Source organism: Bubalus bubalis, chromosome 16 (genome assembly GCF_019923935.1).
Source record: "Bubalus bubalis isolate 160015118507 breed Murrah chromosome 16, NDDB_SH_1, whole genome shotgun sequence".
Taxonomy (NCBI): Eukaryota; Metazoa; Chordata; class Mammalia; order Artiodactyla; family Bovidae; genus Bubalus; species Bubalus bubalis.
The window spans coordinates 29968466-30253897 of record NC_059172.1 but is presented as its reverse complement, the minus strand read 5'-3'; the positions used below and the strand labels follow the sequence as shown (position 1 = coordinate 30253897).

General features: G+C 49.2%; 5 protein-coding genes, 1 long non-coding RNA gene and 1 other non-coding gene across 21 annotated transcripts in view; 3 read left to right on the top strand and 4 right to left on the bottom strand.

Annotated features, from left to right (window-relative positions):
• Nucleotides 1–1532, top strand: part of RPS3 (ribosomal protein S3) — a 5016-nt gene extending 3484 nt beyond the window's left edge. Inside the window, exons 5-7 of the mRNA XM_006074077.4 lie at nt 320–507; nt 940–1136; nt 1461–1532. Coding sequence (XP_006074139.2) covers nt 320–507; nt 940–1133 — 382 coding nt within the window. The 3' untranslated portion in view covers nt 1134–1136; nt 1461–1532. The remainder of the gene's footprint in view (nt 1–319; nt 508–939; nt 1137–1460) is intronic.
• LOC112579789 lies at nt 684–827 on the top strand. The gene has a single exon (XR_003104118.1). It is a non-coding gene; the product is annotated as a small nucleolar RNA SNORD15 (small nucleolar RNA).
• Nucleotides 1533–6087: 4555 nt separating the features above from the next.
• Nucleotides 6088–18375, bottom strand: KLHL35 (kelch like family member 35). 4 transcript variants are annotated; one of them, XM_025266400.3, is made up of 8 exons: nt 15475–18375; nt 12052–12924; nt 10897–11081; nt 10087–10205; nt 8994–9182; nt 7556–7744; nt 6452–6636; nt 6088–6336 (listed from the first exon to the last, which is right to left on the bottom strand). In XM_025266400.3, exons 1-8 carry the CDS (start codon nt 15480–15482, stop codon nt 6195–6197), a joined length of 1890 nt encoding a protein of 629 aa, XP_025122185.3. In that variant the 5' UTR covers nt 15483–18375; the 3' UTR covers nt 6088–6194. The 4 variants fall into 4 exon arrangements, with proteins under 4 accessions (XP_025122185.3, XP_044785288.2, XP_025122186.3 ...); XM_044929353.2 differs by having other exon boundaries at nt 9078–9182; XM_025266401.3 differs by lacking the exon at nt 15475–18375 and having other exon boundaries at nt 12052–13268.
• A 148-nt stretch (nt 18376–18523) lies between these two features.
• Nucleotides 18524–109184, bottom strand: GDPD5 (glycerophosphodiester phosphodiesterase domain containing 5). Of its 11 annotated transcripts, XM_044929355.2 has the most exons (21): nt 108251–109123; nt 97622–97767; nt 87005–87105; nt 86771–86852; nt 74416–74504; nt 60795–60971; nt 46927–47030; nt 43731–43824; nt 42804–42863; nt 36930–37028; nt 36533–36626; nt 36011–36156; nt 31551–31633; nt 30067–30217; nt 29305–29523; nt 28390–28547; nt 28009–28156; nt 26699–26781; nt 26157–26171; nt 23849–23961; nt 18524–19441 (listed from the first exon to the last, which is right to left on the bottom strand). In XM_044929355.2, exons 6-21 carry the CDS (start codon nt 60909–60911, stop codon nt 19293–19295), a joined length of 1833 nt encoding a protein of 610 aa, XP_044785290.1. In that variant the 5' UTR covers nt 60912–60971; nt 74416–74504; nt 86771–86852; nt 87005–87105; nt 97622–97767; nt 108251–109123; the 3' UTR covers nt 18524–19292. The 11 variants fall into 11 exon arrangements, with proteins under 11 accessions (XP_044785290.1, XP_025122188.1, XP_044785289.1 ...); XM_025266403.3 differs by lacking the exon at nt 87005–87105 and having other exon boundaries at nt 97622–97717; XM_044929354.2 differs by lacking the exons at nt 87005–87105; nt 97622–97767 and having other exon boundaries at nt 74313–74504; nt 108251–109124.
• Nucleotides 109185–137110: 27926 nt separating this feature from the next.
• On the top strand, nt 137111–147492 carry SERPINH1 (serpin family H member 1). 2 transcript variants are annotated; one of them, XM_006074084.4, is made up of 6 exons: nt 137146–137275; nt 138790–138833; nt 141189–141844; nt 143369–143467; nt 143590–143822; nt 146491–147492. In XM_006074084.4, exons 3-6 carry the CDS (start codon nt 141223–141225, stop codon nt 146791–146793), a joined length of 1257 nt encoding a protein of 418 aa, XP_006074146.1. In that variant the 5' UTR covers nt 137146–137275; nt 138790–138833; nt 141189–141222; the 3' UTR covers nt 146794–147492. The 2 variants fall into 2 exon arrangements, with proteins under 2 accessions (XP_006074145.1, XP_006074146.1); XM_006074083.4 differs by lacking the exon at nt 138790–138833 and having other exon boundaries at nt 137111–137275.
• A 5509-nt stretch (nt 147493–153001) lies between these two features.
• On the bottom strand, nt 153002–156159 carry LOC112579638. Its single transcript, XR_006545297.2, has 3 exons — nt 155957–156159; nt 155518–155611; nt 153002–153341 (listed from the first exon to the last, which is right to left on the bottom strand). It is a non-coding gene; the product is annotated as an uncharacterized LOC112579638 (long non-coding RNA).
• A 6436-nt stretch (nt 156160–162595) lies between these two features.
• MAP6 (microtubule associated protein 6) lies at nt 162596–247242 on the bottom strand. Its single transcript, XM_006074085.4, has 4 exons — nt 244578–247242; nt 184582–184795; nt 181755–181954; nt 162596–164421 (listed from the first exon to the last, which is right to left on the bottom strand). Exons 1-4 carry the CDS (start codon nt 245960–245962, stop codon nt 162738–162740), a joined length of 3483 nt encoding a protein of 1160 aa, XP_006074147.3. The 5' UTR covers nt 245963–247242; the 3' UTR covers nt 162596–162737.
• Nucleotides 247243–285432: the final 38190 nt, after the last annotated feature.

The following is a 285432-nucleotide window of genomic DNA, read 5'->3' as shown; positions in this document are numbered from 1 at the left end:
CAGGTGAATTTTGCACGCACTGAAGTTTGAGTGGTTCATTTGGACCTTGAGGCGATTCTGTAATGTGCAGTCAAGTTTGGAAAGCACTTGATTAGAAGGAACTTGATGTGTTTCCCTAAGGAGTTCCCTAAGATGGTGTGTGGTGGGAGTGGAAGAAGGTTTCTATCTCTTGGGTCAGGCTCTGGTCAAACTTACTCTGCATTAAAGGGACACTGAAAGCAGTCAAGTGCAGGCTGAGTTCCGTTCTGAAGTGGGGTGGGGTTGAGTGGTCGTGCCTGGTGATGACACAAATGGCTGGCTGTCTCTTGTGCGCCCAAAGGGCCTGCTACGGTGTGCTGCGGTTCATCATGGAGAGTGGGGCCAAAGGCTGCGAGGTCGTGGTGTCTGGGAAACTTCGAGGACAGAGGGCTAAATCCATGAAGTTTGTGGATGGCCTCATGATCCACAGTGGGGACCCTGTTAACTACTATGTGGACACCGCCGTGCGCCATGTGCTGCTCAGACAGGGTGAGTAGCCAGGAGTGCTTGGGGCAGTGGGCTTGAATGGGTAGACGTGGTTTTACACATGCTTTTCAGTGTTTGGGGAATTGGGGATATAGTGGAACATTTTTGCACTCTTTGGGTTCATTGTTTAGCTTCATTGAAGAGAGTTGGTTTGTCCTTGTCTCAGCCACTGGTGTACCCTTCAGTGATGACACGATGACGAGTCAGAAAAGGCACATTCTGCTCTCAGTCCTTGTCGGTGCCACGTTCTGTGGTGCTGTGCATGGGTTCCTTTTGCAAAGTGTCCTGTTCATTGATTGATTAGAGGCATTTGTCTGAGAAGGGGCCAGACACAGGATGCTTGAGTAACCTGTTCTTTTTTTCCTTCTGCTCTGTTCTGTTGTGTAGTGGGGGGCGGTGGAACTATAGGTAGGTCTTAACTATGGCATCTTCTAGGTGTGCTGGGCATCAAGGTAAAGATCATGCTGCCCTGGGACCCAACTGGTAAGATTGGCCCTAAGAAGCCTCTGCCTGATCACGTGAGCATTGTGGAACCCAAAGATGAAATACTGCCCACCACCCCCATCTCTGAACAGAAGGGTGGGAAGCCAGAGCCGCCTGCCATGCCCCAGCCGGTACCCACAGCATAATAGGTAAGTCTGTAAGGGCCTCTTGGGGCATAATGGAACAGTATTCCACCTAGTGAATAAAAAGTAGATTACACTTGCTTTACATGAAAGGACACAGATTGGAGCCAGGGACTCATTTAGCCCTGGTCTTCTTTAGTTCATAATTTTCAGGTCCTCTTATTAGTAATTAGCTGTTCTTCCCACAATCCGTTAAAGCGGTGACAGGCCTCTCCTACGCCTGGTGCCTGTTGTGGTATTTGTTTCTGGATGTTCTGTGTGTGTTGATTTTCATGCAAACCCGACACTGAGGTGAATTTTCTGTTCTTACTGTATTTTGTCCGCTTTCAGGTCTCCTTGGCTGCTGGATCTGGAATCTGAATGTTGCTCTGCAAAGACCTTTAATAAAATCTTTTTAAAAGACATGTGGCCTACTAGACTCTACATCTAGGATTCAGGCTGAGGGCCATGTCACCCCATGGGACAATTGCTTGATCAATTCTTAGGAATCGGTCACAGCCTGGTTCACAGTGTTTCTGTGCTTTCCTTAAAAATCCTGTTGGTTTCGGTGTGAGGAGAGGGACAGAATGAGAGACCCAAGCAGAAGTAACCAAAGTAACCCTCTCCTTGTGGGGGAGTAAATCTGGTGATGGTGAAGGCTGATAATTTACAGGACAGCACCTTGATCGCCTCAGCCTGAAATTTGGGGTTAAGGGAAAGTGAATGCTGAAGAGCATGATGTTCAGAAGTAGGTTCACCTAAGCATTATAGAGTTGTGATCAAAATCTACATCTTTGTGTCCTTGTTCTCTTAACCATTATCCTCTAGTAAAGTATAAAGGGTACTTAAATTAACTACCATTCAGTCTGATGATTTAAAGAGTTTTATACTGATATGTGGAGAAGGCAGTGGCACCCCACTCCAGTACTCTTGCCTGGAAAATCCCATGATGGAGGAGCCTGGTAGGCTGTAGTCAGTGGGGTTGCTAAGAGTCAGACACGACTGAAGCGACTTAGCAGCAGCAGCAACATACTGATATGTATTTATAAGAAATTGGATTGTCTTCATTTATTCAGGTGAGACTAGTGAGGGACAGGCTGGCATGAAAATCCTACAAGACTAAAGGCAGTAAATTATGTTGAGAGCATACTGACATCTGTGTTGTCCCCTTTTTAGTAGAGCTTTGGATGTTTCTACTGGCTAGACAGTAATACCTTAGTTGTTTTTGTCAGTGTTAGTGGAATTGAGACCATGTCTTGGTGGTAAAAGTACTCCCCTCTAGAATACCCTAACCACTGGAATAGCTGTGGTGTTAATCACCGCTTACCGTTCCATGGAATGGGCTCGTGTATGTATATTTCACCTTGTGGCTAGGAACTAGAGCCTGAATACCAAAACATTCTCCTTACTCTGGGGTGGCACATTTCCAGGAGTGAGTCCTTTCTCAAGCTGAGAAAGTTTTCTGAAAAGGCCCAGGAGAGGTGGTTGCTGAAAATTGTAGTGTTTGAACTGAGCTAAGCTGAGGTGTCGGAAAAGACTTAAGAGTCCCTTGGACTGCAAGGAGACCAAAAAACAAATCAGTCCTGAATATTTATTGGAAGGACTGATGGTAAAGTCCCAATACTTTGGCCACCTGATGCTGGGAAAGATTGAAGGCAGGATAAGGTGAGGACAGAGGATGAGATGGTTGAATGGCATCACTGACTTGATGGATGAGTTTGAGTAAGCTCTGGAAGTTGGTGACAGGGAAGCCTGGCGTGCTGCAGTCCATGGGGTCACAAAAGAGTCAGACGTGACTGAACTGATAGTCAACATTTTCTATCTCAGAAGGTAATTTTTTTGTTTTCTCCCTCAGAAACGAGATTTTTATATTTTACGAAATTTTTATTTCATCAACAGCTTAACTAAGTACAGTAGTGCCTCCACACGACATCCCTTAGTGCAGTGGATACACTTCAGGCCCTCCAGGGCTGCCTGATACAGCAGATGGGAAACGATACTACGTTTTTTCCTATACTAATGGGTGGGTAAATACACAGCATAGATACATTTTAGACTTTAAAAAGAATCCAAGACTTCCTTGGTGGTATAGTGGGTAAGAATCCACCTGCCCGTTAGGGGACATGGGTTTGATCCCTTGTCTAGGAAATTTCACCTGCTGCAGAGCAGCTAAACCTGAGCACCACCGCCACTGCAGCCTGCGCTCCGCAACAGGAGGAACCACTGCAGTGCGCTGCAACTGCAGAAAGCTGAGCGCAGCAACAAAGACCAGTGCAACCAGCAGTGAAGAAGAATCCAGTGAGTCCATATAGTGATTGTGTAATATCAAGTTTTATTCTGTTGTGTATGAAGTTTTCCTGGTTCCTTTGAAGCCCACTAAGAATTCCAGTTATGTAGCTTACTGAATGGTAACAGTTCACATTCGGCAGGCAATCTGGGGCCCAGAGAGCAGTGGACCAGGAGCCAGGGGTCCCTGTATATATGGTCTAAGCAGTCGTCCTAGGACATTAGGACACGGCTGTGGCTGTCACCTTTTGCTTGTGTTCCTGTGAGCCTCTCCAGGGATAAGCACTGTCTCCCCTCATCAGGTTCCAAGCCAGAAGATCAGGGGCAATATGCTATCAGGCTGGAGTCTCCCATGGTGGGAACGATGGAGCTCCTAAAGGGTGCTGCATATCACACCGTTTTCTCAGATTAGCAGGGGCTGCTTGGAGAAAGCAGACTGGAGATGGCAGACCTGAACTGGACTCATCCCATGACCTAAGAAAGCAAATCCCAACTCTTGAGTTCCTCATTTGTAAGCCTGGGAGGGAGAAGAGAGGATCATGATGGCACCTCACAGGTATTATGAGATAGAAATCCAGGAAACCTTGGTTTTAAGGTATTCAGTGGAAGGCTTTTGTTCCAGGCACTGGAGGACACAGCCGTGTGAAACACCTCTGTCCTCCAGAGGCATCCTATGAGTGTGTCACACCTCTCTCCTCCAGAGGCATCCTATGAGTGTGTCACAAGAGACCAGAGGTGTCACACAGAGGCCTGGCCAATTGTCAGGTGATAGGAGGGCTGAGGTTAAGGGTACAGGGAGGGAGTGGTCAGCTCTGGGGTGGAGGGCGTTAGGTCTGCCCAGGCCTGACACCCTCCTAGACAGCAGGAAAGGGCATTGGCACTTGGCATGAGCAAGCACTGGGACAAATGGCCATCATGGGGGAAACTGGGCAGTGTGCCTGGCTACACAGAAGTGTTTAGCCTGGGGAAGATGCCCACGTCTCAGGGGAAAGCTTGCCCTGGATTTGCTCCTACCTTTTCTACTCTGGCTTTTACCTGGGTAGGCAATAGAGCACCTTCTTTGCCTTGTCCTGGTGTTTCCCATTGGGTGGGAGGAGGCAGGGTCTGAAGCTAGGCCTCTATCCCACTGCCCTCCCCTTTTGCCATTATCAGCATGTCCAGATGGTCACAGGGTCCCTAATCTGGGATAATCGGAGGGTAGGAGCTCAGCTGGGACCCAGGCCTTTGTGCTGGGTGTGATGGGCCAGCCCCAGCTGGAGAGATCATGCAGACAGGGCCCTGGGGCTTTGGAAGACGGAGAACAGCATGGGGCTGCCCTGTACTGAAGGGGATGGAGGGGCAGATGATAGCTCTTCAAAAGGCAATCTGAGTGCAAATAAGAGGAGCCCCAGATGGGGCCTGCCAGCTCTGCTGGGCCTTGCCTCAGTCTGTGGCATCCATCCTTTGTTCCCTTTCTCCTCCACTGGGTGCACCCCTCCCAACCTGACAGTTTTATGTTGCTGCCCCCGAGCCCTAGCCAACCCAGCTGTTTATAATGGCATCAAGAGCTTGTGCCCCCTGTTTATGCTGGGGCTGTGGCATGTCCAGATGCAGAGCTGGACTCATTGGTGTCTCAGAGGCCTGTGGCGTTGGTGCCCACTACCCTGGGCTTCCAGTTTGCTGTGAGCCTTGACCCCGAGTCTGCTCAGGGTTCTGCAACTGTCTTTGTTTTGTTTCCGCTTCTTTCATGAGTGGAGGAACCCTGCCTTGGCCCAGGCTTATAGCAGCGAGCCTGGGTTTGGAATGTTTTTAACACCTTTATCCCAGAGTCTGAATCCAAAAGCTTGAGCTTCTGCCTTACGTTTTACAGTTCTGTTTCTGGTCCTCAGACATGTTTGCTTACTTATGAGCCTATGCCTCTTTTTAGTTGTCTGATTTTTGATTTTATCTATCACTGAAAGTGTTAGTTGCTCAGTCATGTCTGACCCTTTGTGACCCCATGGATTGTAGCCTGCCAGGCTCCTTTGTCCATGGAATTCTCCAGGTAAGAATACTGGAATGGGCTGCCATTTCCCTCTCCAGGGAATTATCCCAACCCAGGGATCGAACCCCGGGTCTCCTGCACTGCAGGCAGATTATTTACCATCTGAGCCAGCAGGGCTAGGTGGTTAAATGGGAGAGGATGGTTTAGAAAGGGAGAAGCTTTCTGACCAGAAGTACCTCTTAGATTCTGAAGCTTCATGAAATTTGTGGGCTATATATTCTGCCTTCTACTAAGTATGTGGCCTTGGGAGAGTCTTCTTTTCTTACAGATATTAGTAACTAGCTGACTAAAAGTTTTTTGTTTTTTTTTTTAACTGTTGATAATCTGAAATATGGGCTTCCCAGCTGGCTCTAGTAGTAAAGAACCCGCATCTCTTATGCAAGAGACATAAAAGATGCAGGTTTGATCCTTAGGTCTGGAAGATCCCCTGGAGGAGGGCATGGCAACCTACTCCAGTATTCTTGTCTGGAGAATCCCATGGACAGAAGAGCCTGGTGGGCTACAGTCCATAGGGTCACAAAGGGTCAGACACAACAGAAGTGACTTAGCACAGCACAATCTGAAATACAAGAATAGTGACTATTCCTGGGAGGAACGTGGGAAGGGATGGATTGGGAAATAGACAGGGGGACCTACAAAGGCATTTGTAATGATCTATTTCTTAAGTTAGGTTGTGGGAACACAGATATTTATTTTATTATAATTTTTAAACTGTACAAATATATTTCTTTTTGTGCATGAAATATTTCATGATTCTTTAAATGTCCACACTGTTATTATGAAGGTAAATGAAGTAACGTGAAGTGCTGAAGTGCTTTGTAAAGAGACATAGCAGGGAGCAGATATTGGGCATTACTTCTCCAGGCAAAGGAGGCTTGAGCTGGAACACAGACTCGACCTTTGAAGAAGGTTTTATTTCTACAAGAAAAGGGGCAGTAAGTTAAGATGCTGTTTACATGGAGGTGCCAGAAGGGGAGCAGTGGTGAGCCTGAGTTCTCCCTCCCCCCCACCTCCTGCCTCAAGTATGAGTCACCTGCCCCGGCTCTGGACGATGGTGACGCAGCCATGGGAGCTCGTGCAGCGCTGCAGGGATGGCTGGGCCTCCACCTGCCCACTGCTGGGGTCAAAGGTGAAGACCCTGTCGGTGCTTTCCCCGTGATCATCCCGCCCGCCGAGGATGTGGACTTTCCCATCACACACAGTCACGCCACAGCTCTCCTGGGTGGACAGACAGACAGACGATTAGCTATGTGGTCCGGCCAGGGGTTCCCTCTGTCCCTAGCTGGCTAGGCCAGACAACAAAACCTTGACCCACAGAGTATGAGCAGACAGTCTGGATGGTAGAGAAGTAGGAATTGGATGGACCTGACTTCAAGCTCTGGCCTGACCTTTACTAAATGAATGATCTTAGACAAGTCATTTCACCTCTCTGGGCCTCAGTTTCCTCACTTGCAAAGTAAGAAGAATAACAGTACCTTCTTCATAACGTTCCTTTAATTTAATGAGATAAAGCACGTAAAGCATTTTACATGTGCCTGGAATATAGTAAGCACTCCAATAACAGTAATTACCACCACCACCATCTTTGGATCTCAGAGAAGCCAGAAATCTTAGGCTCCTAGAATTACTGGAGATCAGAACTGGCAAGGACCACCAATCCACATCCCTAGATACTCTCAGGAGCTTTGGAGAGGGAACCGAACAGGGAAGGGGGGCAAGGAATGCAGAGGTGGAGCATCCAGGGCCTAGCACCTCCCTTCTCCAATACCAATGAGGCAAGGGAACTTAGCAAGTCCCCTCTCCGCCTCCTTCCTCCTCCCACAAGAAGCTACCAGGTAGTGGCCTACAGAGAGGAGAGACTGCAGGGCCACTGAGACCAAGCTCCCCATCCAAAGCTACAGCACTTCGGGGCTGGGATTCCAAGTTCTGCTTCATGTGGCCTTGCTGCTGGCCTCAAGCTCTCTAAGGCCAGTCTCCTTACCTTTGAAGCCCAAGGCTGATTATCATTGTAAGGACTAAACTAGAGAACATGTAAAACCACCTAACATGGAGTCAGACACAAGACTCACTACCTCTGAGATCCAGATCCTCCTCAATGGAACCAGTGCCAGGGCTGTACCCAGGAGCATCCACTTACCACAGGGCTGGGGAGGACAGCTGCCTCCCCCCAGACATCTGTGCCAGGGTCATAGGTGAAGATTTTGCTCATAAGGCCGCCAACCACATAGATGGTGTTCTCCAGGGAGACAGCGTCAAGGCACCGCTGTGAGAAGGGAGCTGGTGACCGCAGGCTCCACTGGTCCTCCTTGGAATCAAAGCACTGCACCTGAGGGGCGGAGTGGCGTGGTGAGGCCTCAGCCCCTAACTGCCCCGCTGCCCACACCTCTCACTCCTCTCTGTTGGGGGTGCTCATTCAGCACATTTGCCTGTGTCCACCAGTTCTGAGCTTGGGTCCCTCCCCTCAAGCGTGCTCTGCCTGGTTCCACATTCTAGCCCCTCTCCCTGGACTCCTGTTGTTAAAAGTGTTCTCATCTTTCAAGGTCCAGGAAGAGGTCTGTATCCCAGGAGGTAGAAGTACTGTCTGCATTAGTGCTGTAGAGGGTTCTCAGAGCAGGTCCCCTGTGGAGAAGCATTCCTGGCTGCATAAACTGTCAACCCTCTCTCCTTTCAGGTGCAGTGAGGTAGTGACAAGGTTCTAGCTGGGGTGTCTTGTCGCCCCCGTTCCTGTAGCTGTCCATAGGCGGCCTAGGCCCACAGGTGTTTATGCCCTCCACACTTTCTGAATGTTCGAACTGCTGCACAAGAAGGTGCTAAAGAGCACTCCCTGAGCCAGCCCAGAGGCACACCAGGAAGGTGTGCTGGGAGTGGGACTGAAATACGGTGAGAGCCCTAGTTTTGGAAAGTTAGATTTTAGGGCCACATTCCTATGAGGCCATCAGGGCAGGGAGGAAGCTGCCACAATGTTTTGTTCACAAAAAGCCTAAATGTACAAAATGTGTACATTTTTTGATAGATGGAAAATTTGATAGACTATGATTCAGCCACCCAGTAGACTATCACACAGACATCGAAATGATGGCTGCGAAGAGTTTCTGTGCATGTAGGAAGTACTTATAATACTTTGAAGAAGAAAAAGCAGGATAGAAAATTTTACTAGTGGAACATAAAATTGAGACAGAAAAGCAAAAGTTAATTCAGAGGAAGCCCCGAAGGCAATGTACCAAATATTAATAGCAGTAGTTATCCTTACCTGATGAGATTATGGTTTCTATTTCTGTTTTCTAAATTTGCAATAATAAGTGTATTCTATTTTCGAATGGAGGAAGAGCATTTTAATTACCATTGCCCTCGCTTAATTTTTTAAATCTTTGAAACCCATATAGCACCAGGCCAAACATTTAGGTCCAGACCTACTGTGTGACCTTGGGGTCCTTTTTCTGAATTCATTTCCTTGCCTGAGATATGGGGAGGATGACTCAGTGTTGTCGATGAAATCAAGAAAACGGACAAGGCCATGAAAGAGGTAGCTCGGCTCCTGGCACACAGCAGGCCTCCCCCGCCCTCTGCTGGCCCACCTTGTTGGTGCTGACGCCATCCTGCCCAGCGCCCCCGATCACGTAGAGCCGGCCGGCGCAGGGGGCCACAGCGGCTGAGCTTACTGCCTCGAGGAGCGGGGCCGCGGACGCCCAGGTGTTAGAGAAGGGATCGTAGCGTTCCACGCTGCGCAGTCGCCGCAGGCCATCGAAGCCGCCCACGACGAACAGCTGTGGATGAGGAGGTCACCTTGAGTCAAGGCTGTCTGCATCTCCGCCTCACAGCCGCAGGCTGGGTGTGGAGAAACTGTCCCACCCAGGGAGCATCCCAGCTCCTGGCTCCACCTATGCCCCGGCCATTACCGATCCTCCCTTAGATTTTCCTCTATTAATGGAGACTGGTTTCTAGGATGGGTACTGAATGTGTATAAGATCTGCAAAATAACTGGCACCAAGTTAATGCTTATGGACAGCTATAAAAGTTACTATAAAAATAGTAATTTCTTAAAGGTTTACCACCTAACTTAACTGATCCATTTTATTTGCATTTCTGAATTTGGGGTGTAACTTACAAAGATAATTGGCAGGTTTTTTTTTTTTTTTTTTGGTTGGTCTTAAGTGGCAGAGTCAAGATTCAAACCTAGGTTCTTTGACCCCAGAGCTCACACCCTCGACTACCTGACTACCAGACTGTACTGTCATTACTATTTTTATTAGCATTACCATTATTAAGCAACTTGGAGCAAGTTCTTTTTCTTTTACGTGCCCAAGGCAATGGCACCCCACTCCAGTACTCTTGCCTGGAAAATCCCATGGGCGGAGGAGCCTGGTAGGCTGCAGTCCATGGGGTCGCAAAGAGTCGGACACGACTGAGCGACTTCACTTTCACTTTTCACTTTAATGCATTGGAGAAGGAAATGGCAACCCACTCCTGTGTTCTTGCCTGGAGAATCCCAGGGACGGGGGAGCCTGGTGGGCTGCCATCTATGGGGTCGCACAGAGTCGGACACGACTGAAGCAACTTAGCAGCAGCAGCAGATCCCTTCTTAAAAAGAGAGGATCCTAGAGGGCCCTCCCCCAGAAGGCCACAGCTCTCTGCCTTGGGCCCAGGGCAGCAGCAGCGAGGTGTCCCTACCTGCCCCTGCACCACCGCCATCTTGTGTCTCCACCTGCCCCTGTGCAGCGAGGCCACCTTGATCCAGGTGTGCAGATGTGAGCTGAACATCCAGACATCACGGCTGTTGATGTGGCCTCCTAGGGGGAGAGAAGCAGCTGTTGTCCCCAGGCCCTCTTGCTATCCCCTATCCCCAGGGCACTCCAGGAGAGCAGGGGCTGTGTTTTATTCTCTGAACCTCTAGGGCCCAAATCTCAGGGAGGACACAGTCCATTGGTATCAAATCGATCTTTGCCATTGTGCCATGACAACAGGGAAATTGTTGACTCCCTGTAAAATTGTGTTGTCATGGGAATTAACTAATATAAGCTGCATAGCATAATGCACAACACATGGTAGGCTAGATAAAGAGAAGTGGTTAATACTAATCTGAATTGAAGTAAACACAGCTGAATAAAGGGTGGAGTCACACCAGTGATTGGCTCTGCAGTACCTCTACAGTATGGCGGTGGTGGTTTAGTCACTAAGTCGTGTCCGACTCTTGCGGCCCCATGGACCGGAGCCCACCAGGCTCCTCTGTCCATGGCATTTCCAGGCAAGAATACTGGAGTGGGTTGCCATTTCCTTCTCCAGAGGATCTTCCCGACCCAGGGATTGAACCCAGGTCTCCTGCATTGCAGGCAGATTCTTTACCGACTGAGCTATGAGGGAAGCCCACCTCTACAGTATCAACAACTGTAGGTTATCAAAAGGATCTGGTTGGAGGAAAAACGGAGGGCGCAAAATGATGAGCCAGTCCTGTGGGACTCCATTTATGGCCTCCGCCCTCACCAGAAACATAGATGTCATTGCGGAGAGTACACGTTGCGAACTCTGAGCGAGCATAGCCGGGCAAGCTGGGCAGCCGGGTCCAGCGCTGGCTGTCTGGATGGTAGGCATCGGTGAAGGGCAGCTTCAGGAGCCCCTTTCGGTCACAACCACCGATGACCACGATCATTTCAGCTAGGTCCATGAATCTGGCATGGGGACACACCCAAATCTGGTTAAGCTACACCCAAGTTTCAGCCTTTTCACCCTCTCATCGACTGCACTGTGCGGTCCTGCTGCCCTTCTGCTCCCCACCCTCCCCATGTTGACTCTACCACTTTCAACCTCCCCTATGGCTACTGAGGTTGATCATTACTCCTGACCCCATTTTGCTGATCTCTAAGTTACAGGAAAAGAATGCTTACAAAGCCCTCACCCTTACTTAGAAAAGTTATCTTCTTTACTTGACTTTGGCTTTCCAAAGGTTATATAGCTGAAAGTAACAGAGCTAGAATTCAAGCCCATTCTCTTGACCTCCATCGGGGAGTAATTTTGCTGTGTCCCTCCTCCTATAACCATCTCCTAAACCCATCCCCTAATCACGAAATCCACTGAACCAAGGTACACACCCTTTTAGCAAAGCATTCTCCCCTCCCACTGACCCCTCAGACTTCTGACTCCACCAGAATTTCCAAACCCTTTAGCCAATTCCTACCTAATTCCTTTGACAAATACTGAACATCTTGTACTCTTGTTCCAGGCCCTGAGCTTACTGTTAGAGATACACTGATGAGTAAGACAGACTGTCCCTTATTCCCGTGAGAGCAACAGACCATCCTGACTACTCCACCCAAAGTCTTTGGTCTGATGTTCCAGGGGTGGGAGTATGCCTCTTTCATTTTTTCCCCAGGCACAGCCTATTTTAACCCCTTACTAGACCGCACTCCCTGAGGTTAACGGGTGTCGCCAAATCACTCCTGAGACTACACAAGACAGTTTGTACATGATAATTTTTCAAGGGCCCAGAATCAAGTCTATGAAATGTCTGTTGAATGTATGACTGAATCTCATTCAAGAGGCATGATCAAGCGATAGGATTAAAGGATGGTGGAGGATTGTGCGAGTGGCTGAAGAAAGCCTGAGTAAGCCAGGGCAGGGGGCAAGGGGCGGGAGGCATACCTCCGCGGCCGGGCTCGAAGTGCGCCAGACTCACGGCCCAGGATGAAACAGGTGCGGGCCTCTAGCAGCAGCGGGCGGCACTCGCTGCACGCCTGCAGCAACTCATCGGCCTCCACCTTCTCCAGAAAGTAGGCGGGCGCCAAAAGGGGCAGTCGCACGTGCTCCAGCAGGCGGCGCAGCTGGCCGCGGCGGGCCGGCGCGTCGTGGCGCACCCAGCGCATGGCCGCCTCGAACACGGCCTCCTCGTGCGCCACGCCCAACGCCGGGTCTGCCAGCAGCGCTGCCACCTCGTCAGGCGTCAGCTCCAAGAAGTCAGCGTGGCGCGCCACTTCGGCGAACGCCTGGCGCAGCACGCGGCCGCAGCGCTCAGCCAGAGAGGCGAGGGAGAAGGCCGCGGCCACGCGGCGCAGCGCTAGGCTGTTAGCGGCGCGCAGGCGACCCTCGAGGAAGCGCGCGCAGGCCTCACGCAGGCCCGCCACGCCCAGCCGCTCAGCCAGCGCCAGCACCGCGGCCGCCTCGTCCTCCGCGCGCAACCGCACGCCCGCGCAGTACACGTAGTCGAGCACTACGGCCAGGGCCGTGGCCACCGCTGTCCCGGCGGGGCCTGGCGCCTCGGGCACCACGGGCACCACGGCCAGGCCACGCTCTGGCCTCCCGGCCGCGAACAAGCTGCGGAAGTAGGCACTGCCCGCGCTAAGCGCCGCGCGGTGGCATGGGAAGTCGCGGCCACCGGCTCGCAGCACTACGTCGGTGAGGATGCCGCTCCGCCGATATGCGTTCAGGGTCTGCAGGACACGCTGCGCGTGGCAGGACCCCGCGCATGGCGCCTCGGAGCCCCACTCCGACTCCTCCAACACTGGGCCCTTCAGCATCCTGCCGGGCAAAAAACACAGACAGCGTCGGCAAATCCACCTGGCTGGGGCCCTGCCAGAGGACAAGAGGCCCCTCTTCCATCATTCCTTCTTTAGTTCACTAGTTTACTCAGGCAGGCGCACACTATCTTAACATGTGTTCCCCCCCATTCATGCAGCCACACTCCCTTCCATCTACCCATAGAGATTCCAAATGGTCTCAAAGAGCTAGTCCCTGCCTACCCAACGGGCTAGACCCGTAGTTGTACCATCTCCTGCCCCACTTACCCACTTCAGCCATATTGCTCTTTCTGTGCTTCAGGCTCACTAAGCTTTTCCCTGTCAGTCTCAGCAGGAGACAGATGGCATGCTTTTAACTGGGGTAATTTAAGAAGACTCTAATAAAGGAAGGATTTATGAAAGCATAGACAGTGCTTTGGGACTCCTACAAAGGATAAAGCAGTGCCACGTGGCTACCAACAGCCGGGAGACTTGACCTCTCCAAGGTCTAAAGGCAGAGAGCTGGGAGGTTATTGGAAACTATACAAAATACCTGTATGAGAGCCCTCTGACAGGAGCTGCAGCCTTTGGTCAACGAGTTTGGAGAAAGTAGGCACTGACCCCCTCTCTTCATCCCATCTGCTCACCTAGGGATCTCTGTAGGTGCTCCCAGTTAACCACACCCTGATTATTCTAGTTAGTATCTGCCCCTCCTCCGAGAGTACAGGATCTGGCCCATAGTAGGTCCTCAGTTAGTGTCTGCTCAAGGTCGAGTGAATGTATTGAGCTGGTGTTTATTGAGAGCTCTTGTCTGTGAAAGGCAGTGAACAAGATTGTCCTTGCCCTCCTGGAGCTTCCATTGAGGTGGGATCCCATGCGGAAATACAGAGCATTAGGGGAGCTAAGAAGGAGCACTGCACCCAGTTGGAGGGGAGTCAGAGAAGGCATCCTTGAGAGGTGACAGAAGAATAGATAGAATTAGCCAGGTGAAGGAAAAGGAGTGGGAGGGAGGAAGTCTCCAGCTGAGAGAACAGCCTGTGCAAAGACCCAGAGGGAAAGAAGGCATGAGGTAAGAGCCCAGCCTGAGAGGGAAGTTGACCCTCTTTCTAGTAAGTTCTCTGTTCTCTAGGAAGCCCTGTGGGTGGTGGTGGAAACACTGGCTCTAAGGACTAATCCAGGTGCTGATCCTGCCTCTGCCGCTGACTCGCTCGCTGTGCGACCTGTGCAACACCTCCCCTTTAGTTTCCTCATCTGAAACAGGGTCATAAATGTCTCCTTTGTGCAGTGTTTGTTACCTGGTGACTGTTAAATGGAATGTATGAGAAGTGCTAGGTTTATAGTACCAACTCAACAAATGTTTCCTTACATACTTTTACCCAGGAGGAAGGGAGCACATCACATATGTTAGTTGCTTTTATGTACATAATTTCATTTGATCCTCAAAAACCTGAAGTTTCTTTAGAGTCTTCCTTTTCTTAAGTTTGTCACGAGGAAACAGTCACATAGATGGAACCTGCCCTTCAGAGGTTGCTGTGAGGATCAAAGGAGGGGTGTCTGTGAAAGCATTCTATAGCCTGAAGGGCTGTAATGAATTGGTTATGATTTGGCCACTATGAACATGCAGCCTCTGCTTGCATACCTCCGGGGACAGGGGGCTCACTCCTTTATGTGGCCACTTACTCTAGGGGAGCAGACGTCTGCTCTCTGCTCCTTACCCCTCCCTCCATTCTTCTGATCCCAGCCGCCGCGCCTCCTCTGAGCCTGCTTTGCGCTGGGAGTCAGATCTTGCTTAGTAGTCAGTCTGGCTTTCACTGTTTATGCCTGGTCCATCCTTGCTAGCGGATCCCCTGTCTTAGCATCAAAGGAAATGAGCTTCATGGTGGGCAGGGTCCCAGCAAGTTAACTACTTTGCCCAAGTAGAGGGGCTGAGCCCTGAACCCGCCTGGCTCTAGACTCTGCATGCCCTGTGGCTCAGCCACACTTGCCAAAGTGGGGGCATGTCTCAGGAGCAGCCCAGGACACTGGTAGGAGCTGGGAAGGGTCGTGGGAGCACGCTGCCCTCATTCTGCTCTCCACTGGTGGAGAAGGCAGCCACTCTGAGCTGAGATCCAAGAAGGCAGATCTCATCAGCGTCAGGAGGGATTTCTCTCTGCAGAGACATCCTGGCACAAGGGGAGAAGAAGGGAGTCCCCTTGGGGGAAGTGCAGCAGTGTTTTCTTCATTCATTCTCCTACTGTTTACGGCACTGGGCACTTAGAACACACTGACACATCAGACCGAGTTTCCGCCCTAGGGATTTCCCATCTGGGGGCTGAAGAACACCCCATTGGAGCATGAAAGGTAGGGTTCCCTGGGCAGGGCTTGATTCAGTTTTCTCTCATCCCAGCTAAGAGTCTAGGCATCTCAGACTGAGGGTCCTGACACAGACTGAGGTACCCAGCCCCTAGAAGTTGACATGTCACCCTCTCTTTCACACTCACACCCACACCTACACACACACACTCAGACTTGTAGACACCACACAGCCAGGGCAGCGCTGCCACCTAAGTCCCCAGTTGTACCTGGCACTTACCTGGCCATGACCTCTCCTGGGCACTCTGCACTGCTGCTCCTGCACGGACCACTCCTGTTTGTCCTGCCGCCTGCACGCCTGGCAGCCTGGGCGCAATGTCCCTGCCACTCTGCCTGGACTCCCGCTCAGGCTCAGCTGCAGGAGGACAAAGGGGATGGACGCCGGTCGAGGGGGGTGGGTGGGGAGGGGAGAGTTAAGGGGGAAGGGGAGGAGGGGACACTGGGCTTTTGTTCTGCTCTTGGACCAGCACTGGGAGGGGGAGAAGGGAGGAGCCAGGAGTAGGTGTAGGATTGACTGTGCAACTCTGGGATCCATGTGCCCAGACTGGGGGTGATCTGGCGCTGGTTGTGCCCTCGAGTGATACGTGGATGTGAGGGTGTGTGTGTGCAGGCAGGTGTTCCAGGGTACTTGTATGTGCGTGTGGGAGTGCATGGGGATGTGGTGACTGTGTGGCATTGGGGCAGATGTGACTAAGAATGTGACTGCACAGCTTAGAGGTCTAGGTTTTCCTCCTGCCTCTGTGACTCTGCAGTGTCTGTGTTCCTGCTTTACAGCAGACATGTCATTGTGGGACTTTGTGTATCTGGTTACAGGCATTGCATGTCCCTGTCTTTGTCTGCATCTCTGTGTGATTGTTTATCTCTGTGACAGGGGTCTGTCTGCATACAACAGGGGGCTGTGTCTCGTGGACTGCGTGTATGGACAGCGTATGGTCCCTGGGTCTGTGGTATGGTATGAGCTGAGATGGCTTTCATTCAACCAGGTACCCGCCCTTGGAGTACAGTCAGGCAGGCGTGGCGGTATGGGGGAGAGAACAAGGCAGCTCTGGGCCGGCCTGGAGTCCTGGAGCCAGAGAGAGGTGGCGCCCTGGGTTGGTGTCTGATCATTTGCTGCCTCTATGAAAGGCCATTGGGCCTGGTGTCTTTGGGGCAGGCAAGGGGGGTTTGCCTTTATGGAAGAGGGCAGCAGACTCGGGGGAGGTTGCCTTGACAAGAACCTGGATGGGGCAGGACACCTGGGACCTGGCCCTGGCTCTGCCGGGATTCTGCGTGCAGCTCCAGGCAGATTACTGCCCAACCCTTAGCCTCAGCTCTTCATTTCAGCAGGATTGGTAGTCTAGTTGTGGTTCTGGCTTTGTCTTACCGGGGTGCTGTGAAATCAAGAGGGGTTTGTGAAAGCCATGTGCCATGTGGAGTGGAGTGGGTGAACCTGGGATCCTGTTGGAACCCGCCCCAGCAAGGCTCAGGCAGGCTGAGTTAGTGGAAGGAATTGTAATGGGAGGCATCAGTGGCTAAGCATATGTCCTGAGGCCTGGGGGAGTCTGTTCCAGGGACTCTGCTCCAGGGAATGGTGTATCCTGCTTCCCCCTAAGAAAGGATTGTACGTGTTGCTCTATGTTAAAGGATGTGAGAGATTCCGGCACCATTATACTGGGGACAGAGGGTCCAGGGAGGGCTCTGGAGAGGGGGAGGGTAGGCTCAGCCTGGACAGGCCTCACCCAGTAAGGTCCAAGGTAGCAAGAGAGGAGTGGGTCTGTGGAGATGGCTGGAGGGAGGGGCCCTGTCTCCTGTTTCCCTGTGAAGGGCAGTCAGGCTGTCCTCCACAGACAGGAGGAGGTTACGAGGAGGGCACTGGGAAGATGGGCTTCTCAGTAACCCCCCAGGTCAAGGGACAGGAGCCAGGGTTGAGCACAGGTTCAGCTGAGGGAGGAGAAGGGCCCAGCCATCTGCCTAGCAGGGGGATGGCCTCCATCTTCCCATTGTTTGGGGTGAGGGGAGGCAGCCAGACTGCCTCTGTGTTGGGGGGTGCAGGGGTCCAGTGTAGGGCCCTGGTGAGAGTGGGATGCTGACTGGCTGCTCCACTCAGCACTCCCAGGCCCTCTCCCTGCTCCTGAAGGCTCTAGGTTAACTCAAGTTGCCCAAGTGTGGCCAGGAGCCTGGAACATGCTGCCCAGTGGACCTAGGGGCACTGACTGGACAGGAGGGGGCTGGCATGAAAGATTGATTCTGCTTTCCTGGGCAGGCCTGCCAGACACTGGAGAGGAGGTTATTGGGGCGTTTGGGTACGGCAGCGTGCCCCACTGCTGACCCAGACAGTCCAGGTCTCACTCATTTCCTCATGCCCAAGGAAAGCTGGAGCTGACCTCTGCCCCAGGAAGATGTTTGAAAAGGGGAAAGGAGGGAGAGTCCCCCGACAGTTTCCAGAGGGACGGTCCTAGAGGTTAGTGTAGGGGCCCAGTCTGGCTTCCAGCGTTGGGAGGGATTTCTTTTTCTGAATGAAGCCTCCAGACCCCAAGAATTCTATTCAGCAGGCCCCCATTTGGAGAAGAGACACGCCCCTTGGTTCCCACGAAGCACCATGTTTATTTAATGCTGGAACTGGGGTTCAGCCTCCCCGTTCCCCCTTAGGACACACCCCAGACCATGCAGACTCTTAGGACAAATATGGGAGTTACAGACATCTTCCCAGGGAGGGCAGAGGGCAGGGGTCCGAGGACTGAAAGACAAGGACGTCTATGGTCCCAGGAGTTGTATTTTGGCTTTCAGCCCAGGTGCCTCCCCGTGCCAGGAATGGGAGTGGGCCTCTTCAGTCAAAGCCAAACCTCTGCCGTTGGGGAGAGGCGTCTCCTAAGGGCCTGTTCCTCCATAGACCAGGAGCTCAGAAACCCTTCATGTGACTGCTAGTCCCACTGCCCAGGCCTACAGTGGGCCCAGGAGCCCACCCCATCTGCCTTACTGTTCCCAGCTGGTTACGGAAGGTCCACAGCCAGGGTGGGGTTCTAGCTCTGCTGTACTAAGCTGTGTGGCCAGGGACGGTCACTTTACCTCTCCAAGACTGTCTCCCCCACCACAGGATGGGGCACTGGCCCCCCCCGAACCCAGGCCTCTTAAGGAAGCCCTAGTGCCATGTGAGGCGGGGAAGGGGCCCACCACTCTGCCACTCTCCCATTCACTTCCGAGAATGGTTCTTCCTCAGTCATGGGACCTGAATCCCAAACCCTGCAGGCTCTGTCCCCACCCTCCCACCGATAATTCAGAGATGAGACGTGTCAAGATGGCAGCTTTAATCATCCTGGCCAAGGCCCCTCAGGCTCCCTCCACTGCAGGCCTCCTTGGTCATACACCCACCATCAACCATGCCTGAACACTTTTCCCAGGTGGCCCCTGCTCTTGGCCACTGACGTGGGAACCTGAGGTCATGTCAGTCTGTGGATCTCTCCTGGGTGTGGATCCAGCAGCCCTGAGCCTGCTCTTGCTATCTCCAGCGGCTCCTGGGGGACATGGCCAGCATCAGCGGGAGGCTGGTTGGGGAAGACAAGTGTTCCCGCCACTGGAGCAGGCATTCCTCCTGGGCCGAGCTTCTTTGTGCTTTGAGACTGATGGAAGAGCGGAGGTGCTGGGGCAGAGGCCCAGCCCAGCCCCTTGAGGCAGGAGAATCACTGGGAAGGCGGTTTCCTCACAGCACAGACAGGAGAACAGACACACGTGGGCACACGCAGGCTCCACATCCTCTGCTGCTGCAGGGGGCATGGCACAGCCCAGTGACCCCCCAAAGCTTCCAGGTAAGGATGCAAAGGAGGGCCTCAAGGAGTGGACCAGGCCCTGGGCCCTGGGCCCCAAACTTCCCAGAAAAAGGAGCCCCAGGCCTGCAGGGGCATCTGAGAGGCTAGAGGGGAGCCCCTCCAAGAGAGGCTATGGCTGACAAGGGACCGGAGCCAATGAGGAGCCTGTGGACTTAGCACCCCGAGCATGCTTCTGCCAGTTCTGTGGGCTTCTCTGGTCTCCACACGAGGTACAGCTGGACAGACGGGTCTTCAGCTAACGCCCACTCCGGTCTGTGAGGGTCTTGGCACGGCTGCCGCTCCCTCGTGGGGCCACCGGGGTGGTGGCGCTGTTGGCATACGTGTCATAACTGTTGTCCGAGCACACAGAGAGCTCATCGGAGACCTCCATGCCATCGCTGATCTCTGTTGGGCCACAGGGAGGGAAGATGTGAGTGCAGGGAGGAGAGGGGGCAAATAAAGAGAGCTGGCAGATGCAGTGGGGAGGCGTGGCCTGCAGCAACTCCCGAGCAGGCACTTGGAGGCTGATGCAACCTCAGGTTTCAGGTGTGGTATTGGTGTGTGAGTCTGGCATTCAAGGCCCTTCTCAGTCTCTGCAAACACTCTGATGCACCTCAGTCTCCTCTCCCCTGGAACTCCACCCTCAAGCCACAGAACTACCTGCACCCTCCTGAGCGTGGCACCCGTGTATTTACTCTCCTTGGGGCTTTGCACATATTGGCCTGTCTCCTGGCCACGACCTCCCAACATCACCTCCTTTTCTTAAAATCTGGCTGAATTCTTCTCATTTCTGTTGCTGCCCCCAGGCTGGGAGGGGGCCTCCTCCCCCTGCCCCCTGCTGCTCCCCCTGCTCCATCACCTGCACTGTCCACCTGTGGCCCCCTTCAGCTGGAGCACTTCAAGTACACGGATGAGGTCTGGGCATCGGTGTTCCCAGTGCCTGGTGCAGTGCTGGACGCACAGCAGAGCCTCAGAAAAGGGCTGCTGAGGGGAGCAAAGCCTGCCCAAGGGGACTCCAGGTGCCTGGGTGGGGCTGACGGTCTCTAGAGAGAACTTCTCAACCAGGAATGGGCAGAGGGTAAGACCTGTGGTTGACTCCTCAGGGCCAGCACCTAGAAGGTGCTAAGTGAACGGCCTTTGGCACTGCAGGAGAGGTGAGGGGTGGGGTGCAGAATCTGACAGGCCTAAGTGCTGGCCTCCTGCCTTCCGTTCATTCTACCTACCCCTTCTGGCTTCTCTGAGTCAAGTACAGCCTGAGGAGCCTGAGGATCCCAGATGCCCTGTTCCGGCTCCTCCTTCCAGGAGCTCCTCAGTGTTGCCGAGAGCTGCGGGACACTAGGGTAGGCCCTCCAACCCAGCTCTGGTGCTCAGGAAAGGCTCCCAGGAGGAGGATTTTTGAGTGAGGGTAGGAGGAATAACAGAAATGGTAGAGACCTAACAAAAGCAGAAGATATTAAGAAGAGGTGGCAAGAATACACAGAAGAACTGTACAAAAAAGATCTTCACGACCCAGATAATCATGATGGTGTGATCACTCACCTAGAGCCAGACATCCTGGAATGTGAAGTCAAGTGGGCCTTAGAAAGCATCACTATGAACAAAGCTAGTGGAGGTGATGGAATTCCAGTTGAGCTATTTCAAACCCTGAAAGGTGGTGCTGTGAAAGTGCTGCACTCAATATGCCAGCAAATTTGGAAAACTCAGCAGTGGCCACAGGACTGGAAAAGGTCAGTTTTCATTCCAATCCCAAAGAAAGGCAATGCCAAAGAATGCTCAAACTACCGCACAATTGCATTCATCTCACATGCTAGTAAAGTAATGCTCAAAACTCTGCAAGCCAGGCTTCAGCAGTACGTGAACCATGAACTTCCAGATGTTCAAGCTGGTTTTAGAAAAGGCAGAGGAACCAGAGATCAAATTGCCAACATCCGCTGGATCATGGAAAAAGGAAGAGAGTTCCAGAAAAACATCTATTTCTGCTTTATTGACTATGCCAAAGCCTTTGACTGTGTGGATCACAATAAACTGTGGAAAATTCTGAAAGAGATGGGAATACCAGACCACCTGACCTGCCTCTTGAGAAACCTATATGCAGGTCAGGAAGCAACAGTTAGAACTGGACATGGAATAACAGACTGGTTCCAAATAGGAAAAGGAGTACATCAAGGCTGTATATTGTCACCCTGCTTATTTAACTTCTATGCAGAGTATATCATGAGAAATGCTGGGCTGGAAGAAGTACAAGCTGGAATCAAGATTGCCGGGAGAAATATCAATAACCTCAGATATGCAGATGATACCCCCCTTATGGCAGAAAGTGAAGAGGAACTAAAAAGCCTCTTGATGAAGGTGAAAGAGGAGCGTGAAAAAGTTGGCTTAAAGCTCAACATTCAAAAAACTAAGATCATGGCATCTGGTCCCATCACTTCATGGGAAATAGATGGGGAAACAGTGGAAACAGTGTCAGACTATTTTTTTGGGCTCCAAAATCACTGCAGATGGTGACTGCAGCCATGAAATTAAAAGACACTTACTCCTTGGAAGGAAAGTTATGACCAACCTAGATAGCATATTGAAAAGCAGAGACATTACTTTGCCAACAAAGGTCCATCTAGTCAAGGCTATGGTTTTTCCAGGGGTCATGTATGGATGTGAAAGTTGGACTGTGAAGAAGGCTGAGCACTGAAGAATTGATGCTTTTGAACTGTGGTGTTGGAGAAGACTCTTGAGAGTCCCATGGACTGCAAGGAGATCCAACCAGTCCATCCTAAAGGAGATCAGTCTTGGGTGTTCTTTGGAAGGACTGATGCTAAAGCTGAAACTCCAATACTTTGGCCACCTCATGCGAAGAGCTGACTCATTGGAAAAGACTCTAATGCTGGGAGGGATTGGGGGCAGGAGGAGAAGGGGACGACAGAGGATGAGATGGCTGGATGGCATCACCGACTCAATGGACATGAGTTTGGGTGAACTCTGGGAGCTGGTGATGGACAGGGAGGCCTGGCATGCTGCGATTCATGGGGTTGCAAAGAGTCGGACATGACTGAGCGACTGAACTGAACTGAGGAGGAATCAAGTACCCCAAAGGCAAGAATCTGTATATCCTAAGCACCTTGAGCAGTGCCTGCCATGCCTTGAAAGAAGGATAAATAAAGGAGTGACTGAATGAATGGATGTTCACACAGTTGTTGGAGCCACCCCCACCCCCGCCCATCTAAAACCACAACCACCCTCTCTGGGTCCAGGTTCATTCAAGCAGCATTTACCAAGCACCCCTCTGAGCGAGGCATGGCACTAACCCTCACAAATACTCTGTGAGGGGAACCTAGCCCATTTTACAGATGAGATGTCTGATGCTGAGGTAGGTTAGGTAACATATTCTTGTTCACACAGCTAGGGGCATAAGCTGGGGTTTGAATCCAGGGCCATCTGGCTTGTAATTACCTCTCCCTCTCCCATTTCCATGCCCACGATTCCCATCTGAATTATTGCTTTCCTTGCCTTCAGCTTCCCGTTCTAACTCACCACCCTCCGCACTTGTTAGGGATTTAATTGTGGGGACTTCCCTGGCAGTCCAGTGGTTAGGTCTCCACGCTTCCACTGCAGGGAGGCATGGGTTCAATCCCTGGTCAGGGAACTAAGATCCCATAAGCTGTATGGTGTGCCTCCCCCTCCTCAAAAAAAAGAGGTTGAATTGCGTTCCCCTCAAATTCCTATATTCCTACACTCTGCATGTGACCCTCTTTGGAAATAAGGTCACAGCAGATGTAATTAGTTAAGGTGAGGTCATTAGAGCAGACTGGTGTCCTTGCAAAGAAGAGAGTTCAAACACAGAGATGCATCCGCGAGGCAAGGGGAGAGGCCAGGACCAGATCTTTCCCTCCCAGCCCTGTTGACACCTTGATCATGGACTCAGCATTCTGAACTGTGAGATGATACATCTCGGTTTTTAAGCCGCCCAGTGCGTGGTACTTGGCTACAGCCCTACTGTAACAAAGGCAAACCTATCTGTGACCCTCCTCTGCTTCCAGAACAAAGCCCAAGCTCCTGACCACACACTCAGGCCCAAGTGCCTCACCAGCGCCGCCTTGGGGTGAATCAGCCAGAGGCCCTCCCTTCAAGCCGTGCGGAATGACCTGGAGTTCTTGGTGCCCAGCAAGTAGGCCTTCCTCGCTGCCTCTGAACACATGCTGTTCCTGCCTGGAGTACCCTTCCTTCCTTCTGCTTGCCCAGCCCTCACCTCAAACCCATCACCCAGGCCCCTCCTATCATTCCTTTCCATTTCAACAACATCACTCCGCACAAAGTGGGCCTGAAACCTTCCTCACTGTCCCAGGGAGTGCTGAACCCCTCTCCTCCTTGCATCCCCATCTGTTATATCTAATTCTCCATGGATTTGTTTGTACAGCTGCTTCCTCCTTCAGTCTGGGAATGTCAACAGGCAGCAAGCAGGGGGGGAAATCAACATTTGTGGGGTTCCTGTATGAACCAGGCATATGGCAGGATGGACCTTCAAAGCAGACTCCTCCCCCAACCCCAGCATGTCACCCTAGCCCACCACCCCTGGGGCTGACACTGAGCCACAGAACCTGGAGCTGATGGCTGCAGGTGGAGGGGTGTGTGTGTGTGTGTAGGTGTATCTGTGCTTCCATGTCACAGTGACATGAAACCAGGTGGGTATACATATATCTGTGCCATGTGCCTATCTGTACATGCTGCATGTGACATATATGTATACACACCCGTGTGGACCTGCGGGGTGCAGAGAACAGAGCCCAGAGCCTGTCTCAACCTGTCTGCGGAGTTGCACACCTGAGAAGATGAGCTTCTCCTTCATGATGCTGACGTCCCGGCTGGTCCGGCGCACTGCGGCACTCAGCATGATCTGCTCGGGGTTGTAGCTCCGGATGCCACCCAGGCGCCACCTGCAGAGACGGCCCCATGGGCATCAGGTCCTTCCCCACCCTTCCTTGGAGCAGGGATCATGCCCACTTCCACAGACTCTCTGGAACTGGCCCGAGAGACCAGCAGGAATCTTGTCTGACTGTGTAGATGGGGAATCTGAAGCCCAGAGAAGGGCAGAGCTGGGGCCTGATCAGAGTCTACTGACTCTCAGCCACGGATCTCCAGCCCTCTTACTTCCAGAATGCTACATCCGCTCCCCTTGCCCAGGAGGATGCTTAGGGGTTGGTTAGTTATGTCTCAGGTGCCCCCAATTATACACCTGGCTCTCTTTGGATAGGACAAATTTAGGGGCGCAGGCTTAACAGGCATGCCTGATGACCTGCCCTGGGGTACAAACCAGCCCTGGGGAGTCCCAGCTAATGTCACCTATAGCCCCACCATCAGGACCAGGCTGAGTGAAGCCAGTGAGGAACCCCAGAGAGGAAGTGAAGGAAAGGAAGGAGGAGACGGGAGACAGCGGGGATCTTGTCTTCACGGGGGGATCAGGCAAGGGTGCTGGAGTGACTTGGGGTGGGGCCTACTGCTGCTCCATTCTTACAGCCCTGGAAGAGTTGGGTGCATATCCCCTAACAGGAAGGGGCAGGCTGGAGTGTTATCCCTCTAATGGCTGGGACAAGGTGGGGGCAAAATTAATTGTATGGGTTGAGGTGGGGCTGCATGGGGTGTGCAGGGACCAGGTGGAGCCAGGAGAACTCAGTTTCTTTGGTCTGGCCCAGAGCACAGTTTTGGTTGTTACAGTTCCTCTGAATTAGCCCCAAATCCCTGGCCTCTGAACAGAGATTTTTCCTGAAATCTAAGAGAGGACTCACTGGACCCCCACCCCCACTCAGGGAAGCGGGGATCAGCTTGGAAACAAAACCCAACTCCCCCGGGGCCCTAAGCCCTGCTGGAGTGGGTGGACGGAGCCCAGACTCCACGAGAAATCAATTGTTTCCAGATGGGATCAGCGCAGCCGAAATGGACAGACAGATGGACAGGTAGACAGGTGGATGAAGAGAGCAGACATACACGGGGAAAGCAGGAGGCAGAGGGGAAGGCAGCCTGTGCTCTGGCTGGGCTGGCAGCCCTACACGTGCTCGAGAACAGCAGCAGGGTCTCATTTATCACTGCGTGCCTGGCACCAACCCCCATGCCTGCTGTGTGGTGGGTGCTATAAGAACTATTGAGTGAATGAAGGGAAAAATGAGGCCCCTGGGGAAATGATCTCCCCCAGGGTCTTCTCCTCCATCAGGCCTAGCCTGACCCCCAGGAAGACAATCATGTCGCCCTGACGGTATCGCGAGTGGCCCAGCATGCCCACGGAGCACCCTGGGGCTCCAGGCGGAAGACCCGACTCCTTGCCACAGGCCCAGCACAGCACCAGCCAGCACAGGTGGACATCTGCCAACGGAGAGGATGGTGGAAATCCCAGGTAAACGGCCCTTCTCTGGGCTCAGTCCCACAGTCAGGGAGCCCAGGGCTCCTCCTCCTAGAAGCTGGTCAGTGAAGGTGCCTGACCTAGGAGGCACCTGACCAAGGGGGACTTCTCATCTTGCAAATCAACATTAAACCCAGGAGGGAAGTGTCAGGCCCGGGTCTCTGCAGCGAGGTACATCTAGGACAGGAAGCTCAACCACTGGGGTGTCCTCCCAGGGGAGAGCAGGGAAGACGGTGCATATAGGGGAGAGGGGTAGGGTCAGAGTCAGAGACAGAAAGTCAAAGAGATAAGAGAGAAAGATAAACAGTGAGTGATGGAAAAGGCAAACTGGGAGACAGGAGGGCAACAGGTGGGCAGGGAGAGACAGAACTTGGTAGGCTGTGGTCTGGACGTTGGGAAGGCCTCGCCCAAAGTGTCAGGCTGTGGCAGGAGGCGTGGGGCTCCACAGAGGGAGACACTTTGGTGCTGAGAGAGGCCAGGTCAGCAACCTGCAAGGAAATGTCTGCGGGAGGAAGAGAGAGCAGGGGGACACACATGAAGATAGGGAGAGAGCGGGAGGGCTGCAGGGGAGAGGAGGGGAGGGAGGGAAGGGAGGAGGCTTCAGGCAGGGCCGGGCCTGGGAGGGGGACCTGGGCCTAGGGCTCTGCGAGAGCCAGGCTTTCAGACAGAAGTGGAGAAGGGGGTGGTGAGGAAGAGGGAGAAAGAGGAACAGGAGGAGGAGGACCACACCGGAATTACCTGATCAAGTGATAGCTGTGAGATGCCAAGAGTGCAGCAGAGAGAGGGGAGAGGGGAGAGAGGAGGGCATGCGCCGGATCAGAGCAGTATGGGGCAGAGAGAGAATGTCAGTCAAGAGTAAAACCCCCCAGGGACCAGCCCACTCCCACTGCGACCACCACCCCAGCTGTCATCCTGAAGGGTGGAGGGGAGCTGGCACGGGAGCTGTGGGAACCCAGGCCCTGGGTGATACGGGGGGAGTGGGGAGACCAGCCCAGAGAGGAACTGAAACTCACCAAAGAGTTTACACAGCAAATCTCCCCACCCAGCCTGGCTCTGGGCTCCCTGCTGGGTGCTCATTCCAGAAGCCACTGGGCTCTGGCTGAGGGGGACGGGCTGGAGGCCACTGGGAGGACTCCTTCTCCCCTGAACAGGGTGGTCTGGTCAGGATGTCTGTCTCTCGGCCAAGGGCTCAGGAGGATGGGACCCCACCCTCTGGCTGGGGTGGGGACTGGCCTGTCTTGGGCAGGGAAGACCATGGAAGGCAGTCGGGGCCTACTCACTTCTGGAGTACGAAGATGCCAATGATGAGGGTGAAGGAGATCAGGTCGGCGGTGACCCACATGAGACAGTACTCGTCCGGGGGCTGTGGACAGACGGCCCGTGGCCAGCTTCCAGTCATGCTTGGTCCAGACCAGGGCTCCAGACCAAGGGCCCATGGACAGGAGGACCACGTGTCACTCTCAGAGAGGGGCAGAGGAGGACCTGGAGGGGCTTGGGATCTTGAGATTATGTTTTGTAGCCCTGGGATTTGGGGTGTGTGTGTGTGGGTGTGTAGGATAAAAGAGAGCCATGCAGTAGTCAGAGTAGAGGTGGTGGTGTGTGCTAAACCTAGAGGATTCATGTGCTTAAGGGAGCTTAACGCGAGAGTCAAAATACAAAAGACAAATAGGTGAGTGAGAGGGTGTGATGTGATGAGCAGGTGCACAGGTGAGTGTGGATGGATGTGGCATCATGTGGATGGGAGGGTACGTGTCATTGTAGGCTGTGGAGTGTGGGAGCTTCCCCTCCAGGGGGCCAGAGAGGTGCCTAGGAAGGCAAGCCTGCAGGGCAGCCAGGCCCCACACCCCCGTGATCTCAGGTGAACTGTGGAGGGGCCAGGACGGGCCAGATGCACTTCCTGCTGTTGGTCAGCTCCTGCGGCCTGAAAATTAGTGTACTCATAGCTGCTGCTGCCACCATCAGTTACTCCATCTCATTCCGAGCTGAGCCTTTGGAGATTTTCAAGGACAATGGGCGGGTGGATAAAGACAACCACCCAAAACCTAGATGATTCACTGACACTGGCAATGTCTTAGCCATAATGAGACCCTCCATCTGCCTTTCATGACTTCAGGGAAGTGGCAGTGGGAGCAGTGGATGGAGACCAAGGGCTCCCCAAGACCCCTGGTGACAGAGCTGAGACTAGCACTTGGGCCAGTCTTCAGATGCTCGACCAATTGAAATCTGGTTTCATTGGCTATACTCTCTGAGCAGATTTCAATGTTTCCTATTCTTGCCCTCATGTTGCCCTCTTTTCTCAATTACTTTCTTTCCTTTAAAACAAAATGTAATAATCCTCAAAACCAAAAGAAAACTCAAGTAGTTGTTTATTTCTCTAGGGCTCTTGGTGTTTTTCCCATTTGGCTCAGGCCCAGGTTCCTCCCGCCTCCCAGTATCTCATGACCTTAGGTCAGAAGAATCTTCCTCATGTCCCCCAAAGTGTTCCCTCCACCCCTGACACCTCACCAGAGACAGCCCCAGGTGTAGAGCCTGCTCCTCCCTCCTAGGAGTCACAGGCAGCTCTCGGACCCCCAGTAATCCTCCAACTCACCATGATCCAGAGTGGGGAAGGCACCTGGGACAAGGTGTGGGAGTTGTCGGAGGTGACGGACGGGACCCCTGCACACCACAGCAGGGAGAAGAGCCATGGAGCATTGACCGTGTAGAGGTTCACACTCAGGTTCCAGGATGCATAGTCCCTGTGGGGCAGCGACAGAGGCCGGTCAGCCCTCGGGCCCATGCGGGAAGCCTGTAAAGCTTGGTCCTTCACACCCTCATACCATGCTCACAACTGGTGGAAGGAACCTCTGGTCCCAGAGGGCCAAGCTCACACACAAGCCCAGGTCTGCCTGATGCTCTCCACCTCTCCTCTCTGAGCCCGGAGCCCGCGTGTCCAGTCCTCTGGGTGAGCCTGGCTGGGTAGGGTAGGCACCTGAGCTCCTGGCGGGACACCTGAGTGTAGCGCAGGTTCAGCCGCTGGATGTGGCCTCTCCTCAGGCTGGCGGCCGCCTCCTTGGAGCCTGACATCTGCTGGAAGCCGGGAGCCACCTTTCTCACTAAGGGCCTCTGCCTGTTGGGCAGCCACAGAACCTACAGGCAGGAGAGAGGCAGCCTCTGATTTCTCTTCTATAAATGGGGAACGGTGTCTATCCCTCCGGGAGCACCTGGAGGGGTTAAAAGAGGCGGGACCTGGCACACAGTGAAAGCCTACAGGTAATAAGGTGGTCCTCTGGACCATCTCCAGAGGATGTGGTCCCAGCCAAGGCTAGGAACTGCTCTGGCGACACCTCAGGGAGTTTTCCCTCCAGACCCTAGTCAGGACAAGATCGATAACCCCGCAAACGTCCACTACTCTGCACATGGACCCCAGCGTCTACTGTGCTGCCATAGTTGGTATCAGATTCTTTTGATCCCCAAGTATTACACCCGGAGGATGTGGGCAGCAGTTCACGGGAGTACTGTGTTCCCAAGAACCTGGCCCTGCTCCTGCCCTTTGTATATTTTAAAGGACCTCTTTGTTTCTTTCTCGTCCCCACGGTGACCCTGTCAGGGAGGTGTGGGGCATGCTACCTTCATTTTACTAATGTAGAAACTTGAGGTCTGGAGAGGAGTTTATAGCTGGAACTAAACTCCAGGCAGGCCTGGTCTCCCTGAGGCCAGAACAGGGCTCCGTGGAGCTCCCAGGGGACGGAGGGGCTCCCTAGGGGAGGGGCTCCCTAGGGGAGGGGCTCCCTAGGGGAGGGGCTCCCTAGGGGAGGGGCTCCCTAGGGGAGGGGCTCCCTAGGGGAGGGGCTCCCTAGGGGAGGGGCTCCCTAGGGGAGGGGCTGGGTGCGCTTCAGGGCCTCACCTGGTGCTGGGGGAAGCCTGAGCTCAGAAGGGCCTCCAGCGTGATGTTGAGGAAGTTACTGCGGTAGGGGTGCTCCCGCGGCGGGTCACGCAGGTTGAGCAGCAGCGTGGCATTGCCCTTGGCCAGCTCCAAGAGCTCCACTAGTCTGCAGATGGACTGGTTTTGGGCCTCCCTGTGGTCGGAGGGTGACAGGGAGCTGGCTGTCCAGAACGGGTCCGTCTATCAGAGATAGGGACACACATGGTGGCCTCACCAGTCCTATGGGGCCTCCACATGCCTTCGTGGCAATGGAACTTGGAGACCCCTGAGCTGCCAGTGTCTGCTGGTGTGTGCAAGTCAGGCAAACCGAAGGCTGTGGCCCCGTGGGGACTCTCGATTAACCCAACCTTAACCTCTCTATCCCAGTCTGCTTACCAAAAGAATGATTTTTTTAGAATATTTCCCAGACCGCAGTACGTTTCTCCTTTAGTAGCATTTCAGATGAGAGAACCGACTTTGTTTAGGGTTTTACAGTGTTAACAGCTTTAACTATTACCATCACCATCAGCTTCTTCTGGTAGGGGAGGCAGAACCAGAACGAGCAGTGATAGCCACAATATCTGGGCTGCAGTGGCATGCGCCAAGGAAGCCGCCAACCAGCCTGGCTGTGAGTCAAGGAAGCTGGGCGTGTGAGGGTCGGCTGGGCGGCGGGCGGCCCCCGGTCCTCTCGTGGACTCCCGCCCATGCTTTCCATGCCTAGGACTGGGACAGGTGCTGCCAGACCTTCAGGAACCACTGGCCGGCGTTGAGCCTCTGCAGGATGGTCCAGTTGAGCATGGAGGCGGGCCTGCGGGCGAGCTCCGGAAACTCCTCCTCCACGTTGGTGGTGCGCCGCAGGGTGGCGTCGTGCATGAGGAAGGGCACCCCATCCAGGCTGCGGGAGGGTGGGGCCACGGAGTCACTGCCCACCCGGGTCCCTCACCTGCTCGTCCCACTCTCTCCTACCCACCCACTTACACCAGCCTACCAAGGGGCTCAGGAAGGCTCTGCCCTTCTTTGGCCTCAGGTTTCCCGACTGCACAGGGAAGTCAGTGGACTGAGAGGCGAATCCTTCTGGTTCTGAGGGTCAGACAGGGGTGGGGACGGCTGAGGATGGAGGGCTGGGCCTATTAGCAACCTTGGAAGGCAGATGCTATCTCATTTGATAATGGGGAGACTGAGACTGGAGGCAGAAGTATCTTAACTCGAGGCCTACCAGCCAGTAAGTGGTGGAACCTGGCTTAGAACCCAGTCCACGTGATGCCATGTGAGAAGAGGGAAAATGCAGGCTCCTTTGACAAATTCCATCCCACTATCATCCTGGTCTCCCCCACTGCTGGCCATAAGCCCCATAAGGTGCCTGAGTGTGAAACAGTAAAAGGCACCTGTGCTCCCCTTCCTCAAGACATTTTTCTACCATCTGCTAGGAAGAGTTGATAAACACACAATTCTATAGTGTCTACAATGGGAGTGGTGTCTTCATACTGTGGTACCCTAATTCAATACCCTGCCCCCTCCCCTTCTCAGAGATGTCATCAGATTGGTATGGATTCTTCTTGCCCTTTATATAAATATTAATACATACTTATTTATCTACATGTAGAAAATGTATCAATCAGTTTTATCTGGTCTTTAAAAATATAACTGACATCACAGTGAATGGATCACTCAGGAACCTGCTGACTTCACTCATGAGAGTGTTTGTGCTCCATCTTGCTGAGCCATACAGATCTCATATTTCCATTAAGTGGATCAGTGGCAGGACTCCAGGTCCCTACCTCCACTCTGCTTGAACCAAGAGAGTCTGTTTTGTTCTCTACATCTTTTATATCCTGGAGTATGGCACAAGGGGATTCCCAGGTGGTGCTAGTGGTAAAGCAGCTGCCTGTCAACGCAGAAGACATAAGAAACATGGGCTGGGAAGAGCCCCTGGAGGAGGGCATGGCAACCCACTCCAGTATGCTTGCCTGGAGAATCCCCACAGACAGAGGAGCCTGGCAGGCTACAGTCCATAGGGTTACAGACAGTCAGACACAACTGAAGCAACTTAGTGCACACATGCACAGCACATGTTTCCTTGCACAAACATGGTGCCTGCCCTGCAGCGGGTAACCCAAGCCTCTGCTCTCCCATCCCCAAGACTCTGGGACCAGAGGTTTCTCCAGAGACCTGGATGTGGATGCACTGAGGAGGGGAAGAGGCGCTGTCCTCCCAATCCGCACACCTACCTGATGGTGACATCAGCCTGGAGTCCGTACAGCTTCTGCTCTAGGGCCTTCCTGAAGGACATCAGCGTGTGCTCTGGGGCCAGCTGAGGGGGAAGGTGGTGGTGAGGGGAAAGCCAGGCTTGAACTGGTGTGCCCCTCCCCAGCCAGCAAAAGTCTTCCATGCTGGGAGGCTGGGTAGGCCTGGTTCTAATCCCCCTCCTTCAAGCAGTAGCTGTGGGGCCCTGGGCATCCACACAGCTTCTCTGAAGCTCAGTTTCCTTATCTGTTAAATCATGCCTGTCTCACAGATTTTTTGGGGGGTGGGGAGGAAAGAGAGAAACAGGGGTGGTTAGTGTTGATGAATATAAATGTGGAGGTCAGAGGATATTTTTACAGTCTTCTGCCTCTTTATAGTCTTGGGCTGAGCTGAATGCCGAGTTTCCTCCTCTTTAAACTTGGAGTCCGGGTGGAGATCCCCAAGGGAGAGGAGAGGGTAGATACCATAGCACAGTTTCAGTAGGGTGACCGGTTTCCTCATCTATACAGACGTGAAAACACCATCTCTTAGACTGTTATTAAAAGCCCCAAGCATGTTGCCTGCTATACAGTAAATGCTTAATAAATGACAGCTGTTACCCTATAGAATATACATCAGAAAATCCTAGTCTTAGTCCTGACTCTGTCCCTAACTAGCTTTGTGGCCTTAGGTGCATCTCTTTATCCTCCTATAGGTCTTGTTTTCCCGCGGGTATAAGTACAGTGTTCTCTGAGGGTCCTTCCAGTTGGGGGAATTGGGGTCCTGAGTCTCCCTCCCTAGTTATTTAGTTTGATGATCTTGTCATACCCTTTTCTGCCACTAGGGGTCAGCACCGTACCAAGGGTTGTGCTAGGACCAAGTGCAGCGTAGGATGGAAGACTGGGACGACTTCCGGCAGTGAAGAAGGATGGAAAGTGCTCCCATGGCTCATCCCTTTCTCACCAAGACATGCTCATTCCCATCTTTTCTCCCTGTGGCCATGCTTTTCCCATTTCTCAGCACATAACACACTCCCCTCTTCTGGAAAGCAGCCTGGCGTGGCAAAGGCTTTGGAGCTGAGGTGGAACAATTCTTCCCAGTCACCGACCTGGCCCATCACTTCCCCTTCTGGACCTCAGTTTCTTTAGCTGTAAAATGGGCTAATGTTATCAAGCTCATAGATGAGGTAACAGATGTCAGCAGTCTCTGAAAGGTGTGCTTCTTTCTTCCCCTTTCTACAGGGCAGAGGAGCCTTGGGGGAGGCGCTACCTTGTTTCCCAGTTAAGTGGGCTGCGTAGGAGCCCACAGAGGCACCTGAGGAGAGGTGTAGACTTGGTGGAGTTCCTACTCAATCACTTCCAAATGCCCTGATGCCAGGCCTCCCACAGATGACCACCGGAGGGGTACTGGCAGGAGGCAGACTATGGGTAGACACAAAGAGCACACCAGTGGCTATGGAGACCCAGGGGACAGAGGAAGTGTTTGGGTGGGGCCAAGTCTCTTTTCTGGAGGCTTTTTAAACTCAGGTCTCTCTAGGTTAGGTGCTGACTTCCTGGAGAAAGAGGGTTCCCACTGCCTCAGGCCGAAATGCAGATGGGGTGTATTGTCAGAAATGTGCGAGTGTGGGGTGGTCGTCACAGACTCGTGGTGGACCACTGTGCTTCAGAGGCTCATCTCTGGAGTCAGTCTGACCAAATATTACAGTATGCACACACGCACACAGGGCCCCCCCACAGGAATGACACCCAGATACCATCTCCAAGACAGGGATGAGCACTTGGGCTTACCACACATAGATGTGTGAACCTCCCCCAGGCCGATGTATACAGGTGTAGACACTGATACTCATGCATTCACAGTGACGCAAGAAAGAGTTGTGTCAAGACACCTACACCAGCCCGTTAAGGAGCACCACTAGGATGCAATCAGCCAGATGCACAATGGGGAAATTCTACAGGACAAATGACGCAGTTTCTTCAACAAATAAACATATGGGGAAAAAGGAAAGAAGATTATTATAGACTAAAAGATACTTATGGAGAAGGACACGGCAACCCACTCCAGTATTCTTGCCTGGAGAATCCCACGGACAGAGGAGCCTGATGGATTATAGTCTATAGAGTCACACGACTGAAGCAACTTAGCACAAAAGATACTTAGCTCAGCTGGTAAAGAATCCACCTGCAATGCAGAAAATCCTGGTTTGATTCCTGGGTTAGGAAGATCCCCTGGAGAAGGGAAAGGCTACACACTCCAGTATTCTGACTTGGAGAATTCCATGGACTGTACAGTCCATGGGGTCACAAAGAGTTGGACACGACTGAGCAACCTTCACTTGACTTTCAACTACAAAAACTCAGGTCTCTGAGTTTAGAGACAATAAAGGACATTTTAGAGACAATAAAGGAAAGCTGAGCACTGATTCAGTATTAGATAGTATTAAGGAATGATCATGAATTTGGTTAGGTGTAATAGTGGCATTGTGGTCGTGGTTCCATTTTTAAAGTCTTTATACATTAGAGATACACCCTGAAGTAAGTATCGGTAAAATGATACAGTGTCTGGGATTTGCTTTCAAATATTAAAGTGGAGGGAAGGGAGAGGGGAAAGAAAAATCATGGAAATGGATGAAACAAGAATGGCAAAATATTTATAAGTGGTGAAGGTGGTATTGGATTCATTATACTATTTGTTCCACTTCTGCTAAAAAAAAAAAAAAACCCTGCATAGGGCCATCTTGCTCCTTCCCTTTGCCCCCTCCTTCCTGCCTCAGCACACCCTCTTGTCCTGTGGCCTCCAGAGCAGGTGGGATGATTAATAGGGGCCATGGAAAGAAGAGCAGCTATAAGCTGGGGCCCTGCTTCCTGGAAGGTTGTGCTTCTAATTTATCTTCACAAAAGCCAGCAGCAGGGAGACTTGGAGGGGATCAGCAACGCCCTAAGACACATGGGTGGCATGTGGCAAAACTGGACCCCAAATCCAGATCCCTCTGATGGGAAACGATGGCCTTCCCAGCTGGTTGCCTCCAGGTGCTGGGAGCAAGCAGCACAGGGTGTGATGGGAGGACACCAGGCTCCAACTCAGGGGCACAGGTCGCAGCCTTATCTAGGAAATGGGCACAATAATACCCCCAAATGCAGGGGGTGTGGAGAAGGCAATGGCACCCCACTCCAGTACTTTTGCCTGGAAAATCCCATGGACTGAGGAACCTAGTAGGCTGCAGTCCATGGGGTCGCTAGAGTCGGACACAACTGAGCGACTTCACTTTCACTTTTCACTTTCATGCATTGGAGAAGGAAATGGCAACCCACTCCAGTGTTCTTTGCCTGGAGAATCCCAGGGACGGGGGAGCCTAGTGGGCTGCCGTCTATGGGGTCGCACAGAGTCGGACAGGACTGAAGCGACTTACCAGCAGCAGCAGCATGCAGGGGGTGTAGGACCTTCAGGGTGATTTGCAGCCCTGTCAGACTCGACATCTCCTTTAAATGCTTCCTTTGTGAGGCTCCCTTAACTACCCTGAAATTCAGTAACACGGTGGACCTCCCAAAGACCCTCACAACCAAGAAAAAGCTCTCAAGAGCCCTCAAACGCCCTCTGGTGGTGAGGAGAGGTACTGCCTCTGTTGAGAACCGCATTTCAAGGCTTCCATAGGTCGGGAAACCCAACCTAAGGAAGCAGAAGGGCTTGCCCAAGGAAACAGAAGAGTATAACTCTTACTTTCTGTAAGCCAGACTCATATCTAGGCACATCGCACATGCTAACAGACTCCTGCTCTTCGTGGCCCTATGGTGCAGGCACTCCCATCATCCCGGGGTACTAAATAAGGAAACAGGTACAGTGAAGATGGAATTGGTCCTGACTCCCACAGCTGCCAAGGTGCCTGGAAGCCTGGCTCTGGAGCATACTCACTCCTTTGAAGGGGAGGGCCTACTATGGGATCACAGGGGTGGCAGAGAAGGAGCAGGTGCTGACTTTCATGCCTTCCTCCCCTGTTTCACCCTGGTGCAAATGTTTTCCTTTAACAGTGAGCTTGGGGCCGCACCCAGCTCTCCTGCCCACAGGAGGGTTTTCTTGTTGTTTCATCCCAGCCCTGGGAGCCTGCTCCCCTCCCCACAACCAGCATCTCTCTCTCTCCCTCTCTCTTGGGGCCTTCCACAGCCTCACAGTGTCTTTCCAGGGCTCTCAGGATAAAAGTGAAATCTTTTAAGCAAGCTGCCTTCAGGCTCTTCAGGACTTGATCCCACCCAAACTCTCTGGTCTTTACACCAATCCTTTCCATATACCAGCCCCCGCCCCTACCACACACACATCATCACCAAGAAGGGCTAAAAATCATTGCTATTATTATTATACCCGTTTCCCTGCCAGCTCCTTCCTACAAGGAGATAGGTTTTTGCCTCTCCCTCTGGAATGGCAGCTCTGCCCACCCCTCACCCAGTCTTTAGGGCCCACAAGAGGCACTCACCATGGGGGCCCCACGGTGGCCAATGAGGGCAGGTTTGGGGCCCAGGTCCTTTTTCTCCATGATGCAGGGAGAGGAGATGGTGAGAGGGGCCAGGTAGAGGGCAAACACCACAGTGAAGAAGATTCCGAGAATAGCTATCTGGGAGGCTGCAGACACGGGCACAACCATGAGCCCCAGGCAGCAGGGCAGGGCATGCCAGAGCCCTCCTCCCTCCACTGGTCTGGACCCTGACACTCTGAGAGGGACCCTGCACCAAGAGGACTCCTCATTCTTGCTGCAAAAGTGAACCCAGCCTCTAACTCACACACAGATGTAGAGACACAGAGGAGGAAACATGCAAGGCTGAGGCTGTCACCTCTGTGCAACCTGCAGGCCACTCTGAACCAGGACTCGCCATGCTACGAGCAAGGGCCCCACCGCATCCCCAGGCTGCCCAGGTACAGTCCAGGTTGGGGCAGGGCAAGCTGGCCTTGGTGCCTGGATCACATGGGTGGGGAACAGGTCCTGCCCAGTCATACTTACAGGATCGCTCTGCGCGGGCAAACTGTCCTGCCACAATCCAGGAGAGTGCTGTGATAGCCACCAGGGCCCCCACGTGCAGGAACGGTGCTGTGCCCTTGGGTACAGGAAGGGGCAAGAGAGACTGTTGGCTCCCAGCCGTGCCCAGACCTTCTGGTCACCAGCATCCTCCCGGCCTATCCCTATCCGTGGGGCAGGCAGCTGTCTTTATTTTTCAGAGGACACTGGGAGTCCAGGGACCCTGGGTGCTAGAATCCTCCCTGTCTCTTGAGTTGCTCTGTGATGTGGACCCTTACCCCGCCTTCTGGACTTCAGTCTGGAGGAATGGGAGTGACCTAAAGGTGTTGTCTTGTTCTGAGGGTCCTGGGGAACCAGCAAGTGGGCCCCCACCCCCACTCACCTGCAGGGAGATGAGGAGCACCTCCCACTCGTCCTCCCACAGCTGGGCCACGGCCGACATGGCCACCACGGTGGCCACCAGGATGGCCACCAGCCCGATCTATAGGGGAAGAGCCACCAGACGGTCAGGGGGCGCCAGAGCCTGGACAGCCCAAGGGTCCCCCGTGTGTGGGGGAGGGAGAGCAGAGGTGGAGAGACAAAGGGAGGGGCCGAGACATGGATGGGGAGAGTGGGGCGTGCGAGAGAGGCCGACCTGGCAGGGCAGAGGCAGGTAGATGACAGTGAGAGATGGAGGCAGGAGGAGGCAGGTGGGCGGGCCTGGCAAAGAAGGGAACACAGGAGAAACAGGAGGGTGGAGAGAAGACAGGTGGGCTGGGCTGGGGACATGGCCCCAGGGCTCAGGGTGTGGCGAGGGAAGACACTCAGCAAACGGGGGCCTCCCGGTGCCCAGCAGGTTCCATTCCAGGCCTTGCCCGCCCTCCCAGCCACCTTTCATCCTGTGTGACAGGTGAAGATATCAAGGCTCCCCTGGAGCTCGGGCGAAGGGTGACTTGCCCAGGTCACAAGGCAGGAGGCTGAAGAGCCGGGTTCTGTGTGGGAGCCTGACAGCCAGTCCACCTTCCCCCCGGCCTTCAGGCGGGAGCAAGCAGAGGGGAGGCAGGGGCGGCCCCATGCGCCCTGTCACCAAGGCATGCTCTCAGTCCCAGCCTCTAACGAGTTATGGGAGCTGCCCTCCCAGAGACAGTAAGGAGCGGAGCTCTGACGGAACCCTTGTGGGACAGAAAGCTGCGGGCACAAAGGGATCTGACATGTGTCCTGTAACACAAGATGCTTCCCCACACTAAGCGATGCCTAGCTTCTGGTTATTTAGCCCCCAGGGTCCCTGCCTTGGGTCCTGGATCTACATCTCTGCACCACCAGGCTGGTCTTGTAAAACTCAGGTCATGTCTTCACCCTGAAGCCTTCCACAGCCCCCAGCTCCACAAGGTGCCAGCCAGGACCGCCACCTCTGGTCCTCCTGACTCCCTACTGCCTGCTCCCAGTGGTTCTCTGTGCCAGCAGGGCTCTCGTCCTCTTTCTCTCCCTACAGTGCCTTTTCTGGCAGTGGCAGCAGCATTCCCAGAGCCCTCCAACAACCAAACAGGCTCTAAATTGAGTTTCTGGCTCGTGAGAGCAGAAACGGCAGCTGATCCATCTTCGTTCCCTGCCAGGCAGGGAAGATTCATTCTTGTCTGGGATTAAGGTTTCCTTTGGAGGTTTGTCGTTCTGGCCCATCAGCCTGGAAACAAATGTTCTAATAAGAAGCAGTAATAAGGCTGAAATGGGTAGGAACCCTTATGGACTGTGACAGGCTGGCCCAGAAGACATGGGAATAAGAGATATGAAGGTGCGTGGAGGGCCCAAGTGTGCCCTGGGTCTGTGGGAGGCCCCTTCGCTTTTTCCTCGTGTTTATCCTTGTGAAAGCCCAGTCAGGATGTTATCGTCTTCATTTTACACATAGGAAAATGGGGCTCAGAGAGCATAAGGGTTTGCTTGGTCATGTAGCTTTAAGGGGGCAGAGTCAGAAGCAACCCCCACTTTGCCTGTCTTAGAGGTCAGGCTCTTTCTGGGGACCTGCCCTCACAGTGCAGTGGAGGGAGCCCCGGGGAGCATGCTCTCGACGCGCCCCCACCCCGCCCCCCACAACACGCAGGCTCCCTGCCCCAGCTCCAGGGCACAGCAAGCCTCTCTGGAGGGTCACTCCCTGAGCGTGTGTTGTATTATAGTAGTGAACTGCTAGTGGAAATACTTGTGATAAAACTGATTTCCCAGGATCCTAATGCAATGAAAATTTTTATCCTCTCTGAACTCGGCAGTTGTCATAGTGGCAACCGTTATGCTCCGCAGCATTACTGCAACGGTCAGCGCCTGTGGGATTTCGCCACACACACTGTGTCCTGAAGCCACGGAAACAGCGCTGATTCCTAACAACTAGACTGCTGTTCCTCAAGCCTGACTGCAAAGGATACATCCCACCCAGAAAGTGGGGAAAGCCCAGGGGAAGCCTCAGAGAAAGTGGTCTTTGGTTTTCCATGCCAGAGGCACTGCAGTTCGTGATGACAGTTGGAGGGATGGAGGATACAGGAGTATGTCTGTTCATTCACTGAGCCCTGCCTGGGTGCTGGGACCCGGGAGGAGTTGGAAACCAGCCTTGCCAACATGTTGGCCTCTTGGGAAGGTGATGAGAATCTGGGCTCTGTGTGGTTCAAGCCGCAGATGGTTGGCCCAGGGTTCAGGGACCCACTCATGTCATGTTCCTTGGTGACTGTGCCTAATGGGGGTGGTTACCCTCTCAGAGTGTGTTTCCTGAGCTGCAGACGTGGGGAGAGTGAGCACCTGCCTGAAAGGGGTTTGGAAAGATAAATGAGAACATGCAAGTGAAATGCTTAGCACATGGCACCCGACTCCAGTACTCTTGCCTGGAAAATCCCATGGACGGAGGAGCCTGTAGGCTGCAGTGCATGGGGTCGCTAAGAGTCGGACACGACTGAGCGACTTCACTTTCACTTTTCACCTTCATGCACTGGAGAAGGAAACGGCAACCCACTCCAGTGTTCTTGGCTGGAGAATCCCAGGGACCGGGGAGCCTGGTGGGCTGCCGTCTCTGGGGTCGCACAGAGTTGGACACGACTGAAGTGACTTAGCAGCATGGCTGGCAGCAAAATAGTCAGTGCTTACTAAATGTTGTGTTAGTTGCTCAGACGTGTCCTACTCTTTGCAGACAAATGTTAGTAACATAATTTTTTTAAAGTGGGCATGGGTTTCCCTGGTGGCTCAGTGGTAAGGAATCTGCCCATTGATGTAGGAGATGCAGGAGTCGTGAGTTTGATCCCTGGGTTGGGAAGCTCCCCTGGAGAAGGAAATGGCAACCTACTCCATTATTCTTGGCTGGGAAATCTCATGGACAGAGGAGCCTAGAGGGCTATAGTCCATGGAGTTGCAAAGAGTCTGACACAGCCTAGCACCTAAACAACAATGGCAGCATCAAAAAGAATGAAATAATGCCATTTGAAGCAATACAGATGGACCTAGAGATTGTCAAACTGAGTGGAGTAAGTCAAAGACAAATTTCATATGATACCACTTACATGTGGGATCTAAAAAAAAAATGGTACAAATGAACTTATTTTCAAAATAGAAATAGAGTCACAGATACAGAAAACAAACTTCTGGTTACCAAGGGGGAAAGGGTGTGAGGAATAAATTGGGAGATTGGGGTTGAGATATATATATATATATACACACTACTACATATAAAATAGGTAACTGATAAGAACCTACTGTGTAGCACAGGGAACTATACTCAGTATTCTGTAGTGACCTATGTGGGAAACTATCTAAAAGTAGACATATGTCTAACTGAATCACTTGGCTGCACACCTGAAACTAACGGCATTGCAAATCAACTAAAGAAACTACACCGAGGCACCATTTTCACCCACTGGGAATGGCAAAGTCCAGAAATCCCCGAACACTTTATGGGCAAGGGTGGCTTTATAGGCACAATCATGTATTCCTGCTTGTGCGGGCTCAGTCGTGTCTGACTCTCTGTGACCCCATGGATTGTAGCCCGCCAGGCTCCTCTGTCCATGAGATTTCTCAGGCAAGAATACTGGAGGGGGTTGCCATTTCCACCTCCAGGGGATCTTCCTGACTCAGGGATCGAACCCACATCTCCTGCATAGCAGGTGGGTTCTTTTACTGCTGAATCACTAGGGAAGCCCATGCATAAACTATACTGCAAAAAAAAAAAAGTACCCAAAAAAATGTTAAGATGCAAAATGAGGGTTTAATAGGCTACCACATGTGTTTAAAGAAAAAGGAATGTGTGTGTATGTGTGTGTACATACACACATCTGCATGTGCTTAAAATATCTCTGGAAAGATAATGGGGAGATTTACATTTTGTACTTCTTTTACTAATGGCCAAAAGTTAGTTAAAACAACACCCCCCGACCCCGCCGCCCCGCAAATAAGAATTCCTTAAAATCTTAGAACAAAACCATAGACTCTTGCAAACAGAGAGGTAGAATTTCCAGCCCCTACTTGACTACTGAGCCCCAGGGAGCTCCTTCCCTCCTGGTGCAGTGGATCCAACTAAGCATCAGCTGGAAGGACGTTCCTCATGCTGAGATCTCTTGGGAGGGATCAGAGGGGAGAGGAAGGCAGGGCTGGGCACCCTGGGAGCTGGCACCGGTGCAGATGAAGGGATCTGAGCCCCCTGCCCCCAGGAGAAGACTCCCTGTGCTGTGCGGCTGCCCTGGCTGGCTTGAGCCTCCAGATGCCTCTCTGCTGGGATCAAGCAGGTGTGCCCTGGCCTGCCGAGAGCCAGGCATGCCCCAGAGGAGGGGGCCACAGTGTGCACCAGCCCCACCTGGGGTGCCCGCAGTTGGCGTCCTTTCAAGTGTCAGCTTTGCAGCTGGGAAAAGAAAGTCCCTCACAGAGAAGGCTTCAGAAGTGCAGAGGAGATCTTAGGAAAGAGTGATGAGCAAGAGGAAGGTTGGAGGGGACCAGAGGTGGCTCACTGCTTTTTATCCCTCCAGGACTTTAGTCACCTGGGTCTGACTCCCCAGCTCCAGACCCTGGAGGCATGCCTAGATGCCCACAGGCACCTCCCACTCCATGCAGCCCAAGTGGAGCTCACCACATCCTTCTTCCAGTTCTCATTCTGTATCCTTTTAGCTGGAAGTGAGCCCCTCCCCTCAGAGTCACTCTGGACCCATCTCACGGGCTCATGATTATTCCTGGACATTTCTGCCTCTTCCTGAATGGCCAGCCCATGGAGTCAGGCTCTGGGGAAAGAGAGGTGGCACGGCCCTCTCTCAGGGGCCCTGGTGCTCCTGGGAGGGAGGGCCTCTCTCTGGGTCAGTTCTGTGCCACTCCTGAGCCCACTGGGGTCTCAGAAAGAGCAGGAGGCATCAGCCACGTGCATTCTACACCATGTGTGCCATGAACGGTGAGCCAGAGCGTCAAGGCTCTGGAATGTATGATGCCTCTTTGCTTTGGGTCCAGCCCTGCGTGGGGCGCTGGGGACACAGAGATGGAAAGTCAGTTCTGGTCTCTGCACGGAGCTCCTAGACTAGGGAGGGTCGGGGTCAGGGAGCCAGATGGAAATGGACAATGAGATGTCAGGACTGTGGCCAGGGAGCCTTAGGGGACTGGGGGAGCCAGAGAAGCTTTGGGTAGGTGGGAGGAAAGCCAAGGAAGGGTTCAAAAGAGAGAGAAAGGGAGGTGGGAGTGAAAACATAAAGCAGAGAAGAGGCAGGCGTGCTGGGAGGGCCTGCGATGTCTCGTGTGGCAGAAGCCGAGGGTGACGGTCCCAGGACAGCAGCTGGGCGACGTCAGCAAGGGGATAACCTGCTCAGGGCCTTAATGTCTGGAAGGAGAGCTTGGATCCTCCTGGGAGCAATGGAATCTGTGGGAAGGGCTTTAAACTGGGAGTCATATCACTGAATCAGAGTTTTAAGATGAGCTCACTGAAGAGAAAGAGAGGATGAGACTGAAGTCAGAGCCAGCCAGAGAGCTGGAGCTGTGACCTACGCTGGTTAACCACACGGCTGTAGATCTAGGAGCCTGGACCCTCTACTTATTAAGTTGGAAACCTTGGGCAAGTTAACCTCTTTGTACCTCAGTTTTCCCAACTGCAAAATGGGATGATAACAGCACCTATGCTGCAGGGCTGCTGAGGGGGTAAATGAGTAAATACAGTCCAGTGTTAGCTCCTAGAACAATTATAACCATGATCCAGGGGAGCGAAGGTGTGTCCGGGCCCTCCCTCTGCGGCTGTGGCCTCCAGCCTCTCCCCACCTCCGAGTCCCTGTGGAGGCACCCTCACCTTGTGCAGCCAGTGCAGGTTCATCTGTTGCCCCACGGCGATGTGGCACAGTGCCAGGACCTGAGGGAGGGCCCAGAGGGCAAGAGTCAGGCATCACGTGTGGCCCAGGTTCCTGCCAGTTCCCCAGACACCCTGCTCCCCGGGCTCTCCAGGCCCGGCTCAAGCAGTCAGCTAACCCGCAAACCATTTTCATGCCCAGCTCTGCTCAGCTCTGCCCAAGCCTGGCCGCCTCCCAGATTATTTCAGGTTCCTCCAAGTTCCTTCTCCTCTAGGGTTTTTCCCTCAAGAGCTCATTGGGCCTTGCTGCACTTGGGCTGCCTAATTCATGTTTTGGGAGTTCAGGACCCAGGATTCTGAAGAAGACTTGAGCCTGTCCCCTAGGAGCCTGGAGAGTTGCTTTGCTGCTCACTCACTAGGGTAAAGAATCTGCTTGCAATGCAGGAGACCTGGGTTTGATCCCTGGGTCGGGAAGATGCCCTGGAGAAAGGAATGGCAATCCACTCCAGTGTTCTTGCCTAGAAAATTCCATGAACAGAGGAGACTGGCGGGCTACAGTCCATGGGGTCACAATGAGTTGGACACGACTGAGCAGGTAACACACACCCAGGAGCTCCCAGTCCAGCCTGGGGACTGAGTTGAATCTGAAGGAGTGCTGTGTTGGAAGCAAGGACCAAAGCAGACGTTCTTGGAAGAGGAAGTCTACGGTGGGGCCTAACAGTGGGATGTCCTCACGGGGTCAGGGGAAAACATGCCAGAAGGGGGCAAAGCAAGAGGACCTTCCACCTTGAAGGAACCAAGCCCCAGAGGTCTGGAGAAAAGCCAGCCGTCCTCCTCAAACCAGGGTGGGGCCCTCCATCAGCCCGGCACTGGCCAGGCCTCCCTTCCCCTGGGAACAGGGCCACCTCCCTCTGAGGCAGCCCCACGTACCTGGAGGCCAGCGATGTAAGTGAAGGCAGCTGCTGTGGCCATGAGGATGGGCACGGACCAGTCACTCCAGTAGCCCATGCGGTTGTAGAGGTACCTGCCAGGAGGACAAGGGGCAGGGGTCAGACCTCCACCAGGGAGCCTGGATGCTCCCTGGGGCCTGCCAGCTCTCAGCTCTCGGGCGGCCTGCTCAGGTACTAGACTCTGGCCCTTCTGTGAGGAGGTCACTGCTTCCCTGGCCATCGGTCAGCCAGTGGAGGGCTCTCGGGGGACACCTGGGCATGGCAAGAAGCATAAACAAGAAAACAATTTCCCTTAATTCCACTGCCCAGAAGTAATCATCACCAAAACTCTGTTGCCTTTTTCTGGTGGGTGCCCCCCTCTGCTTATATATTTTTGTAAACAGCAAAGCTGAGACCCCACTGTGTATAGCACAGGGGTCAGAGTTCAGGCTTTGGAGGGAGGCACTCGCAGATTCAAATCCCCTGGCTTGCAGGACGCTGGGGAGGTGACAGACTTCCCTGATGCTAAGATGCTATTGATTGTGACGTTCATCTCAATTTCAACGTCAACATTTGAAAAGATGAGGTCTTAGGATCGATGACATGTAACACCTGACTTCCCTGCACCTTAGTTTCTTCATCTACAGGATAGAATAACAAAGTGCCCTTCCTAGGGTTTCCTGAGGATGAAGTTTATGTGAGGAACAAGGTAAGTACTCAACTCTCTGCTTTTTATTAACATAAGCATTTACTGATGTCAGTAAAAGCCTGAGGAAATGTGATTTTTCTCTGAGTCATGAGGTTTTCTGTTGCACTAATGTACCGCATGAAGCCAACTTCCTACTAATGACAATTAATAGTTTCCAATTATTCACTATTATAAATTAACACAAAAACTCTTTGGCACATACCTTTCTGCATTACTAATTATTTCCTTAGGAGAGACTTCTACAGATGGAATCACAGGACCAAAGGGAATGAGCTGTTTTTAGGGTTCCTGTTGGAGCCTGATAAGTTGCTCTCCAGAAAGACTGAACCACCCACATCCTCCCTGTACAAGTGGGGAAACTGAGGCTTAGAGAAAGCAGCAAGCAACGTGCACAGGGTCATCAGAGAAAATGAGCCGGCACCAGGCAGCTTCAGGCCTGCTACCCTCTTGGGGCTGGGAGGACTGCAGGAAGACACCGTGGGGTGGGTACCTGCTCTCCCCTGGCCCTCACCCTCGGAATTCGAGGGCAAGATTTACTCAAGGCGAAACTGAGGCCCAAGAAAAGGCAGCCCCCGGCCCTGGTAACTAGTCCTGCAAAGCCTCTGGCTCCACGTGCCTCTCCCATTCCTGGGAGAATTGGAGGGAGCCCCCCCTGCCAATTCCCAGTTGACAGTAACAGCCCAGCCAGTCCCTCCCTGGCTTTCCCCATTCAGCCCTGACCATCCAGGTCTTGCTTGCCTCTTCTTGCCGCATGAGCTATCCCTGGAGGCTCTCTGTACTCTGAGGACAAGGCCAGGGGCTCCTGAATCCCAGCACAACTCCAGGAAACCAAGGAGACTGGCTAAGGGAGCTGCAGGTCCCCAGACCCTCCCCGAGCACAGGCATGCCTTTCCTCTGTGGCCTCCCCAACATCCATCCTCTGCTTGAGCTGCCCAGCGATGGGGAGCTCAGTCTCTGGGCAGAGTGGGGTGGCCCCGTGGACCACATGATACAATCAGGTAGTTTAAGTCCCTGTCCCAGGTCTGACTGCATCCTGCTGTGTGACTACAGAAAGGCTACTTAACCTCGCTGAGCCCCAGTCTCCCGGACTGTCCTAATACGTGTGCTTGGCACTAGCTGCTTGTATGGCCATAGGGGAGGCCTGTCCCTCTCCGGGCTTAGCTGCTCCTTCTATACGTGACTGGGTGGACCAGCACTGGGGCGGCAGCCCTGCAGCTCAGCAGAGCCATCCAAGGACCTCAGGGAAGGCCCATCAGGGAATGCTCCCACTTGCCCACAGCAGTGCCTGTGCTTTGGATACCTGCGAGGATGAATAATTTATTTATGGCATCTAATAAAGGCCAGAGGCCACCTCTGGGACTCGGCTGGGGCCCCGGCTGACTCGCCGAGCTGTTGCAGGGCAGCAGCCTGTCCTTTATTGAGATCATTAATCACAGAAGCACAGCCTGGTGCCATGCAGAGGGGAGCGAATGCCAGACTCCATGAACTGAGTCTTAAGATCACTACAAAATCCTCGAACCACAGCCCATCAGAAGCCCAGAGTCCAGAAATCGTAAATTCTAACATCACGACCACCTTCCAGCTGGAGATTCAGCCTCCCAGGAAGTGACCTCAGGTTTCGGAGAGCTTGGAGCCCTCTCACATCCATCATCTCATTTTGTTCTCAAAAAGACCTGCTATCTGCTGGCACTCTGCTATCCCATTTTACAGAAGAGGACACCAAGCCTGAGAGAAGACTCACACTCCTGTGTCCATGGCCACACTGAGCTGGACTTCTAACCAAGAGGAAAAGGCAGCACAGAAGGGGCAGGGAGCACCAGCTGCCAAGCCCCAACTTCGCCCCCAACCGCTCATCTGAACTTGGGCCTCAGTTTCCACACCTGTCGGTGGGCAAGTTCCTACTGGAGCCAGTGGCCTTCCCCTTCTCTGTGCCATCCACTGTTTGACAAAGGCAGGCCATGGGAGAGCGAGGGCAGGGGGTGAAGCAGGATAGGTGCCCTTGTGCACCCAGCCCCAGACATGTCCTTGGACCTGAGGCTGCTGCCCACAAGGGACCCTGAGCTTTCCCAGAACCACATCATCTGCCAGCCCGGCCCATGGCCCTGCTCAGGGAGGCAGGAGGCCTGGGGTCGGGGACCACCTCCTCTGCTGAGGCCTTGGTTTCTCTGGGCCTTGGAGTCCTTGTCCACAAGGGGTCCAGAGGTCCCAGCTCCCAGCCGAGCCCCTGCCCTGTCTTACATCCCTATTTCCATGATAGCAGCAGCAGGAAGGAGTTCCCTGTTCTCCCCAGCTGGTCTCAGCTCCCCTAAGCGTTTATTCTCTCTAGAGGATTACACCCTCAAAGGTTACACAGACAGCTGGTGGCCAGTGGTGGCCGGGCCCTGAGGACCAGCCTGGGAGAGAGGTTCAAACCCGTCCCTCACCCCCGACCCCAGTCTCAGCCACCAGATGCCCAGGCCCCAGGCCCCGCCCCCTGGTCCCCACTCACCAGTTGAATTCATCGTAGTCATTGTGGACTTCCCACCAGAAGTACAGCCAGGTAAGCGTGAGGCCGAAGGTGAAGGTCAGGAGCAGGAACCAGAGGCGCTCCCACTGGAGGGGCGGAGCGAGGGCAGGGGTCAGCGGGGGCAAGGCTGGCCCTCGGGCCACCATCGCCCAGAACGTTCCCACCCCTCCCCCGTGGCAGCCCCACAGCCAGGAGGGTGCACAAGGGCACCTATCCTGCTTCACCCCCTGCCCTCGCTCCCCCATGGCCTGCCTTTGTCAAACAGTGGAAAGTTCTCTCGGTTCCAGTAGGAACTCGCCCACTGACAGGTGTGGAAACTGAGGCCCAAGTTCAGATGAGCGGTTGGGGGCAGAGTTGGGGCATGTTAGCCAGTACTCCCTGCCCCTCTTCACACGGGTGGGGACTTGAGGCTCAGAGAGGGGAGTGACCTAACCAACATCCCCACACCCAGAGTCACAAATGATGGGGAACCAGGGCAGGGTCGGGGGTCCACCCCAGAGCTGGGCCCTTAGTGCTGCAGCCTGAGGCCCTTCCTGTGTGTGCCCGTCTCCAGGACCAAAGGCTACATCTGCCTGAGCTTTCACACTGGGAGGGTGATCCGGGGTCTGAGGGGTCACATTCCTCACCTCTGCCCCTGCTACACCAAGGCCCAGAGAGGTGAAGCAACTTGCTCGAGTCACACAGCAAGTTAGAGAAGGATTAAAGAGCAGTGCCCCAGCCTCTAGACTTGAAGGAATGTTCTACCACCCCCACCTGGGGTCAGCCCCTCTCTCTCATGGGGCCCGGGGGTGGGGTGGGGGCAGTGTGCGTGTGGGGTGGATGGAGGGGGTCCTGCTGACGCCGCCTCTGCTGCTTCCCCCAGAGGTCTGCAGGCACTTCCGGCTGGGCCCTCGGGTGTACCCCTGCTTCCATCCGTCCCCTTATCTCAGAGGCACAACAAGCTTGGAACATCCTGCTCTCTGGGAAACTGCTGAGATCATGAGCACAAACAACAGCTCGGAGGGGAAGTCAGTGCAGGAGAGACCCAAGACCACCCCCCACCTTGAGAGGCTGGAGGGCTTGGAGGAGCTCAGCGTCTCTCATCCAGCCACTGCCCGGGCCCCCTGCAGCTTTGCTGGCACCTCTGATCCTTCCGGCACTGCACAGCCAGCTTGGAGCTACAGTTCTAAGCCTGGTTTAACCTCTCGATGTGTCTGTCTAGAAAGCAAGCCCTCTCAGGTCCACTGGACAACCCTCTTCCTCCTCCTTGAGGCCTTCCCCATCCCAGCAGGGATTCCATCTCCGCAGAGCTTCCCTAACTGTGGCACCCCTGTCGGTTATGACACGACCCCTGCAGTTCTAGAACTGTCCCACTGTGTGTCAGGAACTCCCCCCACCCCCGCTATACTGTAACCACCTCAAAGTCGGGGTGTTCTTCACATTCCCAGGGTGAGTGGCAACTTAAGATAGATTTGATAGTGAGATGGCAGACGAGAAAAGACTCTTTCTCCGACGCTGGCATGAGTATGCCCACCCAGGAGAGATTTCACTCTGGGTTTACCAACTTACTACCCCCTCCAAAGAGAAGCCCTTGGTATCCTGTGAACGCCAAGCCAGCGGTAGTGAGTGGCCCTCTGTCCACAGAGATCACTCTCCCTCAGTAGGTATGAGGCCTCTGGCCAGAGGACAAGGATCTGAGAAGGGCCCGGGTGAGGGGGGAGGCTCAGCCGATGATGAGTCCTGTCCCAGGCCACCAGCATGGAGGTCAGTAGGCGGTGGGAATCAGCGGAATAGTATCAGGGACAGTGACAGGGAGAGAACTGGCCACATGTGCTGGGAGGGGATGTCCTTGGTGACACGTGATGCAGGACCCAGTGACAATTCTGACAGGTGATCAGGAAGACTGCGGGTGTCAGGAGGGCCCACAGTGGACAGGGGTCTTGAGTACTAAGGGTCACTGTTCTCACTGGGCTGGATCCTGACAACGGGGCAGGAAGGATAGGGCAAGAATGAGGGGCACCCCCTCCCTACCCCTGGAAACCCACAGCGAAGGACTAGGAACCCCATTATTGGAACAAGGCATGAGCTGGGGTTGGCGGCCACCCAAGGTTGACAGTACTAGGAGCTGAAAGCCAGAGGTCCTATGGTCACAGGGAGCCTGTAGATGGGGGTGAAGAGGCTCTGTCCACAGCAGGTCACTCAGAACAATCAGAGGAAAAAACTGAATGGCAGGGGCTGGAAGAAAGGGAGGGAAGGCCAGGAGCTCGGGGAGGAGGTGGCCTAGGGAGAAGTTCCACTGACAAAGAGGCTCCAGAGGCATGACTGGTCCTTGTCTGGGCAGGTTATAGGGGAGGGGCCTGAGCCAGCCCCGCCCCTGACCAGCCAGCCTGGCTCTGCTCCAGGGCGGTTCAGCCACTGGCCCTCCATCACCTCCCACTGTCTGCACAATGCCCGGGTATGTATCCCCATCTCAGAGCAAACAAGGATCCCAAGTCTTGGAGAAGGGCAGCCACATATACAGGCTGAGCAAGTTGTAGAGCCCCAGCACGGAGAGGCGCCACTCACATCATGGTCACACCACTGACATGCATGTTTGTCATGACAAGTTTTCCAGCAGGTAATGGTCAAAAGCCCTGCAGAAGGGCCACCCTTTGCTTATTTGCACAGAGGCTCAAAATGGGTAAGTGGTTGAGCAACGTATTCAAGGTGACCAAGTAGAGGAGGAGTGGAGGTAGGAAGCAACCCTCTGCAGCTCCCTTGGGAACCAGCCCTGCATAGCTCTCCTGGAAACCCACCTTTGCCCTCTGGGACACAAGTGTGACAATCCCAAACCCAGCTCGGCTCCCTGAGATTCCTTTCTCCTCTCTCACTGGGGCCCATCCCCTAGGCCAAGCCTTCCTCTCCTTCAGGAACTCCTCCCATCGCTGCAGCCCCCAAGACCTCCCTTTCTTTTTCCTTTTTCTTTTTGGCCCCACTGCATGGCACGTGGGACCTTAGTTCCCTGACCAGGGATCAAACCTATGACCTCCTGTATTAGCAGTGCAGTCTTAAACACTGGACCACCCGGGAAGTCCCAGGACCTCCCTTTCTTCACTGCTTCTGCACAGACTCTTGGTACCCACCAGCTTGACCTGGAAAGAAGCCAGGCTCAACAGGGAGACAGACCTGGCTCTGCCACTTGGGTAAGTTACCGCTGAGCCTTGTTTTCCTCCCCTGTAAAAAGGGAATAACACCCGTACTCTGGAGGGTTGATGTTAAATGAAGTGATGTACATCAAGCAGTACACAACAGGTGCATAATAAGGGGCAGTTAGTTCACTGGGCTGCAGACTCCTTCTGCGCAGGGATGGCTGAAGTATCTGTGCACCCTGGCCCACAGCCCTCGGAGGACCATGGTGCTCAGACACGCTGCGAGGAGAAGACGGTGTGGACGTGGTGGGGATGCAGGGAGGCCTCAGGGCCATCAGTGACAAGGACGTCATCCAACCCTGGGTTTATCCTCAGGCGAAGCCTGGGGGCCCTTGGGATCCAAGGGAAGGAACTCCCATTGTGACATCCCAGCCCCTTCCCTTCCAAGTCTAGCAGCTGCCTGAGAGCAGGACAAAGGTCAGGTGACTCCTGACCGGCTACAGAGGCACAGGGAAGTGGCTGAGAGCAGCCGGGGAAGGGGATGGGTGAGCTCTGGCTGTGGATGGGCAGGCGGCTCCCTCCCTGCACAGGGGTGGCTGTGGGGGAGCGTCCCAGAGGCCCCGGCCCCATCCTGTCTCCTCCACTCTTGCCCCCACCCTCCTCCGCCCCACACCTGGCAGCAGCGCACCAATTTTTCCTGCTGGTTGTCACGTCTTCTCCCCATCCCTCTTATCTCTGTCCTGCCTGCAGCTTTCTGCATTCAGAGGAGACCGTGCGTGCGGAAACAGCTTATTAGCAGCCGGGCTTACAGGGTCACACAGCGCTGCAGCCACAGATCCCAGCCCATGCAGGACATGTGAGCATAGGCCATGCTGCTGCCGGGTGATGCCCGCCCCAGACTGTGCCCTGGGCCAGAACTCTACACACAGACACTGCTGTGGGTGCACCCCTGGGGTCCCCTAGCATCTGGGGCACCTCCAAATAGAACCTGGAGCCTGAAATCTGCATCAGGATGGCACCTGAGTGGGAGCCGCCTCCTTGCCCTTGGTACCACCATGGACTTCAGACTCACACTCAGAGGCAGAGCTGTCTGGCAGGACTCCTATTCCCTGCGTGTCCGTTGGGACAGAGACTGCCTCTGTGGCCCCCAGGACAGGAGCGCCCTTGCTTTGGCTCCCACGGCTCCAGGGATGGGTACTCCTGCCTGCATGCTGCTTGGCCCTCCTCTGGGCTGAGGGTTCTCCCTTCTGAGACAGTGGCTGGACAGGGGCAGGGCAGAGTCCTGTAACATTGGGTGAGAGTCCCAGATAGGCTGCCTACTAAATGGTGGCCTTGGAGAAGACACTGCTTTATCCTCCCCGAGCACCGACTTCCTGTTCTGTAAAATGGGGACGGCAGTGTTGGACAGAAGTGCCTGGCAATGGCAGGGTGTCAGGAGTTGCTTTTCTTGCCTCCATCCCTCCCGAAGTCTGCTCCTCAGTTGCCGCCCTGCTGCCAGTTCTCTGATACCATCCAGAACAAATCCAGCCAAAGGGCAGGAACACTGGGGTCAAATGACCAGGGCACGGGGCAATATAATCAAGAGCTGGGTTTTCATTCCCGGCCCTCCTACTGCTAGCTGTGTGGCCGTGGGCCAATGGCTCAGAACCTCACTCAATCCCCAGCTTCCTCCTCTATTCCTGAAGATGACATCACCTCTACCTCATGGGAGGGCTGCCAGGCCTGAATGTGACTACAGATGTAAGCTTAAGTCGCCAAATCCACGATCGTTCCTATAATTATCATTTCGTGTCTGACAGCCCTTTAATTATGTGAAGACAGTGATCAAGTGTTCCCTGCCCCCTGCTCTACATCAAATTTCCCCAGCTGCTTACAGCCAAGCAGATCACCCCTTCCCAGCCCAGGGCAGGTGCCATGGTCAGGGGGATGCAGAGGTCAGGCTCAGTTCTGCAGGTTGCAGTTCTAGGAGCCGGCAAAGATGAAGGAAGAAGACCCTGACCTGACACAGCAGCTGCCCCATCTGGGCTCACAGCACCATGTGGCCGCCCCGGAAGACAGAGCCTTGCAAAAGCACTTCATAAAGCTGGGGGTGGGGCACTTCTAGCAGCCCTCTACCTGCTCCATCACATCTCATCCTCTCCACAGCTCTGCAAAGCAGCAGGAATAGTCAGAGGAAACCAGGGCTCGGGGAGGGAAAGTGGGCTGCCCAAGGTCACAAGGGGCAAACGTGAGCCAGAATTCACAACCAGGTCTGGGTGCCTCCAGCTTCTTCAACTATCCCAAAGCAACAAGAAGCAGGACCTGTAATTATCCTTGTCTGACCAAGGAGGAAAATCACAGGCAGTGCCAGAGGAGGAGCCTTGGGATTTCAGCATTAGAAAAGATTTCAGAGATCATCCTGCCTCGTCCACTAAAGGTCCAATTAAGAACAGGAGAAACTGAGACCCAAAGACAGGGAATGGTCTGGAAGGATGGACACAGGATGAATGCCAAGTAAATCAGTACACAGAAAGGTCGGAGAATTCAACAGATGATATTGGGACATTTGGACATCCTTTTGTGTGTGTGTGTGTGTGTGTGTGTGTATAAGACTCCTACCTTACACCTCACACCAAACTAAATTCCAGCATCTCCCTCCACATCTGAGCCACTACTCTCTTCCAATCATTCTACACACATACTGAGCCCTGGACACTGGGAGATAAAGCCTGGACTCCACGCTGAGCAGCCTTCACAGAAGACTGACCAGCCAGGAGACAACTGGAGTCCTAGAAGCCAGTATGGTGAATGGGGCAAGCATGGGCTGCTCCAGAGCACACTGCCAGTTATGGGGGCAGGGATGGTCTGGAGGGCTTCCTGGAGGAAGAGATTCTTATAGCAAAGCTGAAAGGAACAGGCTTTTTGGAATGACAAGGTAAGGGAGGGTGTGGAAGGTGCAAAGGCACAGAACCTGGTGGCTTTTGTTTGGGATAACTGGCTTCTGGCAGGTTTATAAAAGCTGTGTCAGGACTTCCCTGATGGTCCTGTGGCTAAGACTCCGAGTTCCTATTGCAGGGTGCCCAGGTTAGATGCCAGGGTTGGGGAACTAGATCCCAGATGCCACAGCTAAGAGGTCACATGCTGCAACTAAAGATACCATGTGCTGCAACTAAATGAATAAATATTGGTGCAGCCAAATAAATAAATATTGGAAAAAAAATCACTAAAAATCAAAATGAAATTTCAAAAAGTTTCCTCTATGTAAGAGTATTAACTTTAGTATAGATTATCTATTTTTTATCAGTTGACTTCAATTTTGGTTTTCATGCTTTTTATATAAAAAGTTAAATTTTTATGCAGTCAAATCTATCCCTCTTTTCCTTTATAGGCTTTTGTCTTTGGTATCGTGTTTAGGGAAGGTGGCTCGTGATTATATATTTACATATTTTACACTGATAATTTCTCATTGTTGACACTTAAATCTGTAGTTCACCTATCCATCTATAGCTCCATATGTGTGTATACGTGTATGGAGAGAGGTTTGAAAGCCTTTCCTCTAAATCATGAAAATGAGAATTTCTTTTACTTTCTATCTTCCTGAGTTGTTTGAATTTTCTCAATATGTTCTTCCTAAATAGAAAAAAAAGAGCTTAAAAAAAGAAAAAAACACATTTTAATCCATCTGGAATTTCTTTTGATTTGAGGTAAGAGGCAGGGATCTAATTTTACTTTCACCAAATGGATACTTCAGCTGTCCCTGTTCGGTTTGTCATATCTGCAATAATTTCCACGATCGTCTACCACACAGCACACGCTCAGATGTGTGTGGGCTGTTTCTAGGTTTTCTAGTCTGTGTTCCCCGTGTGCTGGTTCCGCCTGGCACGGCTCCTTCCGCGTGGCTGAGCTCTGCTCCGGGTGCCACTCCTGTGGTCCCGCCTCCGCTTCCAGACAGAGTCCAGCTGTGTCCTTAGCACTACGCAGCCCTGTGCACAGGCTGGACAGCGACTGAGGGGTTCCTCTCTGCGGAGTCCGTCCACTAGCAGGCTACACCTGGGGCACACCAGCTCCTCCCACCATCAGCCCATTTCATCCTCATCAAGTTCCTAATGGGGAGATGGGTGAATGTCAGCTGGGAAAGGTGTGGGGAGCTCCCAGAAGAGAGAGCTGGGCAGCCCTAACAGGATTATTCTGGCTCTGACCCAGGAGATTTGGGGGAGGGGGCAGCCTGGGGAGGGTTGAGCTGGACGGCAGCATTAGGGCGAAGACGGGAAAGGGATTAAAATGCCCACCCCCAGCCAGCTCCTAACAGTGTAAGAGGCTGGATTTATCTTTCTGGCTACAGAGAGCTGGGCAATTAGGCCTCTGACCTCACTTCTGCCGGGGAGCACTCAGAATGGCTCATTAGGCAGGAGAATGAAACCCGGCTCAGCCTGGAGCACCCACTCCCACCAGACCATCCTGGGGGTTGCATCTGCCAGTGCGGAGACAGGAGAGCAAGAGCTGGGGGCCCTTCGGAGGGAATTATCCCTATGCCCGGCAGAGGGCGCTGCCGAGGCCACAGGGTGGTGCGTGGCCACAGCCTCTTGCGGATGCCCATCACCTCCCACCCCATCCATGCTCCCTAGGGACTCAAGGTGGTCACGGAGGTCATGAACAAGAGCTTAATTGTCTCCCCTGGAGTGCGGCATGACTACGCCAGGCACCCCTTCAGTGTGGTTTAGGGAGGGGGTGAAGTGTGTGAGGTGGGGGGTGGGGTGGTTCCCGAAGGCCAGAGACAGCCTGGCTTTAATTACAGCGATAAATCCTCAGCTCCCTGCACTGCAACAGCCTCTGCCAGCCTCTCCTCTCTCTCTCTCATGGATGCAATAATATCATCGCCCATTTTCTTATCCTCATGGCAACCCTGGAAGGTTTACAGGATTAAATGGGTCTTATCATCTCCAGTTTAGGCCTGGGAGAGCTGAAGCTCAGAGGGCTCCTTTCTGACCTGCTGAGTCCCTTTCCCCCAAAGCACTGGAGAAGGAACAGCCATCCCTTTAAAAGTTTGTAGGGAGGACACGTTTTCCCCTATTGGAACAGTGGTCTGTCCTGTTCAGGTATCTGTTATCTAACTGGACCCGTGGGGCATGGGTTTGTACCTCCAACTAATTCACAAGCAAGCTGAGGCCCAGAAGGGGTCTGCTTTTGACTCAGGTCACTCACTCTGTCGCTGGAGAACGCAGGGTAGAGTTCAGGCTGCAGACCCTTAGCCAGGTGCATCTGGCTGACTCTACCCCTGAGCCCATTCCCAAGGCTCCTTCCTTCAGGGAGCCCACCTTGATTCCTGAGAGCCATTCTTCCTTGCCCTGTATGCCTGTCAGAGGCCCACAGGGTGTAATAGGACAGGAAAGCATGGAGCTGGGAAACTCACCCCCTCCTCCCACCTACTGGCAGAGCCTGACCCCAGCCCCAAGGGTGGCCTGGGAGGTCCCTTGGCTGGGTTAGCACTGGTCCCTGCCAGCCACAGCCATGGGCACTGGAACGCATTGTGTACCTGCACTCTCCAGACCACCCAAGTGCTCCTTGGGGTGCTCACTCGGGACTCATTAGGGATCTAGCTTGCCCACCCTAACTGGTTTCCTCACTTGCTCTTCAACTCACCTGCTCGGTCATCCTCCCCCTCTGTGCCCAAGGCCCTCCTCTGAGAAATAGTCACCACTCACCTAGGCGGCCCAGGGCCCTGGGTGCTGCTGCGGGAGTCCAGGGGAAGGGGAGTGGGGTGGGGGAACAAGGCCTGACTTCTTTGTTGTGGAGACTTCTTAGAGGAAGAGACATTTGCGATGAGCTTTGAGGGACAGAGACCAGAGAGAAGGCATTCCAGGCAAGGGGGACAGTGGAGCAGAGGGCAATACTGGAGGGGGTGAGGTAGGCTACCCTGGGTGTGCAGGTGAGAGGGGGCCGATGGATTCCCCCACAGAAGGTGTCTTCCTGACATGGTGGGAGGGGCTCCCTTCGGAAGAGGTAGGCAGTGGCAGGCCCGGGGAAGGGGATTTATTTTGTCTGTGTTCTTCCTCCACTATACTATTCCTGGACTCCACCAAGACCACGACCCCTCTCATGCACCCCTGGGCATAGCATGGACTCCTGACCCCAGGAACGACCTCATCCAGCCAGGTAGAAATCATGGGATGACGGGAGGCATCATCAAAACTCTTTTTTGCAGCCAGTCAGCTGATGATACTGTAGGTGTCTCTAGAATCCCTCCCTTAGCTGCTGCTTTGTGGACCCCTCCCCCTAGTTGAGGCCTCAAGCCTTCTCTCTGGCTCCCTGCCCTCCCCACCTCCACTCAAGGTCCCTCAGCACTTTCTCCATGATGGAACCAGAGTGGTCCTTGCACAGTCTGAGTCCAACTGGGCCCCCACCTCCCAGGATGGAGTGCAGGTTCAGGTCCCCTTGGCCACGCGCCTCCCCTCCTCCGCTTTCAGTTCCCAAACACAAGACACTCAGCTGCAGTAACACGCAGCTGCCCTGCCTTCCCCACGCTGGCACGACATGACAGCTGACTCTTTCTGACACCAGCTCAGACAAGCTTTCCTGCCCAGGATGTCCCTGGGCCTTGGCAGTGATCACCCTGGGTGGTCTGGATGTCACTTCTGGTCTGCTCCCCACCCACCCGGGAGCCCTTTGGGGGAGGGGAGGCACCAGGTTTGATATACTCAGGGCAGGTGTCAGGACAGGTTCGTTGACTGACCAATGCATCCCAGACAAGACTGTTTGGAGTGAACAGGGGAGAAGGCACAGGACTGGGGCAGCAGGCAGGGCCAGTGCAAGCCGTGCCCTCAACTCCTGGGCTTGAATAAATCACTTCCTCTTCCTGGAGCCCCATCCATACAATGGAGGACGTCAGAAAAGCTTGGAACACTCTTGAAAAGGCAAATGTAGAAGTGCAAGAGCGTCGACTGTCACTGTCTGTCTCCTTCAATGTCTCAGACAGAAGTTCCTCCAGGCCTCTGACCTATATCCCTCTTGCGACAGTGAATCTGGTCTTGACACTGTGCTGCCTCCCGCATGTAGAGTCTTCAGGGGGCCCTGTGGGGATGGCTTGAGAACCGTCTTCTGTCCTATCCCGTCCTTAATTGGCAATATTAGAGTAATGAGTCACAGACAACAACCAATTAATTACCCCAGTTATAAAAAGCTTCTGCTTCCCCTTCCTAGCTGTCGAGTGAGCTGGCCCCCTGCTGCCAGGCTCCTCCACTCCCTCGGTGTTGGCAGGAGGGAGAAGATGTCATTTCACCTCTCTGGTCCTCAGTTTCCTGTTTGCTTATTTGTCAAGTGTGTGTCCTGGGGGGAGGGTTGGAGGAGGTGGGAATGTGGAAGAGGGGCAGGAAGGAAGAACAGCCTGGATGGAGAGGAGGGGCAGCCTTCCCAGGCTCCCAGCCCCCCTCCTCCATCTCCAGGATCTATCCCAATATTGCAGGGTCAGCTCTTAACCAGGGAAGCACTGAAGGTGCCTACTCTGGCATTCAAGTCACTCTTCAACTTGTCCCAAATGCTCCTGGTCCTGTGATCTTTCTCCCTCCAGGCAACCTCCCAAGTCCTCTCCATTCCCCTTTTTCTCCTTGAGGGAGGAAAGGAACAGGCCGAGCTGAATCCATCTTGAAAAAGAAGGAAACTCCACCTTGCACTTTCAGTGAGCATTGGACCATGTGCCTGGGAGCCATGCGGATAACATGCCTACGGCCGAACTGGCCCCCCGGACTAATAAACACCAGATTCCATACCAAGATTTCCCGTCGCCAAAAAGAATGTAATAATCCCCTATGTAGTCAATCACCTTTGTAATCTTTATGGCACCCATTGGTGTAGGCTACAATGTATAATCAGCTGACCCTTTGGATTATGAATCATGGCTGTAACCTGATTGTATCTCCCTTTAACACTTTCCAAGCTAGGTTTAAGGAATTTGGGGATGTGGGCTTGAGCAGTACACTTAAAGGTATATAAGGTTTTCAACAAAAGTTGGCTGGGGTCCCTGGCTAAAGAGGAAACTCTGCCTCGGACCCACCGGTGTAATTAACTGCACTTCACTATCCACGTTGTCCTTCTGAGTGAGTTTTTTTCCCGGAGCGTTTGGCTATAACATCCTTGCAAGCTCTCCTTTAAACACACCCAGACTCAAAACATGCCTGTCTTCCTGGCAGCCTCCAACTTCTTGAGACTCTTGCTGCAAATCTATCATGGACTCCAGGTGGGACAGGGCTTCAAGCCTTGATTTCTCCATCCATAATCAGGGCACAACAATTAAATATGCCCCACGGGGTGTTTGTCATGCCTCACAATCAACAGGGCTGTGCCTGTAAGAAGTCATCCTCTCCCTGCACACAACACGTGCTCGACAAACATTAACTGTTACTCTCACACTTCATTCCCAGCCTGAGGACGAGGGCTTCTGTGACTCACCACCTGTCTGTCACCTTGTCTCACAGATGAGGCCCGAGAGGTCCAGCTCCACCAAGGAACCTGACCCTAGGTTTCCCCGACTTGGAGACACAAGAGGCTCCCCCAAGAGGTCCTGAGGGGGAAACAGGGGTGGCAGGGGTGGGGGTGGTAAGGGGTGCCCAAAGGAGGAGGGGAAGGTGGAGATGAGGCCCGAAGCTGGACCCCCTTCCCCTGGCCGAGGCCTCTCCTCCACCCCCTAGACCCCAGGGGTTCTCCTTCACCCCCTAGCCTGCATTCCCAGGGCTCACTCTGGGCCTCCAGCTGTTCAACAAAACTTAGGTTACAGCTTCTCTGCACCAGCCTGACTCTGAGACACTGATCCTTCAACTGCCTCAGGCCAGGAGCCCATCACAGTCCTGGGGAGGGGCTGAGAGAAGAGAGTGGGCTGAGGTGGGAACCCAGGAAGTGGGCAGGAAGCAGGAGCTGACTGGGGAGGGGTCAGGTGGGTGGGGAGGCTCGGGTTGCCTGAGGTGAACCCAGCCCTTTTTGCAGAGGCCCTGCTACCTGGAGCTGCTGCAAACCCTCTCCCCTCTCGCCAAGCTGGCTGCTGGCCTGCAGCATCCTGCCATACCTGGCACCCAGGCCTTGGCATCTATGGAGCCTATATCGCTTGGGCCCCCAGTCAGCTCAAAACTGGCCTCACCCACCACTTCCCCCAGTCTGGGCCCTGTGCTGGCCCCAGCCAAGACCCATCACTTCCTGACTCCACACAGCCTATGTCTGGCTGGCCCTGGGCCCAGCAAGAGGTGTGAGGTGCCCCAGGAGAGCAGCTTCCTCCAGTGTCTGATGGCTAAGCGCTTCCTTCTTAGGAGGCCAGCCATCCTTCTCCTCCCTTCCTCAGCCTCAGCTCTCTTCCCACCCCACCCCAGCCCCACTGAGTGTGCTCGACCCACATCATGCGGACCAGATCTGAGCTCTGCCCCTCACCAGCTCTGCAACCTTGGCCTGGTCACAACGTCCCTAGCTGTTGCCCCAGGTGGGAAGTGGTAGCGATGACATCTAGTTCACGGGCTTGGGAGCAACAAGGGTGGCTGCATGTCCAAGCTCAGCTTAGCACCCAGCAGACAGACTGACACACCTGGGTGCCAGCGAACTGTGAGCTCCTGCCTTCCTGACATGTGGAGCCCCTGCTGTCTTCTGTCCACTGTCTCAGGAAGAACAGAGCTTGGAGCAAAGCAGAGAAGACAGCCAGGCTGCCCTGGGCAGGGCCCTCCTCTCCTTTGCCTCAGTTGCACGTACTGTCTCCTGTGTGCCTGAGTGGGGACATGGCAGTGAATCAGGCCAGGTGCCCACCAGGTGGTACCTGCTTCTCACCATTTGAGGGTGATGAGCCCAGGTTCCTGGGTCAGTCTAGCACTCTGTCCCCTCGTCCCTACCATCACAGGCAGGGAAGGAAGGCAGACAGGCAGACAAGCTTCTCAAACCTCCACATGCAAGTAGCCCAGCGATGCTTGGCCTCTGACCTCCGCCCCTGGTCACTCCAGCCTGTTTTGGGACTGGCTGATTTTGGAGGCTGGCCTCTTTGTTCAGACAAGTAGGAGGGAGGAGAAAGTTGTTTTTCAGGCAGCAAAGCTCTTAGATAAACACCATTTATCTCTCTCTCTGTTCACTCCTGAAGGAATTGGGTTCCTTCAGAGAAGAAACTAGATCCACTGGCTGACGGCATCCCAGGGACGGAAGTGCAGTGCGGGGTCTGGCTTGGGGAGCCGGACACTGAAGGAGGCTTTTTGTATCCGGCTGAGCACCTGCTGCCAGCCCTGGCAGGCGTGTGTGGCTCAGGTGACTGGGCCCCGGTGCCAGGCCATGGCCCTGCCAGCTCCCAGGCTCCTGATGGCCTGGCCCAGCTCCCCACCCTCCCCTCTGGCCACCTGCCTGCTTGCCTGCCCGTCAGGATCCGCCAGGAAGCTGAGGACTTCTGCTCACCTAGGGGGGTCACCTCCCTCTTGGAGCAGCCCACCCTGCCCAGGGCTCCACGAGCAACCCAGCCCCCACACAGCCAGGGGGAGAGTCAACAACTAGCTACACCCCTGACAGGATGGCCTACTGCCTTGCCCACCTAGTCAGGTAGATTTGGTAATTTCCACAGGCCCACCTTACAGAAGGAGAAACTGAAACCAGAAGGCCATACAGCAGAGCCACAGAGCTGGGGCCCCTCCCCTCCCCCAGCCCCGGGCGCCCCGCCCCGCCCCGCCCCGCCCCTGGCCCCTCCCCCGCCCCGTCCTCTGGCCCCTCCCCCCGCCCCGCCCCGCCCCGTCCTCTGGCCCCTCCCCCCGCACAGCTCACCGGCGTGGTGTCATCGTGAGAACGCTGGTAGCGCTTCCAGCGGCAGCCGTAGATGCCCGTGAGGCAGGAGAGGCAGAGCTGCGGCTCATAGTACTGCAGGGGCTGGTGTCTCACCATGCTCGTGCCCGCGGCCCTGGCGCCCTGCCTTCAGGCGCCCATGGAGGCCCCCAGCTGGTCCTGTGGGAGGAAGCACGGGTCTGTGAGGCTGGGCAGGGCTGGGGACTCAGTCCCCACACAGCAAGTGGCACTGTAGCCCAGGTCAGGGAGCGTCAGCCTCCGCTCAGAGCCCTGGCGGGTCCTTGTCTCACTTGGAGTCAGAGGCCCATCCTTCTCGGTCCCCTGCCACCCGCCCATGACCTAACCAACCAACAGAAATCCCCTAACCCACTAGCTGTCACTGTCCTACTCCCACGCCCTGGCGACCTAACCTACTTTCTGTCTCCATGGATTTGCCCATTCTGGACATTTCACATAAACTGAATCACATGATATATGGCCTTGTATGTTTTGCTTTTTACACTTAATGTTTTCAAGGTTCATCCACGTTATAGCATGAATCAGTACTACATTTCTTATGACTGGGAACTATTTAGTTGTATAGATAAACCGCTTTATCCATTCATCAGTTGATAGACATTTGGATTGTTAGCACTTTTTGGTTGTCATGAAAACTCGGCTATGAACACATTTTTGTGTGAATGTATATTTTTATTTCTCTTGAGTACATACTTTGGGATGGGGTGGCTAGGTCATATGATAACTCTATGTTTAACTTTTTGAAGAACTGCCAACAGCTGTTTTTCAAAGCTGCTGTATGATTTTACATTCTCAAAGTACGGTCATTATCATCCCCATTTTACAGGTGAGAATTCTCAAGCACAGAAAGGTCTAGCCATTTACCAAAAGTCACCCAGTGGAGGCCAGCAGTCTGGCTTTAACTCGAGGGCTAGAAAACTGTAAGTGAAAGTGTGAGTTACTCAGTCGTGTCCAACTCTTTGTGATCCCATGGACTGTACAGCCCACCAGCGTCCTCTGTCCATGGAATTCTCCAGGCAAGAATACTGGAGTGGGCTGCCAATTCCTTCTCCAACTCATGACCAAATCCAACCAGCCACACATTTTTACACAGCCCACAATTTAAGAGTGGTTTTCACATTTTTTAATAGTTGGGAGAAAAAAAGCCAAAACAAAAATATATTTTGATCTGTGAAAATTATACAAGAGTCAAATTTCAGAGTCCATAAATGAAAGCCTGCTGACCCTGCCACCACAGGGCACAGTGGCTCATGACCCGGGATCATAAGCGCAGCATGTGGTAGAGAGAGGAAAGGGTGCCGTGGGCACTTAATAGGGACAGGAAGGTCAGGGCATGCTTCCCAGAGACAGCGCTGAGTGGAGGCCTGCAGGATGAGCTCCCTCTCTGACTCCCCAGGGGCTACAGCACAGGGTCACTGGGCTTCAGGCCCACCAATGACTTCCACGTCTGGGCCTTACTCAGGGCCTCTGCCCAACACCCCACCACCCCCACTCCCCAAGTGCTAACCTCAGCACAGGGATTACAGCCTCCACTGCGAGGGCAGGGATGAATTAGGAGCTTGCTGGGAATATTGACTGACCCGCAGCTGCCTGAGTGCTAGGAATTGTCTGGTGCAGCCTGTGCCCATGTCTCCCTGGGGAGGCATGTGGACACAGAACAGATGCTGGGGGCTCTCCGAGCTGGGCCGAGCCCAGGGCTCAGGGCGACAGTATTGGATGGGGATGCTGCTGCAGTCAGCTCAGCTTCCATGGAGTTGGGGAGGCCGGGGGTGGGTCAGCAGGCAGGAGACCCTCTCATTTTTCCTTTATTCCTCTCTAGAAGGAGTGTGTCAGGGTAGGAATTCTCTGGTGGTCCACTGGTTAGGACTTGATGCTTTCACTGACGAGGGCCTGGGTTCAATCCCTGATGGAGGAACTAAGATCCCACAAGCCACGCCGTGCAACCAAAAAAAATAATTAAAAAAAAAAAATAGGAGTGTGTACTCATATACAGACTCCCACATCCACAGCCTTCCAGAGGAGGTAAAAGAGTAAAATCCATAGCCAGGGAACCACATCTTACCCTGTGCACCCCCAAATGAGGACCTCTACTGTCCGGTTGGCCATCACACTTCCCCAGGAATGGGGGAGGCAGCTGGTATATGTAGAAAGAGGAATGGATTCACCCTGCCTTGGCCAATGACTTGCCCTGTAGCCAGAGCCACTCAGGGCTCTTCCCTGAGCCTTGGTTGAAGCTTTTGTCCTGACTTCCGAAAAAAGGTCAGATGCCTAGGGGGTAAGGGAGGGCCGGTGGCAGTGGGGCACACGGCTGCAATGACAGAGGTACAGCAGGTGGGCACTCTGCATGCAGGAGCCCTGCCCTCACATTCCTTTCCCAGGATACCCCTGACCCCGGGACCAATTCCCATGTGTCCTCTGCTCCCCCACCCCCCATGACTGAGCATTACAACCCACCCAGGAATGGAATTTCCATTTCAAGTCTGGAAAAGAGGGAAATAGAACTGCCTGCACCAAGGTCTCAGCCCAGGGCTTGGCTGACCAGGGGTCTTGGAACTGTTCCCCTCTCACCTCCCAGATCAGATCAGATCAGTCGCTCAGTCGTGTCCAACTCTTTGCGACCCCATGAATCGCAGCACGCCAGGCCTCCCTGTCCATCATCAACTCCTGGAGTTCACTCAGAATCACATCCATCGAGTCAGTGACGCCATCCAGCCATCTCATCCTCTGTCGTCTCCTTCTCCTCCTGCCCCCAATCCCTCCCATCATCAGAGTCTTTTCCAATGAGTCAACTCTTCGCATGAGGTGGCCAAAGTACTGGAATTTCAGCTTTTGCATCATTCCTTCCAAAGAAATCCCAGGGCTGATCTCCTTCAGAATGGACTAGTTGGATCTCCTTGCAGTCCAAGGGACTCTCAAGAGTCTTCGCCAACACCACACTTCAAAAGCATCAATTCTTCGACGCTCAGCCTTCTTCACAGTCCAACTCTCACATCCATACATGACCACAGGAAAAACCATAGCCTTGACTAGACGAACCTTTGTTGGCAAAGTAATGTCTCTGCTTTTCAATATGCTATCTAGGTTGGTCATAACTTTCCTTCCAAGGAGTAAGCGTCTTTTAATTTTATGGCTGCAGTCACCATCTGCAGTGATTTTGGAGCCCAAAAAAATAAAGTCTGACACTGTTTCTACTGTTTCCCCATCTATTTCCCATGAAGTGGTGGGACCGGATGCCATGATCTTCGTTTTCTGAATGTTAAGCTTTAAGCCAACTTTCTCACTCTCCACTTTCACTTTCATCACGATGCTTTTTAGTTCCTCTTCACTTTCTGCCATAAGGGTGGTGTCATCTGCATATCTGAGGTTATTGATATTTCTCCCGGCAATCTTGATTCCAGCTTGTGTTTCTTCCAGTCCAGTGTTTCTCATGATGTACTCTGCATAGAAGTTAAATAAACAGGGTGACAATATACAGCCTTGACGTACTCCTTTTCCTATTTGGAACCAGTCTGTTGTTCCATGCTCAGTTCTAACTGTTGCTTTCTGACCTGCATACAAATTTCTCAAGAGGCAGATCAGGTGGTATGGTATTCCCATCTCTTTCAGAATTTTCCACAGTTTATGGTGATCCACACAGTCAAAGGCTTTGGCATAGTCAGTAAAGCAGAAATAGATGTTTTTCTGGAACTCTCTTGCTTTTTCCATGATCCAGCGGATGTTGGCAATTTGATCTCTGGTTCCTCTGCCTTTTCTAAAACCAGCTTGAACATCAGGAAGTTCACGGTTCACATATTGCTGAAGCCTGGCTTGGAGAATTTTAAGCATTACTTTACTAGCGTGTGAGATGAGTGCAATTGTGCGGTAGTTTGAGCATTCTTTGGCATTGCCTTTCTTTGGGATTGGAATGAAAACTGACATTTTCCAGTCCTGTGGCCACTGCTGAGTTTTCCAAATTTGCTGGCATATTGAGTGCAGCACTTTCTCACCTCCCACCTGCCATGAATTTTCATTCTATTCATAACTGCAGGGGTATCTCTGAGAGGCAAACTTCTTTTTCCTTGACACACTTTCCTGGGGCCATCAAGATCGCCAGTGGCTCCTTGCTGTCTCCAGGGGGGCCACCCAGACCCACACTGGCACAATGACCCCCTCACCACCCCTAACATGTCTCTAACATCCCTCAAGGCCTTTTTCTCACCAGCCCTTTGGCCGCTTCCCAGGTCTCATCTCTCCCCTGGGTGGGGAATCCCTGTGGTAGGCCTGGTCTGGCCAATCTAAGCTCTCACCTGCAGCCAGAGAGCTTCCTAAAAGACAAATGACCAGGATCTGGCTCCTCCAGCCTCACCACTCCAGAACTTGCTGTCCCTTCATCTGGCTAATGCCTCCTGACGCTTTAAGTCTCCGCTCAGATGTTACCTCCTCTGGGGAGCCTTCCCTGAGACCCAGGTTGGGTGAGAGGGCTCCAGGAGTCCCTCCTCCCTCCTGGGCTGCCTGTGGGAGCACAGATGACATGCCTGCCTCCCCCAGGGAACAACCTGAGTTACTCCCATTTCCCCAGTGGCTAGCACAGGGCAGTCCTGGGGGCTTCCTGGACTGTACTTCTGAAAAGGCCCGGAAGTTCTGCTAACAGAGACATGCTGCCCAGACCCTGAGTGGTTGGGACAAGTCCCCAGAGACCAGATTCTCCGCACCTGTCCTGCTCCTGCCCAGACTAATGGCATCACTTCCCATCTTCTGGTTCTCCAAGCCACCTCCCAGGGCTGCTGCTATCAGCCAAGTTCCAAAGAAATATCCAGCCTGGAGCCCTGCTGGCTCTGGGACAAGAGAAAGCCCTCACCTCTTAACCTGAACTTCCACAGCATCCTGTTTGCACAGGGAAGGGAGTCAGGAGGGAGATGGAGTGAGAGTCTGCTATGGAGTGGGTGAAGGTTGTTGGGGGTAGGCATACCTCCAGGGGCCTTGCCCACCCTTATACCCTGGGAATGCACCTCACCCACTCCTTGGCTCTTCATCCCTCCCCCTGACTGGCCGGCTGCCAGGCCCTCACTGCCCCCAGACCCTGCTGCCTCCGGTCCCAGGTCTGCACGCTCTCCTGACAGTGGAGTCTCAAGCCAGGTGCCAGTGCCTGGCTATCAGCCTGGTCTCCTACTGACTTGCTGTGTAACCTTGGGGACTTATTTTACCTATCTGAGGAATGGGCACTAGATAGACAGTACGAAAAGGACCCAAGGTTACAATAAAAAGGAATAAGTCGCTGATACATGCTATTAATACAATGTGAATGAATCTTGACAACATTATGCTAAAGTGAAAGAAGTTGGTGATGGAAGGTAGAGGGGGTGGCTTGCAGGGCACCATGCTGAGCATTGTACCTGTGTCATCTGATGACAACTGTCCAAAGTAGAGCTTGACAGTCTTCCTTTACAGGTTAGAAATATGGGTCCCAGGTGAATGGAGGAATAGGGTTCATCCCGATAATGGAATATTACTCAGCAGTAAAAATAAATGCGGGAGACCTGAGTTTGATCCCTGGGTTGGGAAGATCTCCTGGAGAAGGGAATGGCTACCCACTCCAGTATTCTTGCCTGGAGAATTCCATGGACAGAGGAGCCTGGTGGGCTACAGTCCATAGGGTCCAAAAGAGTCAGACATGACTGAGCACTTTCACTTTTCACAAAAAGAAATGATCTATCAAGCCATAAAAATACATGAAGGGACCTTAAAAGCATACTGCTCAGTGACAAAAGTCAATGAGAGAAGGCTAAATACTGTATGATTTCAACCATATGACATTCAGGAAAAGGTAAAACCATGGAACTGGTAAATGGATTAGTGGTTACCAGGGGTTGGAAGTGGAGTGCACAGGTAGATTTTTAGAGCAGTGAAACTATTTTGTATGATACTATAATGATGGATACATGTCATTACACATTTGTCAAACCACATAGAATATACAACACAAAGAGTAAACCCTAATGTAGACTGTGGACTTCAGTTAATAATATGGTATCAACACTGGCTCATCAGTTATAGCAAATGAACCCCCCTAGATATTAATACTGGAGAAGGCAATGGCACCCCACTCCAGTACTCTTGCTTGGAAAATCCCATGGATGGAGGAGTCTGGTACGCTGCAGTCCATGGGGTCGCGAAGAGTCGGACACGACTGAGCGACTTCACGTTCACTTTTCACTTTCATGCATTGGAGAAGGAAATGGCAACCCACTCCATTGTTCTTGCCTGGAGAATCCCAGGGACGGGGGAGCCTGGTGGGCTGCCATCTATGGGGTCACATAGAGTCAGACATGACTGAAATGACTTAGTAGCAGCAGCAGATATTAATACAGGGAAAACTGTGGGGTAGGGGAAAGAGAGTATGTAGGAACTCTGCATTTTCTAATCAATTTTTAAAAACTCTCACCAGGGATTCCTTGATGGCTCAGATGGTAAAGAGTCTGCCTGCAACGTGGGAGACCTGGGTTCAATCCCTGGGTCAGGAAGATCCCCTGGAGAAGGAAATGGCAATCCACTCCAGTATTCTTGCCTGGAAAATCCTAATAGATATGAAATAACTAAAATAATAATAATAATAATAAAATAAAAACTCTCACCAAAAGAATAATCTAATAATTAACTATGTATACATGCTAAGTTGCTTCAGTCTTGTCTGACTTTTAGCAACCCTATGGACTGTAGCCCACCAGACAAGAATACTGGTGTGGGTTGCCCTGCCTTTCTCCAGGGGATCTTCCCAACCCAGTGATTGAACCCGTGTCTCCTGTGCCTCCTGTATTGCAGGGGGATTCTTTACCGCTGAGCAACAGGGGAAGTCCAATAATTAAACATATATGTATTTAATTTAAATATCTATATTGACTGGTCGATAGATCAGATCAGATCAGTCGCTCAGTCATGTCCAACTCTTGGCCACCCAATGAATCGCAGCACGCCAGGCCTCCCTGTCCATCACCAACTCCCAGAGTTCACTTAGACTCATGTCCATCGAGTCAGTGATGCCATCCAGCCAACTCATCCTCTGTCGTCCCCTTCTCCTCTTGCTCCCAATCCCTCCCAGCATCAGAATCTTTTCCAATGAGTCAACTCTTCGCATGAGGTGGCCAAAGTACTGGAATTTCAGCTTTTGCATCATTCCTTCCAAAGAAATCCCAGGGCTGATCTCCTTCAGAATGGACTAGTTGGATCTCCTTGCAGTCCAAGGGACTCTCAAGAGTCTTCGCCAACACCACACTTCAAAAGCATCAATTCTTCGACGCTCAGCCTTCTTCACAGTCCAACTCTCACATCCATACATGACCACAGGAAAAACCATAGCCTTGACTAGACGAACCTTTGTTGGCAAAGTAATGTCTCTGCTTTTCAATATGCTATCTAGGTTGGTCATAACTTTCCTTCCAAGGAGTAAGCGTCTTTTAATTTCATGGCTGCAGTCACCATCTGTAGTGATTTTGGAGCCCCAAAAAATAAAGTCTGCCACTGTTTCCACTGTTTCCCCATCTATTTCCCATGAAGTGGTGGGACCGGATGCCATGATCTTCGTTTTCTGAATGTTGAGCTTTAAGCCAACTTTCTCACTCTCCACTTTCACCTTCATTAAGATGCTTTTGAGTTCCTCTTCACTTTCTGCCATAAGGGTGGTGTCATCTGCATATCTGAGGTTATTGATATTTCTCCCGGCAATCCTGATTCCAGCTTGTGTTTCTTCCAGTCCAGTGTTTCTCATGATGTACTCTGCATAGAAGTTAAATAAACAGGGTGACAATATACAGCCTTGACATACTCCTTTTCCTATTTGGAACTAGTCTGTTGTTCCATGCCCAGTTCTAACTGTTGCTTCCTGACCTGCATACAAATTTCTCAAGAGGCAGATTGGTGGTCTGGTATTCCCATCTCTTTCAGAATTTTCCACAGTTTATTGTGATCCACACAGTCAAAGGCTTTGGCATAGTCAGTAAAGCAGAAATAGATGTTTTTCTGGAACTCTCTTGCTTTTTCCATGATCCAGCGGATGTTGGCAATTTGATCTCTGGTTCCTTTGCCTTTTCTAAAACCAGCTTGAACATCAGGAAGTTCACGGTTCACATATTGCTGAAGCCTGGCTTGGAGAATTTTAAGCATTACTTTACTAGCGTGTGAGATGAGTGCAATTGTGCGGTAGTTTGAGCATTCTTTGGCATTGCCTTTCTTTGGGATTGGAATGAAAACTGACCTTTTCCAGTCCTGTGGCCACTGCTGAGTTTTCCAAATTTGCTGACATATTGAGTGTAGCACTTTCACAGCATCATCTTTCAGGATTTGGAATAGCTCAACTGGAATTCCATCACCTCCACTAGCTTTGTTTGTAGTGATGCTTTCTAAGGCCCACTTGACTTCACATTCCAGGATGTCTAGCTCTAGGTGAGTGATCACACCATCGTGATTATCTGGGTCGTGAAGATCTTTTTTGTACAGTTCTTCTGTGTATTCTTGCCACATCTTGTCGATAGATAGCTAGATCAATAAATCTATTCCTAAGAGATTACATGATTCAGCCAAGACCAAACATCTAATGGTGGAGAAGACAGCATTTGCAGCCAGGGCTGCCAAGCCTAAAGCCCAGTCTTTCCAAGGCACCAGCCCTAGAGGGTCCATCTGTCCTCATTTCTACCGCCCTCTATGACAGCCACTGCATGTGTCACTGAAAATTGCACCTCAAAGGGCCAAGTTTAATGTTTTGTTTGGCACCAGGGCAGCAGGGGCACAGAGTGGGGCCAAGAACTCTGGGGAGGAGAGAGGACTCCCCCACCCCACCCCCACCATGGACTCAGGGCTGGGGCAGGCAGGGACCTGACGCCCCCCTCCAGCAGCCTTCCAGCCCCCAGGGAAGGAGGCAGGGCACACACATGGAGGACGAGCCATCACCCCTTCTCCTTGGCTATGGCCACCCTCGCTGAGTGTCAACCCCAGCCCAGCCCCAGGGCTGGTGGGCGGAGACTGAGCTCAGTCACCAGCAGGCTGGGTGACCTCCACAAGCCTCTGGCCTCAGCTTTCCTGTCTGTATCAGGGGAGGGTCTAAACCACATCCGATGATCTCTAAGGGACTTTTTAACACTCAGCTTCTAAAACCTTTTAACCACCTGCTCTCTCCTCATTCTCAGGAGATAAGCAGAGATGGGGTTGCTCCAGGAGGATGGAAGGACAAATTCCCCAGTCCTTCCTTGTCTGGTCTGACGGGGAAGGGCCTCCTCCAACCCCGCCTCTGACTGGAGCAGTTAAGATCAGGATGAAAGCTGCAGGCAGGCTAGTGACAAGGTGAGAAGCCTGGTCATCCTGGGCCCCATCTCGGCCCAGGGGCCGCCACCATCTTCGACAGGAACCCAGGTATAGGTAGTCATGGCCTGGATAACGCACAGTGACGACTCCACACCTGACTTAGAGTGAAACCCAAGGGGAAACGGCACAAGGCGGTGGGACTCCTCCCTATAGTGCTTGCGGAACATGGCCATGGAGCAAGACCAGGGCCTCCCTGTGGTCCTTCCTCGCTGCATGCCCATCCCCTGTTCCCAGTGCAGCTGTACCTGGGAAGCCACCTTAGCTCAGGGCCACTCCGTCCATCTACTCATCTCGGTGCAGCAGCCCCTCCTCCAGGAACCCAGCCCTGCCAGGTCAGGGTCTCTTCTGGACCCACAACTCCTGTGCTTCCTCCAGTTGCTCTGCAGGGCAGCTTCCTGGAGACAGTGGATGTCAGTAGAACTCAGAAATAAGGGACGACTTCTAGCACAAGAGGGTCTTGCTAGGCGGACGGCACAGGGAAAGGTGGTGGCAGGGAGGGTGAGCAGGGCCTCTCCCAGGACTGAGGGCTCCAGCAGGAAGTTAAGCCCCATGTCGGTTCCATCTGGTGGTGACCGTGGGGTCTGCGGCCAACAGTAGCCTCCCAGGCCTCTGGGGACCTCGGGGGGCAGCAGCAAGGCATCCCCAGGCAGCTCACCGGCTGGGCTGACTCTCCAAACAACCCACCAGACCCACAGAACAAGTCCCCGGCCACAGAGCTGCGGCTGGAGATGGGGGTACCGAGCAGATTCCAGGCTCCTCCCCACCGCTCGCCTGTGCTTAGCTTTTGAAGAATGCTCAAAGTCACTATCTTCCCCATTGCCTGGGCCTCATCAGATGGCTTAAACTGAGAGATGTGGGCTGTCACATCTCACTGTGTGGCCGTGGGCAAGTCATTCTATTTCTCTGGGCCTCAGAGAAAGCCCTAGATTCTAATGAAATCAGCAAAGAGGCAGACAGAGGGCAGGAAGGAAGTCTGTCACTGAGGCAGCTGCCAGTGGGGAGGGGCGGGGGCAGGAGGGCCTGGGAAGGAGGCCTGGTGGGCCAGCATACTCCCCGCTACTCCACCCCCGTCATGGCCACTCATTCTTTGGGGGAAAAGCTACTGGTGGCTTAGGCTGGGGCTCAACAGGAGCCATCAAAGAATCAACCATACCCTAATTAGGGTCACTATTAATCTCTTTTCACCGTGGTGCCAGGGCCTCCTGTTTACCCAACACTTTGTCCCAGAAGATTTCTGATGGCTCTTCCTCCGGGGGAATTCCCAGCAGGCTGGCTTCACCTCAAATGTGGGTGCTTCTGCCCTTCCTGTAGGGAGTGCTCCCTGCTTCTCCTCCCAGAAGGGCTGGCTTCCTCAGAACCACAGCCTCTGGAATTATCTGTTCCATACCCAAGGCTCTCTAGCTCATGCGGTAAATGTTTCAGAAGCCTCTGCAATGCTGGGACCCAAGAGAGATGTACAGAGACTCAGGTGGTTCCTCCTTTCAAGGCGGCAACCTCATCAGAGCAACAGCAGCTACGATTATAACCACACACACAGCACTTTACAGCGTGCAAAGTCTCCACACACATCGTCTCACTGAAGCATGGCCCCAACTCCACGGGCAAGTACCAGATCCCCATTTAATGGACGAGGAAGTTGAGGCTGCTAGAAGGTAGAACAGGTTTGCTGAGCTGCATCCTTGGTTGAGGCCCTTGGGGGACTGACTTGCATGCTTGGGGCCTGGTGGGCCAGCAGCACCCTGTCATGGTAGTTTATTCTTTGGGGGAAAAGCTTAGGGTAGCTGAATGGAGGCCAAGCTCAGGACCTTGCCCAGGACCCTTGGGTTCCTTTGGCACAGAAAGGACCTCTCCTTGGGTCTCTCTTTCCCCAGATCAGGGCTGTGGGCTGGGCTGAGCAGTCACCAGGAACAGCCCACATACTCTCTAACCAGGGTCTTAGAATCGCCTCCCCCAAGTCTCATACAATGACAGAATCCTGGTGCAATCCAACAGGGATCTCAAAACTAGCCCTGGATTTCAGACTATGACAGTCATCAAATGTCAGCACCAGGGAAGACCTGGAGCTATTCCCTCTGGCCTTCAATCCCTGCAGAAATCCCCTGTACAGCTGGTGGTGGTTCCCCAGCAGACTGGCTTGCATAGGCTTGTATATGCCTCTAGACAGGCCCCTCCCTCCCTGGAGGGCCGACAGGTTCCTCTTTAAACCAGAACAGAAGGTAGGCCCTCTTAAGAGGGGAAGCCCGCCCCCAGCCACCTCCGCCCCCAGCAGCAGTGACAGGTTCCCCAGGAGCAGGCAGAGTGTGCATGGGGCCAGCCTGGGGCCTGGTGAGGCGAGAGACTTCCCCAGTCTCTCCTCCCTCCCCGGTGGACGCCCCAGTCCCTCCCAAGTGCCCAGTGATTCAGTCACAGGAACCAAGCTGGCTTTTTCCGATGCCTCTCCCTGGGTCTCTGGAAGGAGGGAGCCCTGAACAGGAGGAGGGCAGGCTGAAGCAGAGTCTGGCAGAGACAGGCCCTGAGCAAACTTGTCTCTGCCCGGTTTTTGCTCCCTGAGGGAATGGTGAGCAATGATTTATTTTATTTATTTATGCAAAATAGCAGAGTTATTATACAAACAGGCTTCCGAAGCAGGCCCTGAGGAGAAGCAAGTCCTGCCATTTTAGGAATCTCTCTCGCTTCCTTCCCCTCACACCTACCTGTCTCACCTCACCTGCCCCTGCGCCTCCTCACACGACTGTGCTCCAAGCAACACAGCACCTCGCAGTCTCCCCCGCTCCCCCAAGCCTTTGCCGGTGCTGGGCCCTCTGCCAGGAGTGCCCTCCCGCCCCCGCCCCAAATTCCGTCCATCTTAACAAAGGCACCCTGGACAAAGCCTGGTCTGATCCCCCCTGCAGAAGCCCACTGCTTCCTCCTTTGTCCTCCCATCACCAGGCAGAGCTCTTGAGACATGATCATAGGCCTCTGTGCACGGTAATTATCTGTTTCCGTGGCTGCCTGGCCCACCAGGCCGAGAGCCTCCCCAGGTGGAGATTTCTCATCCATCCAGCCCAGCTTTCCTGAAGAGTCTGCAGATGATATCTGTGACCCTGCAGGTGACAGGGTCACGAGCTCCCCCAGGCCCCCGTCCCTGCTAGAGGAATCACTGCGCAGCAGACCTGTGTTCTTACACGAGGTCATCACCAAGGAAGCTCCCGTTTGCACTGGTTAAATGTGCAAACGAAGGAACGAAGGACCATATCGGAGCCTCTTAAACCACCCAACCGCAGAGCCACTTCTGATCCTGCTCCCAATTCTGCCTCTGAATAATAATTAGCCTTTTCCCTATTTACAGAAAAAATTAAGTTACTAAAAAAAGTCTCAAGTATTTTCTCCCACAGTTTTTTCTGAACCCTCTGCCATGTGTTCCAGGTCTAGTACAAGACGACCTCAGACTTAGCACAGAATACTGATTTCCTCACTGCCACCTGCATCTCTCCTCATCACAGCACTCCAAGAGGAGCACAAGCTGGACTACTTCCAGGCAAGTCTGAGAACCTGGGGCCTAAGCTTCTCTTCCCCTCTTTCAGACAGCCAGGTTTCCTTTCTGACCTTGCTCAAATGCTGAGAAGGAAAGCCCTAGGCGTTGGCTGGCCCAGGAAACCCTGATGGTTCATGCTCCTTCCATGATTCAGGCCTCTAATTCCACCATTTACCATTCATTCCTTTGGCTGACGCATCACTTTCTCCAGAATTTGTTCTTAAAAATACATATCTCCCCTGGAAATGGGACTCCATCAAACCTCTAAACTGAAAGTCAAGGAAACTCAGTTTAATGCCTGGCTCTAGAGAGGCAATAAATCATAAGGGTTAGGAATGTGCACCCAGAGCCAGCCTGCTGAGTTTGGAACCCAGTTCTACCACTTACTAACTCAGCAGGTTCGTTGATGCCTCTACCCCTCAGCCTCCTTATCTGTGAAATGGAGATAACAGCACCAGCCTCATGGGCTGTTGTGAGGATTAAATGAGCTAATACCTATAAGGTGCTTTAGGTAAGTATCTAGTCCACTGCAGAGAGCAACAGATAACTCTACTCAGAATATTATTATTTTTTTCTTTCTTGCCTATAAAATGGAATAATAATCCTTATTTCCTCTTTTCCCATGAACTGCAGCTTACCACTCCCGTGAGAGTGAACATCATTCTGGAACCCAGTGGAATGTTCTCTGAAGCTTGCCTCCAACTCCTTTCTGCCTGCCTCCTTCTTTGCTTTTTCCTTTACCTGGAAGAAGGTACCAGCGGCTATGAGCTGGGCTCCTGGGGGAGAGGGGTCTTGTCCATGGAGGTGGTGATGTCACTTCAGTGGGAGAGCTGAGGGGACAAACCCAGTCAGATCACACATAAGTCCATGCTGCCTCTCCCCTCCCCCGGGCCCTTAGTGAGCCCCCACCCTGCGCCCACCCTGTGCTGGGTATGGGGACCAGGGATGGGCTACATCCAGTTCACGTTCTAGGAAAGCCGCCAAGTGGGTGGGGGAGCCCACGTGATCTGGTGGTGGACTGTGAGATCCCACACAAGCACCTCCACACGTGCTGCCCACAAACCGGCCCTAACCCAGTACAGCCTGCTCCGGAACCACTCTTGCCCCCACCAGGACCCACAGAAACATGATCTAAGGCCCAGCCACCCTGGGGTGAAACCTGGGGTTTTGTCTGGCTCCCAGGAGGCAGAGGCCTGTTCGTGCTGCCCAGAGACCTGCTTCTTTGGAGGTAGACGCCAAACCAGCTGTTCTAAAGCTGCTGAGGGAGGGCTGGGTGGGCTGGAGGCGGGATCTGGAGCACCGCAATTATGCGGCTGACTTCTGACTCATGCACCGCTTCCCCCATCGCCAGCTCCTTCGGCCCTCCTGCCCAGGAACTGGGAGGGGAGATGACTTGGTAGTGACAGGCCATGGCGAGAGGAGAAGGGTGCTGGGTCAGCACTGCAGGCTTTGGGGGATGCGGCCACACTGCCCAGTAGGGGACACTGAGGTTGGTGGGGCCAGAGGTCTGCCTATGTCACCCAGAGAGTCAGAGCCAGAGCCAGGGTGGGACCCAGGGCAGGGGCGGCTCAAGCTGTGGTCCAGCCCAATACCAAGATGACATGAGGAGCTTCTCCAACCCAGTCAGGGCCTGGAGCCACATACCAGCTAGAGGCACTGCCAAAACTCAGCCTTGGCCGGGTGGGGGGACAGAACTGGGCTCACAGACAGCTTAGAAATGACATCCAGCTACTGAGAGATGGACTCCTGGTGTGCCCCCAGTCCTGCCTCCACTTCCAGCCCCCAGGTTTCTCAAAGAGCCCTGAATGCACTGCAATTTACAGTTTAGAGAACACTTACTTTCTTCATCTCTCACAATGATCCTAAGGCCGAAGTGACAGAGGGATATAAATAGAGCAGGGCTTCTCAAACAAATCACCTAGGGATCTTGTTGAAAGGCAGTCCAACTCAGTAGGTCTAGGCTGGGGGCTGAAATTCTACTCCTTTTTTTTTTTTTTTTTTTTTTTTAAATAAGCCCTTAGGTGATGCTGATGCCGCAGGTCCAGAGACCACAATTTAAGTAGCTAAAACATAGTTGTTAACCGCACACATGCTGGGGTCAGACTGCTTAAGTTAAAATCTTGGCTCTTTCTGTGTGACCTTGGGCAAGTTACTTAACCTCTCTGGGCCTCAATCTCCTTATGTATAAAACAATACTCATCATAATAAAACCTACCCCCATAGGGTTGATGTGAGGATTAAATTATGTAAATTGCTTAAAGTGATGATTATCATTTCAAATTTTAAAATGGAGGCTCTGAGAGATAGACACACTCAGCAAGGTGGCGGAGGCAGGATTCAAACCCATATCTCTTAAATATAAATCCTGCAATAACAATTTGCCACAACATGTCACAGCCAGCAAGCCCTCCACCATCAGACAGACATGGATATTGAAGCCTGGAGAGCAGCCAGGAATTGACAAGGTCACTAGAAAGTTGATTCAGAAATTCAAGTCCATGACCCCCGACCTACTGCTCTTCCCACCACACCTCACTGGCCTGCAAGACAGAGAAAGTATCCCAAGTTCCCCCTGTGGGGATCCCAGCTCCACTGGGCAGCGGGCACCTGAAAACCTGATGTGTGTGGGAGAGGCTGCATGTGGAGGCTGCCCTCGTGCCCACTGTAGCCTGAGCTGTCCCGCACTCTCAGAGCCCTGCCTGCCAGTCTGGATGAGAATGGTCTAGCATCCCCCTTCCATCACCCATCTTCTACATCCATTCTGTGGCACTGCTTCATTTCAGGGTCACCCAGCCTGGGTAGCAGGCAAGGGAGGAGGCAGGCCAGGCCCATCTCCACCCCCAACCTTGGCTTCCCAGCACGGGGCCAGCGGGAGCCTGTGAGTCACTTGAAGGAAGTGCCTGGCCCCAAACAGGAAGTGGCTCTTCTAACAGAACCCTCATCCCCCAACAGGAGCTCCCCGGGGCAGGTGCTGATGAAGACTCTCCCCAGGCAGAGTCTGATGAAGGAAGGGAAGTTGACTGGGACAAAGCGACACCTATTCAGATCTTGCCTGAAACTCAAATGCAATACCCATTGTCTGCACTGGGAAACCTCGTCAGAGAGCTTCTCTGCTGTGTGATATTACGTACAACAGTGTGCCTCTCTGAGGCTCAGTTCCCTCACCTGGAGGATCACAGGGTTGTACTGCAAGAGCCCTATGGCCTGATATTCTACAATGAAATGAAGGATAGGAGGATGTGAATATAGGTTTTAAACAAATGAAGAAAAACTTATATGAAAGAGATGGAAACAGTGGATGCCAATACCTAGATTTAAGCTCCAGGTGTAGTGCAAGCACCGTCGTTTATCTATTGTTAGCACAGGGCCGGGATCTCATTGACAAGAAGACGTCTCCTGTACCACCCTTAGGCTCAAGGAAGAAGGGTCATGACCTTGAGCCCCACACATCACAAACACATGCTTACAAACATATTACAGAACATACAGGAGCTTCCGTCACACAACATCCATGGGACCACAAGCCTACTCTGCTCTCCTAGCACAGCTCAGGCCCCAGAGAAACTCTTCATTCCTTGGGTTTCAGGAACAAAAGGTGACTCTGTCCAGATGAGGGTCTGAGGGATGCACAGTTGCTGACGGGCTTGAGCGTAGGGTAGAGGGAGGGAAGTGGGGGGAAGCAGGATGCTACTGGCAGGAGGAAGGGGACTAAGTGGCAAGAATGCTTGTGGCGGGAGGGGGGGGCAGACAAATCAAACTTGTCTGATCCTTTCAGAGAGCAGCAACGTCTTACATAACAAAATATCCATTTCCCAGTAACACTGAGCATCCTCTTTTTTTTTTGGCTTGTCTCCCTGTTGCAATTTGTGGTTCTAAAAGTACTCATGAATTAGTGTGGTATTCACAATAAATGCACATGGCAGCCGAGAAACATCTTACAGTATTTAACAATTCATATTACTCAGATTAATGTAACACGAAATGTGATACTAATTCTTTACAACTAGATGGACATTAAACACAAAAATGAATAGTTTCATTACAAATGAATAGTTTCATTTTTATAAAATTTTCAAAACTTTGAATTAATTACTATATCACATATATTTAAATAATTATATTTTAAAATTAGATATTAATTATGATGCATATAGTTTTAATTTCCTAGATAATTTCAAGGAATAAAATAATTTTTGAAAATATAAAATTTCCTTTCTTTATATTTAATTTACATTTTTTATGGAAATTATTCAAATTCTACATACTTTAAATATAACTGCATTTTATTTTTGATCCTTTAGATTACTATCAATACACAATTTTCAAATGATGTGAAAATCTTGATTATAACAATTATAGTGATCTTGCTAACATGAAGACAACAAAATATATTTTATGAAATATGTCTTATTACTCATCCAAATTTCCACCGGCCCACCAACAAAATGCCCGGATGTGTAAGAACAATTGTCCTCCTTGAAATTTGGTTCCTTTCAATCATATAAAACCATAACTTTACAAAGCGTGACAATGAAACTATCTTACTTAATAGTTTCTTGGTTTGTTCTGTAACCTCCCGATATATGACAGAGACTGTGTGGCCTCCATTTGTACTTCTGTCCTGGGCCCGGAAAAGTCTAGACCAGACCTATCTGTTGACCCCCTGCCCACCAACTCACTTTTGTGGGGCTCAGGCCACCTGAGCTGGTGGCTCCTCCTCGCTGAGGATCAGCTGGGTGGTGAAGTCAGCCTTGTCCTCCTAAGTCTGCCTTTTAGAAAGTGCTCTTTACATGAAAGGTCCCCATGCTTAGACATGGGCCTTATTTCCGGAGCTGACTCATACACCCTCAAGGGCCGAGGCCATGACTTGAGGGCCATCTCCCACAGACCTGGTACTCTTTAAAGTCCCTGACATTCCAGCCCCATCTGCAAAGGGACCCAGATAGGAGGGCCCAGCTGCTGCTGGTTCACCAGGCTGGGAGTGCCCACTGGATCAGACAGAGGGAACAACCCATGCGCCCCAGCACCAGTTTTCTCCTTCTCTGCACTCACCTCAGCTTACTTCTACCCATGCCCCCTCCTGTCCCCTCACTCTGGGCCTACCGGTCACAGTGACCCACTCTGGGCTAAAGCCACCAGGATGCACCCTCAGCCCCCTGACATCTGAGCTGACAACTCTCCCTGTTCCCTGCCCTCTACCTTCCCAGCATCTTTCATGAAGAGCTTCCAGAAGGCAGGGCCTGGGTTCTAAAGGGGGGAAGGCTGAGGAACATGCAGGAGAGTGAAAGTAGGGAGACCTGGGTTCTGAGTGTGGCCGGGACACTGAAAGGCAGGTCGGCCTCATCTCTAAGCTCAGGGTCTTCATTTGTCAGATGGAGATGCCACAACTCAGCCCAGACGGCCTCGTGGGACTTAGGGGAGACCCGGTGAGCAGGACCTGACTGGGCTTTGTAAACTGCAAACTACCGAACCATGCGATGGGACCTTGTTTGTCTTCTGTTTCCTACTTGGCCTGGCGCATGCGGAGTCCCTCCATGAAGACACCATCCACCATTTATGGAGGGCCGGCCACGGCTTTGTATGAGGCCGACATTCCCTGTCTGTCCTCTCGCTTACCCCTCTTAACCTCGCATTACAGCACATTCTACAGATGCCAAAGCAGAGGCTCAAGAGGGTTTAGGTCTCATGCTCAAGGGCACAGTTAAGCAAGCGGCAGAGCCAGGATTCATACTTTATCTGACTCCCAAGCGTCTAGACAACACAAATCCAGTCACCAACACATATTTCCTGAACTCTTCGGTGTGCCCTGGGAGGCCTGGACCAGAGGGCCAGGGGGGCCTTGGCGGTGGATCAAAGCCACCCCCCAGCCTAGCCTAGGCAGAATAAGCAGACTTGTTTCCCCTGCACCCACCAGTCATCAGCCCCTCCTGCCTGCTCCTGGGACTAGGCGCTTCAGGCCACCTCGTCCTCTGGGCCCTCCACCCTATGTCCACCTTCACCCCTGGGGTCTGCAGGTCCCCTGAGCTTCAGGATGGGGGAGACAGCTTTGCAGCAGACTAGACATTAAGCCCGGTGAATCAGGATCCTGCCCATCTGAGCATGGAACCTCTTACATCATATGTGGTACGAGGGGCTAATTGACTCAACAGCAGTGACTGACCACTCTGGTGTCTGGCTCAGTTCATCCTGGCCACTGGGAGGTTAGCTCAGGTTCCGAATGAGACTGGAGCTGGTAGGGACCACAGCAGAGCTGGTCAAGGTGCTCAGATAAGCAGGCATGGGAGGCTGCGGGGAGTGGAGCCTGGCCCTCTCATCTTCACCTTTTTGTTATATGAGCAGAAGCAAATCACTCCACCTCTCGGGGTATGAATCAAGCAGGGATTAACCATGCTGAAACCATCTGCTTTTAGGTGGGCATGTATAAAACTTTGGTGAGAAACAGGGGGCACTGCAGCTCAGAGAGGGCAGGTGACTTGTCCAAGGTCACACAGCAGGTGAAAGAGTCAGACTAGAATCCAGACCTGTCATGCTCCGTGGGGTTAGACCCTCAAAGGCCAGAGTGGAGAGGCCAGCTTAGGGTGACATCCCTTGGGCTATCACAGGTGCAGGAGAACGACTGGGACAAGTTCCATCAGGGTCGACCCAGGCTGACATCACCAGTTAAAGCCATCAAAGTCAGAGTCCTGGACGCACCACTTCTGTTTATTTGTTCCTGGGATACGCTGACCCACACGAGTTCAACGAGCCATCCCTGAGCACTTTCTATGGAAAAAGTCCAGTAGACACAGCGGAGTGGGTGGGCTGGGCTGGGAAGAAAAGCCAAATTCAATTCAGGTGGGGGATGGGCCCCTTGGCCTCAACTTCCTCCCTGGTGCTCAGGGCTCCATGGCTCTGTGCAACCTCCCGGTTGACCCCAGTCCCTGCTGCAGTGCAGGTGGGGCTGGAGGTGGGGGTGGCATAGAGGCAGACTTTTCTAGAAGGGGTGACATCAGGACATCAGGGGTGATGTCACCCCTGCTAGGGCTGGAGCCACTACCTGAAGTCAAGCAGTCAGGGAGAGTCCTGGGGGCTGGGGCACTCTGAGGGATCTACCTCTGGGTGCTGAGGGACAGAGACTGCGCCTGGGGCTGGGGGCAGAAGAGAAGCACGGGGCAGCTCTCAGAAGATGGTTCTGGCTGCTGACCACATGACCCTGGAGCACCCACTGTGCACCCCCTTTCTAACAGGAGGGAAGAGCTGACACTTAACAGTGCTCCCTCAGAACCAGGTTGTGCCTGGAGAACTCTGCCTCTGTTGGTCCCACTCACATCCCCTGAGACCCCTTCACCAACCTGGGTCTCTGCTCCTCCTGAGAGCCAACACCTGTGGAGGCGTATGGGTGAGCTGCCATCAGAACTGCCTAAATCCCCTCTCCTGTGGGCACAGCCGCGCCTCAGGGGTCCTTTACCAGGGACCCCCCTGGGCGTGGTCTAAGTTCTGCAGCGATCTCGCCCCTGGCAGCTAGCTCTGGGAGCTCAGCCAAGTTCCCCTCCCAGGGGCTTGGCTTGAAGTCACGCTCTTGCTGCTCCTTCTGTTTCTGGTTCCACTTTTCTTATGCTCTTAGTAATTCCCAACCCTTTCCTCTTCCCCCAGAAAACTTCCTAGTAACTCAGTTTCACATGAATCCTTGTCTCAGGGTCTGCTTCTAGATTCCCCAACCCCAGACAGTTACAAGGTAGGTTCCATTTGTTTTCCCATTTCAGAAATGAGGCTATGGAGCTCAGAGACTGTCAAAGACCCCCAGGTGGCAGGCAGCAGAACACAGGCTTGAATTGAGCTCAGTCAGTTCAGTTAGTCAGTTCAGTTGCTCAGTCGTGTCCGACTCTTTGCGACCCCATGAATCTCAGCACGCCAGGCCTCCCTGTCCATCACTAACTCCTGGAGTTCACTCAAACTCACGTCCATCGAGTTGGTGATGCCATCCAACCATCTCATTCTCTGTTGTCCCCTTCTCCTCCTGCCCCCAATCCCTCCCAGCATCAGGGTCTTTTCCAATGAGTCAACTCTTCACATGAGGTGGCCAAAGTATTGGAGTTTCAGCTTTAGCATCAGTCCTTCCAAAGAACACTCAGGACTGATCTCCTTTAGGATGGACTGGTTGGATCTCCTTGCAGTCCAAGGGACTCTCAAGAGTCTTCTCCAACACCACAGTTCAAAAGCATCAATTCTTCAGCACTCAGCTTTCATCACAGTCCAACCCTCATGTCCATACATGACTACTGGAAAAACCATAGCCTTAACTAGACGGACCTTTGCTGGCAAAGTAATGTCTCTGATTTTGAATATGCTATCTAGGTTGGTCATAACTTTCCTTCCAAGGAGTAAGCGTCTTTTAATTTCATGGCTGCAGTCACCATCTGCAGTGATTTTGGAGCCCAGAAAAATAAAGTCTGACACTGTTTCCACTGTTTCCCCATCTATTTCCCATGAAGTGATGGGACCGGATGCCATGATCTTCATTTGAATCTTGAGCTTTAAGCCAACTTTTTCACTCTCCTCTTTCACTTTCATCAAGAGGCTTTTGAGTTCCTCTTCACTTTCTGCCATAAGGGTGGTGTCATCTGCATATCTGAGGTTACAGGCCCCTGCAAAGCCTGAACACTGACCTCTCCTGTCCACCATCAGTATCATCTGAGTCTATTTACATCCCTCCTGGCCATCTGAGCTAATCTTTCTTTTTATTTTTTTTACTGGAAGGAAAGCAGGAGAATATGAAGATGATCCAAGGGGGATGACTAAGTCCTTAGATTCTTCTCGTTGGCACAGATCCTGTTTTGGTCAATCCTTGTGAATCAGGGCGGGTCTGACATTCTGGGAATGCAGGGAGACTTCAAACCAACTTCATGAAAACAAGTTGTAAAAATACTGGCCGCCACTCAAAGAGGCCTGCTGATGAGCTTGGCTCCACAGAGCAGGGTTGAACAAGTTCATGAGAAGGGAGCACGCAGCAGGAAAGACTTAGGTTAGATCCAGAGGAAGGACTTCCCAGTAATTGGGAGCTGGTCCAGGGATGGGGTTGGTCATGGACCCTTGGAAGCAAGCGAATCAATGTCCTGACCTTCCCAGGCCTTGCTGGTTTGAAGCATCTATGAAGTCACTGGTGAGCAATGGAGACAAAGCAATGCGAAGCCAACCCTGCAGAGTCCTAAGCTTCAACCATTGACCTGGGACCTGGTTTACCAGGATGTTCTGAGTTTGTAGGGTTTCTGCCTCCTAGGAGGTCAAAAGTATTCACAGGGGACTTCCCTGGTGGTCCAGTGGTTAGGACTGTGCTGGTGGGGGCTCCAGCTTCGACCCCTAGTTGGGGAGCTAAGATTCCATGCGCTGCACAATGAGGCCAAAAAAAAGTATCTGCAGGTAAGGACCCCCAATCCTCCCCACACCCAGTGTGGATGGAGGCCCTGGGGCTGGCAGAACCCAGGGCGGCACTGGGCTGCCACCTGGCCACATCCTCTGCCCCTGCTGTCTGCAGCCAGCTTTCTGGGTAGAGACACCTCCTCCGGGAGCCTCCCAGTACTGCCCTCAATCTTTCCCAGCATCAGAGTCTTTTCCAATGAGTCAGTTCTTCACATCAGATGGCCAAAGTATTAGAGCTTCAGCATCAGTTCTTCCAATGAATATTCAGGGTTGATTTCCTTTAGGATTGACTTGTTTGATCTCCTTGTCCCCTTTTAGACGCATTCTAACCTGTCTGCTTTTACAAGGAGGTGTCACATGGGGCCTGCAAATGCATACACGTAGACATACAAAAATACACCAAGAATGCATTTCCAGGCAAATACTTATGGGTACTCAGCATCAGCACACGGGCTTGCGGAGGTATGTGCAGATGCACAGACAGGCCCCATAGACACAGCTTCCTGGAAGCAGCATGGACTAGGACCGCTGTCTCCTTTGGAGTACTAGCCTCCCTGGGCATCATGGGCTCCAGGAGTCAAGGTTGGCTGGGTGAGGGCTCAGGGCTGGATCTCACAGCTGCAGCGCAGGGACTTGGGGAAGGCAAGACCCCAGAGAACCACCATCTGCCTCAGTTCTTCCTTCCCTCTCAGTTTCCACAAACTCTTCCTCCAGGAAGCCCTCCCTCATCACATCCTTCCTCTCAGTGCTAGGGGCAGGAGGCTGCCCCCCAGAAGGGACAGCACCCCAATCTCCCCCTTGGACACTTTCTCATATACAGGGGAGGGCTGCACAGCCCAATCACAGCTCAGAGCTTTCAGGATCAAGGTCCCCTCCTTTTTCAGCCTTAGCCCTGCCGTGCCTCCAAATCTTAGTTCAAACGTCACATCTGAGTAACCCCTGTCAGCTTCCTTTCCAGGTGCAGCCCCAGCATCAGAAAGATAAGAGGTCAGCATAGGGGGCTCATCTAATCCTTAAGACAACCCAGCTGGGGCCAGTGTTCTCACACTTTTTTTTACAGATGAGAAAACCACAGCTCAGAGAGACGAGGTAACGCAGGGCCACACGGCTGCTAAGACTTTCTTTTTTTTCCTTGAAATCATATTCCCAGCCATGACCTCCCTCAGGAGGGATGCATTGACCTCAGAGGCAGATGGAGAGTGGCAAGTGGAGGGCCTGGCAGGGAGGAGCCTCCAGGACCACTGAACGTGGCCACAGCCACTCGGAAGGCCAGCGTGGGTTCCTCCATTCACTTCCTATGGGATGTGGAGCACATCAGCAGCGTTCAGTTTCCCCACCTGTGATGTAAGTGGGGCTGGGGACCATGACCCTCAGGGTCAGTTCCATTTGGACCCGGCAATGTGGCAGAGGAGGAAGGGGAGATAATGAGGAGTGCAGGGGCTGCTCTCCATGAGGGCGTGGGGACAGAGGAGGTGGCCACTGGACATTCTCTGGCCCTGCCAGCTGCCAGGCTCCTTCAGAATCCTCCTCCAAGGTAATCATCCTCCCAGAGGGTGGCAATCTTCTACCTTCCTCTGCAGGAGAGCCAATCTAAGCAGAGAATAAACAGCAAAGTATCCAATATACTGGGCTTCCCAGGTGGCCAATGCAAGAGACGCAGGAAACACAGGTTTGATCCCTGGGTTGGGAAGATCTCCTGGAGAAGAAAATGGCAACCCACTCCAGTATTCTTGCCTAGAGAATCCCATAGGCAGAGGAACCTGGCAGGCTATAGTCCATGGGGTTGCAAAGAGTTGGACACGACTGAGCGACTGCGCATGCATGCACACGTGCATCCAATATACTGGAAGGGGCGGGAAAGCAAGCCGGCGGTGTGCACAGCGCATGCAAAACTGATGCAAACACCCCAGGCAAACACCTGGGTATGAGTCCCCTCATTCTGTCCTCTCTCCCTACACCCCCGCCCCAGTCCTGCTGATGCCAACGCAGAAGCAGCTCCTCCAGCGGGGCACTCCAGCCCCTCATACTTTACCCAAGGGCTCCCTGGGACCCATAGCATCAAACAAACCTTTTATGTTGCATCGGCCAAATGGCAAAAACCCGAACGAACTTTTTGGCCAACCCAATAGTGCACTCTTCTCAACTCAGCCTCAACTCACCATCCTGGCCTCCCACACATGGGAGCCCCAGCCAAGTGGGCCTAAGTCCCTGCCCCAGGGACTCCACTCTCCAGCTCCACACCTTTACACAACCAGTTCCCCCTGCATGGAATGCCTTCCCACTAGCCTCGGCTTGTCGAACTCCTATAGATCCCTCAGTACCTAAATGGGAAATGCTGCCAGTTAGCAGTAGGAGTCAGGTCCTAAAGTCAGCATATCATGAGTAATTGCATCTGGTCAAAATCACCCTTGACTATGTATAGCTACCATTTGTTTACAATGCCTAGGCTTTGTTCTAGATATTTCCTGTGTTTTGATTCATCTTACTCTTACACTTCCGGCAGACTGTATTTCCAAAGACATTGGCACTAATAACTCCCAGCCCCCACGCTCTCCTTAGAACTCTGACACTCTTGCCATGGAGAGGTGGGGTCTATGTTATCACCCCCGACTTGAATCCGGGAGGGTTAGGAATGATGGCTAAAGTGACGCTACAAGATTTCCAAGGCCAGGTCATCAAATGGGATGCATACTGTGGGGAAGCACAGATGAGCTCAGAGAGAAACAAAGCCCAGAGACCACATGGGTAACCTTGAGCCAGAACTGCTCAGCAGAGCCCATCTTAAATCCTGAGCTATAGAAACTGTGCGGTAATCAAGTGATTGTTCTTACATAAAGTCACTGTGTTTGGGGGTGATTTGTTATATAACAGTAGTAACTAGAACATGATTATCTCCTCTTTAAAGCAGAAGAATCTGAGGCACCGAGAGGTTAAGCAACTTGCCCAAGGTCACAGAGCTAGTAACGAGCAGACCAGGATTTGAACCCAGGGAGTTTAGCCTGTGTCCACACTATTCACTGCCATGCCATTCTGAGGGCCTGCAAGGTCCGACTGGTCTCCAGGCTCACAGCAGGCCTCAGGGAGTGGTTGCAGAATAAACAACCAAGAGTAGGGATGCACAAAGAATAGCTGAGTGAGTGTGAATGAAAGCAGAGTAAGCTCCCAGGTGCAAGGCAAGGGCCTTAGATGAGCCCAAGCCATGCAAATGAATTGGACGTGACCCCCTCGTCACCTGGAGAAGGCGGTGATGAGGGAAGCCTGGCAGATGCCACCCACCTCTGCCCTTCATGGATGAGCCTGAGATGCCTGCCTCCCTGCTCCCCACCTCCCTCAGCCCTGCACGCTGCAGGATCAATCCTGGAGAGCCAGTGCCTCCTAAGAACAAGACCTGTGGATCCTGGAGCCTGCAATGGGAAGGTGCCAGGCTGGGAGGCAGGAGACCTTATTCTTACCCTGGCATGGCCAAGGCCTAGCTGTGTGAACTTGGACAAGTCCCTGGTCCCAGGTGCTCTCCAATGACACTGTTGCTGTTGTTGTTGTTTTAACTTGTTATTTTGTATTGGGGTAGAGCCAATTAACAATGTTATGATAGTTTCAGGTGAACAGCAAAGGGACTCAGCCATACGTATACATGGATCCATTCTCCCCCAAACTCCCCTCCCATCCAGGCCACCTCCAGTGACACCGTTCCAAGACTCACCAGATGCTGAGTTGGTCTGGTGGATGGGGGCTGAGGTGAACTTCAGTATGTGGGTCCTACAAAGCCCCAAAGGGATCTGTGCCTAGGAGGAAAGCAGATAACAAGAATGAATCCCCCTACCACTCACTGGTGGCTCTTCGCGAGCTGGGGTATTTTCTCATGCACCATTTCTAATCCTTGCAGCAATTTAATCTGGTACAATATCAAGTGACCCAGTAGCAATAGCAGACTTACCGCTCAACTGGTGCTGGAAACCAGGAATCCAACCCAGGCCCATTCAACCTCAAAACTCCTGCTCTTTCCACAGCAGCAAGAGACAGGAGCAACCTAAGGATCTATTGACGAACAAATCGGTAAATAAAATGTGGTATATACATATGATGGAATGTTATTTGGCTTTAAAAAGGAAGAAAATCTTATCACATGCTACAACATGAATGAACCATGAGGACATTATGCCAAGTGAAATAAGCCAATCACAACAAGACAAACACTGCATGATTCCACTTATACGAGGTATTTACAGGAATCAAATTCATAGAAACAGAAAGGAGAATGGCGGTTGCCAAGGTCTGGTGGGAGGATGAGGAGTTATTATTTAGTGGGTACAGAGTTTCAGGTGTTTGAGATGAAAACATTCTAGAGACCTGCTGTGCAACATGTGAATACAGTTAAGACTATCGACGGTATTCTTAAAAATGATTAAAATAGTATATTTTAAGTTATGGTTTTTTTGAACCACAATCCCACTCTTGGGTTAGAGAGGGAGATTAGGAGAGGTTTTAGAGGGGATAGTCCAGGCAGGCTTCATGGAAGAGGGGACTTTTGAGTTGGGCAGGGTTGGGGCAAGCATAGATGAGTCTGGGGCATACAGACAAAGGCTCGGGGCCTTTGGCCCTTGCCTTCCTGACTCTCAGGATGCAGCTGAGATCCCAGCCCACTCCAGGCCCCCACGATCTCCACACAGATGCAGCACCCCACAGGGGAACAAGCATTGGCCTGGCCTGAAGAAAGAATTTCTTGAACACCTACTATACGTTCCCAGGCTCACTTACTTCATGACCTCGGGCCATCCCTGTTCTTCAGGGGCCTCAGTTCTCCCATCTGTACAATCAGAAGGTTACCCAGAATTCCTTCCAGTTCTCACTGGGAATAATCTGTGAGAGGGAGGGGAGGTGGGAGGTACCAGTGACCTGCCAAGAAGGGCACCAGGACACTACTGGTCAAAAGAGCAAGAATCAGAAGCTGCAGCCTTGGAACTTCCCTGGTGGTCCAGTGGCTAAGACTCCAAGCTCCCAATGCAGGGGGCCCGCGTTCAATTCCTGGTCAGGGAACTAGATCCCACATGCTGCAACTAAGATTTGGTATAGTCAAATACACAAATATATTAAAATTTAAAAAAGAAGGGGCAGCCTCGTGATCCCGCCCTAGGCAGCCTTTGCCCACTTCCAAGAGGAAGGGGTTTGGTTTCATTCCAACTCTACACACAGGGGCCAGTGCCTCGCCTATGTTGTGATAGGATCACAATCCCGCCTCGCAATCCAGTACTGGAATGACACAACTGCACTGAGAGACAGAGCCCTCCATGCCCAGGGCTCTCTCCAAGAACCCCGACTCTCATCTCTCCCCTAACTCAGGAATCCTCTGTCTCCAGAACAGACAAGGTGGGACGGTCGCTGGTCCCAATCCCAGCTCTGCCAAGTACTACCTGGGCCTCAGTGTCCTCGTCTGTATTTCGGGGACACAGTTACCTCCTCTGTGAGGGTCAGAGAGGGCAAGGACACAAAACGCTGTGCCCAAGGTCTGGCATGCAGTAGGTGCTTAATAAATGGCCGCCATCATCGGCTCTCTTTGCAGACGATGCCATTTTCATCGATCTGTTTGTTCCTCTCAGAGGCTGGTTTGTTTGTCTGAATTCTTCCCAGAAGAGATGTTCCCCAGCCTTCCTAGGGGAATGCTGAGTGATGCTCCCTAGCCAGCCGCAGGGAGGAGAAGGGAGGAGCAAAGAGCTTCGCCTGATGGAAAAAGTCAAATCATCACCACGTGGAAACGGAAGAGAACTCCCAGGGAAGCCCAGTGGCTGCCCCAGCACCTTCCACCCACCCTCTCCCTCCCTCACCCAGGGGGGACTCAAGGTAGCCTCAGATCCTGCTTCCTAAGCTCTCCGAGGCCTGGCTGGGAGGCCTGATATGATCAGGCTGCTACTTAAATCGCACAAAGCCTTCTATTCTTAGCTGAGCAGCATCGAGCTCCCTCCCAGCTGCCTGTCAGTGCTACCAGCCCCTGGGGCATGGGCCTGGGGTCAGTCATGACCACAAGGAGGTGGCAGGCAGCCTGGTGACCCGACTCAAGCCTGAGGCCTGCATGAGGGCGCCCTGACCCTGGATGACCAGGGGTCCACAGAGGGGTCGCCTGGGCTAGAGGGAGATGTGAATCAGAGGATCCATGAGGTTACTTCTGAGTCTAGTCTGCTTCTCAAAGTCTTGATTTCAAAGAGCCAAGATTCTAGGGTTCCATGATTCAGTGCTTCCAAGAGTTGGGGACAGAAAGATTCCGTGGTTCTAAACAACCAAGTTTCCAAGGTGCTGTTGAAGATCCGAGGCTGGGCTTAGCGTACGCACTCCCCACCCTTCCCGTTAAGAGGCAGAGGATGGCTGGCTCCATCCTGATCCTGGAGTCCCCTGCACAAGCATTACATACAGCTCACTAGACTCAGCACTGGGATCTGCAATAGTCCGCGGCCCCCCAGATCTGCTGGGGGCAAGAGTTCCTAGGGAACTTCCTCCTAGGGAAAGGAGGTGGGGATGGGCCGAAGCTGCCCTGAGGCCCACTATCATCAGACACTGCTGGGCAGGGCGTCCACTATCAGCATCTGCCCTGGGCTAGCAGGACCAGCATACACCTGTCAGACAGGTCTGGAAAGGCTAGGGGACCTGTCCAAGGTCAAAGCTGGGACATGGAGGAGCCAGGGTGAGAGCTCCAGGCCTGGCTGGCTTCAGAGATCATTCCTTGACTCACACTGCTTCATGTTAGCTCACAGCTTCCTGGGACAACCTTCCCCAACATGCTCTTTCAGATGCAAAACTGAGGCCCAGAGAGAGAAAGGTCAAGTGCTCAAAGGCACAGGGAATTGGTAACAGAGCCAGGCAGGACTGTTCCCACTGACTGTCCTCCATGCCCTGACCAAGTCCTTGCCACTGATCCTTCTCTAAATCCTCTCTTTCTGCCCACCCGGAACCAGGCTTCAGGGGCAGAGCTCTGTCCTGCTCTCCGTCGCCAGCACAGCAACTGCTCCATCAGGTCATCTGAGGGACGAGCCGAGAATCAGGGGATGGGATGCTGGGTCATGGCCTCATGCCCAAAGCTGGCCAGCTAAGCATAAGGAGTGACAAGGTCTGGCGAGGGCTGATCCAGGGTTGGTCAGTTCACAGGGGCATTTGTCAGAAATACTCAGAGGCTAATTAACCAGCTGTCCCATTAAGGAAAGTAAACGAGGCTTCACTGAGCTGGCGTCACAGAGCCTGCTGGTCACCAGAACAGGGAACAAACACAGCCTTGGCTTCCTGAGCCACTGGCCTGCACTCACTATGAATCAGTGGTGCTTTTTGCTTTCTAATAGAGTGTGTGTGTGTTTTTTTTTTTGACTCCAGGTCTTTGTTGCAACATGAGGGATCTTTAGCTGTGGCATGGAAACTCTTAGTTGAGGCATGCGGGATCTAATTCCCTGACCAGCGCTTGAACTCAGGTTCCCTGCATTGGGAGCACAGGCTTTGCCACTCGACCACCAGGGAAGTCCTTCAATAGAGTTGTATAGGTAATTCCACAATGCTGAGAGTTAGGCGTCCCTTACCTTCCTTCTACAGGAACAAGGAGGTCAGGGACTTGCCCTAGGCCACTGGCTAGAATGCAGTCAGGGCTGCCCCATCCCAGAGAGAATGCCCAGGTGACTCAGAGCCTCCCCTGCTGGGCTCATGAGTGGAGAATGTATCTAAGCTGCCCTGATCATTTTATGGAGCTTAAGAGAAATTTCCTCTTTCCTGCTTAGAGAGAGGTCACAGACCAAGTATCTAAAAAACCGGTTGCTTTGTTCTGGGCTAGAACTAAATCTTTCTGCAAATCAGTGGCCTACTAAGTACCTGGCACCAGGTGTCCCTCCTGCTGGGTAGTTTGATTTGACCTCACACCAACCTCAGAAGCTTTATAGCCTAGGCCGAGCCTCAGACTGGCCATGTCGCAGATTCAAGGTTGCACACGTAAGGGGTGGAGCTGGGACAAGAATCCAGGTGTGTCAGGGCTTTTTAAGCCGGAGGGCTGGGAGAGAATAGATATTTATATTCACTGGGCTCTCTTTTCAATAAACTCCTTAAGTCTATGCTGCCCCCTCTCTATATCCTTCTCCCTGCCCGCCCCCTCCCCTGCCCCCAACCCTGTGCCAATGGAAGCAGAGGGAACATCTGTGATGCCAGTTGTCTACCTCTAACCCCCAGCCCTGGTGGGGCCAGAACACCATCTGGGAGCCACTCAGGAACAAGGGCATTGAGAGGGACCCTCAGAGCTCTTGGGGAGTGGAGGCTGGGTGCAGCCCAGCCCTATACTTCTGCGCCCCCATCCTGGACAGGTGGCTTTGACCAAGCACTCCGTGTGACAGGCTGCAGGCCCCCCAGAGGGGTATCCCAGGCCCTGTTGAAATAAAGCAGCAGCCACACCAGAGACCTGAGTTGCTCCCACTGACACCTCTTGGGAAGCAGAGGGGAGGGAGGGTGACAGTCTTGTTCTGCCCTCAGGGACACAGGCCAGAGTCCCCCAGATAAGAGAAGCCTGTTGAATCCAGTCTGCGAGCAGAAAAGAAATGTTGAGGAAGGAGCATTCTGACACATGCCCCACCCTTTCCCAGGGGCCAGACTCAACACTCTGCAGGCCTCTGGGGTGCAGCTGGGAGGGGTGGTGTCTGGTCCCAGGACCTAGCACTGCTTTTCCTCCTGTCAGAAGGCACACATACACAGGAGTGCAAACATGCAGGCCTGGCCTACCTGTGCAACATGTACATAATTCATGGGCTCCGATAGCTTTGGCCTGGATAAAGTATACCCTACAGAAGCCTGAATGGAGATTAGCGAGTGGCCACCCGGGAGCACTTCTGGGAAAGGGGTGAGTCCCCAGAGGGCTGGGGGACTGTGGGGGGCGAGGGTCAGTTTACTATATGCTTTCACAAGTTTTATCTCATTGAATCTTCAAAGAAGCCCAGTGTGGGAGTTACTATTGCTCCCATTTTACAGATGAGGAAACTGAGGCTCAGAAGTCAAGTAGCTTACCCATTTTCACACAGAAGGAAGAAGCAGAGCTTCCTATCCTGCACCAAGCTGCTTCATGCAGGCAACCCGCAACCCCTGTCTAGCTCAACTCCCCTCCGCCACCCAGTTTGGGGCCTTAGAAAAGCCATCTGTGAGGACAGCATGGCACTTCATCCTGAGCTCAGCAGATTGGATGCTGAAAGGAAGACAGAATGAGGACTGAATTCCTCCAGCAGAGTCAGCCTGACCTCTGCCCTGGCAAATGTCTGGCCCTTGCCCTGCTAGGGCTTCCCAGGAGACCTCAAAGCTGGGGGAGAAACAGTCTGGTCCTCCCCTGCACACATGCCAAGAATTCCCAAGAGCCCTTCAGAGCTGGAAGGGACATGCTAGGTGACCTTGAGCCCAACCATGAGCAAGAGCAACGCAAGGTCCAGAGCAGGAAAGGACTCGTCCAAGATCCCACGATGGAAGAGTCCAGTCCGTCCACAAACCTCCGGGCGGCAGCAGCCAGGTGCTGGGGACACCGGGATGAATGGCTTGGCCCTCAAGGTGCTCCCACTCAGCTGGTGTTCGGACCCTTGGGAGCTGCTCAGCTTCTCCAGCCCCATCTCCAACATCCCACCTCTCCTCCCTCTGCCTCCATCACCCCAGGCTCTACACAGGGTCCAGAAGGTGTAACCTACCCGGTTGCCACCTCTGTACCTGTGCTCCAGGCTGTTGCCTTTCCAAGAATGGCCTTCCCGGCTGGCCAGAGCCTGTCTACCCCTCCAACCCCCAGGTGACCTCTGCTCTTCTGTGCAGAGACTAACTCCAGATTCCTGAGCCCAGCTCAGGCCAACAGAGCCCAAGGAAAGTGCTCCTTCCCTCTTCTGAGCCTCCCCTCACTCCTGACAACATCAAGGAACTCCTTCTGTGTGAAAATGGGTAAGCAACTTGACTTCTGAGCCTCAGTTTCCTCATTTGTAATATGGGAGCAATATTAACTCTGTCTAGGGTAAATGTTCCTGAAACTGTCTCCCTTACCCACCTCTGGACCAGGGACTACAGAGCCACTGAACTCAGCAGTAACTGCATCACCCACCTACCTCCCATGAAGACCCCTAACAATAAAAAACAAAAACACTTCTTTCTTTTAGGGCTAGTATTTGTCTTTCTTTAAAAACCCTTAGTGGGCCCAAGGAAATGAAATGAAAGGTTCTTAGTCAGACACATCTTGGCATTTCCAAACGCTGGCTGTGTGCCTGGCACCCAGGAGACGTCTGAGAGATGTGTGTTTGGTGGATGAAAGAATCAAAATATCTCCACCATTCACTTCCTCCTGTTGCCTGAAACTCCACCATTATTACCAATTCTTTCCTGGGGCTAAACGGTCCTCCTGCAGATCCTCTCTCAAAAGGCAAGCTGCCCAGGGCAGAAACAAGCTCTAGCTGAAGCCTTCTGTGCCAAATTGGAAAGTGAGGGTATACAGATCAGCTCTCCCGTGTGTTTTCTCCAGGCTATCAGCCCCCAGACCCTGCTCTGCAACAAAGCAGCCGCGTATTCAGGCAAGCTTGGGAAAGGCTGGTGGTACCTGTGCCACAGGCTGGGGATCCCTCGTGCACATCAACACAGTAAAGGCCCTGAGAAGCCCTGCTCTGAGCTATGTGACCTTACATTTCCCAAATCTAGGCGTCCTGGGGCCCAGAACCATCCCAGGGAATCAGGGCTCCGCAGAGCACAGTCCAGGCAGTGTGGACCAGATGGTGGGCCCAGGCCCACTGCAGGACTAGTATGCATGCTAAAGGCAAGCCCACACTCCCCGCTGGCCGATCCAGAGGCAGATGATCCTGCCCCAGCTTTGTGACAGAAGCAGTAAATGAACGGGGCATCACAGGGCTTGCAAACGGAGCACAGGAGAGGGAAGAGGTAACAGGCCAGGCTGGAGACCTGAATTCCCACTGAAGTTCTGTGCTCACTGCTGACCACTGGGCAAGGGACCTCCTCCAGCTGAGCTCAGTTTCCATTGTCTGCAAAACAGAGATAATGCTATGCTCAGGGCTGCTGTGAAAATGCAGTGTGGTGCTGCAGGCAGAGGTGGATTATAAACTGTAAAGTCCTGGGCCGGCATGTGCTGTGTACATCATGATATACCTGTGTGTGCTCCTGGGAGGGTGTGGTCATGTCTTGATTGATCACAAGCCACTGCAGAGGTCCTCAATCAGGATGGATAGATGATGGATGCAAGACCCAGGGACAAAAATTTCTAGTTGAATAGCTACGAGTGAATGAATCAATGAAGCAATTCTAATAAGCTCAGTAATAAGCTCAGTTGTCCCATTTCTCAGTCCCCAACTGGTAGGAGCAGCAAATTAGGAAATACACACAGGGGCAAGAGGGGAGGAAAAAGAGGTGCTGGACCACTGGAGGCAGATCTGTGGGCAGGGAGAGAAGAGTCAGGAACCCACAAAGGCAGAAACTGTTGTTGAACAAGTGAACAGTCCTGGGTCACGGGGTGCAGGAAACCTGTGGGGTCTCAGCTGGTCTTGGCTCTCTGAGCAAAGCAGTCAGTGTTCACAGCGTTCACCATCCCAGGAAGTTAACCACGTGGGCCTCGTGCAGGGAAAGGAAGCCATCACTCCTTTTCGAAAAGGTTTCCAACCCAAACTATTAGACGGCTGTTTTTAAAGGGAACAGGAAGTAGGAGGAAGCCCCAGGGACACAAGCCTTAGCTGCCTGAAAAAATAGGCTGGGATGGAAAGAATCTGCCTGCAATGCAGAAGACCTGGGTTTGATCCCTGGGTCAGGAGGATCCCCTGGAGAAGGGAATGGCAACCCACTCCAGTATCTTTGCCTGGAAAATTTCATGGACAGAGGAGCTTGGCGGGCTACAGTCCATGGGATTGCAAAGAGTCGGACACGACTGAGCAACTAACACTTTACATTTTTATACCAACTCATCAACATATTCATGCACAGAACAAACTTTTTTTTTCTTTTTTTCTTCAGCTGCATGGGGATCTTAGCTCCCTGGGGATGGAACCCATCCCCCCAGCACTGGAAGCATGGAGTTTTAACCACTGGACTGCCAGGGAAATCCCCACAAACATTTTGAAAGTGCCTATTGTGTGCCAGGTAAGTGCTGTTAGGCGCTGGGGGGAAGGGATACCAGGCCTCGTCGGACAGTGTAACACATTGAAGACCTGGATAGACTAATGAAGTATTGGGTCACTTGAGGATAGTGAAGGAGGTGTTGGAGAAAAAAGCCACAGACAGGAATTCTGGAGGACCAAGCTAAATCACCATGTGACCTCAGGCAAGTGACCTTCCTTCTTTGAGCCTCCACATTCCCATTCAAAAAGTGGGGCAGATTTAAAAAAAAAAAAATCACTTAAAGTACTACTCTGCACCAGGAACTGGACCAGTGGTTACAGACCTTATCTAATGCACACAGCCAGCAAGATAGCTGCTGCTATTTGTGGTGGGGAATGATTGTCCCTTTTACAGATGAGCAAATTGAGGCTCAGCTGGTTACTCACATGCCTGAGGGCAGAAAGTTGGTGGGAGCCAGAATTAAAACCCAGGTTTGCCTGACTCCAGAGCTCCCCCTCTCTGGCCCTCCCAAGCAAGTCCCACGCTGCCTCTCACAGAGGGCCGCTAAGGTTCGGTGACATCATGAATAGCAAACTGCTTTGTAAAAGGTAAACTATCCTGTGATCAAAACCAAAGAGAAATCAGTCTTGATCCTCCAGGAAAACAAACACTGAAGTTCACAGGAGCATTGAGAACTAGCTGCAACCCAGAACTCCTGGGTTCCCGATCCCTCTACCTCCTTGACCAACTTCTTCCCAGGGAAAGGGCAGTCCCAGGAGCCCTGGGCAACCTCCCACAGCCCATGCAGTGCCCTCCCAGACTGGAAACGGCCTCACGCATGACAACCCCTGTGGTCCTCCTCTGCTGAGGACCTAGATGCCTGGCCTGGTGTGAATGGGGGTAGGGGCTAGGCAGAATCAAGAGCCCCATGGCTCCTTGGTCCCACTGACAAGCCAGTCACCTCATCTCTCTGAGCCTTGAGTTACCCCACCCACAAAAGAGAGATTAACGTAGACAGACCTCACGTGGGAAAGGATCTGCTCAGAGGAGGGACTCGACAAATATAACTGACCTTTTGTGGGATGAGTTTAGGTGGGTAGGAGGAAATCCAGGCTCTCAAAATCCCTGTTTGAGGAGGCAGGTGCTGCCCTACCCACCAGGAATCCCCCCATCCCCACTCCCTGTCTAACCTTAAACGTGCCCCTCCTGCTCTCGGAAGCCCCGGCCTGAGGGGTGAGCTCAGCTCCTACCACCACTGCCATCAGCAGGACCCTAATTTACTGACTTCCCAGGGTGGTGGGAGCCTAGGTAAATGAGAAACAGAAAGGGGGGCTTCAGCTGAACTGTATCCATCTTTACTGGAGACATCTGGGACCCTGGGCACAGACATCCTCATAGACCTACTGTGGCCCAGAGAGGCTGCTAACCGGCTTCAGGCCACACAGCAAGTCAGGAGTCAAGTGGGTGCTGGGACCCAGGCCTTCAAGACCTAGCCCAGAGCACTCTCCACTACCCCTGGGTCCCCGTTTTGGAGCATGGATAAAACCCAGAGAGGAAGAACAGTGAAAACAGTCAAGATGAGGCACCCACCCCCACATCATGCTGGTCAGAAGGCACTGGCCATTGACAACTGGGCTCCCAAGACAGAGGTTGAAAACAACACCCAGTTGCTCTGCTGTTCCCTGCCTCACTCACTGCAGGTACTGATGGGCACATTTCTGTACAGAATGGGCTCAGCCTGCTTCTGCACAGGCCTCAGCAAAAGGAAGGAGGTTCCAATTGCAGCATGGTGGACTTAAGTTAGACACAAGAAAGAACTTCCTGAAGCAGCATTAGAAGCGGACAGTACAGGTAGAAAGGAAACAGGATGAAAGTGGTTGTGGAGTCTCTTCTAAAATACAAGATGCTTGGATTTCCCTGGTGGTCCAGTGTTAGAGTCTGCCTTGCAATGCAGGGGACACAGGTTGGATGCCCAGCCAGGGAACTAAGATCCACACGACGTGGAGCAACTAAGCCCAAATGCCACATCTAGAGAGAGTCCATTCATCGCGATGAAAGATCCACATGATGCAAGGAAGATCCTGAGCAGCCAAATAAATAAATATTTTTTAAAAATACAAGATGCTATCTTATCCATCAGGGCTTCCCAGGTGCCGGTAGTGGTAAAGAACCCTCCCACCAATACAGGAGACATGAGAGATGTGGATTTGATCCCTAGGTCGGGAAGATCTCCTGTAGGAGGGCATGGCAACTCACTCCGGTATTCTTGCCTGGAGAAGCCCATGGACAGAGGGGCCTGGCAGGCTACAGTCCAGGGAATCACAAAGAGGTGGACAGAACTGAAGTCACTTAACACGCATGCACGCATCTCATCCATGAATTCATTTTAGCTTCAAAACAGACCTGGAAGGTAAGTGTGGCTACCATTTTCTTCTGTTTACCCTTACTTTCTAGGTGGGCAACTGAGGCTCAGAAAGTGTAAGTAACTTACCCAGTGTCTTCAAAGCTCTAAAGAGGCAGAGCTGGGCTGCAAAGAGATCAAGGCACGACCACATCCACCCTTGGCATCTCGCTGCTCCTCCTCAGTCTGTAGGAGATTTTCATCCGGGAGAAGAGGGAGTGCTCAGTGGTGGCCAGCTATTAAGGAGAGGGCTCTGCATTCTAGGACTGCCCTGCTGTCCCCACAACGCCACGCCCCAAAGGCCTCCAGACACTTTCCACGCAATATGGCCCAATACATCTTCTGTCTGACTATGCACCTGAGCTCATCTGGCGCCAGCCTCCCCGTAGCCTTTGCCTGACTCCTGAGATAAGGCTGTCCCTGGTAAGACCACCCTGGAAGCTACCTGCAGCCTGACCTAGGGGGAAGAGGCATGGGACAGGGTGAGCCCCGAGGTCCCTGCCTCCTCTGCAGCAACAAGTGAAGGGGAGGCTTGGCTCCTCCAACCACGCTCAGCAATCTCCGAGTCACTACCGGGCCCTGGGAGGGCTTAGCCCTGTTCCACTGCTGGGGAAGCAAAGGGCCAGAGCAGCCAGGCCACTTGCCCACAGTCAAAGAATAAGAAATAATTCAATGAGAAACTGAGCAGGGATTCAAACGCATGTCTGTCTGATTCCAGAAGCCATGTGTGTCACCAGAGCATCATTCCACCCTGGAGCATCATTCTACCCCGGAGCATCTTCCTGGCGCTCTGCTTGCTGCAGACCCTAGGGCCACGCCTCCGAGCCTTATGCTTCCTCTTCCTAGAACACCCTTCCCACCCAATTCAGACCAGTAGAGTTCCTAGCCTATCTTTTAAGATTCATTTCAAATGCCCCCTTCTCCATGAAGCCCCCCGGCTTCTCTCATTCTCTTCCGAGCTCCTGTGTTTTGGCTTGCATCCTGCTCAGAGCTGCCTGCCCTGCCCTGTGAGGAAGAGACTTGACCCACACCCTAACCATTCCCTGCCACCCCAGCCTTGGGGCTTCTCCAGGGTGGCGACACCCAAGTCTTCTTCCTCCCAGCTCTTCATGCAGACTTGGTGGTAGAACTTGGGGACATCTCATCCAACTGCTTTTTTCTCTTTTTTTTTGACAAATAAGCCATTTATTCTAAAGCAGAAAAAAAAAACAAACAAATATCCATTTTGATTTTCAAAACACCCTGGACATTTATCACATTAAATCAGTTATTTGATTACGGTCATCCCTCGGTATCTGCGGGGGACTGGCGACTGCTATCAGACACTGAGCCTTGGAGGCCACTTCTCACAGGACATGATTTGCAGGGGAGGACGTGGCGGGGGGGCGGGGGGAGGTAACTGACAGGTAAGTGTCCACAGCGGGGTCAGGCTGTGGGGAACGGTCACAGCCCTCGTCACCGGGGCAGAGTCTAGACTGAGGGCAGTGACGGTCCCCAGCCTCTCATTAAAGGTCCAGCCACATCGTGAGTTCTGGGCTCCCACTGTCTTATTTGTGATAATGGTAAAGACCGTTATTTCCTGGGCACTTCCTGCTCACCAGGCACCGTCCCAGGCACTTTCCATTCATTGACTCATCAATCCTCACAACAACCCTCTGAGGTACTCTCTGCTATTCCCAGTTCAAAGACGAGGAAACCCAGGCACAGGGAGGTTAGGGACACGGTGGTTAGTCCCCCAGCCATATTACAGCAGAGTCAGGATTTCAGGAGAAAGTCCGGTTTTAGAGCCTGTATTCTAACCACTATTCCATGCTTCCTGACCAAAAGGGACAGAGACACACGCTGGAAACTCACAGCTAGGTCCTCTGAGGACCAGTGGCAGCAGAGCTGGGCCAAGTGGTGGGAATGGCGGCCAGGGGCCTGAGCACCAGTCTCAAAGAGGTGGTGGAAATTTGGCAGAAATAGAAAGATGGGTGCCCCCAGCACTCCTCTCAGAGAGGACTGTGGAAGATGGGATGCTCTGGGGTGGGGGCTGAGATCCCCTTTGAGAGGGATAAACTCAAGTATCAAAGATGAGCCCTAAACTGTATCCCTTGGAGGGTGAGTCCAGAGCACCTCATAGGTTTTACCTGAAAGCCTTGCGTTTGTTGTTTGCCTCTCTGGGCCCAGCCCACTTTGCATCGGGGCCCCTGGAGGCTGAGGTGTTGAGTTATCTGCTGTTGGTTTCCGGGAGGTTCACCCAGTGGGAAACCCCAATGGGACACTGGAGGAAAGAAGGGAGTGGAAGTTTTATTCCACCACTGGGGCTCCTGGGTTACCTGGGTCCCTCTCCTGCAGGACAGAGCCTCTGTCCTGATAGCTGACCACTTCCTCCTGGGGCACCTGCAGCCCTGGGCAGGAACCGGCCCCCTGCAGCTGTGCTCCCTTTGCTGGTTTGCCACACCCCGTTGTCTGAGTAGCTCACTCTGGGCTCATACACCCTCCCTTGCTGAGCCAGAGCAGAGGAGACCAGGTACTGTTGCCAGTGACCCCTTTTGGCAGTCTTTCTTTCCCCCTCAGAGTCCCCTCTAAATGTGCTGGAACAAATGATTACATAATAGGGGTTTGCAGGGGGGCATGTTACTAAGTGTGCAGTCCTCCGCTCTCTCAGCCCGGGCCAGCACTCAGAGCAGGTTGGGAGCAGGGAGCAGGACTGGGCCATGAAGGCAGGAGGCAGAGTTCAGTGAGGTCAGCCACGGCCAGTGTGAGCACTCATGACACGCTAGGCACTGTGAACTATACACCAAGCACTTCATTCACTTCTCAGAACCTCCCCAAGGACGTTGCACATCCTATTTGCGCATTTTACAGAAGAGAACACCAGTGCTCAAAAAGCACAGCTGAAATGACTCTCCCAGGGTTGTATTTCCAGTAAGTGACAAAGCCAGGGCTCAAATGTGACTTTCTCTGCTTCTGAAACCCATCCTGGTAACTTCCCTGAAATAATTTTCTTGGATTGGCTTTCAACAGAGGCAGCTGACTTAAATGGGGTCAATTATTGGTGAGGGCCACACAGAGGCCTCCAATGTCTCCCCAGTACCCTCCCAGAGATGGAAAAAAAAAAAAACAACCTCTGGCATTCTTTAGTTCTCCCAGGTGGGACAGGGCCCCAAGCAGGCAGTGCAACTGGGTGTCCGGGTTGGAAAAACAAGCAGATTCAGACAAGGCTTCATTGTTAAGGAGAGCTTGACTCTTGGGCCATTAAAACAAAACCAAGCAAGACAAAATGCTTGCTGCCTTGTCTTATCTCTTAGAGAGAAGGGGGATGGGAAGGGCCCCAAGACTGGCTGCTGATCTCTCCCCACGCCAGCCTCCGTCTCCGAGACCCAGCTTCAGGTGGCTGGGCCAGTAGAAAGAGCAATGCAGGGGGAGCCCAGGGTCTGAATCCAGCAGGCTCTGCCACTGTCTGTGACCTTCTACAGCACACTGCTGGCATGGCCAGTGCCACACTGGTGCTTCCTGCACATGGCCTCATTTGGTCTCTACGGTCCTTTCAGAGAGAGATGTTATTTCTGTTTTCAGATGAGGACACTGAGGCTCAGAGAAGATACTCAAGCAGGGATCAGAGGGGTGTTGGAATCTAGGTTTATCAGATTGCAAAGTCTTTCCAGTCCCTGTTTCTCCAGGGAGGGCAATACCCTGGAAGCAACGAGCTCCTTGTCTCAGGGATGTACGGGTATCACCCAGGGATGCAATAGGAGGCATGCTGCAGAGGGTAGCCAGGTGGTTCTCAGTCTTGGTTGTGCTTTGACGTCACCTGGGGAGCTTTAAAAACTATTGTTGTGTAGGTCTTGCCCCAGGAGCAGGGACCAGGCAGAACTTTTAAAAGTTTCTGCAGTGATTCTAGTGTGTACAGCAAATTTGAGAGCCATGGGCCCAGATGCTCACTATAACTTCTTCCACCCCACACCTTATAAAGGGAAGAAGGGCTTTGTTACTCTGACCTCCTTTTACAAGAGAGGCAAAAACCAGGCAAAATATAAGGGCCAAGGTCGTGTCCTTAGGGCCCACCATCAGCTGTGAGTTCAGGCAGTGTGAGGGGACCCTGATTTTAGGGTGCCTCTGGGGTGAACTTTTTAAAAGATACTTGGGGGGTCCTGGCTCCTTTGTCAGTGGAAGAAAAGTTTCTCTTTGAGCCTCCTGGGTGGGAGGGTGAGGCAAATTCTTCAAGGCCTTTTTTTCTTTTACATAGAGTTCACTCATTCAAAAGCTAAACAGCTGTAGGATTAACGCTGGAAGACCACCTCTGCCGGTGGGTGTGCTTTGGGAGCAAGAAGATAAAAGATCTCCAAGCAAGGCCTGTTTATTCTTTTCTGTTGGAGATTTGGTCCCAGGCCTGGGAAGAGCTGAGGCTCTCAAACCTCGACCCACACTTCCTCCCACCTGCCTCCTTGGTGCCCTCAAGCAGGATGTCACGGATGGTGAGACAGCGTGGGGCAGGGGGAAGATGGAGGCCTGTGGAGTCCAGCAGACCCAGGGTCTGCCCAGGCAGGGACTCCTCCTGGACAGGAACCACTCCTCTCTGAGCCTGTGCCTACTGTTGCCCGCACAGCGATACCAAGGTGAGTGTGCATGTATGCGTGTTAAGTGATACTTTTCAATGCAGTTCCAGGAGCACCGCCTCCAGGAAGCCCTTCCGGACTCCATCTCTGCCCTGCACTGAGCAAACCCAGCCCCTGGCCTCTGCCACACTGTGTGTTGTCACTGCTTCTGTGTGCTCCCCTCCTGAGGAGGCCGCATATTCATTCACTATCCAGGGCAGCTGCCCTGTGCCTGGGACTCATTTCCTACGTCCATGCTGAGCACCTATTCTTTGACTCCAGTAGGTGCTCAAGATACAGGCAACAACAGCACATATGCACTGAGTGCTTATTATGTGCCAGGCATTTTTCTGAGTGTTTTACATGAATAATGCATTTAATCCTCACCACAACTATAACTGTTCCCATTTTACAGATGGAGAAACTGAGACCCAGAGAGGTTAAATCACTTGCCCAAGTCACATGGCTAGAAAGTGTGCACTTGGGCTGTGATCTGAGCGTTGCCCTCTAACCATCCACAAATGTCCATGGGATCGGTCCCTGCCTTGGGAGCTCAGTCTTCACAATTTGGAGGTTTTGTATCTGTGTTTACTTGTTGAATGTCTGTTCCCCCCACGGACCAAAATCTCCAGTCATGTTATGTTTTGTAACATGTAATCATGTGTGCATGCAGAGGGAGAGGGAGACCAAATGAACACTGCTTCCCTTAAAGGAACGATTCATTCTGCTCAGCATCTGCTACCTGGACTCCAGACGGCTCCTCCCAACTGGGTCATTCCTGCTGTGAAGGTCTGGGAAGGACCAGGTCCCTGGACATCCCTCCTGGTCCTGATCTCTGCCTAGAACTTGGCCTACCTACTGGGAGGGTGGTGGGAATGGCAGTTCTCCAAATTCGATCTGCCAGAGTCCTCCCCAGGTGGCAAAGCATCCTCCTGGACGAAGCCCTCCCTGCTGATTGGCACACCCTCCCTCCCAGCTTCAGTGGCTGGGCTCTTCCATCAGCTTCTTACTGAGTCACTTGATCACGAAGCAACTGGGGGGACGGGCAAGGGGACTCATGCTGCCGGAGTCTGTGTGTCAGGCCTGGCACCTGCCTCCCATCGTCTCATTTAACCCCTGCAACACTGTGATTACCGGTGACATTTTATAGAGACGGAAACAGAGGTACAAAGATTGAGTAACTTGCCTAAGGGGCAGCTTACACTGGCTCTCCTGGGACAGGGTAGAGGCACCCACTCTGTGCCAGGCACTCTGGGAGCAGGGGGAGAATTGGGTGGCAGAGAATCTGCTTCTGACTGGCTAGCAAGGGAAGCAGACCTACATAAACCCAATCCACAGACCACAGCAGGCAAGTAAGGGCTGTGGATCTGCAGAGGAGGAGTCCTGGAAGCTTCTAGAAGGAGACATCTTCAGGCCTGGCTCGCTTCCTGATTGCTCCACTCCCACGACCACCACAGGAAGAAGGGCAAGCCTTGGCTGACAAAGTTCTGGTGCCCCGTGGGTCCCGCCCTGGAGGCTGCAAAGGGAGGAGAGGCAGCTGCTCAGCCAGCTGCCCCGCCAGTGACCCCACTGTGACCAGGCCCGCCTGCCTCCAGCCCTGCCAACCTGGCCTGGCCCAGCCGGCTCCCAATCACAGGGTCGTCTCGGCCCAGTTAATGACCATGCTCCAGCAGCCCAGGCCGCCTCCCTCCTTCAGGGGGAGGAGGCAGCGGCTAACTACAGAGCCTGCTGGTCCAGACAGCGCCTGGGCCAAAAATCACAGCCGCCCATCGTACCACATCCTCTGGCTCTGATGCTGTGGTCTCCTCCCCTACCTTCCAGGGTCACAAAGGACACTGCAGAAGGCTGGAGCTCTGGAAGCTTGGATACCCCACTCCCCTCCCCATAGACCCGGGGAAACAGGACCACAGATGGGTCTGATTCACCCCAATTCATACAGCCAGCCAGTGCAGGGTCCAGGGCCCCCTGCTCAGCCCAGCACTGCCCTTCCCTAGCCCTGGGAGGAAGGACCCTTTCCAGGCTTTTTACATGTGCCGTTTGCTCTCGAGGTACTTGGGTGGAGTTGAAGAGGCAGGACATCTAAGAGCTGCTGTGCTGTCTGTTCAGTCGCAGATAACAGCGCACTCCTGACTTCTCCCACCATCTAGCTGTGTGACCTTGGGCAAGACAAGGGGCCTTTCTGAGCCCTAGTTTCTGGGGCATAACAGTAGCTTCCTCCCAGCGTTGTGAATGAGAGGGTCTGTAAAGCAGCACCATGTCTAGCTCAGAACAAGTACTCAAGAGCATTAGCAATTGCTCATATCACCATTACAGTAGTAGCAAATGAGTGTGGATTTTACCGACTGTAAAGTTGGATGCAATTGTAGGAATTGTTTATACTATTACTATGAAGTGTGAAAGATTTAGAGGCAGTGTGACCAGAGGCTTGGGTAATCCAAGAATGTTTCTCAGTGGGGGGTGGGGGGATGGTGGGGATTTATGTTCTGAATTGGGCCTTGACTGATGGGGAAGTGGGCAGAGCGGAGGATGGTATGGACAATGGGAAAGAAAAGTGAAAGTGTTAGTCACTCAGTGTCTGACTCTCTGCGACCCCATGGTCTGGCCATGGACTTCTCTGGGCAAGAATACTGGAGTGGGTTGCCATTCCCTTCTCCAGGGGATCTTCCCAACTCAGGGATCAAAGCCTGGGTCTCCTGCATTGCAGGCAGATTCTTTACCCTTTGAGCTATCAGGGAAGCCCATGGATGATGGGAGGAACCCCATAAACAAAGGGGCCACACGTGATGTGTTTAGGAAACAGTGGTGAGCAATGACCAGGGGTCCATGCAGTGGCTTTGGTGGGCAAGACCTTGAACACACGAAGAGGTCTAGTCTCCATCTTACTGGTAAGAAGGAGTCACAGAGGGTTCTCAATGGGGCCCTGTGATGCTTTCTGCAGTGTGAATTCTGTCTGGCATTCAAGGCCCTCCACCATCTGGCCACCCACCCCTCTTATTCACACCCTTCTCTGACCCCACAGATTCATCACCACTCTAAGTTCTCCCCACCTCCCTGCTTATTACACCAGCTCATCTTTCCCGCCATTAGACCACCTTCACAGCGAGGCACTCTTTCATTAAATGCCTATCAGGCCATCTTTATGTATATGACCTCACAGTTACCTGTAGCTAACCTCATTTTACAGAGGAGGGAGCAGAGGCCTGGCCGGGCAGGTGCCTTGCTCACAGTTACACAATAAGTGGCACAGCCAGAATTCAACCTTGAGCTGATGTCAGGACCGCTACTCTCTACAGCAAGTTGCCTCTAGCCCCTGTCTAGACACCTTTCTCCTTGACAAAGCCTTCCAGGATATTCTGGTCCCCAGGAGCCTCTCCCAGCCACCCCTCCTGACCCATTTGGAATCAGGAGCCCAACAGCTTGATCCTTGTTCATCTAGCTTGGTTTCCATTGTTTCCTGCAGGCCCACCTTGCCCCCTTTAAGAGAGCTGGGGTTGATAACAGGTCACTTTCTTCCTGTTGCCCCTTTCTGCCATATCTAAGACTTGATCTAGCACTGACAGGAACAACCTGCCTCCTCTGGTGGGGTTCAGAAACCCAGCTGAACACAGAGCAATCAATTCCTCCAAGCTGCCTCCCAGCAAGGGGAGCCATAAATTATTTACTGCACCTTTGTGGCTAGGGAGGCCAGACAATGGGCCAGAGGGAATGAACACCCACTCCCCCCAACCCTGAAGGGAGCCAGCAGCCCTGAGGTGAGGGGTCAGAACCCAAAGCCTCCTTGCCAGGGCCCCGAAGCAGATTCAAAAGGGTTATAGGATGAGGGCGGTGGCCCAGGGGATCCTGACCCTTACAGCTGAGCAAATCCAGGTCTGTGAACCTGCAACAGTAGCCTCCATTCCTACTCAAGGCAAGTCTGAGAATTTCTCTGGCTTTCCTGGTCAAAAATTCAAGCTTCCTTTTCTTACAGGGAAGGAAATAGCTATCTGGCCATGTGCTGTATATTCATACCTCATTTAAACCTCACAACAACCTTGTAAAAGAGGAGTTCTAATTCACAGAGAAGCAGCTGGGGCTCAGAGGAGTGAAGTGACTTGCCCAACACCACATGGCCAGTGGGAGGAATCAGAGCAGATTTCTGCTGCCTGGTGTGACTCACTGCTGTCTGCCCGTGCACTCAGCCTGTCCCATGGAGTGCTAGTCCCCACAATGCCTTCTCCATCCGGACACCTTCCAGGGCATCTGGTACACAGTCAGCACTCAGTTCCTGAAGCAAACTCCAAGGCTCTGCGCAGATGGTTTCACCTCTCTGAGCCTCAGTTTCCCACACAAGGTAGCCATTAGCAACAAGCCCCGTCTTGGCAAACACCACTCTTTAACACTTGACAGTGGGCTGGGCGAGATGGCCCTACTCTCTGAGCAGGTAACCCATCACCTGCCTTGACTCCATTTTACAGGTGAGGCGTGGAGCCACGGATGCCTCCAAGAGGCCCCTGGGGGGCACCCCAGTGTCTTCTGCCTCACTGTGTTCCAGATCCTTTCTACTCCACCATGAAATGAGATCACAGGTGTGAGATTATCTCATCAAAGAGGAGCTTTGTTTAGATGCGGGATTATTATGAGCATTTGAACCCCCAGGGAAGGTGGGGGCTGGGAATCCCAAGCCCCTCAGTTACTTTCTCTTCCAGGTCCCCCAACACTCACCCCCAGAGACTGAGAGCTTCCAGTCTTCAGCTGACCTCTCCACTCTCCCCTACCTCCCAGGGGCTTTCCAAGGTGGTTTCCCCTTGACTCCAGGAAGCTGGGCACAGCAGGGGTTAACAAGTCCCAGCCAAGGCCACCAGGGCTCCTATTGAGGCCACGTTCCCTTCCCACCAAGAACAAGAGCCCACGGAGTCCACGCCAAGCACTCTTTCACAACATCCTTCTCCGTGCACAACCCCAGGAGGCAACAGGACCCCTGCCTGGGAATCCGGCCCCTGGGACTGTGCCCTTCGCCCCGGCAGCCCCAACCCTGGGAACCTGTGCAAACCCCTGCCCTCCCAGACCAGAGGTGTCTTGCAGATTCCCCTGCCCCGGAGAGGCTGCGGTCAGACTTGAGGTCTGGGCCAGAGGCTGTGGGGCTGCTGATCTGTCTCAGGCCCCAGCACCAACCACATGGATTCTCACAACAGCCTCACATGTGGTCACTGAGACCTTACATCTGGGGTGGGAAAACCCCAGCCACCCATTGAGAAGACGCTAACCAGGGAAGCAGAGTGGATACCTTGAAGGATGTCTGGGAAGGTTCTTCTCAAGTGTACTTCTGGCTCAACCTGTCACTTGTTTTAGGACCTCAACAATTGGTACCCCCTTGTTCCCAGGCCTCAGTGTCCCCCTTTCCAATGTTCAGCATGTGCGCCGGGTGAGTGCTGAGGGCCTCATCTCCTTCAGCTCTGACAGGCTTTGACTTGGGGACCTCTATGGTGTGTTCTCCTAGCAGATAAGCAGCGTCTCAGGACCGCCTAGCCTCTTAGAGACGCTGGATCCTGGCACACAGGGGACGGGGCAGATGTCAGGGAGGGAAGCTGTGAAACTGGTAAGCTTCCCATTTCTGCTTTCAACTCTGGGTCACCTTTCCTGGGAGGTGACATGACAACGGTGTGGGAGGGAAAGACCACCTCCCAGCCTCAGGATCAGCTCTCCGAGGGCCCAGTGGCCCCACCTTGACCCCTCCCCCCCACCTCCTGCCTGGCAGCTATGCACTTCCTTTCTTTTCCTCTCCATTCTCTGCTCCTCTCCCTTTCCAGCCTAACACTCCTCCCCAGTCTCAGCACCAGAGTAAAAAAGAGCAGGGTCAATCAACCCTGATGAACCTCAGTTTCCCCATCTGTGAGCGCTCTTAACAGCACACACCACCTTTGATCACACGCAGTGGGAGTGAGCCATTTGAGGGATCCTTTGCGCAAGGGTGGGGCGCGGACCCGCACACAATGGGCGCTCAATAAGTGCCCGTTTTCTCCCCTTTTCTCCTCCCTTTCCCGCGCCCCGCTCCTAGTCAGTTCCAGCTGCAGCTAATGCCCCGTGCACACCCGCAGGTGGCCTCGGAGCTGCCAGGATGGGGTCGGAGGCCGCCTTTGCTCGGCATCCGGGGCTCTCTCACCTGCAGCTCTCGGCTCTCTCTTGTGTTCTCTTCGGGGCAAGCGTTCAGCTCCTCGTCTGGGCGGCAGGAAGGTGGCAGCTTCGGCTCGCAGCACCAGCACAGTCTGGCTCAGTCTGACTGTCCAGCCCGCCTGGGACCCCTCACGGGGCTCTGGACCAGGCCGGGGCTTCCTGGACTTTCGCACGGATCCCAAGTCCGAAGTACCGTGTCAGAGGCGGCAGAAGGTCCGGGTTTCGGGGAACCAGAGTCTGGAGGCGTCCGGACTCCTTTGCACTCAATCAGGGGGCTGGGGTGCACTCCGCCTTAACTCTGGCCGAAGGGCTGGGGGCTCCGACACACACTACAGAAAGGCTGTGAGCGAGCCCGTAACCCTGGAACCTTATGGTGGGCCAGGAGCGTCCCGTCCCGGTGCACTGGATCTGGGTCGGGGGTTCGGAGCGTCCGGACTACACGTCCCGGACCGCGGACCAGGGAGCGTCCCGCCAGAACCCGGGGCTGGGGCAGGCGGGGCAGGGCAGGGCGCCGGCGAGGAGCGCGGAGCCGCGGCGGCCGGAGCCGGCCGGGAAGTCTTTCTAGGTCCGGACTCGGCTGGCTCCGCAATATGGGGCGGTCCACGGCGCGGCAGCTGACTCCAGAGCTCCGGGCCGCGGCTATACTTCCTCCTCTTTCCTCGGCTCGCTCGCCTCTCGCTTAGTCCCGCACCGCAGCCGCTGCCACCGCCGCTGTCATCCCCACCGCCCACTCCCACTGGAGCTGCAGTCTGAGCCCGAGCCGAGCAGCCGGTGTAGCGCCGCTCAGTGCCTGAGCGCTGGCCAGCACGGCCCCTCCCGAGTAGGGGCGGGATCAGTATGAGGCCCCGCCCACCCGAGCTACAAGCAAGGGGCGGGGCGAGCTCCAGATTCCGCTCCTACCCCACCCGGCTCAGGTCCCGCGCCGTCGGGCAGCTGGAGCCAATCCGAGAGCGGGAAAAGAGCGGAACTCTGCGGAACGTGGACTCTACCTCGGAGAGGGCGGGGCCGAAGCGGAGCGGTGCAGCAGCAGACTGGACAAGGGAGGGCACGGTGGGATTTTAAAGAGCTGAGCTGAGGAAGAGGGTAACCTGGGGACCCGGATGGAAGTAGGAGTGGGGAAGGCTGGTTTATCTGGGACCGAGGGTGGGCAGTCAAGGGGTAGGAACAGGGGTCGAGGTGGGAAAAGGAACAGGATGGAAACGAAGGTAGTTATCCTGGGGCGAGTGGAGTCCTCAGGAATAGTGAAGCCCTCGATACTGGTGGGACACAGCCTCACAGTATCCTTCTCCCTCTCTGGCTTCTAAGGCTCAGCGTGAGATGAACTTGGATACCCTGAAATATTCAGGTTTCTGAAAGCAATGAAAAATAAGATTTTGAAAATAAAGAGCGGGTCTTTCTTTAACATTTTTCCTCCTTCCCAGAGCCCATCTGCGGGGGTGGGGGTGGGGGTGGGGGGGCGTCGTTGTCAGTTTTAAAAGTAAGAAGCTAAAAGCAGAGGTTAGGTAGGAACAGCGCACAGAGATCTCGATAGTACTCAGTTTCTGTCCTGTACTCCCACCCCATCCCTCCCCCAGAGCCTTGGAGTTGGAGCTGTGTCTGATTTATCTCTGGGCGCTAGGTTCCCCATACAGGGCGAGGCACAGAGCTAGTCTTGGAGGGTTTTGATGTATGAATGATTGAGTGTTGAACGTCCAGCAGGGGCCATGTAAAAGCCATTAATTGGCCTGGGGAAGGAAAGGATGGAGGCTACGGAGTACAGGTTTTCTGTTAAGCCTCACCACCAACCTTGTACTGTAGGTACCCCATTTCACTGATGAGGCCACAAAGGCAGAGAGATGTCACCAAGTGATGTTCCCAAGACCATATAGCTGGCACAGGATTCCTTCCACTCATCACTGTCACATTCTAGGGCAAAGCTATGTGGCTTTGAACAGGTTACTTGATCCCTCTGAGCCTATGGTGCCTCAACTGTAAAAGGGAAATAAAGATGTTGCTACTTAGCGAGGACTGGACAGGCTTCAGAGGATGGAGGGAAGGTCTTCTGGCACAGGAAATAGCATGTGCAAAAGCATGGAGTCTGAAAGAACCTCTCTGGGGATCCCTCGCCTATTCTGAGGGGATTAGGAGAGGTTTCCCTCAGGGAGTGACAAGCAGACTCAGCCCAGAAATAGGGGTTAGCTAGCTTAGGAGGGAACCTTGGGGAATGGACAGTGCTCTGTCTTTATAAAGGCCAGCCTGGACTAAACGCTGGAGGTGGGGGAGAGCACTGCTCTGTTGAAGAATCCAGACAAGTTCAGGGTAGTTAGTGCTCGTAGAGAAGGCACAGGAGAATGGATGGAAGAGGCAGGCGGAGCTAGACAGGAGCAGGAGAATACTTTTTCCTTTTTTTCTCTTTTTTTGGCTACATTGTGATCTCAGTTCCCCAACCAGGGATCAAGGCCAGACCCCCACAGTGAAAGCACTAAATCATAACCCTGGACCACTAGGGAATTCCCCAGACTTTTTTTCTAAGAGCCAAGAACTCCGTTAGAGTCTTGCTTCTGGTCCTGAACCCAACAGGTTTTTGCTGAGGCCCCAGCCTTGAAGCCCCTGATTCTTCTCTCACTGGGTATCAGAGGGGAGTCCTGGGACGTTTTAAAGCCAGGTCTTGATATGGAAAAGACAGGTAGGGAAGCCAGATAGCATGAAAACATTTAAAGCCCACAAGAGGCAGACGGTATGAAGAGTTGGAGTCCTCTGTGAGGCCTGGACCCAGAGCTCTGCCCCATCCCTCTTCAGAGTACATCTTAGAGTCTGGCTGGGGGAACACGGAAAAGGGTGAGCAGAGGCTGAAGTCCAAGCTGTGTGTGTTGGAGGGGAGGCAGAGGCGGGGGAAGAAGCAGGTGTTCTCTCCTGGCCAGGCCCAGGGGTGGGGGTGGGGAGGTTGGCCCCAGGAAGCTAACACAGGTGACTGTGGCTGGAGGGCTTGCAAGCTATTTTGCTAAGAAACCTCGTGACTGCTCCCTCTGCTCAGAACCTTCTGTGGCTCCCAGTTGCCAGCATGATCAAGACCTAGATCCCAGCCTGGTATTCCGGTCCCTCTGTTGCTGCTCTCTGCCAACCCCACTGGTTTTACCTCCCAATCACTCCCCTCTCCCCTCATACCACACTTCTCTCAGCTTCATCCATAAGCAGGATACATCTCTCCCTTCATGTGGTTGCTCCTGCTTGTCTGGGCGCCATGTTCCCCCTTCCTCCTGAGTTAATTCCTATTTCTCTGCTGACCTGAAGGGAAGAAGCTTCGGGGCAAATGCCCATCTGTCCTCCCCGTTGCGGTATTCCCAGACCCTAGCATAGTCTGGCACGTAGTCTGGCTCAGTAAATAATTGTTGAATGAATGTTCAATCTTTCAAATCAAGTGTCTCCTCCGCTGAGAAGCCTTCCTTGGATTCTCATTGGAAGTCCACCTTCGGTCTGGAATGACTTGGCTTGAAGGCTCACTAATCAGGTATTTCGTGTCTAGTTGGACCCACTGCGTCAGCAGTACCTCTGAGGCTGTGTGCCCCCATGCACCAGCACCCAGCAGACAGCCTGGCACCCTTGTGAGACCTCAGCTTTGGGAGATGAATGAGGCTCTCACAAAACTGTTCTCTGGCTGCCCCTGCTGTGAGAGTCTCCAGAGTGGGGTCAGATGAGTAGAATGCCTGCATGAAAAGGAGGCTTTCAGCACAGACCCTCCATGATCCTTGAGGCCCCAGAGACAAGTGCCCAAGGTCAGCAGGAAGGGAGCAGCACGCAGGACTCAGACGCCCACATTCGCCCTCTGACTACCCTCCCCGGGGAGGAAGTCTCCCGACCCAGGAGAATCAGGCCTTTCTCCGCCAGAGAGGCTCACGATGTGTGACAGAGGCACGGTCACAATCACGGTGGCTTGTCTGAGGGTGATTGAATCTGAGCCCCTGGGGCTGACAGGAAAGGAGAGCCTTGTCAGCCTGGTGCCTGCTCGAAGGACCTTCACCCTCCTCACATTCTTCTTCTTTTTTTTGGCTCTGTCTTTTGGCATGCAGGATCTTAGTTTCCCGACCAGGGGTCGAACTGTGCCCCCTGCATCTTAACCACTGGACTGCCAGGGAAGTCCCCTTTCCCGCATTCTTCTGACCTTACTTTCTTCTGCAGTTTCAACTGTGTTGCAAGCTCCTTCCCAATTGCAATACAAATAAGCATTCACTTTGATGCTTACATTTACATTAACAATTTCACATTTTTTGCCTTAAGTAGGGCGCCCCATGAGGTCTGCTTTCAGTACACCGCTCCTGCGTGCCCACTATGTGGAGGCACTGCCCTTGGTGGGGGTGGACACCACCCTCCTGCAGCTCACTGTCTGGTGTGGGATCAGCAGGCTCAGCTGAACTAGTTCACACTCACGATACATCCTGCTTTCCTGCCTCGGCCGGCCTGGAACCCTTTCCCCAGCTCTCCTGCCTGCACGCGCCCCACTTGGCCACTGGGCTTTGCTTCATCCCTCAAGGCCCAGGACACAAGTTGACCTCTCTGAGAAGCCTGCCCGACTCCCCCAGCAGGGAGCACAGCATCATCAAACGGAGCTGGTGATGCTGCAGGCTCTTTGTGCCTCTCCAGGGGCTCTGATCTACTTAGATGTTGGCTGTTTATGGGTCGGTTTTCTCACTGGAATGTGAGCTTCTAGAGGGTAAAGAATGGAATCTTGTTTCTCTGTGCCCCCTGCCTCTGCTCATTCCACATTTATCAGTAGTTCTTTGAAAAAGAAAGATTACTAAAAATAAAATTTTACTTATTTTTTCCTATTTATGTATAAATGTATTTATGTATTATTCCTATTTTATTTAATTTTTTGGCCACACCATGTGTCATCTGGGATCTTAGTTCCCCAACCAGGGATCAAACCCAAAACCCCTGCATTGGAAGCACAGAGCCTTAACCACTGAACTACCAGGGAAGTCTCTTAGCAATAATTCTTAGGCTGGATGAAGTCTCGGATGAAATATTGGGCATCCAGGGATGTGACAGTCAGGGAGGAACCGCCCTGAACATCAAGGAACCCCGGTGCCAGGCTGTCTGCAGTGGCCACGTGTATAGTGTGTGCCCTGAACATGGAGGAGGTTGCGTGATTCAGTGGGGGCGAGGGGAGCAGGGGGTTTGAGGCGGGTTCACTGAGAAGGTGACACATGAAGTAGAGGGGATGTTGAGCCCAAAAGCATGAAAGTGGGAACTAACAGGTGACAGGTGAGGAGTTCAGTGCATTTGGAGGAGCCGGAATGACACAGGAAGGAAGAAATTGAGGGCGCAGCTAGAGCACAAACTCTGGACCCACATGGCCTGGGTTTGAATTCTGGCTCTGCCATCACCAACTCGTCATTGCTCTGCGCCCCGGTCCCCATCTGTACTGTGAGGCTTATACAACTACCTACACTGTAGTCTATCTAGGATTAAAAAGAGTTAACTTCTATCAAAGCTTAGGGTAGTGTTGGTACATGATAAGCCTCACTGTGAGTGTCTGATAAACAGGATGGAGCTGGAGGGGCCAGCAGAGGCCGTATTAGGTGGGGCTGTGAGTTTGGCCTTTATATCCAGAGGGCACCGGAACATTAGCAAAGGGGGAATGTAGAAGAGAGGAGGTGGCTTGGCTTAGATCCAGCCTCACTCCTCCCAGCCTGTGAACACCCAGCTGGCCCCCAGCCCTGCCTGCTGCTCCTCCTCCCCAGCCTTCCGGTGCCCCCAGTGGCCCTATGGCATCAATCAACTTATAGTGAGACTGTAGGGGCTAGGGCCACCCCCACCCTGACATACAGGAGGAAACTTTGTCACTGTTCAGTCGCTAAGTCATGTCTAACTCTTTGCAGCCCCATGGAATGTAGCATGCCAGGCTCCCCTGTCCTTCACTATCTCTGGGAGTCTGCTCAGATTCATCTCCATTGAGTTGGTGATCCTATCTAACCATCTCATCCTCTGGGGCTTCCCCCGTGGCTCAGTGGTAAAGAATCTGCCTGCCAATGCAGGAGACGCAGGTTTGATCCCTGGGTTGGGAAGATTTCCTGGAGAAGGAAATGGCGACCCACTCCAGTATTCTTGCCTGGGAAATCCCATGGACAGAGGATCCTGCTGGGCTATAGTCCATGGGGTGAAAAAGGATTGGACATGACATAGTGACTGAATAACAACAGAGCCCATATTACACTGAATGGCCTGCCTTGTTATGCTCAGTATCCGATATGATAGTGAATATGTTGAACCTAAGATCATTGCCAGATCTAGAGAAAATTCTCTGACTTGTTGAGGAAAGTTTATGGCCCAATTAATTGCCAAAGGTGGTCAAGGAGGGGCCCAGGTCCCATGGGCAGGGCCTTGTATCCAGTCCCTGGCTGGGCTGAACGGACATTGGGATTGGATCCAAAGGTATATTGAGTGGAGAATGGGCGAGAGGGACAAAGTCCACTGCCAGGACTGGAGGTGAAGTTGGACATAGGGCGCTTGAGGCCTGATGCAGCAGACTCCGCGGGAGCTGGACATGCATCCTGGCCTGGGCATCGCCCACTCCGTGTCTAGGCTTCTCCATGAGTGAAATGGAGATGAGAAGAGTGGCCCCTTGAAGCTGAAGCCGATGGAAGGAGAGGCGGCAGGGGGACTTGTCACATTTGTCATTGAGTTTGGTTTCTCTGCTGAGGGCAGAGGGGACCCCTGGGAGGGTCTAAGCAGGGGTAGCAAGATCGAGTTTGCTCTTCAGAGCTTGCCCTGGTCACTGGAGAAGAGAATGAAGCAGGGAGGCCGGGCGGGGGACTCTTTTGAGAGCTCAGGTGACAAGGAGAGAGGAGGGTCTGATTTGGGCCCGTGTTGTGGGGCAGGGGTGGGAGGTCAGGAACACTTTGGGGAAAGGGGGGAGAGGCAGGCCACCGATGGTGTCTCTGAAGGGCAAAGGAAAGGGAGCGTGAGAAGAGTCCAGAGTTCAGGAGAGGGGCTGGGCCTGAGGTTACAGCCTGAGACAGGGAGGAGAGGGTCTGCGGGCCCACAAAAGGAGTGTAAAACTCATGGGGAGAGGGTTGGGCAGGGAATGGGGCCCAGGAAAGAGCCAGAGAGGGACTGGTCAGAGAAGGGAGGAGGGAAGGGGGGAATCAAACACTGAGAGAAGACTGAGCAGCAAGGAGAGGTTAGCAGGGCCAGAAGGAAGCATCCTGTGGTCAGTGGCTGGGACTGAGGGTGGTCCAGGGTGGGGGGCTGTGTGGGAACTGAGACAGGAGGAGGGGTTCATTTGAAGTTGGTGTGGGCACCCTCCCAGGGTAGCTGTGAAGGATGCATGTTTGGGTAGCAGGTGGAGGAGAAGGCGGGGATGGAGGATTTTAGAGATGCAAGGAGGCGGTAACGGGTAAGGGTAGCAAGGCAGGCACTGGCCTGAGATGCAGGAGAGGCAGCTTTACTTTACTTCTGGGACTGGGAGGACCCGAGTCAGGATGGAGCAGGTGAGGAAGGTCAGGGCTGGGGTCTCACATGAAGCAGGGGACAAGGTGAGGGCCAAATGGAGCAGCCAAGGGAGTGACGTGAAGGTGGGAGCCTTGATGTGAAAAGCGAGGGAAAAACTGAGGTGGAAGATGGAAATCTGTGGGTTGGGGGCGGCTTCGGGGAATGCCTGGGTCAAGTGAGTAAGAAATGATACCGGCCCCCTTCTCGTACTCCTGGATCCCTGCTCAGGCTCCAGGCATTTCTTTATTTATTAATACTTCTGGCTGCCCTGAGTCTTCATTGCTCTGGGTGGGCTTTCTCTAGTTGCAGTGAGCAGGGGGCTACTCTCTAGTCGGCGTGCAGGCTTCTCATTGCAGTGGCTTCTCTTGTCGCAGAGCGCCAGCTCTAGGGTGAGTGGGCTTCAGAAGTTGTGGTGCACGGGCTTGGTTGCTCCAGGGCAAGTGGGATCTTCCTGAACCAGGGATCGAATCCCTGAATTGGCAGGCAGGATTCTTAACCACTGGACCACCAGGAAAGTCCCTCAGGCTCCAGTCTTGAAAGGGCAGGGAACTTCAGGGCCCTCTCTGACCTCAGATCCTGTGGGCTCTCTTCTTTCCACCAGGCCTTGCCACCAGCAGATGAGAATATCCATGTCATGCCAAGCTCACCTTTACCCATACCTCCTGATGCTCTCAAGTGGGGGGTGTCTGGGTTGGCTCCACCATCACCAATTGTCAGGGGCTCTTACCCACTGGACCATGAACTCCTTGTGAGATTTACTTTTGCATCTCTAGTACAGGGTGTGAGTTCAGCTCAGTTCAGTTCAGTCACTCAGTTGTGTCCGACTCTTTGTGACCCCATGGACTGCAGCACGCCAGGCTTCCCTGTCCATCACCAACTCGAGTTGACTCAAACTCAAGTCCATCGAGTCAGCGATGCCATCCAACCATCTCATCCTCTGTCATCCCCTTCTCCTCCCACCTTCAATCTTTCCCAGAATCAGGTGGCCAAAGTATTGGAGTTTCAGCTTCAGCATCAGTCCCTCCAGTGAATATTCAGGACTGATTTCCTTTATGAATGATACCCAACAAACGGGCACACAATACCTTTCACGAGACAAAGGCAAAAGAATACCTTCATTTGGCTGCCTCTGCTGCCCCCTACTGTATAATCCTTGTTGGTGCAGAACAATAATCCCAACCGCTAACGCTAGTGTCACTAGAAACACGACTGAACTGAGCTGAACACTCGTGCTCTGGTTCTCAAACCTTTTGGTCTCAGGACCATTTTTCACACCCTAAAGTTCCCACAGAACTTTATTTATATGGCTTGTATCGATATTTACAGTATTATAAATTTAAACTGAGACATTTAAAATACTTGTGATTAATTTAAAATAATAATAACAACCTTAGTAAATGTTAACATATTTTAATGAAAAATAACTACATTTTCCAAAACAAAAAATTAGTGGCCTTGGTTTCTATATTTACAAAAAATGTTACTGGGTGGCCAATAGAAGACAGTTGGATTCTTATACCTGCTTCTGCTTTTGGTCACACAGTATATTGTTTTGTTGAAGTTTACAAAGAAAATACAGGCTCAAACTGATATGAGTTAGAAATGGAAGGAATATTTTAATGGCCTTTTCAAATAATTGTGGCTATTACTTGATGCTAAGTTAAACTTGATGTACTTTTTGAAGTTCTGTTACTATTAAAATCTGAAACCACATCAATGAGATTTTCTTACTCAGTTACATTAAAATCCATTAGTCTCTTTTGCATGCATCTCTTACCATGAGTGATTTTGTGAAAGCATGCAATGGCCATTTGGGGAAAAAATAGTTCACCAAGTCATGCAGATATTTCAAATACTAATAAATTTCAATATATAATATTAAACATCAAATTCATTACTATAACCACCAATCTCATCAGAAAAGTCTTTAAATTTTTGGAAGCCATAAAGCTCACAGTTGGTGAACACAAGCTTTCCAAAATTCTAATTTTTATCTGAAAGCTTGAGTTTTATTATTAGCAACAAATACTGTCAGTTTACCTTGAAATGACAGACAGATTTTATTCATTTTTGAGAAAAATGTCCTCCAAATACTCATTTGCATAACCATAATTTATGTCAATATTTCTTTCAAGGAGAAATGGTGTCCCATGAAAAAAGTGGCTAGTTTAGCTCACAATTCAAACCTCACAAATCCCGAGGTGGGATGTACCTGGTCTTTTCAAGCCAGGAGGCCAACAGGGCTGGGTGGAGGGATTGATGGTGGCGGTGGGGGCGGGGGATGGGGGTGGCGAGCAGATGTAAACGATGATGTGCAACATTACTGAGATTAGATCATGAAGCATCTAGAGCCCATAGTGAGGAATTGGACTTTTACTCCAATTGAAATGAAAAAGGCACTGCAGATTTCCAAGCAGATGGTGTCATCATGTGCCTTATGAGTTAAATAGACCAAGGGGCAGAGGGCAGAAGCAGGGGGAGAGGAACGTGGCATCAGATGAGAGGATCAGGGCAACAGCAGGGCGGTGAAGTAATCAGATTCTGGGCTGTCCTTGGGAGGTATAACCACAGGATTTCCTAGTGAATAGAATGTAGGTTGTGAGAGAAAGGAAAAAGTCACCTATGACCCCAAGTGTTTGACTGAACCCCTCCATGGCTGGTGCTGCCAGGATCTGACATGGAGGAAGGTGGCAACAGGAGCAGACGTAGGGGGCAGATCAAATTCGGATATATGAATTCTCAGATGTCTCTTAGACATCCAAGTGGAGATGTTAGGCAAACAGCTGGGTTTGCAAGTCTGGAGGCTGAGAAAAGTCTGGAAACTGGGGAGCTGCTACTGGTTTCTCCTCTTCCTTAGACATGGGAGTCCTGGAGCTCAGTTTTGGGGCTTCTCTTCTCCAGTGGAGGCCTTTCCTTATCAAGCTCATCCAATTGCAAGACTTTAAATATGTTCTCTGTGTCTACAGCTCCCATAGATGTGATGGCTGGGGCTCTAGCCACCATCTGGGTCTTTAAAGACACGGGCCACACCCTAGGGTTGGAGGAGCTATGAGCTAAGGAGCCAGAAATCCTGAGAATGTAGCAGAGCAGTGCCCGCATGCCACCCTTGAACCATCTATTTCCAGACTTTTATAGGAGAGAGAAACAAACTCTCTTGTTGAAGCCAAAATAATTCTGTTGTTATGTGTGTGTGCTAAGTCACTTCAGTTGTGTCTGACTCTGTGCAACGCTATGGACTGTATGTAGTCTGTCAGGCTCCTCTGTCCATGGGATTCTCCAGGCAAGAATACTGGAGCGGATTGCCATGCCATTCTCCACGGGATCTTCCCAACCCAAGGGTCAAACCTGCGTCTGTATGTATGCTGCATTGGCAGGCAGGCTCTTTACCACTAGCACCACCTGGGAAATCCTCTGTTATTTATAGTTGAACTTAATCCTGCAGCGATACCTCCCATTTGCTGTGTTGTTCCATGTTCATCCTCACAAAGGGCCTGTCGAATGGATGCTACGCATGTCATTTTAGACAAGAGGAAAGGGGCTCAGGGATTTTAGGCAAGTGGCCAGTGCAAAGCCAAAGCAGATTCAAGCCCTGGGCACCCTGACTCCTGACCCTACTCTGTCTACCAGCCCCTGGGACCACAACCAAGCTGACCTCCGTGTGTACTAACATGGTCTGGATTTCTCAGGTCCTTCGTCCGGGGCCCAGAAACGTCAAATGAGCAGGAGGAGCCATCATGGGGTCAGAGCTGTTGCGGGTGACAGCTGTCCGTCTTTTAACACTGGGAGTCCCGTATCCCTCGATCACGGGCAAACCCAGACAGGTGGTCACCCAGAGCTCTGGTCCAGCCAGGACCCATTACCACCTCTGCGGGCACACAGACCCTGAGCCATTACAACTTTCTCATTGCCAGGTGTTTATTCCCTCCTCATCCCCGAGCCCTGGGGGCTTCCTTAGCTGGGACCTTGGCTGGGAGTGTCCCCACCACTCAGAACAGTGCCAGACAGAAAGCAGGTGCTCAATAAATCATTCTGGAGCCTCTCCTCCTCCTGTTCCTCTGTGGCATCCTAGACAGCATCTCTTCTTTGGGCATGAGCTGAAGCTGATACTCAGCCCTCCACCCCAGGCTGCAGGCAGGTCCTGCTCACAGGACCCCACCCCAGGGCATTGGGCAGAGGCAGAATTACTGCACAGAACACTGGAGCACATGGAGCCAAGAGTCTAACTCAGTGCTCCAAATGGGGAATGGCTGTTATCATAAAAGCAGTGGTAGGGAGACACCCCGAGGAGAGTTTTGAGGATGATGTGTGTGCATCCTCAGTCACTCAGTCGTGTCTGACTCTTTGCGATCCCATGGACTGCAGCCTGCCAGGCTCCTCTGTCCATGAAATTTTCCAGGTAAGAATACTCAAGTGGGTTGCCATTTCCTACTCCAGGAATCTTCCCGACCTAAGGATTGAACCCACGTCTCCTGCATCTACTGCACTGGCAGGTGGATTCTTTACCACTGAGCCACCTGGGAAACCCTTTGAGGATGACATGGGCAGGCATTTGGGGAACTTCATTTTGCTCTGTGGAAGGTGGGATAGAAAGGGTGGGAATGAAGGAGGAAGACAGTGAGGAGACAGTTCCTGGAATCTGAAGAGAAAGGATGAAGGTTTGATTACTCTGGGAAGGAAGCAATGGAGAGTATGAAAGATGGGGGAGCTGGGAAAACTTAGAGACACAGCTTAGCTGCTGGCGGTCTGACCCCTCCCACCTTTGAGTTCTGGGTCCTTCCTAAGACTAAATACCTGTGCGAAATGAAAATGCGGGGCTCCATGTCCAAAAATTATTAAGAATTTCAAGATAAAAATTGAAAATATTGCACCAGACATATTTATATTAATTCATTGTCCATCTGAAATTCAGCTTTAACTAGGAGTCTTGTACTTTAGCTGGCAGCTCTGCCTGGTGCATCCTGGTGTCTCCTCCATTACTTGGGCTCCTAGGAGAAGGAAGGTCAAACTTTAGCCTGGATCATAATCACCCAGAAGTCTTGTTAAGACAGGTTGCTAGGCTCCACCCGAGAGTTTTTGACTCACATAGGCCTGGGGTGGAGCCCAAGAATTTCATTTTTAACAAGTTCCAAGGTGATGCTGATGCTGTTGGTCCTGGGTATACATTCCGAGAATCGCAGTTGAGGCGTCCATTTCTCTACTGAAGCCCATGAATAGGCTCCAGGAAAGTGCAGTGACCCAAAATGACCACCAGAGGGGGAAAAAAGGCACTCACTGCCTTGGAATTGAGTTTAGACCTACGCTGAGCATTTGCTCTGTGCCTGACCGTGTCCAGGGCCCTGGCTGTGATGAAAATACGGGTCAGGCTCAGTGTCTGCTCTTGAAAAGCTCAGGGTCCGGTTAGGGAGAAAGAGGTGTTAACTGGCAATTATAATTGGTGCAGAGGGTGCTGGAAGCACAGAGTAGTGGGTTCTTGCTGTGCTGAGAACATGCCTAATTTGTTCTAGCCTTGGGGCCCTTACACATGTAGTTTCTTCTGCTTGGAATTCTCTCCTCCACGCGAAGGCTTTCAGAGGTTTGACTTCGTTGGCAGGCAGAAAAATGACTCCCAAAGATGTCTGGGTCCGGATCCCTGCATGTTTTAACTGCCACAGTAAAGGTCACTTGGCAGATGTGATTAACTGAAGGGTCTTGAGATAGATTGCCTGGTGGCCCTGTGTAACCACAAAGGTCCCGTGGGAACATAGAGAAGGCTGGAGGAAGTCAGGCCTGAACCATGAGAGGGGTCACCCAGAAGGGAAGAAGAGGAGTAAGGGCATTCTGCATACAGGAATCCACACGTGCAAGACCATTCAGGCTGGAAAAAAATCAGGTGTTCTCAAGAACAAGAACAGAGGTGGGGAAGAGAGTTGGAGGTGAACACCTGGCCAGGCTGGTGGAGGATTAGTTGGACCCTGAGGGTCTCAGGGAGCTTCAGGAGGATTCAACTGATGGTATGTTAGACCTTCACTGTTGACCCTCTGGCAATGGTGTGCAGGAGGAAAGACCAGAGACAGGGAAGCTAGTGAAAAGACTGCTGCAATGGTCTAGGAAGAGGTGGTCAGACAAAGCAAGAATGACAACAGTCCCATTCATTCATTCATTCATTCCGTGTATTTATGGGACAACTTCTCTGATCCAAACCCTGGGCTGGGTGCTGGGACTTGCTGGACTTCTCAGAGAGCTTACAATCTAACAGGAAAGGCCAGCGACCAACACCGCACAGCACAGTTAGCCAGCTGGTGATAGCCGTGGTCCCTGAGGTATCAGGAACCCAAATGACAGGGTCTGGGCAGAAGTGGGAGTGGGAGGCATCTCCTAGGAGAGCCTCTGACCTGGGCATCCTGACCTCGTGAGCACAGATGCCTCATTCAGCCAAACTCTGATGCCCTCCCCTCTGCAGCCCAGAGCTAACAATATGGCCATTGAAGGCGGCTGCCACCACTCGAGGTCCAGCCTTTCCTGCCCACTCCCACCCTTGGCCACACAATCCTGGCCTTCAGCAGGGAAGAAAGAGCAGGATTATATGTAGGTAGCAGGGGCTGGGCCCACTCCTCCACCAAAGTCAGTCTAGCCCCCAGCTCCAGGTGGGCACCAGGTTGGCACCTTCCTCAAACACCCAAGGCTCTTATGTTAAACATTTGAAGGGACAGCCAGCAAGAAGCAGGGGGAGAGAGGAGATGACCTTCAGTGCCGAGAGGAGGCTCTTTAAGGGCTGTCTTGCCTGCTCAGGATTCCTGGAACACACCACATTCATCTACAAGGGTGAGACTGGCCCCACGGATGAAATGAATTAAAGTCAGGCTGCCTAGAGCACTGCTGTCTAGAAGGTTGGCCTTCTTCCTATTCTGAGGACATGTCTAGTTTGTTCTAGCCTTGGGGCCCTTGCACATGTAGTTCCCTCTGCTAGGGATGCTCTCCTCCACTCGAAGGCTTTCAGGGGTTTGACTTCATTGGTAGGCAGGAGAGTGACTCCCAAAGATGTCTGGGTCCTGATCCCTGCATATGTTATAGCTGCCATGGTAAAGGGTACTTGGCAGATGTGATTAACTGATGGGTCTTGAGATAGATTACCTGGGGCCCTGTGTAAACACAAAGGTCCTTATATGAGCAAGGAGGGGACAAGGGTCAGAGACAGAGATGTGATGACAGAAGCAGAGATCAGAGAAAGGGGCAGTTGTGGAGATGATACACTCCTGGCGTTGAGCATGGAGGAAGGGGCCTTGGATCAAGGAGTGCAGATAGCTTCCTAGAAACTGGAAAGGACTAGAAACAGACTTGCCCCAGAGCTTCCAGAAGCAACGCAACCCTGCTGATCCATTCTAGTGTTCTGACATCCAGAACTGTAAGTAGATATACCTTCACTGTTTTAAGTCAATAAGTTTATGGTAATTTGTTGCAGCAGCAATAGGAAACCAGTACAGCTTCTCATCATTCAGGCCCTGCAGTAAAGTACTCAGCTCCCTGCCTGCAACCACCGGCTTTGGTTTCTTTTTTTTTTTTTTTTGGCTTTAGTTTCTTCATAGAGTTTACCTTTATCTGGAATGATCAGATCTGTTTCTGAGTGCATAGCCTGTCTCCTCCAGCCGCATGTGCATCTCCCTGAGAGCAAAGTCCTTTTTGTTCCCTCCTTTGTCCTTGCGCTCTGAGTCCTTATGAATATTGGTTGCATGAAATAAGGAATACATAAAATAAAAGGCTTAAGGGACTTTCCTGGTGGTCCAATGGCTAAGGCTCCACACCCCCAATACAGGGGGGCCCAGGTTCAGTCCCCAGTCAGGGAACTAAATCCACACACTGCAAATAAGACCCGGTGCAGCACCCCCTCCAAAAAAATAGCAGGCTTAATATGCTCTCTCCCTCCTGTGCACGTTGAAGGCAAGGGCAGGGAGAAGCTGAGACTGGTGGGGGAGGCTATGAAAAGGTAGAAGGGGTCCTGGGAGCTTGGAGGATAGAAGAAGAGGTATGGAGGGTGGGAGACCGGATCCCTGCATGTTCGTGGGCGCTGCAGGGGTCCCTAACACAGAACTCGTGCATGAACTTTCTAGTGGACGCAGCTCTCCAGTTTCAAATTCAGCACCTTTTTCTTTTTTTCTTTTGTCCCTCAACCTGGAAGACAGGCTGCTGAAAGGAACCATTATTCTCACTTTGCAGATGGGGGCATGGAGTCTCTGGACAGTGATTGACAGTGGGAAGACACCCAGGTGCATCTCTGGCAAGGGATCATGGGATCTGAGAGGAGCCTGAGGCTGTCCTGTCCCCTTTCCCTCCCGACCCAGGCCCTGCAGGCTTCCAGCTGCTGGACAGCCCTCTTTCTAGTTGTCTGACTCCCTTTCCTCCTCATCTGCTCTCAAGGCTGGACCAGGGAGAGGTGAGTGAGGCATTCACCCTGGCTGCAAATTAAAAGGGGCACCCCAAACCTCAATAATCAAAAAAAAATCTTTTCATGCAACATTTTTAAAAAATCAAAATTAATACTAAAAAAATCCATGATGAATGAAATATCAACATTTTAAATAAATAGTTTTGTTTTTTCTTATCAGGCTCCAACATGACTTGACGCAGTATTGTTTTATTCTTATCCAGGACCGGCTACATGGTGTGTGGGGCCCCTCCTTCAAAATTTATTCTGAATTTCGAGATGGCAACCAAGTCGGGGGCTCTGTCACACTGCACAGGTTGTACGCCTGTGAAGTTGGCCCTGATCCTGTCTTTATTAAAATGTTGATATTTTGTTCATCTTTTTTTTAAACATTAACTGTTAAAAATATTTCTTGAAAATATTACTTATCTTTATTCCTGTGGCCTTTGGTGTTCCCATTGATTGTGCGCCTGGGAAGAGCACCTCCCTTTTTTCACCCTCCCCAAGCTTTCTCTGCTTGATGTGAGCTCCTTCTTCACCCCCAGGCTGCCTCCTCCAGGAAGTCTTCCCTGCTTTCCCATCCCTGCATGGCTTCTGGCAGCCCTCTGCCTTCTTCCCTGTGTCACAGCCCGGATCACCCTGTGTGGGCTCTGTTGCTTAAGGATGGGGAGCCGATTTTATTTGTTTCTGTGTTCCCAGCACAGGGCCTGGCTCAGAAGAGTTGCTTGGAAAAATTGGTTTTCAGTGAAAATGAGTGACCTGAGGAGTTTGGAATTCTATGTCAACAGGATACCTTTGTCAAGTCCTTCTGTCTTGAGAAGGACCTTAGCAAACCCCCCTGGAAATGCTCAGTGGTGGCAGAGCCAGCTATGTGGACCCTGGGCCTGCTGGTCCCCCACACCCCTCCCCCGAGACACTGTGGGAGACCCAGCCCCATCAGGTGGCAGGGCAGGCCTCTGCAGGAGGTGGGTATGGGCCAGTGCTGTTGACAGGGAGGAAGGCAGTGCGCGCTCACTATTGGGACTTTGCTATTGGGGCAGCCTCATCTCTGCCCTGTGATGCCCCTGGCGTGTCACGGACCCATCGTTCTCTGTACAAGCCACACTGAGCTGCTGGATGGCACCTGGCCTCAGGGACTCATGGTTTTGCTTCTATAACCAGGCTTCCTGCCCTGTTCCTGGGACCAAGCTTGCTGAAATTTATAGCTGAGACCCTTTCTGACAGCCCCATTCCTGCCGATCTTTCAGGGCAGGGCTTCTGAGTCAGGGAGTTTGCGGGAACTGCCTATGTGTCCCTGAGCTTGAAGCCTACCTATCCCTTTAGATCAGGGGTCCCCAACCTCTGGGCCACGGACTGGTACCTCCTGAGATCAGCAGCAGCATTAGATTAGAAAATAAAGTGCACAAGAAATGTCATGCATTTGAATCATCCTGAAACCATTCAGCAACTCCTGGTCTATGGAAAAACTGTCTTCCATGAAATTGGTCCCTGGTGCCAAGAAGTTTGGGGACCCCTACTGTAGATCGCCAACTGTATCCTGGGACCCCATCGCACCTGGCCGTCACTTGTCCAAATCCCCCTTCTTTGTGGGCCTGACCCTGGGACCTGGGCAGGGTTAACAAAGAGGAGGCATGTAGCAGCCCGGGACAGCTCTGATGGGGTCAGTGACGCTAGTCTGAGACTCCTCGATTGGCTGCAGTAGACAGAACCTGGACCCCAAGCAGAGAAACCTGGCTTCAAATCCAGGCTCTATCATTCCTGGGCTTTTTGAGGCTCAGTTTCTTGATCTGCAAATTGGGAGTTAAAATGCCTGCCTCTTAGCAGGGATATGGGAGTTAACAGAGAATGCAAGAGCTCCCTGTACAAAGTGAAGTGTTAGTTACTCAGTCGTGTCCGACTCTTTGTGACCCAATGGACCCCAGAGAACCCACCAGGCTCCTCTGTCCATGAATTCTCCAGGCAGGAATACTGGAGTGGGTTGCCATTTCCTTCTCCAGGGATGTTCCCAACCCAGGGATTGAACCCAGGTCTCCTGCATGGCGGGCAGATTCTTTACCATCTGAGCCACATGGAAGTGGCTCCCTGCACAAAGCGGGCATCAGTAAGTGATAATTCCCTTTCTCCTGTGCCAAGTTTGAGTGCCCAGACTGGTCAGCTGTGCCCCTGGTGACCCCCATCCCCGCTCCAGCTCCCAAGCCTTGAGTTCTTTTCCATGACTTTCTGTCCTGGCAAAAGAGATGGGGAAGCTGAGGCTCAGAGGGATCAGGGACTTGCCCAAAGTCACATACAGCATCAGAGGCTTAGCACAGACTGAAACCCCAGGGCCTGATGTTAGCCTAGCCCGGGCTCCCATCTCCCCATCTGGCCTTGAGAACGCGGAGCCTGAGAAGGACATCTAAGCAGCAGCATCCTCTGGGGCCCCTCCCCCACCTCAGGCACCGGCAGAGAGCCCAGGGCTCTTGGTGCTTCCATGAAAGGCATATTTCCCTCCTGAGTCAGAGCAGACCCAGAACAGACAGCTCCAGCCTGCCCTGAGAGCCGGCTCCCTCTCTCCCCGCTGGAACCTCTGGGCAGTGGCCAGCACAGCTGCATCCCCTCGGCAGGGCCTGCAACGATAGGCCCACGTTGCATCAGCTGGTCCTGTCCCTGAGCCGGCTCCTGCCCACCAGCCAATGGGCTCCAGCCGAGTGTACAGATCCCGGCTCTGACCCACCCCACCCTCCACGAAATCACCGCATGGTCTGGTCCTCCCTCGGCTTTCTCTGTGAGGGAGGAGGGGATGGAGGGCATCGTGGCTCTATTGCATCCAGCATGGCTTTCCTCCCTGTTTACCCAGGCCCTGCCAACTCCTCCTTGATTCTCCCTCCTGGAGGTGGCAGGGATTCCCCGCTCTGCCTGGCAGGGCCTGTTTCTCCCCAGCCTTCGTTCTTCTCCCACTCTGTGCCTGCCCTCCCCGACACTGACCATCCCATGGCATCCATCACTCTCCTGTGCCCTGACTCCCAACTGTCCTCTCCAGCCTGGCTTCCTCCCCTCAGGGCCAGACTCACCAATGCTATGGCCTCCTGGGCACCTCCAGTCTGCAGACCACGGAGTTTATCGCTTCCCCCTAGAGTCTCCATCTCAGAGAGGACCTGCGGACCCAGGCCAGACCCCCGGGAGTCCCCCTGCCTCCTTCTCCCTGGCCCGCCATGCCCCAGTCCACTGCTGGACGCTCTTAACCCCGTGGCCCCTCCCCGGATCCAGGCATCAGCATCTTCTTTTTCTTTTAATTTTTTATTTTGCATTGAGATATTGGCAATTAACAATGTTGTGATAGTTTTAGGCGAACAGTGAAGGGACTCAGCCGTACATGTACATGTATCCATTCTCCTCAGACTCCCTTCCCATTCAAGATGCCACATAACATGGAGCAAAGTTCCAAGGAGGCACCAGCATCTTGAGCTGGGTTATTGTGACATTTTCCTCTCTGGCCTCCCTCTGTCCCTCTCCGCTCACCAGATACAGAACTCCTTTAAACACTCCAGTATGACCTTGTCACTGTCCTACTAAATTCCCTTCTGGTGGGGGGGCTCCCAAGCTCCTGTGAGACTGGCCTGGCCATTTTCTGCAGCTTTGTACTCCTGTCCCAGGTGGCATTAGTGGTAAAGAACCCGCCTGCTAATGCAGGAGACATAAGAGATGAGTTTGATCCCTGGGTCAGGAAGATACCCTGGAGGAGAGCATGACAACCCGTTCCAGTATTCTTGCCCAGAGGATCCCACAGACAGAGGCGCCTGGGGCGCTACAGTCCACAGGGTCCCACAGAATCAGACACAACTAAAGTGACTTAGCACACACTCCTGTCCCCATACATGGTTACCTTTGTCAGGACTCTTTTGCCTGCTCTGGCTGCATGCCATGAAAGCCTGTTACAGTTCAGCTTGTTTTAGCCTGAGGCCAAAAGCCTGTGGGGGTAGAAAATGCCTGGCTGGCCAGATAGGCTCCAGTCCCAGCCTCCCAGCTTCCACAGAGCTGCAACAAGGGGGCCGAGCCCCAGGCCCTGTCATAGCCCCTACTCAGACATGGTTCAGACCTAGCTTGATCTCCCACTGAATGTTGCTTTTCTATCTACTTTGTTGTTGTTGCTGTTTAGCTGCTAAGTCATGTCCAGTTCTTCGCGACCCCATGGACTGTAGCCCACCAGGCTTCTCTGTCCATGGGATTTCCCAGGCAAGAATACTGGAGTGGGTTGCCATTTCCTCCTCCAACGGATCTTCCCAATCCAGGGATTAAACCCATGTCTCCTGCATTGGCAGGCAGATACTTTACCACTGAGCCATCAGGGAAACCCTCTATTTACTGATAGCTAAAAACTGATTATAAAACTAATATATGCTATTGAAAAAATTCAGAGAAGCAGAGAATTGAAAACGGAAATAAAATGTATTTCCATCTCCAAAGATAAACAGTATTAAGTCATTTAAGAGTATTTCCTCTGGCCTTTTAAAATGAATATTATGCATCTCTCTCTCTACTTTTTAAATACACATTCATTGAGAAATGGGCTTCCCTGGTGGCTCAGCTCGTAAAGAATCCGCCTGCAATGTGGGAGAAATGGGCTTCCCTGGTGGCTCAGCTCGTAAAGAATCCACCTGCAATGTGGGAGACCTGGGTTCGATCCCTGGGTTGGGGAGATCCCCTGGAGAAGGGAACGGCTATCCACTCCAGTATTCTGGCCTGGAGAATTCCATGGGATTGCAAAGAGTCTGACATGACTGAGCGACTTTCACTTTCATTGAGAAAAAAGCTCCAAAGAGTAGAAATGGTTGAAAAATCAGATGGAAATTACCAAGTAACAGAAGTTGACTTTTTGGTGAAATGTGAACACCCTTTCACAGTTCTGTGCCTCTGCATGTAGAATTTTCATAAACATGCTGTTTTATAAGCTGTTCCATTTTTTATCCACCAGTCCATTAAGCGCTCTTCTTCTGCTTCAGAATTAACATGGCTTCCACCTTTATTACGGCTGCCAGTTTTCCTCCCTCACTGACATTGTCTCTAATTCTGGTCTCGCTCTTACAAATGAGGCCAGGGCTTCCCAGATGGCTCAGTGGATAAAGAATCTGCCTGCAGTGCAAAAGATGCAGGAGACACGGGTGGTTCGATCCCTGGATTGGGAAGATCCCCTTACGGAGGGCATGGCAACCCACTCCAGTATTCTTGCCTGGAGAATTCCATGGATAGAGAAGCCTGGTGGGCTACAGTCCTTGGGATCACAAAGAGTCAGACATGACTTAGCACACACAAATAAGGCCATAATGAACATTCTTGTACATGTATCTATGCTCATGTTTTTAAAAAATAATTTCCTTATATTATGTTCCTCAAAATTGTTTTTTTTCTCCCCGAAGAACAAATAAAAAAGATACAAATAAACTTATTAACAAGACAGAAATAGACCCACAGACATAGAAAACAAATTTATGGTTACCAAAGGGGAAAGGGCAGGGGATAAACTAGGAGGTTGGGATGAACACATATATACTACTATATATATATTGTAAAATAGATAGCCAATAAGGACCTACTGTGTAGCACAGGGAACTGTATTCAATATTTTGCAATAATCTACAAGGGAAAAAATCTGAAAAAGAATGTATATTCCATACATATATGTGTGTGTGTTCAGTCGCTCAGTAATGTCTGAGGCTTTGCGATCCCATGGACTGTAGTCCCTGCAAGGCTACTCTGCCCGCTCCAGGCAAGAATCATGGAGTAGTATCCATTCCCTTCTCCAGGAGATCTTCCCAACCCAGGGGTTCTTGCATTGCAGGTGGATTCTTTATCATCTGAACCACCTGGGAAACCTGCATCCCTATATATATCTCACTGAATCACTGTGCTGTACACCTGATACTAACAACATTGTAAATCAACTATGCTTCAATATAGTTTTTATTTTTTTAAATAAAAAATTTTTAAAGAACAAATCAAACTTTAACATTTGTGAATAGGATCATGGTAGCCTCCGAATTCATACTGGATGGCAGATAGCCTTACCCCTTCCCCTCTCCCTCTCACATCCAGTCCTTCCCCGGCCATCAAGGAATGTTGCCAGTTTCTACCCGGCTACTGGGACTGTCTGTATTGATCTAAGTAACACTTGCCTTCACTTCAGCTCTGAGATCAGAATCAACATCAAGACATAAAGAACTTCCTCACTTTTTGTTTCTTCTGGTCTTCCCACCTCCTACTGATGGAAAGTAAGGTTGCTTCCAAGTTTCGCAATTGCAAACAGTGCTGCAGGGAGTTATTCAGTACACTGTTTAAAGCTCCCAGTGTAAACTGCCTTCTAGAAAGAGTGTGCCCATTTCTCCTCCTGCCAATACCCGGAGGAAACCTTCTTCCTGTTTAAAATGAAATCCCTCAGATCCTTCCAGATCCTGCTCATTTCTTCACGTTACAGGTGAGGAAACAAAGGCACAGAGAGGTGCGGTGTCTTTCCAAGGTCACTGGCTGAGAGGCAGCACCCAGGCTTCCTGACTTCCGGGCTGGGCTCTTCCTCCTTTGCTGGGCTGCCACCTCGGCCTCTGTCTCCCCCGAAAGGCCGCATTCCAGCCCTTTGCTACCCTCTTGTGTCTGTGCAAGGCCAGGTGTGAATGGAAATGACAGGATGGGCAGAGCCGGAATGGTCCCAAGTGGCTGCTTAAGGTTAGGAAGGATTTTTAAATTTTATTTATTTTTTAATTATTTGCCTGCTCTGGGTCCTAGTTGCAGCATGTGGGATCTAGCTTCTTGACCAGGGATTGAACCCAGGCCCCCTGCATTGGGAGCATGGAGTCTTGGCCACTGGACCACCAGGGAAGACCAAAGTTAGGAAGGGTTTGACCAGGTGATGAAGAGGTGAGCAGAGATCCTAACATCGTGCAGTTCTCAAAGTGCTCTCCAACCTGTTTCATTTGTGCTTCTCATCATCCTCCAGTTCATCATTCCTATTTGTCAGAGATGGGGGCTGGACCACGGGCACACAGCTAAAACACAGCAGAGCTGGGCCAGGATCCCAGATCTCCTGACCCCCAAGCCAGGGCTTCTCATATTCCATAATGCCAGGATGGCTATACTGGATTGAAGCAGACTAGGGCTGGGAGTGGGGTGGTCAGAGTTCAGGGGCCCTCTTCTGAGTGTCAGAGACCCTAAGACAGGGAGGGCAGCCCTCCAGCTGATCTGGGCATCCCTATTGTTACAGTAGCAGTGTTACCTGGGGGAGAAAAGAAGATCTGGGCGCTGGGTAAGTGGGTGGGTAGAGAGAAAACAGGGCAAGAGAAAAGGCAAGAAGGCATGTAATAGCCATCTGACCATGCTACCAGTTCTCCAGCCAGGCAGCTGGGGCTATTTCCATAGGTTGCCAGAGGCGGCCTGAGAGAGGGAGACTGGCAGAAGGAAGAGAGCTCCCAGTCCCAAAGCTGAGCTTTCTTAACAGCATCCTCCCTTGCTCTGGCCCTAAGAAGGCGGAGTCTCTCACCAGGAGCTCCAAGTAGCTGTACTTGCAAACTGGCTTGCCACAAAGGGCCACAAAGGGGCTTGAACTTTCTCCTGGGGCCACTTGTTGTTCAGCACTGAGTCGTGTCTGACTTTTTGCGACCCCCACGGACTACAGCACACCAGGCTTCCCTGTCCTTCACTATCTCCCCGAGTTTGTTCAGACTTATGTCCATTGAGCTGATGATGTCATCTAACCATCTCATCCTCAACCCCCTTCTCCTGCCCTCAATCATTCCCAGCATCAGGGGCTTGTCCAAGGGGGCCACTAGGAGCCACAGAAAGGTTTTGAGCAGGTGCAATGGACAAAGCCCTGGGCTGGCATCAGGGGACCTGTCCCTGTGTTCTGCACCTGGCTCATTCCATTTCCCAGTGGGAACTGTATCCCTGCCTTGTCGGGTTTTGGACACCCCACACATGGTAGACGCTCAAGAAATGTCTTCAGGTTTTGGAGTGAAGGCAGAAGGGAATGTCAACTGGCAGGAGGTGAGGTGCCAAGGAGAAGTCACACTCTCATTTTACAACTGAGAACTGAAGCCCAGGGAGGGAAAGTGACTTCCCCAAGGCTCCACAGTTAATTAGGGGTGAAGGATCCCAGCTCTGCTCTATGTCCTCCCCTCCTCCCCTTGAGCCTGAGCCGGTGTACAGGTACCTATCAGGCATGTGTGCCACATGTGAGGGCATTTATGTTGCTAAAGACTTAGGCAGACGTGTGTACGTGTGGATTGCGTGAAGGGGCTGCAGCGGGCAGGTGGACACACGTGTGTCTGAAGTGTCATGTGCTAGTGTGCACATTTCCTGGGCATCCTGTCGGGCGTCAGGGACCAGGAGGACTGTAGGACGGTCGGGGTGGGGCTTGCTCTGGGAGGAGGAGGGAGGAATCATGTATCGGCCCACCCCTCACGGGCCTCCCACCCTCCAACGTGGCAGCTCACAGGACAGCCCTTTGGGTCAGAAGGCCCCACAGTCCACGAGAGAGCACCAGAGCTTGCAGAAATTGCATTTCCCTGACTCATGCTTGGGACTGCGAGCACATTCTTGGCTTCTGGACAGCATCTCAGAGAACTGCCGGTGGCAGGCCTGGTTTTCCAGGGAGAGGGCCCTCCAGGGGCTGGTCATCCCAGCCTTTCTTGGCCACTGTCTGGTCCTCTGTAAAAAGAAGAAAAGGATGACACTTCCTTCCAATTAACGCCCTACAATTAAAAGTGAGATGCTGTTTAGGGTGCCTGGCCACAGCATTCAAAGTGCCCCCTGAATGTCACCTCCTTAGCCTTTCCCTGCCCCCACTCCTCATCTACCATGGATAAACAACTCAAATCCCAGTTCTAACTCAATTTGCTATAAGGGCTTGAACTTAGGCTCAGTTTCTTTGTATTTAAAATGGAGCCATTCAACTTAACCTGAGAGTATTAAATATGATAATATGAACAAACTGGGCACTTAACATGTTAGTTTCTGTCCTAGAATTCTATAGGGTGAGGACTGCCTGAATCTAGCCACTGGGGCTAAAGACAGCTGTTTCTGCAATACCTGGTGGAACTGGGCCTGCCTACCTGGAAGGCCCAGCTAGAGATGATGTGGGAGAAGGAGGGCTGAGGCCCAGGGCTCGGGCTCTGGTCTAAATCCACCTCTGAACTGCTGTGTGACCTTGGGCAAATTGCTGGCCCTCTCTGGGGCCCAGTTTTCTTTTTCCTCTCTGTACAATGTGGATGAAGTTGCATTCTATGGTTTTCTACTTCCTCCTGACCACGCTGCTTGGTACCTAGGATTTCCAGCTGAGCCCCTGTCAGGGGTGGGGTGGGGGTAGGTGGGCTCCTGCTGGGAGCGGGGACACAGGAGGAACACACACCTGAAATGCTCAAGAGTTTCTCCGCATTTCAGATTCTTTCCTCCTTCCAAAGAGTGCTTTTCCCAGAAAGTGCAGCCTGGGAGTGTGGGGGAAGGGCTGCAGTCAGCAAGGCCAGGGCTGGGCTCAGAGCTAAGAATACTGTGGCAAAGGCTCTTGAAACTTTTTTGCTGATGTTGGAAATTTAAAGGAGCCGTTGCCTTTCCTTCTTCAGGGAGGTTGCAGGGAGGCTGTGATTGGAGTCCAGCTACTCAGGCAGACACTTCCCAGCACTCACTCACTGGCCATGGTTCATCGTGTGCCTTTTCTGGGCATACTCTGTGCTGGGTACTGGGGACTCAGAGGGAGAAGAAATCTCTGCCCATCCAAAATCGCCAGTGACATTCAGGGACATTATAGGGTGATGACACAGAGATAATGCAGCAGAATGCCATAGAAGAAGCTTCTGACCCAGTCTGAGCTAAGGTAGAGCCTAGTAAGAATGGGAGAGGGTCTCCGGTGCCCTCCCCCAAGCCTCAGCTTCCCTATCTGTATATGGAGGGCATTGGTCCTTTCTACTCTGACCTTCTAAGGGGCTTATCTAACAGCATGTGCTTCAGTTTACCCTGCCCCCTAGATGCGGTCCCTGAGAGTGGTAGCACTCAGCTTCCTCCCAGAGTTCTGGTGAGGCCTTGGAGAGCTAAGAGTTTCGAGGAAAGGTGTAGAGCAAAGGTAATCTCTGTGGGATTTGGACATCTGGACTTGCTGGAAATCAAGGCAAACATCTCCTTTCTATTAGCTTTGATGGACCCTTAGCTGACTGGCCAGGCTTCCCTTATGGCTCAGCTGGTAAAGACCAAGTGAAGTCGCTCAGTCGTGTCCGACTCTTTGCAACCCCATGGACTGTAGCCTACCATGCTCCTCCATCCATGGGATTTTCCAGGCAAGAGTACTGGAGTGGATTGCCACTTCCTTCTCCAGAGGATCTTCCCAACCCAGGGATCGAACCCGGGTCTCCTGCATTGTAGGCAGACGCTTTACCGTCTGAGCCATCCGCCTGCAATGTGGTGGACTTGGGTTTGACCCCTGGGTTGGGAAGATCCCCTGGAGAAGGGAAAGGCTACCCACTCCAGTATTCTGGCCTGGAGAATTCCATGGGCTGTATAGTCCATGGGGTCGCAAAGAGTTGGCTTTATGACTTTCACTTCACTAGCTGACTGGTCAGTTACCACCTGAGGTCCAAACCCCGGGTGGGATGGGGGGTGGGGTAGAGGGTGGACGGGCCTGGGACCCAGGTGGTTTCCTGTTTCCTCGAATAGCAAGGACTTCTCCTTAAAAGCAATACACAGACGAGGCAGGAGGAAGTACATGAAAACCAGGACAGCTAGGTCAAAGATATGGACTCTACCCTGAGGCTAAGAGAGTTTGTCAACGATCAGACCTATCCAAAGAAAAGGATACTGGGCTGCCTACGAGGGAGGTGAGCTCCCTGTTCTTGGAGGAGCCTGGGTGCTTGCCTTTTTGGGATTCTTGCCTTTTGGGGTTCAGAGAGGACTTCTGCCTATGGCTGCAGACAGGAACTCATGACCTCTAAGATACCTCGCAGTCCAGAGTCCTCAATATTTTTATTCTAAGATTCTTTGACTGTGAGTCTTTAAAAAAATGTATTTACTTGGCTGCATTGGGTCTTAGTTGCAGCATGTGGGACCTTCACTGCATTATGCACAATCTTTCATTGTGGCACAAGAACTCTACTTGTGGCGGGTGGGCTCAATAGTTGAGGCGAGGCATGTTGGATCTCAGTTCCCTGGACAGGGATCGAACCCTTGTTCTCTGCATCACAAGGAGGGTTCTTAACCACTGGACCACCAGGGAAGTCCCTGACTGTGAGATTTAACATTCTAAGATTCCTTAGATGAATTCAAAGATTCCACAGGAATATCATATTCTGTGATGACCACCTTGATTCTAGTAATCTCTGGTTCTTTGACTTTGATTTGAAGAGACTAAAGCTCTTGGGATCTAAGATTTCCCACAGTCCTTGTAATCAGACCGTGAACACCAGCAGCCTAAGTCAGACTGAGAAATCAGTCACCACCACCACCTGGCTGGGGTGGACAGAACAGGCCCTCCCCTCGCCTCTGCTATGAGGGACCTGAATGATTCATCTGCTGGGTGCCGGCCCAAGTTTTCTCCCCAAGATCCAGAGATGCACCTGGAATAAGGATACTCAGCACAGTTTGTTGACTGACTGAATGAGTGAGTGAGTGAACTGTCTCTTTATTCTGTCCCTTCCTCTCCATACTGGGCCCATAGGGTTATCTATGATTTCTCTGTTAAAGATTTGGGGTGGGGATGTCCTAAATAATCTGCCTTCTCAAGTTCCCTACTAGGATATGCATACCCTCCAAGAGGGCTTCCCAGGTGGTGCTAGTGATAAAGAACCTGCCTGCCAAAGTAGGAGGCATAAGAGATGTGGGTTCCATCCCTGGGTTGGGAAGATCCCCTGGAGGAGGGCATTCTCCAGTATTCTTTCCTGGAGAATCCCCATGGACAGAGGAGCCTGGCAGGCTACAGTCCATGGGGTCGCATAGAGTGGGACACAGTGAAGTGACTTAGCACGCACACACGGACCCTCCTAAGAATATTCATCCCAAGGGCAGGGACTTTGTCCTGTTCTTGGCTGTGTCTTCTGCACCTGGAACAGAAACAATACCCCAGTTTAGCTCAGAGCTCCAGAGGCTATCAGTTGTGGGAGGGTGGGGGAGAGGAGCTGATAGTGAGACCTGTGGGATGGGACTCAGATAGAGAGGGCGCAGCAGCAGCAGGGACGACCAAGGAGAGAGAGACAGAGACAGACAAGGAAAGGAGGCAAGGAATGACATTTCACAAAGGAACTGAGGCCCAGAAAGGAAAGTAACTTCCTTAGGGTCACACTGCATATTACTTAAAGGTCAGCCAGAGTATTCTCCCTGTGCACCCCTTCAGGCCCAGCCAGACCACCTGGTGTTCCCCAGGTGTCTCCAAGACCTTCCTGGGGGAAGGTCAGGTACAGGAACTGGCTGCCACTCTTCCTGTCAAGGTGGTCACTGAGGTTGAGCTCCAAGGTGTTCAGGATAAACTGCAGATGGAGAAGGGTGCTGCCTCCCAACCTCTGACCACCTCCCCTGAGAGAAAGGAGAGGAGGGGGCTTGTAGGGGGGCCCAATTTCAGTTCGAGAATGGGGGAGTGGATCCACATCAAGGCAGATCCGCTGTCGGGAAAGGGGAGCTGGAAGGTGTGAGATCAGGGATAAGCCGGCTTGAGCAAAGAGCCTTGGGGTGTGGCGGCTCCTCTCCAGGGAGTAGGACCCTGAAGCTCTGTGTCTAAGCGATCCGAACTCCCACTAGGGAGCCCCGTGTCCCCTTCATCTAAGCGGTCCGAACTCAAGAAGAGTCGAAGGATGCCCGCTGGCTCCGCAGTCGTGAGGGCCCCAGGGGCTCCCAGCCCGGAGCTTGCGGGCGCTGCGATCGCGTCCGATAAGCAGGGCAGTAGGACCCAGGGGCCGGGAGACTGCCTGCAGAAGGAGGGGGCGGAAGCCGGGGCGGTTTGGGGGAGGTCTCTGGCTTTTTTTGGCGAGGCAGGGGCGCCCTCCGGAAGCTTTTCCAACTTTCCAGAAGTTTCTCGGGACGGGCGGGAGGTGGGGTGGGGGAACGCCATATATAGATCTGGAGCGCGGGGGCGCGGCGGAGAGTGGAATCCGTTGGCGGCTCCAGTGTGACACTGTGACTGCGGTCCCGGCGCCAGCCCAGCCCGGCCAGGTGAGGCGCGGGGGCGCCCGGGGGAGTTTTCTAGGGGGGCTCAAGGGAATGAGAGGGGAGAGCGGCCCGGGCGAGGGTTTAGGGGCCAACCAGAGCCACAGACTGAGCCCGCAGACTGGAGTCCCTGGCACTTTTGGGGGCAGCTAGAGAGTTGGAGATGGAGACTAGATGGTGACGGCGGAGAGAGCCTGAGGGCGACCACAGAGATGGAGCCGGGATGGGCAGTCGGGACACTCACAGGGCCCGGAGAAAGTGCAGGGTTCCCCAGAAGTGTGGGGTAGGAGTGGTGGTGGCCAGGAGGGAACAGGCCGGTTGGGGGCCACGGTGCTGAGGCTCCTCTCTCTGCAGGATCAGGGAGGGAGGATCCGGGTCTGCAGTTCCTTCCAGCAATAACAGGGAGGCCAGGCTGGCTTTGCATGTCCCTGTGCCTCAGTTGTGGGTTGAGGCCCAAAGGCCAGTGGACCAGTCTCCTCACAGGCTTGATGGGGGGTATCTGAGCCTCCTGAGGAAGGGTAGTGGGGAGAGGAGGTGAAATAACCTTGACTTTTCCTGGGGGCTGTCTTGGCTTTTGGGGTCCCCACGGTTTGGGAGGAGTCACCCACCGCGGCTCCATTTCTGATCAGCAGCCTGTATGCCTAGGTGATGGCAATTAAAAGAGGGACTTGGCTAGCACCAGTCTCCCCACCTGCCTCCAAAAAGAGGCTGAGGAGGTGACCAGGTCTGCATCCCCCCCAGAGAAGGGAGGACCGACAGGGATGGAGGGGGCTCCCTAGAAGGCTTTTGGTCACCCGCTCTAATTCTGTCTGCCGCCACCTGGTTCCTGGAGTCACTGCAGCGTTAAGGTTACTTCAAAGGCCGGGGTTCCCTGCCCCCAGCTTAGGGACATTCCTGAGGTGACTGGAGTGGAGGGAGAAGAATGAAACCGGCTTCCAGCATGGCCAGAAAGCCTGGCCCCGCCTCTTCCAGGGTTTCCGGTTGGTCCCCCTGGTCTGCAGGGCCCGGATGGAGGCCTCGGGAAAATCTGGGGGCTTTGGTTCTCTGGAAGTCTCTGGCTGGGACCACACCCTCCTGCCCTCAGACAGTTCATCTGCCCATCCCCCCTTCCTGAGGCCTCCTGGTCCCCTCCTTTTGTCTCTGGGCACTGGGATTCCCAGCAAAAATGTTTTTTTTTAAAACTGGCTGAAACCGGACACTGAATCCAGCCCTCTGGAGGGGCTCTGTGGGAGCTTCTGGGAGGAGGGAGCCCTGCGCTAGGAAGCCTGACCCCTACTGACCCCTACTGATCCTTGACGGACGGAGGTGGCTCCCTGCCCCTCTCTGGCCTCAGTTTCTCCCACCATGCAGTGAAGTGGATGACCTCCGAGGTCCTCCAGATCCAGAGCTGGTTGTGCCTGCCTTCTGCCAGGGGCAGAATAGATGGGGGTCCCTTAGCGGGGCTGGGCCTTCCAGGCGTGTCCTCACCACCACCCAGCTCTGCCCTACCCCATCCTCCTCACTCTTCTGCTTTCTTTCAGAATGAAAAAGGCAGGCCTTGACCTCCCCCTGAGGCAGTTTCAAGGTACTTTAGACCTCCTCAAGTGTGTGAGACCCTTTCTGGTGCTCCCATCCCTCCCCCAATCTGCTTCCCTTCTCTCTACTTAAAAAGCCTGGAATCCAGTCTCCTTCCGGCTATCTGTGGGCACAGGCCTTGGTTCTGTGATTGTGTATTTTTCTTTGTGGGACCATAAATTATCTAACCTTGGCCTCAGGGCTTCGATTTCTCTGTGGCAACAGGGGCTGGGCTGTGGGAGGCTGGCTTGCTTGCAGTGACTTGCCTTCCTCCGTTCCTGCCACTGGGTTAACAGCCCTTCACCCTTGCCGCACATGTCCCTGCAGAGTCTGATGTTGCAGGCTCGAAGCTAGGGCCAGAAAGTCTCCATGGCACCCCACCCCCTGGGACCTGAACCCAGGCCTCTGGCTTCCCGGGCTGGAAGCCCCCCTCTGCAGGCGGGTGGAGATAATTCAGTTTCCAGCCTGCCACGTCACCCGGAGCCGGCAGTAGGAACAGGCGCGCAGCTATGTGGCTGCCTGAGGAATCCCAAACTAGTCATTTGGAGCTTTCTTGAAAAGCCCCTCCCAGCCCTTTGAGGTTCTGGTTGGCTGGGGGTAGGGGCTGTCAAGATAGTGCCTGCCACGTGGCAGGACTATGAACTGGGCTCCTAGATTATCTCTCCGGGGGATGCTGGTGACCTCTGCAGAGGTCCAAGCTCTGGCATCCGCTGTTTGGACTAAAGGCGGTCTTTGAATAGGATGACCGTATGCCTGTTGTCTTGGCATAATAATTAGTAGTATTCCCATTTTACTGTCTTAAAGTGTCCTTGTTTGTACAATAATTATATAGGCCCTCTGCCTTTGAGGCTCCAGGCCTGGTGGGAGGAAGGTGACCTGGGCCCAGAGATATTCTTTAGGGTAAAACTATCTTACCTCTGCAATCCCTACTTTAGGCTACAGTTCTCTTTGGTAGCTTCTCCCAGGCACCTGTGGGTCTTGGTGGCCTTCCCTCTGTCCCAGATACTGAGGGTCGTTCACCAGGATTCTGAGTTTGCCACCTTGAGGACCATGAGTTGGGATCTGCCAGCGCAGTGGGATTGCCAGCTTCTACCACGGTTCTTTCCAGCCCTTTTCTTTGCCCTGTCATCTCGTCTTCCTTCGTGCTGCCTGAAGGAGAGGTGGAAATGACCTCAAAGCGGGGCGAGTGTGGAAATAAGGCCACGTGGAGAGACTGTCCTGATGGGAGGCCCCAGAGAGGGGAGAGGGGATAGTGTGGTTTGAGGATGGCAGTCCTGAAGCCACAGTGTAGATGGGCATGTGTGGCGATCACTGCCAGATGGGAATGGGAGGGCAGAATGGAATCTGAGTGGCCCCTGCTTCCTGGGAGACTGAACACACATCTGGCCACCAGCCTCTGGTGAACAGGAGAGGGTGTCAGTGTTCTTCTGAGCTGTGACGTGCCCTGGCCCTTAATATCCTTCCTCTCAGGAAACCTACCCCACATCCCATCCCCCTCCTGCTTTTGTCCTGGGGATTTCCCATCTGCTCGAGGGGCGGTGGGCAGGCATGTCCTGCCAAGACAGAGGCCTGGGTATGGAGACCAAGACCCTTACAACTTGGAAAATGGGAGCCCGAGACTTAGTGAGGGGTGGACACACACACACACATGCACATTTTCAGACTCAAGGTCACCCTTTGGGGCAGCAGAGTAGAGCATCTGGGTTCTCTCATTTAATCAGTGAACCTACCGGTGACTCATTAACATCCCAGCACAGAAGGGAAGGCGTGGGGGAGGAACACTGCACCTCCGCCCACATGACATCTTCTGTCCAGGGCCCTGAGTTTCATGCAGACCCTCAGCTCATCTACTACTTTCCCCTGCCTACTGGAAAAGGGTCCCAGGGTTGTAAGAGATCTGAGCTAGCCTTCAGCAAACTGAAGAGCCTCGGTTTGGCCAAGTGGCCCTAGTTCCTGTTCATTCAGGAATAGCTGAGGCCTGTTGCGTGCTGGGCACAGGGGACTATAAAGGGGAGCCGGACGGGCTGTGTGTCCTGCCCTCCTGGAGGACACAGACCTCTGGGTCTGTGATGGAAACAATATGTAACAGACACATGAGTGTAAATGTTAAGTTCAGTGTAAGAAATAAATAGGGCTGAGGTGGCTATTTGCTTGCTTTAGCTGAGGAGTCAAAGAAGGCCTCTGAGAGATCTGGCAGATGGAGACCCCAGTTTGGGCAACCTGGAGTTAGGTCTGGGCTCCCCAGAGCTCTGGACCCTCCCGCTCCCATCTCCAGGGGACTCGGCAGCAGCCAGAAGGGTGGGGATGGGTGCAGGGGAAGAACAACTGGGGCTTCAGGAGTGCCCTCTCTCTGCCACCCTCATAGGTCCTCCTCGGTGCTCACAACCCACCTCCCAGCCATGCGTGCCCTCCTGCTCATCAGCACCATCTGCCTCCTGGCCAGGGCCCTGGCCGCTGAGGTGAAGAAACCTGCGGCTGCAGCAGCTCCGGGGACCGCGGAGAAGCTGAGCCCCAAGGCGGCCACGCTGGCTGAGCGCAGCGCCGGCCTGGCCTTCAGCCTATACCAGGCCATGGCCAAGGACCAGGCGGTGGAGAACATCCTGCTGTCACCCGTGGTGGTGGCCTCGTCCCTGGGGCTCGTGTCGCTGGGCGGCAAGGCGGCCACGGCATCGCAGGCCAAAGCGGTGCTGAGCGCCGAGCAGCTGCGCGACGACGAGGTGCACGCGGGCCTGGGCGAGCTGCTGCGCTCGCTCAGCAACAGCACGGCGCGCAACGTCACCTGGAAGCTGGGCAGCCGCCTGTACGGGCCCAGCTCCGTGAGCTTCGCAGAGGACTTCGTGCGCAGCAGCAAGCAGCACTACAACTGTGAGCACTCCAAGATCAACTTCCGCGACAAGCGGAGCGCCCTGCAGTCCATCAACGAGTGGGCGGCGCAGACCACCGACGGCAAGCTGCCCGAGGTCACCAAGGATGTGGAGCGCACCGATGGCGCGCTGCTGGTCAATGCCATGTTCTTCAAGCGTGAGTCCAGTGGGGCGGGGCAGGGTGGGACGGGGTCTCCTCTCCCCGAGGCCCCGCCCCCGGCAAGTCTGATCAATCAGTATTTCTGTGCCAAGCACCAGTCCTCATTAACAACAACTCGTGGACATGGAGGGAGGCAGTTATTGAACTCTTTATATATAACAAACTAGGTTTAGCGAGGTGTAGTGTTGTGTCTGGGGCTTCCCTGGTAGCCCAGCTGGTAAAGAATTTGCCTGCAATGCAGGAGACTTCGCTTGGATTACTAGGTCAGGAAGATCCCCTGCAGAAGCGATAGGCTACCCATTCCAGTATTCTTGGGCTTTTCTGGTGGTTCAGATAGTAAGGAACAATGCGAGAGACCTGGCTTCGATCCCTGGGTCAGGAAGATCCCCTGGAGGAGGGCATGACAACCCACTCCAGTATTCCTGTCTGGAGAATCCTGGTGGACACAGGAGCCTGGCAGGCTACAGTCTGGAGAATCCTGGTGGACACAGGAGCCTGGCAGGCTACAGTCCATGGGGTTGCAGAGTTGGACACGACTGAGCGACTAAGCACAGCACAGCACAGTGTTGTGTCTAAAGGAATGGGACACAGATACAAGCCCAGCCGAAGGACTCCACAGGTTGTGTTTCATCACATCAGAGTGCTGTTGATTGTCTTGGAATTAAATTCAGTAATCATTTCTGCCTCAGTAATGATCTGGCTCCACACCTGTGATCATGCCTAATGCTCAAAGCAACTTCGAGGGTAGGAGGTGTTACCTCCGTTTCATAGGTGATAAAACAGGCTCAGCTAGGAGGAGAGAACCCAGACTCATGTCCAAGTGCATCTTGAATTGAAGACTTGATTCGGGCTTAATGTGGACTTCTGAGTACCTATATGGATAGCGCTGTTACTCTTACAGGCTGCTGGGAGGATGAGGTGCCCCTGTTTGACAAATGAGGGGACCAAGATAGGAGCGGTAAAAGGTCTTGGAGCCAGTTGGTGACTGAGACTGAATTTGAACACAGGTCTGGATGTGACACTGGTCAGGACTCAGGCCACTGTCACATATGCAAGGTTTTTGAGGTCATGTTTTTTGGTCACAGGGACAGGGCTTGCAGACAAGAATTAAAGGCAATCTTGGGGCACAAACCTCAGCTGGCAGGGGGTGTGGGGAGTCCAGCTCAGCACATGTTGCCCAAATGCCTGGCAGGGGTCAGGGCAGAGGCGGACATGGCAGTGGCTGGACTGAGGGTTCTCCTTTTGGAGGTATTTCCTGTCATGTGGAAACTGCCAGGCCCTGACTATGTGTAGTAGAGAGCCGTGTCTTCAGGCAGCATGTCCCCATTCCTAAAGCAGGAGCGTGTACTCTAGGGGACTGGGTGCTCAGCGAGGAGGTGGGCTGCAGCCGAGCCCCAAAGACTGGAGCGAAGGCCTGTGGCAGGGGTAAATCATCCGGGATATTGAGTTGGGAGACTGTCTTAACAGGGTAAGGGGAGCAGCGCATCTATTTCTCATCTTGTGTTCTACTTCCTGCTACAGCGCACTGGGACGAGAGATTCCACCACAAGATGGTGGATAACCGAGGCTTCATGGTGACCCGTTCCTATACCGTGGGTGTCACCATGATGCACCGGACAGGTAGGTGCCTTGCAGAGTAGGGTGGGGCGGGCGGGTGGGCGATGTGGGGGCCCGAGGGTGCTTAGGGCCTGGCCCGCCCTCACCCCACAGCATGCCCAGTACCCTTTTGGCTTTTCTCCCAGGTCTCTACAACTACTATGATGACGAGAAGGAGAAGCTGCAGATGGTGGAGATGCCTCTGGCGCACAAGCTGTCCAGCCTCATCATCATCATGCCCCACCACGTGGAGCCCCTTGAGCGCCTGGAAAAGCTGCTGACCAAAGAGCAGCTGAAAGTCTGGATGGGAAAGATGCAGAAGAAGGCTGTGGCCATCTCCCTGCCCAAGGGAGTGGTGGAGGTGACCCACGACTTACAGGTGAGGGGAGGCCCAACTCAGGGGCTTGCAGGGCTTAGAGTTGGCAGGGGGTGGTCTGTCACCAGCTCAATGGGTCTGTCCTGAGCCCCTCTGGGTGTCCAGGCAGTAATGGGCTGTGCTGAGGGAGGGGGGCATGGTCCCTGCCTTTGGGAAGATGGTAACAACATCAGTACTTAAGTATAATTGAGTACCTGCTGTGTGCCAGGCACACTTCCTAAGCACTCTGCATGTGTTAAATTCTTAATCCTCAGCACCGTATTAGGTAGGACGATCAGCCTTATCTTACAGATGAGGAAAATGAGGCTCAGAAAAGTTAAATAACTTATCCAGAGTCATACAGTCACTAACTCAGACATTTAGCACCAAGCCACGTCCTTAATCTTGTGCTGCGCTGCCTCTCGGCACAAGGTGTAGGCACACTTCATTTTATCGTGCTTTTCTTTATTGCATTTTTTTTTTTACAAATTTTTGAAGATGTATGGCAACTCTACATCAAGCAAGTCTGGCTCTACTTTTCCAACAGTGTTTGCTCACTTCATGTCTCTGGGTCCCATTTTGGTAATTCTCGCAATTACCAAACCCTCCACCAGCAAAAGATTACAGCTCCCTAAAGACTCAGATGATGGTTAGCATTTTTAGCAATAAAATATTTTTAATTAAGGTATATACATTGTTTTAAGAGATAATGCTGTTGCAGACTTAATAGACTACAGTATAGTGCAAACATAACATTTATATACATTGGGAAAGCAAAAAAATTGTGTGACTCACTTTATTGCAATATTTACTTTATTGTGGTGGTCTGGAACCAAACCCGCAATGTCTCTAGGGTATGCCTCCACTATTCAAGCTGGAGGATTGTTCCCCATACACTAGTAAGACTAATAATAGCTTTCAGCTCTGAGTCACTTGGCTGGAAACTTAACCAACCTGCTAAGCATCATTTCCCCCTCATGACCACCCTGGGTGGTGGGCAGCAGCTCAGAGAGAAGCAGTGACTTGCTCAGGTTACCCTGGCTAGTAAGTGCTGGGGCTACAGTTCTCAGGTGAAGACTCAGGGTGGCCTTTTTGTCAATCAGGAGAGATTTTTTTTTTTTTTTTCTGTTCAAAAGGGAAAACTTTCATCTCATTCCTCCCTTAGGTTCCAGAAATGGTTCTGTAGGCGATCCCTTGCCTGCAGAATTGATTCAGACTTGCTGCTGAGGGAGTGTGGAGGAGAAAGCTTGAGATGAGATGGGGCTTAGACTCCAAGCTGGAGACTGGTAGAACTTGTGTGGTCTGTGCAGTAGATAGCCTGAGGTTTCCAGAGAGAAGCCACACCCGTCTCCCTCCTGGGCTTGTCCTGACACTCCCCCAGCCCGTTCTGCAGTTGCTATCACCTGACTCCTCTTCTTTCTCCCGTGTTTCCTGGCACACTGGGTGGACACACTATCTACTACCCTACAGTAGATTGAGGTGGAAAATTCCAAGTGGGTAATTTGTGCAAAGTCATGGGGAACGGAATAGCTGGGCCTCGAATGCGTCTCGGGACAACCGGACTCTCAGGCCCCTAGGTCTCAGGCCGGTTTGGCCATGCTGGGGAAATGCACTGTCCTCCAGAAGCTTGGGCCCTGAGGGCTGCTGTTCATTCAGCCGACTGTTCTTTACCACTGCCTCTTCTGCACTGAGAGCAGGGTGAGCCCTGAACATGGGCCCTGCCTTGAGGGAGCACTGAGCCAGTGGGGGAGACGACAGGACCACACACTGATAGAGCGAGGCCAGGAGTGCATGGCTCCAGTCTTGTGGGGCTGGGAAGGCTCCCCAGAAGACGTGGTGTCTAAAGGGCCTTACAGAGACAGGGTAGACACAAAGATGCTCTTGAGGAGGCAGTTTCACGGAAGCTGTTGAATGGAGAGCAGAGTGGTACATGCTAGGGGGTGAAACTGTGATGCAAGCACAGTTCCTAGGAGAGAGCTTGTCCTTGGCTTCCAAGGGCTTCGCAGAGCCTTGGAGAGAGAGAGAGAGGAGAGAGAGAGAGAGTGTGTGTGTGTTTTAACTTTTGAAATACTACGGAAATACATTAACATATATTAAAAATAGATTAAGGAATCCTCATGTATCCATCACTCAACATCAACTATCACACCCATCAGATTATCTTGAAGCAAATCCCAGCCTTCATATCACCCTGGAAAAGTTTTAAGCCCCAGAGTGATGTGGTCAGAGCTGTCCTTAGGTCAGTCTTTCTCGAACGTGAGTGTGTCAAGAATTACCTGGAGAGTTGGTTAAGAAGGGTTCCTCGTCCACCCGCAGACACGGTGATTCAGAGGCTATGGGCTGGATCAGGAAACATGCGTTTCATATAAGCCCCCAGGGGAGGCCGATGCTGGCTGTCTACCACTCATACCACAGGTCAAGATTGCTCGGCGGGTCCAGGCATATATTCTGCCTTTTCCTCCTGAGTCTTGGTTTCCTCATCTGTGAAGTGGTGACTGGACGCTGTTGCAGGGCTGTCATGAATTAGGAAAGTGGTTTGCCGTTTCCACACCATGTCTGGCACACAGAAGGTGGCCAGGGAGTGGTAACTTCTGCTCAGAGAAGAGGAGAGACAGTGAGTGGTGTGGGTGGAGGGTAAGGGTCTAGGAACTTTGTCTACCGTGGCCTCACCATCATCCACCCGGTTCTACAGAAACACTTGGCTGGGCTGGGTCTGACCGAGGCCATCGACAAGAACAAGGCAGACCTGTCTCGCATGTCGGGCAAGAAGGACCTATACCTGGCCAGCGTGTTCCACGCCACTGCCTTCGAGTGGGACACGGACGGCAACCCCTTCGACCAGGACATCTATGGGCGTGAGGAGCTGCGCAGCCCCAAGCTCTTCTATGCCGACCACCCCTTCATCTTCCTGGTTCGAGACACCCAGAGCGGCTCTCTGCTGTTCATTGGGCGCCTAGTCCGGCCCAAGGGCGACAAGATGCGAGACGAGTTGTAGGGCCCCAGGGTGGGTGTGGATGGCAGGGGGCAGTGGGAGGCTCCTGAGACACATGGGTGCTATGGGGGTGGGGGAGCTGAGGTGCCGACCTTGGATAGTCTGGGGTGGGGGTGGGAAAACAGGGGGCTTCCTGTGTGTCTGAGCAGCCCTTCCCGGCCTGGATTCACTCTGCTTGGACATGGTCCCCCAGGTGTCGTGATGCTGAGCCCAGATACCCCGTGTCCCACGGGAGCTGGGCGGTAGTCGTCGAGCCCCGCTCTTAGTCCTGGGATCCAGCCTGCCTCAATCAGTGTTCATATTTATAGCCCAGTGCTTTCTCATCTGTGAGATGGAATTGAGCTGGGGGTTCAGCCAAGCCCTCATGGAATGGGGGCCCTCTTCCTGACATGACCACCACCTCAGCCCCCTCCCAATCTTCTCCTCACTTCCCTCATCTATAAAACTAGGTGCTGCAGCCCCTGGGACAGGTACTCCCACAGTGAGTCTGACCCCAGAGAGGGGGTTGAGAAATAGCTCATGGAGGGGGGTGGGTTTGGGCAGACTCCGGTCAGGCATCATGGGGATGAACATTGTTTTTTCCTTTTATAGATTTTCAAAAATGGGGAGGAAAGTGGGGAAATGAGCCTTTGTTGCTGTCGAACCAAGAACTTATTTGTACAATTGTTTTTTTTTTTTTTCAATAAAACTTTTCCAGTGAAATTTTGTTGGATCATGGAAGGTGACTGGATCAGAGGTTACCATGTCATTCTTCCCTGGGGACAAGGGCTCCTTCTGTTAAGCCCTGTTTGCTACTAATAGTCCTTGTCAGGCCCCCAAATCCTGGCAGATAACTGGAGATAATACTGTGTGGCAGGCCCACTGTGTGCTGACTCTGGGAACTGTGGCTCTGGCTGCCCTGGAGAGGTGGAGGCTGCAGGGCCAGAATGACAGCACTCGTCCTGGAGCCCAGGGCTTTGCTGTCCTGCTGGCTTCAGGATCCCAGTCTTCAGCCCCGAGGCTTTCCTTTCAATCTGACCTCATCCACATCCAGGGCCGGAGGGCACAAGCTCCGGCTCCCTGACTGGGCAGGACTTTGTGAAGAAGGAGCTTATAGGGTCCTTGCTCTGTACTTGGGTTTGGAGCAGGAGCCGAGGAGAGTCCTGATACACACACACTGGTTACCTCTTCTGAGCCTTGGGGCTCCTGACATCACAGCTCAGGGAGGGAGAGGGCAAGTGGGATGCACAGGACAGAAGACCAGTGGCCAGTGAGACAGAGGAGCAGAGGAAACTGGGTTCATGGCCCATCTCTGCTGCTTGCTGGCTGTGTGACTCTGGGTAGTTTACTACCTCGCTCTGGGCACCTCTCCCGCTTCCTTTTGCCAACAACTCTGCCCTGGGTGGTGGTGGTCTCAAAAGGGAGTCCCTGCCTGACTGGGCAACCTAGGTGGAGTCCTCCAAGAAGTGAATAGGCTGCAGAAGGGCCAGCCGATATCATTCTCATTATTACCATAATGCCACGGCTGCTCAGAGCTCCAGGGCTGTTCTATGTTGTGGACTCAGTAAATTAGATCTCTGCCCTCAAAAGCTTTCATCTAGAAGTGGAGACGTAGAGACAGTGACAAGCACGCTCAGTACTCACGGTGTTCCAGACATGCCATGCATATTCTCCTGCGTTAGGGCCTTTGCACTAGTTCTTTCTGGAAAATGATTTTTCTAGATCTTTGCAAGACTAGTTTTTTTTGGTCATCCAGAAATCAGCCTAAATGTCTACTCCACAAAGCATTCTGTAACCTCACTATATAAGCAGCTTCAATTGTTAGTCAGTTATTGTTCAATCACTCAGTTGTGTCCAATGCTTTGTGACCCCATGGATTGTGGCACGCCAGGCTTCCCTGTCCTTCACCATCTCCTGGAGCTTGCTCAGACTCGTCCATTGAGTTGGTGATGCCATCCAACTATTTCGTCCTCTTATCACCTTCTGCCCTCAATCTTTGCCAGCATCAGGGTCTTTTCAAATGAGTCGGTTCTTTGCATCAGGTGGCCAAAGTATTTGGAGCTTCTGCCTCAGCATCAGTCCCTCCGATGAATATTCAGGATTAATTTCCTTTAGGATTGACTGGTTTGATCTTGCAGTCCAAGGGACTCTCAAGAGTCTTCTCCAACACCACAGTTCAAAAGCATCAATTCTTCGGCACTCAGGCTTCTTTAGGGTCCAACTCTCACATCCATACATGACCACTGGAAAAACCATAGCTTCAACTAGATGGACCTTTATCGGTAAAGTAATGTCTCTGCTTTTTAATATGCTGTCTAGATTTGTCATAGCTTTTCTCCCAAGAGCAAGCATCTTTTAATTTCATGGCTGCAGTCACCATCTGCAGTGATTTTGGAGCCCAAGAAACTAAAGTCTATGTTACTTTACTTTGTTTTCTTGTTTTACTGGCTCAGTGCTCCTAAATTTTCTACCTATTGACACATTCACGGTCTGTCCCCACTACTAGAATGGAAGCTCCATGAGAATACGGACCATGTCTTGTTAATCTTATTTACGTCCTGCACCCAAATTGAGCATCTCATACACACACATAAGACACTCAAAACATGTGTTAGTAAGTGAAAGATCTGTGTTAGAAGGGCACCAGGGCTTTGGGAATCCAGAGGAAGAAGCCATGACTGCCATGGGGAGATGAAGGGAGATCCCAGGAGGAAGTGACATGGGGTAAGTAGGCCTTGAAGGGTAAGTAGGCATTTCTTGATCATAATAATGATTTTAATAATACCAGCTGATCCTCCCTCTGTATTTTGCTTCTACTATGTGCCAAACACCATGTCAGTCACAATATATATGTTTTATCCCAGCCTCCTGACTCCTTGGCTAGGTAGGGATTATTCCCATTTTACAGATGAGATAACCAAGGCTGAGAGAGATTAAGTGATCCACAAGGTTCCCCAGCCAGTGGGGCTGAGCTGGGAAATGTTCCTAGTCAATGAAGAGTTCTTCCTCCATGCCACATGGGAAGGTTTGGAGAGGAACTGGCCAGATTTTAATAATAAAGGTGTATAACCTCACAGTCTCTATATGTTATCCCACTTAATCCCCATAATAGCCCAATTAGGTGGGAAGTCTTCCTAATCCCACAGGTATAGCTCAGAGATGGGGAGACTGGGCTAGAACTCAGGACCCTAGGACCCAAAGCTCAGCCTGCAACAGTGCCCCCAGCAGGTGGGCATGGGACAGTGAAGGAAGCCAGGGCTGAGTGTGGGGCTGCCCAGGTGACACCAAGGGGGCCCTGAGGCCACCTGTCTCCGTCTGGGCACAGGTGGGAGGGTGGTGAGAGGCCTGTGCTCCCTTTTCACAGTGAGGTATGGCAGGGCAGGTGGCGGAGGTGGGTAGATAGTTCAGGGTTGGGTTGGGTTGGACCAGCCTTGTCAGTGCCCCTGATGGCCCATCACAGTCCCGTGTGGAGCTTTCTTGCCACCTTGAGGCCATTGAAGGGACCTCTCTGCTATTTCCACCACGATGCTTATTAAGTCTCAGAGAAACGATGACCCTGCTTCACTGTGTGGGTCCTGGGTGTGAGTGCAAGTGTGAGGAGATGGGGATTAACTTTCTACTGAGCACCAACTGTGTGCCCAGCAATAGTGTGTATAATCTCATTTAATTCTTAGAGCCTCCCTCAGGGGTGGCTGTTACTACTAACTTGGTAGCCCCAAGTTATAGATGAGAAAACTGGGGCTTAGATGACCTACCCAAGGCCACCTAGCAGGTCAGTGACAGATCCTGGCAAATATGGGAGTGCAGGTCTGCTGGCTGTGGAGGAGAGAGGGGGTCAGTACACATGAGGTCCTCTAGTTTATAGGAGGGAGTCAGTAACCAATGGGATCCTATATAATCTTTACTCCAGTTTATGTACCTGGGGCTCATTATCCTGCATCTTATGGAGGAGGAAACAGATTCCAGCTAAAACCTCTTTGAAAGCGGGCCCTTGTCTGCCTGTGCCTGCCACATCTCCAGACCCAGCACACCCCTGGCACATAGGAGGTGCCTAATAAATGCTCATTCAAAGGAAGTGATTCAGTGGGTCCTTTGGTGCTTAGTGGCAGAGACATTGGAGCCTGGCAGACCAGACCGGAAACCCAGCTCTGCCACTCCGAGCTCTGTGACCTTGGACCAGTTGCTTAACTTCTGTGAGTTTCAGTTTCCTCACTAATAAGATGGGAATGATAACAGTACATACCTCATAGAGTCGTGGTGATAATGAAATGAGAATGAATTTGCCCAGTAACCCATGGTATTTTGGCAATATGTAGCTGAGAAATTGGAGAAGGCAATGGCACCCCACTCCAGTACTCTTGTCTGGAAAATCCCATGGATGGAGGAGCCTAGTAGGCTGCAGTCCATGGGGTCGCTAAGAGTCAGACACGACTGAGCGACTTCACTTTCACTTTTCACTTTCATGCATTGGAGAAGGAAATGGCAACCCACTCCAGTGTTCTTGCCTGGAGAATCCCAGGGACGGGGGAGCCTGGTGGGCTGCCGTCTATGGGGTCGCACAGAGTCGGACACAACTGAAGTGACTTAGCAGCAGCAGCTGAGAAATACTAACTATTAAAAAGAGACAGTAACTCAAGATCATACTGCAGAGATGGGATTTGAACTCAGATCTCTACAACTTTAAAGCCTGATTCTTTTTTTTTTAATTAAAAATATTTATTTACTTGGCTACATTGGGTCTTAGTTGGGCAGGCAAGATCTTTAGGTGTAGCTCAAGAGCTTCTCTCTAGTTGTAGCATACAGGCTTAGTTGCCCTGTGGCATGTGGGATCTTAGTTCCCCAACCAGGGATCAAACCCCCGTCCTCCACTTTGGAAGGCAGGTTCTTTACCCCTGGATCATGAAGGAAGTCCCCTGAAGCCTGATTATTTCTATTATGCCATACAACCTGGGGATCAGGCTGAGCTGAAGCGGTCAGTGGAGACTCCCCGGAAGAAGAGGTGCTAGAGGCGGGTAGAAAATGGAGGAAGAGGCATTCTGGAAAAGAGGCCCGGCATGAACAGAGATGTGGCCACCGGAAGGGCCGTTGGGAGCTTGGGACACAGTGAGAGGCCTGGGGAGTTGGGGGCAGGGGAGTGGTGAGATGGAGGAAGGCCTGGCTGCCAGGCTCTGGGCTGAACTACTCAGAGAGGCTGGAAGGAGGGGCTGATGGGTAGGCCCCGAGGTCAGTGAATGGTTTATTCTTTTTCACTTTTTCAGTGAATGTTTTTGCAGGAGCAGATCAGCTGGTTTTGCCTCTCCCACTCCTCCAATTTCCCTCCTCTCCCCAGAGCTTGACTTATGCCTCCCCTGGACTTCCCTCCCTCTCCTTTCTCTCCTGCGGCCTCTTCTGCTGGCATCATGCCTCCCTCACCTCTGCCCATGGATGCCCTACTCATCCTTCAAAGCCTGTCTCAAAGGTTACTGGCTCCCTGGAGACCCTCCCTGGGTCCTGTCAGAAGTCTGGCCATCTCTGTGCTCCCAGGGCCCTATGGAAGCCTCTCTGGGCAGCACACACCAAGCATTCCCTCCAGATGCTCTTGGCGGGGGATGGTATTTGGACCTTCACTACCACTTGCTGTCACCTTTCTTCCTTCCTCTCTGTCATGGACATTTCTGCTCAGCTCCTCCACATGCCTACCTCCAGTGTCTCATTTCTAAGGGGAGCATACAGTCCACGTGTTTAGGCATGAGCTAACCCACCTGCTGTTTCAGCAAGAATTGGCAAGTGTTTTGACACTTCAAATACACCTACTGAGAAGTGGTCAGACTTTTCTTTTTTTCCATGTCATTTCTCCATTAACCTAGTCTTGGCATAAGCCAGAGATGACAAACTCAGCGGGGGAGGGGAGAAGAGGCCTGGAGCAGGAGGGGAGTGCTAAGCTATGTTATATAACTTAACCCAGACGGGACTTTGATGCTGTGGTCAACAAATTACGTTGTCAGTTTGTCAGTTGCATTCATGTCACTGCTAGATCTTGGGTGAAATTTAGGGCACTGATCTCAGGGTGGGAATTAGAGGCCATATGGGAGGATTTGAATGATTTAGAACACCCCTGGCTCCACTAAATCCCCGTGCAGCACAAGCTGCCTTCCCTGAAGACCTTGAAATGACCTTGTCTTGGAAGTTACCCTGCAAAGTGTTTCAGGGTACACTGAAAGAGAAACAAACCACTCCACACTTAGTGGCTTAACATGACAATTCGTTCTTTTTCACAGTTCTGTGGGTTGGCTGGGTGGTTATTCCACTGGTCTGGTCTGGGTTGTCTCCGGTGACTGCATCCACTAGATGCTGGGCTCAGCTGGAATGGCCGGGCGCTGAGCTTCTCTCTCATGTGGTCCTGCATCTCCATCTTCTTCCTGGCACAGTGGTGGCCTCAGGATTCTCAGATGATGAAGGCAGGAGCTAAGCCTCTGAGGTCTGAGCTCTGCAGCTTCAATCATGTTGTTTATCATTCTGTTGGTCAAAGCAAGTCACCAAGCCAGCCAGGATTCAAGGCATGAGGAAGAGACTCTACCTCTGGATGAAAGGAGCTGCAAAATATCGTAGGCATGATTTCAATCTACTCCCCAAGGGGTGGCCAACGCTCTTCATGTCCAAGCCCCATTGTCTCTAGTCCCATAACTGGATTTAGATGCTTTCCTGCCTCAGGGGACTAGTTCCAGAGTCAGATCGGGGAGGAAGAAGCATCCACATCAGAAGAATTGCAAGGTTTTGCTAATTTATTAATATATCACCCAAAAGTCTGGATAACGTTTGTGGGGATGTTGTCTGTGGGTGCTCGCCCTTGGACGGAGGAACATACTTTTCACTGGGCTGGACTATCAGTGTGAGTATGTTTGCCTCCAATTCCAGAGTCAGTGTGCCAGTGTGAGCACCTAGCAGCGGTTTTCATTATTTGCTTAGTTGGTTGACAGAAACCTGGATTCAGCTGAGGTCTATGCTTGATATTGAATTGCCAGAATTCTTTGCTTTAACATAGAGGAGGGAATCCAGTGCTAAGGGAGGAAGCAATGTTGATGTGGTTTGCCCTGTGTGATCCACTCACATACCCCCCAAGCCAAGTTCCACAGTCCCGACTTCCTCTTAGACAGCCTGGAGGAAATTCCCTTCACCAAGGCATGGAGAAACACATCAGTGAGGGGAGCATCTTTAAAGCTGATGTAGTACTTTTCTCTGCAGGCTAGGGATGCTAGTGAGAGACACTGTCACAGAAACGGACTCCATAATTTTAGTGGAAATGATGGGATCCCAGGGGAGCAGAGCACACACAGCAGCACTTGGCCACCTGGGACAGCAGATGCCAAGTGATACTCAGAAAGATCTAACCCACAGATGTCTTTAGCAAAGACTAATCGTTTAAGGGCCAAATAAGACCAAAGGGAATAGACAGGCAGCCTCTAAGTCCTCCTTAATCTGTGTAACAGAAACAACAAAGCAAAATCACAAACAAAACCCTCCAGTCCTGCTAGCAAAAACCTGATTTGACCCATTATGAAAGAGAACTTTGGTCCCTCACCCAAAGCCCCTTGAAAGGAAGGGAGGCCAGTACCCTTCAGAGTGAGCCCTTCAATAAAATCCCAGATACATACTGTAAATCTTCCTTTTAGCCTACCTTCCACAAAGGGTCCTAGACCATTTGCCAGAGAACTGTGCTCTGTGAAAGGAAAACACGCAGGCTTTTCAGGATTAGCAGGACTTGAGCCTATCTAATGCTAATTCCTGAGAACACAGAACACCACAGTGTAGAGGTTCACGTGTGTCAGGTGACAGCTGGAGTCTGACTTCAGTCCAGGCATGGTGCTTGGACTCATCCTGCAATCGCATTTTTAGTTTCAGGGAGTATAATTGGAATTTACAGCATACATGCACCTGTAGACCTGTGGATAAGGGCCATTATGGTAGAAAGGGCCAAGTGGAAGCTTCTGGAACTTTTTCTTCTTACTGATCAATAACCCAAAGTCATGGTGCAAATCCAGGAAAATTACAGAAATTTGTTCCCTCATCAAAAACTTGAGAGATGCAAGCTACTTTCTATTGCATCTCGCTTAACTTACTTCTTCAGTCTGTGCAGAAGGCGTAAGTCTTGGAGGATGAACAGGGAATTACCATAAGCTTACTCAGATGATTCCAAATAATGATTCCAGCAGCTCCCAGTCTAGTGCAGTCTTTGTTTTTAAGAATGAATAGGGGTAGTCTTTTTATGGGAGCATATATATGTATTTTTTGGTCATTTAATATGAAAACTATTTATCTGAAAAAGAATTTTTTTTTAATCTTTCTCTATAGAAAATATCAGAAGCAGCTTTATTTTTCTTGGCAGGGGCAGCAATACAGCTTTCTCATCTTGTCTTGAAATTCTCCAAGTCTCTGATTCTCTGTTACAATGTAACCTGATCATCCTTCCATAACACAGACACAGAATGTCCAGTACATTGATGACATCATGTTCCCAGGATTCAGAGAGTTAAAAGTAGCAGATACTTTAAGATGAAAAAATGTGCTGATAATGGGAGATGAATCCCATAAGAACATAGGGGCCTGCCACCCAAGTGAAGTTTCTGGGTGTTCAGTGCTCTGGATCATGCCAGGAAAGAGATACTAGTTGGGGTTCTTCAGAGAAACAAAATGAATAGAAGACACAGCTACAGATATGTGTATATAGAGATAGAGAGATACAAGGAGATGTATTATAAGGAACTGGCTCACTGGATTATTGAAGCTGAGAAGTCCTGTGATCTTCTGTCTGTAAGCTGGAGAGCTAGGAGTTCCAGTAGTACAGTTTCAGTTCAAGTTTGAAGGCCTGAAAAGCAGGAGAGGTGATGGTTAGTTCCAGTCTGAAGGTAGGAGAAGACCAACACCCCAGCTTGAAGATAGCCAGGCAGAGAGCAAATGTTGCCTTACTCAGTCCATTGTTCTATTTCAACAGATTAGATGAGATCCACCCATACTGGGAAGGGCAATCTGCTTTATTCCACTATAAGTCTAATGTTAATCTCATTCTTTACAAATACACCTGGAATAATTGACCAAATATCTTGGCACCCAGTGGCCCAGTAAAGTTAACATATAACATTATCACATCCTACAAAGTAAAACGAACTTGCTGTGCTTTCTGCTTCCTAGTAGAAGTAAGAAAGAAGCATACTTGCTGGGTTTCCATGTATTTTGGTGGCAATGTATGTCACATTTTGGAGTGCTGCTCTGATTCATTTCATTTACAGAGTAACCAGTAAGGTTGCCAGCTTCAAGTGGAGCATTGGAGAAGGAAATGGCAACCCACTCCAGTGTTCTTGCCTGGAGAATCCCAGGGACGGGGGAGCCTGGTGGGCTGCTGTCTATGGGGTCGCACAGAGTTGGACACGACTGAAATGACTTAGCAGCAGCAGCAGAGCAAAAGAAGGCTTCCAGATGTCCGGGCTGAAGGGCAAGCAGCTCTTTCTCATAGCCTTGATGACTCAGCTGATGCAAAGTGAGTCATGTGTTTGCAGCAGATGGGGATGAAGTCAGCCTGTGGCAAACCCTGAGAAAAGAACCGCAATGGAGTGTCTAGGAGTCAGGAGCAAAGCCAGGCACTCCTTGGTAAACAATTTTCCTCCTTTTGAGGAAGAGCTCCTGGCTGGCTGCTGGGCCTGCTGAGAAAAAGTCCCTGTGTGGAGGTACCAACAGCTATGAAAAATTAATGACTGTCACACACAATCTTCTCTTTTCCCAAGAATACTTGGGTGTATGTGCCCAGTGATTGCTTACTGGAATATTGGTGAGTCCTGAGTCAGGTATGAGAAAATCCTCTATTATTGGAATTGGGTTTCTTCTCCCTCCAGAGACTATGCAATTGCCAAGTTCACCAGTAATCTCCTTATTGTTAGTCCAATGGATACTTTAAAAAATCACTTTGGAAATATGGACAATTTCAAATGTGCATGAAAGTTGAGAGGATAGTGTAATGAACTTTCAAGTACCCATCGCAAAACTTCAATAGTATTGACAGTTTCAACTTCAACTGTTTTGACAATTTACCCATTTTGTTCAACGGATGTTTTTAATAATCTGTCTCATAGGGAAGCACTCATGTCTCTGATCCTGTTGACCTGTACTTCCTTGATGCTTTCTCCAAGGTGAATCTTTTCCAGTTTTCCTCTGACCTTGCTGCTGCTCCGTGGCATGCTCTGCTCAGAGCCTCCTTCCTCTCCTACCCCTGAAATGTTGGTGCTTCCCCAAACTCTGTCTTGGACCTTTCCCTCACTTTCCACACTCTCCCTGCGTAAATGCAGCCTTTCTCATGGCCTCACATAACTTCCCAGGGCTAGCGAAGCCCACATTTTAATGAGATCCCCATCTCTGCCTTCATCTCAGACTCCTGTTCCAGACTGAGACTACAATATCCAGAAGTCTCCTAGATACCTCTCTCCTTGTCTCAAAAGCATGTCCCACTCAACATGTACCAGACTGAGCTTGTCCTCCTGCTTAAACCTGCTGTTTCCTGTTTTCCTATTCATCTATTCAACACACAGTTATTACATATCTACTGGGTGTATAAGAAAGATTGGAAGATTCTGGAATAGGCAAAGAAATCACTGTTATAATAAAAAAGATTGACAATAACAAGTGTTGACAAGAATGTGGAGAAGCTGGAATGTTCATATGTTGCAAGTGAGAATATACAATTGTGCAGCCCTTGCCCCCCAAAATTAGTTCTAAGTCCATGGAGGATGTTAAACTGCGTGAGCCTAGATGGAGAGGGGGTAAAAGTGTAGGTTTTGACAATGGCCTGACTTGGGAACAGGAGTGTTTAGAAAGGGCGGGGAGCTGGGGGTCTGGATTATGGGGCCTCTGAGGGATGTGGGTGGTGGGAGGAATGTCTGGGGAAGGATGTTAACACCACACAACCTGGGCAGGCTTAGGGAGCTCCCCAGCCAAGCATGGCTCAGGGGGCATGGGGCCTCCAGTGCCCCTCTAGCTGGGTTGGGGCAGCCATCATGATGACCATCATGTATCTTCCAAGAGGCCTAAGCCTCTTGGACCTAGGGACAGGGGGCGGCTTCAGGAAAGTGACTAAGATTAATTAGAGTTCCTGCCTACCCTGGCAGGGAGAGGAGGAGCTTCAACTAGATTTGATTTGATTTGTCAAAATAAGAAAATTCCTCCTTTCTTACATCCTGCGTGCCATCAGGTAATTCACATACAGATTTACAAACTGTGATATGTGTGAGATAAGAGGGGGTGGCCATAGAGATAGAAAAAAGAGGGCAGATTCATTATTTATTTAGCTGGCAGAGGGCATAGGTCTTAGTGGCAGACTGGAAGCAGAGGCTGGAAATGGATGCAATTTACCCCCCCCCCCCAGGTTTCGGACTGAGACTGGGGTGCATTCCCCATCCCCTTCCTCTGGATGTCCATCCTCGCAGCGACAAAGACTGCGGAAGGTGCTGCTGGAATAGGACTTGGCCCTGTGATCTGCCCCGAATCCGCAAGCGCCGTCTCCTTGCTACCTGAAAATGCCAAAAATGTGCCCCGGCGGTACCCGCCCTCGCACCCCCAGGTGTTAAGGGCGGGGATCACAGCGCGAGAGGAGTTAAATCTCAGTCTTTCCTCAGATCAGCCACCAGGGGCTCCAGCGAGGCCTCAGCCCAGCTCCTAAAGGGCCCACCGGACCCGCCTTCGGGTGGCGCGCGTCTGCGGGTCCCCAGGATTCTCTAGGCAGCCTTCTCTTCCCAAGGGCCTGACCCCGCGCCCCGAAGCTCTGGCAACTGGAACCGGGGCTGGGGGTGCGAGCTTAGAGTTTACAGCCCTGGGGCCACGTCCGATCCCCAGATTCGGAGCCTGGAGCCAGGTTCGAGGCTCTTGGGCGGAGACTGAGCATCTTCGGGCTCGCTCCGAGTCGCGGATCCCTGCAGGCTTCCAAAGCAGGGGCGCCGCCCTCTCTCAGGCAGCCGCGTCTGTGTGGGCGGGGTTGCTGGCTGCGGCCAGTCCGGGTCCTTAGTCTGGATTCGCCAAGCAGCGAAGGGGAGAGACAGAGAGGGGTGGGGACAATGCGTGCAGGGGAGGGGCTGGGAAATGGCTGCCCCTGGGAAGAACTAGGTCAAGGATGAAGTCTGCATCTGAGAAGGGCTGAGCATCTAGTTAATTTCCCGCCTCTCCCTGCCGCAGCCCAGAACGGGGGCCTTGAGCCGTCAACCTCTCTCACTAGGCCTTCTTCCAATGCAGTGGAGAGCTGGGTGTGATGCAGGTGAGGCGGCGGCCTGCAGCTCAACCCTGGGCTGGAGGTTTTCGGCCTCAGAATTTCCTCTTATCATCAGGACCATTCTACAGATGAGGAAACAGGTGGCTGGCGCTGGACTGGAGGTCGACCTGCTCCTAAGTGGAAGCTGCCAAATTCCACAGCTTCCTCTCCCTCACCTTTCGACTGAGTTGCACTCTCTCCCTCAGCTTTTGACGCTGGACATCATTCTCCGTACTGAAGCACTCCCTGGCACCACAGGCCCTGGTTTCTCCATACAGCTTTGGACGAGCACTTCCTCAGCTTCCTTTGGGCCTTTCTCTTCCTACCTTTAACAAGTCACCAGAGGCTCAGGCTGGGTCCACTTCTCTTTCCATTCTGACACTGTCCCTGAGGAAGCTTAGCGGGGGCCATGGGGGGCTGAATCCCAGACCTTGTTTCCAGGCAGCTCTCACTTCAGAGGGGGAGCCCTGGTAGCCTATGGCTTTCTGGACATTTTCCCCGGGTGAGATGTTGCCCACTCAGAGATAGCACCATCTGCCTGGCCCATGGAAATGTGTGTGACTTGGGACTGGGTGTGTGGGTCAGAGGGACAGCTGAAAGGAGGAAGGGTGGTATCCATACACAATACTGCTGTAGCCTCAGTGTGGCCTTGTCTTGTCTGCAGGGCCCTATTAGAATTCATATAGCAGCAAACTTGTGATGGGCCAGGAAGAATCCTCATAATCAGTGTCTGTGTGTGTGTGTGTGTGTGTGTGTGTGTTTATAGAAGTGGCTGCTGCTACTGCTGCTAAGTCGCTTCAGTCGTGTCCGACTCTGTGCGACCCCATAGATGACGGCCCACCAGGCTCCCCTGTCCCTGGGATTCTCCAGGCAAGAACAGTGGAGTGGGTTGCCATTTCCTTCTCCAATGCATGAAAGTGAAAAGTGAAAGTGAAGTCACTCAGTTGTGTCCGACTCTTAGCGACCCCATGGACTGTAGCCCTCCAGGCTCCTCCATCCATGGGATTCTCCAGGCAAGACTACTGGAGTGGGGTGCCATTGCCTTCTCTGGTTAATGACCATAAGGGGTCTCAAAAGTCTTAAAGGGGTAGGAGTGTTCCTTGGGAGCCAGCTTTGTTGGGGACAACAGTTGCTGCTTCCCCAAGGGTCCCAGGCCCCTGAGGACTTTGGTTCCTTTTTATTTGTTTTAAAAATATTCATTTATTTGGCTGCATCAGGTCTTTATTGTGGCAGGTAGGATTGTTCATTGTGGCATGCAGGCTCTAGAAAGCACAGGCTTAAGTGCCATGTGGGATCTTAGTTCTTTGACCAGGGGTCAAACCCGTATCCCCTGCATTGGAAAGCAGATTCTTAACCGCTTGACCACCAGGGAAGTCCCAGGGCTTTGGGTTTTAAAGGGGAGACTACGGTGACTTACACCAGTGGGATTCTAGCAGGTAGCATCTATGGGCAAGGCTGGGCTTTAGCCTCCAGCAGCCCCCTAGCCTTTTTCCCAGTGATACATTCACAGCCTACAGGACTGGCTCCCCTCCACCCGACTTCCTCCCTGACATCCTGGGCTTCAGAAAACTGGTCACCCCTGCCTGCTCTCAGTTGTCTACTCCAGAGGCCTGCTACCCTCCTTGGTCAATCCCTCATGCAAATCAGGTTTCTTTCATTCAAGGACTTCCAGAGGGGGCTTACCCTTCCCGCCCACGCCCGCCCCAGCCACATCCATGATACCCCTTCCTACCTCTGCTGTCCGTACTTCATGGCTACTTTCTCTGAGAAGCTTTCCTGACTGCCCTGCTAGATATTTTTTCTTCACCCTCCTCTCAAAGTCGGGCCTTTAGTTGGCCTATGGCTTCATCTGACACCAGCTTTTATTGTCCGAAGTGGGACTTCTTTACCTCTGTGACCTCGTGCCCAGCACGGAGTGAGTCACAAAGTGGGTGCTAAGGACAAGTCAAACTGCGTGCATGAATGAGTGGCGGATTTCAGGCACTGTTTGAGAAGTCCTGGCTGAGCTGTCCTGGATACTGAGTGAGGACTAGCAGATGCTAGGTTCTGCTTCATGAGTGTCCTGGGACTCTTCTGATGGGAGGCCTAGTTTTCTCAGAAGCATGACCTCTGGATGACCTTCGGGACCCTTGGCAAACAACTGTCATCCAGAATTAACCTGGGCCAGCTGGGCCCCTGCTCCCATTTTCCTCTGTAGGCTTCTGCTCTGAACAATCCAGGGCTCAGCCTGCTGTGGTTTGATATCTGTTTGGTACCTAGGCTTTCATGGAACTTGACCTGTGAAATAATAGAAAATAGATGTGTTGGTCTCTGCCCCCTGTTCCTAGCACAGAGCTCTTAAAACTCTTGGAATTTCTTAGGTGATAGGCGTGTCTTTTGTTTTATTTTATTTAAAATTTTAAAAATTTATTTATTCACGGCACTGGGTCTTCATTGCTGTGCATGGGTTTTCTCCAGTTGTGGCAAGTGAGGGCTCTTCTCTGGTTGTGGTGTGTGGGTTTCTCACTGCAGTGGCTTTTCTTGTTGCGGAGCATGGGCTCAGTAGTTGTGGAGTACAGGCTTAGTTGCCCCTCAGCATGTGGAATTTTCCCAAACCAGGGATCGAACCTATATCCCCTGTTTTGTCAGGCAGATTCTTAACTACTGGACCACCAGGGAAGTCCAGGAATGTCTTTTGTTTTAATGAGGAGACTCTTGGTGGTCTCCTGGATAGCTTCAGGATGGAAGCTGGTCACCAGAAACACAAAGTCACAATTAGAAGCTTGGAATTTTCAGCCCCACCTTCCATCTGCTGGGAAGGGGAGAGGGGCTGGAGACGGAATTAATGTTCCATTATGCCAACATGATGAAGTTGTCATCAAAATCCCCAAAGTTTGAGGTTCGAAGATCTTCCAGGTTGCTGGAGTTACTGGGAGGGTGGTGTGCCTGGCCAGGGCATGGAGGCTGCCTGTCCCTTCCTCTATTTATTACCCTATTCTTTTCTCCACCTTGGTGTGTTATTTATCCTTTTAGGATAAACCAGTAAACATAAATGTTTCCCTGAGTTCTGTGAGCCATTCTAGCAAACTATTGAACCCAAGCAGGGAGTTGTGGGAACCCTGATTAAAGCAAGTCAGTTAGAAGTACAAGGTATAGCCTGGGACTTGCACTTGGCATCTGAAGTTGGGGAGACAAGGAGGCAGTCTTGTAGGATGAAGCTCTTAACCCGTGGGAGCTAATGCTGTCTCTAGGTAGATAGTGTCATAATTGAGTTAAATATAGGATCCCCAGCTAGTGGTAGATAATTGCCTGATGTGCAGAAGTCCTACCCACTAACTGTGGTGTCACAAGTGAAATGTGGTTGGAGTGTGACAGTGAAGGGGAAAGACAAGTATGTCCTGCCTACACCCTCACAATGGGGTCCGGTTATCAGGATCCTAGCATCTTTCATGCTGACAACTCACAGGAGCTGGGGATTTCTCAGATGGCCCAAATGAATAAATGCAGAGCCCTGCATGCCCGCTCTCCAGTATGCACGGTACACACACATACACACACACGCAAATAAATCCAGAGAGACACTAGTGAGCCAGAGGGACCAGTTTTATTAGATTCCAGCAAGACTATACAATACGTGTTTCATGCAGATTAAATAAGTGTCTTCGCTGCCCCTGAGAGGGAGCACTTTCACCTCCAGCTCCTTCTTTGGTATGTCAAGGGGTGAGTGTCAAGGGGAACCATCGACATATTCTGCATGGGGAACAGTTGGGATCATGACTGGAGGTGGTGGTGGGACCGTGGGCAGCTGAGGGCTCCTGAGACCTTGAGTCTTCAGAGGCTTAGGAACCACAGGATCTTGGTCCTTTGCTGGTGGTGGCACCTGAGGATCTTGATCTTTCAGAGGCACCGGGATTATAGGAACTTGACTCTTGACAGGCTCCAGGACCATGGGGCGTTGATCCTTGACAGGCGCTGCAATCACAGACTCATGATCCTTCAGAAGTTCTGAGACCCCTTTCCCTTGATCTTTGACCAGCTGTGGGACCACTAACCCTTGTTTCTCTACAGACTCAGAGAGCACAGAACCTTCCTTCTTCACAGGTTCTATGACCATGGCATTTGGATCCTTCAGTTGCTCTGGGACCATAGGACCTTTGTCCTTGACAGGTGCTAGGACCATGGGGCCTTGGTCTTTGACAGGTGCTGGGACCATGGGGCCTTGATCCACAGGCTCAGGGACCGTGGGGCCTTGGTCCTTGATAGGCGCTGGGACCATGGGGCCTTGATCCACAGGCTCAGGGACCATGGGGCCTTGGTCCTTGACAGGTGCTGGGACCATGGGGCCTTGATCTACAGGCTCAGGGACCATGGGGCCTTGGTCCTTGACAGGTGCTGGGACCATGGGGCCTTGATCCACAGGCTCAGGGACCGTGGGGCCTTGGTCCTTGACAGGCGCTGGGACCATGGGGCCTTGATCCACAGGCTCAGGGACCGTGGGGCCTTGGTCCTTGACAGGTGCTGGGACCATGGGGCCTTGATCCACAGGCTCAGGGACCGTGGGGCCTTGGTCCTTGACAGGCGCTGGGACCATGGGGCCTTGATCCACAGGCTCAGGGACCGTGGGGCCTTGGTCCTTGACAGGCGCTGGGACCATGGGGCCTTGATCCACAGGCTCAGGGACCGTGGGGCCTTGGTCCTTGACAGGTGCTGGGACCATGGGGCCTTGATCCACAGGCTCAGGGACCGTGGGGCCTTGGTCCTTGACAGGTGCTGGGACCATGGGGCCTTGATCCACAGGCTCAGGGACCGTGGGGCCTTGGTCCTTGATAGGTGCTGAGACCATGGGGCCTTGATCCACAGGCTCAGGGACCATGGGGCCTTGGTCCTTGACAGGTGCTGGGACCATGGGGCCTTGATCCACAGGCTCAGGGACCGTGGGGCCTTGGTCCTTGACAGGTGCTGGGACCATGGGACCTTGGTCCTTGACAGGTGCAGAGGCCGTGGGGCCTTGATCCTTCAGAAGCTCTGGTACCATGGAACCTTCATCTTTAATTCTTGCTGGAACCATAGGACTTTGATTCTTTAGAGGCATGGGGGCCAGGGAATCTTGGTCCTTGACTGATGCTGGGATCACAGAACCTTCTTTCTTTAAAGGCTCAGGGACAGTATGATCTTGATCCTTAATTGATGCAGGGAGTATGGGACCTAGATCCTTCAGAGGCTCCGGGACCACAGGAGCTTGATCCTTCAGAGGCTCTGGGACTGTGGGGCCTTGACCCTTTGAAGGCTCTTGGATCCCAGGACCTTGATCTTTCAGAGGCCCCGGGCCCACTGGACCTTGATCCTTGTCTGGTTCTGTGGCTACAGGACCTTGATTCTTAGGTGAATCCCTGGTGGGTTCGACCTGGCTCCTGCAGAGGAGAGAGAGGTTGTCACTGTGAGGGCCAGCGCTTAGACCAGGGACAGGGCAGAGCACAGATTGCCTGTTAAGTCTTGCCCAGTGGAGCCTGGGCAGGGCAGCTCTTGCTGGGGAGACAGGAGGAGGATCTGATCTCCAGATCCTTAGTATAGAATGTGGGGTAGGGTGAGGGGCAGACTGGGAATTGGTCATTCAGTGTGCTTGCCAATTGATGATAACCAGCAGATGGCATGGAGGGCGGCCCCCAGGTGGTAGTGGCAGTACTGTACTGGGACTCAGAGTCTTCCAGTGGGCATCCTAGCAGCCTGTCTACCCCACACTCCCCCCAGGCCTCTCTTCCTTCCTCCAGGATAGGTGGGGTCTATCCTGGGGGCCCATCTTTGCTCTCCACTCAGGTGACCCTACAGGCTAGAACGCTTCTGTTCTCAGAGTTCCCCAGACTCCTCCCTTTCCCTGACCCCCTTGTTAAGTACTCAGTTGGGAGGGGCAAGGGGTCTCAAGGCACACATGAGAGAAAGAGGGCAGTGGGAAGGTCTCTCTTCCCCACCTCCCCTAAAAGGGTAAAAAGTATTTTATCACATTGTTTAGAACAGCTGGCTGGGGTGACAGTAAAAAACAGACCAGCTTTTAATCAGTTTTATTATAGCTTTAAATTCTTGTATAGACCATGTACCCCACTGTCACCTGCAGCATATTTGGTGGTGACTGGCTGGGACTCCCCATTCAGACAGTGAAGAGGCCCTGCTCCCCTCGCTCTGTCCCCACTCTGGCCCCCTTTACTCTCCCTGGGCCAATTAAGTCTTTACACTTAAACCTACTTCAGTATTGTAACAGTTCCTGTCATTTAAAGCGGGTCCTGTAAGACTTCTAGATGTACACTTTCTTAGCTCATTCTGGTTTTGTCTCTCTGGGCCTCAGGTGTGTCATCTAGTTCACTGGGTAAAATGGTATTTACTCAGAAATTTATTATGATTAGAAGTTATATACATACAGCACCTTGTACCGTGTTCTATGTAATATTGCTATTATTTTTCTGTTTACTTAGAAGTAAAGTTACACATATTTGGACTATTTTTATTCTGACATGTCATCCCAGTCCAGAAGCTTCTTACCATATTTAGCATCTTGGGCCTCCTAGGAACTGACATTTCTCAACCGAGTACAGAGTGCCACAGGCAGCTTGTCCATCCAGTCCCTCTGGATGTCTCTGAGCATCACAGTGGAAGAGAGGGGCCGGGGTGGCTCCCTAGTTCAGAACAACACAGAGCACAACTGCCCTGGTTACATGGACACAGCTGGCTACCTTTAGTAGGACCCTAGTGTTTATGGAGGGAGCAAGGCTACAAGAAGCATGCAAAGTCTAAGGGTGGCATTAAAATACTTCTAATACTTGGTGGTTGGCCAGAGAGGAAAAGTAAAAACCGAATTCAGAGGAGAATCCAGCAGGAAATTGATTAGTTAATCCTATCTGGAAGTGAACTACCTGGATGGAGTCATCCCAAATGGGGTGATGAAGCTGAGACATGAGACAAAAGAGGTGACTATGGCTTAACTTGATCTCGGGGCTTGGGTTGCAAAACCTATCCCACTGGCAGGATATGGGGCCAGTGTCCTCTGCTGGCATGGAGATTTAAAAGAGGGCCAGACCCACAGCATGGATTGTAAAGTACCTTTCCCTGGATGTTTGTGCCACTGGTTCCCATGCCTTGCCTCATTTTTCTGCTTAATGAACATTCTCAGCCAGCTATGAGCTAACCCCAAAATTGCTCTGATATACACCTCTATATTGATTTGGTTAGTAAACTTGTTTCCTTAGTAAGTGTCCTTAATTATGGAAAGATTTAGAATTAGATTAGAAGTGATAAATAATATTACCTTTGGGGGTATTAAATTTAGGAAAAAAATCTGTGTAGAGTTAGTTTGAAAGTATTGATGCTGTTTAAAATAATTTGCATATTATATCTAATATAATAATATATTATTATAATATATATATTTGGCATATTATATTTAGACTAGTTTTGTGATTCCAATATAAAATGTGTAATGGAATAATTAATTTAGAGTTGTTTTGAGTTGAAAGATATGACAATTTTATAAATTTTATAAACAATGATGAACTTTTATTACAAATCGATAGTAAACATATTTTTAAGCTTAGTTTTAAAAAAAATTACTAATAATTTAAAAAATTTAGGGGAATTGAATTAAGTTATAAAATGCTCCTTAAAAGGGTTTGTTCCATTTTACTAGATTTTTAAGTTTGTTACTTTTATAAATTAAACATTTCTTTTTAAAACCAAAGCAGTCTTGGTTGGTCTTCCTGTGAACAAAACCACCCTCAAGTGCAACATAAAACTCTCATTGACATTGACTGGCCATCACTTGGTTCCATGGTGGCCTGCCAGTCTCCCCATCTGTAAAATGCCCCGCCACTCACAGTGCCCTCTGTGTGAATGAGACAGAGCCGCACACCCAGGGTGGCAGCCAGTGTGTGGTTGGTGAGTGGTGATGGGCCATGTTCAGCCCACAGGCCAGCTGCCTAGGGGCCTGGTCCAGCCTGCACAGCTGAGTCTGGGTCTGGTGCCTTGAGCCAGCTGCACATCTTCTCAAGACAGCATACAGGACAGGCTCCTCCCGCCTCCCAGCCTGTATACTCTCTCAGAAACTAGAATGACCTGCTGGCTTTTTCTTGGCTTCTATGCTGCTTATTCCCTGCCAGATCTTGGGCAATTACTCGACCACAATAGACCTCGGTTTCCTCACCTGTAAACTGGATGACAATACAAATGCCAGAGAGCATTATGACAGAGGATCAGATGATCCTGTTTGGATCTGAAATCATAATTGGTGACATTTGTAGAGCGCTTTGGTGCCTTATGGGCTTCCCTGGTGGCTCAGACGGTAAAGAATCCACTTGCAATGCGGGAGACCTTCATTTGATTCCTGGGTTGGGAAGATCCTCTGGAGAAGGGAACAGCTACCCACTCCAGTATCCTGGCCTGGAGAATTCCATGGACAGAGGAGCCTGGCAGGCTACAGTCCATGGGGTCACAAATAGTCGGACACGACTGAGCAACTTTCACTTTCACTTTGGTGCCTCACGTGAGTAAGTCCATAACCACAGTAACTGTGTAAGAGTTTACCGGACGCTCACAGGCACATTATTTTAGCTCACTGGAGCCTCTGGCAGCCCTGGAGGAAGGCAGGAAGCCCTGCAGCCTCACCCTCTTGCACTGTCCTCTGGCCACCCTTGCTGCTTGACATACTTTCAATGTTTGTTTCTTTGTTTCTGCTGCCTGGATTGCCCTCTTTCACCCACTTTCCCCTGTCTGTCCCTGATGGCTCAGCTTGGATCTTATCTCCTCACAAGGTCTTCCTGGATGCGCCAATTAGTTTTGCCTATATCTCCCTGCAGCACCATTTTATAGTCTCTCCCTGCATTCATAGATACCCTGGTTGCATGTAAAGTTCCCCCCCCGCCCCATTTGACTGTGTGCTCCCTGAAGGCAGGGACCATCCACCTGGCCTGCAGCCCCAGTGCCCAGCACAGTACCTGGAACAAAAAAAGGTCAAACAGAATCACAAATTACTGTCGCTGAAACCTGGTTCATCATCTATCCCATGGCCCCAGCCAGAAATTCCGAGTCATCCTAAATACCTTCTGCTCCCTCAAAGCCTTCATTCAATCCATGAGGAAGCATCTTTTCTGGCTCCTAACGTGTATCTCCTAAAGACTCACATTTCTTTCCCTCCCAACCTTCCCCTCAAGCTGTGCCGTCATCTCTGTGGACCACTGCCACAGCCCACTAACTGGTATCTCTGGCCTCTTCTCCAACATAGTCTTCATACAGAAATTATAAAAAAGGAGCAAATCCTTGGGACTTCCCTGGTGGCCCAGTGGCTAAGACTCTGCACTGTCAGTGCAGGGTGCAGGGTTCAATCCCTGGTCAGGGAACTAGATCCTACATGCTGCAGCTAAGACCCGGTGCAGCCAAAAAGGAAAAAAAAAAACAAAAAACCAAAGGAAGTCTTTTCTCCTGCTGAGACATCTTCAAGGCGTCTCCTTGCACTGAGAATAAAGAAGTTTTACCCTGTTCCACCGCCCTCCCTCGCTGACCAGCCTGCTCCCATTGCCTTCCAGCCATCTGTGCCCTAGCCTCTCAGCATGCCCTGCTCCTTTCATTCACAACTTCGCATGTGTTGCTGTCTTCTCCTGGGACATTCTCTTGCTCCCTCTTCCTTGCTAATCCTGCTCATCCTCCAGGGAAGCAGATGTGACCAGGCCACTGTACAGGCTCTCTTGGTCCCTGACATTTTCTTTGCTATCTCTTATCACAGATAATTACTTGCATTCTTTTCCATTAATGTTTCCCCTTCTAGACTGAAGTGTTCAAAGGACAGGACCATGTCCATTTTGTAAATCATTGTACCTAAAACAGTACCTGACTCAGGGAAATCTCTGACTTGTCCAATCAATGAATAAATGAGAGACTTTTCTGTACCAGGCTCTGTCCTATTTGCAAAATGTAATATTCCTAGGTTATATGAGAAAACCAAAGTCTTAGAAACTTAATTTACTGCCTGTTTTCCTGTTTCCATGGTGACAGGCAAGGCCTCCTGGGAATACACACGCTGACCTTGAAGCCAAGCTATATTAGAGTCTGGAAGTAGGATTACCAAGCCCTGCCTGAGACTATCTGGAGAAAAGGCTTTCTTCCCTCCCACTGATACTTGCCTTTGCGCACAATTCTAATCTCATAATCCACCTGTGATTTTTTACTTCCCATATTGACCCCTGATGCACCATCACAGCAGGCCCCAGTTGAGGCCGTTCCTGGCGTAGGGCCTTGTTTAGAAATCAGGGGCCTGTGGACCCTGTCCTTGAAACTCCTGCTTCCTCAGCTTAGAAAAGCTCTGAGAAAGAAAGAAACTCATATGTCAGTCTAGGTCCTGGGTATTTTAAACCTAGATTATTTCTTGTTCAGTAAAGAGCAGCCTGCTGGAGGAGCAAGTACCCTAATGGGACTTGCGGCCAGAAGAGCTGGGTTCAAAGGCTGACTCGAGTCCATCCTAGCCGCGGATGTCATCATGGACATCCAGGCTTCCAGCTCAGTTTATTAATCTATAAAATGGGAGAATTCCCCCTTCATTTATGGGAACACTCATGGCATGACCCCTGGAATGCAGGAGATATTTCATAAACATTAGTCCCAAAAGGAGCTTAGTGATCTGGTCCAATGTCTTATTCTACAGACGGGAAACCAGGCCCAGAGTGGGCAACCAACTCCCCACAGCCACACAGCTAAGAAATAGCAGGTCCAGGTCTTAACAGAGGCCTCTCAAAGTTCACCGGGTGGGTGGGAGGGATGGAGCCAACTCACTTGAAGCAAGGATGGGCAGGAGAGCTGAGAGGGGCCAGGCTGTCTGTGCCTCATGGGCCCTGCAGGAGGAGGAGGGGGGACAGTGCCAGACGATTTCACAGCTTTGTCTCCTTCTGTCTGCCTCCAAGGGCCCTGTACAGACACGCACGTTTCCCAGACACAGAGCTCCCAACATATTATAAGAGATGCAGCTACCCGAGGGAGAGTGTCAAGGAAACTGCCTTTGAAAGGCTTGTTATTCTTAAAAGAATTGCGGGAGACAAGGCTTTCTCAAAACAAGAACTCTTGTCCCGCCCCTGTCTCCCATGAGGCTCCATGGCCTCTATTTTAGCAATTATCATGGTGTTTGGTAATTACCTGACCCTCCCCACCAGCTCGTGCATCATGAGTATCTAGTGTCTGGCTCCTAGTACCTGGCAGACATTTGTGGGAGTACTGGGTAGCTGGCGTAGAGCTATTTCTCTTTATTCTATCAATATTTGATGTTTTTTTCTCTTTTATCCATTCGCTGGACCCAGTTTGCTGAGTCTGTGCTCTGGGTTAGGCCGTGTGCTGGGGGGCACAGGTGGGCATGAGGGAGGTGGGAGGCCCCCACTGTGGGGACCACGCCATGAGTGCTGTAAAGCTCCCAGCGCACCAGGACCACCAGCCTTGGCCCCAAGCCCTCATCTCCCTATGTCTCTCCAACCAGAGAGGCCTAAGTTCCTTCAGTGCAAAGACACCACTGTGCTGGGCAAGTCCTTCCTCTCTGGTCCCAGAAAGCACAACTCAGCAGAACCGATCTGAAGGCGCCTAGGCTGGAAGGACAGATCGGAGGTTCATGGGTCTCCTGAACTTGGGCTGCTGTCTCCCCACCAGCCAGCCCCAGCCGCTGCCTGAGCTGCTCAGGTCTGGGGGGTCGGGCACACCCCTGCACGAGGCAGCCCACCCTCTGTGGCCAGGACCGTGAGCAGAAGCCTGGATTTCTGTCAGCTCCACTCCCTCCCACCCCTGCCCTGCTCTGGATCCTGTGCTCTGGGGTCACCCTTCCAGAGAATGCCCTGTTGACTGATACGTGAGGGTAGTTGAAAGGACAGCAATTGTGTCCGAATCCCTGACTTCTCTGGGCAACATGTGCCCCACTGCAGCTCGGAGCCCTCACTGTTCCGACCGCTCTCCTCACTACACATCTCGGTTGGCTCCCTTCCTTTGGAAAGTGTGACCCCAGAACTGAAAGGGATGTCCCCGTTAGGTCTCCAGACAGCACACCCCTCCTCTGCCCCAGCACCTGTACCTCCATGGATACAGCCCCCGCTGCCGTCTCTCAGGCACAGTAGTGCTGCTGCCCAGCATCACCCCCTCAGCAATTAATGGTTCAGTTTCAGGGTCACTTCCTGAGTAAAATCACCCTGACCCTCTACCATCAGGGCTCAAAGACCCCTTCTCCTGTGTCCCTACGTCCCCACTCTGTTCCCACGCCCTCGCCTGGACACAGCAGCCTCCATCAGGTCAGCTGTCAACAGTTTTGAAGCTGCCTCTCCAGAAGGGGGCTCTTTAGGGCAGAGACCACATCTGCTTCCTTCTCTTTCCCCTCTCTTTCCCTCCCTCCCTAGCTCCTTTCCCCATCCCCCGCCTTCCCCTTCTTTTTACTCCCTCCATCCTTCCATAGGGCTTCCCTGATAGCTCAGTTGTAAAGAAGCCTCCTGCAATGCAGGAGACCCTGGGTTGGGAAGATCCTCTGGAGAAGGGAACGGCCATCCACTCCAGTATTCTTGCCTGGAGAATTCCATGGGGTTGCAAACAGTCGGACACGACTGAGCAACTAACCAATCCTTCCACAACCTTTAATAAATGCCTCCTAAGTGACAAACTGCTGACCAGAGTGGAGAGCTAGAGTGCCATAGCATCGGGCTAGCACCACAGGAGGACTCCACCCCAAATGGGAAGCTTAAAAACAAACAAACAAACTCACACAAGATAAAATTAGAACAACTGTATTTACATGATACACACATGCTTTCCTATTTTTAACTGCCTTAGCACCTTTTTTGTCCTCCCAAACTGCAACCTTCTTTTATGGTTTTCTAAGAGGACTTCATATTCAAGGCGGCACATTGTATTCTCACAGCAGCCCATCACCCAGGCAGATGGGGTTCACTTGTGTCCCTGTTTTCCAAAGGCAGAAGCAGGGGGTCCAGAAAATCACATAGTGAGCCTGTTAGTGCCAAGACCTTAACTGAGGACGACAGAATTGCAGTCAAGCTCTTTTCTTTCTGCAACAATATCCCTTAGGGATGTGACTTCAACCACAGAGATCCCAAATTTGTCTGCAGATGTCTGAACTAGGTCTGGCTTGACATAACTGATTGGTTCTGCGTGGTCCAGAAGGCTACAGTCACTGAATTCTACAGGTCCCCAGCTCTGAGCTCCCAACTGCATCTCCTGAGAATTGCCCCTCTGGGACTCCAACATCCAGCTCCCCTTTGCCTTGGCCCTTCCTGCATCTACTGCACAAGGACTTCCTTAATTTACCTCCTGGTGTTCAGCAGACCCTGGCAAAGAAGATAGTCTCAGAAAGCTTGTACATCCTGGTCTAAGAATGCCCATCTGCACCCACATCTGTAAGCCCTACCTGTATGGCTGCCAGTCAGTCGATCAGCCTGGAGCTACACAGAGTCCATCTATTTGTGGCTTATCAGCACAGGAAGAGCAACTAGGACGATGGCTAGAAAAAAAGGCTGCCACCACAAGGCTTAATTCTGGACGCTAGCTGAGGGGGTGGAGGGGTGGGTAGTGGGTAGTAATGTCTGAGCAAACTCAGCATCTGTGACCCTCATCTGACTCATTTTCCAAAGCTGACTTGAGTATTTAGGGTCACTGAAGTCTTTGGAGCAAGGAAGGGACAGGAAGAGGAGATTGCTCTTGCAGGAATTCTTTACAGTAGGAATCCTAGAGATGGTCCCAAGTGCTGGACAAGGAATGGATTTCAGTCACCCAAACCTGGCTCCAAATCCTGGCTCACCATGTACAAGTTGTGTGACTTTGTTATCTAATCACTGAGTCTCATTTTGTTTTTTTTAATCTGTGAATCGGGATGGTGCCTACAGCAGACTCTCTAGCCCTATTGTGAGGATTAAATGGGAACAAGTGCGTAAAGGCCACACACATGCTCCTTCCCTGCCCCTAGGTTGTGCCACCTCTGCCTTTTACAAAGTGGCACTAGACAGCTGGGGCAGTTTCCTAGTTTGGATTTTTCTCCACCACTCCCAGATCTCCTGATGGCTTCCCTGATGGCTCAGATGGTAAAGAATCCACCTGCAATGCAGGAGACCTGGGTTCGATCCCTGGGTTAGGAAGATCCCCTGGAGAAGAAAATGGCAATCTACTCCAGTATTCTTGTCTGGAGAATCCCATGGACAGAGGAGCCTGGCAGGCTACAGACCATGGGGTCACAAAGAGTTGGACATGGCTGAGTGACTAACACCAACTAACACTAACCAAGTCCCCTGTAGAGAGATGTATCCCTGTTTCTTTTTTTATTTCCTTTCTTTCTTCCTCCCTTCCTTTCCTTCTTTTTCTCTTTCTTTTTTAACTTGGCCACACTATGTGTGGCATCTGGGATCTTAGTTCCCTGACCAGGGGTCAAACCCGTGACCCCTGCAGTGGAAGTTTGGAGTCTTAATTACTGGACCTCCAGGGCAGTCCCTGCTTTTTCCTTTTTACTGTTAAATACCTTTTCTAGATATAACCTTCTAAGAACTAAATAAATTCCCGGTTGTATAGTAGATATTTTAAAAGCTTCCTTGGTTGTCTTAACACCAGGAAGGCTAAGTCAAGAGCATAGTTGACTGTCTTAATGAGCTATCACGAATCTGATAATCCTGCTAAAGACCCTTTTAAAAATGTGAAATGCTGGACTAAGCAGCCAGACGTAATGGCTTAGTTCTTGTCTAGCTGGGAACTTGCAAATCCATCTTTGTCCTTCTCCCCATCCCATCTAAAGCAAAGGATGGGCTCTTGAGCCATTGATCAAAAATTGGTTTGGTGTGTCCAGAGTGAATCAGTGAAAATGACCATGTAATTGCAGAAATAGAGTCTGCACCAGGAGATTGATAGGGTGCTCGGGGAGGAGGGGCTGGGGAAGGGTTGGGGAGGGAAGAGGGCTGCAACAGCCAGTGCTGGAGGGGCTTCACCTCAAGCGGTTGCGTGGCAGAAAGAGTGGATTTGCCGTGTGTTGCTCCAGCTACCACCACTCTGTTGGGGTGAAAGGTGGTAAGTAATGGGAAGTGGTGGTCAGCAAGCTACCCCAAAAATCAACTATGACAAGGGTGTTCCAGAGGCCTTCTGGAAGTTCACAGAGGCCTTCGCATGCCACCCCATGAGGCCCTCTCATAATAGTCCTCTGAATCACAAACAGGATTTTCTGTTACCACCAGTTACCCCACACTGGAACCAAACAGATTTGGATCACACTATATCCCTTGCTCCTACTTTCTGAATCTTGGGATCACATAGATCTGGGTGGTGATGGATACCTGTATGCTTGTTATCCTCTTTGAAGCTCAAAGAAAGTAAGAAACTCAGCCAAGGTCACACAGCTAGTAACTAATGGAGCTTGGATTTAGAACCAGGACTGTTGGTGTTTGGAGAAGGAAATGGCAACCCACCCCAGTATTCCATGGACAGAGGAGCCTGACAGGCTGTAGTCCATGGGGTTGCAAAGAGTCGGATATGACTGAAGCAACTGAGCACTGTCGGCTCTAATTCCCAGCCCTTATGTCTAAGACATGCCCCTTGAGGGATGCCTCTGCCATCTCAGAATTAGGAGCTCTGCACTGGGCAAGGGATGGGCTCAGCCAGCCTCTTAAGATTACCCTCTAACCTCAAATCTATGTTTATAAAGTCAGGACTGTTTAGGAAAAGCATCCATATAAAGTACAGAGGGGGCTGACCTGGAGTCTGGCCTTTTTAAAACCAGCCATTGACACCTCTGTGCTCTCCTGCTGCCATGACCTTTCTCAAAACCACCCCTGTCATGTGAGCAAGCCAGTTACTAGGCAGAATAAAGCCTTGTGGAGGCATGGTGGTGGGTATGGAGGCAGATGGTGAATATCATCATTCATTCATTCACTCACTCTTAATTCAACAAGCACTTTAGAAGACATTATCTGCAGGAGACAATGGGCCGGAATCTAGGACTACAAAGATGAGCAGAAGGACTGAGTCCTTGCCCCACGGGAGCACACTCTTGTGGGGGGATACATACACAGATATGAGCAGACACAGTACATGTGCTAAGTTCCATGATGAAGAACACACGGGGAGCGTCTTACCCAGCCTGGGAGGTGCGGGAAAGGCTTCCTGGAGCTGTCCCCTGGGCGGAGTCTTGAAGGATGAGTTAGCCAGGTGGAGAAGCAGGAGAAGGGCAATCTGGGCAGGTGGGGCGGCGTGGGTAAAGCATGGAGGTGAGAAGCAGCATGGTGCGCTGGGCAGACACAAGCTTCTGCGGGCCGAGAGGAGCCCACAGACGGTTTAAAGCAGGATGTGACATGGTCAGAATTGCATGTCCTGTGGATCCCTCTGGCAGCTTAAACCAGTACCAGTGACAGCAATTTGTGTATCTCAGTATCTGAAGCTCCCTTGGCCCCAGATAAGATGTTTGGATTGAGATAGATATAGACAATACCAAATCAACCAGCGACCGAGGGCCACTTATATGAGGACAAGGGACAGAGAGTTAAGCTCAGTTCCACTGTTTGAAACAAAAAACATGAGGTGATGGTCTCTGAGCAAAGCCCTCCAATGTCAGGTTTGGACACCAGTTTTATCTTGGTATCTCCAGTACCAAGTGTATTTTTTACGAATGGAAACTGTCGGAACATTCTGTATTCAATAACCAGCCATTTTAGTCACCTGGTCAGTTATTTTAGCACCCTAAGGAGAATACCTATATATTTAGCAGAGACAATAGGTCAATTCATTCAGGATGTTTGAGCCAGTTGTGTGTGAAGACCTGACCCAACTCTTATTTCCCCTCGTTTGTATCTAGTTCCCAAGATTTAAACGGGATCCTAGGTAAGCCTGCAGATGCCGGAACAGACGGGGCCCCTCGAGGGAGCGAGGATATAACTTAGTTAGGAATCCACCTCATCTGAACACTGTCTCCCTTCAGGCTGCCCGCCCCACCTTGGGTGAAGGGGAGGAGCAGCCCAGGCTGCAGCGCAGGCAGACACCCTTTCCCTCCGAGCTGCCTTGGGCTGTCTGTCACCTGGTGGAAACGCCTGCTGCACTATATCAGGAAGGGTCAGTGGGACCACACAGAAAGGAATGCTTTGTAAGCAATCAGTAAACATAAATTCTTAGAATGTTACTGTTTAGTTTTGTGGACTCAACATAATTCAGTAGCTGGAGTTGTATAAAAGCATTCTTCTTAATCAGTGTTTGCCTCAATCTGCTTCATATATTGTCAGAGACTAATTATCAGAAAGATGAAGAGATGAAGAACACAGACCTCTCCAGTACTGTACAGGGAAGGTGGAGGGGCCTGAAATGAACTCTACGTAGTGTCCACTACGGGTTCCCCAGAGCCATCAAGTCATTTCATCCTCACTCCTCTCACCTGAGGTGCGTATTGGTGTCTCCATTCTCAGAGGAGGACACCAAAGCTCAGGGAGTTTAGTGTATGTCACAGACTTGCCTAGCTGGCACCGACTTCCGTCCATGAATCTGGCAAAGCCTAAGGGCACTGCCACTGTTAACCTGTATTCACATGCTGAGGAAGAAAATATGTGTTGATGGCAATTCTGTTATTAGAGCTACTCTAGGATGGCCGAGTGTCATGAGGATTGATGCATTAATGGCAGTGGGATGGAAAGCTTTGGACCACGTGCCTGGTTCTGCGTGAGGAGAGGCTGAGGAGGGAACTGCTGCCTCTCCTGTCTCAGCTTGGCTTCACTACCATCAAGCCCGCCGCTGTTCCTGCCCTGTTGTTCTCAGCTGGGGCTGTGGTAGGGTCACCCCTTAACTGTAGATAGTCCATGGCCCATGTCCAGAAAGAAACGTTCTATATATGAGGTCCTGAAAATGTAAAACGCCCTAAGGCATTTTACCAGGGAGTGAGCCTTGAAACCATCATGACACACAGAGGGGGTTCACAGCCTTTGTTAAAGAAGACTGGACAGTCCCTGTGAGTCTACAGGAAGCAGGCTGTGCATTTTTAAACCATAGTGGACAAAAAATGAGGGAAGAACTTCACTAAGAACACACAAACTCTAAGGAAGGATTAAACTACACTTACAACTAATGTCTTAATAGCATTGGGGACCTATTTCAAAATCAGAGGCTGGTTTTAACTTTGCTGTTTCAGAGAGGTGGTGATAGTAATGGGTGAGGATTTGCCTCCTGGGCTTGGGAAGCATCAGAGAGCACGGTGGAAACGAGGCCAAGGCTCTGGGCGAGCCTGAGCACTGGGTGGTGCCCACCTTCCTGCTCCTCTACTGCCCACCCTTGCCCGTTCTCTGATTCTGAGAGATCTCGCCTTCTCCTGGGTTAATCTCAGCACGTTGTCTTCTCTCTCTGCCTCTGTTTCTACCTCTTCTGCCTTTTCACCTCTCTCAAGCACTAGTTTTGATAAAAAAATTCTTAACTGATCAAAAGAGAGTTAATAGTATACTTTTATATGTGTTTTATTATTGAACAGTATTTTACATTTCTGCCTCATACAAAAGCAGGCAGGTGGGTGTGGAATGTTTTCTGTTCATCTGGAAAACAAATACATAATGCTTTTTTTTATACATACATGTGGCCCTTGATTATTCTGACCACAGCTCCTCCCCAAAGTCCAGATTTTGAGAACCAGCAACAGAATGAGTCCCAACCTAGAGCTCCGAGCCTAGGGCAACAGAGGGCTTGTGGCTGGTGCCCGGTGTGAGAGTCGGGGTGAGCAGCATAATGGTAGGAGCATGCACAGGTGGGGTACTAGCTGAGGGTGTGGATGGAGACCCTGGTTAGTGACCCCACCCCCCGCCGTGGCATCAGGATGTACACACTGCCCTGTCCCTCCCCGAATGAACCACTCCCCAGGACTGAGCTCACCTGGTGTGGGGCCCCCACACCTCTGCTTCTGGCCAGCCCTGGCTCTGTTCACTTGGTCACCACCTGCCCATCCACAGACACACGGAATCTGCCAGAACAGATTCCTCCTCCGTGTCTCACTGTGATTGGAGGTGGGGGTCTCAGCCATCCTGGTTCTCTGCTCGAGGCACAATGCCCAGCACATGATAGGTATTCAATCAACACACACTGGAAAAAGGAAGTGGGATCCCAAAGTACAGAATCTTTCATCGCCCGTTTCAGCAGAAGGATATCAAGGTGGGCACCCTTGGCCCTGGTTCTGGGGTGCCCATGCTTCTGCTCTCCCACCTGTAGGCCAGCCCCTGCATGCCCCACACACCCACATCCCACCCACTCTCCAAGGTCCCCCCACTCATCATGAAGCTTTCTGATTCTCCATTCCCGGTGGGAAGAATCCTGACCTCCACCTGAGCTCCCCACTACCTGGTCTGTCGTTGCCTTGTCTGGATTCTCTTATGGCAGTTTCCACACTCCCGTGCTAGGTACACGCCAAGACTGTCACCCCAGAACCCACACAGTCAGCTAGCCCCCAGGGGGTGGAGCCTCCACAATGACCAGATTAAATGAGTATGGGAAGGCATCTCTGCCACCCCTTGGGAGGAGAAAAACCAGAACAGACAGTCCTGCGGGTTGATAGGAAGAGGGTGGGGGTCAGGGGCCAGCCTCCCAGCCTGGCAAGGCCGTGCTGACCGCTCAGTCCCAGCAACAGGGTATCAAATCGTTACACTACCTTGTTGGCCACTGGGTCTCCTGGTCCATCGTCGCCTTTCCCAACACTTAGCTCTGACTGCTTGCAATTAGTATCTGAGAGGCAAGTGTCTACAAGAATCAAGCTGTGTTACGGAGGACCCCCAGAGAAACTGCAGGGCACAGCTCCTCTCGGGAAGAGCAGCTCAAATGGCAAAAGGTGGTTCCTTCACCTACTCAGCTGGGCCTTACCAAGGAAATAAGATCAAGAAAGTGGTGTTCGTCTTTAGCATTTATTTATAATTGGAAAAACTGTTTGTTTGTTTGTTTCTGAGCAAGCACAGACCACAAGCACGGCACAATCAATTGGCTATACATGAATATTTTTGTCATTTTCTTACTAACAGCAGGAATGAAATAGCACCAAGAAAGGTGTGCGCTACACATACATAGACAATCTGTGGTACGCAACAAAACCCAGGCCACAAAATCGTAATTAGATGCTTCCGGTCTGCCTTGAGAGCAAAGGCATCATGGGAGCACCAGCGGAAAAGGGACAGCGTTAAGGACCCGACGCACAGCTGCAGGGATCGGGTTTGCGGGCGAGTGAAGCAGATGGTGGGGAGGCTCCAGTCCTCACTCTTTCGTCAGGGGGATTCAGGGAACTGCAGGGAAGTGTACAAAAATGGGCCGAACAGGCGTCTGAAGCTTGGCCGCCTTCAGAAAGGCGAGGCCGAAACACTGCTTGTGAGGCTGAAATCAGTTTCAGTCAGCATGTTTGGGATGCAGAACAAGACCGACTGAGTTTTATTTGTAAACAGCAGAAATCAAAGGAGGTTTCTTGCCAGTGAAGTGACACATTCAAGAGTCAAAGTGAACTACCAACGGATTTTCTCAGCGGGAGGCGCTATAAAGATGGGCAGACTGAAGACGTGAAGAGACACCCTACAGGTCATGGAAAGCCTCAGGTGGGGCAGGGAGGAAGCTCGGTGCCTGGGGCTGCAAGGGGGCAGGAAACACTACAGTTTGGACAACACAAACTTGGATCAGACACAGGGATAAGTTCTATGCACCCTGGTGGTGCTGTGGTGGAGCCAGATTTATACACACTACCCATCATGGCCAGCTCCCTGTCAGGCACACAGGCCTTGAACAATCGAATGTTGAGGGAATGGTCCCTTGTGTGATGTAAAGTTTGGTTTACTTGATCTGCAAAGAAAACCAGATGACTATTCCATGGAGAAATTCAAACTGTGGCTAACATCAACATGTTTGATGAATACCAGGTATCTCAAGAGAACGAACGAACATTGGCGAATTTCCTGGACAAAGTTAAGGTCATGTTGATGGAGCTCTCTGACATTGTTTAGACCATTTAGCAAATACCTGAATCAGTACTCAGATCTACTCTAGCCCCTTCCATCGAGGCATCCAAATCTGTGATTCACAAACGCTGACACTCACTCACATCGTCTACCTCCCTCAGTACTTCATCCTCACAGTTCCTTCTCTGGAACTCCCTTTCGGAAGATGGCGGAAAGGCCTACCTGGCCCAGGGCTTTGTTTATGCAGGTCCTGTCCTCTTAGGAAATAGGGCCTGCGTAGTGAAGGCTCAGTTAATTTACAAGAGACGTATTAATAAGCCCGAAGGGGACAAATAAAACGGTGCAAATGGGGATTTTGCTGCTTGAACAGTCAGAATATGAGAGAGCTTGTGGAGGCTCTATTTCCCCCAACCTGAAGGACCTAAAGGGACTTCTGAGGTAGGGAACTGTGAGGACTTCACTCTTCACCGCTTTCAGGACAAAACAAAAGTACTCCTGAAGAGGCCCCAGCAATTTCAGAATGCTGGTGACAGGAAGCACCCTGCATACATGAGAAATAAAGGATACAAAGGAACGTACACGCCATGCGGTTTGCAAATGTAATTGTTCCGGTAGGTATATGGGGTCTTTCCACGACTCCCTGACTAATGCCCACAACACAAGTCAAGCACAGCTGGGGTGGCACTGCCAGCCCTGGCTGCTTTGGCCACACAGACACAAGACACACAATACAGGGAGAGCTGCTTTTCTTCAGGAATGAGGTAAAAAAAAAGACGCTTGCTAATCACCGAGCAGGGAACGCTCCTCGTCTTAGGCTAAGTCACAGAAATCTCCCAGAACCTGAAGTTCAGCACGTTCCGTCCTCTCTAAGAAACAGAGCAAGAACAGTCCAGGCAGGGACAGTAACCATTGACACAGTAGCCGCTATGTCTGCTTCCTGCTGTGTGTTTCTCAGAAGCAAGAAAGCCACATTCTAAATACACTATCGTTACACCTTGAACTTCCTTCCTCCAGTCCCCTGTAACCAGTCACTTTGCAAAATCAGCAGCACTGGATAGGCTGGGGGTTAACAGGAAAACAGTCTGACTTCTGTCACCTTCCTATGATGTCTGGAGGGTACCGATGACACCTAACTATTTTGCCCTGGCCTTGTTTTGGTCATCAGTGGCACATCTCCTACTCAGCATAGAGTTTAAAGCCCACTGATAGGAAACTAAACGTAGTCATCTGTTTTAAGCAAAAGAGTCTATGAAAAAATTACTTAACAAATACAATGCATTTTATTGAGATTAAGGCCAAAAACATTTTTTTTGTTGTTTTTTTAAAAACTATTTCCACAAATCTTGTCAATTGCTGAAGCCCAAGTCAAGCTTCTATAGCACATGATAACTCTGCGAATTTTGGAGAACACCTTTACCTAAGTTCAAAATTGATCACCGGCACAGATGCTGGGGAGGAACAGGAGGAGGATGCGCCACATTCATGTCGAAGCATCAGGACAGTTCCTCTGGTGTCCTCCCACCTGCCTCACCAGGCGTGCCTGCCCCTGCCCGGAGGGAGGCACTGCCCTGCGAGTCAGCCGCTGACGGGTCCAGGGGCCCCGTGGCGTGGCCCTGTCTAGATCTGGACAGGAGGCAGGTCGCCTGGTCTCTGAGCAGGATCCCCTGATCAGAGAAACCAAAGAACTCCTAGAACACTAAGGACCCATGCAGACGGGAAGTCTCTAATCAATTTTGTGGCCTTTTTTGTTGATTAGTGAAAGAAAAAAAAAAAAAAGGAAAAAGAAGAGAAGAAGAAAGAGAAGTGCAGTGCATTACTCTTTAGCCTCAGCCAGCTTATTGTTCATCTCTGCGCTCTGCTCCTTGTCGGCGGTGGGCGGGGCGGTGCGCGCACCCTCCGCGCTCTTCTTCTTGGATGCCCGGCCCGATGCCCCCTGCTTGTCTTTGGCCTTCCTCGGGGGCTTATGGCTCACTGAGGTCTTTTTTGCTTTGGAACTCTGGAGACTAGGTTTCTCCACCTGCACGGAGAGACAGACCGCAAACAGAAACACAGAGGGGGCGGGATTTGGAGGGAGAATTTGGAGAGAAGATGTAATTAGTGGAAAGATAACCTTAATGAAAGCACAGGACTCTGAGAAGCATGGCATGTAAAGCCCCTTTGCTGAAGCCTGGTCACCTGGCATCTCTCACCTGGAGCCCCTGGTCCCCCGTTCTAGCTGCCCTCTTGCTAGCCACTCTGGCTTCTGATGCCAGCTCTGGCCCCCATTCCCCTCCAAGGCACTGGATTGTATTTCTGGGCTGCTGCCCCTCCCCGTGGGAAGACTGTACCTCACTATCCTGCTCAACTTAGGCAGGCCCGGGAGTGGCTTTAGTCAATGAAATGGAGCAGAGGTGAGGAGTCCCCCTCCAGGCAAAAGGCCAGGGGTCGGCCCACGCTTCCCAACTTACTCCTTTCCTCTGCCACAGAGAGGCCGCTGCTCACCCTGAGTTTCAGCCTGAAGGGGTGTGGACATGGAGAGCTGCAGCCCACCCACGGTGGACACATGGTAATAAGAAATCAACCTTTGTTGATGGAAGACATCAGGATTCTGGTCTTTCATTCACAGCAGCAGCCGATCTTCCCTGTTTCTGAGCTCCAGTGGACAGACGTCCTCACTGAGAGGCTTGGGCAGGCAGTCTCGCCCAGCGAGGCCTTCAGCACTGCCCAGCGTCCCCTCCTTCTCTCTGGCTGGCTCCCCAGTTGGTCTTCTCCAGAGCTGCCGTTCAAGCCCACTTTGCTCTCCCCAAGTTTTCTCTGCTAGTTCTTCCCCCCGATTCCTAGAAGACAGCTGTGGCTTTTCTTTCTCAAGAATTCTGGGCCACTGGATATGATCCCCCAATATGTTACTCTCCTCCCATCCATCTCTGGATTTCCTTTCCCCAATCTTTCCTCCTTCCTCCACTCGAATCTTCTTTTGTCCAGAGCCAACCCTACATCTCAGTCCCACTTCATCTGTAGAAGGGGGACAGAGACGATGCGGGGCCTTACCAGCTGGGTCATCCACTCAATGAGGTTCAGGGGCTCTCAGTCACTGTCAACCTATAAATAGGATCATCCTGGCTTGCCTAGGCCTGAGGGCTTTCATGGAATATGGAACCATTAATGTTATAACTGGAGTAGTTCAGGCAAACCAGGTTGGGTAATTCCCTTACTTGTAAACCAGTTCTGGACCAAAGAGGAAACTCCGCTGGACTGCAAGACTTTAGGTCAAAGCAGAGCAAAGCCTACATAGGTTCTCAGACTTTTTCTGCTATTATAGAAAGGAGAGCTGATACTTTCATGATTCCATGTGGCTTGATATCATAGAATAAGTTATGGCATGTGTGATTCCAGCCTCAACAGCAGAATCTCCAACAGGCTTTTCCCCTCTCATGATTGCACATTGGGATACAAATAAGGCAAAGCATTGTTGGATGGCATCACCGACTCAATGGACATGAGATTGAGCAAAACTCTGGGAGATGGTGATGGACAGGAAAGCTTGGTGTGCTACAGACCATGGAGTCACAAAGACTCAGACATGACTTAGTGACTGAACAACAACAATCGTCTTCATAGGAAAACACCCGAATCCACTATATCTTCCTTAGAAACGAAAATCATTCATAAACTGTTCATCATAGTAACAAATTACTTGGAACACTTCTTGCAGCTGATGTGACAGGTGGGTTCTGACAGACTAAGGATTGCTGCTGGATGGAGGGAAAGGATAAGAAAGAGCAGGTGATTTTCAGGGACTCAGGAGGTGAGAAAGTGTCCAGTGATTGGAGCAGAGGATGAGGCAGGAGCTGGGTGGGAAAGAAGTCAGGCGAGGGTGCCCCCATGTCTGGGCTAGCCCTTCAGGGGCAAAAGCACAGTTATTTTAAGACAAGGGGGTTTAGGGCTCAGGTGAGATTTTCTACCATTTCTTTCTGAGTTTCTTAAAATCAGAAGCTAGTTCTCTGGAAATCTAACAGTTTTTAAGCTGTTTTCATTTTAGGAAATGTGTGCTCAGTCGCTCAGTTGTGTCCTACTCTTTATGACCCCATGGACTGTGGCCCAGCAGGCTCCTCTGTCCATGGGACTCTCCAGTCAAGGATACTGGAGCGGGTTGCCATTTCCTATTCCAGGGGATTTTCCCGGCTCAGGCATCAAAACCTCGTCTCTTGAATCTCCTGAATTGGCAGTCTCCTGAATTTACCACTGACCCACCTGGGAATCCTTGTTTTAGGTAATGTTCCTTTAGAAATTCCGTTTTGATTTAGCTAAGGTTGGGGTTCCCTTGTGGCTCAGTTGGTAAAGAATCCACCTGCAATGTGGGAGACCTGGGTTTGATCCCTGGGTTGGGAAGATCCCCTGGAGAAGGGAACGGCTACCCACTTCAGTATTCTGGCCTGGAAAATCCCATGGACTGTATAGTTCATGGGGTTGCAAAGAGTCGGATAGGACTGAGCAACTTTCAGTTTCACTTTGCCGGTAAGAAGCCACTCTGTCTCTATGTGCTAAGACGGAAAGAAGGGACTTTAAGGTTAAGGACCAGAGTTGGCAGTAGCCCCGCCCCCATCTCTGCTACCATTAACCCCTCCATGTCAGACTGCTGATGGGTCCCCAGAAGATCTGTCTCACCTTTGGAGGTTCCTTGAAGGGCTCGCTGTAGAGGCTGCGTATTCTTCTGCGATCAATGACCTTATTGTCAGCTGGGGTTGGCTTATTGGCCTCCCCTTTGAACTGGGCACTGTAGCTGGTCTCATGAGCCATCTTATCATCTGGGGGCTTGTACTGGGGCTTGGCTTTTATGGGTTTCACAGGCTTGATGTCCGTCCATGCTCTGAATTCATTCCTGCAAATCAAAGAAAAGCTAAGTGATTCGATACATCCTCTACCTGGCAGCAGGGCCTTCTCTCAGAGCTGCGAGCACAGCAAGCTCTCTGTTAGTGCCTGTCGTTCTGACTGATGCGTGGCTGAAGAGTGACCTCTCTCTCCTCCTGCATAAATGTAAGCATTCCTTCTGGCCCAGTCAAGGTAGACTGTGGCAACAGCAGTAGCCTCAGAGAAAGAGTGCAGGCTCCCAGCTCCCACCGCGTGATCGTGGACAAGCAGTTCTAATCTTTGGGCCTCCTTTTCACAATATCTAAAATGAGGCTGAGAAAAAAAAAAGATCAAAAACTAAGATCATGGGATCCAGTCCCATCACTTCATGGCAAATAGATGGGGAAACAATGGAAACCATGACAGACTATTTTCTTGGGCTCCAAAAATCACTGCAGATGGTGACTGCAGCCATGAAATTAAAAGACACTTGCTCCTTGGAAGAAAAGCTGTGACAAACCTAGGCAGCATAGTAAAAAGCAGAGACGTTACTTTGCCAACAAAGGTCTGTCTAGTCAAAGCTATGGGTTTTTCCAGTAGTCATGTATGGATGTGAGAGTTGGACCATAAAGAGGGCTGAGTGTTGAAGAATTGATGCTTTTGAAATGTGGTGTTGGAGAAGACTCTTGAGAGTCCCTTGGACTGCAAGGAGATCCAACCAGTCCATCCTAAAGGAAATAAGTCCTGAATATTCATTGGAAAGACTGATGTTGAAGCTGACACTCCAATACTTTGGCCACCTGATGCGAAAAACTGACTCACTGGAAAAGACCCTGAGGCTGGGAAAGATTGAAGCATGAGGAGAAGGGGATGACAGAGGATGAGAGGGTTGGACGGTGTCCAAACTCGATGGACATGAGTTTGAGCAAGCTCCAGGAGTTGGTAATGGACAGGGAAGCCTGGCGTGCTGCAGTCCATGGGGTGGCAAAGAGTTCGACATGACTGAGTGACTGAACTGAACTGAAAATGAGGCTGAAGACTCAATCTTCAGTCGTTTATGAGTTCAGCACATATGACCCAATGCTGCTGTGTGTGAGATGAGAGAGCTGTGACTGTTACATGGACAGTCTGCCTGGTAGGTTGTGGCCAAACAAAAAATGCCAGTTCTGTCCCTTCCTTTGTTGTGATGAAGACATTTTGTAACCCTGAATCCTTAGTTTATTCCTCCCCGTGATAGCAGAGGGCTTGATTTTTGTATGCTGCCTGAAACTTAACAATCTCAATCACTTTAGATGAAAATCCTTATGGAATGTCTAAATGCCTGCAGATCATAAGCAAAATGTACTGAACACAACTGGATGTCACCATGAGGACTTGTGTTGGGATATATGATGTATAGGAGAGTCTTGGTGGGGTTGGTGTAAGTGGCTGATGGTTCTTACCCCCAGTGATCACCATCTGCTGCTTTTTACAGTCACTGTGCCAGGCTGCTTGCTCATAGCACTCTCTCTCCTGGTTTCTGATCTGTTGCAGGACTGGAGAGGAGATGTGACAATGTTCAAAACAGGGTGAAATTAATATCGCTGCTGATGGAGGCCACCGGGTCTGTCCTGTTTATCGAGTGCAAGACATCGAGTGCCTAAGCTCTGTGGCTCTGAGGTTTTTTCAGGTTTCCCTTCATTTGGGGCCTTGAGAAGCTGTGGGAGAGGAAGAGCCAGTGTACTATCTGTCGAGTTAGGTTCTCCAGTGCCCTCTCTCATCCTCATGGTAACTCCCTCCTTTGGGGCTCAGACATGAGTGCCACCAACAAGAGGCCCCAGGGGACAGTAGAGAGAGCGCTCAGACTGTGGTGGAGACACGTGGATTCTAGCCCTGGCTCTACCTCTAGGTAGCTGCTGAGCAGGTTTCTCCCCTCCCTGAGTCTTAGTTCCCTCACTTGTCAGAAAAAAAGGCTGACCAGATGATGTCCTTATAATGTCCTTCAGGCTCTGAGGCTCTCTGAGTTGATACAGCTGGTTTGGCAACACTGAGCTACACACTGGTCATTTGAGCTCCTGAGGGGCACAGGCTCACGTGTCAACAGAGAGACTACAGTTTCTTAACAGACCTTCCCCAAGCTTCAGGCTCACCTTTCCAGTGTAGCTGGGACCTCCACCTAGATGCCCCCACCAACTCAAACTCAGCGTCCCTTGAAGCAAATCATTCTGTCTCCCCTGCCAAGTCGTCTTCTCTTCTTGGACTCCCTTGCTGCTCCTTCTCACTTACTCACCCACCCACCATTCATTCATTCATTAAACATTTACTGAGTGCTTAGGTCTGCTTAGGATGCTGAGCTCAAGGCGTGGGAGTGGGTGGGATGGGAGGACAATAAGGGAGGCTCCGTGTAGGAGAAGGTTCTGGGAGCACAGGGGAGGAGCTCCTGGGCCAGGTTGGGAGTTGAAGGACAGGTTCTGGAGGGAATCACAGAGGTTGGCAGAGAGCTGACCGAGAGAAGGGGTGGGTTCCAGGTAGAATGAGGAGCACACAAAGAGGCGCAGCCCCCCAGGAGGATGCGTGGGAAGGTGGGGTGACAGAGCTGAAACCTGGGGGGGACATGAGAGGCTGGGTAGGTCATGAAGTTCCTGCCAGTCTGGCCGAGGGGATGGTCTGGACTGTAACAGGGAGATGCCAAATGAGTTCAAGGTGCATGTGGCCAGATTCCTTTTGGGGAAGAGAACTTTGGAAGCAATGTGAATGGGGACAGAGCAGAGGGGTGGGGCTGGAGGCCAAGAGGGCTGTGCAGTGAGCTGGGAGGAAAGCAGAGGCCTGAATTGGGAAGCGGGGTGGTGTTTGGAACACAGCGCCGAGGGGATGGGCAGGACTTGAACTCCACTGAGCTGGGGGAGGCCAGGCTCAGAGAGAGATTTGGGGGTTTGTGGGATGGGGTGAGGGGATGAGGTTCCCATGAGCCAGGGAACCTTGGAAGAGAGGGGATTTAGGAGGAGGGTTGAGACCCTCCTGATTCTGTTAATGGCAGCACCTACTTAGCTTCTAGAGAGCTTTTTGATCCTCTCCTCTTCCCTGCTGCTGCTACTGCTGCTAAGTCACTTCAGTCGTGTCCGACTCTGTGCGACCCCATAGATGGCAGCCCACCAGGCTCCCCCAGTCCCTGGGATTCTGCAGGCAAGAACACTGGAGTGGGTTGCCATTTCCTTCTCCACTCCTCTTCCCTACGCCTCTGTAGACTCAACCCATTACCACAACCTGACTTCTGAGCCATTCTGTCTCCACAACAGCCCAGCTCTGGCTCGGGTTGTAGCTGGGTCTCTGATCACTATTACCTGCCTGAGGTGTCAGGCCCTCCCTCCTTCCTTCCACCCTCAGTTCCAAAGCCCTGATACTTGGCCCAGGTCTCCCGGTAGCCAAAGCAATAAGAACCTGGCTCCCAAAATATGATGGCAGAAACCTGGGTTCTCTGCTCCCACCTCTGCCTACTTGCTACAGAATGAGGGCTGAGGTAGGTATACACCGTCCCTAAGCACTGTTTCTCGGTCATCTCTCCTGGGCCGGCCTTCACAGCTTTCTCTCTGCAGTGGCTGGCAAAGGTCTCCCTGTGAGCATTATCAATGGGACGTGTCCTTGAGGGGACAGCTCGGCAACCCCGGTCTTGAACAACTTTGGTACATCATCTCTATGTGGGATGTGTTACTGAGTCTCATAATAAGTTCACCACAGTTACGACAGGCTGTTAGGTTTAAACCCAAATTTTATTACCTAGAACTTTCTTTGAACCCTCCACAAAGCCTTCCCCAGACACATGGAACAACTAATCATATGTCATAAAAGAAGAATTACGTACCATTCATTTGTTACCTCTTATAAGCTGGAAGATTGTTTTTGTATATTTTCTATAATCCTTACAATGACTTTGAAAGGAGGTAGTATTATTTTTCCTTTTATGAAAGAGGGTCACCAAGGCTCAGAGAGGTTAAGTGGCTTGCATAGCCACACAGCTGGCAAATAGCGGAGTTGATTCTCAGCCCAGGTCAGTCGGGCCCCACAGCCCACCTCGTTCCCACTGCACTTGGATGATGTGCTGGAGCTGCAGCGTGCCGAGGCCCCCGCCTGGGCAGGGTCGGGCCTGCTGTCTGCAATGCCCTGGAGGCTTTATATGACACAGACTGGACAGAGAATACCTGTGCTCCTCTGGCCCTCACATGCTCCACCCAGAGCACTGTGGGCCACTCACCCAGGTCAGTCACATCTAGTGTCTCTTGCCATGAGTCTCATGGTTCCCTGTAAACATCAATTCCCCTTTCTGTGCAACTAGATTTCCACTTGTTCACTCACTCACTCATTTGTTTGGCATTTGCTAAACTCCAGCCATGGCATGGCACGTGGCCCACAGAGAGGAGGAAGCCAAGGTAGAGGTCTCTACAGTTTAGTGAGTCAGGGTTTGTCCATGTGGGATCCCAAGGAAAACCAGAATGAAGCAAATGGGACAGAGTCCAGAAGGAGAGAGGGTAAAAGATGCTCTGTTCTAAGGGGTCAGGTGGGGAAGGGGGCACTGAAAGATGCAGATGGAGAAGTGGGTGGGGGGAATCGGGCAGCAGTGAGGTGTATGGGACAGGTTCAGAGGGCAGGTGATGTGCTCAGGGAGTAGGCGGGTGGGGCTCTTGGAGGGATGGCAAGGTGACTGGGTGGGCAGGAGCTGGGAGCAGGCCCCAGAGCCTGGAATGCCACGTCGGGATGCTTGTTTGAGGCCTGGGGAGCCACTGAACACTGCTGAGCGAGGTGACTCACTGTTCCTATTCCTCCACCGACAGTATCCCCTCCTCGTGGACTCTCCCAGTTTTATTCTTCAAGGCCCAGTTCAGGGCTCTCCTCTTCCAGGAACCCCTCCTGGATTTCTCAGTCCAAAGTCTCCCAGTTCTTGGCTCCTGGGGCCTGTACTGTACTGTTTGACTCTGTGGTTACCTAGCAGTCTCACGATGCTTTAATTCTTTTATGATTCCATTTGTCTCTCTTGGGAGATAAGATGCTTAAGAGAAAATTCAGAACAGAACTCTCCTTCAAGTCCAGTCTCATTTGCATGGCTATAGAGCCATATTCTTTAACTTTTCCTATGGCAGACTGCAGGTTAGGGGCCTGGCTGGGTGAGGACCCCAGTCCCCACCTCCCTGCCAGGGCCCTTCCCTCACCCTGGGCCATCATTCAGAGCCATACTCCATGTCTTTCCTATATTCTTTGTAAGACTGAAGGGTTTGGCATTCAGTAGGCATTTACTCAGAGAAGGCAATGGCACCCCACTCCAGTACTCTTGCCTGGAAAATCCCATGGACCAAGGAGCTTGGTGGGCTGCAGTCCATGGGGTTGCTAAGAGTCAGACACGACTGAGCAACTTCACTTTGACTTTTCACTTTCATGCATTGGAGAAGGAAATGGCAACCCACTCCAGTGTTCTTGCCTGGAGAATCCCAGGGACGGGGGAGCCTGGTGGGCTGCCGTCATGGGGTCGCACAGAGTCGGACATGACTGAAGTGACTTAGCAGCAGCAGCAGCAGCAGCAGCAGGCATTTACTAGAAACAGCTGTTAGTGGAGTTCCTTTCTGGTCAGCTCCTGGCCCTCCTCTGAGCCCTTCCTGTCCACCCAAATGGGGCAGTGCTTGCTCCTTGGAGACAAGAGAACATCAGAGACTTCTATCTAGTGTTCATCATGCTGAAATGATGACGGCCTCACCAGCGTGGCTCCTGCCTTCGCCGGAGGCCCTTTGTACCAGGTACTGAGCTCTGTTATCTGTGTTTCCCTGCTGCCCTGCAAAGCACAGCAAAACATCCAAGAAATATTTGGAGGATCAAAGAAAATCAAGTGTTCTGTTCTACTGCAGAGACTTGTGAAAGCTGCTTATATGTAGGGCTTCTATTATTACTTAAAGCGTTAGTTGCTCATTTGTATTTGACTTTGCGATCCCATGGATCGTATCCTGCCAGGATCCTCTGTCTGTGGGATTTCCCAGGCAAGAATACTGGAGTAGGTTGTCATTTCCTTCTCCAGGGGATCTTCCCAACTCAGGGATTTAACCTGGGTCTCCTGCATTGCAGGCAGATTATTGCTTAAACCACCTCCCCTAAAACCCATGAACTGCAGATCTTAAGTCCTTTTCCCTTCCTAGGGTGAACATGCGAAGTCACCCAGCTTGCATAGACTTCATCCTCCCTAGATGGACGGGAGGCACCCAGCAGCCCACTGAGTGAAGCTGCCCTGGTGGGAAAGGGGCTGACTGGGGGCAGCAGGAGCAGCCGAGACTCAAGGCAGGTAAGGAGAAGAAAGCTTAACAAACACTTGCCCAACACCTACTTATTAAAAGGCTGAGCCCTTTAAAAATCTAATCCTGCTTTAGCCTTTGAACACCATGAGTGGTCACTGTTATTTACCCCATGCAGAGTATGGGGAACTGAGAACAGAGCAAAGGGAAGGGACGCCAAGTCAGTAGAAGCTGGTATGCGGTGAGGCAGTTACTGGAGTGCAGTCTGCCTGACTCAAAGGCCTTCTTGTGTCTGCTTCCCTGCACTTGGGGATGGCTGTGTAACCCACCACTAGCTCCTGGCAGTAAACACAAGAAAGCACTGCTCTTCAGCCCATCTGGTGCACACTGCAGCAAGACTCTGGGTAAACTGGGAGGGCGCCCCTCCTCCCCCCATCGGCTGGCTGCTGCCCTGGCCTCCTGGAGTTGTTCCTCATCCACAGCTTTTCCTGTATCGGGATGTAAGGAAGTCACGGGGACAGGATGATCCAATCGCTTTGCCAAGGGTGCCCTGTGCCCGCCATAGCAGACCCCCAGATGGACCCCATTACTGGAGGGTCAGTGCATGACTGATGTCCTAATAATCTCTGAAGGGGCAGAGAGGATTTGGGATTATGATGTTTCTCCATGGTGGGTCAGCTGCACAGAGAAGTGGATCCACTACCGTGCTCAGATCTGGGCTTAAGGACTCCTTAAAGGATGCTGCTGATGGCTCCATGTGCTAGGAAAGCCTATGGAGAAAGCCTGGGCTGGTCCCCAGGCTCTACCCAGGGATGGCAGAGCAGGCCCAGAGCATGCTGTCTCAGGGGGAAACAAGATTTTCCTGACCTGCTCCTGGGACTTTTAAATCCCAGCCTGGTCATGTCCAGAGTGACTGCTGAAGCAGGGCTTTTAGATCATGCTAACCAGGTGAAGTTTTTAAAGGGGTCAACGGACACCCTACCTTCACCTTCTCCTGTCCAGCCCCTCTGCCACCTCACCTGGGCCCTCAGCACCTCTTCTCTCTCCCTGGACCTAGCATCGGAATCCTGGTCCCTGTCTCCTCATTCTGACCCACATGAGACACGCTGCAGGGTAAACCTGACTCCAGCTCAGCTGTGGGCACACTGCTCCCCTCTGGAAACACCTTAGCTGTTCCCAGGGTCCTGAAGGACCAAGTTCCCAGCTGAGGGCCCTTCTGGTTGCCACGTGTCATGATTTCTCAGGATGATGCAGTTGTCCTGCATATCATCCTGAGAAATCATGACACGTGGCAATCAGAAGGGCCCTAAGCTGGGAACTTGGTCCTTTAGGACCTTGGGAACAGAAGAACTGTACAAAAAAGATCTTCACGACCCAGATAATCACGATGGTGTGATCACCCACCTAGAGCCAGACATCCTGGAATGTGAAGTCAAGTGGGCCTTAGAAAGCATCACTACGAACAAAGCTAGTGGAAGTGATGGAATTCCAGTTGAGCTATTCCAAATCCTGAAAGATGATGCTGTGAAAGTGCTGCACTCAATATGCCAGCAAATTTGGAAAACTCAGCAGTGGCCACAGGACTGGAAAAGGTCAGTTTTCATTCCAATCCCAAAGAAAGGCAATGCCAAAGAATGCTCAAACTACCGCACAATTGCATTCATCTCACACGCTAGTAAAGTAATGCTCAAAATTCTCCAAGCCAGGCTTCAGCAATATGTGAACCGTGGACTTCCTGATGTTCAAGCTGGTTTTAGAAAAGGCAGAGGAACCAGAGATCAAATTGCCAACATCCGCTGGATCATAGAAAAAGCAAGAGAGTTCCAGGAAAACCATCTATTTCTGCTTTATTGACTATGCCAAAGCCTTTGACTGTGTGGATCACAATAAACTGTGGAAAATTCTGAAAGAGATGGGAATATCAGACCACCTGATCTGTCTCTTGAGAAATTCGTATGCAGGTCAGGAAGCAACAGTTAGAACTGGACATGGAACAACAGACTGGTTCCAAATAGGAAAAGGAGTTTGTCAAGGCTGTATATTGTCACCCTGTTTATTTAACTTCTATGCAGAGTACATCATGAGAAACGCTGGACTGGAAGAAACACAAGCTGGAATCAAGATTGCCGGGAGAAATCTCAATAACCTCAGATATGCAGATGACACCACCCTTATGGCAGAAAGTGAAGAGGAACTCAAAAGCCTCTTGATGAAAGTGAAAGTGGAGAGTGAAAAGTTGGCTTAAAGCTCAACATTCAGAAAACGAAGATCATGGCATCCGGTCCCACCACTTCATGGGAAATAGATGGGGAAACAGTGGAAACAGTGTCAGACTTTATATTTTGGGGCTCCAAAATCACTGCAGATGGTGATTGCAGCCATGAAATTAAAAGACGCTTACTCCTTGGAAGGAAAGTTATGACCAACCTCGATAGCATATTCAAAAGCAGAGACATTACTTTGCCAACAAAGGTCCATCTAGTCAAGGCTATGGTTTTTCCTGTGGTCATGTATGGATGTGAGAGTTGGACTGTGAAGAAGGCTGAGCACCAAGAATTGATGCTTTTGAAGTGTGGTGTTGGCGAAGACTCTTGAGAGTCCCTTGGACTGCTAGAAGATCCAACCAGTCCATTCTAAAGGAGATCTGCCCTGGGATTTCTTTGGAAGGAATGATGCTAAAGCTGAAACTCCAGTACTTTGGCCACCTCATGCGAAGAGTTGACTCATTGGAAAAGACTCTGATGCTGGGAGGGATTGGGGGCAGGAGGAGAAGGGGACGACAGAGGATGAGATGGCTGGATGGCATCACTGACTTGGTGGACGTGAGTCTGAGTGAACTCCGGGAGTAGGTGAGGGACAGGGAGGCTTGCGTGCTGTGATTCATGGGGTCGCAAAGAGTTGGACACGACTGAGCGACTGATCTGATCCGATCTGATCTGATGATGTGGCCTGAGGTGACCCTTCCAGCTTCCTTTATCTTCATCTGTTCCATCAGTGAGTGAGCGTCTTCTGCATGCCAGGCACCTTGTAATGCCCTTAGACTGCACTGTCCTATGCAGTCCTCATAGGGACCCTGTGCCAAGGGGACCATCACTGCCTGGGAGGACACCATGGCCCCATATCCCCAGACACAGACTGTGTTCTCCTGCCATGCTGTTCCCCTTCCTGGCACACCATTCCCTCCACATCTCCAGTCGCTGAAGCTTTGCATGACCTTCCGTGCCAGACTCCAGTGTGCTCCCCTCTAGGGAGTTCCCAGTTTCATTGCCGAATCCAGCCTGCCTCCTCTGACCTTCACCTCTTGGTAGCGCTGACTGTGCTCCAGCTTGTCCTAGGCTCCCTGTGGAGACATCTTCCTTCCCTCCCAGATTGTGCCTCCGCTGAATGTCAGGACTGTATCTCCCTCTGTGTGTAACCCTCAGTGTGCCCTGGAAAGGGATTCAGAATGCCGCCTCCACCTCACCCCTGTGAAAAGCTGAACACGAAGTCCCTGGGTTGCCCCTGCTGGGGAGGGGAGATAAAGTTGCTACACAAGCATCTCATGGCCTCTATACCACTTCCCACAGTATGTCCACAAATTCCTCAACACTCTTGCCTTAGTGTTAGCATCAGTCGTTCACTTATGTCCAACTCTTGGCGACCCTATGGACTGTAGACTCCTCTGTCCATGGAATTCTCCAGGCAAGAATACTGGAGTGGGTTGCCAGTCCCTTCTCCAGGGGATATTCCCAACCCAGGGATCGAACCCAGGGTTCCCGCATTGCTTGGGTTGTAAGAACCTGAAGGAGAACATTTTGCAGCCTTCACTAGAGGTAGGAAAGCCTCCGATGCAGCGAAGTTGGTTAAGAAATAACGTGCCTCAGAGCATGGTCACAAGCAGAAACAAAGAAACTCAGGCACTCACGGGAGAAAACGATGCCTCAGTGCACACAGCACATGCAGGGCTCAGGGAAGCACAGGTAGGGAGGTCAGGGAGGCGGGAACAAGCATAGCGACCAGAGAAGAACAGAGAGGGTGGTTCCGTGGCAAGAGCACAGGCTCTAGAATGAAGTAAACTGGGGTGCCATCTCAGCACTCTCCATCAGCCCCTCATCTGCTCTGCAGCTCAGTGAGCTCATCTGGAAACTCTTGGACAGAGCCTGTTTCACAGGATTGATGAGGGTTTAAATGAGAACGCATTAGTTGTAGAAGGCCTGAATGTCAGAATTACCAAATCTATGGTGGATAATTATATACTAATGTATTTGGTTTTCATTACAGAGTCACGTGTTCAAGAAAAATGATGGCACGTCTTCTCCCTTCCAGTCACGGAGCTGGAAACACAGTGTGAAAGCCAGATGCTGCTTCTGCCTCACTGACCTTGCAGTCACTGGGGAGGTCTAACAATTACACAGACATCAAACATCCGTCAAGGCTATTGTTTTCTTCTGACCACTGCAGCCAGCAGTCCAGTGCCCGAAATGCACAAAATGTGGACAGAAGCTCCCAGTGGCGATTTCGTTTCATTTTAAATGATTCATTCTGAATGCATTTCATGTTAAACTCAAACAAAGTGGCATTCAACGAATGCCTGATTAATTGAATTTCCAATACGGAGGGTCCACTATAAGCAGATGTTCACTTCTTAAGGCCCTGTTCCACTTAAGCACATTTTCCTGCAGTGATTCAAGCGGAGATATTGAAAGAGCAATTACAGAGGGAGAGACGGAAGACAGGCGGGAGCTGGGTGATTGATGAAGCCAGGTCCCAAAAGAGGAAGGGGGAGGGAAGGCGTCTGGGGAATGCAGGGAGGATTTGGCCTTGCAGAGACATTGTACAAGAAGAGAATAGAGGCTAGACCTTCGTTTCTCATGTGGAAAAGCCTGATGTTTACAAGAAACAATGGAAGAGAATTATAGAAGGACAGTTTTACAGCTGTGAAGAATATATACATGCGTTAATTGGTATAAACCACTTCTTAGCAGAAGTGAAGGCAGAATAATAGATTATTCCCAACTACAATCAAATATAAATTCTACTTCTCTGCCCATAAGCTCAGATTTATTTATTATGTGTCCTAAGTCCTTGGGAAAGAGAATTCTTTCTCCATTCTCTTGACAACGGAATTCTCAACAACATTCCTCAACTGCTTTATGAGGAAAGAAAACCGCACTTTACAATCTTAATGGTTTGAAATCTTCCCGTGGATGCACATCAGTGATTTGTGTTGTCATGGAAACACTGTCTTCGTTCAAAAATCACGTCTACACTTGTTATATTAAAGTGTTCTAGAAGGGAAGCGGGCTCCTTCTTGAACTCTGACAGAGGCAGTCAGTGAGTGATGTTGGTTGCCAAGCTATTGTCAGGAGTTGGATAAAGGATGCAGGATTTGTAGATGAAAAAGAAATGAATATACCTGAGCCTAGAGGGTGGCAGGAGGCTTAGAAGTTCTCTTCTTCCAGAGGGGAGTGGATGGTCGCTTCTTCCAGCCAGAGATGTCTGGGTCAAGAGAGGGGTGTCATGATCTATGCAGGTATATGTGCTTCATGCATCTTTCAGTTTCTTTTGTGTGAAAGGAAGAAAAGGGACTCTTATGGAGAACGCCAACATTCTAATCATTTAAGATTGCTCTTCTTACCCATTAAGATCTGGTATGCATGCGCAACACTGTGTACGATGGCTTTCTAAAACAAGGAAAGCACACACTGGGCAAAAAATAAATTGTCAGTATGTAAAGTTGGAAGCTAATCTAATGTGAACAGAGAATGAAAGGAAAAGAATCCTCCTTTCTCTTACATGGAAATATCTGGCATGGACATCAGTTGGCAAAAACAAGTGTTGGGACGTGGGTCCCCTCGATAGGTAAATGGCTCATTCTGCAGGTCACTGCCATCTCGGTCTGTCATGGGCTGAGCGGGGCTCACAGGCCCCTGTGCACCTGGGAAACAGTGCCTCACATAAAGACACGTGCATGAACTGTATATAATCACGAGTTGTTGTTCAGTCTCTAAGTCCTGTCTGACTCTTTTGCGATCCCATGGACTGTAGACCACCAGTCTTCTCTCCCCACAGAATTTCCCAGGCAAGAATACTAGAATGGGTTGCCATTTCCTTCTTCAGGGGATCTTCCCAACCCAGGGATCAAACCTGCGTCTCCTTCATTGGTAGGTGGATTCTTTACCACTGAACTACCAGGAAAGCCCATAATTTAGAATACAGATAGATAAAAGTGAAAACTGCTCGAACTAGGAGTCAAACATTTGTTTCTATACAAATTCAGATTGCAGTATCTATGCTAGGAACTGTAGGGAAGAAAAAGGGTGCAAAATAAGAAACTTACAGTTGGCAGAGTGAGAAAGCTTGGTGGTGAAGGTAAGCATACACACAAATACGCCTCACGCAAAAAAGAAGAAGAGCTAGATGAGAGACTGTGAGAAAATTACAGGTAACTCCCTCCTCGATCCCTTACTCCCATGTTTGCATTATTATCTTGATTTATTGGTGGCAGAAATGCAGGGGTAGTTGTGCTGCAAGATCACAGTTGTCTGGTTGAGGCTGCTGTCTTCTGGATGGCTGTGTCCCCAAGGACCCGTGTCTATTACTAGCAGAAAGATGGTTCCTAGGATAGGAAATGGGAACCCTTAGAGTTGTCCCAAAAGTGGGGAAAGAGTGCTGCCTCCTTCTGGGTAAACCTAGAATTCTGGGGGAACACTCCCATGAGATGATCTATAAAAAGTGGTTGATACACCTTGTATGATATACCTACTGAAATGCTTGATAAATATGTTTCCTTATTCCTTGTTCTCTGTATAGGAGGGATTTGTAAATCTTTTTTAAAAAATAAAGCTGATGCTGAAGATATCATTTTATAACTTTTTGAGATCTATGCAAATTTACTCTTTAAAGTGTAGCTCTATTATAAGGAAATACTAAGAACAACTTTATTTCAATAAACTTGACAATATAGATGGAATGGACAAGTTCTGAGAAAGATGAAAATCACAAAAACTGACTCAAAAAGAAATAGAAAATCTAAATAAATGTATTTCAAGTAAAGAAACTGAATTGGTAATTTTAAATCTTCTCACAAAGAAAATCCAAATGCCTGGTGATTTTTCTATCAAACATTAGAATTAAAATTCACATTGTTGAATTCTATCAAACATTAAGGAAAAAATAAATATCCATCCTAACAATCTTTTTTAAAAATAGAGGAAGAGAGAACACTTCCCAACTCATTTTAAGATGGGTAAAATCAGGCATTACCCTGATACCAACCCAGTGAAACACATTATAAGAAAACTACAGGCTAACATTACTCTTGAATATAGATATCAAAACAGTTAACAAAAGATTATCAAATCAAACCCAGCAATATATATAAAAAAGTTAAAGCAGCATTAACAAGTGAGGTTTATCCCAGGAATGCAAGTTCAGTTTAACATACAAAAAAATAAATTATGTAATACGTCATTTTCATAGAATAAAGAACAGAAATCATATGATCATTTTTAATAGATACAGAGAAAACACTAGACAAAATCTAACACCTTTTCATGATTAAAAAACTCTGTAAACTAGGAATAGAAGGAAATTTCCTCAGCCTAATAAAGGACATCTACAGAAACACTACAACTACCGTCATACTCAATGGTGAAAGACTTAATGCTTTCCCCCTAAGATCTAGAGTAAGATAAGGTTGCCCACTGTCATTATTTTTATTCAACATTACAGTGGAGTCAATAGCCAGTATAATAAAAAAAGATAAAGAAATTAAACGCATACAGATTAGAAAAGAAGTAATATTATCACTATTTGCATATAACATTAACTGGCATTTAGAAAATCCTCAGGAAACCACAAAAAGTTCTAGAACAAATGAATGAGTTTAGCAGGGTTACTGAATACACACTCAATATACAAAAATTAACTATCTTCCTACAGACTTAGTCACAGACAGTAAGAAAATGAAAAATTAAAAATCCATTCACAACAGCATCAGAAAGAATAAAATACTCTGGAACAAATTCAACAAAAGAAGTGCAATGCCTGAACACTGAACACTACCTAACATTGCTGAGAGAAATTGAAGACCTACACAAATGAAGACCTACACAATGTTCTTAAATTGGAAGATTCAATATTGCTAAGATGGCATTCTAGAAATTGATCTGTAAATTCAAAGCAAATCTTACTAAGATCCCAGCAAGACTTTTTGTGGAAAATGATCTGATTTTAAAATCGATATAGAAATACTGGAGACCTCGAATTTATACAATTTTTTTGAGAAAGAGAAACAAAGTGAGTATTGCTATTTCCTTATTTTAAAACTTTTTATGAAGCTACAGTAATCAAGTGTGCTTCTGGCACAAAGATGGAGACATAGATCCACAAACAAAATAGAAAGTTCAGAAACTGATCTTTGTATACATTAGTGTGTTGAAGTTGACCTATCTTAACTCACAGAGCTCACTGTCAAATTTTCAGAAATTTGGTGAGCTGATTGTTAAATTTTTGGTAGCTTGAAATTAGCTATGTGAATGTATTCATACTAGGAAATTGGCCAATACTACAAATTAAGCCCTTTCTTTTCCCCAGGAAGTTAGTTGCTAAATATTTATCATCATACTACTATTCACAAATTTGTTTTCGACAAAGGTGCCAAGACAAATCAATGGAGGAGAGGATAGTCTTTTTAATAAATGGTTCCAGGAAAACTGGGTGTCCATATGGAAAGAAAATTAACCTCAATCATTGCCTTATACTACATACAAAAATTAATTAGAATGGAGCCAGATGAAATTCTAGGTCAGTTTCTAGGATGCCATAGACCTAAACTAAAGGTAAACTCTAAAATGATACAACTCCATAAAGAAAACATGGAAGAAAATCTTATGACTTTGGAGTAGACCAAGATTTCTTAGATATGACACAAAAGCCAAAAAACAATAAAATATAAAAAGATAAATTCAGTTCATCAAAATTAAACATTTTTACTCTTCAAAAGACACTATTAAGGCAAGGAAAAGACAAATCAGAGTCTGAGAGAAAAATAATGCAAAACACGTATCTGGTTAAAAAAACAATCTGTATCTAGAATATATACAGATCTCTTATAGTAAAAGGACAGACAACCCAATTTTAAAATGGGAAACCTACTGATAGACACTTTACTAAAGAAGACATACAAATGGCAAATAAGTACATGAAAATTTGTTCAACACCACAATTTGTAGGGAAATACAAATTAAAGCCACAGTGAAATACCACTGCACACTCACTAGAATGGCTAAAATAAAGATCACTGACAACATTAAATTTTGGCAAGAATGAGGAGCAACTGGATCTTGCATACACTGCTGAAGTGAAGTGAAGTTGCTCAGTCATGTCTGACTCTTTGCGACCCCATGGACTGTAGCCCACCAGGCTCCTCCGTTGCTGATGGGAATGTAAAACGGTACAGCTATTTTGAAAAAAAAAATTGTTTTTAAGTTAGCCACACACCATTGTGCTCATTCACTTTAGTCGTGTCCAACTCTTTGCAACCCTAGGGGATGTAGCCTGCCAGGCTCCTCTGTCCATGGGATTTCCCAGGCAAGAATACTGGAGTGGGTTGCCATAGCCTCCTCCATGTTATCCTCCTGACCCAGGGATCAAACCTGTATCTCTTGTGGCTCCTGCCTTGCAAGCAGATTCTTAACCGCTGAGCCACCAGGGAAGCCACACACCATATGACCTAGCAATTCTATTTCTAAGTACCAAAGAGAAATACACTGCAAACAACAGATACAGAAGTGTTAATAACAGTGTTATTCATGGTAGCCAAAAAAGCTGGAAACAACCCACATAAATATTTAACAACTAATAAATGAATAAAGAAAATGGTAAACCCACACCAGGGAATAATACTCAGCAACAATAAGGAATGAACCAATATGAATGAAATCTCAAAAAATATCATGCTAAATGAAATGGCCAGACAGGAGATACAATGCATTGTTTGATTTTGTTTATATAAAATTCCTAGAAAAGACAAACTGTAGGAACAGAATGATCAACGGTTGGCTAGCAGGAGGGCTGGTGATATTCTAGCACTGTTTGCTTGCCCTAATGCATAAACTCATTAAATCTCATCAAACTCATTAAATCTCATCAAACCAGACTCTTAAAAGGGGTAAATTATTTGTCATGTAAACCATACTTCAGTAAAGCTGTTAAAACATCCAGTTGGATCATCCTCTTTCCTCAAATCCCCCCTCATCTTGCAGAACTGATTCCTGCCTCCTTTGGTGCTCTGGGACTTCTCTGTACCAGCTTCTGTGTCTGATTGCTCACAGCATGCTCTTGGTTGTTTCCAAGACCATCTGGGAGGCCTGGGAGGACAATGGGGACTTCTAAGCCCTCTCTGTGACCCAGGTGCTTAGTTTGGAGGCTGGAACATTTCATCATGCACTCAATCAGTGTTGCTGAACAAGTAGGCAGGTACTCTTGTCTTTGCTTTTTTTGTTTTTGTTTTGGTTGCACAGCATGTGGGATCTTAGTTCCCTGATCGGGGGTTGCACAGGTGACCCTACAGTGGAAGCATGGCGTCTTAACCATTGGACAGCCAGGGAAGTCCCTTGTCTTTACTTTTTTGATTGTAAAAGTAACACGTAGTTGTCTATTTTTCTTTTTCCCATTAATTGGTAAGAATCTCTGTAAGAGTTAGAGATAAAAATATGGCATAATATATCTCTGCCACTGTGTTTCCCAGTTTGTCTTTTGCCTACATCTCTATGGCTCTATCTATGTCTATGCAAATCCCAGTGGCCTGCCATGGCCTTCTGTTGGGACTACAGCCCTGCTGCTTGGGGCCTCAGGGTGTTTGGATGAGTCCATGATGAGAGACCCCAGTGTTCTACAGCAGTCTCCTGAGCATCACTGGAAAGCTGTGTACATAAGGCCTGAGAAAGGACAAGAGTCAGTGTGGCTTCCTCGCTTGTGGTTACATCCATATATAAGCTTTAAATTTGCACATGGCCTAATCTATAAATTTTTTCCTTTACCCTTTCACTCTTGAGGTTATGCTTTAAAAGTCCTCTATGTCAAAATCATATAAATATTTATACCTTTTCCTTTGTGCATTTATGTATTTATTTCCTTTAAATCTTAAGCCATTGGGAATATATTACTATTTTTACATAGACTGCCAAAACAGACAGAGCATCACAGTACCCACTATTGGCAAGGATGTGGGGAAACTGTAGCCTGGTCCAGCACAACAGGGCTTCTCTGTAATCCCAGGGCCCAGCAGAGGGTCTAGAACATCACACGTGATCACTGCATATTTGCTGAATTTGTGAATTTAGTGAATGAAGTGAATGAAGCTTTAAAATTGCTATCCTTTGATCTCACAATTCCATTTCTAGGAGCTTGCCTTAAAGAAATAACTGGACAAAAAAGTTTTTTTTTTTTTTCATGTATCATAACACACTTGGTTATCATCATGTGTGAAGGCTGCAGATCATTGCTATGTTTGGAAATAGGAATACATTCTCAGTCTGACAGTGGAGCGTCGCTCCAGAAATTATTAAATAATATTGAGTATAACAGTATTAAACAGATGATCCCCATGATGCCATTTTTCATGCATTTAATGCCAGTTTGTTTCTTGCTGCTAATGATTCATTGGAAATGATGCTGCTTAAATTCTGCCTTCGACTGCCCACGCTCCACTCATCTGAGGTCAGAGGAGCCCTGAGATGCAGCAAGGAGAGGGCAGCCTGGCAGGAAACGGGTGGGTGGTCTGGTGAGTGAATAAAAGACTTCATTTACCCAGGCAGACTAACCTTGTATGGCTTCAATACCATTCTTTCTCTTTATGTTGTAAGTTTACTTCCAGGAAGTCTTTCAGCAACCTGCAAGCCTGAGGAAGCAAGAGGCCATCCTCAGAGGCATCAGAGGCTGAGAGAACATGAGCCCATGTTCAGGCCACACAGTCTGGAGGGGCTTCTTCAAAACTGGGGTCCAGAATCTCTTCCCGAAGCTACCGTGTAGAGTGCGGTCTTGTTTGTCACTTGCCTGGGTCAGAGGCCAGTGTAACAATGATTTGATGTGGCCGACGCCTTTACAGGCCGCTTGCTAGGGGGCCAGAGAAAAGCTAGGGCTGCACTGCATCTGTCTTGCTTCCTCTCTGTTTCAGGGTGGGAGGAATTTACTTGTTCACTCTTCAACCTTCTGTGTAGCCCTTATGGCTGGAGGTCCCCCGAGTCCAAGACTGGGGCAAGAACTTACCTGGGCTGCGTCTGCCAGTCAGGGCCAGATCTGAGCCCAGGTCTGTGCAATTCCACGTTTCAACCGCATAGGCTGTCCTGTGAAACCTGAAACACTCCCATTACTTTGTGTGTTGTACATGCCTGTCCTTACCTGGGATATATTATTCTTCCCCTTTTCTTGGCTGGAAAAACTGCTATGTCCAGATACAATTCAAACACAGGCCCCTACAGAGGTTAGACACGAGTCTGTATAACACAGGGGCTGTTAGGAAAAGGTCTGTGTTTCTGACACGGGCAAATGTTGGGCTGTGACTAGATCCTGCCTGACCCCCCGCCGCATCTCGATTGAGCAAACAGGATTGAACCCAGCACATCACACATAGCAGGCACCCAAACAATATTTCAAGTCCTGTTTCACGCCTCTGAACATCTGCTAGCTCTTTTGTTCAATAGGCACCTGTGCAGCATCAACGAGTAGCATGAAGTACGAACTTGACTTACAGGAACTTTCTGTCCCTTGGTGCAGGAGCCCCACCAATACTGGAAAGCACGGGCGAATGGCAGGGCCTGAGGAGGACAAGTGCTCCAGAGTTGGAGGCCTCCCACCCCAAGGAATCTGAGGGGATTCAGAAGGTGAATGGGGATTTATAGAGAAAGGGAGGCACTGACATTTCTGGAAGCAGCATGGAAATTTCTTTCCCTCTTTGAGCTCTCCAGGGCTGTTGAGAGGAAGAAGATCCCATCCATAAACTCAGGAACACAGCCCGTACTTGGAGCCATCTCAGAAACATCCCCCGAAGTAGCCTGGAATGGCAGGTTCTAGCTGAGAAGGTCATGAGCTTTCAGCTGGGCAAACAAAGTCCTTCAGAACACCTGGTCTTTGGGGGAAGCAATTAATATTTCATAGGTAACTTCTTTCAGGTCAGTGACCTGCCTTCTTTATCTAACACACTGGGCAGGTCATCAGAGGGGTGACTGAGGGGGAGAGAAGAGAAGGAATGTGTCGGGCCAACAACGAGCCACGTGTTTCACAAAAACATGTGCTATGTGCATGCCAAGGCATATCCAACTCTTTGTAACCCCATGGACTGTAGCCCATCAGTTCCTCTGTCCACGGGATTCTCCAGACAGGAATACTGGAGTGGGTTGCCATGCCCTCCTCCAGGGGATCTTCCCGACCCGGGGATCGAACCTGCATCTCTTACATCTTCTGCATTGGCAGGCAGGTTCTTCACCACTAGTGTTACCTGGGAAGTCCCACTCTCACGTAAATCCCCACTTCAGCCCCATAGCACATCCTCTCTGCTGTCTTTGTCTCCTAACAAGCTGGCATCTTTCTCTCATTGGAGGTTCTTGAGGGAAGGGGCTGTGTTCCCAGAGCAAGTCCAGGGCCAGGCACAGAGAAGACATTCAGAAAAGGCTTGTCAAGTGAACATGACTGCAGGAGAATCACAGAGGAGCAGACCTGGACAGCCACTCTGAGACTCTCAGAGGCTTATATAAGGGGCAGCAGAGCAACAAATGAGAGGCGGCAGAAGACACTCAAGACTTCGGAGCAGGGGAGTGATGTGATGATGTGGCTGGGACGTACTTTGGTTGGGTGACTTGGGGACAATTAGAGATGGGGGAGATGGACTGAAGACTGAACATTCATGTATGTTTTAGTAAATGATGATAGAATCACAAACAGTGTCAGCTCTGCTAACAAATCATTGACTTCTGCAGTGGGTACCTTCAGCAGTTATAAGATGGTTTTCCTCCATTGAGGGCCTGTGCTGTGGCAGGTGCTTCGCACTCATTTAATCATTTAATCCTCAGCACTACCTTTCCAGATGGACATGATCCTTTTCATTTTAAGGGTGAGGACAGGAAGCTCAGAAGAGTGAAGTGACTGTCTAAGGCCTCAGAGAGCCTGGGGGCCAGGCATCGGGGAGAGAGGCTAAGGCACTCCCCATCTCTGAGGCAGAGGAGAAAGATAAGCAGCCTTGAGACCTGTGGTGTGGGAGGTGCTGTAATCGACAAACACAGGGGAGACCAGAGCAGGGCTCTAACTGTTCTTAGAGGGTGATGGACAGTCCCACTGTGACAGGTGATTGGAGAGACGCATTAATTTTTTCTTTTCTTTTTTTGGATTGAAACCAGACTATGCAGAACCTAAAAAGAAACAACTAAAAGCAGAAGGAAAAGTATGAAGAGCATCACTGCATGAGATTCTAAGACCATCTTCACACTTATAATCATTTAACACAGAGGCTCCTGCGTGTGATTTCCTAACAATGGGATAAGAATGTCTTTCTGCTTCAGGAAACTCTGGGGCCATTAGCAGAGTCCCAGGGACTCTGGGAGAAAGATGGTTGATAATCCAGCAGCGGATGGCTCCACATGGGCCACCACTGGGACAGTGTAAGAGACACATGAATTAGGGGTGGTGGGGGAGAGGGCACCTAGGGTGCTGTTGCATGAGAGCCAATATCAAAGGGCGTCAGGGACTGAGACACCCCCAAATAGCCACTACTCTCTGCAAGCAGCCCTGCCCGTATGTCCCCTGTGTATTCATATGCATCACTGTGTGTGCGCACCTGCTCTGGCCAAGCAGTAAGAGGAGGGAGGGTTGGCAACAAAAGGAAAATGAAAACGAGTGATCTTCCCACTTGGAGACTGATTGGCTTAGAGATTAATCACGATGAGGGTGATCGCGGTGAAGGTGGCTCACATTACAGAGAAACTTCTCGGTGCCAGGGACTGTTGGAAGTCCATTGTGTGCATGCTCTCCTTTAAGCCTCATGGGGGACTTACGAAGATAGCACTATTATTATCATTCTCATTTCACAGATGAGGAAACAGGAGCTGAGGGTGTTAAGTACTGTGACCTTGGATGGCAATAAGAGGAGTTGCTGGAGGTAATTTATCAAGCGACTTCAAGGCTGAGATCTGTCGTGATAAGTGGGGACCTCAAGGGAACCCCACACAGTGTCCACAAGAGAGTCCACCCCCCACACCTGCCGGTCCAGAGAGCACCGATCACCACGACCGTGCCAGTCCAGACTAGCACCCTCCTGGTTCCCTCTCTTGGCTCTTACTCCCTGAATACCAGCCCCCCAGCAGGGTAAATGCTGCAGGAGGGGAGGAGGACAGGCAGGGCAGAGTGGGGGTACAAGCCCCAACACAGACTTTCGTTCTGCAGCAGGCAGAGCCGCAGGAGGGGAAAAGTCTTAACTTGAAATAGATGACATTTGACTACAATGTGGAACTGGACTTCTTATTGACTGGAGGGCTTTTCATTCACTGAAATCTGCTGTACAAGTGATGGGACTTGCCCAAAATCTCGTGGCAGGGTGGGGAAAAAACTTATCCCACAGAATAAATTTCAAGGGATAGTGGAGGCAAAAATAAAATCATCTTACTATTCTGTCCTATCTTACAAGTTACTATTAGTGAAAACCTACTGTGTGCTGGAAGCTTTCATAGTTGATTCACATACTTGATCTAATTTAATCTCAAACCAATCCTACAAGATAGAAGTTACTATTTCCTATTTCACACATTAGAACATGAGACTCAGAAAAGAAAAGTCTATAAAGTCACAGAGCTGGCAGAGTGACTCAGACTCACAGGGACTCCACACCGGATCTTTCTCCTGTATCTAGATGCTGTCAGGTCAAACTGAGCCAAGGAAAATTGGGATGGGTGCTTCTTTGACATTCTCAATCACCAGTACATTTATTCTCCATTAATTTCACTCTCACTCAATAAGGACTTCAGTACAAAGGATAAAAGGCTTTGGTCCATGCTGTATAGCACATGGAACTCTACTCATTGTTATGTGGCAGCCTGGATGGGAGGGGAGTTTGGAGGAGAGTGGATACATGTATGTGTATGGCTAAGTCCCTTCTCTGTTCACCTGAAACTATCACAACCTTGTCAATCAGCTATATCCCAATACAAAAATTTAAAAAATTGTAAAAAGGTGTTGGTCTAAATACCAAGTGACTCAAAGGGAGCCAAAGGGATTGGAAAGGAAACAGTTCATTCTGAAGATGCCGTTGCTTGACTAACAGTCAGGACTACCACAAACGGCAGGAGCCATAACTAAATGAAACAACGAAAGAGGCTGGATCTGGATCTGAAGTCAAGTTGGGAAATAAGGCTTAGTTCTTACTGGCAGGGGTGTGCTGGTGTTCTCTAGAGCAAGCTCTAATTACAGGGCAGGAGCGGGTAGGAGGGGGGTGACGGCTAAGCGGGGAGAAGAGATGTCAGGGAGAGTAAGTCTGGCTGACATAGGAGCAAGAATTCTGATTCTTGCTCATAAGATAAACATTTTAATATCTTCTGTTAATACATTATAATTATCCACAGAAAGGAGCTTTCTAGAGAAAGGGAAAGACCAGGATCCAGCTTGGAAAGATGCTTGACAGAAACATATGGCTGGATTCCAGTCTGTGTCTGTGTACATATGTGCACACTCTGCTGTGATGATAACCAGCAGCACAGTCGCCGCCACTGTCTTCATTGCAACTGACGTCTCTGTCTCACCTGCTCCCTGAAATCTGCTTGCCAGAGTCAGAGGACGAGCAGGTGACTCGGGCTCACACCTCCCACCTTGCTCAGTGAGTCTCATGCCTTTAACCTGATGTTGGTATCAGGGAACACTGGCTTTATAGAATGAGTTGTGAAGTGCTCCTTCCTCTGCTATTTTTTGGATGAGTTTGTGGAGGATTGGTATTAATTCTTCTTGAATATTTGGTAGAATTCACTAGTGTATGTATCGATTTATTTTGGGGAAACCCATTGCACTTAGCACAGAACTGATATTCATTAAAGGATACTGAGATACAGAGGAAAAACTAGTGGGGAGAGGGAGGAGGGAGGGGCAAAACAGGGGCAGGGGATTCAAAGGCACAAGCTACTATGTATAATGGAAGGAAGCTACAAGGGTATACTGTACAGCACAAGGGATACAGCCAGTAATTTACAATAACTATGAATGGAGTGTAGTCTTTAAAAATTGAGTCTCACTACATTGTACGCCTGAAACATATAACATTGTACATGTAATATTAATATTGTTGCTATTTAGTTGCTAAGTAATGTCTGACTCTTTTGCAACCCAATGGACTGTAGCCCAGCTAGTCTCTTCTGTTCATGGGATTTTCCAGGCAAGAATACTGGAGTGGATTGCCATTTCTTTCTCCAGAGGATCTTCCCGACCCAGGGATCAAACGCGGCTCTCCTGCATTGGCAGGGCCAGGTGGATTCTTTACCGCTGAGCCACCAGCTATTACACCTCTATGAAAACTTTTTTTAACTTAAAAAAGGATATTGAGGGAACAAATCTGTTTCTATAATTTTGTGTCTTATCTGATAAAACTTATTATAAACATTTTACTTAAACATGGAAGAGGCTACTTGCTATATCATAGATTATTACAAAAGTCCAGAATGGAGGCCACTTTCCCAACTATTTATACCAGAACTTGATTTTTATAGTTGTGACCTACAATCAGTCCTAAAAATAAATTCCCTCAAATTCCTCTGGCTGCCCAGAAATATTCACTCGACTCAGCCTGCACTGAGTTCCAGCTTCCTCCTTTTCTTTTTCCTAAACTCATTCCCTGTTCACTAGAAGAATCCATAACTGCTCTTCAAATACAAAATGCGTACCTTAGAAAGTCTTCAAAAAAGGTGGTGATTTTCAGTGTTGCATTAATTAAGAGAACTTATTACCTTTTAAGAACAACTGTCCTCCAGCTGTGACTGGCAAACATCACCAGTGAATCTGTTATTAGTGAAAATTCCACTGCTTCTTCCCTTGAGGTTAAGTCATGGAATCTGTATTTTACCAGGCTCCTTGGGGTGATTCTGATACAGTTGGTCAGAGATCTAATAGAGAGTTGGTCAAGTATTCTAATACAGTTGGTCTAGTACAGTTTTCATTCTGAGAAACATCACTTGAAGGTTACCATGATTGTATGGATGGAAAGTAATAAGTAAAGAAACAGCGTCTGGGAAGGGCCTGACACAGCCCAGGCTCAAGGCACGTGCTGGAGCCAGTATGACTAGTTTAAGTATAACCTGAATGACCTCAAAGAGGGTTGCACTTGGGTAGAAAGTTAATTGTTATAGGCTTGTAGACCATATCCAGGTATTTGGGGTCGCTCTTACACAATCTCCATTCATTCTCAACAATAGCAAAGCCTGGCCTATCAGAAAGAGCTTGGATCTGAATCCCAAACATGCCATTCATTAGCTGTGTACCCAAGAAAGACACCTGCCTTTTCTAAGCCTCAGTTTCCTCATCTGTAAAACAGTGGTAATATCATCTACCTTGCTCTCATAGTGTGATGATTTAATGAAATTCAGCAACAGTATTTTCTTACCTGACTTTTGCCCTTTGCTAAGCCCCTTTCCTGCCCCTCCCCCAGATGGGAACATTTAGCACAGGGCTGTCAGGACACAGCACAGATGCACTTTCACAACTCTGACAATGGTTAGCAGTCAGTTGGCTCTCTGAGCTAAGAAAACTCAAACATGAAAAGGGGCAAAAAAGAGGCAGATTAAAAGGCTGGTGACTAGAAGATCACAGGCTTGCTTCTGAACACAAACCTCAGCATGAGAGCAGTGAAACTCAATTGAAGGAGAAAACACTTAAATCATGGGTGCTTTGATATATTTAGGGGGAGACAAGAAGGAATACCAAGGTCAGATCTAAAAGGAGATCAATGAGAAGTGATCATTCTGCCATCCCAGGAGAGAGGCACTGAGTATCCAATTATGCTACTTAGATGGAATCATACAATTCCATCCAGCAAATACTACCTGCTGAGGCATTTCTGGCGTATTTTGCTGCAATGGACACCAAGTGTGTGAGTGAGTATATGTCTAGGAATGGTGAAATTACTTCTGCAGGAATTGTATAGGCATTTTTACTTTAAATCAGCTAATCAACAGATACTCTAAAATTATGAGTCTCTTTTTGATTTTTTTTATACCCACTTCCTACTAGAGCTTTGGGGTTCAAGGATTAGTTCTGTGACCTTGAAGGCAAGTTACTTTACCTCCTTGAACCTTTTATTTAATTCTCACTTCAATTCTATTAACTATATTCTTCAGGGAAATGAGGTATAGGGGGTACTTTACCCAAGGTCACCTAGAAAGTGAGTGGCAGACAGAATCCGGACAGGCTTCTCTGTGTTCTCACTTATGCCATCTCTGGGCATTTGCCCAAGGATACCAAGTCAGGTGGGCAAGATCTCCTTTACGTTTTTTTCCTGGGTCTTTCCACATCTAACCATCTGGGATTATAATTTGCCAGAGGTAAGATTAAATGTGTAATTTTCTGTAATTTTTTTGTGCAAAGGTGTGTAAAGAAATGCCTCTCAAAAATGGACAGTAACAAGTAAAGCTGGCTCATTGAACTTGATCTTCTCTCCCAATTCTTAGATGTAAGTCAATATGTTTATCCCTCTTCTTTCTTTTCTCATGAAATAAACATACTTCAGTTACCACCATTTCTGCTGCTTCTTCTTTTTTTTTTTAACCAATCTACAATCTACTGTTTTCTAACTGTCTACTATTCAAAAAAGACAGAATGACCTCATGGGTATACATAACAAATTTTCAGGTGAAGAGTAGGAATCTTCTGGATCAGGAAAAGGTGGAAAGAAGAAACTAGAACCTACCAGGAGAGTTAATACTGTGGAAATGTGGTGGGGTTTTAGAGCTGGTAGATTGTGGAGATGATTCAACCCAATATAGTAGTTACATAGATTGGGAAAATGAAGCGGTGAAAGGGAGAGTAACTCCATGGAGTCACATAAAAACTAGTGGCAGAGATAGAACCAGCATTCAAGCCTCTCAGCTCCTAGTCCAGGTTTTTTTTTTTCTTGTACCAGAATAGACTGATTATTATTACTTAACTTTTTATTTTATATTGGAGTATAGCTGATTAGCAATGTAGTGACAGTTTCAGAATAGACTGATTATTTTAAAGTTGCTAATATATGCTGTTAAAAACAAGAAATAATACTTGCACAAAAGCTAATAAACAGGTCGCAATGTAGGTTACAGAAATATTTCACTTGAGTCACCATTTAGAGGGCATTAGAAATCATCCCCCGGAGAAGGCAATGGCAACCCACTCCAGTACTCTTGCCTGGCAAATCCTATGGACAGAGGAGCCTGGTAGGCTGCAGTCCATAGGGGGCGCTAGGAGTCGGACACGACTGAGTGACTTCACTTTCACTTTTCACTTTCACGCATTGGAGAAGGAAATGGCAACCCACTCCAGTGTTCTTGCCTGGAGAATCCCAGGGACGGGGGAGCCTGGTGGGCTGCCATCTATGGGGTTGCACAGAGTCGGACACGACTGAAGCAACTTAGCAGTAGCAGCAGCAGTAGCAGCAGAAATCATCCCATTGTGTCCTCCAAGTTCCCTGGCGTTTGCTCATAAATCCCCATCCCGCAGGATGTGTGAAGGCAAATGATCCTTTCAACAGATCCACCTGCCTATTGTTCTTTAGGTTAATCCTCCCATGACTTGAAATTAAATCTCTCTCTTTTGGCAGATACACTGAGCAAACAGGATTTTCCATCAGTAAGTACTGAGGGATGGCTGAGTGATGCTCAGTAATTAACTCATTCATTTATTTGATGTGTATTAACCTAGATTCTGTGGACAGGAGATTGGGATACAATAGAGGCCAGAACAGATCAAGTCCCTGCTGCCTTGGACAGAGTGACATACATTATGGTGAGGGGAGATGGGCAATAGATCAACAAGCAGTTGTATAATAAATGGTGGGGAGTTCTAACAAGACTAATAAAAGTGACAGAGAGTCACCGGTGCCTGTGTCTGTGTGTGCTGTGCTAGCAAGTGTCCAGGACACCCTCTCCAATGAAGGGACACTTGGCAGAGACCTGATGAAGTGACCCTTGTGAATGAGTGGGGAAGATTACTCCAGACAGGGTCCTGAGATGCTGAGGCAAGAGCTGTGTGAGGAACCAAGGCCAGCGTCCACGGACTGGAGTAAGGTGGCAGGGAGGGGGCAATGGGAGACAGAAGCAGGAAAGAACAGGCAGATCGGTGGGCCTTGCTGTGAGTAAGGGATCTGGTTTTATTCTGAGAGAGTTGGGAGCCACTGCAGGATTTGAAAAGACCTCATCTGGTGCTGAGCACCCCTATTCAGTGGTCATTTTAGGAGGCGAAGAACAGACACTACTGCAAGGAGGAATCAGGGAGGCCGGGGAGAGGCTATGTCAATAGTCTCCATGAGAGATCACAGGTGAGTGGGCTGCAGTAGCTGTGTCCCCATCCCGGGTCAGGCAGATGAGACTCAGTGGAGACGGGTGCTGAATGAATGAGTCATCTTATACAGCATCTATGTGAACAGTGCTAAAGGCAAATATAGGAGAAACCTTATTTCATTTTATGGGAAAGGGGGCAGAAATGTCAAAGAGGTGATGAGCTCCATCTTGACACTTAAGAATGCACCAAAGATGGGGAACTTAGGGTTTTCATGGCTAAAATGGTAAAAAAAATTCACAAAGACCAGTGTGGTCTGTGTCCTGAGGGAAGAGAACAAGGGGGCGTATGGCAGTCAATGGCCAGACGGTGGGGAGCCAGACCAGCTGTGCTGAGCAGCCCCTTCTCATTCCTCCATTCTTCAGGCCGAGTCAGGCCAGGAAGGTCTGGGCAGGATAAAGGCTTGGCCTCCAGGGGCTTCTGACCTGGTTTCAGCAAAATGACTTTGAGGTGCTGGCACCAGGGACCAATGACCCGGATGCTAGCTCCCTTACTGGATGTGTCTTTTCCAGTTTTATGAGGCCTTCCCCCACATTCCACCCCTCCCCTGCCCTTACCATGGCCGGGATGAAGGGCAGAGGGGCATGTGAGGCTGCTCATCATTGTTGTTGGTGCTCTTCGTTTCTAGAAGTTTTAGGGGGCTCACTTAGGAATGGGCTCTTCCAACCACAAGAAAAACTTAGATGTGTGTTGATTAAGAGTTATGCCAACATTTTTCAAAATATCATGCAGGAAAAAATTCTCCCTTTTCTTCTAGTGAGGCTTCAAGGGCTGTGAAAACTGCGTTTGTCATTTGTAATTTCTTTGCTATAAAGAGACACCCCTTTTATTATTCTTTTGCAGAGCTTTCTCACACCAAATTACTAATGAGGTAATTATCAACATGATAATTACTGCATGATTACTAGGGGAGTGCAAGGGAAATGCAGAACAGAAGCAGCAGCCAGGGCCTGGGTTGTTTCATCAGAGATTCGGTAAGAATGGTCTCTATGAAAGGCAGTAACTGAAAGGTTTTCAGGTCATAAACCAAGAGCTACATCCAGGGTTTTAGAAAGTAATTAATTAGAATCATGCCTTTTAGCCCCAGCCCTGGGAATCAGCTGTGACAAACCTAGACAGGGTATCAAAGGCAGAGCCATCATGTTGCCGACAAAGGTCTGCACAGTCAAAGCTGGGGTTTTTCCAGTAGCCAAATACGGATGTGAGAATTGGACCATAAGAAGGCTGAGTGCTAGAGAACTCATGCTTTTGAACTGTGGTGCTGGAATAGACTCTTGAGAGTCCCCTAGACAGCAAGGAGATCCAACCAGTCAATCCTAACGGAAATCAACCCTGAATATTCATTGGAAGGACCGATGTTGAAGCTGAAGCTCCAATACTTTGGCCACCTGATGGGAAGTGCCGACTCACTGCAAAAGACCCTGATGCTGGGAAAGACTGAGGGCAGGAGGAGAAGGAGGTGACAGAGGATGAGATGGTTGGATGGCATCACCAACTTAGTGGACATGAGTTTGAGCAATCTCCAGGAGATGGTGAAGAACAGAGAAGGCTGGCATGCAGCAGTCCATGGGGTTGGAAAGAGTGGTACACGACTGAGTGACTGAACAACAACGAGAACCGGGGATCCAGCATCTTCTTGAGGCAGACTGGCCGGGAAAGCAAGGGGCCCCTGTAATCCAACAGCTGTCTGGAATCCCCCCTTACCTCTTCCTTCCATGAAACCTACATGAGCCTCACGGAATTAAAGACACAACAATGTGGTGGGGAAACACACCTCGGAGGCCTTCTAGGAGGATTAACACAGCAATGCCAAGGCCAGGCAACACTGCTCACTAAGGCTTCCTCTCCCAGTCACCACCAGTTCCTATAGTGCCAGCTGCCAAGACCCCAGTTAGGCAAGGCCCAAGGACCCAGCATTATTCATAATTCTTACATATTTTCCCTTAAAAGTGCCCAAATCACTCTCAGTTAGTCTGTCAGATCTTATTTTTAAAAATCTGAGCTAAAAATACAAACTCTGTGGGTAAACATGGAATTTGAAAGACCAAACAGCTATGCTGGAGGCCAAGCCATGTGTTGAGCCTACTGGCCATCTGAGGGGGACTCGGCTCCTTGGCTGTGTCCTTCCTGGGGCCATCAGAGAATCTGTAACATCAGCCTCCCCCAGCAGTTAGCTGCAGACAGCCAGGGCGGAGGAGGCAGGGCCCGGGCGGCATCTCTGCTGTCCTGTGTTTAATACCGAGCTCAGCAGATGCTATGTGAGGCAGACAACCCAAACACGTTTCTTGTTTTAAGAGATACTGAAGGCTAGCGAGGGTAACGGTTGGGATAAGTACCTAAAATCTCTTTACATATGTATTTTGCCCTGTAGATCCTATAATACACCTAGCTTACTTTCCTTAGGCTGATCTCCAACTTCAGTGTCCCTGAGGTTCAGCTAGGGTGGAAGTGAGTGGATTTATAACATGCAGATCCTGGGCTCCACCCTCACAGTTTGATTCTGGGTCCCAGGAAGCTGCATTTTAAACAGACCTTCCGTGTGGTTCTGACACAAATCTATGGACTGTCACAGGGAGAGAAACACTGAGGTATTCATTTGTTCTGCATAATAACTTTGATATAAACTGAATAGATGCAGATATACACAAGATATAAACAGAATAAACTTCGGTCAGAGGGTTTAAGTGATTTGCCCAAAGTGGGCAACTTGCGGAGCTAGGGCTCCCTCCCTTTACTCTGTCTTGCTGAAAAGCCATTTTTTCTTTTTTTTGGCTATGCCTCATGGCATGAGGGACCCTAGTTCCCCCACCCACCTCCTCCCCTCCACCCTCCCAGGGACCAAGGATCAAACCTATGCCCCCTGCAGTGGAAATACAGAGCCTAACCACTGGACAGCCAGGGAATTTGAAAAGCCATTTCTTCCATTAGCCACTGTCAGGATAAGCATTTTTGAAACAATCCTTTCCTCTTAATACTCCCAGCATGCTTCCTTTTTTTCTTTTTTACTTACAGTTTTTCTCCTTGTAGAGTGGTAGAATAGGAATCTGCCTTGTCTCTGCAGTAAGCATGTGCTTTATTTTTTATTTTATTTATTTTTTTGCTTTCTTTTTTTAAAATTTTAATTGGAGGCTAATTACTTTACAATATTGTATTGGTCTTGCCATACATCAACATGAATCTGCCATGGGTGTACACGTGTTCCCACTCCTGAACCACCCTCCCACCTCCCTCCCCATACCATCCCTCTGGGTCATCCAGTGGCACAAAGACAGAAATATAGACCAATGGAACAAAATAGAAAGCCCAGAGATAAACCCACGCACCTATGGAGACCTTATCTTTGACAAAGGAGGCAAGAATATACAATGGAGAAAAGACAATCTCTTTAACAAGTGTTGCTGGGAAAACTGGTCAACCACTTGTAAAAGAATGAAACTAGAACACTTTCTAACACCATACACCAAAATGAACTCAAAATGGATTAAAGATCTAAATGTAAGACCAGAAACTATAAAACTCTTAGAGGAGAACATAGGCAAAACACTCTCCGACATACATCACAGCAGGATCCTCTATGACCCACCTCCCAGAATATTGGAAATAAAAGCAAAAATAAACAAATGGGATCTAATTAAAATTAAACGCTTCTGCACAACAAAAGAAACTATAAGCAAGGTGAAAAGACAGCCTTCAGAATGGGAGAAAATAATAGCAAATGAAGCAACTGACAAACAACTAATCTCAAAAATATACAAGCAACTCCTGCAGCTCAATTCCAGAAAAATAAATGACCCAATCAAAAATGGGCCAAAGAACTAAACAGACATTTCTCCAAAGAAGACATACAGATGGCTAACAAACACATGAAAAGATGCTCAACATCACTCATTATCAGAGAAATGCAAATCAAAACCACATTGAGGTACCATTTCATGCCAGTCAGAATGGCTATGATCCAAAAGTCTACAAGCATGTGTTTTAATCTGGTGTTTTGGCCTCTGGGGCCTTACTGACCTTGGGGAGACTGTTCCCACCTCTACTGCTGGGCTAGCCATTCCTAGAGAGCAAACAGACCTTTCACATGCAAACCACCCAAATCCAGTGCCCACCCCCATCACCTCCTTTATTGGGCTTTCATTCTTGGGCTCCCACGCTCCTGCTGTAACCACCCCAGACAACTGTAGACAGCCTCTATGCCCCAGAGGCCACTGGATTTGTTCAAACTAGTCAATCCCGACCCTGCTCAGCCTGCTTACTCTGCCTCACCCATTCCTTTCTGTGAAACCCGCAACAAAGCCCTCTGCCAAGGTTTTCCTTCTGCCTGCTGACCAGCCCTGGTACCGCCCCTAAGGAGCCCTGCAGTGCCTGTGCGGCCTGCCCTTCCTCTTGAGAACAAACTGTCTTTTCCTGATGTATAATGGCTGTCCTCTCCTGATATGTTGACTTATCACACCTGAATAATAATAAGGCCTACACTTTCTAGCAGCCTCCCAGAGTAAACCGGAAGCAACCTAAGGGCAAGCTGTCTCTCTCTGAATCTCTGTTTAGATTAACTCAGATTAACTCACAGATTAACTCAGTGTCTTGTTCACTATGGGTGTTCGAATATATTTGTTGAATTGATTCTAAAATTTAATCAAGAAGCCTTCTATCTGTGACTTTGTTCACTTTGGGGGATTTGAATTTTAAGTAAAATTTGAAGCTGCCCCAAAACTGTTCTGTTTTTTTTTTTTTTTTTTTTTTTTAAGCAGAAGTGTACAGCTAAACAGCATATGGTCATATGCTGGTTGAGTTATTGAAACTGTGGGTCGAGTCTACTTCACCTGCCTTCATTAATCAAGGTCTTTTAAAGACCTGCACGTCCTCCAAGCAGTGCTTAGCCTAAACAATATGATGTTGGCCCGAGCTGTTGTCCAGGAACGTGGAGTCGGCTGTGTCTTTTTCGAGCTGAGCTGATGAAGGCTGGATAGGACCACCGACCACTCAGCTGGGCATGTGTGACTGTCCACCCCCCATTCAGCGCCCTTTTGAATGTGCAGTCTCTCCTGCACAGAACGGTTGTCACACCTTTTCCCAATCACTTTTTCCCTGCTCCCTGAGCCTCAGACCACCTTGCTTCTTTATTCTTTACCTTCTAAATGCCCTGAGCCACTTGCCTTTGGGAGGCAGATCTGAGGCTTGTTCTCCTGTCTCTTCGCTTGGCTGCCTTGTGAATAAACCCTCTCTTGGCAGCAAACTTTGACGTCTCAGTGTTTTGACTTGCTGAGCATAGGGGAAAATGAACCTGGTTTGGTAACAGGATCACAGGCTCCCTTCAGTCATTCAAGGACAGTATTTACTGACACTAAGTTGAAAAAAACACATTTCCTGCTTTCCAGTTTGCCAGGAAAACAGTTTTGACTCATTAATAAACTTGTAAAAGGACAGGAATATTTAAAAGGGCAGAAGCACATCCAATCAAATAAGCTCAGCTATTTATATAGAGTCTCAAACGGACTAAGCTGGGAGTGTTCCTGTGAAAAGGATGTGAAATATGTGAGCAGGCCAAACAAAAAGATGGAGCTGAAGGCTGCTTGATGAGAGATGAGTGCTCTGGACCAGTGTTCAGTCACTGGACTGGCCTGTCTAAAACTGAACTTGCGGCTTCCCTGGTGGACCAGTGGTAAAGAATCTGCCTGCTAATGCACAGGACAAGGGTTCAGTCCCTGGTTTGGGAAGATCTCAAATGCCATGAGGCAACTAAGTCTGTGCGCTGCCACTAAACTGAGCCCACATGCTGCAGCTGCTGAAATCCCCCGTGCCTACAGCCCATGCTCCGCGACAAGAGAAGCCACTGCAATGAGAAGCTCATGCACTGCACCGAAGGCCCAGCACAGCCATACCTAAATAAACATAAATTCTTAAAAAAAAACAAGGAGTTTAATGCCTCAGGAAATTTTTAGGCTATTAGAGTAGCCCTTATTGAGTCCCATTTGCTCACACTGTCCTCACTCATCACCAGTAGCCCTTATTACAGCCCTTCTGTTATCACCTCTGTGGAGTGTCTTGTTCTAGGTCACACACAACTGAGTGAACCCATCAGAAAAGAGTTGGTGTCAACAATGAACTAATCTGAGAAATACTCTGTTTGAAATGGCATCTTGGTCTCACCAGTGCTTTGCACATTTCAGTGTGTGGAGCCACTTTTCCTCAAATATGACTGGTCACTCGAGGATGCTGCACCTGCTGTGTGGCATAAGTACTCTTGGGGTGACAGGAATGATTGGGCTTGGTTGTATCAGGAAAATCCGGAGAAATGATCTAGATATACAGTTCTTACTCACTAGGCCACGTTCTATGTCCAATACATCAATTCAATGTCAATGCTCTTCCTAGAAATATCTCAGCAAAACAATCTCCTTTCTCTTCTTCCTTTGGAAGTTGCTTTTCTTTATGTACAGGCTTCACCAAAGTAGCTTAAAAGCACAAGAAATGCTCAATTTGAAAACTGGTGAAACGGCTGAAATGGACACCGCTGGCTCAGATGGCACAATAAGCCATCACGTAGGAATATCCACTTCAGATCAGTTTGTCATTTCGCCCTTAACCATTCATTTTCAACCAGGCAGATCATTGATGCAAGCGGGGAGGGGTGGGGGGGCATCTCATTACAATTCCAATGGTTTTTTTTTCCCTCAAAGCTAAATGCCTGACTCAAAAGCACCTTTTAGAAAGCAGAATACGGAACTGAAAATGCATGATTTCAACCTTACAAAAATATACATAGAGAAAAAGACAAACACACACCAAAATTAAAGCAGCCAATTATTGAATGGTGGGATATGAGGTGATTAGAAGTTTCATGTTTAACTTTTCCGCTAAGTTGTACTTAAAAAAAAAAACCTATTAAAGTAAGGAGGGAGAGAGAGAAGGAAAGAGGGAGGGAGGAAGAGAGAGGGAGAGAAATGCTAACATTTAAACAGCCTCAAGAGATCCTTCTGGGCGCAGCTGTGTGAGCCACACTGCTGTCTGGAGCTTTTCTCCTGGGGCCAGACGCTGGGCTGTCTGTGCTCATGCCTCACCCTTGCTCTCACAGCGGATGGCCTCCCACTCCATTGAACACACATGAGTCTGTCACTTTTGGTTCCACTTGATTTCCACTCTCCCCTCTGGCTGGTGGCCCCGAAGCCCTCCTGGCAACCTCCACACTGGTTCCCATGGATACCCTCAATTCTCAGACAGGCGGCTGCTCAGAGCAGATGGTCGCTGGCTCTGGGTGAGGCACAGGCTGGGGGACATGGGAGTTGCCCAGCACTCTGCAGCCTCCTTTTCCCCTCCTCCCAGCACACTGAACACAGACATACACACACACACACACACACACACACACATACAGAAACGTTTTTCCCTAGATCCTGCTTGGTTTGGGCCTTGACAAAGAACTCATGACATTTCAAATATCACAAATGCTACAACAATGCTAACATTTATTGAGTACCAATCATCTGCCAGCCATTGACTTATGAAGCACTTGGCATACGAAGGGAAGGAAATACCTTACCAAAACAGTCTGAGTTCAGTTTTTCTGACCCAATTCAAACATGATTATTTGGACCAAGTCTTTTTGTGATTAATGTGATTGTTGATGTGCCTATGAATAATCTCAGAAGCATACTGAAATTTCAAGTTCCTGGGTCCAAACTGAAAAATGCAGATTCAGGAGATCAGGCATTGGACCCAGGATTCTGCACAGGGGGCCAGGGGATTCCAACGCAGTTGGTCTGGACCACTTGAGAGAAAGCCAGTCCTAGCTCAGGGATGCCCAGACTTTGGAGTACCCATGGAGTCTGTTAAAATGCAGTCTGACTCAGGATACCAAAGGCGGTCCCTTGAGATTCTGCATTTCTGATTAGCTCCCAGATGAGGCTGATGCTGCAGGTCATTGGAACACATTTTGAGTAACAAAAACCTAAATGGTCAGTCTCCCAGAGGCTGGTTCATGCAGGACTTAGCAGCCAACAGCCCAATCTGCGACCCTATGGACTATAGCTTGCCAGGTTCCTCTGTCTATGGGATTTCCCAGGCAAGAATACTGGAGTAGGTTGCCATTTCCTTCCCCAGGGGATCTTTCTGACTCAGGGACTGAACCCTGGTCTCTTGCATTGCAGGCAGATTCTTTACCAACTGAGCCACGAGGGAGATCTCAAGCCATAGGATTTAGCAATTATTCAGTAGTGTGGTTCAGAGTGAATGCAGAACACTGACCCCACTTCTGGCCAGTGCAGTCCAAGCACAGGACTATCTCCAACACACCCACTGGCACAAGGCTCCTTGATACTGTGTTAACAGTGCCCGGATTTCCAGTCACATCTCTGCTGTTCTCCAGCAGGAAGTCTATGCCCAGGCTTCCCATACCATCCCCGCTTCCTGTGCTTGGTTTCTCACGCCTCAAGCCTTTGCCTATGCTGTTTGGGTGCATTTCCCTCACCACATGACCTCCCTAGCCTGGCACCTTACTGACTGCACCACAGCACCATGGCATGCTCTGCTTCCAGCCTTGGCCCTCTTCAAACCTCTCACCACACAGCTTCCAGACAGGTCTCTTGAGAATGCAAATCCAATCACTCACTTTCTTATTTAATATCCATCCATGGTTCCCTAGAATTTGGGGATAAGGGGTTCACAAGAACCTTCAAGAATCACAAACTCTGCCCGTCTTCTCTGGTCTTCTCCTACTTCCCACCCTGGTCCTCAGAGGCCCTGGGGATGTATTTTCCCTCACTCTGTCCCCTCTGCCTGAGATGCCTCCCTCTACTCTACCCAGTAGACTTCTACTCAACCCTCAGAACCCTGCTCAAACACCAGTCCTTCAGAAGCTTTTTCTGACTTTCATGTCTGTTTCAAAGGTCAGTGATGTGCTGCAGCCAGCTCATACTACCTTGAGAGAGCCAACTGCTGGATGTTCTGAGCCAGCTGTAAAGCACAGCATTTATAGAAATGTAATTACATAATACAAACATTGATTAAATAAGTTACATTAAAAATAAAGGTAATGACTGCTCAAAACACACCACTTTCTAACTATTTTACTGTGTTACTGTTATCTGTGCTTTGGGAGTGATTTAGATCTATTGTATGCATTGGATGAAAAGGTTACATACTGGTGTGCTCCTGACCACCCCATGGGAAGTGATGTCAGGTGGGCAATCGTTGCCATGGTGGGATGTGCTGAGATGCTGACACCATGGAAATCAGCAAATGCTATTAATACAAATCAGCACGTGCTTTCTTGTTTTGCTGATTATTCAGACTTAAGCAAGTGATAGGGTAAGTGTTTATAAAGCAGGTTAAACTTAAAGGTGTGCTATATCTGAGGCTGTTCCATTGCGAACAGCACAAAAAACTGAGGAAATATTTTTCCAGCATTCAAAACTATTATCTGAGCAAAGAAGCTCACAGCACTGACTAAAGAGTGAAGTTCTGACATGTCTTTGCATCTTCATTGCTTCCTTTTCACCTCTTCTTTAACAAAAACAAAGGTAGTGGCTAACATTAGTCAGAACCACACTCGTGTGCCTTAACATCAATATCTTTGCAGAGTCGAATAGTGATGAAGCACATAGTCAGTCTGGTTTGTGATCTCTTTGCTGGTGGTGGAATTGTAAAAACTGATGGTGGATGTGTTAGAAATATAAAGTCATACTGAAGTTATAGGTGTTTGAAATTTACAGTAAATAATATTATGTATTTTATTATTTGTCAAGTGTGTGTTCACATCCTTTTTGTCAATAAGCTATATGGGGAGCTGGTTGTTAACCATTTTTCAGCACAACACTGAAGATGTTCCTCCATTGTTTTCTTACAGCAGCCCAATCTTGCCTTTTTAAAAAAATAACTATGAGTCTGTCATCTATAAACACATAGTTTCTTCTTCATCCAGAATGCAGACTCCTTGATAGCAGAGACTAGAACTTTCTATCTTATAACCCTGTTAATTAACAAGGTTCTTGGCACAAAGGAGGGCATTGGTAGGTGTTGAAGGCAGATCTGACTTCATCTATCATGTCTTTCTTGAAATTCACAGTTGGTAGAACCAGCTAATTCTGTACACCTACAGCAATTTCCACCTGGAAAAAGAAATGGCAACTCACTCCAGTATTCTTGCTTGGGAAATCCTATGGACAGAGAACCTGGTGGGCTACAGTCCACGGGGTGGCGAAGAGTTGGACACAACTGAGTGACTAAAAGACAACAGCAGTTTCCACATATGTCATACATCCTTCTTGGCGGTCCCAGAGATGGAACTCAGAGCAGGCCCTTGATTATATGCAGAAACGAGTAATAATAATAAAAGCTGACATTTCCTGCATACGTTATGTGCCTGGTGCTTCTCTAAGTGTTTTACATGCATAACTCATTTGATCGCCACCCCAATAAGGTAGGTGCCCTTATGATTTATTCTCATTTTATAGATGAAGAATGTGAGGTTTAGTGAAGTCAAAAAGCATGGCCAAGGTTAAGCAGCAGAGCTAGGATTAGACCCCAGGTCATCTGGCTTTAGGCATCCAGGGATGAATAGGTGTATGCATGGATGGACAATTTGCAAAGCAGCTCCTCTCCTATGTGGCTTCTGGTTCTCTATGTTATAGATGATGTTTTCAACACGCTGGGAAACAGGAATTCTTATTCTTAGAGGCAAAAGGCTATAAGCGTATTTCTTTCTTTGAAGTTCCTCTCAAGAATCTTGCCTAGCCCTGAGCATTTTTCCAAGTTTGTTCTGGAAGTGCTGAGCAAGGTACCAGGACCTTTGTCCTCCAGGTTCCCACTGATGGCCTGCCAAGTTCTCTGCCCAGGACCTGATTCTGCAACAGCGTACAAACTACTGCTCCAGTCACGGGGAGCGTGATCTGGGGAGGGGAAGACACAGTCTCAGAGGACCTGTTCAGGGCTATAACGTACGCTTCCTGTTATTAGCTAGGAGACACTAGGAAAGGTGTTCAACCTCTCTGAGCCTCAGACAACAAACCTCTACCATTGATTTGGGAAGAGTAGTTATAATGTATACTAAGCTACTATCCCAGGGACAGAGGAGCCTAGTGGGCTGCCGTCTATGGGGTCGCACAGAGTCGGACATGACTGAAGTGACTTAGCAGTAGCAGCAGCAGCAAGCTACTATTGGATTGGCCAAAAAGTTCATTTGGGTTTTTCTGTGTGGTGTTATAGAAAAACCCGGATGAACTTTTTGGCCAACCCAACATTAATGCTGATAATTAATATTTATGATACTTGTATTGAGTTATGGGTCAGGGACTAATCCAAGTGGTTTACCCGTAGTAACTAATTTAATTCTAAAAATAATTCTTCAAGGTAAATTCTATCATCCCACTTTACAAATGAGAAAGCCAGGTTTAAATAAGTAAGCAATCTGCACAAAACCAGAACTATTAAGTCACAGAGCTTGAATTCCATCCAGATTTGCTGGATACCAAAATAAGCCACTATATTATGCTTCCTTCTCTGCTATACTAGTCTATGGAGAAGCTTTGCAATATTGTACTGGTGTTCCAAGACAGTGAATTAAGACAAAACTGAATAAATTAGAGGGAGGGAAGTTATAAAGGCAGAGAAAATATTGTCATTAATAGCAAATAATATGATCATTTACATAGAAAAATCCAAGAATGGAAATTCGGTTGAGTAAGCTAAGCTCTCCCCATTAAAACATATAGAAATCAGGATAACTTATTATAAAATATAATAAAAATCTTTTTACATTGAGAGATGAGCCCAAAAGAAATAAATGAGAAACCTCAGATGCCAAAAACAAAGGCACCTCCTCATCAGAGCAGTAAGCCTGAGAAGTGACTCCATTATGGCCATGGGCGACCTTGGACCCCAGCACTGTCTCTAATGGTAAGGAGACCTGGCCTCTGGAGGCTAGGCAGTGGGAACTGAAACTCCTGCATGGAACAGGGCCACAAAGGCGCCCCTGCTGTGTAAGGGCGTCGCTGACCTAGAGTAGTAACAAGGAAGCCCCTTTCTGCTAAGGGTCCAGGTAGGGGTGTCACAGTCCATTAATACCCGAAGCGTGGGGCTGGAGTCCCTAATTGTGCATAAGTGCTCTAGGGGGCCACTTTTACAACCCACAATAAAAACTTTAAAACCATGTGAGAAATGGTTTGCCATAATGATTAGTATCCTAAGAACTTGAAATAACATTAAGACCTGAAAGAGACTATTTAATAAATGTTGAAAGACACAAAGAAAAAAAATCATAATAAGACTATGAAAAAAAGAACAGCATATTTGAAAAAATCAAATAGAACTTCTAGAAATGACATACTATAGAAACAAAAAACTCAGGGAATGAAGTAAAATCATATGTGTGAAAATTAGTGACATATTGAGGACATTATCCAGAATTAAGCACAAAGAGATAAGATATATGAAAATAAGAAGAATTTTCAAAGACAAAGAGGATATATGAGAAGAAACAGTGTATGTAAGTTCCAGGGGAGAGAACACAGAAAATGGGGAGAAGCATTATTCAGAGACACAGGTCAAGAAATTCATGGAACTGAAGAAGCAATGCTTCTTCAAACTCAGGAAAACAATAACACTTAAGCAAAAATATAAGTCCATGAGGCAACTTGCTATGAGATAGAGGGAACTTTTTAAATTGGGGGGGAAATGACCCTTCAAACAAGTGGATCTGGGTCACTGGTCTTCTACAGAGAAGAACACGAAAATGTGTCCCTATCTCATACTAAATAGGAAAACTAATTTCAGGTGTAAATATCACAGCCCTCAATGTGTAAAAATAAACCTTGAAATTGTCAGGAGAAAACATAAAATAATGTGTCTCTCTCTTTGGTATAGTGAAGTATTTCTTCAATTAGGAGTAAAAACATAAAACATAAAGGCAAGGGCTAAACACAGTAAATACATTAAAATGAAAATTTTCTGTGTGACAAAAGACACTATAAATAAAGGTAAAAGACAAGCCACAGGAAAAAAAAGGATTAATAATCAGAATCAATGTAGCTGAACAGAAAAAAGATAACCTCTGAATAAGACAATAGCAACAACGAATATACAATCCACAGGAGAGGAATGCACATTGCCAATAAACACATGAAAAGCATCTTAATTTCACTGAAAATTAGGGAAATGTGAATTAAACAACATACCATTTCCACACTATGAAATTGGCAAAAATTTAAACTTTAAATTCTGACATTAGAAGAAAAAGGGATACTTTTATACACTATTAGTTGAAATAAAAATTAGTCCAGCAAATTTCCAATATCTAGTAAAATTCGTATAACCCAAGATCCAATCATTGCATACTTAGCTCTTAAATATATTCAGAGAGAGACATATACAAGAAAATTCATTGCGGCATTATTTGTGATAATTAAAGTTTAGGAAAACCAAAATGTAAATAAAGATAAATAATAATATGTGATATATTCATTTGCTGGCAGATTATACAGCCATTAAAAAGAAGGAACTATATATGATTGGATGTTTACATGTGCATATTTGTTATTTCTTTCCCTTTCACTTTTCACTTTCTGCATTGGAGAAGGAAATGGCAACCCACTCCAGTATTCTTGCCTGGAGAATCCCAGGGACGGGGGGGCCTGGTGGGCTGCTGTCTGTGGGGTCGCACAGAGTCGGACACGACTGAAGCGACTTAGCAGCAGTAGCAGCAAGATATATAATGTTGAGTGAAAAAACTAAAGTCACAAAATGATACATAGCATTGGAGGTCATTTAAGAAAACACACACACACACACATACAGCAATGTCTTACACAGTTTATGAATAAAGAGATGTGCACACCAAGGTTGATGGTGGTGACCTCCTGGGGGTCAGAGGGAGGGGCAGAATGGGTCTGGACCAGGTGGGCTAAAAGATGTTTTAACACAAAAATGAATGAAAGTAAATATAATAGAATAATTTTTACAATTCTGGGTAGCAGCAATATGGGTGTTATACTATTCTTTGTGGAGTATTTTTTAAAGTTCCAAAAAAGAAAGAAAATAAAAAGTGCTTTGAAGATTTCTTGGACAAGATGGCATCAGCTATTTAGAAGGGAATGAGAGCAGTATCAAATGGATGAAACCAAATCCCAGGCCACGAGCTCCCTCTTCAATGTCACTGAGTGTTCCCGTCACGGTCACGCTCTCTCCTCTACACAGGGTTGTCTACTGCAAGCCAAGGACAAGGGTGCTTTGGCATCATGTACGGGGGTCTTTGAGTTTGGTCCTGCAGCACTGGGAAGGACTTTGGGGGGCGAGGGGAGCTGGGCCAGCCCTCCAGTGACAGGAGAATGAAGTCAGTGGAGGAGAGGCTTGTTCAGGGTCACCCAGGAGGCAGTCATCAAGGCTCACCTTCATCCTCTGGGCTCGGCTCAAATGCTGCTTCCTCAGTCAGCAGCTCCAACTCCTGGTCTAGGTGAGGCCTGTCAGCTCTCATTAAGTGCTCTGTTAGTGCGTTGTACTTCCCCTGCCTAGAATTCCTCGCAGCTGTGTTTAATATGAGTTATGGGGATGCATGTTTAACACCGTGTCTATTGTACTGCTCACCCGTGGTAAATCGCACCTGTCTTGCTCATAGCACTAGTCCAGCGACTCAAGTGCCGAGCCGAATCCCCGAGTGACGGCACTCCTGGCCTCGAGGCTTCTGTGCTCTTGGATTCCATGCTCTTTCTGAGTATTAATATTTTACAATTGCAAGACCTAATGGTTCACAGAAGACATCCACATCCACACAACCTATGATATATAATATTGCCCATTTTCTGGAGGAGGAAACTGAAGTTCTTAGACTTGAAATAACTTCACCAAGGTTACATAAATGGTAAACAGGAAGGCTGGAATTTGAACTGAGTTTTATCTGATGCCAAGACATTTGGTTGATCTACTGCACTGTGGCTACCAGATCAGTATCCATGACTATTAATTTACTGATGTTCCTCAGAGCTCGTCTCTCTTCTTTTGCCCCCAGTCCTAAACACCTTTCTGGTTAAAAGCATTCATGCTTCTGCCAATGCAAGATCTTCTGCTTTTTCCTCCTTTTCCATCATCATCATCACCATCTTCTTCCTCCTTATCTATTTTCCTGCTATTGCAGTAGGAACAGACAATGAGTAAATTAGGATGTTCTGAACTGTGGACCTGACAATCATTCCCCCAGAGCCAAGCTCAGTGTCTTATACATAGGAAGTACTCGATAAATAGGAATTGAATTAAATTGAATGAATGAATTGAATATGAATTGAATCTATTCATTCATAAAGCAATACTCTCTACCAAAATTCCTCCGTCTAGATAGAGATTAAGGTAGCACTTATAAAATATCACCTTCTTACAAATGTTGTTTGAAGTAGGCTACTAGGATTTGCTAAAAAGGCTCCCCAGAGAATGGTATTAGATTAGATTCTTAGCAGCTAGAATCACCAAGTCTCCAGTTCTTCATCCAGTCGTAGGCTAACTCTGGAGGGATGCTGGATCAGGGGCTTCCTTGAGGAGTCAGATAAAACTCTTAGGAGAACGTTCTTCCATTCTCGACTTAGGTGCTGAGTCCTAGGCAAGTGGGTTAAGTCTCAATGCACTTTTTAACACCACTTTTTCCTTGTCTGTTTAAAACAAAAACCAAGCACACGTTCCACTCCTGGGGAACTCCAAACAGATGATCATAGCAGCCAGAGACTAATACATTTCACAATGGCGACTCCCGTACCTTGTATCCTTGTTGCTATGAGCGATGGGCTGTTTACCCATTATATATGAAGACAAAGAGACTCTCACATAGTGCCCTGTTGCTCTTCAGTTGTAAGGAAACAAGAGAGGGACTATGTCACTTGGGAAGAAGAGACGATGTGCTAAATCAGGCATGGTCAAACCAAGTATTCTCAGGCACTCTGTTCAGGAGGTCATTTGCTACTTAAATTCAGAGTCTGAATCTTGGTAGCACAGTGTTCTGTCCTCAGTGATATAGATCAGAGATTGGCAAACCATGATCCGTGAATCAAATCCAGCCCTCAAGCTGCTTTTGTTCAGCCAGGAGCTGGGAATGGTTTCTGAAGATAAATGTTTGCAATCAATATGAAGAAAAAGAACACTAATTTTGGATCTATTTTCAGCAAATGTTATCCCCCTAAAGAATCCAATCTACTCATTAGTAGACCTATTATTATTATACTTTGAATTTCATCAATGAAACTTTTTGGAAATTTATTATTTCTGGTTATATAAGGGCCAGCAAAGCCTAAAATATTTACTATTTTTCCCTCTACAGAACAGATGCTGATCACTGGTCAAGACCTTTCCGGACTTGCCACCTGCCGTGTCATCCCTCACACTTGGACATCTGTCATATCTGAATAGCTGTGGCTCCCCAAATACACTCCTTGCTCCACCCGTTCCTGCTGTCCCTTCTCCCACTGTCCCTTCTGCCTGCAGTATGTCACCTCCCTGCCCACCTGATAGTGTGTTCCTACTGAAATCTGACTGAGCCTTCAAAGTTCAGCTTAGGTGATACCCTCCATCCTGAGGTCTTCCCTGATTCTTCATATCAGAGTACAAACACAGAAAATCTTTTATCTGAGTATTTCATGGATCTGTTCCCAGAAATTCAGAATGTGTGCACACAGAAGGGCAAAACTACCTCTTTATGTTAGCCAAGTGGTTCTCAAACCTACTGAGAGTGATGAGGAGGAGCGTTGCCATTTATTTAGTGCTTACTATGGGCTAAGCACTGTGCTAAGTGCTGAACATACATCATTCATGCATTTGTTCAATTAAAATCTATTTAGCATCTCCTAAAAACCACGCACTAAGCTTGGTTCTGGGAGTGCAATAGTAAATATGACAGGTGAGAGAATCAGAGATTTCATGAAACATTAAGTCATTTGAAAACCTTGCAAGATAGGTATTATTGGTTCTATTTCACCAACCAGGAAACAAATCAGAGACAATAGGTTAAGTAACTTGACCAAAGACATACAGTTAATAAATGGTAAGCAGGATTTGAATGCAAATCTCCAAATAAAGCTAGATATCTGGGAGAAGCTGGAATTCCTATTAACTATTGTAGTCTTAAAAGGCCTTCTTTGTTCTTATCTCATTGGGAAAAACCTCTAGGAAGGATTACATAGTTCCTATTTTTTGCTTTCCTGGTGGAACTAACTCTGCTCTTGACACACTGCACAGGTCCACTTACTCAGGAAGTGGTCCCTAATTCAGACTGAGTCAGATCCCCCTTTCCTCTCAGTTTGGATCGGTTCAATCATGTCTGACTCTTTGCGACCCCATGGACTGTAGCACGCCAGGCCTCCCTGTCCATGACCAATGCCCAGAGTTTACTCAAACCTATGTCCATCGAGTCGGTGATGCCATTCAACCATCTCATCCTCTGTCTTCCACTTCTCCTCTTGCTTTCAATGTTTCCCAGCATCAGGGTCTTTCCCAATGAGTCAGTTCTTACTTCTCCACTTTTCTCCAGTAGCATACTGGGCACCTGCCGACCTGAGGAGTTCATCTTTCAGTGTCATATCTTTTTGCCTTTTCATACTGTTCATGGGGTTCTTAAGGCAACAATACTGAAGTGGCTTGCCATTCCCTTTTCTAGTGGACCATGTTTTTTCAGAACTCTCCACTATGACCTGTCCATCTTGGGTGGCTCTACATGGCATGGCTCATAGTTTCATTGAGTTAGACAAGGCTGTGGTCCATAAAATCGGTTTCATTAGTGTTCTGTGTTTGTGGTTTTGCCTTGTGCTTATTTCTATTATTGCACTTACTATCATTACTATAATTTTCTTATTATGTTTCACTTTAGACCAGGAACCCTTGTAGGACAGAGTCTGTGTAATTTATTTCTATATCCCCAGGTTCTAGCATAGTGCCTGATACCAGATGTGGCAGATGTTAAATAAATGAATCAATGAAAGTCTTATTGGTAACCTGCTCTGTTTCATTCTCTCAATGATAACAACAAAAGTGGGCAGCACTAACTGATGGGCAGACACTCATACAAGCATTGTCTCCCTTCACCTTCATCATGACTCTGTGAGGTCACCACTGCATAATTATCTCCATTTTATTGATGGTTTCCCTGGTGGCTCAGATGGTAAAGAATCTACGCGCAATGCAGGAGACCTGGGTTCGATCCCTGGGTCTGGAAGATTCCCTGGAGAAGGGAATACCCACTCCAGTATTCTTGCCTGGAGAATTCTATGGACAGAAAGCCTAGAGGGCTATAGTCCATGGGGTCGCAAATAGTCGAACATGACTGAGTGACTCACACTTTCACTTCACTTTATTGGCGAGAAATATAAAGGGTTTCTCAGGGTCCCCACTGAAGTGACTTAGCAGCAGCAGCAGCAGCAGGGTCATCAATTTTTAGTTAGAGAGAGATGATGCAAATCCTAGTTTTACTGGTCACCAAATCCTTTACAGCAGGGATCCCAAGGCCCTGGGCCACATGGTACCTCCTGTCAGATCAGCGGTAGTGTTAGAAATAAAGTGCACAAATTAGAAATAAAGTGCACAATGAATATAATGAGCTTGAATCGTCCCTAAACCATCCCTGCTCCCTGGTCTGTAGAAAAATTCTCTTCCATGACACTGGTCCCTGGTGCCAAAAAGGTTGGGGATCGCTGCTTTACAGGGCTCCAGGACATCACCCAGGACTCATACAATCATCCCTCCATGAATCTTCCAACAGAATTAACCAGCCCTAATTGCAGCCCTTGAGAACTTGGATCCTGATTAAACCTCAGCAGGCCCTGCCTGGTACTTAGATACTTGCATGTTGTGTTGCCTTCCACATAAGACAGCAAGCTCCTGTACGGGGTGGTGGAGGGGAGGGGGGTGGAGGGGAGTGGGGTTGGGAGGGGGTGGGCATCCATTTCCATGTGCTCTGCACCTTGAATCCTCATAGCCCATAGCCCCAGCCCCTGCATGCTCTTAAGATGCTGCATTGAACTTGGAATAAAAATGATATTAAGCCCACTATATTATTATAATGATGATATTACGATCAAATAAATCCAGCCTAATTCCCTGCTTTTATAGTATAAGCCTCTTTCACCATGAACTAAAAGCCCTGAAGGATAGAAGGATTTAGAAAGAAGATGGAAGGTGGATGGGACGGAAAATTGTGAGCAAAATCCAGCAGTGGTTATGTGTGGAGCTTGTCAAGGGTCAGCTCAGCTGGTTATCCGGCTATATCACTCCCTGGGGTCCCTGAGATTTTAATGTTCAACCAGAACTGAGAATCTGCAGGAAAAAGCATCAGGTGTGCGAAGAGAGCAGTGGGAAAAAGTGCTGACTGCTCCAGATACATCAGAGCCTGGGAAGCCTTGACCAGAGGCTAAGCTGCTGAGACCTTGCCCTGGAAGGGAAGAGCATCCATGGGGAGCCCAGGACAAGGAGGAGTGAAACCACTTGTCCTTCTGCCACTGCAGAAGATGGTGAAGGAAGAGAGTATAGGCTTAGGAGAGTGGAAACTGGGGGACAGACAGCTGCCCTCCCAGGAATGGCATGTCGAACTGTGGGAACAAGGCAGAGGGCTGCTTAGTCTGCACAAGAAAGACACAGCTGGAGGCTGGAATGAGGAGAGCCAGGCTCCTGAACCAGCTCAGCTACTGACAGGTGGTCAGTGACCTCAGCCCCCAGATGGCCCTGACTCAATCCTTCATCTTTTAAGAGAGAAAGGTTTACCTTAAAAGGTCATGATAAAGTCTTAAATTAAAAGGTATGTTACATCAGTAAGGCATTGTGTGCTCAGTAAATGAGGTTGAGGCTTGGTTGTCTCGAACAATCTGCTTTTTTTGCTTTCTGCCACTGACCGTTTTTCTCCCACTATTATGGTTTAATGAGGAACAATTCTTAAGGGCCACTCTAAGATATTCCACAACATGGGCCAGCTTTTTGATGTCATTGCAGGAAATAGACAGTGACCACAGGCAACAACACAGTGAAAGGCACTCAGGGTGGGTTTTGCGGTTTGGGGCTTGGGCCCTATTTTCCCACTGAAAGAATTATATACAAAGCCTCTTCATTCAGTTTGAAAGGAAATACACACTGACAATGGACTGCGATGGGATCAGAAGGATGGACAAGAACACTACTATGCTATACGCGTGCAGGTAGCTTTTGCAGGACTATGGTGGGCCATGCTCTCAGTCTCCGATGAGAACAACACAGACACGTACACTCCTTCCTTGACTGACTCTTCTGCTCATCCCTGAGATGTCGGGGCTGCTGGGCTCTGGCTGCAGCATGTTCTTCTTCTCACCCCCTTTCTTCCCACCCACTCTGACCCCCCACATGCTTGATCCTCACTGACAGCTTGATATCCAGATATTTCTTTTCTGTTATGCCTTTTCTCCTGAGCATCAAATTTGTATTTCCAGATACTTAGTTTGTAATTTGTTTCTCATTTTTTTATTGAGGTATAACAAGCAAAATAAAGAAAGTCCATAAATCTTAATGGTTCAGATGTATGTTGTTGTTGTTTAGTCGCTCAGTATCTGACTCTTGCGACTCCATGAACTCTTGCCTACCAGGCTCCTCTGTCCATGAAATTTCCCAGTCAAGATCACTGGAGTGGGTTGCCATTTCCTTCTTCAGTGGATCTTCCCAACCCAGGGATCAAACCCTCATCTCCTGCGGTAGCAGGTGGATTCGTTACCACTGAGCCGCCAGAGAAACTCTAGTTCGTGTGTATGTACCCACACAACCACTACCCAGAGCAAGATATAGAGCATTTCCAACATTTTGGCCAATTCTCCGCCCCACTCCCAGAGATTGTCACTGGGAGTTCTGACACCGATCACCATCAGTTACATTTGCCTGCTTTGCAATTTTATACAAATGGAATCATTCAGTAAGTACACTTCTGTCTGGTTTCTTTCACTCATCATTATGTCTTTGAGATCTATCCATATTATTGAGTATTGTGGTAATTTTCTTTTCAGGTGGCTTTCAACCAAATCAATTCTGGCATACACAGAGGGCTTTTGGCAATGTCTAGAAAGGTTTTTGACTGCACAACGCAGAGCTGTGTAACGTGGTGTGGAATGATACTAGTAAGGAGTGGAAAGAGAGATGTGGAAAGTAAGGAGCTGCATTTGGGTTAGTTTTACTTTTTAGCTATTATTAAATAAAAGCTGCTATACACATTCTTGTACAAGTCTTCTGCACTTATTTCTGTCAGGTACCTACTGTGCAATTGCTGGGTCACAGAGCAAACATATGTTTGATTAGAATAGATAATGCTAAAGAGTTTTATAAGGTGACTGTAACAGTTTACACCCCTTTCCAGCAGTGTGGGTTTCCATTTTCATTTTCTATTGAATACCTCCATGCAATCCTTCCAAAGACATCTCAAATTTGACTTATCCAAACCTATGCTATCTAGCTGAGTACACGACTGTTTCCCCAGACATCCAAGGCATCCAAAGGAAACATCCAGACTCTTCCCTTTCACTTTCTGTCGACGTTCACTTAGCCACCGTCTCGTGTTATTCTGTACCATCAGCGCTTGTTTACATCCTTTCCTGGCTGGAGGCCTTCTTCATCTCTTACTTAGACTCCAGCTTCCTTTCTGGACTCTATGCTCCTGGTCTAATTCCCTCCAATCCATCCTTCCCACTGCTACCAAAGTCACCTTTGCTAATATCCAAAACCCAGTCCTGCTTCTTCATTTGCTTGTAGGATAAAGGAGCTGGTCCAGCTTGCCTACCTGGTCTATTTCTCACCATTCTATTCTCATCCAATGAGACCTCTAAGCTCTGCTACCGCTGCTGCTAAGTCACTTCAGTCGTGTCCGACTCTGTGCGACCCCACAGACGGCAGCCCACCAGGCTCGTCCGTCCCTGGGATTCTCCAGGCAAGAACACTCCAAGCTCTATCGGCTGACAATTTCTCTTCTGTACTTTTACTCAGACGGATCCCTTCCCCATTGAATACCTAGTCATCTTTGAAGATTCGGCCTACCAGTCACTTCTCTACTGAACCCTTTCCTGATAACCCTCAAATCAAGTAGATTTAACCCTGTCTCCTCTGTGCCCCACCAAACCGTCCATAGACTTTTGTTAGGGCACTGATAACTTTTCAGCACACCTGTATCTGCCTAATAAACATAAGCCTTCCAAGAGAAAGGACTACTTTGTCTTCCTAGGAATTAACCAGATACAGAGAAGACACTAATCAATATTTGCTGGAGTGAAGATGATTTGAGACAATACAAGTTAATATGACTGTGGAGGAGACATGCTGTGTGTAGACAAAGTGTTGGACAAAGTCTGTGCCTTCAAGTTTCATCACTTAAAGATAGACCAGAGGACTCATGGGTCCTGAGCTCTAAAAGGGAAGTAACAACCATTTCTGCAGAGCTGCTACATAGATTACAGCAGAAAATGCATCCAAAGTTTCTAGCAGCCGGCCAGGCACATGGGAGACACTTGATTAACCATTATTATTATTTCTAATGGTGAAAACTAGCATTTTTAGTGAACACCAAGAGAATTTTTAGTTTGCTGGTCAAGGTCCATTTTCAGTTTTCTTCATTTGGCAGAGAATTAGCAGCGTACTTGTCTATGTGTCTACAACTGACAATCTGAAAAACCAAAGCTGCATTGATCACAGAGATGGCTCTCTTTAGTTTTAGTGGACACTGTTGGATTATTTGAGTTTTATATCTGGGACACTGAGTGGTTCTTTGTGATTGTAGATTTAGAACTGTCACTGCCTTGACTGCTTTTTTGAAAGCTCACAGATCCATTAGATGCCTTTTTTTTTCTAGGAGAGCAACCAACTATTAATGTGTGTATCTTATCTCCTCTCCTCTCGTCTTTGTGGATTAGTTTCAGTAACATTATATCTAACTGTGCAAGGTCAACCAATGATCCAGAAAAATGCTTTGCACACAGTGCTACTGCTGCTAAGTCACTTCAGTCGTATCCAACTCTGTGTGACCCCATAGACGTCAGCCCACCAGGCTCTCCTGCCTCTGGAATTCTACAGGAAAGAACACTGGAGTGGGTTGCCATTTCCTTCTCCAATGCATGAGAGTGAAAAAGTGAAAGTGAAGTCGCTCAGTCGTGTCCGATTCTTAGCGACCCCATGGACTGCAGCCTACCAGGCTCCTCCATCCATGGGATTTTCCAGGCAAGAGTACTGGAGTGGGGTGCCATTGCCTTTTCCAGGGTGGCATAAGGTTTTTCTGAGATAGGTGCCCAATGTGGTTTCCATGATTTCTCTCCTACTTCTCTTTCCTCCCTTCTGATCAATGGTTTGTCTTTTTCATGGTTATTCCTTCTGCTGTCAGTACCCTCAATGCATGTATCCTTTAGGGCTCCATTCTCTGATGGCTAATTCTCTCTACTTCGTCTCTAGAGTTGATTTCACCTCCTCCCATGTCTTTAATCATTTCCACAGGATGTTTCAAATCACAGCACTGAACTCTCACTATACTTCAGATCCATTTATTCAGCTGCCCCTTGAAACTTCTTGTCAGATATCTCATAGACAATTCAAATTCTAGATACTAAAAATAAGCTCAACTTCCACTCCTGACTTTTTCTTCTCTACATTCATCATAGAAGTCTAAATAAAAGTCTGTTTCAATGACTAGGACTGTTACCAGTTATGCAAACTGGAAAATTTTATTTTGAATTTATCCTCTTCCTTGCATCTCAATTGATCACTGAGACCTGTTTTTCAGTAACTATATGTACTATGCTTTAAATTTCAAATCCCAAAGCCACAGTCCAGATTTTATCGTTCTCTCTGGATTATTCCCATAGCCTCTTACTTGCCACCCTTTCTCTCACCTCCCCAGGTCACCAGCCGGTGGGACATTTATAAACTTTAAATCATATTCCACTATCATGTAGTTCCTGAGCCTAGATTCTTTCAGTGACTCATTTCTTTAAAAAAGAAAATCCAAACTCCTTAGCCAGGGATACAACAGTGTTCCTAGTACAACCTCTCACAGCATAAAAAGTAAAGGAATAGTAAAAATAAGAGGAAAGCTTACTAAAAAGGGAGATGATTTACAAAACCAAAATGTGACTCTGAAAAAAAGTAAACAAACCTTAATAAAACAATTATGAAAAAAGAGAGAAGGCACCAATTAAGTGTGAGAGAGGATTTAACTGCAGATAAGTAGAGTTGAATATAAAATCCACAAGATAATGCTATGAGGACTCATGTCAATAAATTTAAAAATTATAAAAAAGTGATCACATTACCTTGAAAAATATAAATTACTAAAAATTGGCTTAAGAAGAAATACAAAAGCTGAATAAATGAGTCACTATTAAAGACATCAAATTGGTAGTAAATAAAAGTCTATTCACTAAAAAAGACATGATTACAGAGAGCTTTACAGGAGATTCTTATCAGCTATTTAAGGAGGAACACTTATTATAAGCATTGTTCCAATAACTGAAAAGGAGAAAAATCTGCCTATCTAATTGTATAGATATAACCACGATCCAATATTGCACCAGAATGATATAAAAAGGAAAAAGTTTTAAAATAATTTTACCTATGAATATATGTGCAAACATTTCAAATAAAAAGTAACTAAAGAATTCAGCATCACAGAATACATTTTTATCTAAGTAAGATTTATCCTAGGAATGAAAAGATGGGCTCAACATCAGAAAAATCTATAAACAGACTAAAAATGAAAACCATATGACTTTCTCAGTTTATGGCCCCAAAAATCATTTAATAAAATTCAATACAAATCCATAGTTTTAGAAACCCCTAGAAATTAGTATAAAGACAAGTTTCTTGGCCTGATATGATGCTGTCTCCTAAAGACACAGAGCAAATCTCATACTTAACAAAAAAACTTTAGGAGCATTCCCATTTGTCTCAGACAAAGATGCCCGTCACCTACCATCAAATTTATACTGGATATCCCCACCAATGTAGCAATATACATACACACAAAAATACACGAATATCAGAATGAAGATGATAAATTGGCATTTACTAAAAGTATACATTGTCTCCACAGATGGCCCAAGAGAATCTAAAAACAAAATTAGAGAGTGGTTAAAAGTTGCTGAATATAATATGAACATATAAAAATTAATACATATGAGCAACAACAAATTAGAAAATGTAATAGGATATATGTTGAAAGCAAGAAAGCTAATTTTAAATAGCTCAGAAAGAGATGATAGTACGGTATTAGCTCAGATGAATGGAATAGAACAGAGATCTCAGAAATACTCAAGCATATGCAACCTATGTGATAAAGAAATATCAGTGGGAATATTAATGCAGAAACGAACTTTTAAAAAGTGTATTGGAATAAATGACTTGCCATATGGGAAAAGGAAAATTAGATCCCTACTTCATTCCATACATAAAGCTAAGTCATTATGTTATTAGAGGCTTAAATATAGAAAAATAAAACTTAAAAACTATTTTGTATGTGTGTATGTTGTCTAGTGGCTAAGTCGTGTTTGACTTTTTTGCGACCCCATGGACTGTAGCTTGCCAGGCTCCTCTGTCCATGGGATTTCCCAGGCAAGAATACTGGAGTGGGTTGCCATTTCTTTCTCTAGGGGATCTTCCCGATCCAGGGATCAAATCTGAGTTTACTGCTTGGCAGGTGGATTCTTTACTATTGAGCTATCAGGGAAGCTGTATGTGTGTACATGTGTGACTTTTGCAGAGAAAATTACAAAATGTAAGCGAAGGACAAAAATACAAATAAATGGCAAAAATACCATATTTGTGTATGGGAAAATACAGTACCTTAAAGACAGCAAATCTTTCCAAGCAGTGTTTTCCCAAGTAAAGCCTGAAGTTCACTTGCATCAAAATTACCTAGAGTACAGGACTTCCCTGGTGATCCAATGGTTAAGAATCCACCTTGCTGTGGAGAAAAATGAACCCTCTTACACTGTTGGTGGGAATGCAAACTAGTACAGCCTCTATGGAGAACAGTGTGGAGATTCCTTAAAAAACTGGAAATAGAACTGCCTTATGATCCAGCAATCCCACTGCTGGGCATACACACTGAGGAAACCAGAAGGGAAAGAGACACATGTACCCCAATGTTCATCGCAGCACTGTATAATAGCCAGGACATGGAAGCAACCTAGATGTCCATCAGCAGATGAATGGATAAGAAAGCTGTGGTACATATACACAATGGAGTACTACTCAGCCATTAAAAAGAATACATTTGAATCAGTTCTAGTGAGGTGGATGAAACTGGAGCCTATTATACAGAGTGAAGTAAGCCAGAAAGAAAAACACCAATACAGTATACTAATGCATATATATGGAATTTAGAAAGATGGTAACAATAACCCTGTGTACAAGACAGCAAAAGAGACACTGATGTATAGAACAGTCTTATGGACTCTGTTAGAGAGGGAGAGGGTGGGAAGATTTGGGAGAATGGCATTGAAACATGTGTAATATCATGTATGAAACGAGTTGCCAGTCCAGGTTCAATGCATGATACTGGATGCTTGGGGCTGGTGCACTGGGATGACCTAAAGGGATGGTATGGGGAGGGAGAAGGGAGGAGGGTTCAGGATGGGGAGCACATGTATACCTGTGGCGGATTCGTTTTGATGTTTGGCAAAACTAATACAGTGTTTGAGGTTTAAAAATAAAATAAAATTAAAAAAATAAATTAAAAAAAAAAAAAAAGAATCCACCTTGCAATGCAGGAGATGTGGGTTCGATCCCTGGGCAGAGAATTAAAATCCTACATGCCTGTGCACTGCAATGAAGACCCTGCATGCTGCAGCTAAGACCCCACACAGCCAAATAAGTAAATATTTTAAAAAATTACCTAGAGTGCTTGTTAAAATATAGATTCTTAGGCTCCATTTTAAACCTGCTGAATCAGCGTGTCTGAGGATAAGGCCAGGAATCTGCATTTTAGGAAGCTCTCCAGATGATTCTCTCGTGAACTAAATTTTGAGAAACTCTGCCTTAAGGGAAGAGGGTATAACCTGAATTGCACATGAGAATTATCCGGGGGCAGTTTTAAAAGACTCACATGCACAGGTCATACCCCAGACCCATTAAATCAGAATCTCTGGCAAGGCAGTTATGTAACAGCATTTTTTTGGCTGTGCTGCAGGGGATGAGGGACCTTAGTTGCCGACCAGGGATCGAACCCTCACCCCTCCTCCCCTACAGTGGAAGCACGGAGTCTTAACCACTGGACTGCCAGGGAAGCCCTTGCAACAGCATTTTTAAAGTTCACCAGTGATTTCATTGTACAGCTCAGATCGAGGGCCACCACTGCCCCGGTGAAGGCGCACCTAGAATCAGGTCTCTAAGGTTTGCTGCCCTTCCCCATTTGAACATTTCTTCTAGTGCTAACCGAGTAGGAATCCCACTTTATTTTGATTAAGGAAAACACAATTTCTTTACATAAGGGTTATCACCTTTTGGTGTCCTGAGATTCCCGTCTGATACATAGCAGGGACTTGGTGGTCATTTTCCAAAATTAATTCAGCTAAATGAAACAGAGTGAAATGAATCAATATGTAAGTGAATAAATTCTTCACCAAACTCTAAAAAGTTCACTAGATTCAACAAACCTATATGGTAGTTAGGCACAATGTTAAGCTGTGAGAGATACAGAAATGAACAAAATACAGCCCTTCTCTTTAAGTGTTCCTATCTGGTAGGGGAGGCAGATAGAGACAAAAGTATCCTCCAATCAAGCAGACAATGAGAAGTGCACAGAATATGAAAAGGAAATGAGAGAAAAAACAGTCCCTCGTGGCAGGACCTGGAGGGCATTGTTGAAAGCTAGTATCTGAGACTGGCCTTGAAGAGTTGCTGGGATTTAGTCGGGAAGATACTAGAGAAATAGGCAGGTGCCTGTAGGTATAGGGCACTTCTGTGTTGTTGCTGCTTAGTCGCTTGGTTGTGTCCAACTCTCTTACGACCCCACGGACTGTAGCCCACCAGGCTCCTCTGTCCCTAGGATTTCCCAGGCAAGAATACTGGAGTGGGTTGCTGTGTTCTTTTGCAGGAGATCTTCCCGATCCAGGGATCGAACCTGCATCTCCTGAACTGCAGGCGGATTCTTTACCACTGAGCCACCTGGGAAGCCCAGGGCAGTTCTGAATAGCATAGCCATATCAGATAGACCTTTCTCTAACCTTTATGGAAAACTGTGGGGATAGTAAAGACTCCTTTTCTTTCTGATTTCCTTGTTATCCCTCTCATTTTTCAAGTACCATTTTGCCTCTGGTTTATTAATTCTACCTTCTGGTGCCCCAGTTGATTTCTTCCAGGAAAAGTTGCTTATTAACATTTCTATGGGGAGCACCTGCTACCCCGTCTATCACTCTTAACTAATGGCTGGGACAATGGGGTTGGCTGAGAGAGGAATTTTAACCGCCTCCTATGACTTATCTATTTTCTGATTGAGAATGCTAGGTCTAAAGTCACAGATACCTGCCCAGTGAGATCATCCTTAACATTAAAATGAAAATAAAGACATGTTTCTCAATTTTATAATATCATTTATGTAATATGAATGTAGTGAAAATCAATTTCATGATTACAAACAATTCTAAAGATACCTCAGATACCACTTGAATGCAAAAATACCTGGCTAGTCTGGATAAGCTATGAATTAGAACAGGGACTATTTCTCAAACCCATAGCATCAAAGGACATTTGATATTAACTACTGATTGTATACTGCAGGGGAAAACCAAATAGCATATATTGATATATGACTCTGGATGAATATATATTGTATATTACATACCAGTATATTAAGCTGATGGATTGTGTATCCTTTCTCTAGTTAAGCAAACTACTCAAATTGATGTTATATGACTGATGTCATTTGTAAAGACCATAAGATGAACCAGTCACCATGGTATAAACTGCCATCATTTATGTAGAGTGACAGAAGAAATGGATTTGTCAATCAAATTATTGGTAAAATGGAGTGCAGTTTGGCTTTTAAGGTGATGTAAGATACACAGCATACTTAAATTCAAGAGATACTCAAAATCCTAGCAAGGAAAAGGATGTGAGAGAATAAGGAGGAAAAAAATCAAGTTTACAGATAAGCCTATAATTTCCAGGCATTTTTTTCTTTATTGTACATTTAATTAATTATCTTATTTCTTCGTATCTGCTTTTACCCAAAGTGCATTTCCCTATTATTAATTTTTCTTCTGGAACAAAAATAATATTAAATTTCACATCAAATTTGTCATGTGCTTAAACTGTCCATTAGAGAAATTGATGTCTCTTAGCAACACTTATTCTCTTAATGCTTTCAACTTATTCTCTTAATGCTTTCAAATCCTTCTGATTACACAGCAAAATGGAACTACTGACCCCAAAGTCATACGCATAATTAAATTTTACAGCAGACTCAAATTAGAAAAAAAATCTTTTTGAGGTACACAGAGATTTTTCTGGACAGGTTGATGAAATTCTGATAGCTATGAAAAACCATTCTTGACAGCTGCAAGAGCATAATTCCCCTATTCAGTCCAACCACTTGCAGGATGTATGTAATTCTAACCAGCAGTATGACAGCTTACTGCACAGTTAAGGTATTGTTTAGGAGGAAGAGGCTATAAGAACAAAGGTACATCCCAAAATATTTGGAGTGAATTGTCTGAAGGGTGTTTTTTTTTTTTTTTAATTTATCATTAATTGGAGGATAATTGCTTTACAATGTTGAGTTGGCTTCTTCTGTACAACAATGTGAATCAGCTATAAGTATACATATATCCCTTTCCTCTTGAGCCTCCCCCACCACCCTATGAAGGGTGGTTTATACCCTGACTGTCTGGCCAATCGCTGATGGACAAAGCAAGTCCTACCAACCTGGAAACTGAGTAGGATCATCAAATGAAATTTGAGAGTCTGGATCTCTCTTGATTGGTATTGACTATATTGAGGTGCTCATGCTAAGTTGCTCAGTCGCATCCCACTCTTTGCAATCCCATGGACTGTAGCCTGCCAGGCTCCTCTGTCCATGGAACTTTCCAGGCAAGAGTACTGGAGTGGGTTTCTGTTTCCTACTCCAGTATTGAGGTGAGAGAGGTTGATTCTGTCTGGTAGGTGGTAAGTTTCCACCTGCCTCAGGGTGGTAGATTGGGAGTATGATGATGAAGAGATCAGTCCAGAAAACTGATGTTAGGCCAGCCTTAGCGTTCTTAGGGAACAAAATAGAGCCTTATAAACAAGAAAGCCATGGCAGAGTCACAAAACTGTATCTTGACTTTGCTTTTGTAGTCCGCTTGCTTATTCGTTTCCTTTCTTTTCTTTTAGATCCTCCTTGGTAACAGCATAAAGATTTTGTGAACATTCCACTCTCTCATAGCTAGAGCCAAGGGAAAAGATCTGTGTCCTTGCCTGACCCAGAGCTTTAAAAGGAAGTGGTGTACTCCTGGGTGACCAGTATGATCATGATACTGGTAAACGAAGAAAGAAATGCCAGGTCGGAGGTAGAATTCAAGAAGAAGGAATAAGGGCCAATTGATAAGCTGCCCCTTTTAACTGTGAAATGCTTTCCAGAGGCAAAACCTGGGAGGGGTCTTAACAAAAGACCTTGTCTATCAATGCTGTTCTCTCCTCAGCATAAGAGGGAGTGTCTGTCATATTTACTGGAGAGGGACATCAGTGTGATGAGGCTACATATAAGGTCCTGGCAAAAGACACTAACTCTGCAGTCCTCCTGTCCACACCCTTCTGCAGGAAGGAGGCCACTGGCTGTGGTATTCATGAAGGACCCCATAAGTCACATTTTGCACACTTCTAGCTCAATCACTCATCAGGAACTTCTACTTCCCCAGAGACCCCAAGACCAATGCCATGTATTCAGAGTCAACAGTAATCTGTTAGCTAATTGTTTTGGTTAGAAGCATAAGGGCAGGACTGAAAGCTAAGCATTCAGAAATATGTATTAAAGGGAGAAAGGGTGAGAAAGCAGACTGGCAGGGCTGAGGCTGCAGCAGAGGGAGAATTCTAGAAAGAAAGAGAGTGAATGAATATGCTCAGGTTTGAAGGCATTCATTTAAAGGGAATTTAAATGTGCTGAAGAGGGGGTTCTTGATGGTAACAGGATGAGAACCACATCTGGTGAATAAGAAAGAAATAGGGAGAAGGCTGGAAGTGTCTTGGACATGGAAATCAAAATAATGAGAAGGTCAGAAAGGAACCAAGATGTACTAATTACCTACCATGTGCCAGGCATAATTCTTCTGAATCATCTCATTTAATCTTCAAAATGTCTAGCACAGTGTTCAGCATATAATAGGTGCTCAAAAATAAGTTGAGTATTTAATATTAAATCAGTACATGAGAAGACAATCTAAGAGAAGAATCTGTTATCCATCACATCTTACAGATAAGAACCCGAGGCCAAGAAGGGTTAAGAAACTTGCCCAATGTGTCACAAATAGAAGCATAAGCAATCTGCCTTCAAAACCTAGGGGACTGAAGGAGGAGGGTGCTCTATAAGCGTCTGGCAGGGAATCTTGAAAAGGGTGTGGTGCTTGGGTGTCTGCCAAGGACTGAGATGGAGGAGGGAAGAAGGAAGGGTTGGGTGAACCAGGCTAGGGAGGTGGGGAAGGGGTAGAGATCACTCTATTTGGGGGAGGATCTGCCCTGCAGGAAGGCACCAAGACTCTTTGGCGTCAGCTGAGCCAGCAAAGGGCAGCACCCAGGCTAATGAAGCCGGTGGCTTGGGTGGGGCAGAATGGACGCAAAGCCTGCGAAGAGACTGCAAAGGTCTCTGTTGGGCAGGCAGGGACTTGGGGTGGGGCGGGGATGGGGAAAAGATGGCTGAAGTGGTTAGTGAAAGACTTCAGCAAGATGGGATGGATAACAGCTTTCACAAAAGAGTCAAAGAGCAGTTGGCCAGGAGTGGGGGGAAGGAGGGGCTGTGTTCTGGAATGGGAGGGGGAGGCCAGGGATGCCTGCGATGCGGGAATCTATGGGAGAGGGTAAGGATGACCAGCCCCGAGGCCTGAGCTGTGGACCGCGTCTCACCTGTAGGAGCTGCTCACTGTACTCGCCACCTCCTCGCGGATTTGCCTGTTGAGCGCGTCGGCCGCCGCACGCCCTCTGCCCGCCTCGGGGCCAGTGGCCTGGACCTGGTCCTGGGCCACAGGCAGCGGCGTCTGCTCCTGCCCCAGCGCCTCGGCGCGCCGCACCATCCAGGCGGGCCCGGGCTTCTTGCGAGTGTCACGCTCATCGGCACCGGACGCTTTTCCAGCCGCAGGAACACCTGCTCCGGTAGGGGCCGCCTCCTGCTCCGGGGCCTCGGCGGCCTGCACCAGCCAGCGCTCCTGGCTCTGCGACACCTCGGCGCGCCGCACCATCCAGGCGGGCCCGGGTTTCTTGCGAATGTCGCGCTCATCTGCACCGGACGCTTTTCCAGCCGCAAGGACACCTGTTCCGCCAGGGGCCGCCTCCTGCTCCGGGGCTTCAGCGGCCAGCCCCAGCCAGTGCTCCTGGCTCTGAGGCACCTCGGTGCGCCGCACCATCCAGGAGGGCCCGGGTTTCTTGCGAGTGTCACGTTCATCTGCGCCGGACGCTTTTCCAGCCGCAAGGACACCTGCTCCGGTAGGGGCCGCCTCCTGCTCCGGGGCTTCGGCGGCCTGCACCAGCCAGCGCTCCTGGCTCTGCGACACCTCGGCGCGCCGCACCATCCAGGCGGGCCCAGGTTTCTTGCGTGTGTCGCGTTCATCTGCTCCGGACGCTTTTCCAGCCGCAAGGACACCTGCTCCGCCAGGGGCTGCCTCCTGCTCTGAGGCTTCGGCTGCTGGCACAGGCCAGCGCTCCTGGCTCTGCGGTCGGCGCTGAGGGGCACGGAGCGCAGGCGCTGCCGCCAGGGAAGAAGTGGCGATCTGCACGGGCTTGGGGATCCACGGGTGGTCCCCGCGGCGCGGCAGCGGCCAGGCGCGGAAGTCCTTCTGGTATTGGGTCTCGCGCTCAAAGGGCGCGTCCGAAGGCTGGTATTCGCTGCGCGGCCGGCAGCTCGGCTCGGGCCGCTGCACCTTCCAGGCGCGGTAGTCCTGCCGCATCACCGAGTCCGCGGGACCCACGCTGGAGGTGGAGCCGGAGCCAGAGGTTGGGCCGGGTCCGCTCCGGCCAGAGGAGGCCCCAGCCTCTCGTTCTCCGCTAGGCCCCGGCGCCGGCCCTGTTGCCCGGGCAACCGCATCCCCGTCGCCCTGGGCCGGCTGTGTTTCTATGGCGACCGTGCGCGCCGAGGGGGGCGCGGGCGCCGGCTGCTGGTGCGACGGCGGGGCACCCGGGTGCTCGGTGGCCTCCGAGTACTTGGTGAAAACCAGCGGCACGGCGATATCCGCCTTGTCCAGCTGGTTCCAGAAGCGGGCGATGCAGCAGGCGCGCGTGATGCACGGCCACGCCATGGTGCTCGCTGCAGAGCTCGCCCTCCTTCTTGCTGGATTCTAAAGCAAGTCCCTAATCTTCCTCAGTCCCCTCGACAGGCCAGTCTGGTTCCCACCTTGTTTTCCTTGGTGGCCTGAGCTACTGCTCCCTCCTGTCTCAGAGAGCACCCGGGAATGTCGGGCTGGCAGAGCTATCACTGAGATAAAAGTCGGTAAAGTCCTTCGATACCTTGCTATAAACGCCTCCTGGAGCCGCCGCACAGGTCTCGGGAGCGCGTTCTGCTGCGGGCACCGCAGCGGGAGACACGGCGACCCGGGTCGCCGGGCGAGGGCGTCTGGGACGCGCCCCTCCCTGCGGCTGCGGCGGCGCGCAGACCCCGGCAAAGCGAGGCGACGCGAAGCGAGGTGGCTGCAGGCTTAAGCCATGGCGCAGAGGAAGGGCCGGGCAGTGCGGTTTCAGGGTCGCGGACAAAGCTCTCTCTTCTCCCCGCCGGCGTCCAGTCTCAGCTAGCCACCTAGCAGGGCTCGGAGGCGATCACCACTCGAGGAGACCGAGCATTGCTGCCGCTGCCGCCTCTCCCAAGGATGCTGCAGCCGCCGCCGTCGCCGCCGCTGCCGTCTCTGCTGCAGGGAAGCGGCCCCACCCTTTTCTGCCGTTCAGCAGAGGGGGGAAAAATCCAGGAAAGATGCTGAGAGAAAGAGCGCTGCAGGAAAAAAAATCACCTGCTGTCGTCAGCGAGCGCTGCTGGGAGCTCGCCTTCTCTCTTTCCCCTCCCTCTGATCTGGCAGCTCCTCCCTCTTCAGCTCCTAGGCAACCACAGAATCTGGGGCCTAGGTGGGTTCAAGTCCCAGGCTCCTTATGACTTGCAGTCTTTACTCTGGTTGCCTCCGAACTGGGAGCCTCAGACTCCTCTTTTGTGAAATAAGGGTTAAACATGGGGGAAGGAGGGAGATTCGATTTAAAAATACGGAGGAAACCCCTAGTGATATGTCTGTCCCAGAATATATATTGTTTTTGTTGTTGTTGTTGTTTTTTAAAGGAGCTCCTGTTATTGGCCAAAATCTATGGCCTGGATTTGAACCCCTTTGGCTGGCTTCTGACCTAAGCACCTGTCAGTCTTATGCACAGGCTTTGCTCATATGTGGAGGAAACTGCAGGCTGATGGTACCTTAGCTGTTCTCTTTCTGGGGGACCCTTTGCAGAGAGGGATGTCTTAGAATGTCCCAAGAACTACCAAGTCCCTGTTCAGCCCAGGGGCCACACAGGAAGAGATGAAGTCAGAAGAAAATTCTCAAAAGGGGCCTAAGTGGGGAGGTTGGGGTGGGTGGGAAACAGCCAGATACTATCCTGGGAAAGGGTAGGGCCTGACATGCAGTGGCTTTCTGCCATGTTCCTGACCCCTGGCCTTTGCTCTTCTTCTATCTGGGAGGCAGAAAAATTTTGGAGTCAGATGTTCCTGCTTTTGCTCAGACACTTACTACCTGTGTCACTTGGACAAGTTGAGTCATCCTGGACTGCAGTCTCCTTACCTGGAGGAAATTATAGATACCTCATAGTGGTTTCGTGAAGATAGTTAAGGGCTCAGAGCAGAAGCTTTGAGTCAAATCAGATCCTGGAGGATTCAAATCCTGGCTTTTGCATGCCTTAGCTCATGGCCATGGGCACATTACTGCAAGTTTCTGACCTTTAGTTTCATCCATGAATGAGGGTGCCAGTTCTCAACTCACAAGGTTCCTCTGAGAATTAAAATGATAATCACTAAAAACTCTTGCCACATCTGGAATATAGCAAGGGTTCAATAAATGGTAGCTATTAGTATTCACAGAACCCACCTGGGGAAACCCAGAGGTGGAGCTTCCCAAGCAGGCCAGCCTCTTGGACACCTTCTCCAGCAAGACTTCTTGTTCTTCCAAGCATCTCCTTTTGGTATCTCCTTGCACTGTCTTCCACTTCTGACTCCTAGCCACATTCACTGGCCTATAGCTCTGTTTCTCTCCAATACAGCCAGAGTTTTCAGCATCAGTTAAGTCAGGCGGGGGTGAGGGGACATTGATATCTATGGGGGAAAAAGTAATTTATGTGTTTAGATTGGGAATTGATTTCAAAATATCACTCTTTTTAAACCTTAGAATCAAACACAATGAGAAGACGGCTCTGACTAGTCAATTAAATGCTGAACTTCCTCCTATGTGGGTCTTTGCCTGTTGGTAACTTGATTTGAGTTCCACAAATAAAATCATGCCTGGCACTGTTTTCCAGTCATGAGGAGACACATTTCTATAAACAAAATAATCTGATCTTGCCCTTCCTCTCCCCAGTTCTGGAACTCCCTGGGATTTGGTTTATGTCTTTCTAATAACAATTTCCAAAGATAAAAAGAGGGACTAGCAATCGGAGTTGGAAGTCATTAAGAGTCATTGAGAATTTACCCTTCCTTAATTTAGATGCCCACTCTGTGCCTTGGGTACTATAGAACACACATGAGTTCTAGCTCTAGGGCAGCCCTCGATTACAGGGGTGTATTATGAATGGACTGAGAGACTGATACATAAATAATTAGCAAATACTATGGTCAGCATAAGAGGTTCATTCACAAGGTGCTGAATGACTAATGATGGCTGAACAGGAACTCTCCTAGTCAAGGTGTAAGCATTAATAAGAATGCTCCAGGAAACTTCTTTAAGGGGCTCCCCTAGTGACTCACACGGTACAGAATCTGCCTGCAATGCAGGAGACCCAGGTTCGATCCCTGGGTTGGGAAGATACACTGGAGAAGGGAATGGCAATCCACTCCAGTATTCTTGCCTGGAAAATTCCATGGACAGAGGAGCCTGGTGGGCTACATACAGTCCATGGGGTGGCAAAAAGTCAGACACAACTAAGCGACTTTCACTTTTCACTTCAGGCATCTTCATCATCAGCATCACCTTCCACATTCATTCATTTAGATTTTTAAAAAAACGTTCAATTGTATAATCTCCTCAAACCATCTAATGGCCCAATGGGATAATCAAGTCTAATGGTTATCTGTTACATGGATTGCTTAGCATCAATTCTGATGATAACAACACCTCATTAGTTGACTTTGGATATGCCTCTTTTCTAATTTCAGTCCATACGATTTGGGTGGGTTTAGCCTTACTTAGTCCACCTTCCAGAGGTGACTCTGTGACCCACACCCATTTACTAGTCCCTGCATCATTCTGGCCTAAGTGACTAGTGACTGACACATGATCCATATTAGACCAACTGGAGGAAATCCTAGACATTAGCTGAAATCACCTATAAAGAGCCACTGTCTTTTTCACTGAATTGCTACATGGGAGACCATGAGGCTACTGACCATCTTTGCCATCACTGGGGGAGGCTGCCTGCCTAAGGCTGAAGCAAACAGAGAAAATTGGAAGAGGATGCGGGATTCTGATGATGTCAATGAAAAACTGCAATTTCCCCCCTGCACTCATTCTCTCCTTATATTCCTTCTTGTAGCAGAAACCTCCACATTTTAGTTGGGCTCTTGTTTACCCAACCAGAGACATTTTCCAACTTCCCTACAGCAAAGAGCAATTGTGTGTGCTTCCAGGCCACTTCCTTAAGGTAGGTGTTTGGGTTCAACTTCATCTTTCTCCTTCCCATAGCATAGAATGTGGGCATGGCAGATGTAAATCATCACCTGGGCATTAAAGGATAAGAAAGTTCTGGTGCCAGGATTTAGCCCTGGGTCTGGGAAGATAGAGAACAAAATAGAGGGAACTTGTCTTGGGTGATCTCCTAGAACTGAGTTCTCTCAGCAACCTTGGGCCACCTGCCTGCTTCTGCCCTGTCATGTGAGTAAGAAATACACTTTATTTTGTCTGAACCACTGCTCTGGGGTCTCTGTTTAGCTTTTTAGTTATTTGAGCATGAGGATCTGGTCATGCTTGAACTAATATGAGGTACATGAAAACAGTGTGAAACTAAGATGCATGTGAGATGGGAGAGGATGATCAGAGTTAAAGTATTCCAAAGTCCTTATTTTTTTGTGAGGAAGAGAGATATTGATTCATTTATTAACCTAAAATATTTATTAACTTAAAAATGCACATGGGAGGAAAGAAAAGCAGATATAGAAAACGTTATTAAGGCCTGCAAAAGGGCAAAAGTAAGCAAATAAAATATATAGAAAATAGAATATAAGGTGGTGGGAATATTTTCAAGTATATATATATATAAGTGACTGAAGTAAATGCACATGACCTAAACTTTCCATAAGGACTTCCCTGGCAGTCCGCTGGTTAAGAATCAACTTGCTGGGGCTTCCCTTGTGGTCCAGTGATTAAGATTCTGAGCTCTCAGTGCAGGGGGCCTGGGTTCGATCACTGGTCAGGGAACTAGATCTCACATGTAGCAACTAAAAATCCTATGTGCTGCAACTAAGACCTGTGGCAGCCAAATAAATAAATAAAAATAGGTATTAAAAAAAAAAAAGAATCTATTTGCCAATGCGGAGGACATGGGTTCGATCCCGGTCCAAGAAGATTCCACATGGCTCAGGGCAACTAAGTCCACAAGCCACAACCATGAGCCCATGTGCCCTAGGACCCATGCTTTCAGCCCCCGCTTGCTACAACTAGAGAAAGCCTGCACGCAGTAACAAAGACCCACTCAGCCAAAACAAACAAACAAAAATTAAAACAACAAAAAACCAACAAAACTTTCCAGCTAAAAGACTGAGAATGTCAGATTGGAGAAAAACACAAAACAAAGCAAAAGGCAGCTATATATTGCACGTAGGAAACATATTTAGAACAATAACACATAAATGTGAACAGAAGGTGACAGAAAAAGATGTAGTAGGTAAATACTAATCAAAAGAAAGTTGATACCATTATATTAATGACAGACAAAGTGATCTTGAAACAAAAAGCATTATTGGAGATAAAAATGAATGGTCATCATATAAAAATAGAAGAAACAATTCACCAGAAATATATGACAAAGTTTGTATCTAACAATACACCCTTCAAAATATATACAGAAAAACTTGGTAGAATTTATTATTTATTTATTTAGGCTATAAATGTATAGTACATTTATTATTTATTTATTTATTTAATGGGTCTTCATTACTGCACAAGGGCTTGCCTCTAGCTTCAGCCAGCTGGGGCTACTTGCGGTGGTGGATAGACTTCCCCTGCTGCAGAGCCCAGGCTCTAGGCTCACAGCTTCGCTAGCTGCATCGGGAACTCTATCGCTTGGGCTCAGTAGTTGTGTTGCTTGTGCTTATTTGCTCCAAGGCATGTGGAATCATCCTGGATCAGAGATTGAACCAGTGTTCCCTGCATTGGCAGGTGAATTCTCATCTACTGAACCACCAGGGAAATCCCCAAACTGGGTAGAATTTTAAGAAAAAAATGCACAATTCCATAATTATAAAAAAGAGATTAAAAATTAAAAACTAAGTAACTGGTAACAAACATAAAACATTCAGAATGTAGAAGATTTAACAGTTAATAAGCTTGATCTGATGATTCCTACATTCAACAATTAGAGAAAACACATTTTTCAAACTTACATGATGTATATATATAAATTGAGCATACAGTAGGCTGCAAAACTAACATAAACAATTACCAAAGATCCATGCAAATCACTTTTTCTGATGATGGTACAAAGATAAAAAACATTTAGATGTACTTCCATATGTTTAGAAATTAAATAACAAAAATACTTCTAAATAATCCATGGGTTTAAAAAGAAATTATAATGGGTACTAGAAAATATTCAGTGCTGAAAGAAAATGAAACCATTATCCATCAAAGTTTATGGGATGCAGCTAAAAACAATATTCACAGGAAAGTTATAACCTAAATACATACTTTAGAAACAAAGAAAGATAAAGAATTCTCTAGTGATTAGACTTAAAAAATTAGAGATAATCCAGAGCAAACCTAAAGGAAGTAGAAAGGGAAAAAATAAAGTAATAAGATAGATAATGCATATAAAATAATCATACACTAGAGACTTTAAACGGAGAAGGCTATGGCACCCCCTCCAGTACTCTTGCCTGGAGAGTCCCAGGGACGGGGGAGCCTGGTGGGCTGCCTTCTATGGGGTTGCACAGAGGCGGACACGACTGAAGTGACTTAGCAGCAGCAGCAGCAGCAGAGACTTTAAAAAAAGAAAAATCTAAAAGCTGCTTCTTTAAAATAGACAAGTCTCTGACAGATTGATCCAGAAACAAAAATCGCACAGCAGCAATTTCAAGATAGTAGGAGGGACAATTGTAGATACAGCAGAGATTTAAAGACTCTTTGGCAAACACTAAAAATTACTGTCTGCCAATAAATTTATAAGCCTTGTGTGGTAAGAGCCTCCAAGATGGCCCACAATAACCTTGACCCTCTGGAAGGCATAGCTCTGTGTAGTCCTCTACCACACTAGAGCTGACCCATGCAACCAGTAGGATACTGTGAAACGATGGTGTGTGAGTTTCAAAGCCAGGTCACAGAAGACATTGTGGCTTCATCTTGATCTCCCTTGAATCACCCACCCTGGGGAAGCCAGCCACCATATTGGGAGGATATTCAGGCAAGCTCAGCTACAAATGATGAGGAACTGAGGCCTCCTGCTCTCAGCCATGTGAGTGACCCAAATTAGAAGTGGATCCTCCAGCTCCAGTCAACCCTTCAAATGATAGCAGCTCTACCCTGACACAGAAGTACCTGGCTCAGATTAGATCAGATCAGATCAGTAGCTCAGTCATGTCGGACTCTTTGCGACCCCATGAATTGCAGCACGCCAGGCCTCCCTGTCTATCAACAACTCCCGGAGTTCACTCAGACTCACGTCCATTGAGTCAGTGATGCCATCCAGCCATCTCATCCTCTGTCGTCCCCTTCTCCTCTTGCCCCCAATCCCTCCCAGCATCAGAGTCTTTTCCAATGAGTCAACTCTTCGCATGAGGTGGCCAGTCATTCCTAAAGTCCTGACCCACAGAAATTATATGAGGTAATATATATTGATTGCTATTTAAAGTGCTAAGTATAAGGGTAATTTCAAAAATTTTAAATGAACTTTACATACTTATGTATATATTTATTTTAAATATATTTATTTCTTAGAGCTGTTTTAGGTTCACAGCAAAATTGAGCATACAATACATGGAATTTTCATATACTCCAGTCAGTCCCCAAGCTCATACAGCCTTTCCAACTACCAACATCCTGCACCAGAGCAGTATATTCATTATGTTCAATGAACTTACATTGACACAATCATCATTCAGAATTCACAATCTACATTAGGGTTCACGCTTAGAGTTTTACACTCCATGGATTTTGACAAATGTTTGACATGTAACCACCACCGTAGTATCCTACAGAATAATTCCACTGCCTTAAAAATCCTCCATGTTCCACAGATTCATCCTTCCCTTTCCCCTTGCTCCTGGCAATCGATGAACTTTTTATTATCTCCGTGTAGCAGTGTGTTAGTCGCTCAGTTGTGTCTGACTCTGCGACCCCATGGACTGTAGCCTGCCAGGCTCCTCTGTCCGTGGAATTCTTCAGGCAAGAATACTGGAGTGAGTTGCCATTTCCTTCTCCAGGGGATCTTCCTGACCCATGGATTGAAACTGTCTCCTGCATTGCAGGTAGATTCTTGTTGTCTGAGCCACCAGGGCTTCCTTACTGTCTCCATAGTCTTGCCTTTTTCAGAATATCATACAGTTGGAATCATTAAGCATGTAACCGTTTCAGATTGGATTATTTTCCACTGAGTAATAGGCATTTAAGGTTCATTCATGTCTTCATAGTGAAAGGTTGTTGTTGAATCACGCGAATACACCAGGATTCTTGGCTCCCAGAGGAGAAGAATTCAGTCTGGGGCCAGAGACAAGGCTTGATTGCTCAGAGCTTTTGTGTAATAAAGTTTTATTAAAGTATAAAGGAGATAGAGAAAGCTTCTGACATAGGCATCAGAAGGGGGCAGAAAGAGTACCCCCTTGCTAGTGTTAACAATGAAGTTATATAAGCCAAAGAATGTCTGGAGGTTGCAAAGACCTCATCAGACCCACTCCCTTAATTTACATCTTAAGGTAACACTGTCCTCAGGCAAGATACATCCTTGTAAAGACCAGGTCTACTCCCATAATTAACATTTTAAGATAACAAGAGGTTGAATCCAAAGACTGTCCTTAGGCAGGATACATTGTTATATAATCCTAAGGAATGTGGAGAAAAGAAAAAAAAAAGCTTGTCCTTTCTTCCTCCTTGAGAATTCCAGACCCCTCTCTCCTTGGGGACCCCTAGACTCCCTATCAACTTGCCTAGGAACTGACTCTCTCATTCCCCCCTTTTCTTTTAGGAGAATTATGTTGCCTAGGGAAAAGGGGCGTCGTTCTCATTCCATAACTGCTTCCGAGCTGACAAGGGGCGTTGTCCCTAAATTGGTGAGGCAACATATTCTCCTAATCCTCATATTGAGGATATCTGATCCAGGGGCCCCAAATAGTAGCTGGAGGAAGCTACAGCAGTAGCAGGAGTTTGAGCAACCATTTGTAACTTAAAAGCTTTCATGCGGCTAGAACAAATCCAGTTATACAATTACAGATGTAGGCAACATAGTCATTAAAACAAGTTAAAATCGAAATTAAAAGTCACATTATGTCCATAGTTAAAGTACAAAGTGTTGCACCAGTCCATTTTAGGGTTGGTAGATGTCATCAGATGAAGAAGAAACATTGCATGTGATTGTTGTCAAAGATATTCACAGACTTGGAGAAAGTCTTTTCCTTGAAGTGGGGATGTCCACCACGGGAAGCCTTCCATTGACGAAGAGGGGAGCGCTCCACAGACCCAGCAGTTTATCCTTTAGATCCTCCTGAGCTGTATGGTTTAAAGTTAGGAATTGAGAACAATCGTGATCAGGTGTTTCATTTTCCTTCTCAGGAAGGAAAGTGGCAGGATTTAAATTTCTACAAACTTTAAGCTTAGTTACTGGTCCTTCTAACAACAATGACTGATACTTAAGAAGCCTACTGTCTGTCATCCAAATATTAACCTTAGAATTTAAGATTCCACTCACATCATGAGAAGTCAGTACAGTAAGGTTTCATCCATTAATTCTTTTTAAAGCTTCAGGTGCTAATAAAGCCGCTGCCCCAATTACTCTTAGGCAGTGGGGCCACCCACGTGAAACTACGTCTAATTCTCTGCTTAGATAAGCAACAGGTTGCTGGTGAGACCCTCGGGGTTGTGTCAAAACTCCCAATGCCACACCTTTTCTTTCAGTGACAAGCAAATTAAATTCTGACCCTGTGGGCGAGCTCAGAGCTGGAGCTTGCAGGAGAGCAGTCTGAAGAACCTTAAAAGCCTTTTGAGTTTCTGGAGACTAAACCAGTTTGTCGGTTTGGGCCTGTTGAGTTTCAGCTATAAGTTTATATAAAGGCCGGGCAAGTTCCCTGTAACCCGGAATCTAAATGCGACAGTAACCTGTGATTCCCAAAAATCTTCTCAATTGTCTTAAAGTCATAGGTAGGGGGTGATTTAGTATAGGTTTAATTCTCTCAGGGCCTATGGCCCTAGTCCCTTCTGATATGATTAGGCCCAGATATCTAACCGATTGTTGACAAAGCTGAGCCTTTTCTCTTGATGCCTTGTAACCACAGTCCGCCAGAAAGTTTAAGAAATCTTAAGGCTCGCGAACAAGCTTCCTCTGTCTCAGCACAGAGCAAAATATCATCTACATATTGTAACACCACTGTTTCAGAGCTATTAAAGTTTTGTAGATCTTGTGACAAACTTTGTCCGAATAAGTGAGGACTGTCACGAAATCCCTGGGGCAAAACTGTCCAGGTTAACTGAGAAGCTGGCTGTGTAGGGTCTTCAAAGGCAAATAGAAATTGGCTTTCTTCTGCCAAAGGCACTGAATAGAAGGCATCCTTTAAATCAATTACTGAGAAATATTTGGCTCGATCAGGAATTTCAGACAATAGAGTATAAGGATTAGGCACCACGGGGTGTAAAGGAACTACAGCCTCATTTATTCGTAAATCTTGAACTAGTCTCCATTTACCATTCGATTTCTTTATACCCAAAATAGGAGTGTTGCAAGGACTGTTACAGGGAATAGTCCCTGCTCCTTTAAATTTTCGATGATGGGTTTTAACCCTTCCTTAACTTCAGGTTTCAGTGGATACTGCTTCTTATGTGGAAATACGTGTGGGTCTTTGAGCTTAACAACTACAGGAATAGCATTTTGTGCTCGACACACAGATTTTCCATCAGCCCATACTCTAGGATTTACATTTTGTTCAACTAAAGGGAGAGAAAGGGAGGGCTCCATATTCATAAAAACAGAGGCATGGACCTTGTTCAGTATATCCCTTCCCAAGAGGGGTGAGGGAGATTCTGGCACAATCAGAAACTCGTGTGAAAACAGCACAGAATCCCAGTTGCAAGATAAAGAATAACTGAAATAATACCTTTTGGCTCGTCCAGACAGTCCCATTACGGAAGCGGATCGGGAAGAAAGTGGGCCAGGGGCTTCAGTGAGCACAGAATAAGTTGCCCCAGTATCTAAAAGGAAATCGACGGATTGGCCCCCCACAACTATTAATACCCGGGGTTCCTCAGGTGTAATTAGGACGGGAGCTTGTGTGGGGACCCCCGGGCACCTTCAGTCCTGATTGTCTTGAGAGTCCGACCCGGGAGACCTACGCCTCTGGGGGCAGTCTCTCTTCCAGTGTGGTCCTTTGCAGACCGGACATGGAGCCGGGGGCGGCTTAGATGCCTGAGGGCAATCCCGCTTGAGGTGCCCCTCCTTTCCACAGTAGTAGCAAGCCCATCCCTTTTCACCTGGGCCCCTCTGGGCATTTTTCTTAGGCTGTTTAAGAACGTTTTTCATAGCCATGGCGAAGGCTTCTGCCTTTTCCTTTGTCTTTTTTTGCCTTTCTTTCTTTTTCTCATATTTTCTACCATAATAGACTGTCTGAGCCAGTTGTAACAGAGTATCTAAAGACTGATTTGGTCCATACGCCTGTTTTAATAGCTTACGGCGGATCTCTGGAGCCGACTGAGTGAGAAATCTATCCTTTAAGATCACTTTTCCCTCTTCACTTTCAGGATCAATCTCAGTGAATCTGCAAAGGCCTTCTCTCAGTCTATCTAGGAATTTACCAGGAGCTTCTTTTTCCTCCTGTTCTATATCTGCCAATTTGCCATAGTTTAAAGGCTTAGAACGTGCCTGTCTAAGTCCTTCAGGAATACATCTAACAAAATGATTCTGAGCCCATCTTCCTTTAGCTGTGTTGTAGTCCCAGTCTGGTTCTATAGTTGGGACCGCCTGATTCCCAGTGGGGAGGGCCGCTATCTCGTTCTCCCTCTTCCCTACTGATTCATTACCAAGCCATTCATCTCCATAAGCAACTGCTTTTCCCAAAACTCGAGTCTTTGACTCAGGAGTCAGCATTTGTCCTAAGATATACATCACATCCTTCCAAGTGAGGTCATAAAGCAGAGTAACACCTTTAAAAGCTCTAATATATTTTTCTGGGTCATCTAAATAATCTCCCAGATCCTCCTTGATTCTTTGTATTTCTTGATAAGAGAAAGGCTTATTAACTCTCACAGACTGATTATTTTTCCCGGTGGGTGTTTTATAAAGAGGCAACAGCTTTTGTGGCTGTTCCTCAGTCTCTCTGGCTGTTCTGCGCATATGATCCCAGGGATAGATTGGAGAAACCTGTTTTTCCTCTTCTCTTTGTCTCCTGTCCTCCATCTCATCTCTTACTTCGATGGTCTGAGTTTCTACTGAAACCAGAGTAGTCTGAGGTCGTACTGAGACAGGAGATGTTTGGACCTCCATGTGGGCAGTTTGAATCCCAGTTTGGAGTCCCCAGCACGGGGGCAAAGTAAGAGGACAGGAGGGAGCTGAAGGTTTCACGCCCAAATCTATACCCTTAGGACATAAGTCTGGCATATTTCGCAGAGAGTAAAAGGGCAACACATATGCTACTTCTACCCACTTCCCTTGTTCCTTACAGAACCGGTCTAATTGTAGAACAGTATTATACTTAAGAGACCCTCCAACCGGCCACCGTTCGCCGTCCTCCATGCAGTATCACATAGGAAGACCAGGTGTGTCTTCTTTAAGCCCTGGGGATCAAATCTATCCCCGTTTTGCAGGATACAGTTCAAAGGAGTGAGGCTGGAATTGTTAGCTCCCATCTGTAAGAGAGAAAAAAAGCGACCAGCGCCATTTTTCTACCGGAGGCGTCCCTCCCTGCTCTAGATGGGGGTGTAGACAGACGTTACACCAAAAGCTTTTCCTTCCTGGTCGGACTTAGTCTGTCCCTTACCGACGCAGGTGCCGTACTCGTCCCTCCTGGTTCTACCACCAAGATGGGGTGGGGATGTACCAGGGGTAGACTTGATAGCATCCCTACTTGACGTCCAGCTCTTCACCCTTAACCTTGTTTGCCTCTGATGTCACCTGGGGTGAATCAGAGTAACCTTCCGGAATGCCTCCCAAGCTAAAACCGCTGTGGGAAACATTTGTCACCTGAGTGCCTGTGCACGACCCTGAGCATTTCCTGACTACAATAAGACCGACGCGAACATAAAACTGAGATGTTCTTTCCAAGCATCACCACACCAGTATAACAGCCTCCTCTGATCCACTAAGAGCCAGCGTTACCAAATGAAAAAACACATCACAGTCCCAATCTGAGTAACCTTTAACCTCAGAGATGTTCTGGGAGCTAGAGCTCCAACTAGCTTCCGAACTTTCAAGATTCCTAGCGAGGCTAGACACTTTCTTGACTACCAATCCAAGTTTGAGACCTAAGCCACAGTATACAGTAACAATATAGATCACAAGTCTCTTGAAAGTCTATGATCTGATAGATTAGGTTAGTACTTCTAATTACCAAGGAGTTATGAAATGGTCAAAGAGACCGAAAAGTTTGACCGAGAAAGGAGAGTTCAGTCCACACGCTTTGCCCATTTCTGGTCGGTTCCTGAAGGAGACATTGGGTGCCTCTTGGCATTGGCAGGTCGGTATAACGCCCCAACAGGTTTCTGCCATAAGCCGTATGAGATCACTGTGGAACCGCAGAGCAGGGCCCCTTACTTGCTTCACGCAGGGCCTGCCATTCATTCACACAAGCACACCGTAGAGTTAGTAAAGCACGGCAGAAAACGTGTTCGCTAAGAGAACAAAGAACTAAAGCTCCAAGCATCCTTACCTTGTCCTGAAGGATCCCGGACGAGCCCCCAAGATGAAAGGTTGTTGTTGAATCACGCGAATACACCAGGATTCTTGGCTCCCAGAGGAGAAGAATTCAGTCTGGGGCCAGAGACAAGGCTTGATTGCTCAGAGCTTTTGTGTAATAAAGTTTTATTAAAGTATAAAGGAGATAGAGAAAGCTTCTGACATAGGCATCAGAAGGGGGCAGAAAGAGTACCCCCTTGCTAGTGTTAACAATGAAGTTATATAAGCCAAAGAATGTCTGGAGGTTGCAAAGACCTCATCAGACCCACTCCCTTAATTTACATCTTAAGGTAACACTGTCCTCAGGCAAGATACATCCTTGTAAAGACCAGGTCTACTCCCATAATTAACATTTTAAGATAACAAAAGGTTGAATCCAAAGACTGTCCTTAGGCAGGATACATTGTTATATAATCCTAAGGAATGTGGAGAAAAGAAAAAAAAAAGCTTGTCCTTTCTTCCTCCTTGAGAATTCCAGACCCCTCTCTCCTTGGGGACCCCTAGACTCCCTATCAACTTGCCTAGGAACTGACTCTCTCAATAGCTTGATATTTCATTTCTTATTAGCACTAAATAATATTTCATTGTTTGGACATACCGTAGTTCATTTAGTCATCTACTGAAGAACATCATGGTTGCTGCCAAATCTTAGCAAATATAAATAAAACTTCTATCAATATTTATGTGCAAGTTTTTGAATGAATATACATTTTTTTAATTAATTTTATTTAATTTTTAAACTTTACATAATTGTATTAGTTTTGCCACACATCAAAATGAATCCGCCACAGGTATACATGTGTTCCCCATCTTGAACCCTCCTCTCCCCATTTGAGTAAATACAGCATGGTTACCGCATAGTAGAAAAGTATATTTAGTTTTGTGGAAAGTGCTTGTCTTCCACAGCGACTGTGGAAGATGTTTTACATTCCCACCAGGAAAGAATAAGAACTCCTGTAGCTCCACATCCTTGCCAGCATTTGGGATATCCGTGTTCTGGATTATGGCCTTCTTAATAGTTGTGCAGTGGTATCTCATTGTCTTAATTTGCATTTCCCTAATGAGATATGATGTGGAGCACCTTTCTATATGCTGATTTGCCATCTATACGTCTGCTCTGGGGAGGCATCTGCTCTGGGAAGGTGTCTGCTCTGGGGAGGTGTCTGCTCAGTTTGCCTCCTTTTTAATCAGGTTTTTCGTTTTCTTACTGCTGAGTGTTAAGAATTTCTGTGCATTTTGGATAACAGTCCTTTTTCAGACGCACCTTTTGTCGATATTTTCTGCAGGTCTGTGACTTATCTTTTCATTCTTGTAACAGTGTCATGACCACAGACACAGGAATGATACCAAAATAGTGAAATCTTTGTATCTTAGAATCAGAATTTAAAAAGGGTAGAATGTTAGAGTCATAAAATATTTATGAGTCCTAGAATCTCATAATTAATAGAAGGATACAAGCCTAGAATCCTAGAAAAATGAATGCTAAAATTGCTACAATTTGGGAATAACTGAATATTCTTTAAAACCCTTTATTTACTTGTTGTAGGCTTAAAAACTCCTTTATTGAGCTAAAATAGGAATTCTTACAGTTTCTATCTTTCCTTGAGACCACCCACGACAGCATTTTAAAGTCATTAAAAAACAACTGTTATATCCCCGATCTTCTCGTCTCAGGGTGAAGAGAAAGTCACTCAGTCATGTCCTACTCTTTGTGACCCCATGGACTAGACAATGGCTTCCCTGATAGCTTGGTTGGTAAAGAATCCGTGTGCAATGCAGGAGACCCTGGTTTGATTCCTGGGCTGGGAAGATTCTCTGGAGAAGAGATAGGCTACCCACTCCAGTATTCTTTGGCTTCCCCTGTGGCTCAGCTGGTAAAGAATCTGCCCACAATGCGGGAGACCTGGGTTCGATCCTTGGGTTGGGAAGATCCCCTGGAGAAGGGAAAGACTACCCACTCTCGTATTCTGGCCCAGAGAATGCCATGGATTGTATAGTCTATGGGATTGCAAAGAGTTGGACGCAACTTTCACTTCACTTCACTTTGGGGTAAAATATTCCTAATTCTTTCATTTATCATATGCAAATATTATACTAAAAGCAGGATACTTTGATATGCTATATATCTCCTGTTACCCATCAAACTTTCATCCACTATTTTAACAACTATTGATGGCTCTTGCCTGAAACAGTTATTATGCTGTTTGCCAAATAGTGATTTCCTAACTCCATCATTCCTTCTATATTTATTAGTTGACATCATTGTTTATACCAGCATGAATTTTTTTTCCAATGGGCATAATTTTTGTTACTATCATTTTTTATTTTGATGCTCAAATTGTTCCAGATTTTCACAGTGGGAGCCACTTGATATGACTCTGAAGCTCCCTTTAAATAAAATGATACAGATATATATTAAGGTCCATGGTGAACACACTCCCTATCTTCTTTTCTCCGAAGTTACCTCCTAAAGAGGATGGTATAGATGCATGTTTTTGTACATGTATTACATACACATGTATCTACAATAAATTTGGTATTTTTTTTTTCCTGAGTGGTATCATACTTAACGCAGCTTTTCAATGTACCTTCTCCTTCATCCATACTGATATAGCTTGATTTAGTTAGGCCATTTCAACTGCTCTCTAGTAGTCTGTTGCATGATAAACCACTTTAAAAAATCTACACTTCCACTGATTAACAGTTAGGATGTTGCCATTTTTCAGTTGTTACAATTGGTACAGCTTATTTTTCCTTATGTCTGTCTCCATTTGAGAGAGTTAAAGCTTAGGCAGGTTGATAGGGAGTCCAAGGCCCTTTCACATTCTTTTGCCTTAGTCAGGGTAGGCTGCTCAGGCAACAATATATCTTGCTCATACTTTCCTTAAGCCTTGTGCAACAATGTATGTTGCCTGAGAGAACTAGCTTTTCTTTAGAGCTGGAGCTAATGAATACACAGCGGTAATATATCTTAATCATGGGTATGATTTTCTTAGTCTCTATGTTCATGATTCTAATTGCAACAAATCTTTCCTGGGAACCTGTTTTCTAATATCACTGCTTACTAAGAAATAATATATCTTACCCAGAGACATTCTGCCAGGAACCTGTTCTCCTTGACTAATCTTGGGTCAGTGTTATTTGGGGATGTATGTTGTGGGAGAAGGGATTTGGTAAAACTTTTACAGCCTTGTACAGCCTTGAAGTGTTCTTTTTATCTATTTTCAGCAGTCAATTAAAAAGTATATAATGCCCTGCTTAAACTAATGAGGCAGGTACTCTTTCCACCCCCTTCTGATGTCTTTGTCAGAAGTTTTCTCTGTCCTTTCACTTTAAATAAAAATCTTTGCTGCACGAAGCTCTGAGTGACTGAGACTGTGTCTTTGGTCCCAGAGTTAAATCTTCTCCATTGGAGATGATGAACTCGGTACCCAACACTGTAAGCTATCACATTGCCTATATGAGAGCAGTTCTCCAGGGTTGACAATCCAGAAGTAAAATTTCTAAGCCATACACTATATGCTTCTTTTAATACAGAAGGAACAATTTGTTCTCCAAAGTGATTTTACCAATTTACACTCCCACCTGTGGTGTGAGAGTTCCTGTTTCTCAGTATTGTCACCAATATTTGGTATTAACAGACTTTTTTAACTTTTGCCAGTCTGAGGGATATGAAATGTTGTATTATGGGTGTTTACATTCAAATACTTTTCTACGGGGATGGTCTTGATCCCTGTCTCCTGTACAATGTCATGAACCTCCATCCATAGTTCATCAGGCACTCTGTCTATCAGATCTAGTCCCTTAAATATATTTCTCACTTCCACTGTATAATCATAAGGGATTTGATTTAGATCATACCTGAATGGTCTAGTGGTTTTCCCTACTTTCTTCAGTTTAAGTCTGAATTTTGCAATAAAGAGTTCATGATCTGAGCCACAGTAAGCTCCTGGTTTTGTTTTTGCTGACTGTATACAGCTTCTCCATCTTTGGCTGCAAAGAATATAATCAATCTGATTTTGGTGTTGACCATCTTGTGACGTCCATGTGTAGAGTCTTCTCTTGTGTTGTTGGAAGAGGGTGTTTGCTATGACCAGTGCATTTTCTTGGCAAAACTCTATTAGTCTTTGCTCTGCTTCATTCTGTATTCCAAGGCCAAATTTGCCTGTTACTCCAGGTGTTTCTTGATTTCCTACTTTTGCATTCCAGTCCCCTATAATGAAAAGGACATCTTTTTTGGGTGTTAGTTCTAAAAGGTCTTGTAGGTCTTCATAGAACCGTTCAGCTTCTTCAGCATTACTTACTGGTTGGGGCATAGGCTTGGATTACTGTGATACTGAATGGTTTGGCTTGGAAATGAACAGAGATCATTCTGTCGCTTTTGAGATTGCAGCCAAGTACTGCATTTCGGACTCTTTTGTTGACCATGATGGCTACTCCATTTCTTCTAAGGGATTCCTGCCCACAGTAGTAGATATAATGGTCCTCTGAGTTAAATTCACCCATTCCAGTCCATTTTAGTTTGCTGAGTCCTAGAATGTCGACATTCACTCTTGCCATCTCCTGTTTGACTACTTCCAATTTGCCTTGATTCATGGACATAACACAATGGCACCCCACTCTAGTACTCTTGCCTGGAAAATCCCATGGATGCAGGAGCCTGGTAGGCTGCAGTCCATGGGGTCGCTAAGAGTCAGACATGACTGAGCGACTTCACTTTCACGCATTGGAGAAGGAACTGGCAACACACTCCAGTGTTCTTGCCTGGAGAATCCCAGGGATGGGGGAGCCTGGTGGGCTGCCATCTATGGGGTCGTACAGAGTTGGACAGGACTGAAGTGACTTAGCAGCAGCAGGCAGCAGCAGCATGGACCTAACATTCCAGGTTCCTATGCAATATTGCTCTTTACAGCATCGGATCTTGGTTCTATCACCTTAAAGCTCAACATTCAGAAAACTAAGATCATGGCATCTGGTCCCATCACTTCATGGGAAATAGATGGGGAAACAGTGGAAACAGTGTCAGACTTTATTTTTTTTTGGGGGGGGGGGGGCTCCAAAATCACTGCAGATGGTGATTGCAGCCATGAAATTAAAAGATGCTTACTCCTTGGAAGGAAAGTTATGACCAACCTGCTGTTGCTGCTGCTAAGTAGCTTCTGTCATGTCTGACTCTGTGTGACCCTATAGACGGCAGCCCATGAGGCTCCCCCGTCCCTGGGATTCTCCAGGCAAGAACACTGGAGTGGGTTGCCATTTCCTTCTCCAATGCATGAAAGTGAAAAGTGAAAGTGAAGTCACTCAGTCGTGTCCGACTCTCTTAGCGACCCCATGGACTACAGCCCACCAGGCCCTCCGTCCATGGGATTTTCCAGGCAAGAGTACTGGAGTAGGGTGCCATTGCCTTCTCCGATGACCAACCTAGACAGCATATTAAAAAGCAAAGACATTACTTTGCCAACAAAGGTCCATCTAGTCAAGGCTATGGTTTTTCTGGTGGTCATGTATGGATGTGAGAGTTGGACTGTGAAGAAAGCTGAGCACTGAAGAATTGATGCTTTTGAACTGTGGTGTTTGAGAAGACTCTTGTGAGTCCCTTGGATTGCAAGGAGATCCAACCAGTCCATCCTAAAGGAGATCAGTCCTGGGTGTTCATTGGAAGGACTGATGCTGAAGCTGAAACTCCAGTACTTTGGCCACCTCATGAGAAGAGGTGACTCATTGGAAAAGACTCTGATGCTGGGAGGGATTGGGGGCACGAGGAGAAGGGGATGACAGAGGATGAGATGGCTGGATGGGATCACCAACTCGATGGACCTGAGTTTGGGTAAACTCCGGGAGTTGGTGATGGACAGGGAGGCCTGGCATGCTGCGATTCATGGGGTCGCAAAGAGTCAGACACGACTGAGTGACTGAACTGAACTAAACTGAAATTCAAATACTAGGGATGTTGGGTATCTTTTCATGTGCTTACTGCCTGTTGGTGTTTCTGTACATTACCTGTTTGTCTATTAGGTTAACTTTAAAGAATTATTTTGAGGTCTTTATATATCTTGCATATTAGTTACTGTGGCTTGTATGCATTGCAAATATATTCTCTCAGTGTGTGGCTTATCCTTTAATCTTGTTTATAGTATGGTTTGGCATACAGAGGTTAAATTTTAACACAATCAAATGTATCAATGAAATCAAAGATTATCAAACTTTGTGGGTTGTAATTTTTGCATCTTTAAGAACCCTTAGCAGGACTTCCCTGATTGTCCTGAGATTAAGAACCTGCCTTGCAATGCAGGGGACTTGGGTTCAATCCCTGATCAGGGAACTAATATCTCACATGCTGTGGGGCAACTAAGCCCTTGTGGCACAACTAGAGAGACCACATGCTGCAATACTGAACCTGCATGCAGAATGAAAGGCCCTGCATGAAGCAATGAAGATCTTGCATGCTACAACTAAGACCTGCCACAGTCAAATAAATATTTTTAAAAAGAACTCTTAGTTACTTTGATGTTAAAGATATTCTCCTTTATTGTCATTAAGATTTTTGTTTTTATATTTTTATCTATCCTTTGTGTATGATGTGCCTGTGGCAACCTCCCATTCTTCCTTACTTACCATGCTCTATATTATATTTCAGTTTCCATCAACACTGTACTTCCTTGTCTTTCTGACTTCCTTATGGCCAGAAGTGGTCACATGACTTGATTCTATCCAATGAGGTGTTAGCAGAAGGCTTCTTGAAGAAAGTGCAAAAATACTGCAGAGAGGCCCCTGTACCCATCACCTATCATCTCCCAATGGTAACATCTCAAATAACTATAGTATAGTACCAGAAAGAAATGGACATTAACATCACACAATTAAATGGACTACAGACCTCACTTGGATTTTACCAGTTTTTGCAAGCACTCATTTTGTTAAGTATGTCTTTGTGCATAGTCTATGACATTTTATCACATGTATAGATTTATATGGAGAAGGCAATGGCACCCCACTCCAGTACTCTTGCCTGGAAAATCCCATGGACGGAGGAGCCTCATAGGCTGCAGTCCATGGGGTCGCTAGGAGTCAGGCACGACTGAACGACTTCAGTTTCACTTTTCACTTTCATGCGTTGGAGAAAGAAATGGCAACCCACTCCAGTGTTCTTGCCTGGAGAATCCCAGCGACGAGGGAGCCTGGTGGGCTGCCGTCTACGGGGTCGCACAGAGCCGGACACGACTGAAGTGACTTAGCAGCAGCATAGATTTATATAAATACAACCACAGTCCAGATACAGGACTGTTCTTTCACCACAAAGGATCTCTCTCTTACTTGCTCCCTCTTCATAGTCACATCTGCCCCTGATTTTCCTGGTGGAAAATGCCCAGAGGAGATGTGGCCGCTACTAGTCTGTTATCCATCTCTAAATTTTTGAAGTTTGAGAGTATTGAGGTTGCTTTTTTTTTTTTCCCACTAAGAAGAGTTCCCTGAAGATCTACCAAAGTTGTTGTATATTTCACTAGTTTGTTCCTTTTTATTGCTGAACATTATTCCTTTGGTTTAACCATTCTCTTACCGAAGGACATTTGCGTTTTTTTTTTCCAGTTTGTGGAGATTACAAATAGAACTGCTATAAACATACCTGTACAAGTTTTTCTGCGAACATGTTTTCATTTCTCTAGGATAAGTGCTCAGGAGTGCACTTACAAGTTGTATGTTAAGTGTATGTTTCACGTTTTATAAAGCACTGTGTGTTTCCAGAGTGGCTGTACCATTTTACATTCCCATTAGTAATGGATGAGAGATCCAATTCTATCAGTACTTGGTGCTATCAGCCTTTTTCATTTTAGCCATTCCAGTGAGTGTGAACTAATATCTCATCATTTTAATTTGCATTTCCCTAGCAGCTAGTGATGCTGAACATATTTTCATGTGCTTCTTTGAAATGACATATTTAAAAACTATATCTTTCACTGTACTTATAAACAAGATAATTGAATTTCTGCATGTATTGCTCTCTATTCAGGAGTCATACTAAGCTCTTGAATTAGTTTTAATAGTTTCTAGATGAGCTTGAACTTATTGTTCACAAAAATGACAGTGTTGCCTCCTTCCTTTTTATTTACACCTCTCACCTCTTTCTCTTACCCAGTTGTTCCTAATGCATCCCTAGAATTACTGTTCTCAACTTCAATGGAAATGTTTCCAGTATCTCACCATTAGGAATGAGGTTGATTTTTGGCATATGATATGTAATTCATCTATCTACTCCAATTTTACTAAGAATTAAAGAAAATTGAGAATATATGGTGAATTGATCAGATGTCTTCACAGTCTCTTCAGAGATAATCATGTCTCTTCCACTTTTATCTTTCAACATATTTAATTATAATTTAATTACTAAACTCAAGCCATTCTTGCCTTTTAGGTATAATGCCAGTTTGTGGTGGTGAGTCATTCTTTTCATGTGCTTCAGAATTCTACTTACTAAAATTTTGAGGATTTTTGTGTATTAATACTTATGAACAAGCTTGGGTGGTTTTCTTTTTGCTGAGGTTTTTTGGTCACAGTGGCCAACAGTGTTATGATGACTTTACTAAAAGCATTTGGATAGTTTCCTTTTCTGTGCACTCTAACAGCTTAAATGGAACTGGAGTTATCCCTTTCCTAAGGACTCAAGATAACTCACCTGTGAATCATCTGCACCTGGGGCTTTTCGGGGCAGCTCCTTGCCACCTGCGAGATGGATCATGTAATTCTCCAATTTGAGGCTCTTCAATGGCTTGCCAATGTCCTTAAAATAAAATTTGACTCCTAACCATGGCCTTCCAGGCCCTGCAGGCCCTGGCCCAGGTCTGTTAACAACCTCCTTTCATACATTCACCTGCTGTTCACAGACTCACTGGTCCCCTTTTCAAACCTGAAACACACCAGGCTCTTTGCAGTCCTACAGCCCTTGCATTTGCTGGTTTCTCTGCCTGGAATGTTCTTCTTTTTGCTCTTATATTCAGTGGCTTATTCTCATCCTTCAGGTCTTGCTTAATATCTCATATCAAACAAGCCTCCCCCACTGCCAACCATCTTGTCTGTGGTGAGGTCCTTTCTTCCTATCTCATCATTCTCTATTTCCTTAAGGCATCACTCATTATGCTCTGTTGTTATCTTGCTAACTTTGTACTTGCTGACTGTTTGCTACACCACCTTCCACCCTACTGTGGACTGGGAACTCCTCTGAGTCCCTTGGAAACTTGCCTGTCTTAGGGACTCTGTCTCCATTCTCTACAACTCTGTTTGGCACACAGCAGATAGCCAAACAAATGAGCAAAAAACACTGCTGACTGAATGAAATAAACAGAGGACCAGTGAAAGGAACACATTGTCTGAAAAGAGATAAGGAATCACCTAGGGCAGCACTCAGGTTTGTATAGGTTGAGATGACAGCAAAAGAGCCAAGTGGAATAGGCATCTGGAGATGTAAGAACTGAGTAAACTGAAATGCTGACTTGAGAGTTACCCTTAACCATCTTTTAATGCACTTAATCATCTCTCCACTCATCCATTAATCCATCTGTCTCTTCATTCATCTGTCCATATATGGATATATTCATTCATGGATTCAGTCTACAAACTTTTGAATAAACTATGACCTAACCATGAGCCAAGCCCTGGGCACCTGGGTTACACTGATCAATAGACAGTCTCCATCCTCAAAGAGTATAAGTCTGAAAGAGATGGGAGAATAGAGCACATAAGTAATAACAGATTGTATTAAGCACTGCTATGAGGTAGCTACAAGTGCATAATACAGAGCGTAGCCCAAAACACATGGATAAAATACAGAATTTAATCTTGAGGGTATGCCAGAAATTAGGGAGCAATGGAAAAGAAATGCAAAAAAGCAAAATGGCTGTCTGCGGAGGCCTTTCAAATAGCTGTGAAAAGAAGAGAAGTGAAAAGCAAAGGAGAAAAGGAAAGATATAAACATCTGAATGCAGAGTTCCAAAGAATAGCAAGAAGAGATAAGAAAGCCTTCCTCAGCGATCAATGCAAAGAAATAGAGGAAAACAACAGAATGGGGAACACTAGAGATCTCTTCAAGAAAATTAGAGATACCAAGGGAACGTTTCATGCAAAGATGGGCTCAATAAAGGACAGAAATGGTATGGACCTAACAGAAGCAGAAGATATTAAGAAGAGGTGGCAAGAATACACAGAAAAACTGTACAAAAAAGATCTTCATGACCCAGATAATCACGATGGTGTGATCACCCACCTAGAGCCAGACATCCTGGAATGTGAAGTCAAGTGGGCCTTAGAAAGCATCACTACGAACAAAGCTAGCGGAGGTGATGGAATTCCAGCGGAGCTATTTCAAATCCTGAAAGATGATGCTGTGAAAGTGCTGCACTCAATATGCCAGCAAATTTGGAAAACTCAGCAGTGGCCACAGGACTGGAAAAGGTCAGTTTTCATTCCAATCCCAAAGAAAGGCAATGCCAAAGAATGCTCAAACTACCACACAATTGCACTCATCTCATACGCTAGTAAAGTAATGCTCAAAATTCTCCAAGCCAGGCTTCAGCAATATGTGAACCATGAACTTCCTGATGTTTAAGCTGGTTTTAGAAAAGGCAGAGGAACCAGACATCAAATTGCCAACATCCACTGGATCATGGAAAAAGCAAGAGAGTTCCAGGAAAAACATCTATTTCTGCTTTATCGACTATGCCAAAGCCTTTGACTGTGTGGATCACAGTTAACTGTGGAAAATTCTGAAAGAGATGGGAATACCAGACCACCTGACCTGCCTCTTGAGAAATCTGTATGCAGGTCAGGAAGCAGCAGTTAGAACTGGACATGGAACAACAGACTGGTTCCAAATAGGAAAAGGAGTTTGTCAAGGCTGTATATTGTCACCCTGCTTATTTAATTTATATGCAGAGTACATCATGAGAAAAGCTGGACTGGAAGAAACAAGCTGGAATCAAGATTGCTGGGAGAAATCTCAATAACCTCAGACATGCAGATGACACCACCCTTATGGCAGAAAGTGAAGAGGAACTCAAAAGCCTCTTGATGAAAGTGAAAGTGGAGAGTGAAAAAGTTGGCTTAAAGCTCAACATTCAGAAAACGAAGATCATGGCATCCAGTCCCATCACTTCATGGGAAATAGATGGGGAAACAGTGGAAACAGTGTCAGACTTTATATTTTGGGGCTCCAAAATCACTGCAGATGGTGATTGCAGCCATGAAATTAAAAGACACTTACTCCTTGGAAGGAAAGTTATGACCAACCTAGATAGCATATTCAAAAGCAGAGACATTAATTTGCCAACAAAGGTTCGTCTAGTCAAGGCTATGGTTTTTCCTGTGGTCATGTATGGATGTGAGAGTTGGACTGTGAAGAAAGCTGAGCACTGAAGAATTGATGCTTTTGAACTGTGGTGTTAGAGAAGACTCTTGAGAGTCCCTTGGACTGCAACGAGATCCAACCAGTCCCTTCTGAAGGAGATCAGCCCTGGGATTTCTTTGGAGGGAATGATGCTGAAGCTGAAACTCCAGTACTTTGGCCACCTCATGTGAAGAGTTGACTCATTAGAAAAGACTCTGATGCTGGGAGGGATTGGGGGCAAGAGGAGAAGGGGACGACAGAGGATGAGATGGCTGGATGGCATTACTGACTCGATGGACGTGAGTCTGGGTGAACTCCGGGAGTTGGTGATGGACAGGGAGGCCTGGCATGCTGCGATTCATGGGGTCGCAAAGAGTCCGATACGACTGAGCGACTGAACTGAACTGGAGGGGAGGAGCTTACGAGAGCTGACAAGCAAAGGGAGAGGCAGTTCATGGTGATAAAAGGAGAAGTAGGAGAGACATTATATGACAGTAAAACAAACAAACAAATCTGGGCTTTTAGAGTAACCACACTTTGAATCCTAGCCCTTATCAGCTGGGTAAGTTTGGAGAAATGATTTATCTTCTCTGAGCTTCAGTTTTCTCTCTGGAAAATAGGGATAACAGTGCTAACTAACCTCATAGCAGTGTTGTGTGGTATATCCTGCCTGATACATGGTAGATGCTCACGATGATGGTTGGACAATGGTGATGGTGGTGGTCATGGTGGTGGTAGGGATGATGGTGTCTGGTTGATAGTGGCGGTATTGATGACGGTAGCTGGCCGATGGTGACGACAGTGGTAATGATAATGGTGGTGGTGACGATGACGATGGTGATGGTAATGATGGGGTGGTGGGAATAACGGTAGCGGTGATGCAGATGAAGATGGTGGTGATGGTCACTGGAAGACAATTTAGAGAGCTTACCTCGTGCTTGTTGAGCAGTCTTTGACTTGGATTTCTGGAGGCATTGCCCCTTGTTAGAAGAAAGCTGCAAGAAGTTTTGGTGGACAACAGAAGGGTGGGTCAAGTTTGTGCTGCCATCTTTTACAGGATGACTGTAATTCTGGTGGAAGATGGACACAGGCCATCTGCTTTCTGTAAGGAAAATGCATTAGCTACAATCCATTAAGCTGGTTTGCTGACTCGAAATCTTTTATGATGAGCACTGAAATTAAGTGATTTTATTTTTTTCTATTTTAAAAGATATGCCTTCCTGCTGGGCTTAAATAGTAGGGTTGAGCTCAACAGTCAGGGGAACGGGTTTTAGTTATAATCAATTTTCTCTTGATGAATGTGGAGGACTGTGGCTTGTAACTTCACCAAGAGGACCCACATTTTGCTTTCTGCACCTCTGCAGAGTGGTGGAGCACTGGGGATACTGAGGGTGGGGAAGAGGGAGCAGAGCCTGTTGGAAAAAAATAACTATTTCTGTCTAACAGTCCTTAAAGGGTGATAGTATCACCTGCTTAAAGCACCCACCACTATGCCCAGTACCTATCAGCTATGTGGCAAACAGACCTCTCATTTTCTTCCTCACATAGCCTTGGCATCCTGATAGGTAACCTAGTGGCAAGGATAATCTAAAAAGGGCAGGAAACCAGGACATGAGAGCCAAATTCAGTGACTGGTGAGACTGTGGGTTCAGAAATGGCTGGAATGAGATACTACTCTTTACTACATGCGTACAGACTGCCAAGCACTGTGTCAGAGGCTTCATGTTTGATCCTTACCATAGCCATGAGTTAGCATTATCCAATTAATCTTGCAAATGAGGAAATCAGGTCTCAGAGAAGGGAAATGACTTGCCCCAAATTATCAAACTAATTCAAGGCCAAGCCAGCATGCGAGTCCAGGCTTTTCTGATTCCAAAGTCTCCACTCTTTCCATTATACAGCCCCATGAGGCTGGAATGCTGGGGACATGGGGTCTTAAAAATGGAGTATCGGAAAAGAGATTGAGGTATGGGACAGCCAACAGAGATCAGAGATCTCTGATCTCTCTTCTCTTAGTTCAGGGCCTAAGTTCCTGGAGGAGCCAAACTTCTAGAGAGCTAGGTCTGAGCCGGCCATATGTGGGGAGAGGGCATGGGAAGTAGGAAGGTGCAAGATGAAGGTGGGAAGGCATGTTCAGAATTTCCAGGATCTCCCCCTACCCCAAGCCTCTCCCCTCTTTCCTTATCCCCAGGTCCTCCATGGCACAGTGCATGCCAGGAGCCACCTGGCTCTGGTATGAGTTCAGCCTTAAGCTCTTGGGGGAGCCAGGCCTCTGCAAAAACCCAGAGACATTTTAATAGTCTCATGGCCTCATGGCTTGGGGCCCACAAGCTTTCCAAGATCTTACACAAATAGTTAAGCTCCAAGAAGAAAATTATATTGACTCTAAAACATGAGCAGATAGACAGCAATATCAAAATTAATAAATGTTTAAATGTCTACAAATGCAGTATGATGCCAACTAGTCACAGGCATCCCAAACTAATTAACTTAGAATAAAGTTAAGTTACAAAGCAAAATGAATAATTAACTCTTCACAAAACTCAGAATTATAAAAATCCTTTTCAAAACTTTTACTGCGAAAAACGGTATTTGATGCAGGAACCAGTTATAATGCTTGGCACGTGTTTATTATGCTTGCCGGCCTATGAAGGCCTTAGGAGGCCTCTGCTGGCCTTGTAGGGCTGGGTCCCTTTGAGTCATAATGGTGGCCACAGAGGAAGCTGCTGCTGATTTCCTTGCAGAACCGGGTATCATAATTCAGTATACAGGGACGTAGCTGGGGGCCATCTGCCGTCAGCAGTTGTGGTCTCCTAGGAAACACTGGAGAAGGACAAGGAGCAAGGCGGCTGATTGGCTACACATAGGAGACTGAAACATCCATCTGTCATCTGCTCTGTCTGGGCGAGCAGAGTAAAACACTCAGATGCGCGTTTTAGCAGCTCTTTCTGGTGGCTGCTGTGTGGAGAAGAGGCTGGTTGGAGCAGAAGAACCATGGAGGAAGCTGTAGCAGGGTCCAGTGAAAAGGTGATGGTTGTCTGGCCTGCAGAAAGGAGCAGTGGAGATGGAGAGAGGAAGATGGATTTGAGAGATGAGCATATGGTAGAAATGGCAGGACTTTGTAAATAATTAGATATGAGAAGTGAGAGAAGGAAGAGGCCTGGACTGGGGGTGGAGGGGAGGGGTACATGGTGGTGCTGGTGACCTGATGGCATCAGGGGATACAGGAGAGCAGTGTTTGTTACATGCTGGTGTCAGTTTGCATCATGCAAACCCAGTAGGCTTGAGGAGCTTGTGGGATGTCCAATGGAAACTGTCCAGGATGCAAAGTAATGTGCTGGCTTCACAAGGTGGGCCCAAGGTGAGGACACAGATGAAGGCATCCACCCACGATAGACAGAGCATGTTTATTTCACTGTGGAACCATAGAGCAAAGCCTTCTTCTAGAACCTTGGGTTTTCCCCTTATACACCATTTATTCAATCTGTCCGTGAAACCTCCTCTGATGTTCACAGTCTGGTGGATAATGAGATATGAATGAGGGCAACTGTGCTGCGAGGTGGACAGGGTTCCCCACTGTCAATGCTGTGGACTCTGCTCTATCTGGTGGGTGTGGTGGGGTCATAGCAGACTGTGTGGAGGAGGATGTATTGAATTGGGCCCGGGAGGTTGGGCTGGCTACCTATGAGAAAGTCACTATGGGCAGAGGAAAGAGCAGGCTAGCTCATGGTGCACAGATTACAGGCTAAGGGTTTTGCCATGGCCATTTGGGATTGCAAGAGAAAAGGAAAAGTTCCAAATTAAGACTTGCTGAACCTCTTCAAGGTGCTATATTAGCCTCCCATCACAATTACTACAAATTTAAAACAACACAAAGCTATTCTTTTACACTTCTAGAAGTCAGAAGTCTGAAATCAGTCTCATTAGGCTAAAGTCAGGGTATCAGCAAGGCTGACTCCTCCTGGAGGCACTGAGGGGAGAAGCTGTTATCTTGCTCTTTTCAGCTTCTGTGTTCTTTGGCTTGTACCCTTTTCCTTCATATTTAAAGTTCATCACTCCAGCCTCTGCTTCCATCATCACACCGCCTTCTCCCATTCTCACCCACCTGCATCTTTCTTCTGAGGACAGTTGTGATTGTATCAGGCCCACGAATAATACATAATCCAGGACAATAGCAAACTTCTTTAATCATGTATGCCATGCCTCTCCTGCTATGTAATGTAGCATTCATGTCTCTGGGGGTAGGATGTGGTCATTTTTGGGGATCATTATTCAGCCTGCCACAGGTGCCCAGTACATTCATCATCCCCAGGGTATGGAGAGAAATCTCAGGCTCTGGAAGCCTGTCTGGTCCAAGGTCCAGGCGTTCAGTTTCTACTCCAGGCTGACTCTGCAGCGATTCTGTATGGAATCTGGCCATTGTCCTTGAGTTCAGAAATTGCCAAGTTTCTGATTAAATTGTACTGCAATATTTAGGCAAACAAGGCAGGTGGGGAACAGAGGAACTGAACAGAGCTAAACAAGCTCTTTATAACAGGACCTCAGCATGCTATGTACTGTAACTCTCCAAATGCAATTCGTCATGAAACTTTTCTGCAATAGCAAGGCTTCACTGAACATAGTTTAGGCAGTGCTGCATAGCGCAGGCTACTGTGTGGGGTGTTTAGCCTGAAGGGGAAAATGCCACAGAGGAGGAGGTGCTTCCTTCAGCTCTGGGGCATGTGAAAGTGAGAAGGAGAAAGCCTCAGTCCTACATTTTTTAATTTAATAAATGTACCTTCTAGCTGCTGGATATAGACTGGTGAATTATATAATTGTGATTCTTGCCCTATAGGGGTTTACAGTCTATATAGTAGATAAAAGTAAAAATGATTGATTTTAATACCACCCCATGAGCTAAAGGCTTTCAAAGAAATGTCCAGGATGGAAGGAGAGGGAATAACAGGGTGTTCAAAGGTGTCATTTACATCAAGACCTGAAGAAGGAAACAGCGATCATAACGTTGGGGCAAGAACACTCCAGGCAGAGAGGACAGCTTGAGCAAAGGCCCTGAGGTGGGAGGGAGTGTGATGTGGATAAGGAACTGGGAGGATGAAAGGAGGGCAGTGTGGCTAAAGCATGTGAACATGAGTGAAGAAGAGGAGAAGGTTGGCAGGAGGAACTGCCACAGGGGCCAGATCACTCCTGCGCTTGTGGGCCAAGGTGAAGAGTTTGGAAGTCATTGTGTAACTGCTAAGCAAGCAAGCTGCATAATTAAAAGAAAAAAAACAGTTATAACACAGTGATAACACTGAAGAACAGATGACAAGAAGCCAGTGGATAAGTCTTGCTCCTGCTGTGTTCCCAGTATCCAGAGCAGTGCCTGACAAATAGAATGTGCTCATTTGACAACTATCTGTTGAGTGAATAAGTCAGTAAGAGAAGTAGGACCCTGAGTACAGAGGCCATTGTGGTAGTCCCTGCAGGTGAAGGAGAAGGGAGATGGGCGGACGTGGAGGCATTCAAGATGTATTTTGGATCTAGAAACAATAGATGTTACTGACTGGTTGAGGGTAAAGGGAATGGTAGTAAGGGAGGAATTTAGACTGTCTCCTGGTTTTCTGCCTCAAACTACTGGGTAGATGATGGTGACATTTTCTGTGAAGAAGACTGGAAGAGGTTAAGGAATATTGGGAGTGAGAGTGAAAAAGAGAACCAAGAGTCCATCCTTGAACATGTTAGTCATAGATGCTTTTGAAATATCCAAGAACAGATATTAAGTTGACAGTCTGGAGGACAGGTAAAGCGTGGATTTATAAACTTGGAAGTCATCACACACAGATGGGCATTAAAACCATGTCATGAGCAACATCACCCAGGGAGAGAATGTGAATGAAAGAAGAAGATGGCCAGGACATAGGTGGATTCCAAATGGTGGTCTTAACTTCAGACAACACTACAAAGCCACAGTAATCAAAACAGCATGGTATTGGCACAAAAGCAGACATGGATCAATGGAACAGATTAGAGAACCCAGAAAGAAACCCACACAAGTATGGTCAATTACTCTTTGACAAAGGAGCCAAGAATATACAAGGGTGAAAAGGCAATTTCTTCAGCAAATGGTGGTGGGAAAGATGGACAGCTGTGTGTTAATCAATGAAGTTAGAACACTCCCTCATATCATACACAAAAATAAGCTCAAAATGGCTTAAAGACTTAAATATAAGACAAGACACTATAAAACTCTTAGAAAAGAACATAGGCAAAACATTCTCCAATGTAAACTATAGTAATGTTTTCTTAGGTCAGTCCCCCAAGGCAACAGAAATAAAAGCAAAAATAAACTAATGGGACCTAATCAAGCTTATAAGCCTTTGCACAGCAAAGGAAACTATAAACAAAATGAAAAGACAACCTACAGAACAGGGGGGCAATATTTGCAAATGAGGTAATTGATAAGAGCTTAATTTCCAAAATATAAAAATAGTTCATGCAGCTCAATATCAAAAACACAAACAATCCAATCAAAACATGGGCAGAAGATCTAAATAGACATTTCTCCAAAGAAGACATCCAGATGACCAACAGACACACAAAAAGATGCTGAATATCTCTATTTATTAGAGAAATGTAAATCAAAACAATGAGGTATCACCTCACACCAGTCGGAATGGCCATTATCAGAACGTCTGCAAATAATAAATGCTGGAGATGGTGTGGAGAAAAGAGAACCCTGCTATACTGTTAGAATGTAAAATGGTGTAGCCACTATGGAGGACAGTATTGAGATTCCTTAAAAACCAAAAAATAGAGTTATTATATGATCCAGGAATCCCACTCCTGGGTGTGTATTATAAAAAGATGAAAACTCTAATTTGAAAAGATACATGCATCCCAGTATTCATAGCAGTACTATTCACAACAGCCAAGAATGGAAATAATCTAAGCATACATTAGCAGATGAATGGATAAAGAAGTGGTGGTATGTGTGTGTGTATATATATATATATATATATACACAATTGAATATTACTCAGCCATAAAAAGAGTGAAATAATGCCATTTGCAGCAACATGGATGGACCTAGAAATGATCATACTAAGTGAAGTAAGTTAGACAGAGAAGGACAAGTATCATATGATATCACTTATATGTGGGATCTTAAAAAAGATACAAATGAACTTATTTGCAGAACAGAAATAGACCCACAGATATAGAAAACAAATTTATGGTTACCAAAGGGGAAAACAGGGGCAGGGATAAATTAGGAGCTTGGAAGTGACATATACACACTACTATAAATAAAACTCCTCTTGGTCGCCGTCCTTCGGGCATGGGGTCCTCCAGGCTTCTGCCCCTGACCTTGGACATGGGGTCGCTCCCCTTGGCTGTGCTTAGTGCACCGGTCACAGCCGCCTGCGCTTAGCACGCCAGTGATGTTCAAGCTGGTTTTAGAAAAGGCAGAGGAACCAGAGATCAAATTGCCAACATCCGCTGCATCATAGAAAAAGCAAGAGAGTTCCAGGAAAAACATCTATTTCTGCTTTATTGACTATGCCAAAGCCTTTGACTGTGGATCACAATCAACTGTGGAAAATTCTGAAAGAGATGGGAATACCAGACCACCTGACCTGCCTCTTGAGAAATCTGTATGCAGGTCAGGAAGCAGCGGTTAGAACTGGACATGGAACAACAGACTGGTTCCAAATAGGAAAAGGAGTACGTCAAGGCTGTATATTGTCACCCTGTTTATTTAACTTATATGCAGAGTACATCATGAGAAACGCTGGACTGGAAGAAGCACAGGCTGGAATCAAGATTGCCAGGAGAAATATCAATAACCTCAGATATGCAGATGACACCACCCTTATGGCAGAAAGTGAAGAGGAACTAAAAAGCCTCTTGATGAAAGTGAAAGTGGAGAGTGAAAAAGTTGACTTAAAGCTCAACATTCAGAAAACGAAGATCATGGCATCGGGTCCCATCACTTAAATAGATGACTCTCTTCCTTCCATCCCAAACTCTCCTCGCTTTCTCTTTACTTGCTTTCTCCTTTTCTGTTTTTTTGTTTTGTTTTGTTTTAATTTCAGAAGTATCTGAGAGTCTTAAATAGATGGGGAAACAGTGGAAACAGTGTCAGACTTTGTTTTTCTGGGCTCCAAAATCACTGCAGATGGTGATTGCAGCCATGAAATTAAAAGACGCTTACTCCTTGGAAGGAAAGTTATGACCAACCTAGATAGCATATTCAAAAGCAGAGACATTACTTTGCCAACAAAGGTTCGTCTAGTCAAGGCTATGGTTTTTCCTGTGGTCATGTATGGATGTGAGAGTTGGACTGTGAAGAAGGCTGAGCACTGAAGAATTGATGCTTTTGAACTGTGGTGTTAGAGAAGACTCTTGAGAGTCCCTTGGACTGCAAGGAGATCCAACTAGTCCATTCTGAAGGAGATAAGCCCTGGGATTTCTTTGGAAGGAATGATGCTAAAGCTGAAACTCCAGTACTTTTGCCACCTCATGCGAAGAGCTGACTCATTGGAAAAGACTCTGATGCTGGGAGGGATTGGGGGCAAGAGGAGAAGGGGACAACAGAGGATGAGATGGCTGGATGGCATCACTGACTCAATGGACGTGAGTCTGGGTGAACTCCGGGAGTTGGTGATGGACAGGGAGGCCTGGCGTGCTGCGATTCATGGGGTCTCAAAGAGTCAGACATGACTGAGCGACTGATCTGATCTGATAAATAAAATAGATAAACAACAAAGTCTTACTGTATAGCACAGGGAGCTATATTCAACATTTTGTGATAACCTATAATGGAAAAGAATCTGGAAAAGAGTATATATACATGTGTATAACTGAATTAGTTTACACTGTATACCTGAAACTAACACAATATTGTAAATCAACAATATTTCAATAAAAACAAAAACAAGTTTAAAAAAAGGTTATATTATTGTGATGATCTGGAGAAATCTGCTTAACCCCTCTGAGTTTGTTTCTTCTTCTGTAAAGCAAGTAATTCCTCCTCCTAGGTCCATACTTCAAAGCACCAGACACATAGTAGGGGCTCCACAGGGGACACAGCCCTAGGAAGGCTTAGAATTCCCCATGCTGACAAAGCTGGAAAAGGGACAGATTTAGCTACTCTGCAGCCAAACCTAGCAGAAATAGACCACTTAGCCATCTCTGTGAGCAAGTTCCCCTCAACAGCTCTGCCTATTACTCAGGCTCCTCCCCAGCCCTCGCCAGCCCTGCGCTACGAAGTCCTCCCTGCTTGCAACTTCAAAGAATCGCCACCAGAGGGAGCGCCTCCCCAGGGCTGGTACTGGCTGGCTCTCTTCCTTCCACCCCAAACTCTCCTCGCTTTCTCTTTACTTGCTTTCTCTTTTTCTGTTTTTGTTTTGTTTTGTTTTATTTTAATTTCAGAAGTATCTGAGAGTCTTAAAAAGCACAAGAGTCCAAATAGAATCTGGACAGCTCCCAAATCTTCTGTATTGTTTCTGCCTTTTATTGTCTAGTTGTTAATTACTAACAATCCTATTCGAAGACTTGTTAGAACCTTGAGAATTTGACCATTTAATTTGGGCCTTAGGAACCTCATTTCTTTAAGGAGAAGGTGATTCCACTGAAGAAGATGTTATAATCCATAAGTTTTAGGAATACAGGCTGGTTGGACAGACAGGCTGAGGAAGGAGCCCTGAAGGGCTGCTTTCTCAATCAGCTTGAAGTGAAGGTGGGATGTGAGAGGCAAGTGGACCACAGATACTGGAAAAGGGTGGACGGACCACAGGATTCCACGTGGTGGCTACAACCTGCTGGTGGACCCAGTAGCACCAAGGGCTGGACAGGAGCACAGCACTCAGGCCCTGGCCCTCAATCAGGCCGCTGGCCTGGGAGAGGGGTGGGGATAGGGATTGGGGGCAAGAGGTTGGGCAACAGAAGTGGGAATAGGGCCAGGGGTTAGAGAGCAGAATCATCTTCTCCTTAAAGAAATGATGCTCCTAAGGCCCAAATTAAATGGTCAAATTCTCAAGGTTCTAACAAGTCTTTGAACAAGATTGTTAGTAATTACAACTAGACAAGGAAAGGCAGAAACAATACAGAAGATTTGGGAGCTGTCCAGATTCTATTTGGACTCTTGTGCTTTTTAAGACTCTCAGGTACTTCTGAAGTTAAAACAAAAAACAGAAAAGGAGAAAGCACGTAAAGAGAAAGGGAGGAGAGGTGGAGGGACAGTTTAGGGTGGAAGGAAGAGTCGAGGGTCAGGCGTTCGCGGTCAGGGTTTTGGGCTAGGGGGCGAGGGCAAGGTTAGGCATTGGGTTGGGGGCAGGAGATGGGGTCAGAGACAGCGGTGGGGCTGGGGAGGGGGGAAAGTCAAGGGTGGAAGGGACAGTCGGGGGCAGGGGTGGGGGGAAAGTCAGGGGCAGGGGGGATGCGGGTGTGCGCGGGCCCCGCACTCCTCGATATGCCGTTGGAACTCGACCCTGATGCCCCATGGGGTTCCAGCATCCAGATTGTTGCGGTTCTTTAGCGCCGGGCTCACCCTCCTGGACAACGTCTTCTAGACGTAGAGGAGGAAGTATTGATATACTTCTTCCCACTGTCCGTCTTGCGCTCGGCCGCTTTCTGCTGTCCACATGGTTGAGGAGAAAGTTCACCTCCACTCTGGCCAAAGCCAGAGAAGCGCCGGCAGATGTCACCCGGCGTGGGAAGGCGAGGGAGTCCGCGCTCACCGCGCAGGCGCAGTTCCGCCGCTGAGCCTGCGTGACCGCCGCCCGCGGGTGCGGGTGGGTGCGGAGCGGACCGGCCAGCCAGCCACCGGCCCTGGGATAGCGGTGTAGTGTACCCCTCTTTGGCCGCTCCGCTGGATGTGCAGGCCTCCGCCCTTATTTCAGTTTTTTAATCCAAACAGTTCTATCCTCTCGGTCTGTCTCTCATACTGGGGACACAGGATTACTGAGCTTTGAAGATTTTTATGGACTGTTCAAGAAAGGAAACCAGTCATAAACATGGAATGGAGAGTGTGGAGAAGGGGAAAGAAGGCTCTGGAGTCAGGAGGACCCAAACCGAGCCCAGCTCCTGTCTCCTGTGAACTGAGAGACCTTAGATAGATCACTGCGCCTCTCAGAGCTGTGATGGGACCAGCATTTATAACCAGAGTTGTGAGAATAATGTGAGATGCCAGTTTTTATGTGTGTAAATTAGTAATACCAGTAGCACCCACCTCATTGGGTTGCTTTGAGAACTGAATGGAACAATGCACATAGATCGCCTGTTTCTTAGTAGATACTCAAAAATGTTGGCTCTTTTATAAGTATTAATACAAAGAACAACTCACAGTCCTGTAGGCCCTTGATCTGAGTTATTTCCCTTATAGCTCTAACCTCATCTGTTCTATAGATGTAGAAACAGGTCCAGAAAGGGTGGGTGCTTCCTCAGGATCACCTGTAGAATGAGAATCAGAGTAGGGATCACTGTCTACCGTTAGTGCCCGGTATAAAGCCAGCAGCAAAGAGAAATCCCAGGCTCTTAGGGTGAACTGTCAAAGAGGGTTTTCTTCTTTTGCTAAAGTTAGGAGGCCACCTGGATGGCAGAACAGACGGACCTTGCCCACAGGCATGGGGCCTCAGCACCCAGCAGCTGATATAGTCTTCTGCACAGTACCCACCTCCTGCACTTGACTTTGGATTCAGATCCATTTGGTTATTTCTAGTTGGCAGTTCAGCCTGCTTTCTGGGAGCTCAGAGGAAGTCAAGGTCTTTTACCAATGAGTTATGATTGAATTCCTAATTCCATGCTTATCATCCTGTGTTCTCTCAACACCTTATGTTCCAGATACTTTAATTAATTGATCCAATAAATATTTGAGTGTCTCCTTTGTAGCCAGATGAGGGAGGTCTTGCCCCTTATAGGCTTGAAAGGGCAAGGGGAGGAGCTACCACTGGAGCCTAGGGGAGTGGCAGGATGGAGAGGGCTGCCTGGCAGGATCTGTGCAGCCAACCCATGAGACCCAGCGGGAGGTAGTAGATAATAAGAAACACAGAAGAATGCAGGAACAAGGAAGCACATATCTCAAAGACAGGCAGATGGCTGTACTGAGGACCTAGTGTTAAAATTAACAGAAAATTGGAAATACTAAGAAAGAGTCAAATGGAAATACTAAAATTATTTAAAAAAAAAAAAAAGAGAGAGAGAGAGAGAGACGAGCTTTGGGCTCATCAGTAGACTCAAGATATCCAAAGAAATGATTACAGATATTGATGATAGGTCAGTAAAAATTACCTAGACTGAAGCACAAAGAGAAAAAGGAGTAAAAACAAACAACAGAGCTCTAAAGAGTTGCAATACCATATTGAACAGTCCAACACCCATGTAGCTGAAATCCCAGAAGGAAAGATAACAGAGCAGAAGTATTCAAAGAGGTAGGCTGAAAATGTTCCAAAAATAATGAAAGAGATGAAATCATAGATCCCAGAACACAGAGACTCTCAACAGGATTTTCTTTTTTTAATCTAGATGCACTATATTAAAATTGCTGGAAACCAAAGGTAAAGTGAAAATGTTGAAGGCAGTCAGAGAAAAAGATACAGTACATTCAGAGGAACAAAGACAAGAATTGCATCTTTAAAGAGCTGAAAGAAAAATACAGTCAACAGAAAAAGCTATACCAGTGAAAATATCTTTCAAAAATTCAGGCAAAAATACAGATGCTTTTGGACGAACAAAAGCCAAGAGAATGAATTCCCAGTTGTCTTGTACTATAAGAAACATTAAAGGAAATTTTTCAGGCAGAAGATATATGATACCAGAAAAAAACCTGGATTTATAGTAAGAAATGAGCAACACCAGAAATGATAACAATGAAGACAAATGCAAAATACTTTGGGGGCTTTCCAGGTACATAATCATACCACCTGCAAGGGATGGATTGACTCCCTTTCTCCCCCATTCTTAGGCTTCTTCCTGATTTCTCTTACTTTTCTCCTAATGCCGCCAGTACAATGTTGAGGGCCTCTTTGGTTTATTGCTGATCTTACGGAAATACCCTTAGTATTTCTGTGTTAAGTTAGATTCTGGCTTTAGGAACAAAGTGTATATATTTTATCATATTAAGAAATCACTCATAAATTTCACTGTGTGGAGAGTTTTGATCAGGAGCTTTTTCAGCATCTTTGGAAATAACCATATGATTATCTTCCTAAATCTGTTAATCTGATGTAATATATTAATGGTTTCCCTAATCCTTCCTGTTCATGGTATATGGTGATGTGATGTTGGATTGTTTCCTAATATTTTTGAGTATAATATTTCTATTTTCCAGGCAAAAATACTGGAGTGGTTTGCCATTTCTTCCTCCAGGGGATCTTCCCAACCTAGGAATCAAACCCTTGTCTCCTCTGTCTCCTGAGTTGGCAGGCAGATTCTTTACCACCGAGCCACCTGGGAAACCCATCTTATTCAAAGTTTGCTTTAATATTCACAGGTAATTCAGTCTATAGTTCTCTTTTTCATGCTGTTTTCTACAAAATTGAGTTTAAATATCAATGTAATACTTGCTATAGAAGAAATAAATGGGAAGTTTTTCATTTTAAAAGCATTGCAAACAATTTATGGTGCATCAGAGGTCTCTGTCTTTACAGATTTGGCTAACTTCTATGAAACTTTCGGGCTGTATGTGTGTGTGGTGGCAGGGAAATTCGTTGGTAATGTTCTCTGTTTCTTCTATGGAAATTCATCTGCTTAAGTTTTCTATCATTAATTGGCTTGTTTGGTAAATTGTATTTCCTTAGGAAACATCAATTGTATCTAAACATGCAAATGTTTTTGCATTAAAGTTTGCAAAGTAGTTTCTTTTGATTTTTATTGATTTTCTTTATTTATTTTTTGGCACTCGACACAGCTTGTGAGATCTCAGTTCCCTGACCAGGGATTGAACTTGGGTCACGGCAGTGACAGCATTGAATCCTAAGCACTAGGACACTAGGGAACTCCTTCTTTTGATTTTTAAAATTTCTCCTGTTTCAATTATATCTCCACTGTCCTTTCTTTCTTACTTTGTGTATCTGTGATTTGTCCCTTTTATTCTTGATTACATTAGCTAGTAGTATGTTTTCTTTCATCCTTTTTTTAGAAAACTAAAAATTTAATTTATTCGTTAGAGCTGTTTTTTTCCCAAACCTCTCATTCATTTCTACCTTTATCATTATTATTTTCTCCCTGTGGTTTCTTTGTTGTTCTTTTGCTAGATATTGTGATGTGTGTCCCCTAAGTTGTGTCTGACTCTTTGTGACGCCATGGACTGTGGCCCACAAGGCCCCTCTGTCCATGGGATTTTCTAGGCAAGAATACTGGAATGGATTGCCATTACCTCCTCTGGGGGATCTTCCTGAGCCAGGGGTCAAACCCAAGTCTCCTGTGTTGGCAGGCAGATTCTTTACCCACTGAGCCATCTGGGAAGCCCAGATATCATGACTTGTGAATTAATTAATTAATTTTTCCTTTCATTTTTATTCACATATGTGTTTCCTCAAAATGAACTGATTCAACATTTTATGAATTCAAACATCCAAGGGAGAATTTTTGAAAATTGTTGAGATAATTTAAAAATGTATATGGAAGAGTAGGAGTGAGTTATAGCCTGGACACTTTTAAGATAGAAGAGCAAGCAGGCTTGCCCTCCCAGATATAAGAACTAAATAAATAGTTAAGATTGTTTGGCAGCAGCAGAAATAGACCAGTAAAAGTGAATAAGAGTCCTGACACAGGCCACATATGTATAGAAATCTGTTGTATGACAGAGGTGGCACGTTACATCATTGGGGAAGAGAGAGGTGTTCAACAAAAGGGACTGCCCAGCATGGTACTCATATGTTAAAG

Bases quoted from the DNA above. Each gene is read 5' to 3' on its own strand.
- MAP6 (XM_006074085.4), bottom strand. From the start codon at position 245,962: ATGGCGTGGCCGTGCATCACGCGCGCCTGCTGCATCGCCCGCTTCTGG. The intron at 184,796-244,577 runs GTGAGACGCGGT...TTTGATTTGCAG, and splicing joins ACAGTGAGCAGCTCCTACAG to GAATGAATTCAGAGCATGGA. The intron at 164,422-181,754 runs GTAATGCACTGC...TCTCCTCTGCAG, and splicing joins AAGCTGGCTGAGGCTAAAGA to GAGCCAGGTCGAACCCACCA.
- SERPINH1 (XM_006074083.4), top strand. From the start codon at position 141,223: ATGCGTGCCCTCCTGCTCATCAGCACCATCTGCCTCCTGGCCAGGGCC. The intron at 143,468-143,589 runs GTAGGTGCCTTG...CTTTTCTCCCAG, and splicing joins CACCATGATGCACCGGACAG to GTCTCTACAACTACTATGAT. The intron at 143,823-146,490 runs GTGAGGGGAGGC...CCGGTTCTACAG, and splicing joins AGGTGACCCACGACTTACAG to AAACACTTGGCTGGGCTGGG.
- KLHL35 (XM_025266400.3), bottom strand. The intron at 9,183-10,086 runs GTAGGGACACCT...CCTCATCCACAG, and splicing joins TGGCGGTGGTGCAGGGGCAG to CTGTTCGTCGTGGGCGGCTT. The intron at 7,745-8,993 runs GTGGGCCAGCAG...TCCGCCCCTCAG, and splicing joins ATGGCGTCAGCACCAACAAG to GTGCAGTGCTTTGATTCCAA.
- GDPD5 (XM_044929354.2), bottom strand. From the start codon at position 60,911: ATGGTGAGACACCAGCCCCTGCAGTACTATGAGCCGCAGCTCTGCCTC. The intron at 37,029-42,803 runs GTGAGGGTGCCT...CTTCCCCTATAG, and splicing joins ACCTGCACTGGCTGCACAAG to ATCGGGCTGGTGGCCATCCT. The intron at 29,524-30,066 runs GTCTGGCAGCAC...TATCTCTGATAG, and splicing joins CCGGCCAGTGGTTCCTGAAG to ACGGACCCGTTCTGGACAGC.